The following is a 260,672-nucleotide window of genomic DNA, read 5'->3' on the forward strand; positions in this document are numbered from 1 at the left end:
GATTCCAAGATGGTTGCCCCACTCCTCTCCCCATGAGGTGGGTGAGTCCAAAATGGCCACCGGACCATGACTAGTGAGCTAAAACACTCTCTCAACTCCAATATGGCAGCCCAACTGGTAGAACCAAAATGGCTGCCTACTCAAGATGGCTGGCCAGTCCCACTGGCCAATAGGGCAGAGAAGCAAGATAGCCACCCAGTCCTCTCTAGGTGGACATATCTAAGATGGCGGACACCACCAAGGTTGCCATGGGAATCCAAAAAGGGGGAGGGAGTAGGTGGCCACCTAGCATGACACGGCTCCACCCCCCTTACGGTCCCGCCTCTTCTCCCTCAGTTCCACCTCCTCTGCCCTAGCCCCACCCCTCCGAGCCACCCGTCGACCACAGCAACAGGCCTGGCCCAGCCAATGGATGCCATAACCAGCAGCGACAAGGATGTTGACACAGGCCGAGAGAGCCAAGATGCCCACCGCCATGCGCTTGTCGGCATAGCCCATCACAGCACAGGGAAGGGATGTGGGGCAGGCCTGGAACTCGGGTTGGCACAAGAAGGCGGGACCAGCCACCATTGGCAGTTGTTGGGCAATCAGATCCCATAGTAACCAGGCCTCACTGGCCACCAAGGCCCCAGTGCAGGCCACCAAGATGGCAGCCAACCAAGATGGCAGCTGGGTCTCGTGGTGGGCATGGGCAGTTGCTGGGTCAGCCATCTTGGCTGTGGGTACCATGGTGGTGGCCATGTTGGTGTCCTCCACCAGCATGGTGGCCATGTTGGTACCTTTCCCCCACCAATGCCTGGTGGCCATCTTGGATTCCTCCTCCGACAGCCACACGTACATCACATTGCCATCCTCACCAGTGGCCATGTTGGCGGCAGCACCGCAGCTGTTCCCCAGGCAACGCTTGGTGGCCATGTTAGCTTTGTCAGGAAGGCGGCGCTGGGCAGCCATGTTGGGGTCCTGAAGGAAGTGCTGCTTGGCCATGTTGGGAACATCACTGGGGGCCCCCTCCGTTGCCATCTTGGAGCCCGCACTACAGCTGCCCCTGGCAGCCATATTGGATCCCTCATTCCAGGCCATATTGGAGACCTCTTTCAGGTGCCACCCGGCAGCCAAATTGGATCCCTCAATGCAGCAGTCCCCAGCAGCCATACTGGATCCCTGGCTCCAGCCATGCCTGGCAGCCATATTGGAGTCTTCATGGCCACAGCTCCTGTCGGCCATATTGGAATGTTCTCCCAGGTGCCTCTTGGCAGCCATATTAGATCCCTCCCTGCAGCTATGGCTGGTGGCCACACTGGACGACTCTCTCTGGTGATGTCTGCCCTCCCTGTCCCGCTCCTCGCTGTCTGTGGGATACAGGGAACGGATGATGGTGATGGGGATGAGGGCAAGGAGGAAGGAGAGGCCCCAGGTGGGGGTGACGGCGTTGTGGAAATGCTGGTTGTAGCAGACGACCTTGCAGAAGCGCCGCAGGGCCTCGGCCTGCTCTTCCTGCTCATGGGGCACCGAGGCAGTCCAGGCGCAGGCCAGGTCATGGCGCAGGGTGCGCCAGGCCCCACGGGCGAAGAACATGGCCATGAGGCGCAGGCCCAGCAGGAGATACCAGTGCCGGACACTGGGTGGCCCTCGGGTGCCCTGCAAGACGTGCAGCACTGGGTGGAGGAACTCCACCACCGACTCCACCACCGCCGACATCTCTGAGAGAGAAGAGCTGGGTCAGGGTGCTGGACATGACCCCTCTCTCCTCCCAGGCAGGGTGTGCCGGGTGCTATAGAGACCCCCAGGCCGAGATCTCGATGGGTTGGGGGGCCATACCCCCCCACTTGAGGGTTCATGACACCAGGCTCTATATAGACCCCCCTAGCAAATATAGGGGGTATCAGGTGCTATAGGGACACCCCAGGTGCATGCAAGGCATTATACAGACTCCTCCAGCAAATGTAGGGGTAGCAGGAGCTATAGGGACCCCCTAGTGGATACAGACCCTGCCCAGGCAAATACAGGGGGTCTCAGGCACTATAGGGACCCCCTCAGGTTGATCTCAGGGAGTGCCAGGCTCTATACAGACATCTCCCCCAGGAAATATAGGATGCACCAGGTGCTCTAGGGACCCCCCAGATGAATGCCAGGTCCTATACAGACCCTCCAGGTAAATATAGGGGGCACCAGGTGCTATAGGGACCCCCCAGCTTGATCTCAGGGGGTGTTAGGCTGTATATAGACCCCCCAGACAAATATAGGGAGCACCAGATGCTATAGAGACCCCACAGGTGGATGCCATGTCCTATCAGATTCCCCCCAGGCAAATATGGGGTGCACTAGGTGCCATAGGAACCCTCCAGGTGGATATCAGGAGGTGCCAGGTTCATTACTGACCCCCCCACACCACATATAGGGGGTACCAGGTTGCTATAGGGAGCCCCAGGTGGACACCTGGCTGTGCCTGGTGTTTTGTGTGCCCTCTCCCTGCCCCCCACCCTTCCCCTGCATTGCCACGTACCTGCAGTGTCAGACTCCTGGCCCCATCACCTTGGCAGCTCTGCACATCTGGACAACCGCGGGGTCATGGGGGAGGTAGATATTGGGGCCAGGCCGGGCCCTGGGGGTAGAGGGGAAATCCCGAGGCCCAGTAGGAAGCAGGTCCCAGCTTCCCGGATCCTGTGAGAGGATGGGAGGGGACCCAGGCATCTGGCCAGGCCTCCCACGGGTGGGGCGGTGAATAGGATCAAGATGAGCCTTGGGGTTCTTCCCAAGACTCCGAGCTCCCAGAACCCCCTGCTCTCATCTCCCCACCCCAGAGAACCCAGGCACCTGGGCTCCCTGCTGCCACCCCCCACCCCCCAGAGAGCCCGGGTGTCTGGGCTTCCAGAACCCCCTGCTCCCCTCCCCCCCCCCCCCAGGATGCTCAGGCATCTCGGCTCCCATGCCCCACCCCAGATAACCCAGGCATCCGAGCTCCCAGAACCCCCTGCTCCCCCCCACCCCAGCTTCAGAGAACCCAGGTGTCCAGGCACCCCCCCACCCCAGAGGCACCAGGCATCTGGCAGGGGGAGGCGGGGACAGGCCAAGTCTTCCCCTGTTTTTTCCCAGGTCCAAGCCCGAGCTGAGGTGTCGAGGAAGCACATGCAAATGAAAAACAATTAGGCCGCATGATTAACGAGACTGCGCATCACCCAGCCCCGCCTCCCCCACCCTTCCTGGGCTGCAGCTGTGATCCGGAGCTGCCCCAGACCTGGCTGCCAGGATGGGAGCGGCTTGCCAGGGTGGGGAGAGACGCGCACAGAGTCCAGGTGCCTTGGCCCTCCGCTGCTAGTCCACTAGCCCCTACAGCCTCATTAGAGTACCCAGGCATCCAGATTCCCAGAATCCCCTCACCCCTTACAGCAATGTCCACTCCCCTCCCCAGAGACCCCAGGCTCCCCCTGGTCCCAGGCCTATCAGAGAACCCAGGTGTCCTGAGGGATGGGTGGAATGAAATGCTTCTGTTGGGATTAATTGGGCTGATCATAAACTCTTAATTAAGGTCTTATCTCATTTGCATAAATCTATTACCTGCCTACAGCTCCTTTACTTAAGGTAAGTCCAGTTGACCCTGGGATACCTAGTGGATCCAAGATGGCCACTGCATCCAGGGAAGGGAAGAGTATCCTGGGCCATGGCAGTGTGAATCCAAAATGGCCAGTACATCTGTGGAAGGGAAGACAGTGGTCTGGGGCACGGCAGCGTGAATTCAAGATAGCTGCCACGTCTGGGGAAGGGAAGACAGCAACCTGGGTTGTGGCAGCATGAATCCAACATGGCCACTGCATCCAGGGAAGGGAGGATGGCGGTCTGGGTTGTGGCAGTGTGAATTCCAGATGGTTGTTCCATTCAGGCCCTTTAGAAAGCCAAGATGGCCACCCAGGAGTGGCAAACTGGGGAACCCAATATGGCTGCTTGAGGCCATTCAAGATGGAGGCTGCATCTGACAGGGGGTATCCAGAATGGCCACCCACACTCAGGTGATCAGGTTAGTCCAAGCCAATACGGCTGCCCCTTTGGGCTAAGGTAGCCAATTCAAAACAGCGCTTTGGTGCGGGATAGCAAAGCCAAGTTGTTGGCTGCTCCCATTCTGTTGAGTTGACTCTTCCAAGATGGCCACCCTGCCCCACCCCAGTGAGCTCCCCTATCCAAAATGGCTGCCTCACCCCACCCTGGTGAGCTGGCCTATCTATGATGGCTGCCCTGCCCCGTTGAGCTGGTCCATCCAAGATGGTCGCTTCACCCCACACTGTTGAGCTGACCTATCTAAGATGGCTGCCTCACCCCAGTGAGCTGGCCCATCCAAAATGGCCTCCCCAACCTGGTCCTCTAACACCCCAAGATAGCTACTGCCCACCCCTGTGGCTTGCTCAATCCAAGATGGCTACCATCTAGTCCATCCAACATAGCCAGCCAGTCCCACCTCTGCCCCAGTGCTCCGCCTCCCCTTCCCATTGGCCTGCTTGGCCCCACCCCCCGGCCTCATAAAGCAAGCCAAGATAGCTGCCACTGTCAGCCAATGGTTGGCCAAGCCAATTGTGGTACGGCGGGTAATCCTCTCTGGAAACCGATGCCCATCTTGAACCGCCATCGTGGAGGCCTCCAAGGCCTAGATAGGCCAAGCCTGGGTGGGGCATGGACTGGCAGGGGGTGGGTCACTCGAGGCAGCCATCTTGGATCCACCCCTTCACTCATTTCTGGTGGCCATCTTAGATCCACCTCCCGGATCATTACTGGAGGTGATCTTGGACCCATCTCTTTGGTCATTTCTGGCAGCCATCTTTGATGGGTCTCTTGAAGGTGCCCTGCTCCCCCCCCCCCCAAGCCCTCTTAGAGGAATGAAAAGTAGGCCCAAGACATTTGCATAAATATTAATTTATTCGTCTCTCTGGCCCCAACCCCTGCACGCATACCCTCTCCCGAGATACTTGGGTAATGGGGAGCCCGCTGCTCACACCCAGTGCCCCGCGTCCCCCTTCCACCCCCTTAATCTGCCCCTGGCTGCCCCCCAGAGCTGCCTCACTGCCCCCTAGGTGCCGCTTCAACCCTTCTAATTGCCCTCTGCTGCCCATGTGCCCCAAAGACCCTCCAATCTGTCCCCTGCTGCCCCCCAGAACTGCCCCACTGCCCCATATCTGCCCCTTACACCCTCCCAAATGCCCCTCACACCCTCCTATCTGCTCCCTGCTGCACCCCAGAACTGCCCTGTGGCCTCCTATGTACCCCTCACACCCTCCTATCGGCCCACCACCACCCCCCAAACCATCCCCATGGCCCCCTATGTACCCGTCACACCCTATCTGCCCCCTGCTGCCCCCCTGAACTGCCCTGTGGCCTCCTAAATATCCCTTGCAGCCTCCCAAGCGCCCCTCACAGCTTCCTATCTGCCCCGCACCACAACCCAAAACTGCCCCATGGCACCCTAAATACTCCTTACACCCTCCCAAATGCCTTTCACAGTTGCATATCTGCCCTGCACCAGCCCCGAAAACATCCCCATGGCCCCCTACATAGTCCTCACATCCTATCTGCCCCCCGCCCCCATCCAAAACTGCCCTGTGGCCTCCTAAATGCCCCTCACACCCTCCCAAATGCCCCTCACAGTGGCCCATCTGTCCCCCACTGCCCACCATAACTGCCCCGCATCCCCCTTCTGCACCCTCGCTGGCCTCGGTGCCCCCCAGCTGCCCCCTGGTGCCCCCCTCATCTGCCCTCCTGTCCCGGCAGCAGGGGGCAGGCATGCGGAGCAGGCCATAGGTAAGGCAGGCGGACATGTTGACGCAGGCAGTGACCACAAGGGTGCTCAGAGCTAAGAGCTTGTCAGGACGGCCAGTGAGGGCACAGGCCAGCGCTGGGGGGCAGTTGGGGGCACCAGGGTAGCAGGTGAACAGCCCTGTCCTCCACAGGAGGGGCAACTGGAGGGCCACCAGGGCCCACACAAAGGCCACCTCGGCCCCCAGCACCAAGCCCACGATGAGTCCAAAGGCAACAGGCCGCCAGCGCTGCATACTCACCAGGCCCGAGCCCAGTGTTGGCCCAGCGCCGGGAGGCGGGGTCAGGGCGGTGGCCATGTTGTCAGGCTCACACGGGGCAGGTGTGGGGGCAGCCAAATTGGGGGCAGCTGGGGGGTGGCCAGTGGCCATGTTGTGATAGACAAGTGGGTGGCCAGCAGCCATACGGAGGAAGGCTCGGTGGGGGCTGGTGTCCACAGTGGGCAGGGCCTCGTGGGCACCATGAACCATGATATGTGGGGAATGGCCTGCCAGGTATGGATGAGTGGCCATATTGTGGTGGGGAGCCATGTTGGAAGGGGCATTGGCCATGTACAGCATGGCAGTGGGGGGGTTGGCGGTCATGTTGGGTAGGCCCCTGAGAGGGTTGGTGGCCATGTTGGGCGTGGCAACAGATACGTTGGTGGCCATATTGGGTACCACCCTGTGGGGATTGGTGGTCGTGTTGGGTGCCTGGCAGGAGGTACTGGCAGCCATGCTGAGTGAGATGGAGGAACTGGCAGACATTTTGTGAGGAGCCCGGTGGGAACTAGTGGCCACCTCAGAGGTGCCCCAAGGGGCCTTAGTGGCCATTTTGGGGCCATTGAGGCCAGCGGCCATGTTGGCTGGAGGAAGGAGCGGGTCATCACTGGCCAAGGGGCTCTCGGCTAGTTCAAGAAGCAGGGCGTTGGCTTCCCCAGAAGGCCAGGCAGCCATCTTGGCATCAGGTGTGGCAGCCATGTCATCCATCTCCAACGCCACAGGGTTGGCCATCTTGGTCTCAACCTCCCTGTCTGCCATCTTGCCCATGCCCTTCAGCTTATGCTCCACCTCCCTCTCTTTGGCCCCACGGGTGCCAGCAGCCATCTTGGATCCCCCCAATAGGCCATATTGGGCATCATTCCCCTTATACACCCATGTCCCATTGTCCATCTCCCCCACTCCACCGGTGGCCACCTTGGACCAGTGCCTCAGCAAGGGCTCAGCAGCTGCTCTGGTGGCCGGGGGAGCCGTATTGGTGGCATTGCCCTCTTCCTCGTTCTTGGGTGGGATGCCCCAGGTCTTCACCAGCTGCATGAAGCCGATGGTGAAGAGGGAGGTGATGAAGGCCAAGGCCCAGATGCTGGTGAGGGGCACAGGGAAGTGCTGGTTGTAGCACAGGGCAGTGCAGAAGGCCTGGGTCCCAGTTGGCTCCGTTGTCCAATTACACACCAGGTCAGTCTGGACACTGTCCCAGGGCCCATGGGCAAAGAAGAGGGTGACAAGACGAAGGCCGACAAGGAAGTACCAGGGGGCCAGGCCTGAACAGGCCCCATCACCCGAGAGGGCGCCCATGACGGGCAGGAAGAGCCGTGTGATGCCATTGAGGACGGCCGCCATCTACCAGAGGAAGGAGGGAATGAGGAAAAGGAGAAGTGAGGACCTGGCCCCGCCATCCGCCTGCCCTGTTTCTCTGTCTCCCCCCACACTCGTCCTTTCTTTCATTCCCTCGTTCAGTCTCGCTCTTTCCTTCCTCCTTTCCTCCCTGCTCTTTTCTACCCCATCTGTGTGGCTCTCTTCTTTCATTTGCCCATTTGTCCACTCATTGGTTCATTCGCTCATACATCTATTCAGTCCTTCACTCATTTGTGCATTCTGTCTGTGTTCATCTGTTCATTCATTCATTCCTTTTGTTGATTTGTTCACTCCTTCACTCCTTCATGTTTGTCCATTTGTCAGTTCATTCGTTCAGTCATTTGTTCACTCATTTGCTTCTTTGTTCTCTCATTCATTTCATCATTCAGCCATTCATTTGTCATTTAATTCAGTCATTCATACACTTGTTCTTTCTCTCATTTATTTATTCATTTATTCATTGGTTTGTTTGTTTTCTCATTTGTGTGGTCATTTGTCATTTCATTTGTTCATTCACCTGTTCATTCGTTCATTCATTTTATTTATTCATTTGCTCCCTCGTTCACACATTTCTCTTTTCATTTGTTCATTCATTTCTCAGCTAATTTGTTCCTTCATTTATTTGTTTACTCAGTTTACTCCTTTGTCCATTTATTCATCTGTTCACCTGTTCATTCATTTGCTCATTCGTTCTCTCATTCATTTTCTCATTCATCTCTTCATTCATCTATTCGCTCATTCATTCATTTATTCACTCAGTTGTTGACTCTTTTGCTCCTTTATTCAATCATTCATCTCATTTATATGTTCATCTGTTCTTTTAGTCCTGCATTAATTCACATGCTCCTTTGTTTACTCATTCATCTCTTCATTTGTCCACTCATCCATTCATTCGTTCACTCACTCGTGTATTCATTCACTGATTTGTACATTACCTCATCTGTTCGTTCTTTTAGTCATTCCTCTGTTCATTTATTTGTTCGTCTATTCATTTGGTCGTTCACTCACTGCTCGGTTCATTTATTCTCTCTTCCCGTCACATCTCCTCTTTCCCCTACTCTTTCTTCTCTCTTCTTCCTCCCATCCCTTCCACTTCTGCCTCTTCATTCGTTTCTTCATTTGTTCTCGTTTGTTCATTAGTTTGTACACTCCTTCTTGCGTTGTTTCCTTTCATCGCGGCACCTTGCTCTTTTCTCCATTCTTTCTTCATGCTCCTTCCTTCCTCCTCCTGCCCCTTCCACTCATCCAATCCATTAGCTTATTCATTCAATTGTTCATGCGTCTCTACACCTCTCTTTCCTTTGCTCTTCACACCCCCCTTTCTCCCCTGCCTCCCCTCCACTCCTTCCTCTTCATCCTTCCTCTCTCCCAGGCTCCTTCCTCCTTTCACTCCTTCATTCTTCCCTCCCGTCCTCCTCTCTCCCCAATACTCCTTCAGCTGCTCAGGTCCTCATTCCTGTCTTCATTCCTCCACGCCACCTCCTGCTGCCACCCCTGCATCCCCTGGCTACCTCTGCCCACCTCCACCTCCCTCTCAGCCCTTCACTCCCTCCTTCACTTTCTTCCTCACTTTCCTCATCCATCCTTCTCCTTCCTTTCCTCCCACTTCCTTCCCCTTTTCTTGCTGTCACTCCAGTTTTCTTCCTCTTTTCACTCTTTTTCTTTCAGTCTTTCTCTTTCTTTTCCTATGTCTGTCTCTTTCTTTCCTTTTCTTTTTGCTTCATTTTTCTTCCTTTCTTCCACCTTTCATTACTCTCTTCCATTTCTTTCTCTTTTGTTCTTTCCTTTTTTTTAATACTTTTTCTCTTTATTCTTTTTCGTTCTTTCTTCATCATTTTTTTCTATCTTTTTCTTTCTGTCATTCTTTCTCTCTCCCCCCACACCCCTCTTCTCCCCGCCCCCCACACTCCTCCCCCGCCTGGCTACACACACCTGACACAGGGCAGGCAGCAGGCCCCTGGGGTTGCTCATTGCCCTGTCCCCACAATTGCCCCCACCCCATCTACCCCAAACTCTCATCTGCCTCCCTCTCCCCCCATGCCCCTCCTCTTTCCCCCCCTCCTGCCAGTACCTTTTCACCTCCCGGCTCCGGGCTGTCACCCTCCTCATCCTTGCCTGGCCTGGCCGGCCCTGCCCCCACTCTGACCTACATGGGCCCCCGCAGGGGCGGGGCCCCGCCCACAGGCCCGGGAGGTACCCAGGCTTCTGGGGAGGCCACACCCTGCTGCAGGCAGCGCAGGCATCTGGCCTGGCACAATGCCCCCCATCCCAAGGAGCCCAGGTGTTCCGGGCTCCCAACCACCAGGCCTCACTGGTCTCTCCGGGGACCCCCAAAGGGGATGCAGGTGTTTGGGGACCACCCCCCAGGTGTCAAGGGAACCCCCCCAGGGGATGCAGGTGTCCAGGGGAGCCCCCCTGCCCAGGGGATGCAGGCATCCAGGGACCACCCCCCCCAGGGGATGCAGGTGTCCGGAGACCCCTAGAAGGTGGATGAGGAGTTGGAGGGGCAGTTGTCTTTATTGATCAGGATTAATCATGTTAATTAGCTGTGTCTTGATTGGCCAGGCAGCTATCTTGGATAGGCTAACATCCCCTGCCCCACTCAGGCAGCCATCTTGGGCACCTCTCTTTGCCTCTGTGTCCTAGCATGGTCCACTGTCTTGGAGAGGTGAAGGCAGCTGGGTGGCCATCTTGGATAGAACACACTGCTTGGGTGGCCACCTTGGGCAGGACTAGCTGCCATCTTGGCTAGCCAAAGGCATCTAGGCAGCCATCTTGGATAAGCTGACAACCCCTTCCCCAGTCAGGCAGCCACACCGTCCCCTCCCCCTGGTCTTTGAGCATGAGCTGCCATCTTGGATACACCAAGGCATCCGGGTGGCCATTTTGGTGAGGCCAAGCTGCCATCTTGGATAGGCCAAGGAATACAGATAGTCATCTTGGATACCCCAAACCATCCACACAGCCATCTTGAATACACCACTGATACTCCTCAACCCATTGGGCAGCCATCTTGAACCCCCAGCTCTGCATTGTGGATGGCCATCTTGGACTACCATCCAGTGTAGTCCCAGCAGCCATCTTGGCTATGCCATTGATATGCCCCTGCACCAATCCAGCAGCCATCTTGGAGCCCCCATGCATCCCAGAGTAGGCTGCTATCTTGAATAGGCTAAGCAGGCATCTTGGATATGCCAAGGCATCTAGGCAGCCATCTTGGATACCCCTAAGCATCCAATCATATTGAACATGCCTCTGACATTTGCCCCCAGCCCACTGTACAGCCATGTTGGATCGACACCCAGTATCATCTGGGCAGTCAACTTGGATACATCACATTCAGGTGGTCATCTTGGATGACCCCCAACCAGTCTCGGCAGCCATCTTGGATAAGCCAAGGACACTCCCCATTCCACCAACTGGGCAGCCTTAGGTCCCCTGGGAACCCCAGAGCGGGCTGCCATTTTGGATTGTCACCCAGTGTAGTCAGGGCAGCGATCTTGCCTAAGCCAAGCAGTTTGGGCAGCTATCTTGGATATGCCAAAGACATTACCCCCACCCCTGCCACCCACCATCTTGGACACACTACACCATCTTGGTAGCCATCTTGAATATGCCAACAATGCCTTCAACTTGTATAGTCACCTCCCCCCCCAGCTTTGGTCCTGCCCCTCAGCTATCTCCCCTGGCAATGGGCTGCCTTTCACAGCCCAAGGACCCCATAGATGAGGCAGGCAGTGATGTTGAGGAAGGAAGTGCAGGCCAAGGTCCAGAGTGCCAGCTGCTTATCAGCCTGCCTACCCAGGGTGCACCCCAGGGTTGGGGGGCAGAGGGCAGAGTCAGGCTGGCACCGGAAAGAGGCTACTGTCACAGCTGGCAACTGAAGGCTGAGCACCACCCACAGGAAGACCATCTCAACCAATAGCCGCAGGGACATGCACAGGCCAAAGGCCAGGGAGCGCATGGCCAGGCTGGCTGCCATCTTGGATCTCCCAGTGGCCATCTTGGACAGAAGCTCCTCCCCCTCAGACAAGACAGCCAGGTTAAATCCATTTTGGGCGGCTATCTTAGATGGGGTTTCCTCCCAGTCTGAGGTACTGGCAGCCATCTTGGATGCCCCAGATGGAGACTCCTTCTCTTTGGAGTTGGTGGCCATCTTGGATGCATCTATGGCTTCGATATTTGGACCCTGGCATCTGCCCTGGGAGCAAATGAGCTGCATGAGCCCAACGGGGAGGAGGCAGATGAGGAAGCCGAGACCACAGGCGGTGGGGGCCGGGAAGCACTGGTTGAAGCAGACAGCAGTGCAGAAGGTCCGAGAGGCCTCAGTTTCCCCTGGGGCTGAGGCACAGATCAGGTTGAGCCCTGCTGAAGGCCAGGGGCCATCGGCCACAAAAAGGGCTACAGCCCCAGGAGGAGATACCAGGGGACCAGGCTGCAACAACCATCCTGGCTGGAAACCCCAGCCCCACCCCCACCCAGGGCAGGGTGCAACACATGGGCCAGGCCGGTGACGATGGTGGCAGCCATCTTGGAAGGGGGAGAGAGAATGGGGCAGAAGAGGGGGGTAAGTCAGTGCCCCTCAACTCCTGACCTGAACCCCCCAACAGCAGTGTCCCTCACTTCCGACCACAGCCTCCCACCAGCAGTGCCCTTCATTCCTGACCTGCAGCCCCCACCCAGCAGTGCTCCTCATTCCCAACCTGCACCCCCCCCCAGCAGTGCCCCTCGCTCTCGACCTGCAGCTCCCCCCACGGTGGTTCCCCCCACTCCTGACCCACAGCTGCCCCCCCAGTGGCACCCCTCACTCATGACCTGCAGCTGCCCTACATCCAACCCCGATCCATTAGACCACAGGCTTGGAGCAGGGAGCCGGGATTCCTGGGTTCTCTGCAGGGGGTGGGGGGGAAGCAGGGGGCTCTGGGAGCCCAGACCCCTGGGTTGTCTGGGCGGGGTGGGGGCAAGTGGGGGTTTCGGATGCTTGGGTGCTGTGGGAGGGGAGGGGCCCTACCTTCCCCACTCTGCTCTGGGCAGTGTCTGACGCCCTTCCCCCCACTCCCCCTGCTTCCCCTTTCAGAGACCTGGAAGTGAGACTGAAACTTGAAGTGAAGCCTCTGGGAAGGGGGCGAGGTGCAGGGAGGTTAGGAGGAGAGGGATTAGGAGCCTGGACACCTGGGTTTTCGGAGGGGGGGAAAGGATAGGAGCAGGGGGATTAGGAGCCAGCACCCCTGGGATCTCTGGGGTGGGGGGGATGGGAGCAGAGGGATTAGGAGCCTGGATGCCTGCGTTCCCTGTGGGGGGGCTCAGACGACACCTTGGTTCAAGAACCCGACTGTCTGGAGCAGGGGCTTGTGGGAGCGTGGCTCCTGGGCCCCTGGCAGGGTACTGCTGCCCGGAGTTTCCAGCATTGAACCATACCATGCGGGGGTGGGTCCATTGGAGAACCAGGCTTCTGGGCGCCGCCCCCCCTCTCCTCCCCTCCTCTCCTGTCCCGTCCCGTCCCCGGGAAAAGTTTCTGGGCTGAGTCACCAGCTCAGAGCAGGACAGCCGCCGGCAGCGGGAGAGGAGACCAGCTCCGGGCAGGACCGGGCCCGGGACCTGCCAGATTGGGACCCTCGGGAGATCCCCCCAGGACCGGGCCCATGAGGGTCATCATCGTCACTGCCTTCGTGCTGGTGCTGCTGGTGCGGGGGGAGCCAGCAGCAGGTAGGGGGCTCGGACACCTGGGGTGCCTATGGGGGGCGGGGACTCCTCCGCTCCCCTGGGGGGCGGGGATGTGGGTTCCCCGTGGGGGGCGGGGACTCCTGGGGGTCCTCGTGGGGGAGCAGGGGTCCCCCACCATAGTGAATCCCTATGAATGGAGCTCCCCCCGCCTACACGTGGGCGGTGACGTCAGCGCTCAGCTATGCCCGGGCCGGGGCTGAGTCACTGTCTCGTGGCCCGACGTCAGAGGGAGGGGGAAGGGGCCCCTCACTCCCGACCTGCAGCCCCCTCCCCCCCAGGGCTGAGACGCGTGGTTCCGAGCGGAGAGGGCGAAGTCAGCCTACGGCTCCGCCCCTCTCCTCCTCCATTCATCCCCCCTGTCCCTCCCCTCTCCTCCGTCGCTGCTGGCTCCGGCTCCGTCCCGTCCTCCTCCCAGCGCCCCTCTGCCCCGGGGGCCGCGCCTGGAGCCACGACCTGGACAAGTGCATGGACTGCGGCCTCTGCACCGCCCGCCCCAAGACCGACTTCTGCCCCCGCTGTGCGTGACCTCACTTCCGGGCTCGAAGGACCGGGGAAGGGCAGGGGCGGAGCCTAGAGGAGTGGGAGGGTTCTGGTCCTAAGGGACCTAAGGGAGAGAGGAGGGGGCTGTGGATGGGGGTGGGGCCTAAGGCACGGGGGACAGACAGGAGGCAGGGCCCAAGGGATGGGGAGGGGTCTGGTAGACACGGGGTGGAGCCTAAGGGAGGGGCCTGGCGGCCAGGAGGCGGGGCTTGAGGGTAGAGGAGGGGTCAAGGGGTGAGGGGTGGGGCCTGCTGGGGGAGGGAGCAGGGTGTAGAAGCAAGGGCCAGGGCCTGGCACTAACCCCGCCCCCTTTCCTATCCCTGCAGGTGGTGAGACCCCGCCCCCTGGGCCGGGTCTGTGGTTGGCGGTGGGCGGTGCCATAGGGGGAGTAGCCTTGCTGGCCCTAGTGGGCGGTGTAGTGTTCTGGGCACGGTGCCGCCCCCGCCAGAAGTTCACCAGTGAGTATGAAGTCCTGCCCCCTTTCCCTAAGCCCCTCCCCTTCCTGGAAGCCCCGCCTAGAACCCAAACCCCACCCCTTCGAGCTTTGTTCCTTCAGGGTAGACCCGTCCCATCTCAGCCCCACCCCCTGCAACTAAGTCCCGCCCCTCCATCCCTAATAACCAGCCCCTCCCCTTCTCTCTCTTCCAGCTCCCATCGAGGAGACGGGAGGCCACTCGGAGGCTCTGATTCGCTGAGGTGAGGCTCCACCCCCACTTGGCTCTGCCCCCTCCAGTGATGCCCCTCACTTCTGACCAGTACCCTCCCACACACTCTCTCTTTCTTCCAGGCCCCGCCCTGGGACAAAGCCTTGCTAGGCTCCGCCCCCCCGAGCCACAAAGGGACGGATCCATGGATTTTGCACATGCCACACCCCGCTCTGAGTCCAGCCCCCGGCTTGGAGGGGGCGCTTCACACACGCTACTAGGGGCGCTGGCGCTTTAAGAACAAGCCCCGTCTCCCTCTACAGGAGGCGGGGCTTCCTGCAGGCTATGCCCCATATTGGGGCCTGTTGGGGGAGGGGCTTGGGAACCCTGTCCCCCTCAGCCCAGTGGAACCAGTTGCAGGGCTGGAGCTGGGACTGGGTTCCCTGGGAGCAGGGACTGCTGGGAGCCTGGATTCTCCCCCTCCCCCGCTTAACTTATGTTCTTATATGGAAGGAACCCAGCAAATTTTAATTAAAAGTTTAATTTTAATGAAAGCCCACGTCACCAGCCTCTGATTGGGCGCCAGGAGGCTCTGCCCACCTCCCTGAGGGCGGGTCCTGTCCCCCCCAGCTGGGATCCTTGCGGTGGGGGACAGGGAGCAGGGGGTTATGGGAGCCTGGGCACCTGAGTTCCCTGCCAGCAGGGCTGCATCAGGCTCCAGGGACCAGCCCACGCGGAGCGGGTGGGCTCCACTCCGTCACGGCCTGGAATAGAGAACCCAGGGGTCCACCCACCCCTCGCTGCCACCTCGATCCTGGGCAGGCCAGGCGTCTGGCCCTGACTGCTGACCTCTGACCTCCTGCATTGCAGACGCCATCTGGGTTGACTGTGCAGACAGCGGTGCCCCCCACGCCCACCCCGCAGCCCCCCACATCGGTGCCCCCCCACTCCCGCCCTGCAGCCCCTGCAGCGGTGCCCCTCACTCCCATCCCAAGCCCACCACAGTGGTGCCCCCACACCTGCCCGACAGCCCCATGCAGTGGTGCCCCCCACTCCCGTCCTGCAGCCGCCCACAGCAGTGCCCGCCACTCCTGTCCCACAGCCCCGCCACAGCAGTGCCCCTCACTCCTGACTCCCTTCCGTGCTTCAGGGGCTCGGTTGGAGTGCGGGCTCTCTGCTCTACCTGGGGGTGTATCTGCCCCCCACGGACCACTCGAGGCACAGGTGGCGAGCTGGCTCTGGGCATGGACCAGCCTGCTGCGGTGCTTGGCCCTGCGGGGGTGGGTGCTGATGTTGAACCAGCTGATTCTGTCCATGCTCTGGCACCGCTTCAACACCCTGCTCGTGCCCCGGGAGAGACTGCTGTATGGTGCCTGTAGCCTTCCTCTGGTGCCTCCGAGGGCTCCAATACGACCGGCAGCTCTTCTACCTGCGCGGGCTGGAGCTCGCAGGGCACAGGAGAGCTGCCGGTCTTGTACCGAGACCTCCTCAGGACCTGGGGGCTGCTCTCTGCCTCCAGGCCCTCGGTGCGGGTGGTGCAGGACAAGGACCTGCTCGCCGAGCCACTGCTGTGGAAGCCCCGGCTGGCGGTCCTGGCAGCAGTGTTGCCCGAGGTGCGCCAGAGGCTGGCCGGGTAGGGCTCACCTGGATCGGAGACCGCTGGGACCACGCCGAGGGGGATGGTTGTGCTGGTGGCGCCTGGGTCTGGCCACAGAGCGCGCACCCTGCCTGCGCCTTATCCCAAAGGTGAAAGCTGCCTTGCCCACTGATGCTCTCACCCACTTGAAGCACGTCCTGCACAAGGGTGGTCCCTGCTCTGCCGTGTCCCCGGCTGGTTGGAGCTCCTGGTGGGGCCTGTGCCAAGCTGGTGGGCCCTGCAGCGCTCCCTGCTCCACCACCTGAGCCAGCTGAGGGACGCGCACCTGGGCCACTTCTCCACAGCCACCAGTGCCAGCTCTGCACACTCGTCCACTGCATGCTCCACCATGCCCCGCCTGGACACCAAGTGGTGGGACATCCTCGGCTGTGCTCCACCTCGACCCCCCGAGTGACGGGCGTGCACCCCTTGTGTGGGCAGAGGGAGACCCTGGCGCCCCTGGTCCTGGAGCGCACCCGGCTGCACTTCTCCCCGCACCTTTTTATTTACGCACTCCCGGTCCGTGGCCCCCCAAGGCCCCGCACCTGCAGGTCACCCTGCTCCTGGCCCTGCCCACGCCGGGGTGCCCGGCGACGGGGGCCTTCCTCCTGGGCGCGGGCCGGCCGGGCCGGGCGCTTTGGCCGCCCGCTCCCCCGGCCCGGGCGCAGCATGCAGGTGACGGCCGCCAGGGGTCGCCCCGGGCCGACGCAGACGCAGATGCAGGCGCGGACCTGCCCCGTGAGCCGGTGCCCGGGCTGCTCCGCACCCCCCGCCGGCCGAGCCCTCCCCTTCCGGGCGGGGGGGCCGGGCCGGTACAAAGGCGCTGGCCATGGGGCGGCCCCGCCTGGGGCCATGGGCGAGCGGGACGCAGCCGCGGAGCGGGGCCCGCATCCGGCTCGGGGCTCTGCCGGGGAGCAGGTACCGCCCGGGACGCGCGGCCGGGAACAGGTGCTGCAGGCGGGGCGAGGGCCTTTGGGCGCCCGCTGGGGTCGAGGTGGTGGGACTAGGGGGCTTAGGCGCCCGCCCGGGTTCCTTCCCCGGAGCTGCAAGGGGAAGTGTGCGCACCCACAGCCCGGCCAGGGGAACCCAGCGCCCCCGCCCCGCCCGCGGCTCCCAAACCCCTGCTCCCACCTCTGCCCGGCCCTGCGCCCCCGCTCCGTCACCTCTGGAGCCGCAGTGGGGTAGAGGAGTCCCCTGCGTGACCCCCGTGCACAGGCTGTGGGGCAGGGGGGAAGGCCCCTGCTGGGGTGATGAGCCCACTTGCCGGGGTTAACTGGCGGGGAGGGGGTTTAGGAGCCGGGACGCCTGGGCTCTCTCCGGCATGGGGGCCTGGAGCTGGGATGCTCAGGCTCTCTGGGGTGGGGGTGGGAGACACGGGAGGTGCCCCCCTCCCCAGCCAGTCACCCCTCCAGGGCCTGACCCAGGCTGTCCCTGCTTAGCCACAGGCACCCTAACAGGGCCCCAGGGTCCAGGTGCTGAGTCAGCCCCCGCAGCTTTCCCCCCCTCCCCGGTGCCCTTGGGTGGCTGATAAGGAGACAGAGAAGCCAGGCATGCAGGCTCCCAGCCATCGCTGCCCTCCGCCCCAGCCACCCCAGAAAACCCAGGCGTCTGGGCCCCCACCCTGCAGCGCCCGAGGGATCTGGCAGGGTTGCCACAGCCACACCTCAGGGCTTGATCCATCCCGGGCCTGCCCTTGGGGCTGTTCTACTTGGGCGGCCCCCATATACTCCACCTCAGAGCTAGGTGCCTCCTGGCCCTGGCCAGGGGCTTGAGGCCAGCACTTGACCTCACTGGAAACAGCTGGCGTCCGAGCTGGGGACCCAGGCGTCTGGGCGGGGAGCCCAGGCATCCGGACAGGAACCCAGGCATCCGGGAAGGGACCTTGGCATCTGGGCGGGGAACCCCAGCATCCAGGAGGGGACCCAGGGATCCAGGAAGGAGCCCAGGCATCCAGTCGGAGGGTCCTACCTCCTCTGGCCTGGAGGAAAGGGCCCCACGTGTCCAGATGCCCCCCCAGGACCTGGTGTACGTGGTGACGGGCGGCTGCGGGTTCCTGGGCACCCACCTGGTGCGGCTGCTGCTGGAGCGTGAGCCCCGGGCCCGGGAGGTGCGAGTGCTGGACACGCGGGTGCCTGATGCCGTGTCGCTGGATGGCACCGATGACACTGAGCCAGAGCTGGAGCTGGAGCTGCCGCGGGGTGAGGGCAGGCAGGCACATGCGTGTGCGCAGGCCCCCACACCAGCAAGGGGCTTCCCATAGTTCCCTGGCTGGGAAACAACAGGAACACAGGCATCCGGGAGGGAACCCCGCCCCAGAGAACCTGCCCTGCACCCACTGCTCCGTCACCTTTGGACCCACCATCGAGGCAGGGGTCACCTCCCACAAGAGAGCATAGGTGATGGTGACCGGAAGCCCCCCTGCCTTGTGTCCCCCCGAGAACCACTTTGGGCTTGAAGCCTGCACTTGGCTGAAGCATTTGCCCCTGCAGCCCTCTTGCCACCCTGATTGCCTCAATTGCCCCCACAGCTGGAGGCTGGGACCCCAGTTGGCAAAGCGGCAGCCCCAAGACCTGGGCTCCCTGGGGCGGGGGCTGGGAGCCTGGATGCCTGAGTCCTTTGGGGGCGGGGGGCCTCGGCGCATCCGGGCTCACATCAACCCTGACCCTTGAGCTGGGTCTTGCTGCCAAGGAATGTGGCCGTGGGTCACCAGCCACGAGCCAGCAGCCAACTGCAGCGCGGCCCCCGCCCAGGGAACCCGGGCGCCTGGGCTCCCAGCCCACCCTGCTCCCAGCCAACCACACGGCAGAGCGCTTGTGCAAGGGAGTTCCCGTGCGAGGCAGATTTTCCAGGGAGTTGTTTGTCGGAAAGTGCTGCTCACAGGCTGGGAGCGGGGGAAGCAGCTGGACCAGGCCTGGACCCAGGTGTCCGAGCTGCCAGCCCACAGCCCAACCCGCTGCAGAGAACCCGGGCTCCCAACCCCCCTACTCTCACCCCCCCAAAACCCAGGGTCCCAAACCCTTACTCCCACCCCAGTGAACCCATGGGTCTGGGCTCCCAAAGCCCCTATACCCCCCCCAGCGAACCTGGGCAACCGGGTGACCCTAACCCCTCCCCCAGGCGATGAGCGGCTGCAGGTGTTGCTGGGCGACGTCAGCCAGGCGGCGGATGTGGCTGGTGCATTGGCGGGCGCGGACGTGGTGATGCACACTGCCAGCCTGGTGGACGTCTGGGGCCGCGTCCCCCCCCAGCGCCTCCACGAGGTCAACGTGCAAGGTGAGGTGGCACCAGGCGTCTGGGCCTAGCCAGGCCCTTGGTGTCGCTCTGGATGCCATCGCGCTCATAGACCTGGGAAGGGGCCCCGGTGTCTGGGCCCGCCAGGGGACCCTGGTGTCTGGGTCCTGCCTCCCCTTCACCCATTGGCTCCCGGCAGGGACCCGCAACGTGATTGACGCCTGCGTGGAGCATGGGGTGCCTGTCTTGGTCTACACCAGCAGCATGGAGGTGGTAGGGCCCAACACCCGCGGAGACCCTTTCTACCGGTACGGCATCTGGGCTCCTAACACCCCCAGGCTCACCCCCCGAACCCCAGCGAACCCAGGCATCCAGGCTCCCAGAATCCTCTGCTCCCACCACCCCAGGGGACTGGGGTGTCCAGGCTCCCAAACCCCCTACTCATGCCCCCACCACCCCATAGAACCCAGGGCTCCAGGCTCCTAACACCCCTGGGCTCACCCTCGGCCCCTATCCCAGAGAACCCATGCCTCTGGGCTCCCATGATCCCCTGTTCCCAGGCATGGGGCTCCCCCCCCTCCCCCAAGGGCTTTCCTCGGGATTCCCCACCCATCTTCATGGCAACCAAGAAACAAACAGTGAGGCTCTCCCCACACCCGGCCTCCTGCTCTTAAAGGGGCCAGGTCTGAGACTCCTGGGTTGTCTGAGTGGCCCCTGTTGCCGACCCAGGGAAGCCCCACCCCCATCAGCACCAGCCTCTAGGAAGGCTGGAGTGGAGCAGGAAGCTGGTGGCTACCATATTTCTCCGTGTGCCTTGTGCTGCCCCTTGTGTTGGCTCCCGTATGTCCCTGTGTAACATGCCATCACCCTGGGTGCTATCGTATTTCCCCATGTAGCGCATGCTTGCCTCCCTGTTCGCTACCATATTTCCGTATGGAGCACATGGGCCTACGTTAATTGCTTGGATGCCACTCACCATCATCTCCAAGGCTACTGTATTTCCTCATGGAACATGCTCCTATGGCTGGCACTACTATATTTCCTCATGTACTGCAGCCTGCGCCCCCTGCTCACTACCATATTTCCTTGCATGTCCCTCGCTTGCACTTCCAGAGGCAACCATATTTCTTTGTATACTACACACTGTCACCTATGAGGGCTACCATATTTCCTTGTGTGTCACACTCTATCACTTCCAAAGGCTACCATATTTCTCTGGGTGCCGCACACTGTCATGTGTGAGGGCTACCATATTTCCTGGTGTCACACACTGTCACTTCCAGAGGCTACTGTATTACCTTGTGTACCACACAGGGTCACTTGTGGGGGCTACGATGTTTCATTGTGTATCATGTTAGTTATCCCCTTCACTTGCTACCATATTTCCTTGTGTATAACACACAATTACCTGCAGTAGCTACTACATTTCCTCCAGAGCTACTATATTTCCTCATGTAGTGTACACTAGCACTTCCAGGGCTGTCATATTTCCTCACATATCACATGCTACCGTAAATCCTTGTGTACCATATTTGCAACTGTGGTAGCTACTGTATTCCCTGATACTAAAATGTCACCTCTAGTGGCTACCGTACTTCCCCATGTGTCACACGCTGGCCCCTCTGGTGTTACTGTATTTCCCCATGTACCTTGTGCTATCACGTGTGGTGCCTACCATATATCCGTCTGTACCACACATGGCCTCCTCTGGTGCCTACCATATTTCCTCGTGCTGTGTGTCACATCGGGATGAAGTGGGGATTCCTAGTTCCCTTTCAGCTGGCTCTGTCCTGAGTTGGGGCTGTGGCTAGGATGTGGGCCACCCCTTACTTCTGCCCTGACCCCCCTTCCCCTCAGGGGGAATGAGGACACCCCATATGAGGTTCACCATGACCACCCCTACCCACTCAGCAAGGCAGAGGCCGAGCGCCTGGTCCTGGAAGCCAACGGCACGCGGGTGAGCATGAACCCAGGTGGCCCGGGGGGGTGTGGGGGGGGATGAGAGAATTTGGACCCAGGTATCCAGGGGCTGTGGGAGGGCTGGGACCCAGGGATCTGGAGCTGGGAGATCAAGGACCCTGGTGTCTGGTGCAGGGAGATCAGGGACCTAGGAGCCTGGGGCCTGTGCAGGCCAGTACCCAGGTGTCCAGGGCTTCCAGCAGGGCTGGAAAAGTGGGGACCCAGGCATCCAGGACCTAGAGGAGGCCTGGGAGATAAAGGACCCAGGTGTCTGGGGTATGTGGATGGCTGGGACACAGGCATCCAGGGCATGTGGGTGACTGGGAGACAAGTGTGTGGGGCTGGTGGAAGTGCAAGACCCTGGCATCTGGCTGACGGATGCACGGTGGTGGCAGGTGCGGGGCGGGCGGCTCCTGGCCACCTGCGCGCTGCGCCCGACAGGCATCTACGGTGAGGGGCACCCGCTGATGCGCGAGTTCCATGCCCGGGGCCTGCGCAGTGGCCGCCGCCTCTGGCGCCTTGTCTCCCCTGAGGTCGAGCACGGCCGCGTCTACGTGGGTGAGTATGGGGCCCCAGGCATCCAGGAGCAGGGAGGGCCGACCTAGGGGGCCAGAGGACCCAGGAGTCCAGGATGGGTCTTGCACATATGTGTTGCACAACCATATTGCATGAGCATTCCTCAGACGAGCTGCTCACATGTCTTACTTGACTTTCTCCCACACGCCTTGCATGAGTGCTTGTCATGGACACATTGCTCGAGCGTCTCGCATGAGGGCTTCTCCAGAGTGTCTCACCTGCATGAGTGTCACTCAGGCACATCCCACATGAGTGTCTTGCACAAGTGCTTCCTCCGTCTCTCACACATGTGTTTCCTGGGTGTCTTGCATGGGTGTTCCTCACAAGTGTCTCACACCCCTCTTGCTTGACTGGTTCACACAAGTGTGTCTCACAAGTGTCTCATGTTTCTCATGGGTCTTGCAGGAGTGTCTCCCTGAGTGGCTCACAAACATCGTGCATGACTTTCTCTTGAGCATCTCACATGAGTGTTTCACGAGTCTTGCATAAATGTTTCATGAGCATCTTGCCCGAGTGTGTCCTATGAGTCTTGCACAAGTGTCTCGCATGAGTGTGTCCCACAGGCTTCTTGCATGCATGCTTCCTGTGAGACTTCCATGAGTGTCTTGTACGCACCTTGCATGAGTGCTTCCTATGAGTCTCACACAACTGCTCCCCCCGATTGACCTCTTCCTCCCTCCCCTAGGCAACGTGGCCTGGATGCACATTGTGGCAGCCCGGGTGCTGTGGCGTGTAGCAGTGGAGGAGTTGGAGGGGGCGGAGCTCAAAGGGGAAGATGTCAAGGAGGCAGGGCCTTCGGGGGAAGCCTACTACTGCTATGATGACTCGCCTTACGGCAGCTACGAGGACTTCAATGCAGGGCTGCTAGGCCCGGCCTGCGGCTTTCGCCTGGTGGGCACCGGGCCCCTGCTGCCTGCCTGGGTGCTGCGGGTGCTGGCCTGGGCCAACGCGGCACTGGGCTGGGCACTGCGTGGCGCCTACCGTCCCATCCTCACGCCCTACACACTGGCCGTGGCCTCCACCCCCTTCTCCGTGGCCACCAACAAGGCCACCCAGCGCCTGGGCTATGCCCCCATCTATCCCTGGTCCCAGGCCTGCGCCCGCACCCAGGCCTGGCTGCGCCACCTCGACCGTGTCGCTGCTGCCACCCGGTAGTGGACCCAGGAGTCTGGGCTGGGAGCCTGGGAATGGTGGGTAATGAGCTGGGGAAGCCAGGTTGCACACGTGGATGGCATCTGGCAGGCCTTGTGCCCTGCAAGGGGTGTGTTGTGGGATCTGGAGCCATGCTAATGAGATGCAAACACCATGCAAATAAAAAGGGTTGTATTTCCATAGCGTGGGATGTGCATTGCTGGGGGAAGGGGAAGGGGAAGGGTGGTGCCCCTCACCCCTGACCCACAGCCCCCTCCCCTGCCCTAATTAACAGAAAGGCCGCAGCCCAATTTAGAGGGAAATCAAGGGTTACAGATAGGTCAACTTGGGGTTACTATAGGTCACATCCCTCCTAATTAAGTGAAAGGTAACAGCCAAAATTTTGGGGAAACCAGCAGTTACTATTTGTCAAATTTGGGGTTACTAGAGCAATTCTGCTGTCTGCTAGCTGGTCCTGGTGGTGAAACTCATACTTCTTAGCCATTCAGATTTGTTTTTAAATAATTCCAAGGAGGTTGTTTGGGGTTTTTTTGCTCCAATTTTAAACTGCATAATACAACTCTAGGCCTCTAGCTGCAGCGGATTAGTGAAGACTGTACTGTATTTCATGGTGTATAGGTCAATAGTGAGGAGAGGAGGGCAATCCAGGGTGACCTGGACAGGCTCAGGAAATGGGCGGATGAGAACCTGATGGTATTTAACACCAAAAAATGCAAGGTTCTCCACCTTGGGAGGAAAAACCTTCAGCGTCCTTATAGGCTTGGCAGTGCTACGCTGGCTAGCACTAGGGACAAGAGGGACTTGGGGGTCATCATTGACCACAAGATGAACATGAGCCTCCAATGCAATGCTGTGGCTAAGAAAGCGACCAAAACGCTGGCTTGCATCCATAGATGCTTCTCGAGCAAATCCCGGGACGTCATTCTCCCCTTGTACTCGGCCTTGGTGAGGCCGCAGCTGGAGTACTGCATCCAGTTTTGGGCTCCACAATTCAAAAAGGATGCGGAGAAGCTTGAGAGAGTCCAGAGAAGAGCCACACGCATGATCAGAGGTCAGGAAAAGAGACCTTACAACGACAGGCTGAGATCCATGGGGCTCTTTAGCCTGGAAAAACGTAGGCTCAGGGGTGACCTGATGGGCACCTATAAGTTTATCAAGGGTGAGCACCAGGATCTGGGGGGACGTTTGTTCACCAGAGCGCCCCAAGGGATCGAATGGTCATAAACTCCTGCAAGACCGTTTCAGGCTGGACATAAGGAAGAATTTCTTTAGTTTCCAAGCCCCCAAGGACTGGAACAGTCTGCCATCGGAGGTGGTTCAAGCACCTACATTGAACACCTTCAAGAGCAAATTGGATGCTTATCTTGCTGGGATCCTACGACCCCAGCTGACTTCCTGGCTCTGGGGCAGGGTGGGGCTGGACTCAATGATCCTCCGAGATCCCTTCCAGCCATAATGTCTATGAAGTCTATGAAAGCCCCTTCTATTTAGGCCAGAGGTCACAGCCCAAGTAGTCCACCCATCCAAACATTCATCCATCTGTTTAGCTGCCATTCCTGCACCCCGCCTCACCCGCCAGCCGCTTCCCCACCTCCACCCGCCCCGCCAGCCCCCTCCCCCCCACCATCCCATAGGACCCCCAACAAGTTTTCTCCACCCAATGAGAAGCTAGAAACATTGCGATTATACGGGAAAGAGTGGCATTGTGTTATGCAGCCTGCCATCAACCAAGAAAAATGGTGAACGACGCACTTTTTTGCTCACTTTGAGAATGGGTAGGAAGATGACCAACCAACCAGGCCAAGAAGTAGCTCAGAGCTATAGTGGGTCCTGGGGTCGTTAGTGTGGAGCCCAGGCATCAGTGCTCCCTGACCCCCTGCTTGTACCCTCCCACCCCAGGAAACCCAGATGTCTGGGCTCCCAGCACCCCCTGCTCCCACCACGCCTCGCCCCAGAGAACCCAGGCGTGCAGCCTCCTAGGCCCCCTCCGCTGTCAGTGTCTGAAGCTTGGGAATACTGGGATAGGGCCCCGACCTGGGCCTGATCTGGGGGCAGAGGCGGTGTTACCCTCAGGTGTTCCCCATCAGCTCCACCCCAGAACTGGTTGCACCATGTCCGGCTGGGAGGAAACTGCCTGTGTATCTCTAGGCACACACTCACACACGTATGTATGTGCATGTGTACATGTCTATACAGACATCCAGGCACCATGTGCATCTGGGTGTGAATATGGACATAGACATATACACACACGTGTGCATGGTTATGCATATATCGATCACATACACGTTACGTGCATGTATAGATGTACACTCGTGTGCATGTATGTGCATATACCACATGTACACCCAAACACATTGTGTGTGAGTGTGTACACATAAACCCAGGCACTATACATGTCTGCGTGCACACATCCCCAGGAACTATATACACTATACAGACACACATATACATGCAATCACAACATGTGCATGTGTGCATAGATATACACCACCCCCCCTTGCACGTGGACACTATGTGCATGCATGTGTGCGTGTGCAACACAGGGTTGTGGAGAACAAGTGTGTTGCTGTTCCCTGAAGTTAGCATGTGCCATCATGTGGCCCAGTGTCACACTAGAGCTGTGTGGCTCCAATGGGTGCTGGAGAAGGAACAGTGTGTGTGTGTGTGTGTGTGTGTGTGTGTGTGTGTGTGTGTGTGTGTAATACAGTGCATGGGGATGTGTGCACACAGGTACATAGTGTGTGTGTGTGTGTCTCTATACACACACATCGGTACACATTTCTATATCCATACAGATGCAGATACATGTCTATATAGATGAGGGCCTCAGTAGGAGGACTCGGGTGCCTATATACCAACACCAGGAGCACGGGGAACAAGCAGGAGGAGCTAGCCGTCCTACTCTCTGGTGGGCATTACAATGTAATAGGGATCTCAGAGGCCTGGTGGGACTCTTCACATGACTGGAGCGTAGCCATAGAGGGCTACACCCTGCACAGAAGGGACTGGGAGGGGAAGAAAGGTCTTGGTGTTGCTCTCTATGTGAAAGAGCAGTACACCTCCTTGGAGACTGACATTGGCTCTAAAAATGGACAGCTTGAAACCGCCGCGTTTAACTTGCACGGAAGGGCAGGAGGGAGGCGGCGAGAGAGCCCTAACTCTAGGTGCATACTACAGACCACCAAACCAGGGGGAGGAGCTCGAGACCCGACTGAGGCCACATGTGCACATGACACAGTCGTCCTGAGCGATTTTAGTTACCCAGACATCTCCTGGGAGGAAGACTTGGCGAAATCGGATCGGTTGCAATCCTTCCTGACCTGCGTCAAGGAGCTCTTCCTGACTTGGGAGGTGCGCAGGCCGACCAGAGGTGACTCTCGGCTAGTCTGGGACTCTCTCCTGGAAAGTCTGGGCAACAGCATCATGAAACCAATCGCATTCGCTGTCTGACGTAAGGCAGACAAATAGGATAGTAGTATTGAAGTCTTGGACTTGAAAAATGCAAATTTCCACATGCTCAGGTCACTAGCAGGGGAAGTGCTGTGTGATCAGGGACTGGAAGGCCAAAGGTGTGCACAAAGAGTGGTTGTTCCTGAAGGACACGATCCTTGAAGCACAAAGGAAGTCCATTCCCATGTGGAGAAAAGGTACCAGATGGGCTGGGAAGCCATCTTGGCTAAACAGGGAAGTCACGGTCCTCTTAAGAAAGAAGAAGGAGGTTTATAAGCAATGGAAGCTCAGGGAGGGCCCCCAGGACTATTCCACGATGGCCCGCATTTGCAGGTAACAGGTAAGAAAGACTAAAGCAGCGACAGACCTTAGATTAGCAATGGGGATCAAGGACAACAAGAAGTCCTTCTTTAGGTACGTAGGGAACAGGAGGAAAACAAATGGGAGTGTGGGGCCACTGCTCAACAACTCAGAAGAGCTGGTTACCGGCACCCAGAAAAAAGATGAACTCCTAAATGACGAATTCACCTTGGCCGTTCACTGGATCAAGGGGAAAACCATGCCAGATAGAGTAGAGGATGAGCATGGTAGGAAGAATCACCTTCCTACTATTGCTATGGAATTGGTGTATGACCGATTAAAAAAATTAGACGTATACAAGTCAGAAGGACCGGACAATCTGCATCCGAGAGTGCTGAAGCAGCTGGCTGAAGTCAGTGCAAAGCCCCTGGCGAAACTCTTCCACAACTTGTGGCGCTCTGGAGAGGTTCCTGAGCACTGGAAGAGGGCCAAAGGGCAGGAGGGAGGACCCGGGTAACTATAGGACAATTACCCTGACTTCCATCCTAGGGAAAATCCTAGAAAAGTTCATCAAGGAGTCTATTTGCAATAAATTTGCAGAAGGTAGGATTCTAAACGACAGCCAGCGTAGCTTCATCGTGGGCAAGTCTTGCCTTACCAACCTCATCTCCTTCTATGCCCAGATAACTCACTACCTGGACATGAGCGAGCAGGCTGACACTGTGTCCCTTGACTTCCAAAAGGCCTTTGATGTGGTATCCCATGATGTCCTGGCGAGAGCATTGGAGGATTGTGTGCTTAACTCCGAAACAGTCAGGAGGTAAGAAACTGGCTGCAGGGGAGGACCCAGAGAATCGCAGTGAATGGATCTGGTGAGGGACCTGGCAAGGGTGTCCCGCAGGGGTCGGTGCTTGGTCCAGTACTTCTCAACATCTTTATTAACGATTTGGGTGTGGGGGTAAAGAGATCACTGGCCAAGTTCACAGACAACACCAAGTTATGGGGGAGTGTGGTCACACTTGAAGATAGGCTGCAGATACAGGCGGACCCAGACATGTTTGAAGGTGGGCAGACCAGAACCAGTAAAGTTCAACGTTGAGAAATATAGTCTCCATCTGGGGATGAGCAACCCCCTCCCTGTACACCTATGGGCTTGGCAATGCCAACCTGACCAGCGCCACGAATAAAAGGGACCTGGGGGTAATAATTGACCACAGTGTGAACATGACCCGGCAGTGCGATGCTGTAGTCAGCAGGGCAAATAATACTCCGGCATGCATCAACTGATGCATTTCCAGCAAAGCCAAGGAGGTGATTCTTCCGCTCTACTCCGCACTGGTGAGACCGCAGCTGGAGGACTGCATCCAGGTCTGGGCAACGCACTTCAACAAGGACGTGGACAAGCTTGACAGAGTCCAAAGAAGAGCCACCCGTATGATCAGGATTGTACACGGCAAGACATACGAGGAAAGGCTGAGGGACCCGGGAGGACTCTTCAGCCTCCGGAAAAGAAGGCTGAGAGGGGACCCAGTAGCAGTTTACTGCTGCACTAAGGAAGCACAGCAAGGGTTCAGTGAGCAACTGTTCACCAGGGCACCTGACAGGAGAACCAGGACTAATAGCCACAAACTCCTGGAAGGCTGACTGAGGCTCAACGTTAGGAAAAACTTCTTCACACTGCCCACACTGTGGAATAAGCTCCCTCCAGAGGTGCAATCACCTACCCTGGACATCTTCAAGGTCACTTTGCTGGGAGCACCTGACCCCACTTGCCTTTTCTGAGTGGTGCAGGGGGCTGGATCTGATAATCTACTGAGGTCTCTTCCAGCCCCACAATCTATGAATCAATCTATGAACTCCATCCATCCATCCCCCCACCCCTATAGACCTCTGTTCATCCATCCGTCCACCCTGATAACTCTTCTATCCCCATAGATGCTTTCTGTCTGTCCATCCATCCCCACCACCATCCATCCACCCACCGAACCTCCAATGAACCACTGTCCCTCCCTCCAACCAATGAACCAATCCATCCATCCCAGGTGTCTGGGGGGGAGAGTGTGTGTGCGTGAACTCCTGTCCCCCAGGTGCCTCAGTTTCCCTTCTGCACCCACCCCCCAGACCCCTCGGTTCCACATGTGCCTATGTCCATGTCCACCCCCCTCCCAGACCCCTGGGTTCCTCACGTGTGTGTCCAATCACCCCCTGGACACCTGGGTCTCGTGTGTGTGTTTGTGCATGCATCCACCTCCCAGACACCTGGGATCCACACGTGCGTGTGTGTGCGCCTGTGTGTAGGGCTTTGCTAGGCAACCCCCGTGCTCCTACCCCCTACACCCAAAAAAAGCACACAGGAGGCACAGCTCTGCTATGAACAGAAGCCCATATTGTTTCTTTTCTTTTCTTTTTTTATTCATCTTCAGATAATTCATTACGCTTCATTATTTTGCTTTGTTTTCACATCGGATTGTTTCATCCATGGTTCATCGTTAATTTAATTTTTTTTTATTTTAATTTTTTTAATTTTTTTTTTTGCTCTTTCAACATGGTCTGGGGGACAGAGGGGAGCATGGAGCCAGAGACCCCAGGGACGGGGATCCCTCAGTCACGTGTCATCTTCAAGGGCAACACGCTGGGGTGGGAGGAGGGAAGGGGCAAGGACCAAGCCAGCACTGCACACGCAAAGAAAAACAGGGGGCATTAGATAACGGGGGGGGGTCCCAAAAGCTGGGCCCGCAATGATCGGGACTGGGGCAAGGGAGAAGCCTCTTGGTGTGGAGAGCCCAAGGGAGAGGGGTGGCGGGTGGACAGAGCCCAATACGCTGCAGGATGGAGGAGGGCTTGGGAATATAGAGTTCGACACCCAAAAACACAGAAAAGTTGGTAATATAGAGTCCAACACGCAAAAATACGGAGAGAAAGTTGGACGTATAGAGCGTGACACACGAAAACCTGGGAAAGTTGGGAATGTGGAACCCAACACGCAAAAACATGGAGAGGAAGTGGGACATTGAGAGCCCGACACGTAAAATTACGGGGGGTGGGGAGAGACTGACGATGTAGAGCCCGACACAAAAACCATGGAGAAGATGGAAATGTAGAGCCCAACACATGAAAATATGGGCGGGGGGGGGAAGTTGGGGATATAGAGCATGGCACACAAAAATGTGGAGAGAAAGTTGGACATAGAGAGCCTGCCATGCAAAAATATGGATGGGGGGGAGGGTGGAATTGGGAATGTGGATCCTGACACAAAAAATATAGACAGGTTGGGAGCAGAGAGACCAACACGCAAAAATATGGGAGGGAAGTTGGGGATATAGAGCTCAACACACAAAACGTGCAGGGGAACGCTGGCTATTCAGACCCTGCTGCGTGCAAGCATGGCGGGGAAGCTGGGCATACAGAGCCTGACACGAAAACCATGGAAGGGAACGTTGCACATCCAGAGCCCAGCACACAAAAAATGGGGGGGACATGACTAACCTGACACACAAAAATCTGAGAGAGAACTTGGGAATAAAGGAGCCCAATCCACACAAAAAAGGGGAGAAATGTGGACGTAAAGAGCCTGACGCAGCACAAGTGAGGGGAAAGCTAGAGATACAGGGCTCCCCATGCACAAAAATGGGGGGAAGCTGGGAAGTATAGCGCCGTGGCCACCCAAAATGGAGGGGACGTTGGAAATTCACAGCTCCCCACACAGAAAATGGAGGGAGAATCAGAAATCCACAGCCACTGGCACCAAAAATGGAGGGGGCATTGGAAATGTAAGGCGCCGTGTGCGAAAAATGGAGGGACCGTTGGAAATATCCAGCTCCCCAGATACAAAAATGGGGGGATATTGGAAATCCAGAGCTGTCGGCAACCAATAATGGAGGAGATATTGGCAATACCAGGCCACATGTGCCAAAAATGGAGGGAATGTTGGAAAGCCAGAGCCATTGGCACAAAATAATGGAGGGGGCATTGGAAATACAGAGCTCCCCTCACAGATAATGAAGGAAAACTTGGACATACAAGGCCGCACATGCAGAAAATGGAGGGATCGTGAGAAATACGCAGCTCCCCACAGAAAGAAAACCTGGGAAACTTGGAAATCCAGAACAGTCTGCACAAAATAACGGAGGGGATGTTGGAAATACAAGGCCTCACATGAACATGGATGGAAAGTTGGACACCCATAAAATTATGGAGCGATACTTAGCAATACCCAGTTCCAAAGAGGAAAAAAGGGGGGCAGATTGGAAAGCCAGAACCGTTAGCATAGAATAATGGAGGGGGCACTGGAAATACAAGGCCGCAAATGTGAAAAACGGAGGGATTGTTCAAAATACCCAGCTGCCCACAACCAAAGGGGGGCTGGTACTGGAAATGTAGACCCGTCGGAACAAAATTATGAAGGGGATGTTGGAAATACTGAGCTGCAAATGCAAAAAAATGGATGGATAGCTGGAAGTCCAGAGCTCCCCACAGAAAACATGGAGGGACAAATGGAAATCCAGAGCCATCGGTATAAAACAATGGAGGGGATGTGGGGAATACAAGGCCGCACATGCAGAAAATGGACAGGGAGTTGGAAATACAGAGTTGTTGGCGCAAAATTGTAAGAGAGATAGTTAGAAATACCCAGTTTCCCACAGAAAAAAATGGAGGTGGAAATTGGAAATCCAGAGCCGCTGGCATAAAACAATAGAGGGAAATACCAGGCCGCACATATGAAAAATGGAAGGAGAGTTGGAAATGCAGAGCTCCCTACACAGAAAATGGGGGAATAATTGGAAACATAGAGCTGTTGGCACAAAATAATGGAGGGCATGTTGGAAATAATGAGCTGACGGCATAAGAAATGGAAGGAAAATTGGAAATCCAGGACAACTGGCATCAAGAAATTAAGGGATGTTAGAAATACCAGGCTGCACATTTGAAAACCGGAAGGATGGTTGGAAACGTAGAGCTGTTGGCACACAATTATGGAAGGATAGTTGGAAATACCCAGGCCACCCCCGCCGAAAAAATAAGGGGGAACTTGGAAATCCAGCATCACTGGCATAAAATAACAAAGGGGATGTTTGAAGTACAAGGCCGCACATGTGAAAAATGGAGGGGACGTTGGAAATCCAGCACTGTCGGCATAAAATAACGGAGCGGGGTTGGAAATACAAGGCTGCACATATGAAAAATGGAGGAAAGGTTGGAAATATAGAGCTGTTGGCACACAATTATGGAGGAATAATGGTAAATACCCAACTCCCCACAGAAAAAATAGAGGGGAAATTGGAAAATCCAGTGTCGTTGGCATAAAATAACGGAGGGGCCGTTGGAAATACCAGGCCACACATGAAAAATGGAGGGGACGTTGGAAATCTGGCACCATCAGCATCAAATAATGGAGGGGTTAGAAATCCAAGGCCGTGGAGGCCTGAATGCGGAGGGGGCCATTGGATATCCGCACCCAGAGGCCCGAAAACTGAGGGCGGGGGTTGAAGAAGCTGCCGTCCCCCCATGCCGCGCGGGGGGGGGAAATGGGGTCTAACAGAGCCCGGCATGCGAAGGGGATGGGGGACACGGGACCACGGAGCCTCCCCATGCAAAACTGGAGGGGGGGCAGGGAACACGGAACTGCACATGCCCAGAGAAGAGGGGGAAACGGTTAAAAATTAAAGAAAATCACGGGTTTTGGGGGGGCTGCTTCATAGGCCAACACACCACAGAGCACAGAGAGAAACGTCACAGAGCAGAACTACCCCGGGGGGGGACACGAAGTGGGGGGGGCACGGGGGTATTCAACACGCCACAGCTGTGGGAAGGGAGGGTGGGACGGAGAAGTCTTCAGGGCTTGTTTTTGTTGTTTGTTTGTGCCATTTTGTGGGGGTTTTCACCCAAAAAGAATCAAATCTAAGCTGGGTTTGTTCACAGAAAATGGTTTTTTTTTCCTTTTCTTTTTTTTTTGCATGGGGGGGATGGAGGGGATGGGTGGAGAGAGGGAGGGTGCACACGCGTGGCACTGCATGTCTGCCACATCTCGGGGGCTCTTTTCCACAGTGTTGGATGCCGCGTAGAGGAGTGCAAGCGTCTGTAGCGTTATACTGCGTGTGCCACAGGTGTATAGTACAAGGGTATATAGCATTTGTGTTGTGTGTGTTCTATATGTGCACACATGGAGGTGCACGTGTCTCTAGCATGTGTATGTGTGCACCACATTTGCACACATGTGTGGGTACAAGCATCTATAGTATGTGTGCGCACATGGGGGTACAAATGTATACAGATCTATACTGCACGTTCTACATGTGTGCACACAAGCAGGTACAAGTGTATATAGCATGTGTACTGCACATCTTCCACAGGTGTGCACACATGTGGGTACACAAGTATTCTGCCTGTCTCCTACACATGTGCCTACACATAGAGGCCCATCTAAATGACGTGTCTATCACACCTACATTTGTGCATCTGCAGTATGTATAGCGTGCACATCTCCACAAGTATATGGCACATATATTGCATGTGTGAACACATGCAAATACATGGGGATTGCTTGTGTAGTGAATGTTTTTGCCATGTGGGTACACACACATGTTGCATGCATCTGGCCCAGTTCACATGTGTCCATAGCATATACATGGCATCATCCCTACGTGTGCAGATTTGTGTCCGTGTTTTCTACATGTGTGCACACATGTCAATACAGTGGTAGGTGAAAGGTCTGTCATTTTCACACATGCACACAGAGGGATGTCATGTGAATACGACATGCTTTCTACACACGCGCCCTGCAGCATCTATGCCCTGCGTTTTCTACATGTGTGTATACACAGAGATGCAGATGCACACACATATCCTGCAGTATTTTTCCCACATGTGTGTGTGGGGCACACACATCCACTGTCAGTGGATATTCAATATTTACTATTGAAGACAGTTGCTCTAGAGTGAAACCCCCATCCACAGAGTATCATCTACCCAACCTGTGCACATGCGCATGCATAGCTCAACATGTAAATACGTGGGCAGCATTTGTAGTATATACACCTGCAATCCTTGGGAGGAGGAAGAGGGACACATCCTACATATATGTATAAAAACAAATGGAGATAGAAAGACATGTGCACACCTCCTTACCACATTCCTCGTACATATGTGTGCATGTGTGCATCTCATATGTACACCCATCTTAGCAAATCTTTGAAAGCGTCTCTCTTTTTTGATGAAGACACATGCACACGTGTCCACCTACTGCATATAAACCTCTGGGCCTTTGCCATGAAACATAGGTACACATGCCTAGAACATGTTGATTTCATATGTCTTGTGTATATGGGGTATTCAAAGGGACATATGCACATCTGCAGTATATTCCTCATGTACATGTGTGCATATACTTTATCAGATGTATGTATACATTTCTATATTAGTATATATATGTTTCATCAAAGATATGTCCAGTGTATATGTGTGTACATATATGCTGTTTCAAACATGTACATACATCTACAATGTCTATATGCATGTATACCTGTTTTATCAAATATATGCACACATCTACAGGACATTGTGAGCATGTTTTATCAAATATGCACACATCTACAGGGAACATGCATGTCCCTACGTTTTATTACAGATACAGCCACACATCTGCTGTGTACACGCATGTATATATATTTCCAAGACACACACATCTCTAGAACCTGTTGAATTTATATCTATGCACATCTTTTATATATATATAATTATAGGTTTGTACACACTGCTGTGGTACACGGACCACACATGTGTTGGCATATGTATGTCTTGTGTAAGGTATGTACAAGTAGAGGATATTCATTGTGTGCTTTTGTGGGTGCATTGGGTTGTGTGTGCCAGGAAATGTGCTAGAGGCGTGTCACCGTTCACATGAACATGGATGGGGAGGGCAAATATACTACAGACTGTGCATGTATCTATCTGTATCTCTAGATGGTAAATGTGTGTGTTGCATAGGGTGAATATACTAGCTATGTGTGTATTCATCTATATGCACACAGGTACATTAGGTAAATGTGGTGGCACGCACATACACACAGTAGATCCAATACATACATACCTACCAATGCATGTGCACACACACGCACACACACACACAGTGTCAATCGAATACATGCATCTACCTACCAACACACATGCATGCATAGACACACATGAACAGTAAATACATACCTATCAACGCACATGCAAACACACACAGAATAGATCCAACAGATACAACTGCCTGCCTGCCCTCAGACATACACAGTAGATCCAGTATATACTTCTACCTACCAACACACACAGAGTAGACACAATATAGACACCTATCAACACACACACAATATCTCCAATATATACCCCTATCTAACCAACACACACACAGTAGATGCAATATATACATCTACACAAACACACATACAGAGTAGATCCAATATATACCTACTTAGGAACACACACATCTCTCTATAATACACAGCTTCCATCTATGACATCTGCCTTTCTCTCCCTTTTACACACACACACACACGCGCACTACAGTACTATAACCCTAAAGTATGGGTGTATATAGATGTACACCCTTCCCCATATACCATGTTTATAATGCCTCTCTCCTATCTCCAACAGGCTTACACACCTATCTCCTCACACACACACACACACGCAAACGCTAGAGAGTTACAACCCAAGTGTGGGTTTGTGTGCGTGTGTGTGAGTATGCCAAAACACACATACACAACTACACATATGATGTTTGTAATGCCCATCTCATCTCAACCCGGCTTATGCACACTCACACATACTATAGTGTTATAACACCACATGGGGGGTGCAAGTACACACCAAACGCACACATGCCTCCATATGTCTAACACATTGACCTCCCATCCCAGACACACTTCTGCACCTCCATACACACACAAACATTACAAGTGTGCGGTTACAATGCCCTGTACACAGGCACCCAAGACTTCATATCGTATGCTCCTGCCAACATGCCCTTGGTACATAAAACCATAAGCATATCCCCTCCAGCCTTGTCAATGCTTTCTTGCACATGTACACACATCTACAGGCACACATGTACACATGGGCATGTGTGTCTTGTTACCTGAAAGGCAGGAGGAAGAGAAAGGCCTTCCCTTACCATAATTCACTGAGTATCATCACCAATGAGAGCAGACATTGTCATTGCCTCCCAGAAGGATCTTACTGTAGTTCTCACCTATGTGGTGCTCTCCATCATGTGTCTCTCCTTTCTATACCTGTCAGCCACAGCGTGTTGGATGGGGGAGGGAGATTGCACAGGTGCGTGCACACCCTCCACATCTGGTGCTCTTCAACACCCCCCACTTCCTAGAAAAGCAGGAGGCAGGGTCCAGGTGGGGAGGGGGTTTCTTTGTACTGGGATGACTGGTATTGAGGGGTATCTGAGTTCTGGGAGTATTCTCGGGGTACTCCTTATTGTTACTCTGAAATACTTCAGCATCCTTGAGTGATGGGCCTAATGGTGGGCTGGTTTCTGGGAGTACTTTCAGAGTAGTCCTATCATTACCCAAAAAATACTACAGTGTCCTGGGGTGGGGGTATCACATGTCTGGGAGCACTCTCAGAAGACTCTTATTGTTACACTGAAATACTACAGCATCCTGGATTGACAGGCCTAATGGTGGGCTGGTCTCGAGAGGTATGCATGGGTCTGGGAGCAGGCTCAGAGTAGTCCTATCATTACCCAAACATTCTACAGCATGCCGGAGTTGGGGTATCATGTGTCTGGGGGTCCTCTCCAAGTAGTCCTATCACTACCAAAAAATAGTATGGCATCCTGGAGTGATGGGTCTAACAGTGAGCTGGTATTGAGGGGTAGCTGAGTGTTTAGGAGTGCTCTTAAGGTACTCCAGTATTGTTATCAAGGTGCATTTGGGTGATTGTAGAGATAGGGGTTATCATTTAGACACACTCTCAGACTTAAGAGGCTCCAGTGTCTCCTGTGGTGCATTATGGGGAAGCTCTTGCCCTGATATTTCCCTGCCCTGGGGGTATTTGAGAGCTACCCCAGGTCAGTTAGGTATTCGTGTTTGGGGGAGGAGAGTGCTTTAATCCTTTCAGGATTGAATCCATCATGACTTCACCTATGCTGGAGGCTGAGTAGCAGTGGTCTCTGGGATACCCAGTATTGCTCTACACAGCCTCTGGCACCCATTACATTTACCATGCATGGCAAACGGAGGCACATTATACAGACAGAGTAATTATCACAGGGCAGAAATGGCCGGCCAGCCACAAAGATGGTGCTGGAAGAAACACAATGTTTTTGTAGCTGGTTTGCACTCATATTTAATCTTGAACATGGGGCATGTTGCTAATACTCAAGTATTTTTCTCAGAGGCACTGGATGGGAGGGCTCAGCCTGGTCATCATTAAACAGTACTTTGGTGCATATTAATACTCCAGACTTCTCAAAAGGGCTAACAGGGCAGGCGCACCTCTGGGTACCCACAGACTTTGCTCTCCAGGAGCATCATGCTGTTAGCCATTACTCAGCAATGCCTCAGTATTTTTAGCATTGCAGCGAGTGACCCAAGAGCTCCGTATTCAGCTAGAATTACTGCCGCATCCTAGCAGAGGGGGAGACGGCTTCTCTCTACAATTGCTGCGCCCCAAAAAGCAACAGCACGTGGTATTACCCAAGTACTTTCAAAGGGGCCTGGAAAGCCACGATCATGCTAGAAGTACCAAGCTGCTTTCCTTGGGGTATTTATTTGGCAGCATTTGTGGCTGCCCCTATCAATTTATACTACTCTAGCATTGTCATAGCTCCACAATTGATATTCATGGAACATCGTTGCATTTGTGGAGAGCTGAGTTCCTACAGGATCTACACTCATGTGGGTAACAGTTGATTTTTAAGGGGTGGGGTCTTGAGTATCTTTGGAGTATTTCCCCCCCCAAGGGAATTCTGCTATATATAATTTTTTTTGCACTGCTCTCCTGGTTTATATGGCTGTCTTAACTGGGGAGAGGGCACTGGCTGGGAATTATGGTAATATTTCTGTAACCAGAGAGCATTAATTCACGGGAAATTACGGCAATATAGAAACATTGCCATAATTTAGCATTAATTGTTGCTCTCTGGTTATAGCAATATTACCATAATTCATAGCCTATCACCCCTCCCCAACTAGGGGAGCTAATGATTCGCTGGGTAACAGTGATTTGCTGGAAATTATAGCAATATGTCTATGACCAAAGAGAGAGACTTTGCTGTAAAGTATGGTAATATTTCCAGAACAGGGTAACTATGATTCGCTTTAAATTACAACAGTATTAAAATGTTTAAATATTTAAATTATGGAAGTATTTCCATACCTGGGAGCGATGATTTACTGTACATTAGGGCAATCTTTAGATGGTTAAATATCTGCATATTTACATATTTAAATTATGGCAATAGCGACTAATAACACTCTAGTATTATTATTCCTTTTTTAAAAAACATGTATAAATATATTATTATCACTTTTAAAAAATATATATGAATGCATTATTTTTTTTAAGTATGAATGGGAGTGAGCATAAATTTCCAAAGAAAAAAGCAGTGTGTGTGTGTGTGTGTATACACACATATACACATACCCATTTACACACACACACACACACACATATATATTAATAAAATAATACTCGTTATACTTATAATAACAATTTCAGTGGTCATCTATCCATCGATTGATAGGCAGCTATACACTGACAGACAGATACACACTTTTACCAGAGAAATTGCCACAACAAGTATAGCAAGCATTATAATATTCTAATTACTGAGTTACTATTATCATTACAGCAATTATATAATTATTATAATAATGATTATAGTATTGTAATTAATGACCACAGTGTGGTGCTCTAGTATCTAAATAACACAGCAGAATACCTTAGTGCTTAAATATCATGACACAATACCCTAGTATTTGAATACCATGGCATGGTGCCCTAGCATTCACTGACCACAGCATGATACCCTAGTATTTAAATACCACCACACATCGCCCTAGCATTTAAATGCCACCGCACAGCACCCTAGTATCTGAATATCATGGCATGATACCCAAGTATTTGAATTTCATAGCATAACACCCTAGTATTTGGAAATCATGTAGTGATACCCTAGCATTTACTGACCACACGATGATACACTAGCATTCAAATGCCACAGAACAATAACCTTGCATTTAACTAGCACAGCATGATACCCTAATACTTAAAGACCACAGCACGACACCCTAGTATTTAAATATCATGCTGTAGCATTTAATGACCCTGGTGTGGTATCCTAGCATTTACATGCCATGACAATACCAGTGTGGGACCCCTGTTTTTAAAGACCACGGTGTGGCACCCTGGTATCTAATGACCACAGTGTGGTACCCTGATATCTAACAACTACAGTGTGGTATCCTAGTATCTAATGACCACAGTGTGTTACCGTAGCAGGTGAAGAAGCATTGGGGAGCTAATATGAGCACAGACTTGCATGGGGGCCATTCCAGAATTAGGCAGGCAGACAATTATTTGAGACAACCCAAGTAATTAATACTACAGCAAATCCACACCTCCAGGTGCAGGCAATATCAATGTCAGGGACTCGACGATGACTCCAGGGACTGGGGGAGGTTATGTCCTTTGGCAAAAAGAAAAACAAAAACCCCCCCCAAACCCTGGAGTATCTCCTAGCACCACACCAGTATTACTCGGGTATTCTCTCGCCCGGTCTCTGATTCAAACCCTGGGCCTTCATCTCGATTTGCATCCAATTTGCATGGCTACTTCCAACAACCCTGTGTGTTACTCTCTCACGATGATATATTAGTCTAGTATATTTGGTCCCAGAGGTATTGTGGTGATTCCAGGATACTGTAGTATGTGCCTTAGTCAGGGATCTCTTTGAAGCCATTTCCAGCTTTGAGAGAGGTACTGGACACACAGGAGGGACTGGGAATACTGGAGCATTTCTTGACGTGGTATCCTCAGGGGTAGCTGCAGTATTCGCTATGACGACCACTGCCAAACTGCAATGGAGGAAGCCCCCCACCCTCATCCAAGCGAAAATACTGGAGTATCTTTTCAAACACAGTTGCTCCCAGGGGAAGAAATACTTTGGGCATTTCTAGCAGGCAGAGGTCCCATCCTAATTAGACTCCCAAATTACAACAAGCCCAACTCAGTGGCCAAGGTAGCATTGATGCTCTGAGAAGGTAACGTCCACACCTCTTGGCCAAAATAGCATCAATATTCCAGTATTCCTAGCTAGGGTAACGGTACTCTGAAATGCACCAGCTCAATGGCCAATGGTAGTATTGTTAATCCAGTATCCCAGATAGAGTAGCGCCAATGCTTCTTGACCACGGCAGCATCAATACTCTACTATTCCCAGATAGGATAACCAAAGTCTCCAGTAAGGCAACACCAGTTTGATGGCCAAGGTAGTATCAACACTCCAGTATTCCCAGATGGTCTCCCTGTACAGCAAAGCCAGCTCAATGGCCAAGGTAGCAGCAATACTCCACAATTCCCAGATAGGGTAATGATACACCCCAATACAGCAACACCAACTCAATAACCAAGGTAGCATCAATACTGAAGCATTCCCAGATACAGCAATGATACCCTCCAATACAGCAACAGTAGCTCAAGGGCCGAGTGTGTACTGATACTCCAGTACTCCGAGATAGCATAACAAAAGTCTCCAATTCAGCAACATCAGCTCAGTGACCACGGTAATATTGATACTTCAGCATTCCCAGATACAGCAACAGCCACATTTCTTGGCCATGGTAGTATTAATACTCCACTATTTCCAGATATGGTAACACCAATGAACTTTGGCCAACAGTGTCAGCACTCCAGTATTTGTAGATTGATGCTCTGTCTTCCTTAACATAGTATCAGTGCACCAACTGTCCTGGCCAATGCGGTATGGAGCCCCCCCCCACCATGTGCCCATACTGGAGTATCAATCCTTTGGTATACTGGGATGCTATAGCATCAATTCCAAAGCATTCCCAGGCAGGGCCACAACCCCTTGACACTGTGGACTTAGTTACCCCCAACCCTCCTTGGTACCTGGGTATTCATTTTCCCAACATCACCCCCCTCCAGGGTAACAGCCTACTAATACTCTATGACATGCCTCAGTCCTTACTCTCAGGCACGTTGGACTCCCTCAGGTCCTCAATATCGACCCCGCAAGGGCTGGTTACTCTAGTCATGTCTGGAAAACACTTTGGGCTTCTCCCCAACAGTTCTTTGGTAATTGCTCTGGCCAGACTGTCCCTAATGCAGTGGTACTTCAGTACTAGAGTATTAGGGGCAATACCCCAGTGTCAGCCTTACAACTCCAACTTTCCTTTGACTCAGCAGCAGTGCATGGATACCGCCATATTCCAGCACCTGGGAGCAATACTGAAGTATGTCCACTTGCTGATACCCCAGCACCTGGGACAATACTTCATCACGTCCCCTCACTAATGCTCCAACCTCTGGGGGTGATACTTGAGTATATATCCCCTCACTGATACTCCAGCACCTGGAGGCATTACCTGAGTAAGTCCCCTGACCAGTGCCCCAACACACCGGGGGGGGGGGGGTGGAGGTGGGGGCAATACCCGAGTACATCCCCTCCCTGATACTCGAACACCTGGGGGCAAAACTTGAGTATACACCTCCACTCGCACACATTGATACTCCAGCACCTGGGGACAATACCCAAGTATGTCCCACCATTGATGCTCCAGGGCCTGGGGATAACACCCCTGAGTATGAGTATGCCCCCTAATGCTCCAACATCTGGGGGAAATACCCAGGTATGTCCCACCATTGGTGCTCCAGCATCTGGGGGGAGATGCTCAAGTATTTCTCCTAACACTTCAGCATCTGTGGGCAATGCCCATAGACACCCCTTGCTAATACTCCAGCCTCTGGAGGCAATACCAAAGCACACCCCATCCTGGATACCCTAGTACCGGGGCGGGGGGGGAATGCTCAAGCATGTCCCTGGATAATACTTCCTCATCTGGGAGTGATACTCAGGTGTGTCCCGCTGATCATACCCCAGTCCTCAAGCATGTCCTCTGACACCCCCACACTGGGGCTGGCAGAGATAATACTTGGAATTGCCCCAGCACCAATGCTCTGGTACTTACCAAGGGGCAGTATTCAGCCAACCCCCTGCCCTGAGGGGACTCAAAAACTGCCAGCCCCCTGAATCCAGGACATGGACGGGCACTGGTGTTGTGGGGACCCCTCCCCACACCCCAGCAGTGACGGGGGGGGAGGCGGGAAACCCAGGCCTTTGGGGGAAAAGGGAGTAGGGAGAAATGGAGCGATGGATGGCGAGATGGTAGTGAACAAAACCCCTTAGATTTGCCGAGGGTGGCGCCGCTCCCTCGTTAGGGCTCGTTACCGTCTTGTTACATCAGCAGTAATAGGAGGAGGAGGAGGAATATTGTTATCATGAGCCGTGGTATCGTCATCGTCGGGAGGGGGGACACGGGGGGGTGCAGATTGTGTGGTGTGTGTGTTGTGCGTGTGTGTGTGTGTGTCTGCACGTGCGTGTCACCACCAGGGGTTCACAAACCCAGGGTGCCCCCGATTGACGACGCCAAGACCACGCCCAGCACCACGCAACAGATTATGATCATGATTTTCTTCTACGTTACCCCAGCAAGGAGGAGAGGAGAGAGGGGTCCGGGAGAGCAATGGGAGGAAAGAAAGAAGGAGAGAGAGAGGCATTAATGGGAGGGGGGAGCAGCGGGAGGACCGAGGGATGAATGCTCCTGGACTCAGAGCCAATCCCTGAGTATGGCCCATGGACAAAGTGGGATTACAGGTCCCAAGTATGCCCCATGGAGGGGGCAGGTCATAGATACCAATACTCCAGGGCCAATACCCAAGCATGCCCCACGGAGGGAACAAGTTACAGGTATGGACGTTCCAATACTCAGGGCCGGCATGTAAGCATCCCTCATGGTAGGGGCAGGATGTAGATATTACCACCCTAATACCATGGGCTGGTACCTGAGTATGCCGCACAGAGATGGGTAGGTTGCAAGCACTAATGCTCTGATACTCAGGGCCAACACCTGAGTATGACCCATAGAGGGGACAGATCCCAGGTCCTAATACTCCCCAAACCATGGTCTGAGTATGCCCACACAGAGACAGCTGGAGACAGGTAGTAATACTTCAGTACTCATGGCCGGTATATGAGTATGCTCCATGGAGAGGCTGAGACATGGAGACTTATGCTCCAGTACCTAGGGCTAACCCCTGAGAGTGGCATGTGGGGTGGGGTGGGGGTGTCTGCAGGAACTAACACTCCAATAGTTAGAGCGGTTAGCCGACTATGCCCTGCAGTCGATGCTGAGAGATGGACGATCCTCTATGGGCATTCAGTTCTAGGTCTCCCAACACTCCCAGCTCTACAAGTTCTAGATCCACTAGAACCCATCCATCCTGCCCCTCTCCTCATTGGCTTTAGGAGTTGAGGAGGGCAGGGTCTAGATGACGTGATCTGCAGCAGCCCCAACCCCCTACAGGCCCGAACACGGGATGGGAGGTCTAGAACCCACCGTGGTCCCAGGTACTCATGGGAGGACCCTGAGGCCCCCCACAAACCCCCAGGCCACAGATGCTCTAAGTGTGGGCACTGGCCACCCTCACCCTCCAGCCTCCACTCCCCCTGGAGACCCAAGCTCCATTTGCAGACATGCCCTATGACCTCCTCACCACCCCTCATGCATCTTCCCACCCTTGCGGTGACTCATTGCAACTTGTTGGTCCCACTGCCAGAAAACCGAGGCAGGTCCCCAGTTACCAGCCCCAGGCACATGGGGAGAGGGTGTGGGGAGAGCTGCAGATTAGAAGTGAGGAGCACCGCTGTGGAGGGGCTGCGAGTTCAAAGCGAGGGGCACCAGATGGGGCCTTTGGGGATACAGGGGGCTGCAGGTCAGAAGTTTGGGGTTCCCCCATGGGGGGAGCACGGGCTGGGAGCCCCCCACTCACCCTCCGAGCCTTGCTCTGATATTTGACGGCTTTCTTGGTGTCCGACACAGCCCTCTCCACGTAGTCCACTGAGTGCTCCACGTTGTACTCGATGCGGTCGATCATCTCCCCCTGTGGCCAGCATCTCCCATGAGGGTCCCATTCTGGGGAGCAAGGATCCCTCTCCCACCCCCCTGGTCAGTTGAGGGGTGGGGGTGTCTTTCCCCTCCTAGAGGATTTGAGCCCTGGCAGCCAGAGGGAGCTTTGATTCTAGGTCACCCAATGCTCCCACACAGGTTTTAGGGGCCCCACCCCATGACTCAGGGTACGTGAAGATAGGACCAGGACCATGGCCATTCCCCTCCCACCAGTGTCCGGGCCTCAAATCCTCTAGGAGCCTCAGTTCTAGGTCACCCAATGCTCCCAGTTGTGGTTTGGGTGCTCTAGAGGATCGAAGGCATCCCCCCATGACTCAGGGTGGGTGGAGACAGGGCCAGGGCCTTCCTGCTCCCACCGAGGTCTGGGGCTCAAATCCTCCAAGAGCTTTAGTTCTAGGTCACCCAACGCTCCTACCCACGGGGCACCTCTGGGAGGGGGGAAATGGCCACACACAGTGCCGGGGGGATGGGGGGCAAGGGGTGGGCAGGGCCTTACCTGGCTCTCTACCAGCATGGCCATGTCCACGAACATGTCGTGCAGCTCCCGGATGCTGGTCTCCAGCTTGATGATCTCGTTGTGCCGGGTCTCGATCTCGTTCAGCGCCTGCTTCGTCATCTGGGAGTCCATCTTGATCTGGGGAGGGGTGTTATGTCAGCAGAGCCCCACTTCCAGGCCCAGCGAGAGAGGGAGGGGGAAGGCTCAGAGATGCGGCCAGCTCTGGGGTGGAATGACTGAGATACGGCCACATATAACACTGCATAGGGAAGGCCGAAGTTGCATCTAGCTCTGTGGTGGGGTGACTTTGTAACAGCCACATATAACACTGCATAGGCAGGCTGGGATATGGCCAGCTCTGGGGTGGGACCACTGAGGTACAGTGGCATACAACACTGCATAGGGAGACTGAGAGGAGAGCTGAGAGGCAGCCAGCTCTGAGGTAGAACAGCTAGATAGCAACTGCATATAACACTGTTGGAAGGCTTGGGATATGGCCAGCTCTGGGGTGGAACGACTGAGGTACAGCTGCATATAACACCGTATAGGGAGACTGAGATACAGCCAGCTCTGGGGTGGAACAGCTAGGTCAGCTGCATATAACACTCCATATAGGGCCAAAATGCAGCCAGCTCTGAGGTGGGGACTGGCCACGGGGCACGTACGTCGTCAGTGAAGATGGCCAGCTTCCCGCTCTCCAGCATGTCCTCCAGCTCCTCATTGGTGGTCGTGCGGCCAGCTGGGGGGGGAGCAGGGTGGAGGGGTGGTCAGCCAGCCCATATGCCTGGGTTCCCTGGGGTGGGGGCTGGGAGCCCGGATTCCCTGGGGGTTCCCTGTCCCCGTACCCATGCCCCGCACCCCCCTGCCTGGCATACTGATCTCCAGCTGGCGCTGGATCCGGTCCTTGCAGCGGTCACGGTACTTGGACTGGGTGGCGTTGTACTCCGTCATCACCTCCACAAACTTGCGGGACAAGGTCGAGTGCTGGGGAGGGGGAGAAGCATGGCATTGTGGGAGGGGAGAACAGAGGGGCTGTTTTTCATCCCCTCCCCTCCCCCTGGGTGGAAGGATATGCCCCCCTGCTCTTCCCTGGGGCTGGGAATGGACTCTTTTGGGGGGAACTCACAACGGTGGAGGGATACGTGGCCTGGTAAGGGCGATACGTGGCCTGGGTCAAAGGATACGTGCACCGAGGGATGCCTGGTGGAGGGATACGTGACCCACATGGAGGGACATGCATGCCAGGAAGAGGCCAGGGGGGCACTGCAAGGCCAGGCGGAGGGATATGGAGGCCACAGGGAGGCTGGTGGAGGGATATGTGGCCAGCTGGACAGATACCTGGACCCGGTGGAGGAATGCATGCACTGAAAACGCTCTGGCAGAGGGAGACAGAGGCCTCTGTGCCCCAAGGGGAGCCTAGCGGAGGAATATACGTGCCAAAAATACTGTGGTGGAGGGATACACACACCAGGAAGAGACTGGACTACGCGAGCAGGCGGAGGGATGCAGGAGCCAGACAGGCTGGCAGAGGGATCCATGCACAGGGCTTGGGCAGAAGGATACGCATGCCAGGAAGAGGCCAGTGGACGGATACATGGCCTTGATGAGGCCCTTGGGCCCCGAGAAGAGCCTGGTGGAGGGATACACGGCTTGGGCAGACAGACACATAGCCTGGGTGGAGGGGTACAAGTGCCAGGAAGATGCCATGGCGGGGGTGGGGAGGACTACAAGGCTAGGCGGAGGGATACGGGTGCTAGACAGTGATGGGCGGAGGGATACAGGGGGAGGCAGAGGGTACACGGCCTGGCTGAGGGATACGTGGCCCGGCAGAGGGGTACAGGGCCCAGGACGAGGGATTCGGACCCGGGTGGAAGCATACCTGGGTCTTGCGGATGCGCAGGTCGGCCGAGGAGCGGTTGAGCCCCTCCTCCTGCTCGATGCTCTGCTCGATAGCTGCAGGCACGGGGGGGTGGTCAGCGCAGTGCAGGGGAAGGGGGCAGTCCCGCCCCAGCAAAGATGGCTACCACAGCTGCCATACCTACCTTTCAACTTGGAGCGCACCTTGTTGGCCGTCTTCTTGATGTCGGCTGTCAGGTCTTCCAGCTCCTGCTTCGTCTCTGCGGGGCGGCAGTCAGAGCAGGCCCTGCCCACCCCACACCAGGCCCCGTCCCTGGCTCGACCCACCCAGGGACGCCAAGGTGTGCAGAGGGATGGACGAGGGCATGGGAGGAGGGATGGAGACAGACCTCCCAACCCCAGTGCTGCTTGGAGGGAGTCCTGCCCCACCACCCTCACCCTACTGGGGTGCCAAGCCCTGCCCCGCCCCCACACTCACTCTCATCGGGGTTGGGGGCGGCCAGGATGGCGCTGTGCTGCTTCTTCACCTGCTCCACGTCCTCCGACAGCTTCTCGATGCAGCCGCGGATCTCCTCCACCTGCCAGGCATGCGCTCACACTAGGACCCGGGCTCTCAGAATCCCCTGCTTCCACTCCCGCCACCCCAGGGACGCAGGTATCTGGCCCGGCCTCACCTGCTCAAAGAATTCATCCATGAAATGGTCGCGGTCCACGTGCACGACCTCTTCCTCATCATCACTGTCTTTGGCCTGTGCAGGGGCGGGGCTCGTTAGTGTCCCAGGGAACCCAGGCATCCAGGCTCCTAAATCCCCTGTTCCCACCCTCCCCCACCCCAGGGAACCCAAGCATCCGGGCTCCTATCACCTGAGACCTCAGGACTTCTGGGCTCCCAAACCCCCTTTTCTCCCCCCCGGCCAAGGAACCCAGGAGCCCGAGCTCCCAAACCGCCCCCCCACCTGGGAACCCAGGCGTCCAGGCTCCCAGACCCCCCCTTCCCCTCTTTCATTCACCAGCCTTGTTCCCAAAGGCAATTGGCCAGCAGCCCTGCTCATTTGCATAGCCCCACCCCCAGCCCTATGCCCATCAGCCATTGACGCTGGGGACATCTTATTTGCTCCTTTACTGGCCAGCGCAACGCCATTGGCCAGCCCCAGGCCTCATCTGCATGGCATGACTGCGCTCCCAGCCCACTGGGCAGCCATCCTGCCTCATTTGCATAGAACCTCCCCTCCCTGCCTGGGCCTGCCAGGCCTCATTTGAATATTTAAAGGAGCAGGGTGAGAAAGAAGGATCTCTCCTGGGGGGAGAGGGTGGAGGGGAACCCAAACACCTGGGTTTTCTGGGGTGGGGGGTGGGAGCAGGGGGTTTGGGAGCCTGGACACCTGGGTTCCCCAGGGTGGGAGCAGGGGGTTTGGGAGCCTGGAATCCTGGGTTCTCTGGGGTGAGGAGAGGCTGGGGGGCCTGAGGGGAAGGAGCTATTAATGGGTACCCAGACATCCGGGTTGCCCCCCATGCCCTCCCCCCCTGCCGCACCAGTGCCAGGAGGGCCTAGGAGCGTCACAGCACTGAGCTAAAAAAAGCTCTGGCGCCGCATCAGCGGGTGCAGCCGGCTCAGCGCTGCGGCCTCCCAGAGAACCCAAGCACCTGGCCCCCAGCGTCCGATCCAAGCCATGTGGGCGAATGAGAAGAGGGAGATGGAGGTGGGAGGGAGGGCTGTGGTGGGTAAGGACAGATGAGGGAACAGGGGGTAGGATGGGACAGGCGATCCGCACTCATCCATCACCCCCTTCATCACTCTGTCTGTCCCCAGAGACCCCCTTCGTCCGTCCGTCCCCCTATCACCTCACCCCTCCATCTCCATAGACAGCCATCCCTGGACTTGTCCATCCTTCCATCCATCCTGCATGGCCTATCCATGGCCCATCACCCAATCACCCGTGTACCCCTTTGTCTGTCTACCCGACTCTGTCATCCACCCATGCCAGACACCACCTATATCTGTCTGTCTGTTTGTCCATCCATCCAGAGACATCTCCATGCATCCCTTCTTCCAAGCAGAAACTGTGTCATCCCTCCATCCCCACACCCCCTGCATCCCTCCAGCCAGAGACTGCACCATCTGTCCAGCCACTTTTCCACCCCTCCGCCCCATACACTTCTCCAGTCCTTCTATCCAGCCCTGCTGAGAGACATCCGTTCATGCAGCCAGGCCCCACTGTCCCTCCATCTACTTTTACACTGCCCCATCCATCCATCCATCCACTGATCTCATCCATCTGCTTGTCCATCCAATGAACCAGTCCATCCATCCACCCCTCCATGGACCATCCCCCCATCCACGTCTCCATCCATTCCTCCATGCCTGCAATGAACCAGACCATCCTTCATTCATCCACCCATCCATCCCTTGAGCTCCATCCATCCATCCATCCAACAATGAACCCAGCGTCCTTCTGTCCATCCATCCATTTCCATAAACACCTCTCCATCCCTCCTTCCCTCCGTCCACCCATCACTCCCTTCATCCCATGAACAAATCCACCCATCTCCATAACCCATATCCATCCCTCCATCCACACATCCATCCAAGAGAGACACCATGTGGCCATGTGTGTGTGCGAGAGAGAGCACACTACTAGGCTTTGTGCTCACTGAGTGTGCAACTGGCACATGTCAAAGTGTGTGCATGTGTGGAGCTCTTTTTCAAGGTGGGTGTTGTCTCAGTGCAGATTCGGGCTGCGGGGGTGGGGGGCTATGTCTTAGGGACAGTGTGTGTGTGAGTGTATGTGTGCATGTGGGAGTGTGCAAGCACACTACTATGCTCTGTGTCTGTCCGGTGTGTATGTGTGCATGCACTCTGGTGGCTGTGTCTTGGCGGGGTGTTGGTGGAGATTCAGTGTGCACGTCCGCGTGTGTGTGTGTGTGTGTGTGTATGCGGCTGCATCTTGGGGTTTGTCAGATACACAATCTCCACAGCCACACACTTGCCCCCTCCCAACAACTTCCATATCAACACACATTTCTGGGAAGCACACACACACACATGCACCCACACATACACATGCACACACCCTCTCTATTCTCCCCCACAGACACACCGTCGCTAAACCACTACACACACAGACAACACAATCTGTGTGCATACACACATACACTATTATACCCTCCCACACACAGATGCACAATCTCTGGACCCAAACCTACCCTGCCCTCCCCCCACATATATGGGACCCAGGTGTCTGGGCACCCCACACACACACACATCCCAGGCATCTAAGACCCACATACACAAATGCATATATGGGGAACCCAGGCATCTGGGGCACATGCACACATATGCACAGACACACAACCCAGGTGTCCAAGATGTCCCCGCCCCAACTTCTAGACCCACCTCACACACTAGCAATTCCACACACAAACACACACATGCAATTCTATACACACAGGAGTAATCTCTCACTCACTCATGTGCACTTGCACACACACACTGTATTCCTATACCCCCAGGTAGACACACAGGGAACCTAGACATCCGGGGTGCACACAGACACAACTGTTACTCCTATGTAGCTCTTATATATCATACACACATACAACCAGGTGTCAGACACACACACACACATACACACCAGCCTCCCCCCCAGTCTTTATCCCTATATACTAAGATGCAGACAGACAGAGTGCCCAGGCATCTGGGCCACACACTCATACACACACAAGCACACAATCTCTACTCCCATTCACCCAGGTGCAGACACACAGAGAACCCAGGTGTCTGAGCCACACACACACACACACACTCCGTCTCTCTCTCTCTCTTTATCCCTATACACCCAAGTGCAGACACATGCAGAGTACCCAAGCATCCGGGCCACACACACACACACACACACACACACACACACACTCCTTGGCTGCCGCATCCCCAGCCCCCCCTCCCCCACAGGACAGAGCCGAGGGTGAAGCTCACTGCAGCCCCCTCCACCCCCAGCACCTCCGGCCGAGCGCAGCCGCCAGCCGCAGCGCGGGGGGGGGCAGGCGGGGGGGCAGCCCCCGGAGCTGAGGGCGGGGGGGGGGCTGGCAAGGCCCCAGGGGGGAAGCAAGCAATGTCCCCCAGACACCGATCTATATGCTGTAGGCAGTGATCAGTCAGTATGCCCCCACTGAAACTGATCAACATCTCCCCGACACTGATCGATATCCGCCCATTGGAACCGATCAATACCCCCAGACATGAATCAATATCCTCCCACTGAAACTGATCAATATCCCCTGATCGCAACTGATCAATATCTGATAGACAGCAATCAATGATAGACAGCAATCAATATCTGCCTACTGAAACTGATCAATATCCCCCCCATTGGGACTGATCAACATCCTCCAGACCCTGATCAATATGCTATCGACACTGATCAATTTCTTTCCCTGGAATTGATCAATAACCCCCACATTGGGACCAATCCACCCCCAGGTGGAACTGATCAATATCCAGGCCCCTGGATCTGATTCCCCGCCCAGTAAAACTCTTCAATGCCCAATGAAACTGATCGATATCCCCTTGAAACTGATCAATTAGCCCCCCCACCACCACTACAGAGACTGATCCATGGGCGAAAAGATCAGTGTCCCCTGATTGATTCCCTCGCTGCAAAGGGTCAGTGTCCCCCACCCCTGAAACTGACTGGTGTCCCACTGAAACTGACCAATACCCCCAATTGGAACTGGGCAATAGTCCCGCCCCAATGAACTGATCAAGGCCCAGGGGAGCTAATCAGTATCCCCCCCCCTCCCTGCAATTGAGCAAGGTCCCCTATTGAAAGTGGTCAAGACCCCAGAGGAACTGATCAATTCCATATTGAAACTGATTGATACCCCATTAAAAGTGATCAATACCCACTGAAAGTGATGGATACCCAGCTGAAAGTGATCACTACCCCCAGAATGAAACTGATCAATGTCCTATTGAAACTGATCAATACCCCCCACCCCCCTGGAACTGACTGATCCCCCCCCACCAGTGCCCCCCCATTCAAACATCAATGCCCCCCCATAAATCCACCGAAATCGATTAGCCTCCTCCTATGGTGGTGGATTCGATACCCCCCTATTGGAAACGCACTAATAACCCCCTCCCTGCCCCAAAGGGATCAACACCCTTGACTGGAAACTGCTGGACACCCCCGTGGGAAATGGATTGATAGCCTATTGAAAACTGAACAGCCCCCCCCAAACTGATTGGTGCCCCCCAATCGAAACTGATCGACTACCCCCAACACTGGGGGCTGGGGACAGCCTGGGGGGTCCCCAGGGCCTGAGGAGGGGGGCCGGCTTTGGCAGGTGGGGGAGGGGAGAGGAGGGAATTGGGGGTCCCCGGGTCCAGGCAGGGGTGATTTTGGAGGGGGAGGTCCCCGGGCGGTGTGGGGGAGGGGCTGGCCTCGGGGCCGTGTGCGGGGGTCCCCAGTGCGGGAGGGGGTGCGGGGGTCTCGAGACCTGGGGCAGGGAGTGCCCAAGTCTGGGGAGGGCGGGTTTGGGGGTGGGGGTCCCCCGGGCGGGGGTGCGGGGGCTCACACTGCGCAGCTCCTGTGTCCGGTCCTTCATGGCGGCGGCGGCGGCCCGGGCGGGCGGTGCGCGGCTGCCGGGGCTGGCGCGGCGGCTGCGGCAAACGGGGGGGCGGGGCCGGCGGCGGGGGGGGGGGGATGCGGGAGGGGGAGGGGCCGCAGCGCCACCCCCCGCGCCTGGGTTCTCCGGGGGGTGAGTCACGGCGTGTGTGTGCGCGCGCGTCCCGGGTGCCTGGGTTCCCTGAGTGTGTGCGTGTCAGTGCGGGATTGTGCATCAGCGTGTGTGTGTGTGTGTCATTGCGTGAGTGAGCGATTGTGTGTGTGTGCGCGCGTGCATGTGTGTGTATCAGTGCATGTGTCACTGTGCGTGCGTGTCCCAGACGCCTGGGCTCGCCCTGTGCGTGTGTGAGCATGAGTGTGTGTGTGTGCAGTGATGTGCGTGTATCAGTGCATGACTGTGGAATTGTGTGTGTGTGCATCTGAATGTACACAATGGGGGTGATGGTGTATCATTTTGTGTGTGTGTGTCTGGGATACCTGGGCTCCCCATGTGCGTCCGAGCATGTCACTGTGTGGGTGTGCAATGGTGTGCGTGTCAGTGTGCATGTGATTGTGTGCATCTCCCCGTGCAACTGTGTCTTGTGGGGTGTGTGAACATGCAAAGATACGTGCATGTCGGGGCCGGTGATTGTGCAGTTGGGTGTCTATGTGTGGACATGTGTATATAATAGTGTGGGTGAGCATGCAATTGTGCATGTGTGCCTGCAATTGTATGCTGGTGTGTGCAGGTAACTGTATGTATGATTGTGTGTGCATGTCTCATTGTGCAGTTGTGTGTGCACATGTGTGCATTTGTGCAATGGCACATGCGTGTGTACATGCAATTCTCTGTGCATGTGTGCACCATTGTGTGACACTGTGTGTGTGGAAGTCTGCATGTGTGCAATGGTAGGTGGGTGTGCACGTGACTCTGTGTGTATGCGTGCACCATTGTGTAATGCTGTATGTGTACACGTCTGTGATTGTGAAATTGTGCAACTGTGTGTGAGATCATGTGTGCATGTATGGGGAGCTGTGATTGTGCATTAGTGTGAGCATGGGTGTGTGTGCTGTGCACATTGTATATCTGGCTGTGTGCTTGGATGTGCGCCTGCTTATATATCCCTACATGTACGTGTGACAGTTGTGCACCAGTGTTTGTGTATGTCTGTCCAATTGTGTATCTGTGTATGTGTGCGCGCAACCTCAGATCCCTGTGTGCGTGTGAGTGGGTGTTGTTCTTGTGTGTAGGCATGTGTCATTATGTGTCTGTGTGTGTCATTGGGTTGTGTGCTTGTGCATATGTGATTGTGTAACCCCATGTGTGTTGCTGTGTGCCGTTGTGTACTGGTGGTGTGTGTGTAATTCTGTGTCCCTGCACATGTGTGTGGGCATCACCCTACATACCATGGCACAGTGACACACTTGCTGCAATGCACACTCACATATGTGTACAGCCGCATATGCACACATACAATTGCACATTGCTATGCAATGACACAGGATCAGAGCAATGCACCATCGCACCAGAGCACATGCAGGTACACACCACTGCACTGATGCATAGTGGCACACGCACCAATGCAGTCACACACACACCAATGAATAACTGCAAATATGTGCACAACACCCAGACATGCACAGAACCACACAGTCACACACCCTGACACACAATTGTGCACACACATATGCACAATTGCACATGCACACAGTTGCACCCCCCAGAATTGCACAACTGCACCCCCCAGAATTGCACAACTGCACACACACTGATGCACTATTGCACATGCACAAACACACAATGGTATATGTACAGACAGTGTGTACACACACTGAGACACACAAACACGCACAGGGATCAACTGTCACACTGCCACACACACATACACTGATGTCCAACCTGCACAAACACATGCACAGATCACACTCCAACACACAGTGACACACACACACGGATGCCCCCCTGCACACACAATGCCCCATGCCCACTTGAGGACACACAAAGATACAGTCACACACAGGCACACGCTGAAGCACAACCGTGCCCAGCCAAACACAACCACAGCTGGACACACAGAGCGCTGCACACCCCGCATGCACTAGGAGAGGTGCCCGTGCACACATGTATGGTATTCCACGTGTGCACAACTGTGTGTGCATCCACATGCACACCAGTGCACAATCGCACACCTGTGTACAAGCCGACTGGGGCCCACCCACGCAGGGCTATGCAGTAGCATGGCTGTCTTTGTACAGGTGTGTGTGTGTGTGTCCGGGGGGCGCGGGGGGTGGTCAGAGTGGGACTAGACCGGTCGGGAGCAGTGGGAGGAAGTGTCTGCCCCATGGTGCCCAATACAGGAAGTGCGCGCACACACGTAACCCAGGCATCCAGGACACACACGGAACACCCCGCCAGTCCTCCACGGCCGTCTCTATGGTTCCTTACAGGCCGCGGCGCAGCACTTCCGCTTGGGAGACAACTTTCCTCCCTGCTTCCAATCTGAGTCTCGCTCCCCCCACTCGGGGCAGGGTGACTTCCGGTCTGTGAGAGACTTCCGACGAGTGATCGGGGCAACTGGGCAGCTCGGCTTCCGGTATCTGCTAAGCGGCGCATGCGCCGGGGGTGCCCGGGAAGTTCCATCGGGCACAGCACGGGGCGGGGAGGGGGGGGGCACGGGCGAGACCATGCGCGACCGCACCCGGGAACTGCGGGAGGTGAGACAGCCTCTTCCCCATGGGGAGCCCACGTCCCAGCCCCCCGGGGAACCCAGGTGCCCCCCCCATGGGGAACACGCCCCCCACCCCGAGAACCCCCGTCTCTTCCCCCCCGCACAGGGAACCCACGTCGCAGCCCCCCGATGGGGATCCCACGTTCCAGCCTCCCCCCACCGAACCCAGCCCCGCCCAATGGGAACCCGCATATCCCAGCCCCCACCCCCATAGGGACCCCAGGCATCTGGGTGCTGACCTCTGATCTTGGCCCCCAGGATGATGGCAGCTCGGAGGAGGAGGAACCGGAGCGTGTGGCCCTGGTATTGCACCCGGGCTCAGCCGGCGACACGGACCCGGGGCACCAGCTGCTGCTCACGGTAACGGAGCCACCCCCCAGAGCTGGTCGCAGCGCCAGGCCGTTCCCCGCGGCTGCCCCCCAGAGCTGGGCATATCTCACTTCTTTGCGTGGGGTGTTACACATGGCCAGCCTTCTGTGACCTACTCCAGAGCTGGGCGCATCTCAGCCGTCCCCATGGGGTGTTATGCATGGCAAGTTCTCTACAACCCTCCCCAGAGCTGTTCACAACTCAGCTTTCCCTGAGGGGTGTTATAGGCGGCTTTTTCTGCTGCATCCCAGAACTGGGTGCAGCTTTGATGCTTCTAGGAGCTGCTCCACCCCTGAACTGGGTGCATTTCAGCCCTCCCCATGGTGTGTTACACATGGCTGGTCCTATACGACCCTCCCCAGAGCTGGGTATATCTCAAGCCTCCTCTGGGATGTTCTATGCAGCCATTCCCCAGCTGCTTCACCCCAGAGCTGGCTACTTATCAGCCCCCTCACCAAAGGCTGTTACATGTGGCTGGTCCTTTGTGACCCACCCCAGAGTTGGGCACAACTCAGCCCCTCCCCCCCCGAGTGTTATGTGTGGCTCTTTCTCTCTGCTGCATCCCAGAGCTGGCTGCATCTCAGGGGTCTCCTAAAAGCTGTTAGGTTGTGCTGTTACTTAGCTGTTCTGCCCCGGAGCTGGGCACATTGCTGCCTCGTGCCCAGCTCTGTTCTGTGCCACTGCCACCCCTGAGCTGGGTCCTTTGCAGAGGTCAGGGGGGCTCTTCCAACCCCCCAAGGCAGTTGTTGACCCCCCTCCCCCTCGATCTGCCCCAGGCGCGGGGGGTGCGCGAGGTGCTACATGTGCTGGCACAGAAGGTGGCCGAACTGGAGAAGCAGCAGAGCATGATCCTAGCTACACCCCTGCCCGAGGACGGTGAGCAGAGGTTGGGGGCAACTGGGACGGGGCCGTGGGACACTGAAGGGGACTGGGACGCGGCTGCAAGGGGCTGTGCGGTACCAGGACAGGACAGGAGGAGAAACTGGAGGGAGGACTGGGATGGGGCTGCATGGGGACTGGAGGGAGGGCTGCAGGGCACGGGAGGGCTGGGAGGCCGTGGCAGGGACTGGGGGCTGGGAGGGGCACTTGGAGACACTGGGGAACTGTAGAGTTGAGGGCAGGATCTGAGGCCCCTAGGGGTGGGGCTAAACCCTGGGGGTGTGGCCAAGACTGACCTGCCCCCCTCTGCCCCCTGCACCCCACCAGGCATGAAGCGCGACTTGCAGCGGCTGCGGGAGGAGATTCGGGAGCTTGCCAAGGATGTGCAGGCACGGCTCAAGGGTGTGTTTGGGTTTTGGGGGCTGGGGTTTTGGGGGCCCAGACACCTGGGCTCCCTGGGGTGGGGGGCTGGGGGCCTGGATGCCTGGGCCCCTCACCTGTCCTGTTTCCCCTCCCAGCCATGGAGCCCAAGAAGGGGGCTGAGGATGAGAACCACAACACGGTGGCTGCCCGCGTGAGGCGTACACAGGTGAGGTGGGGTGTAGGGGGGAGATCTGGGTTGGGGGAGAGGCAAATACCTCCCCCTGTCCCACCACTAATTGCTCCGCTAATTCACCCCCCCAGCATGGGATCCTGTTCCAGCAGTTCCAGGCACTGATCAACCAGTGCAATGCCAGCCAGTCAGCCTATCGCGACCGCAATGTGGAGCGCATCCAGCGCCAGCTGCAAATCAGTGCGTGGGGGAGCGGGCACACACTTGGGTTTGGGGGGCGGTGGGGGGTGGGCACCTGGAATCTCACGCCCCGTCTCTCCCGCAGCCGGCGGCGGGGTAGTGTCAGACGAGGAGCTGGAGCAGATGCTGGAGACGGGGCAGACCGAGGTGTTCGTGTCCAATGTGAGTGTCGGGGGAGTGGGACTACAGTCAAGGGGGCGGGGCCATGGCAGCCTCTGACCCCGCCTCCTCCCTCCAGATCATGAAGGATACGCGGGTGACAAAGCAGGCACTGAACGAGATTGAGACGCGTCACGGCGAGATCCTCAAGCTGGAGCGCAGCATCCAGGAGCTGCATGACATGTTCACCTACCTGGCCACTGAGGTGGAGCTGCAGGTACCCACTTCCTGTCCCGATGCCCCACTTCCCATCTGAAACACCTCACTTCCTGTCCTGGATCCACCCTCTAGGCTTCCTGTCAAGGGGCAGGGCCACTACCTGCCCTGGTTGTCCCATTTCCTGTCCCTCTGCTTTCTGTCGGCAGGGCCACTTCCTGTCATTTAGGTGCGACTACTTCCTGCCTGCCACACTGTTGCCAGTGGTGCCCACTTCCTGTCTTAGGCACAGCCACTTTGTGTCCTGAGCACGTTATTGGCCATAGGGGAGGTCACTTCCTGTATGCCCCATGTCCTGGACAACAATGTCCACTTCCTGTCCCAAGCACATAATGGGCCATGGGAGGGGGTCACTCCCTTATGCCCCAGGCCTACCCACTCCCATTGGCTGTAGCAGCTACTTCTTGTCCCGTGCTTGGCCACTTCCTGACGCTCCCTGTCTGCCCGTGGGGCTGGTGCAGGGCGAGATGATTGACCGTATCGAGAAGAACATCCTGGACTCGGAAGACTATGTGCACAAAGGCCATGTGCACCTGGTGGCCGCCCGTGAGAGCCAGAACAAGGCCCGCAAGGTGCCCGGACGCCTGGGTTCCTGGGGCAGGGGGGACCCCAGGTACCTGGGGAGGGAACCTGGATGCCTGGGTTCTCTGGGGAGAAGCATGGACGCCTGGGTTGTCTGGGAGGCGGGGGGGATCTGGGCTTCTCCGTCCTTCTAACCCCTCCCCTTCCGTCCCCTGCAGAAGAAGGTGTTGATCGCCATTTGCCTCTCCCTCACGCTGGTCATCATCATCACCATCATTGGCGTCACCATTAGTATCGGCTAGCATCGCCCCTTCCCACCCCCTGGCCACAGACTATTGGGCAGGGCTTGGAGTAAGGGGCTGGATGAGTCTGGGGGCAGAACCAGGGTGATAGAGGGGTGGAGTGAAGTTCCCTGCCCTCCAATTCCTGCAGTTCCAACTCCCCCCCCCCCCCCCAGCCTCCGAGCTGGGTGGGATCCTTGCACTGACAGACAGATGAGCTGAGGCTACTTCCTGTCTTGGGCGGGGCCACTTCCTGCCAGTTGATTTTTCTCCCCCCCCCACACCTGTGGTCCTGCCCTTCCTGTTTCACTTCCGGTCCAGGCCATTTCTCCCTCCCCCTTCTAGATTTGTGGCCCACTTCCTGCTGGGGGTGGGCCTTGCCCCTCTCCCGTAGACCCACTTCCTGTCTCAACCTGCTGGGGGGCAGGGCCCACTTCCTGTCTCACTGGGTGTCACTTCCTGTGGCTGCCACCATGTGCTGGCAGGCTTTAAAGGGGTGGGAGCCTGGACACCTGGGTCCCTTCCAGCTCCTGGATGCCTGGTTCTTCATGCCCCTCTCTTAACACTGCCTTGTGCCCTCTGTGCCTTTTTTAGCGAGGGGGCCCTGACTTGTCCCCCCACCCCCCGCATCACTACAGCGCACACCAGTATTAACCTCTTCCCTCCTGGGTGCCCGGATACCTGGGTCCCCTGGGGTGGGGCCAAGCCCCCGGATGCCTTGGTCCATCTTTCCTCTTGAATGTAATGTGGGCAGGTTTGAGATTTCTCATTTTGGAGGGTGGGGGGAAGAATTCTGTATTTTGGAGGCAATGGAGAATAAATGCACTTTGTGACCTGTTGTGCCCGGCCGTTTGTTCTGCCCCTACCTCCCAGAGCTAGCTGCATGTTGGGCCTGGGAGAGCTCTCCCCATCCTGCGTCCCACCCACCCCCATGTTACATGTGGGTGTTTCTCTGTTCCACCCCAGAACAGGTTGCACCTAGGCCCACGGTGTGATCAGGGGCAGGGGGGTCTTACAAGGGGTTATTGTCGAGTTGTTCCACCCCAGAGCTGGTTGCATCTGAGCCCTGGGGGTGACCTCATGGGAGAGGTTGTAGGGAGCTAGTGTCGAGCTGTTCTACCCCAAAGCTGGCTGTATCTCAGCTTGGGAGAGCCCTCTGCCCCCTTTGTGTTACGTGCTGCATCACCCCAGAGCTAACCACATCTGGGCCTAGCAAAACCCACCTCCCTGGGGATCAAGCCTCAGGGCAGTGACGTCAGTGGCGTGACTCAGTTACCCCCTTCCTGGGCCCGGGCTGTGCTGTGGTTATTAACCCCCAGGTTGGGGGCAGGGGGGTGCGGTTTCCTGCTGTTTCCACTGTGACTTTTCCTGTTCCCCTTCAGCCTTCAGGTTCTTGCTTGTGGCCCCCCAGGCCAGGGGGGAGGGGGGAGGAGTGACAAGGTTTGACATTTTTTTGTATTGGGTGGGGAATAACGTGTTTGTAAGGGTCCTTCCTTGAACATCCGGGTTCTGGGTGTGCTGGGAGGGGGCCCGGACACCTGGGAGCTATAGGGCTGCCTGGGGCTCATATGCCCTGGGAGGGATTGCAGGGTAGGGGACCCAGGTGGGTTTGTTGGGGGAGTGTGCACATGTACGCATATAGAGAGCAACAGCATTTGTATTTATTTCCCAGATTCACAGAAGTTTAGTGCTGGAAGGGACCTTGTGAGGTTTGTTTACTGATTGATTTACAGTATATTTTTTTTATATATTCATCTATGTGTGCGTGCATTTGTTTATATTTAATCTATACCCAAATCTATTGTATCAGATATATAAAATTAGTTGTTTGGATATTTGTGCATATCTATATATTGACAAATATCCAAAATACTAATTTTATATATATTTGATATATTTAGATACATATTAAATGAAATAAATAGATGAGCTCAACTATACATGTTTATAGATATATTTATATAGAGAGAGAGGGAGAGAGCAGAAGAGATACAGATATAGGTATCAAGATATATAGATATATCTGTTTGGGTGGGGTACATACACACGTATACACCTATATACATATATCGGGGGGGATAGATATATTTATATAGAGAGAGAGGGAGAGAGCAGAAGAGATACAGATATAGGTATCAAGATATATAGATATATCTGTTTGGGTGGGGTACATACACACATGTATACACCTATATACATATATCGGGGGGGGGATGTAGATCATAAGGCTGGAAGGGACCTTATCACAGAGCCCTCTGCACCCATTGGGAAAGATAAGTGGGGTCAGGTGCCCCCAGTGAGGTCACCATCAAGTCTCCTCTTGAAGATGTCCAGGGTAGGTGATTGCACCACCTCTGGAGGGAGCTTTTTCCATAGTCTAGACACCCTGACTGTGAAGTTTTTCCTAATGTTGAGCCTAAATTGGTCTTCCAGGAGTTTGTGGCCATTAGTCCTGGTTTTCCCCAAGGGTGCCCTAGTGAACAGTTGCTCACCATGCCCTTGGTGTGCTCCCCTACTGCGGCAGTAACCCACTACCAAGCTGAAGAGTCCCAGGTCCCTCAGCATCTCCTTGTATGTCTTGCTGTGTATGACTGATCATACGGGTGGCTCTTCTTTGGAGCATCCCAAACTTGTCCACGTCCTTGTGGAAGTGCAGCACCCAGACCTGGACGGAGTACTCCAGCTGTGGTGTCACCAGTGAGTAGAGTGGAAGAATCACCTCCTTGGCTTTGCTGGAGATGCATCGATTGCTGCATGGTAGTGTGGCGGGCCAGTAGGGGGTGCTCCTGCGCTGAGCCACCGACTTCACTGTGCTGGACCACCTTCCAGGCTCTGAGTGCCGCCTTGGGGGCACCTCCCGTCTGGCTGACCCCCTTCCTGGAGCACACCCGCTAGTTTGGGGGTAGAGCTGCCACCACCCAGGGATGGGTTTGATTCTGGCTCTGTGCCCCCTGGGAAATACAGGCCTAGTAGCCCTCAAGGGTTCTAGACTCGCTTCAAAAACTTGTGATGCTTCCCTCAGTCAGAAGCACAAGTAGTGGTCTCCCTTATTCACCAGAACCAAGGGGACCCCAAGGCATAATCTAGCCCCTCTCCCAATAAGTCTCCCACGCTAGGTACAAAGGAGAACTTTATTGGTTACAAGGAGTGGGGTTGGAATAGTAGTATCAGAGAAATCCCATAGAGCAGACGGGGTGGCTGGACTAGCCTTCGGTCATGCATCTGCATTACTGCAAGTTATATATCTAGTTAGCTCTCAGGTAGCTTACAAGTATCATCCAGAGGCAGGTGGAGATTCCCCCTGGAGGCAGTTGACCTCATTTACCTGCTCCAATGGAGGCCAGCATCTGTTGGCCACCAGCCACCCAATTTGAAATGCATCACTAGTTGCTGGGCAGACTGGCAGTCTCTAGCCCACCAGGGAGCCCAAACCCCTCACCCAGGTATGTGATGCCAGTCAGGTAGGCAGAGGGAGCAGGTATCCCCCCTCCCTCAGGAATCTATCCAGCTCAGGTTACCTAAAGAGATAGGGTAAGGTGTGTCTCCTCCGCCGGACCCATCCTAATCAAATTGTGACAGAGCAGAGGTTTTGGGGAGAAACAGAGATGGCCTTCTGCCACACTAGAGTATTATTTGCCCTGCTGACTACATCATCGCACTGCTCGCTCATGTTCACGCTGGTCAGTTATTACCCCCAGGTCCCTTTTATTCGTGGCTCTGGTCAGGTTGGCGTTGCCAAGCCCGTAGGTGCGCAGGGAGGGGGTTGCTCATCCCCAGATGGAAACTATATTTCTCAACGTTGAACTTTACTGGTTCTGGTCTGCCCACCTTCAAACATGTCTAGGTCGCCTGTATCTGCAGCCTATCTTCAAGTGTGACCACACTCCCCCATAACTTGGTGTTGTCTGTGAATTTGGCCAGTGAGCTCTTCACCCCCACATCCAAATCGTTAATAAAGGTATTGAGAAGTACTGGACCAAGCACTGACCCCTGCGGGACACCCTTGCCAGGTCCCTCACCAGATCCATTCACTGCAATTCTCTGGGTCCTCCCCTGCAGCCAGTTTCTCACCTCCTGACTGTTTCGGAGTTAAGCACACAATCCTCCAATGCTCTCGCCAGGACATCATGGGATACCACATCAAAGGCCTTTTGGAAGTCAAGGGACACAGTGTCAGCCTGCTCGCTCATGTCCAGGTAGCGAGTTACCTGGGCATAGAAGGAGATGAGGTTGGTAAGGCAAGATCTGCCCACGATGAAGCCATGCTGGCTGTTGTTCAGGATCCTACCTTCTGCGGGCTTATCACAGATAGACTCCTTGATGAACTTTTCTAGGATTTTCCCTAGGATGGAAGTCAGGGTAATTGGCTTGTAGTTACCCAGGTCCTCCCTCCTGCCCTTCTTGTGGATGGGCACAGCATTGGCCCTTTCGCCCTCTTCCAGTGCTCAGGGACCTCTCTGGAGTGCCACGAGTTGTGGAAGAGTTTCGCCAGGGGCTTTGCACTGACTTCAGCCAGCTGCTTCAGCACTCTCGGATGCAGATCGTCCGGTCCTGCTGACTTGTATACGTCTAATTTTTTTAATCGGTCATACACCAATTCCACAGCAATAGTAGGAAGGTGATTCTTCCTACCGTGCTCATCCTCTACTCTACCTGGCGTGGTTTTCCCCTTGATCCAGTGAACGGCCAAGGTGAATTCGTCATTTAGGAGTTCATCTTTTTTCTGGGTGCCAGTAACCAGCTCTCCTGAGTTGTTGAGCAGTGGCCCCACACTCCCATTTGTTTTCCACCTGTTCCCTACGTACCTAAAGAAGGACTTCTTATTGCCCTTGATCCCCATTGTTAATCTAAGTTCTGTCGCTGCTCCTCAACGCAGGTCAGGAAGGATTGCAACCGATCTGACTTCGCCGAGTCTTCCTCCCAGGAGATGTCTGGGTAACTAAAATCACTCAGGACGACTGTGTCATGTGCACATGTGGCCTCAGTCAGGTCTCGAGCTCCTCCCCCTGGTTTGGTGGTCTGTAGTATGCACCTAGAGTTAGGGCTCTCTCGCCGCCTCCCTCCCGCCCTTCCGTGCAAGTTAAACGCGGTTTCAAGCTGTCCATTTTTAGAGCCAATGTCAGTCTCCAAGGAGGTGTACTGCTCTTTCACATAGAGAGCAACACCAAGACCTTTTTTCCCCTCCCAGTCCCTTCTGTGCAGGGTGTAGCCCTCTATGACTACGCTCCAGTCGTGTGAAGAGTCCCACCAGGCCTCTGAGATCCCTACTACATCGTAATGCCCACCAGAGAGTAGGAGGGCTAGCTCCTCCTGCTTGTTCCCCATGCTCCTGGTGTTGATATATAGGCACCCGAGTCCTCCTACTGAGGCCCTCATCTATATAGACACGTATCTGCGTCTGTATGGATATAGAAATGTGTATAGATGTGTGTGTATAGATACACACACACACACTGTACCTGTGTGCACACATCCCCACACACTGTATTACACACACACGTGTGCGCACGCACACACTATGTTCCTTCTCCAGCACCCACTGGAGCCACACAGCTCTAGTTTGACACTGGGCCACATGATGGCACATGCCGACTTCAGGGAACAGTGACACACTTGTTCTCCACACCCCTGTGCTGCACACGCACACATGCATGCATACATGCACATAGTGTCCACGCGCAAGGGGGGGTGTATATCTATGCACAGATGTACATGTTGTGATTGCATGTATATGTGTGTTTGTATAGTGTATATAGTTCCTGGGGATGTGTGCATGCAGCTGTGTATAGTGCCTGGGTTTATGTGTACATACCCACACACAATGTGTGTGGGTGTACATGTGGTATATGCACATACATGCATATGTGTGTACATCTATATATGCACATAATGTGTGTATGTGATCGATATATGCATAACCATGCACACGTGTGTGTATATGTCTATGTCCATATTCACACCCAGATGCACATGGTGCCTGGATGTCTGTATAGACATGTACACATGCACATACATATGTGTGTGAGTGTGTGCCTAGAGATACACAGGCAGACATTTTTGTCTCGGGGGAGGGAGCCCAGACACCAGGGCTCTCTGCGCTAGCAAGGGCCTGTCCTTCCCTGACACTGAGGTGCCATACGTCACCTTTGGTCTGCCCTGCCCCCACCCCAGCACCAAGTGCTCATGTGAGAACTGGTCCGAGCCCGGGGTGGGGCTCGGGCCAGTTCTCATATCCTGCGCCATTTCCTGGCAGCGCTGTCACGCATGCGGCCACAGCTTCTGATGTGGCCTTGTGTGTCCACCCCCACTTTGTTGTGGCTTCACACCTCCACGCAGCCAGCTGCATGTCTAGTTCCCTCAGTTTCCTCCCACCCGGACATGGTGCAACCAGTTCTGGGGTGGAGCTGATGGGGAACACCTGAGGGTAACACCGCCCCTGCCCCCAGATCAGGCCCAGGTCGGGGCCCTATCCCAGTATTCCCAAGCTTCAGACACTGACAGCGGAGGGGGCCTAGGAGGCTGCATGCCTGGGTTCTCTGGGGCGAGGCGTGGTGGGAGCAGGGGGTGCTGGGAGCCCAGACATCTGGGTTTCCTGGGGTGGGAGGGTACAAGCAGGGGGTCAGGGAGCACTGATGCCTGGGCTCCACACTAACGACCCCAGGACCCACTACAGCTCTGAGCTACTTCTTGGCCTTGTTGGTTGGTCATCTTCCTACCCATTCTCAAAGTGAGCAAACAAGTGCCTCGTTCACCATTTTTATTGGTTGATGGCAGGCTGCATAACACAATGCCACCCTTTCCCGCATAATCACAATGTTTCTAGCTTCTCATTGGGTGGAGAAAACTTTCTGGGGGTCCTATGGGATGGTGGACCCCATCATTCCCCCCTCCCACCTTACCCACATTCTACATTCTGTGCAAGTCAGGCCATCCTATCAGGGAGCAATGGTTAGACTGGTACCAGCTGGGGGAAGGTTAGTGGGGTTGCCTTCTTCCATAGCAGAGGGCACAACCTTTTTCTGGGATCCAGCTGGGGTCATGTGTTGGTTGGGGTTGAGTTGAGTGATGTCGTTGGTAGGTTGAGGTTGAGTTGGGGTCATGGGTTGAGTTCAGTTGATGGGTAGGTTGAAACTAGGTTGAGTTGGGATCTTGGGTAGGTTGGGCTTTAATGCGGTTCCTGGGTAGTTTAAGACTGGTTGAGCTGGAGTCTTTGGGTAGCTTGGGGCTTAGTTGACTTGAGGTAATTTTTTGGATTGAGGTTGGGTTGAGTTGTGCTCATGGGTAGTTTGGGGTCTTGGGTTGAGTTGGGGTTGAATTTATCTACAGCCACAGTACATTCACTGCCACTGTCTCCTCCAGTTTGATAGGTAGCCAGTTTGGGTGCGGGGCCTTCTCATTTTCTTGAAGTTGCCTAGCGTGGCCAAGAGGTTGGCCAATGAATTGGTCGGGGCTGGGTTGTGATGAGCTTGACTAGTCCTGCTAAGTGATTGGCCAATGGGTGGCTTGAATTGGAGTTGACTAGTTTGGCCAAGAGGCTGGCCAATGGATGAGTTGGGTTGGGTTGTTACTTCCTCAGAGTGGCGGTTGGACTAGATGTGGGCCCTGGAGGTTCCTCCCAGCTCCACCTCTCTTTGATTCATCTCCCTGCTTCCCTCCCAGGATTTGTCCAATCCCGGTCCAGTTAACTACAACACCGGGAGGCTGTGGGACATAGTCCTGGCACTTGTCCCCCCCCAGACTGGGCCCACATTGAAGCTGGTACTCATACTCCAGCTTGCCATGCTGTAGGTAGCAGGCCTTTTGCCGGGATGCGCCAGCTACTACAAGTTCATCACAGGTCCCCAGGAGGTCGTTATCCCACCCATTGTCTTCATCCCACACCTGTACCCGCAGCGTGGAGGCCACGGTGACCGTCACAGCCCCGAAATCCAGACGGGTGTTCCAGATGGGATAGTCATTGTTGCTCACAGTGCTGGTTTGGAGCAACTTCCCTGGGTAGAAGACCTTGACATAGGCATCTGTCTGGGTGAAGCTATCTCCCCACAGACCTTGCCCACGTTTGATGGTGACCTCCAGCTTCCCCAGACCCCGCTTCTTGGAGCAACACATGGTATTGGCCACATTATCCCCAGGGCAGACGCAGGAGCAGGGGTCCCTGGCACTACGTTGGGTGCCTGGTGGGCATGGCTGGGTGCAGTTCCTCCACAAGGCCCGGTCATGGATGTACTTGCTCACCGCTCGCTGAAGAGCCTTCCTCCTTGGGTCCTTCTTCTTGACCAAGACATGGAGGGGTGCCAGGGTATAGGAGAGCAGGCCAGGGTTGGCTTTGACGCCTTCCAACCAGCTGGTGTAGGCGCTGGCATCCTTCCCATTGGAGAAGAGCAAGTCTATGTGGTCGTCGCCTCCGATGATCTCCGTGTGGCGCTCCTTGTAGGCCTCATGGAAGCTCGTCTTGAGGTTCTCCTTCTGGCGCTGCTCCTTGCACATCTTGGAGGCTGCCTCAACCCTGGCAGTCCCAGTCCCAGTGCTCACAGCCGCTTCTACCTCCAAGCAGTCCTTGACTTCGTCAGCTGTCAGCCCATCCAGCGCTGTCTGGCAGGTCCGGATAGCCGTGATGTCCCGGATGCGGCCCCCCACATGCACATTGGTGAGGTAGTGGGTCCCGTAGGTGGCAATGAAATTGTGGTACTCAAAGTGAGAGGCCAGGGTGTAGTCCTGGGGTAGGTCCTTCACGGCCCGGGTGAAGTGAGGGGAGAGTGGAGGCTGGTGGGCGATGCGGAACCTGGTAGGGAAGGTGTCATCTTATGAGGGCATGGGTATAGAGTGATTTCCGGATGGGGGCATGTACTCCCAACCATTCTACCCACAACCTCAACCCAACCTCAACCTACCCCTGACCTCATCTCAACCCAACCTACTAGAAACAACAGCCATAAACTGGCAGAGAGCAGATTTAGGTTGGACGTCAGGAAGAACTTCTTTCCAGTAAGGGTTGCCAGAATCTGGAATGGGCTCCAAGGGAGGTGGTGCTCTCCCCTGTCCCAGAGGCCTTTAAGAGGAGATTGGACAAGCACCTGTCTGGCGTCACTTGACCCCACCACTCTTTCCTTCCCAGGGTAGGGTGTCAGACTTGATGATCTCCTAAGATCCCTTCTGACCCTAAACATCTATGAAATCAGCTAACCCTTGACTTAAACCCAACCCAACCCAACCCAGCCACAACCTACCCTTGACCTCAACCCAAGCTGAACCTACCCTTGACCTCAACTCAACTCAGCTCAGTGCCAACCCACAAATCACCCCCATCCAATCTGCCCTGGATCGTCTCACCGGTAGTACTGGCAGGAGACCTCATGGCTGGCAAAGGTGTACTTGTCCTGCTGGGCCTTGGCTGCGCTGAATTCGGCCATCTTGGAGTGGGACCCGGCCACCGCCACCTGTGCACTGCCCTTGACAGGGATGTCCACCTCGAGCCCCACCCTCCAGTCATTCTCCACAGCTCTGCAGACTTCATTGGCCACCTCCACGGCCGATTGGCGCAGGGAGCTGGCCACCATACTCTTGCATGAGACCTGGATCTGCCAGTCAGCCACAGCCAGGGGGAGGCGCTGGAGAGCCCCATCTTGGAGCGTGTTGGAGCACAGGGTGCAGGTCCCGTCTGGCCTCTCCCACCGCCCAACATCCACCACATAAGCGCCCTTCCGGGCCAGCGTGGTGATGTCGAAGCCTTCTCCCACCAAGCCGTGGCCAGGCACAAAGGCCGTGTGCTCCTCACACTCCTCTTCTGTGGCCTGATGGCAGTGAGGGACCGTCATGGGCAACAGGAGAAGGAGGAGGGTGAAGGGTCTAGGACAGGGCATGGTGGGAACGGTGCAGTTCTTTGTCCTGGGGTCACTAATGGCTGGCCCTAGAAGGAGAGAGGAACTCCCAGTGGTGGCCATTGAGAGACTTTGGTACAGTACTTTCCCATCTACCAACCCCCCAACCACTTTGGGGCAACAAGAGATGCATGTGCTGTATTTTCCCATCTATTACACACACGCCCCACACACACCACCACCACCACCACCACCACCACCGTTGGGCCCTGTGGTACAGGTCCTATAGATAATCTCCCAAATTTAATGGAGTGGCATCTGTGGTACATAAGAAAGACAAGTATCATATTTTCCTATCTACCCCCTACCACTATCTTAGTGAGTAGAGGTAAGTAAGCTATACAGATACCATATTTTTCCATCTACCACACCCCTAAAAGAAGGTTCCGTATTCTTTTGTCACCTTCCCCTAAATTTAGACCCAACCCTCATTTTGGGGAACTCAGGTGCAGACAGGCAGGAGGGCTCAGGTACTGTAATGGCTCATCTACCACATCCCCCTGACCATCTCAGGATCCTGAGGCAGGTTAGAGATGTGGAGACCATCATTTTTGGTCTCTCTCCCCAGTAAAATCAGGTACCATATTTTCCTGTCTATGACAGCCTGTTTTGAGGAAGACATGTGCAGACAGGTGGGGGGTGGGGTTGGGTACAGTAATGTCCCAGTTATCACCCCCCTTAAAATTAGGTACCACATTTTCCTGTCTATACTGCTCCAATTTAAGACCCACCCCTTGTTTCAATAAAAGCAGATCCACAGATAACAGAACGTTTACCATGTGCCTAAAATAAGATACCGTATTTTCCTGTCTATACCATCCCCCAAATTAAGACCCAACCCTTGCTTTGGGGAAGGCACATGCACACAGTCAGGGGGTTCAGCTAGTGTAATATCCTGACTCCCCTCTGCTTAAGATTAGGTACCATATTTTTCCGTGTATAAGGCATCCCAAATTGAGACCCGTGCCTTGTTTTCAGAAAGGGATGTCAGAGGGAACCTAATACAATAGTCTGACCCCTGAGGGTCCTTATAGAGTCCTATAAGCCTATAGGAGATGTGAGATCTCTGGCTCAGCCCCATCTCCCCTGGGGTCCTGGTCCCTCCCCTCCCCCCAGGGTCTCACACTGGGCGCTGATGTACTCACAGTGCCGTGTGCTCAGGGCATGTCCTCTGTCCCTCTCTGCCTCTCTCCTGGGGCCGTGCAATTGTGCCTGTGGTGCAGGATGTGCAGTCAAATGAAACCAAAAGCACACGGGTCTCAGAAGCTAGGGCTGGGGGTGGAGCTGTGAGGTGTGGGGGGGAGTTTCCACTTGTCAGAGCCCCTAGGGAAAGGTTTGTCTGCTATTTCTCCCCACTTTTCAACCCAGCTGGTGCCACTGACTCCCGACCCACAGCCCTCTGCTTTCCCTCAGTTCTGGTGGTGCCCCTCACTCCCGAGCTGCGCCCCCACACTATTCCCCCAATTTGGGGGGTTCCTCCATTTTTGTGTTTTATTTCAATAAGGAGGTACCTTATGGGAAAGAAGGGAATGGATGGAAAGACGGGGTATGAAGGTAGGAGGGTGGGTGTGGGGATGGATGGATGGATAGACAGAAACAAGGCACATGTATAGATGGGTGGGTAGGTGGGTACAGCAAAAGTAAAGCAGGTTGATGGCACTGGATAGAGGGAAGGATGGAGGGAGGGGTGCAGGGGGGTTGTGGGAAAGCACAGAGGCATGGGTCCATATGCAGCCAGGGTAGAAAAACAGACAGACCAAAGGGCTGGGGGATCAAGGTGACCCTACACTCCAGCCTCCTGGGTCCGCATTCACCTGCCTCTCGCCCACAGCGAAGCTCTGGGTGAGGGGTTAGGGGGAAGGAGCCACAATAATAGCTGTGCTGTCCCTCCCCCTAGCCATGTCAGGGGCGTTGGCACCAGCCTCTGGGTGAGGCTGAGGGGGGCTGTGGTTATGATGTTTTCTGCCTGGAGGGGCTGGGCCTGGATGCCTGGTTTTCTGAGGTGTGGGGGTGAAAGCAGGGGGCTGGGAGCCCGGATGCCTGGGTCCTCCAGAAGAGGGGTGGAGGCTGGGTTGTGAGAGCATGGGGTCAGTCCTTCCCACCCAGGCAGAGTCACAGGTGACCTCAAGGTAACCACACAGGTGTCTGGACCCACCAGGAGGCAAATATTTATCCCATGCCTCTACCTGAGAGCTACTGATGCCCTGTCGTTGTGGAGAGTCCCAGGAGCTGCGACATCAATAACTCACGGCCCTGAGGTCCCAATGCCCATCCTGTCTTAACTACCAGCCATGGGCTGGGCCCATGGACCAAGTTCTGGCCAGGTTTATTGCCTACAAGCACGGCCCTGACATGGACATAAGGCCTGGAGAAGGTCATCAGTGAAGAACCATGCTGGCTTCCCCAGGCTGTTATGACATCCCCTGGCTTTCCAATCCTCCTGTTATATTACGATCAAAGCAACTGATGTGTTGCCTTCCGGATGTACCTTGGGCTTGTTGGACCCGGCTGTGCCCCTTCCAGCCTCGTCATCCTGGGCCTGGACTCTGCTCCCCTCTCCATCATCTCCCCCTCCCATCTCAAGGTGTGGCAGCCTGCCAAGCCTTCTTTCTGGGAGAAGCTCACGCATCCATCAGGTTTCCTGATATGGTCTACTCACGTTGATGCTTCTGCAAAGCCTTTGTGGAAGCAGTATATAGTGACTGATGCTCCAGCAAAGCCTGCCAGCATCACAGGTTGGTTGGGGATGAGTTAAGCAAGGTCCTTGATAGGTTGAGTTGGCGTCATGGGTCGAGTTCTGTTGATGGGCAGCTTGAAATGGAGTTGAGCTGGGGTTTTGGGGGAGGTTGCAGTTGAGTTGACTTGAAGTCATTGGTAGCTTGAGGTTCATAGCTTCGTAGATGTCTGGGTCGGAAGGGACCTCAGTAGGTCATTGAGTCTGGCACCCTGCCCTGGGCAGGAAAGAGTGCCAAGGTCAGACAGCCTCAGCTAGATGCTTGTCCAGTCTCCTCTTGAAGACCCCTGGGGTAGGGGAGAGCACCACCTCCCTTGGAGCCCGTTTCACATTCTGGCAACTCTTACCGCAAATAAGTTCTTTCTAATGTCCAACCTGAATCTGCTCTCCATCAATTTGTGGCCATTGTTCCTAATTACTCTAGGGGTGCCCTAGTAAATAGAGCATCTGCGGTTCCCTGCTGCCCTCCCTGATGAATTGATAGGCAGCCACAAGATCACCTGTCCACCTTCTCTTGTGCAGGCTGAAGAGATCTAGGTCCCTCAGTCTCTCCTCATAGGGCCTGCCTGCAGGTCTCTGATCATGCAAGTGGCCTCCTCTGGACCCTCTCAAGATTATCCACATCCCTCTTGAAGTGCGACGCCCAGACCTGGACACAGTCCTCCGGATGCGACCTGACCAGTGTCGCATAGAGAGAAAGCATCACCTCCCTGTACCTGTTTGTCATGCATCTGCTAATGCATGATAAAGCACAGTTAGTCGTGTTCATCACTTCGTCACACTGAAGACTAATGTTCATCTTGGAGTCAACAGTGACTCCAGGATCCCTTCCTGCTGCCATGCTGCTGAGAGGGTCATCCCCCAGCCTGGATGCGTGTGGGTGGGTCTTTCTGCCCAGGTACAGCACTTTCCACTTGTCTTTCATAGATTTCATAGACATTAGGGCTGGAAGACACCTCGGGAGACCATTGAGTCCAGCCCCCTGCCCAAAGGGCAGGAAGTCAGCTGGGGTCATAGGATCCCAGCAAGGTAAGCATCCAATTTACTCTTGAAGGTGTTCAATGTAGGTGCTTGAACCACCTCCGCTGGCAGACTGTTCCAGACCTTGGGGGCTCGGACAGTAAAGAAATTCTTCCTTATGTCCAGCCTGAAACGGTCTTGCAGGAGTTTGTGACCGTTTGACCTCATCATCCCTTGGGGCACTCTGGTGAACAAACGTTCCCCCAGATCCTGGTGGTCACCCCTGATAAACTTATAGGTGGCCATCAAATCACCCCTGAGCCTGCGCTTTTCCAGGCTAAAGAGTCCCATGGCTCTCAGCCTGTCATCATAAGATCTGTTTTCCTGACCTCTGATCATGCGCGTGGCTCTCCTCTGGACTCTCTCAAGCTTCTCCACATCCTTTTTGAATTGTGGAGCCCAAAACTGGACGCAGTACTCCAGCTGCGGCCTCACCAAGGCCGAGTACAAGGGGAGAATGACGTCCCGGGATTTGCTCGAGAAGCATCTATGGATGCACGCCAGCGTTTTGGTCGCTTTACTAGCCGCAGCATCGCATTGGAGGCTCATGTTCATCTTGTGGTCAATGATGACCCCCAAGTCTCTTTCTTCTGTAGTGCTATCCAACGTAGCACTGCCGAGCCTATAAGGATGCTGCAGGTTTTTCCTCCCAAGGTGGAGAACCTTGCATTTTTCAGTGTTAAACACCATGAGGTTCTCGTCCGCCCATTTGCTGAGCTTGTCCAGGTCAGCCTGGATCACCCGCCTATCTTCTGGCGTGGATGCTTTGCCCCAAAGTTTGGTGTCATCGGCGAACTTGGCCTGTCCACTCCTGACTCCAATGTCCACATCATTAATGAAGATGTTGAACAGTATGGGTCCCAGGACAGAGCCTTGAGGGACCCCACTGGTCACAGGGCACCACGATGAGTGACTGCCATCGATTACAACCCTCTGGGTCCGACCACGGAGCCAGTTTCCCAGCCAGCAGATCATGGTGGAGCCAAGGCCACAACCGGCCAGTTTAGCCAAGAGGTGATCGTGGGATACCAGATCAAAGGCTTTTTTGAAGTCAAGATATATGACATCAATCTCTTCTCCCTTGTCCAGGTGATAGGTCACCTGGTCATAGAAGGAAATGAGATCGGTCAAACAAGACCTACCCGCAACAAACCCGTGCTGGCTATCCCTTAGGATGTCAGCCTGGGCCAGTCCATCAAGGATGGCCTCCTTAATAAACTTTTCTAAGATCTTCCCCAGGATAGAAGTCAGGCTAATGGGCCTGTAGTTAGCCGGATCCATTCTCCTCCCTTTCTTGAAGATCGGCACCACATTGGCCTTCTTCCAGTCTTCGGGCACTACACCAGAGCGCCAGGAGTTTTCAAAGATCCGTGCCAGGGGCTGGGCTATGACGCTCGCCAGCTCCTTGAGTACCCTGGGGTGCAGATTGTCAGGGCCAGCTGACTTGAAGGTGTCCAGCTTCTCAAGGTGTTCCTTCACGAGGTCAGCATTTATGGAGGGTAGGGGATCCCCATCACCCGGATCTCCCTGTCCCATAGCAGGCATGGGCGTCCCACGGGACTGATGAAAGACTGATGCAAAGTACCTATTTAATAGGTTGGCTTTTTCCTGGGCGTCAGTTGTCAGTTGCCCCATCTGGTTTAGCAGGGGTCCAACATTGCCCTTGCTTTTCCTCCGGCTCCCCACATATCTGAAAAAGGACTTTTTGTTGTCCTTGATGCTTGAAGCTAGTTGGAGTTCAGTTACAGCCTTGGCTTTCCTGGTTTGCTCCCTGCAGGACCAGACCAGCGCAGAATAATCCTCCTTGGAGGTGAATCCCATCCTCCATCCTTTGTAGGCTTTCCTTTTTAGCCGCAGGAGGTCCGCTAGGTCCCTAGAGAGCCAGGAGGGCTGCTGTGCCTCCTTGCTGCCTTTCCTCCGTGTTGGAATAGATTAAGCTTGTGCATTGAGGATCGCTTCCTTGAGAAGCAACCACTCTTCTTGAACTCCCATCTCCCTGGGGTCACAGTCCCTGAGGGCCTGACCAACAAGCCTCTTGAGCTTGTCAAAGTCAAGAACTGCAGCCTATTTCGTTCTGCTCATTGTTCCAACCTGTCCCGATCCACCTGGATCTGTTCCCTACCCTCTGGTGTGTTAACTTTGCTCCATAATTTGGTATCATCTGCAAACTTGGACAGGGTGCTCTCCACGCTCTCGTCCAAGTCACTGATGAAGACATTGAATAGCACCAGTCCAAGGACTGAGCCTTGGGGGACTCCACTGCCCATGTCCTTCCAGGTCGATACCAACCCATTCACCACCACTTCCTGGGTGTGGCCCCTAAGGCAATTTGCCACCCACCCGACCGTGTAATCATCTATGTCTCAGCCACTCAGTTTATTTACGAGAACAGAATGAGATACCGTATCAAAGGCAGGATGAACATGAGCCACCAATGCCAGACCGCAGCCAGCAAGGCCAGCCATACCTTGTCATGTATCCAAAGGTGCATCTCAAGCCAGTCCAGGAGGTGATCCTCCCCCTCTATGCGGCACTGGTCAGGCCGCAGCTGGAGTACTGCGTCCAGTTCTGGGCGCCGCACTTCAGGAGGGATGTGGACAGCATGGAGAGGGTCCAGAGGAGGCCGCCTGCTTGGTGAGAGGGCAGCAGGACGGGCCCTGTGAGGAGAGACAGAGGGACCTGAACCTGTTCAGCCTCAGCAAGAGGAGGCTGAGGGGGGACCCGGTGGCTGCCTACAAACTCCTCAGGGGAGATCAACAGCAAACAGGCAGAGCCCTTTTCTCCCCAGCACCACCTGGGGTGACAAGGAACACTGGTAATAAGCTTAGGTTAGAGATCAGGAGGTAATATTTTACAGTCAGGGTGGCCAAAATCTGGAACCAACTTCCCAGGGAAGTGGTCCTCGCCCTACCTCCGGCAAATTCAAGAGGCGGTTGGACGATCGCCTGTTTGGGGTCTTGTGAACTCAGCATTTGTTCCTGCCTGTGGCCGGGGGTCAGGCGAGATGATCTGTTCAGGTCCCTCCTGACCCTAGCTACTATGAAACTATGCTATAAACCCAAGCTGGTTGCCCCTCACCATTGTGTTACCCACTGGCCCCCTGCAAATGTGACCCTTAATGATTTTTCCTAAGGTCTTGCTGAGAATAGGGGTGAGGCTAACGGGCCTATAATTACCCCGGTCCTCCTTCCTCTCCTTCTTGAAGATAAGGGCCATGTTGGCCCTTTTCCGGTCCTCTGGGACCTGTCCCAAGTGCCACGAGCACTCATACAGCTGCGCCAGTGGTTCTGCTATGTCATCAACCTATTCCTTTAGTACCCTTGGGTGAAGATCGTGGGGGCCCGCTGACTTAAATACGTCCAACCTCTCCAAGTGCCCCTTCACTCAGTCAGTGCTAACCACTGGTGGATTGGTAGTACTCTCACTCCAGACTAAAGACTCATCGGGAGGTGCACGTCTATCTGTGTGCAGGAAAACAGAAGCAAAGAAATTATTTAATCCGCTTTTTCATCCTATCAGTTACGAGTTGCCCTGCTCCATTCTGTAGTGGCCCTATGTTGCCCTGCACCTTCTTCCTGCTCCCTATGTACTTGAAGAAGGACTTCTTGTTATCCTTAATCTTTGTTGCCAACTTGAGTCCTGTATCTGCTTCTGGGCCAGTGTGGTGACGCCGAAACCTTCCCCCACCAGCCCCGCAAATTAAGATGCGCTCCTTCTTTTGGTAAAGACAGATACACAGGTACCATAACATCCCATCTACCGCACACCTAAAGTAAGATAAGGTACCATATTTTCCTGTCCTGTCCTGTCTTTAACATGCCCCCAGTTCAGCCTCTTCCCTTGTTTTGGGGAAGGCAGATACACACAGGCAGGGGCTTCAAGTACTGTAATATCCCAACTACCCCGGCCAACATTAGGTACCGTACTTTTCTGTCCGTAACTCCCCCTAAATTGAGACCCATCCCTTGTTTTAGGGAAGAGATGTGAGAGGGTGTCCAGGGCTCCGAGTCTGACCCCCAAGGGTCCCTATGGAGGCCTGTAGGACCATAGGGCGAGATGTGAGATCTTCAGCCCAGCCCCTAGTATGCACGATGCCGGGGGCTCAGTCCACGTCCTCCGCCTTTGTCTGCCTCTCTCAGGGCTGTGGAAGTGCAGCTCTGGTGCAGGATGTGCAGCCAAATGGCACCAAACACAAACGGGCGTCAAAAGCTGGGGCTGGGGGCAGAGATGGGGGGGGGAGTTACCACTCAGCGGAGCTCCCAGGGAAAGGTTTATCTGCCTTCTCCACCCCTCGAGCTCAGCTGGTGCCCCTCACTTCTGACCTACAGCCCCCTGCCCTGGTTTTGCTCCTTACTCCGAACCCACAGTGACCTACTCCTACTGCTGCCCCTCAGCCCCAACCCACAGCCCCCCCTCCACACCCTGGCCGTTCCCCTTGCTCCTAATCTGCAGCCCCTACCCCACATTGGTGCCCCTCACTCCTGAAAATGAACCCGGTTCAAGGGCAGTCAGCCCCCTGGGGGGGTTGTCCTCTCCCCTAATGGGAACAGTCCTTTCCATTGGGGAACAGGTGGGGGTTTACATTTCCCCCCCCCCCTGGCCGGGGTAAAAAAAAGGTAAAATATACCATTTTCCCATCTACTCCCCCCTCCTTCCCCCCTTGGGGGTTTTAAAAAACTCCATATTTTTTCCCTCCCAAAATTCCCCTAAACTTTGGGGGGGCCCTATTTAAACATTTCCATTTTTTTATTCCTCATAAAATAAATACCATATTTTCTTTTACCCTTTTTCCCCCAAAAGATCCCCCCTTTTTGGGGGGGGGATCCAAAGGGGGCAAACCTTAATTATTAAATCCCCCCGCCCCCTTTACCCGAGGCATAAAATTGGGGCCAATTTTCCGCCCCCTTTTCCCCCCTTAAAAAGGTACCCTTTACCGTCAGAAGCAAAAAGACCCATGTTTTTTTGGAAAGGGATCCCACTTGAACCTACACCAAGGTGAAAAAAAAATACGTTTTTTAGCACACAAAAATTGCCCCTCCCCCGGGGGAACAGGGCTCAGGGAGGGGGCCAGGGCCCCCAAAATTTTGTCACATATTTTTTTTCAAACCCCAAATTAACCCCCCTGTTTTGGGGGGGTGAGGAGGGAGCCCGGGCGTGGGCCAAATCCCAAAAGGGTTTTAAAAGGGTGGAGGACCAAGGGGAGGAGGAGGTTTGGCCCCGCCCCCGACTAGGTGGGAAGGGCTAGGCCATGGCCCCTTTCCCCCCCGGGCGTCAAGGTGTCTGTGGGGCAAATTCGGTGAAACCCAAAAAAAAAAAAAGGGGAAAAAATGGGGCAGGGGGAAGTGAGAGTGAGGGGGGAATTTTCCCCAGGGGGGTCAGGGATTGATCCCCCCCCCCCCCCCCCCAGTCTGGCCCCCCTCCCGCCACAAATTTTCCGCACCTCCCCCGCCCCCCCCCGTAATTCCCCACTCCCCCAAACCCAAACGTCACTTGACCCCACTACTCTTTCCTTCCCAGGGTAGGGTGTCAGACTTGATGATCTCCTAAGATCCCTTCTGACCCTAAACATCTATGAAATCAGCTAACCCTTGACTTAAACCCAACCCAACCCAACCCAGCCACAACCTATCCTTGACCTCAACCCAAGCTGAACCTACCCTTGACCTCAACTCAACTCAGCTCAGTGCCAACCCACAAATCACCCCCATCCAATCTGCCCTGGATCGTCTCACCGGTAGTACTGGCAGGAGACCTCATGGCTGGCGAAGGTGTACTTGTCCTGCTGGGCCTTGGCTGCGCTGAATTCGGCCATCTTGGAGTGGGACCCGGCCACCGCCACCTGTGCACTGCCCTTGGCAGGGATGTTCACCTCGAGCCCCACCCTCCAGTCATTCTCCACAGCTCTGCAGACTTCATTGGCCACCTCCACGGCCGATTGGCGCAGGGAGCTGGCCACCATACTCTTGCTTGAGACCTGGATCTGCCAGTCAGCCACAGCCAGGGGGAGGCGCTGGAGAGCCCCATCTTGGAGCGTGTTGGAGCACAGGGTGCAGGTCCCGTCTGGCCTCTCCCACCGCCCAACATCCACCACATAAGCGCCCTTCTGGGCCAGCGTGGTGATGTCGAAGCCTTCTCCCACCAAGCCGTGGCCAGGCACAAAGGCCGTGTGCTCCTCACACTCCTCTTCTGTGGCCTGATGGCAGTGAGGGACCGTCATGGGCAACAGGAGAAGGAGGAGGGTGAAGGGTCTAGGACAGGGCATGGTGGGAACGGTGCAGTTCTTTGTCCTGGGGTCACTAATGGCTGGCCCTAGAAGGAGAGAGGAACTCCCAGTGGTGGCCATTGAGAGACTTTGGTACAGTACTTTCCCATCTACCAACCCCCCAACCACTTTGGGGCAACAAGAGATGCATGTGCTGTATTTTCCCATCTATTACACACACGCCCCACACACACCACCACCACCACCACCACCACCACCGTTGGGCCCTGTGGTACAGGTCCTATAGATAATCTCCCAAATTTAATGGAGTGGCATCTGTGGTACATAAGAAAGACAAGTATCATATTTTCCTATCTACCCCCTACCACTATCTTAGTGAGTAGAGGTAAGTAAGCTATACAGATACCATATTTTTCCATCTACCACACCCCTAAAAGAAGGTTCCGTATTCTTTTGTCACCTTCCCCTAAATTTAGACCCAACCCTCATTTTGGGGAACTCAGGTGCAGACAGGCAGGAGGGCTCAGGTACTGTAATGGCTCATCTACCACATCCCCCTGACCATCTCAGGATCCTGAGGCAGGTTAGAGATGTGGAGACCATCATTTTTGGTCTCTCTCCCCAGTAAAATCAGGTACCATATTTTCCTGTCTATGACAGCCTGTTTTGAGGAAGACATGTGCAGACAGGTGGGGGGTGGGGTTGGGTACAGTAATGTCCCAGTTATCACCCCCCTTAAAATTAGGTACCACATTTTCCTGTCTATACTGCTCCAATTTAAGACCCACCCCTTGTTTCAATAAAAGCAGATCCACAGATAACAGAACGTTTACCATGTGCCTAAAATAAGATACCGTATTTTCCTGTCTATACCATCCCCCAAATTAAGACCCAACCCTTGCTTTGGGGAAGGCACATGCACACAGTCAGGGGGTTCAGCTAGTGTAATATCCTGACTCCCCTCTGCTTAAGATTAGGTACCATATTTTTCCGTGTATAAGGCATCCCAAATTGAGACCCGTGCCTTGTTTTCAGAAAGGGATGTCAGAGGGAACCTAATACAATAGTCTGACCCCTGAGGGTCCTTATAGAGTCCTATAAGCCTATAGGAGATGTGAGATCTCTGGCTCAGCCCCATCTCCCCTGGGGTCCTGGTCCCTCCCCTCCCCCCAGGGTCTCACACTGGGCGCTGATGTACTCACAGTGCCGTGTGCTCAGGGCATGTCCTCTGTCCCTCTCTGCCTCTCTCCTGGGGCCGTGCAATTGTGCCTGTGGTGCAGGATGTGCAGTCAAATGAAACCAAAAGCACACGGGTCTCAGAAGCTAGGGCTGGGGGTGGAGCTGTGAGGTGTGGGGGGGAGTTTCCACTTGTCAGAGCCCCTAGGGAAAGGTTTGTCTGCTATTTCTCCCCACTTTTCAACCCAGCTGGTGCCACTGACTCCCGACCCACAGCCCTCTGCTTTCCCTCAGTTCTGGTGGTGCCCCTCACTCCCGAGCTGCGCCCCCACACTATTCCCCCAATTTGGGGGGTTCCTCCATTTTTGTGTTTTATTTCAATAAGGAGGTACCTTATGGGAAAGAAGGGAATGGATGGAAAGACGGGGTATGAAGGTAGGAGGGTGGGTGTGGGGATGGATGGATGGATAGACAGAAACAAGGCACATGTATAGATGGGTGGGTAGGTGGGTACAGCAAAAGTAAAGCAGGTTGATGGCACTGGATAGAGGGAAGGATGGAGGGAGGGGTGCAGGGGGGTTGTGGGAAAGCACAGAGGCATGGGTCCATATGCAGCCAGGGTAGAAAAACAGACAGACCAAAGGGCTGGGGGATCAAGGTGACCCTACACTCCAGCCTCCTGGGTCCGCATTCACCTGCCTCTCGCCCACAGCGAAGCTCTGGGTGAGGGGTTAGGGGGAAGGAGCCACAATAATAGCTGTGCTGTCCCTCCCCCTAGCCATGTCAGGGGCGTTGGCACCAGCCTCTGGGTGAGGCTGAGGGGGGCTGTGGTTATGATGTTTTCTGCCTGGAGGGGCTGGGCCTGGATGCCTGGTTTTCTGAGGTGTGGGGGTGAAAGCAGGGGGCTGGGAGCCCGGATGCCTGGGTCCTCCAGAAGAGGGGTGGAGGCTGGGTTGTGAGAGCATGGGGTCAGTCCTTCCCACCCAGGCAGAGTCACAGGTGACCTCAAGGTAACCACACAGGTGTCTGGACCCACCAGGAGGCAAATATTTATCCCATGCCTCTACCTGAGAGCTACTGATGCCCTGTCGTTGTGGAGAGTCCCAGGAGCTGCGACATCAATAACTCACGGCCCTGAGGTCCCAATGCCCATCCTGTCTTAACTACCAGCCATGGGCTGGGCCCATGGACCAAGTTCTGGCCAGGTTTATTGCCTACAAGCACGGCCCTGACATGGACATAAGGCCTGGAGAAGGTCATCAGTGAAGAACCATGCTGGCTTCCCCAGGCTGTTATGACATCCCCTGGCTTTCCAATCCTCCTGTTATATTACGATCAAAGCAACTGATGTGTTGCCTTCCGGATGTACCTTGGGCTTGTTGGACCCGGCTGTGCCCCTTCCAGCCTCGTCATCCTGGGCCTGGACTCTGCTCCCCTCTCCATCATCTCCCCCTCCCATCTCAAGGTGTGGCAGCCTGCCAAGCCTTCTTTCTGGGAGAAGCTCACGCATCCATCAGGTTTCCTGATATGGTCTACTCACGTTGATGCTTCTGCAAAGCCTTTGTGGAAGCAGTATATAGTGACTGATGCTCCAGCAAAGCCTGCCAGCATCACAGGTTGGTTGGGGATGAGTTAAGCAAGGTCCTTGATAGGTTGAGTTGGCGTCATGGGTCGAGTTCTGTTGATGGGCAGCTTGAAATGGAGTTGAGCTGGGGTTTTGGGGGAGGTTGCAGTTGAGTTGACTTGAAGTCATTGGTAGCTTGAGGTTCATAGCTTCGTAGATGTCTGGGTCGGAAGGGACCTCAGTAGGTCATTGAGTCTGGCACCCTGCCCTGGGCAGGAAAGAGTGCCAAGGTCAGACAGCCTCAGCTAGATGCTTGTCCAGTCTCCTCTTGAAGACCCCTGGGGTAGGGGAGAGCACCACCTCCCTTGGAGCCCGTTTCACATTCTGGCAACTCTTACCGCAAATAAGTTCTTTCTAATGTCCAACCTGAATCTGCTCTCCATCAATTTGTGGCCATTGTTCCTAATTACTCTAGGGGTGCCCTAGTAAATAGAGCATCTGCGGTTCCCTGCTGCCCTCCCTGATGAATTGATAGGCAGCCACAAGATCACCTGTCCACCTTCTCTTGTGCAGGCTGAAGAGATCTAGGTCCCTCAGTCTCTCCTCATAGGGCCTGCCTGCAGGTCTCTGATCATGCAAGTGGCCTCCTCTGGACCCTCTCAAGATTATCCACATCCCTCTTGAAGTGCGACACCCAGACCTGGACACAGTCCTCCGGATGCGACCTGACCAGTGTCGCATAGAGAGAAAGCATCACCTCCCTGTACCTGTTTGTCATGCATCTGCTAATGCATGATAAAGCACAGTTAGTCGTGTTCATCACTTCGTCACACTGAAGACTAATGTTCATCTTGGAGTCAACAGTGACTCCAGGATCCCTTCCTGCTGCCATGCTGCTGAGAGGGTCATCCCCCAGCCTGGATGCGTGTGGGTGGGTCTTTCTGCCCAGGTACAGCACTTTCCACTTGTCTTTCATAGATTTCATAGACATTAGGGCTGGAAGACACCTCGGGAGACCATTGAGTCCAGCCCCCTGCCCAAAGGGCAGGAAGTCAGCTGGGGTCATAGGATCCCAGCAAGGTAAGCATCCAATTTACTCTTGAAGGTGTTCAATGTAGGTGCTTGAACCACCTCCGCTGGCAGACTGTTCCAGACCTTGGGGGCTCGGACAGTAAAGAAATTCTTCCTTATGTCCAGCCTGAAACGGTCTTGCAGGAGTTTGTGACCGTTTGACCTCATCATCCCTTGGGGCACTCTGGTGAACAAACGTTCCCCCAGATCCTGGTGGTCACCCCTGATAAACTTATAGGTGGCCATCAAATCACCCCTGAGCCTGCGCTTTTCCAGGCTAAAGAGTCCCATGGCTCTCAGCCTGTCATCATAAGATCTGTTTTCCTGACCTCTGATCATGCGCGTGGCTCTCCTCTGGACTCTCTCAAGCTTCTCCACATCCTTTTTGAATTGTGGAGCCCAAAACTGGACGCAGTACTCCAGCTGCGGCCTCACCAAGGCCGAGTACAAGGGGAGAATGACGTCCCGGGATTTGCTCGAGAAGCATCTATGGATGCACGCCAGCGTTTTGGTCGCTTTACTAGCCGCAGCATCGCATTGGAGGCTCATGTTCATCTTGTGGTCAATGATGACCCCCAAGTCTCTTTCTTCTGTAGTGCTATCCAACGTAGCACTGCCGAGCCTATAAGGATGCTGCAGGTTTTTCCTCCCAAGGTGGAGAACCTTGCATTTTTCAGTGTTAAACACCATGAGGTTCTCGTCCGCCCATTTGCTGAGCTTGTCCAGGTCAGCCTGGATCACCCGCCTATCTTCTGGCGTGGATGCTTTGCCCCAAAGTTTGGTGTCATCGGCGAACTTGGCCTGTCCACTCCTGACTCCAATGTCCACATCATTAATGAAGATGTTGAACAGTATGGGTCCCAGGACAGAGCCTTGAGGGACCCCACTGGTCACAGGGCACCACGATGAGTGACTGCCATCGATTACAACCCTCTGGGTCCGACCACGGAGCCAGTTTCCCAGCCAGCAGATCATGGTGGAGCCAAGGCCACAACCGGCCAGTTTAGCCAAGAGGTGATCGTGGGATACCAGATCAAAGGCTTTTTTGAAGTCAAGATATATGACATCAATCTCTTCTCCCTTGTCCAGGTGATAGGTCACCTGGTCATAGAAGGAAATGAGATCGGTCAAACAAGACCTACCCGCAACAAACCCGTGCTGGCTATCCCTTAGGATGTCAGCCTGGGCCAGTCCATCAAGGATGGCCTCCTTAATAAACTTTTCTAAGATCTTCCCCAGGATAGAAGTCAGGCTAATGGGCCTGTAGTTAGCCGGATCCATTCTCCTCCCTTTCTTGAAGATCGGCACCACATTGGCCTTCTTCCAGTCTTCGGGCACTACACCAGAGCGCCAGGAGTTTTCAAAGATCCGTGCCAGGGGCTGGGCTATGACGCTCGCCAGCTCCTTGAGTACCCTGGGGTGCAGATTGTCAGGGCCAGCTGACTTGAAGGTGTCCAGCTTCTCAAGGTGTTCCTTCACGAGGTCAGCATTTATGGAGGGTAGGGGATCCCCATCACCCGGATCTCCCTGTCCCATAGCAGGCATGGGCGTCCCACGGGACTGATGAAAGACTGATGCAAAGTACCTATTTAATAGGTTGGCTTTTTCCTGGGCGTCAGTTGTCAGTTGCCCCATCTGGTTTAGCAGGGGTCCAACATTGCCCTTGCTTTTCCTCCGGCTCCCCACATATCTGAAAAAGGACTTTTTGTTGTCCTTGATGCTTGAAGCTAGTTGGAGTTCAGTTACAGCCTTGGCTTTCCTGGTTTGCTCCCTGCAGGACCAGACCAGCGCAGAATAATCCTCCTTGGAGGTGAATCCCATCCTCCATCCTTTGTAGGCTTTCCTTTTTAGCCGCAGGAGGTCCGCTAGGTCCCTAGAGAGCCAGGAGGGCTGCTGTGCCTCCTTGCTGCCTTTCCTCCGTGTTGGAATAGATTAAGCTTGTGCATTGAGGATCGCTTCCTTGAGAAGCAACCACTCTTCTTGAACTCCCATCTCCCTGGGGTCACAGTCCCTGAGGGCCTGACCAACAAGCCTCTTGAGCTTGTCAAAGTCAAGAACTGCAGCCTATTTCGTTCTGCTCATTGTTCCAACCTGTCCCGATCCACCTGGATCTGTTCCCTACCCTCTGGTGTGTTAACTTTGCTCCATAATTTGGTATCATCTGCAAACTTGGACAGGGTGCTCTCCACGCTCTCGTCCAAGTCACTGATGAAGACATTGAATAGCACCAGTCCAAGGACTGAGCCTTGGGGGACTCCACTGCCCATGTCCTTCCAGGTCGATACCAACCCATTCACCACCACTTCCTGGGTGTGGCCCCTAAGGCAATTTGCCACCCACCCGACCGTGTAATCATCTATGTCTCAGCCACTCAGTTTATTTACGAGAACAGAATGAGATACCGTATCAAAGGCAGGATGAACATGAGCCACCAATGCCAGACCGCAGCCAGCAAGGCCAGCCATACCTTGTCATGTATCCAAAGGTGCATCTCAAGCCAGTCCAGGAGGTGATCCTCCCCCTCTATGCGGCACTGGTCAGGCCGCAGCTGGAGTACTGCGTCCAGTTCTGGGCGCCGCACTTCAGGAGGGATGTGGACAGCATGGAGAGGGTCCAGAGGAGGCCGCCTGCTTGGTGAGAGGGCAGCAGGACGGGCCCTGTGAGGAGAGACAGAGGGACCTGAACCTGTTCAGCCTCAGCAAGAGGAGGCTGAGGGGGGACCCGGTGGCTGCCTACAAACTCCTCAGGGGAGATCAACAGCAAACAGGCAGAGCCCTTTTCTCCCCAGCACCACCTGGGGTGACAAGGAACACTGGTAATAAGCTTAGGTTAGAGATCAGGAGGTAATATTTTACAGTCAGGGTGGCCAAAATCTGGAACCAACTTCCCAGGGAAGTGGTCCTCGCCCTACCTCCGGCAAATTCAAGAGGCGGTTGGACGATCGCCTGTTTGGGGTCTTGTGAACTCAGCATTTGTTCCTGCCTGTGGCCGGGGGTCAGGCGAGATGATCTGTTCAGGTCCCTCCTGACCCTAGCTACTATGAAACTATGCTATAAACCCAAGCTGGTTGCCCCTCACCATTGTGTTACCCACTGGCCCCCTGCAAATGTGACCCTTAATGATTTTTCCTAAGGTCTTGCTGAGAATAGGGGTGAGGCTAACGGGCCTATAATTACCCCGGTCCTCCTTCCTCTCCTTCTTGAAGATAAGGGCCATGTTGGCCCTTTTCCGGTCCTCTGGGACCTGTCCCAAGTGCCACGAGCACTCATACAGCTGCGCCAGTGGTTCTGCTATGTCATCAACCTATTCCTTTAGTACCCTTGGGTGAAGATCGTGGGGGCCCGCTGACTTAAATACGTCCAACCTCTCCAAGTGCCCCTTCACTCAGTCAGTGCTAACCACTGGTGGATTGGTAGTACTCTCACTCCAGACTAAAGACTCATCGGGAGGTGCACGTCTATCTGTGTGCAGGAAAACAGAAGCAAAGAAATTATTTAATCCGCTTTTTCATCCTATCAGTTACGAGTTGCCCTGCTCCATTCTGTAGTGGCCCTATGTTGCCCTGCACCTTCTTCCTGCTCCCTATGTACTTGAAGAAGGACTTCTTGTTATCCTTAATCTTTGTTGCCAACTTGAGTCCTGTATCTGCTTCTGGGCCAGTGTGGTGACGCCGAAACCTTCCCCCACCAGCCCCGCAAATTAAGATGCGCTCCTTCTTTTGGTAAAGACAGATACACAGGTACCATAACATCCCATCTACCGCACACCTAAAGTAAGATAAGGTACCATATTTTCCTGTCCTGTCCTGTCTTTAACATGCCCCCAGTTCAGCCTCTTCCCTTGTTTTGGGGAAGGCAGATACACACAGGCAGGGGCTTCAAGTACTGTAATATCCCAACTACCCCGGCCAACATTAGGTACCGTACTTTTCTGTCCGTAACTCCCCCTAAATTGAGACCCATCCCTTGTTTTAGGGAAGAGATGTGAGAGGGTGTCCAGGGCTCCGAGTCTGACCCCCAAGGGTCCCTATGGAGGCCTGTAGGACCATAGGGCGAGATGTGAGATCTTCAGCCCAGCCCCTAGTATGCACGATGCCGGGGGCTCAGTCCACGTCCTCCGCCTTTGTCTGCCTCTCTCAGGGCTGTGGAAGTGCAGCTCTGGTGCAGGATGTGCAGCCAAATGGCACCAAACACAAACGGGCGTCAAAAGCTGGGGCTGGGGGCAGAGATGGGGGGGGGAGTTACCACTCAGCGGAGCTCCCAGGGAAAGGTTTATCTGCCTTCTCCACCCCTCGAGCTCAGCTGGTGCCCCTCACTTCTGACCTACAGCCCCCTGCCCTGGTTTTGCTCCTTACTCCGAACCCACAGTGACCTACTCCTACTGCTGCCCCTCAGCCCCAACCCACAGCCCCCCCTCCACACCCTGGCCGTTCCCCTTGCTCCTAATCTGCAGCCCCTACCCCACATTGGTGCCCCTCACTCCTGACCTGCAGCCCTTCCAACTCCACCAACACCCCTGACTCCCAACCACGCCCCACCCCCAGCCCTGGTACCTGCAGCCCTCCCCACTCCCCCTCCCCAGCCTGGGAGTTCCTCCACTTTCTGTATTATTTTTATACTGGAGAAGTCTTATAGGGGTGGGGGTGGATGAACGGATGGGGTGTGGAAGTGAGTGGGTGTAGGGATGGAGAGACGGGTGGGCAGGTGGGTAAAGAAAAAGTAAAGGAGGTCAACAGCATGGGATGGAGGGCTGAAGAGATGGAGGGAGGGAGGGTGGGGGTTTATGGGAAAGGATGGATCCACAAGCATTTGGGACCAACAGACAAACTGAGAGGTCAGGGGCATGGCTAGGTGGGGGGCAGTCCTGGCCCCACGCCCCACTCCTGGGTCCACACTCACCTCCAGGTCCTGGGGCTGCCTCCAGCCACAGCGATGCTGTGAGTGAGGTGTTGGCGGGGAGAGGAGCCACAATAAAAGGTGTCCTGTCCCCCAGCCCCACCACTGCCACGTTGGAGGCGCCGGCACCAGCCTGCGGTTGAGGCTGAGGGGGGTTGTGGTTACAGCAGTTTCTCTGGGGTGTGGAGGGAGGGGTGAGAGCAGCAGGGTCGAGGTGCCCAGCACCTGGGTCTGCTGGAAGAGGGGTGGAGGCTGGGTTGTGAGAGCAGGGGCTCGGTCCTCCCCACCCTGGCAGGGTCACGGCTGACCCTGAGATCACCACACGGCTGTCTGGACCCACTGGGAGGCAAATATTTGTCCCGTGTCTCTACCTCAGAGCCCTTTGTTCCACGCTAATGACCCCAGGACTAACAACACGCCGCAGCTCAGAGCTACTTGAGGGCTGGTTGGTTGGTTGTCTTTCCATTCAGTTCTCAAAGTGAGTGAACAAGTGCCTCACCCACCAGTTTTATTGGTTGAACACAGATGGGATAACACTTTGCCACCCCCTCCGGTGGGGGCAAGGCAGGTGAGGCACTCAGGTACCATAATATCCCATCTACTAAATCTACCATTCCCCAACCATCTTGGGGCCATGAGATAGGTAAGAAATGCCGATACCATACTTTCCCATCAACTGCCCCCTGCCCCCACCTGCAGGCCCTGTTGTAGGTAACAGATGCAGTTACCATACTTTCCCAACACCCAATCCCCCCCACCCTGCAGCCATCTTTGGGCCCTCATGTTGGTAATATATACATATACCATATGTTCCCATCTACCACTCCCCTAAAATAAGATACCATATTTTTCTGTCATGATACCTCCCCCAAATTAAGATCCACCCCTTGGACATTGGAGTTAGGAGTGGACTGGCCAAGTTCACCGATGACACCTAACTTTGGGGCAAAGCATCCACGCCAGAAGATAGGCGGGTGATCCAGGCTGACCTGGACAAGCTCAGCAAATGGGCGGACGAGAACCTCATGGTGTTTAACACCGGAAAATGCAAGGTTCTCCACCTTGGGAGGAAAAACCTGCAGCACCCTTATAGGCTCGGCAGTGCTACGTTGGTTAGCACTACAGAAGAAAAAGACTTGGGGGTCATCATTGACCACAAGATGAACATGAGCCTCCAATGCGATGCTGCGGCTAGTAAAGCGACCAAAATGCTGGCATGCATCCATAGATGCTTCTCGAGCAAATCCCGGGACGTCATTCTCCCCTTGTACTCGGCCTTGGTGAGGCCGCAGCTGGAGTACTGCGTCCAGTTTTGGGCTCCACAATTCAAAAAGGATGTGGAGAAGCTTGAGAGAGTCCAGAGGAGAGCCACGCGCATGATCAGAGGTCAGAAAAACAGATCTTACGATGACAGGCTGAGAGCCATGGGACTCTTTAGCCTGGAAAAGCGCAGGCTCAGGGGTGATCTGATGGCCACCTATAAGTTTATCAGGGGTGACCACCAGGATCTGGGGGAACGTCTGTTCACCAGAGCGCCCCAAGGGATGATGAGGTCGAACGGTCACAAACTCCTGCAAGACCGTTTCAGGCTGGACATAAGGAAGAATTTCTTTACTGTCCGAGCCCCCAAGGTCTGGAACAGTCTGCCAGCGGAGGTGGTTCAAGCACCTACATTGAACACCTTCAAGAGTAAATTGGATGCTTATCTTGCTGGGATCCTATGACCCCAGCTGACTTCCTGCCCTTTGGGCAGGGGGCTGGACTCGATGATCTCCCGAGGTCCCTTCCAGCCCTAATGTCTATGAAATCTATGAAATCTATGAAATTTTGGGGAAGGCAGAGGGACACAGGTGGGGGGTTCAGGTACTGTAATATCCCAACTACTCCCTCCCCCTAAAATTGGGTACCATATTTTCCTGTCTACAAGGCCCCCCAGTTGAGGCCTCGTTTTGGGTGAGGGATGTTAAAGGGTATCTGAGGGGTCCAGGGTTGAGAGTCGGACCCCCGAGGGTCTTCATAGAGGCCTGTAGGCCTATAGGAGGGGATGTGAGGTCTCTGGCTCATCCCCCAGGGGTCATGGTGCTGGGGACTCAAGTTGTGTCCTCCTCTTCTCTCTGCCTCCCTCTCAGGCTATGTGAGTGTGTCTGTGATGCAGGATGTGCAGCCAAAAAACACCAGAGCAATCGGGTGTCAGAAGTTGGGACTGTGAGATGTTGAGGAAAGTTTCCATGCATCAGAGCCCCCGGGAAAAGGTTTATCTGCCTTCTCCCCCCCTCAAGCCCAGCTGATGCCCCTCACTCACAGCCCCTCCCACAGTTTTGCCTCTCGCTCCCAACCTGCAGCACCCCCAGCCCCTCCAGTGCCCTTCACTCCTTACCCACAGCCTCCCATATTGATGCCCCCACTTCTGACTTGCCACCCCGCCCATAGCAGTGTCCCAAAATCCTGACTCACAGCCCCTCCCATAGCAGTGCTCCTTACTCCCGACCTGTAGCCCCCCACAGCCACTCCAGTGCCCCTCACTCCTTACCCACAGCCCCCTTATAGCATTACTCCTCAGTCCTGACCTGCAGCCCCCACCCCCCACCGATGCCCTGCACTTGTGACCTGCAACCCTCCCTATCCCGAAGCACGAGGGCCCCTCCATTTGGTCTATTATACTGGAGATGTCTTATGTGGGGAAAGGGGATGGATGGAGTGCAAATGTGGATGTCTGAATGGACAGAAGGATGAATGGCTGGGGTGTGAAAGTGGGTGGGTGAGTGGGTGAGGGGATGGAGGGATAGAAACAAGGTGCATGGATAGATGTGTGAACAGGTGCGTAAAACAAAAGTAAAGGAGGTCGATGGCATGGGAGGGATGAAGACATAGAGGGAGGGGTGCAGGAGGTTTGTGGGAAAGGATGGAGCGGTAGATCCACACACATTCAGGGCAGACAGACACACTGAGTGGTCAGGGGGATGACTGGGGGGCAGTCCTGGCCCCGTGCTCCAGACTCCTGGGTCCGCACTCACCTCTCAAGTCCCAGGGCTGCCTCTCAGCTGTGCCGATGCTCTAACTGAGGGGTGGGAGGGAAGGAGCAACAACAATAGGTGTCCTGCCCCCCCCCACCCCCAGCCCCACCACAGCTGCATCAGAGGTGCTAGCACCAGCATCTGGGTGAGGCTGAGGGGGGTTGTGGTTACAGCAGTGCTTCCTGTCCAGAGGGGCTGGGCCTGGAAGCCTGGTTCTCTGGGGTGTGGAGGGTGTTAAAGTAGGGGGGCTGGGAGCCCAGACACCTGGGTTCTCTAGGAGAGGAGTGGAGGCTGGGTTGTAAGAGCATGGGGTCAGTCCTCTCCACCCAAGTTGGGCATTGGGACCTTTGGGCCATGATTTGTTGGTGCCACTGATGTGTACGTGGTGGCGGGGCAGGGTCTTAGGAGCTGCGGCATCAACGAGTCGTGGCCCGGAGGTCCCAATATCCATCTTGTCTTAATAAGCAGCCATGGGCTGGGCCCAGGGCCCATGTTCTGGCCAGGTTTATCGCCTACAAGTACAGCCCAGACACATACATCAGACACGGAGCGAAGGTGCTCATACCTGCAAGCAGTTCATTAGGGAAGAACTGCACCAGCCCCCACAAGCTGCTACAAAATCCCCTGGCTTTCCGATGCTTCTCTTATACCACAATCAAAGCAAATGATGTACTGCCTCTCAGATGTATATTGGAGGTCTCAAACTGTCTTGTAACATGGTCTTTTTGGACCTCCTGCCCCAGCTGTTCCCATTTTAGCCTCCTCATCCTGGGCCTGGACTCTGCTCCTTTCTCCATCATCTCTCCCTCCCATCTTGAGGCACGCCAGCCTGCCACAAGCATTTTCTGGGAGGAACTTGTGTATCCATCAGGTTTGCTGGTGAGGTCTACTCATGTCAATGCTTTTGTGAAGACTTTGTGGAAGCAACATATAGTAATCTATGCTCCAGCAAAGCCTGCCGGGGTCACGGGTTGGTTGGGATTGAGTTGAGCCCGGTCATTGCTAGATTGAGTTGGGGTCTTGTGTTGAGTTCAGTTGATGGGACGGTTGAAACTGGGTTGAGTTAGGATCTTGGGTAGGTTGAGATTGAGTTGACTTGAAGTCGTTAGGTAGGTTGAGACTGGGTTGAGTTGGGGGTCATTGGGTAGGTTAGGGTTGAGTTGACTTGAGATCATTGGTACGTTGAGACTGGATTGTGCTGTCAATGCTTTTGTGAAGCCTTTGTGGAAGCGGCATATCGTGATCGATGCTCCAGTGAAGCCTGCTGGGGTCATGGGTTGGTGGGGTTTAGCTGAGTGAGGTCGTTGGTAGGTTGAAGATGGGTTGAGTTGGGGTTGAGTTCTGTTGATGGACAGGTTGAAACTGTGTTGAGTTGGGATCTTGGGTGGGTTAAGGTTGAGTTGACTTGAGGTCTTTGGTAGGTTGAGCTTGGGTTGAATTGGGTTCATGGGTAGATTAAGACTTTGTCATTTGGATTATTTCCCTATGAAGAGGCAAGAGGGTCGTCAGAAAGCCTACTGACAATTATTTAGCTACAGTGTACCAAAATAATTGTCAGGCCTCAGTTGGAGTACTGCACCTAGTTCTGGGCACCGCACTTCAGGAGGGATATGGACAACATGGAGAGGGTCCAGAGGAGGCCACTCGCATGATCAGGGGGCAGCAGGGCAGGCCCTACGAGGAGAGGCTACAGGACCCAAACCTGTTCAGCCTCCACAAGAGAAGGCTGAGGGGGGATCTAGTGGCCTGTTACAAACTAGTCAGGGGGGACCAGCAGGCACTGGGGGAGTCCCTGTTCCCCCAAGCACTTCCAGGAGTGACTAAAAATAATGGTCACAAGCTAGCAGAGGGTAGATTCAGGCTAGATATCAGGAGGTGCTACTTTACTGTCAGGGCAGCTAGGATCTGGAAACACCTTCCAAGAGAAGTGGTGCTGGCTCCTACCCTGGGGGTCTTTAAGAGGAGGTTAGATGCACATCTTGCTGGGGTCGTTTAACCCCAGTATTCTTCCTGCCATGGCAGGGGGTCGGACTTGACAATCTATGAAACTATGAAACTATCTACTCAGGTCCATTCTGACCCTACTAACTATGAAACTATGAAGACTGGCTGAGTTTGGATTTTGGGTAAGCTGAAACTAGGTTGAGTTGGGGTCTTGGGTAGGTTAGAGTTGAGTTGACTTGAGATCATTGGTAGGATGATGTTGGGTTCAGGTGAGTTCATGGGTAGGTTAGGACTGGCTGAGTTTGGGTTTTGGGTAGCATGAGGTTGGTCATTGGTTTGATGTAGGATGGGTGGGTCAAGGGATTGGTCATGGATGGCTTGGGTAGGGCAGCTCCAGCCTCAGGCCTGTGGTTAGACTAGATGTAACCCCTGGAGGACCTGCCCCCCAGCCCCACCTCTCTTTGATTCATCTCCACTCTACTCTCCCAGAGCTCACCCAATCCCAACCCAGTTAACAGCAATGCCTGGGGGCTGTGGAACATAGTCCTGGCACTGGGCCCCACCCAGACTGGGCCCACAGCACAGCTGGTACTGGTACTCCAGCTTGCTGTGCTTCAGGTAGCAGGTCTTTTGCTGGGAGGCTCCAGCCACTACGAGTTTATTACAGGTCCCCAGGAGGTCATCGCTTTTCCAGCTGTTGTCATCTCACACCCGCATTCGCAGCTTGGAGCCCACGGGGACTGTCATGGCTCCAGAAACCAGGCGGGTGTTCCAGATGGGGTTGTTGTTGTTCATGGTGCTGGTTTGCATCCATCTTCTGCTGTAGAAGACCTTGATATAGTCGTCTGTCTGGGTGAAGATGTCTCCCCACAGGCCATACCTGCGCTGGATGGTGACCTCCAGCTTGCCCAGGCCCCAGTGCTCGGAGCAACACATGGTGTTGGCCACATCATCCCTGGGGCAGACACAGAAACAGGGGTCCCGGGTGCTATGTCAGGTGCCCAGCAGGCAAGGCTTGGTGCAGTTCCTCCACAAGACCCAGTCACGGATGTACTCACTCACCGCTCACTGGAGAGCCTCCCTCCTTGGGTCCTCCTTGTTGACCAAGAAGTGGAGGGGTGCCAGGGCATAGGAGAGCAGGTTGGGATGGGCTTTGATGCTTTCCAGCCAGCTGTTGTAGCCCCTGGCATTTTGCCAATTGGCGAAGAGGAAGTCGATGTGGTTGTAGCTACCAATGACCTCAGTGTCACGCTTGTTGTAGACTTCATGGAAACTCATCGAGTTTCTGCTTGTTTTGCTACTGCTGGCACATCTTGCAGCCAGCTCAGTTCTGCTCATTTTGGCTTCAGCGCTTGTGGTTGCTTACACATTCATGCAGTCCTTGATATTGTTGTCCGTCAGCCCGTCCAGCGCCGCCTTGCAGGCCCGAATGTCTGTGATGTCCTGAATGCAGCCCCCGCACAGGTGGAACTAGGTGAGGTAGTGGGTGCCATATGCGGTGATGAACTGGTGGTACTCAAGTTGTGAGGCCAAGGTGTAGTTCTGGGGCAGGTCACTCATGGCCAGGGTGAAGTGAGGAGAGAGCAGGGGATTGTCCATGATGCGGAACCTGGTGGGGGAGAGAAAGGTGGAGCTGCCATCTTGTGAGGGCATGGGTACAGGGCAATTGTTGACTGGGGGCATGTTAACCCATATCATCTCAACCCAGACTGACTTAAGCTCAACCCATGACAGCTCAACCCCAACTTCAACCAACTCATGACCTCAGCTCAATCCAACCTCAACCTACCCACTACCTCCACACCACCCACCCATGACCTCCAACCTCCCCCTGACCTCTCTGCCCTGGATTGTCTCACTGGTAGTACTAACAGGAGACCTCGTGGGTGGTGAAAGTGTACTTGTCCTCCTGGGCCTTGCCTGTGCTGAATTTGGTCATCTGGGAGTGGGACCCAGCCACTGCCACCTGCATCCTGACCTTGGAAAGGAAGCCCAGGTCGAGCCCCACCTGCCATTTGTTCTTCATGGCCATGCAGGCTTCGTTGGCCACCTCCACAGCGGAGTAGTGCAGGGAACTGGCCACCTTCCTCTTGCACAAGACCTGGACCTGCCAGCCAGCCATGGCCAGGGAGAGGCGCTGGAGACTCCTATCCTGGAGTGGGTTGGGGCACAGGGTGCAGGTTCTGTCCTCCTTCTCCCAACACCCAGTGTCCACCACATAGGCACCCTTCTGGGCCAGCATGGTAATGTCAAAGCCTCCCCCACCAGGCCATGGTTGGGCACGAAGGCCTTGTGCTCCTTGCACTCCTTCTCCGTAGCCTGATAACAGTGGGGGGCCATCACAGGCAGGAGAAGGAGGAGAATGAAGGCTCCTGGTTGGGGCATGATGGGAACAGTGCAGCCCTTCATCCCGGAAAAGGACAAGGACGTTAGTCCTGGCTGCCCCTAGATGGAGAAGCGAGCTCCATTGGTGGCCATAGTGGGGCCCAAGGCAGGTGAGGGACTTGGGTACTGTATGTTCCCATCTACCACGCCCTGAGCATCTTGGGGCTACAAGATAGGTAAGAGATGCAGGTACCGTATTTTCCCATCTACTGCACCCCCTCACTATCACCACCTTCGGGCCCTGTGCTGGGTAAAAGACACAGGTACCATATTTTCCCATCTACCCAACATTCCCCTAACCATCTTGGGGTGGCCCTGAGGTTGGTAAGATGCATGTATACCATGTTTTCCCATATACCTCACCCCTAAAATAAGATACCATATTTTCTGTCTGACACCTTCTTCCAAATGTAGACCCTCCCCTTGTTTTGGGGAAGGCAGGTGCACACAGGCAGGGGGCTCAAGTACCTTAATGTCCCATCTACCACATCCCCCCTGCCCATCTTGAGGCCCTGAGGCAGGTAAGAGATGTGGGGACCATTATTTCCTGCCTCTCTCTTCCCCCGCTTAAAAGTAGGTACCACATTTACCTGTGCATGACACCCTGCAAATAAAGACCCATGCCTTGTTTTGGCAAAGGCATACCCACAAGTACTGTCAGATCCTATCTACCAGAGGTGTAAAATAAGGTACTGTATTTTTCAGTCTACGACATCCCCAAAATTAAGACCCATCCCTTGTTTTGGGGAAGGCAGGTGCATACAGGCAGGGGGTCCAGGGCTCCCTGCAATAATTTTAGTCACTATATTTTCCTGTCTATAAGGCCTCCTAAATTGAGACCCACACCATGTTTTGGGGAAGGGGTGAGAGAGGGAGCCTGTGGCGTCCAGGGCCAAGAGTCCAACCCCCAAGGGTCCTTATAGAGGCTGGCAGGACCATAGGGGAGGATGTGAGGTCTCCGGCCCAGCCCCCAGTACTCATGGTGGAAGGGTCTCAGGCCATGTCCTCCGCCTCTCTCTCCCTCTCTTTTGGGCTGTGCAAGTGTGTCTGTGGGGCAGAATGTGCGGCCAAATGACACCAAAAAGAAATGGGTGTCAAAAGCTGGGGCTAGGAGTGGAACTGTGAGATGTGAGGGGAAATTTGCACTCAGGGCCGCTGCAGAAAGGTTTATCTGCCTCCATCCCCCTCCCCACCCCCGAGCCTGGCTAGTGCCCCTCACTCCTGACCACAAACTTGCCATAGCCTGCAGCCTCCCACAGCCCGCCCCCCCGTCACATTCCTCACTCCCGAACCACATCCCCACAGCCCCCCCGATCCCCCTTGCTCCCAACCTGCACCAGCAGTGATGCCCATCACTCTTGACGTGCAGCCCTCCCAACTACCCCCCAGCCTGGGGTTCCCTCCATTTTGTGTATGATTTTTATACCCAAGGTATTTATGGGGGGAAGGGGAAGGACTGATGGATGGACTGATGGATCAAAGACTGGACAGATGGATGGGGTATGAAAGTGGGTGAGTAGGTGATGGGATGGAGGGATAGAAACAAGGTGCATGGATAGATGTGGGCAGGTGGATAAAGGAAAACTAAAGGAGGTTGACAGCGATGGAGGGAGGGGTGCAGGGGGTTTGTGGGAAAGGATGGAGAGATGGATCCATGTGCTTTTAGGGCAGACAGAGATACCGAGGGATCAGGGGGATGGCTGGAGGGGCAGTCCTGGCCCCGTGCCCCGGACTCCTGGGTTTGCATTCACCTCTCAGGTCCCAGGGCTGCCTCTCAGCCGTGGCGATGCTCTGAGTGTGGTGTTGGGGCGGGGGGGGGGAGGGGAGAAAAGCCACAATAAAACATGGCCTGGCCCCCCAGCCCCACCACAGCTGCATCAGAGGCGCCAGCACCAGCGTCTGGGTGAAGCTGAGGGGGGTTGTGGTTACAGCAATGCTTCCTGCTCGGAGCAGGTAGGCCTGGACGCCTGGTGCTCTGGGGTGTGGGGGGTGAAAGCAGGGGGGTGGGAGCCTGGACACCTGGGTCCTCCGGGAGAGGGGTAGAGGCTGGGTTGTGAGAGGTGGGGGTCAGTCCTCCCCACCCAGGCAGGGCCACGGGTGACCTTGAGGTAGCCACACAGCAGTCTGCCCCCACCAGGAGGAAATATTCACCCCATGCCTCTACTTCAGAGATATTCATTGCACACTAGCGAGCCTGGGACTAACAACCTGCCACAGCTCTGAGCTACCTCTGGCCTGATTGGTCAGTCGCCTTTTAGCTCAGTTCTCAAAGCGTGCAAATGAGTGCCTCATCCATCAGTTTTATTGGTCCATCACAGACTGGATAACACAATTCCTCCCCCTCTGGAGGCATCACAACACTTTTAGCCTCTTATTAGCTGTCTAAAGAGTTGCAGGATCCTATGGGATGATAGACCCCATCATTTCCCCTCCCCATTACCCCATTTTCCACACCTTAGTTTCTCTAAGAGTCAGGTCATGCTGTTGGGGATCATGGAGCGATGGTTAGATTGATACGGACTGGGAGAGGGGCTTTGAGGTGGGATGTATGGCTTCTTCCTGGCATGCAACTGGGGAATCGTCAGGGCTGGTCCATGTCATTGTTGTGGGTCATTGATGTGCTGTTGGTGCAGGGAGTCTCGGGAGCTGTGGCATCGATGAGTCTTGGCCCAGGGGTAAAGATCTGGCCAGGTTTATTGCCTACAAGTGCAGCCCCAACACATATATCACACCAGGAGTGAGGGTGTGAGAAGGTTGTCAGTGAAGAACCACACCGGCTCCCCTGGGCTGCTATGTCATCCCTCAGCTTTCTGAACCTCCTCTTATACGACAATAAGGGCAAATTACGTGTTGCCTCCTGGATGTACCTTGGAGGTTTCAAACTGTCTTGTACCATGGCCTTGTTGCACCTCCTGCCTTGGCTGTTCTCATTCCAGCTTCCTCGTCCTGGGCCTGGACTCTGCTGCCTTCTCCATCATCTCTTCCTCCAGCCAGCCAGGCTTTGTTTCTGGGAGGAGCTGGTCCATCCATCAGCTTTGTGTGTGAGGCCTACTTATGCTCATGCTCTTGCAAAGCCTTTGTGGGAGCTACATATACTGATTAGTGCTCCAGCGAAGCCTGCAAAGGTCATGGGGTTGGTTGGGGTTGAGCTGGTAGGTTGAGTTTGTAGGTTGAGGGTGTCGGTAGGTTGAGTTGGGGTCTTAGGTTGAGTTTGGTCTATGTGTAGGTCATTGGTAGGTTGAAGTTCAGCTGAGTTGAGGTCTTGGGTAGGTTGAGATTAGGTTGAGTTGGAGACTTGCGTAGGTTGAGACTGGGTTGAGTTGGTCTCTTGGGCAATTTGAAACGTTTGAGTTGGTGTCTTGGGTAGGTTGGGTTGAGTTGACTTGAGGTTATTGGTAGGTTGAGGGTGCGTTAAGTTGGGCTTACGGGTAGGTTGGGGTTTTGGGTTACATTGGGTTTGGGTTCTCTACATCGCATGTTATCTACAGCTACGGGATGTCCGCTGCTGTGGTCTCCTCCAGCTTCATGTGCCCAATTTGGGTGTGGGACCTTCTTATTGACTAGCGTAGCCAAGAGGTTGGCTAATGGATCAGTCTGGGATGGGTTGTGATAAGCTTGACTAGTTTAGCTAACTGATTGAACAGTGGATGTGTGGTGTCAAGAGGCTGGTTAATGGATTGGTCTGGGGTAGGTTAGGTCAAGGGTTGGTCAACAGATGGGTTCAGCTGTTCCTGCCTCAGGCCAGCAGTTAGACTAGAGGTGACCCGTGGAGGTTCCTCCCAGCTCCACCTCTCTTTGATTCATCTCCCTGCTTCCCTCCCAGGATTTGTCCAATCCCGGTCCAGTTAACTACAACGCCGGGAGGCTGTGGGACATAGTCCTGGCACTTGTCCCCCCCCAGACTGGGCCCACATTGAAGCTGGTACTCATACTCCAGCTTGCCATGCTGTAGGTAGCAGACTTTTTGCCGGGATGCGCCAGCTACTACAAGTTCATCACAGGTCCCCAGGAGGTCATTATCCCACCCATTGTCTTCATCCCACACCTGTACCCGCAGCGTGGAGGCCACGGTGACCGTCACAACCCCGAAATCCAGACGGGTGTTCCAGATGGGATAGTCATTGTTGCTCACAGTGCTGGTTTGGAACAACTTCCCCGGGTAGAAGACCTTGACATAGGCATCTGTCTTAGTGAAGTAGTCACCCCACAGGCCTTGCCCACGTTTGATGGTGACCTCCAGCTTCCCCAGACCCCGCTTCTTGGAGCAACACATGGTATTGGCCACATTATCCCCAGGGCAGACGCAGGAGCAGGGGTCCCTGGCACTACGTTGGGTGCCTGGTGGGCATGGCTGGGTGCAGTTCCTCCACAAGGCCCGGTCATGGATGTACTTGCTCACCGCTCGCTGAAGAGCCTTCCTCCTTGGGTCCTTCTTCTTGACCAAGACATGGAGGGGTGCCAGGGTATAGGAGAGCAGGCCAGGGTTGGCTTTGACGCCTTCCAACCAGCTGGTGTAGGCGCTGGCATCCTTCCCATTGGAGAAGAGCAAGTCTATGTGGTCGTCGCCTCCGATGATCTCCGTGTGGCGCTCCTTGTAGGCCTCATGGAAGCTCGTCTTGAGGTTCTCCTTCTGGTGCTGCTCCTTGCACATCTTGGAGGTTGCCTCAACCCTGGCAGTCCCAGTCCCAGTGCTCACAGCCGCTTCTACCTCCAAGCAGTCCTTGACTTCGTCAGCTGTCAGCCCATCCAGCGCTGTCTGGCAGGTCCGGATAGCCGTGATGTCCCGGATGCGGCCCCCCACATGCACATTGGTGAGGTAGTGGGTCCCGTAGGTGGCAATGAAATTGTGGTACTCAAAGTGAGAGGCCAGGGTGTAGTCCTGGGGTAGGTCCTTCACGGCCCGGGTGAAGTGAGGGGAGAGTGGAGGCTGGTGGGCGATGCGGAACCTGGTAGGGAAGGTGTCATCTTATGAGGGCATGGGTATAGAGTGATTTCCGGATGGGGGCATGTACTCCCAACCATTCTACCCACAACCTCAACCCAACCTCAACCTACCCCTGACCTCATCTCAACCCAACCTATCTCAAACAACAGCCATAAACTGGCAGAGAGCAGATTTAGGTTGGACGTCAGGAAGAACTTCTTTCCAGTAAGGGTTGCCAGAATCTGGAATGGGCTCCAAGGGAGGTGGTGCTCTCCCCTGTCCCAGAGGCCTTTAAGAGGAGATTGGACAAGCACCTGTCTGGCGTCACTTGACCCCACTACTCTTTCCTTCCCAGGGTAGGGTGTCAGACTTGATGATCTCCTAAGATCCCTTCTGACCCTAAACATCTATGAAATCAGCTAACCCTTGACTTAAACCCAACCCAACCCAACCCAGCCACAACCTATCCTTGACCTCAACCCAAGCTGAACCTACCCTTGACCTCAACTCAACTCAGCTCAGTGCCAACCCACAAATCACCCCCATCCAATCTGCCCTGGATCGTCTCACCGGTAGTACTGGCAGGAGACCTCATGGCTGGCGAAGGTGTACTTGTCCTGCTGGGCCTTGGCTGCGCTGAATTCGGCCATCTTGGAGTGGGACCCGGCCACCGCCACCTGTGCACTGCCCTTGGCAGGGATGTTCACCTCGAGCCCCACCCTCCAGTCATTCTCCACAGCTCTGCAGACTTCATTGGCCACCTCCACGGCCGATTGGCGCAGGGAGCTGGCCACCATACTCTTGCTTGAGACCTGGATCTGCCAGTCAGCCACAGCCAGGGGGAGGCGCTGGAGAGCCCCATCTTGGAGCGTGTTGGAGCACAGGGTGCAGGTCCCGTCTGGCCTCTCCCACCGCCCAACATCCACCACATAAGCGCCCTTCTGGGCCAGCGTGGTGATGTCGAAGCCTTCTCCCACCAAGCCGTGGCCAGGCACAAAGGCCGTGTGCTCCTCACACTCCTCTTCTGTGGCCTGATGGCAGTGAGGGACCGTCATGGGCAACAGGAGAAGGAGGAGGGTGAAGGGTCTAGGACAGGGCATGGTGGGAACCCATCTCCTTCACCCCTAAAATAAGGTACTGTATTTCCCTGTCTATGATGTCTCCCACATTAAGGCCCACCCCTTGTTTTGGGGAAGGGAATTGGAGGCCTCCAGAGCTGAGAATCTCACCCAAAGGGTCTGTCCAGAGGCCTGTAGGCGTATAGGAGGGGATGTGAAGCCACATAAGCTGGTAGCCTCACCCGCCATGTCCCAGCCCCTCCCTGCCTCAAGGACCCATAAGTCCTGGTCCCCCACCTCCCCCAAGATAGTTCCTTCCCAGGTGGTTCTCACAGTGCCGGGGGCTCAGGCCGTGGTCTCTGCCTCCCTCTCGTGGCTGTGTGAGCGCGTCTGTGGTGCAGGTCAAACCAGAAGCCAACTGGTGTCAGAAGCCGTGGCTGAGGGTGGAACTGTGAGACAGGTCAGAGGGGTGGAGTTTCCACAGCCCCCGACAGCAGTGACCCCCAGTCCTGACCCGCAGCACCCCACAGTGGGGCCCCCCACTCCTGACCCACAGCCTCCCCACAGCGGTGCCCCCCACTGCTGACCCACAGCCCCCCCACAGCGGTGCCCCCCACTCCTGACCCACAGCCCCCAACAGCGGTGCCCCCCACTCCTGACCCGCAGCACCCCACAGTGGGGCCCCCCACTCCTGACCCACAGCCCCCAACAGCGGTGCCCCGCACTCCTGACCCACAGCACCCCACAGTGGGGCCCCCCACTCCCGACCCACAGCCCCGCACAGCGGTGCCCCCCCACTCCTGACCCGCAGCCCCCCACAGCGGTGCCCCCCACTGCTGACCCGCAGCCCCCCACAGCGGTGCCCCCACTCCCGACCCGCAGCCCCCCACAGTGGTGCTGCCCACTCCTGACCCACAGCCCCCAACATCAGTGACCCCCACTCCTGACCCGGAGCCCCCGACAGCGGTGACCTCCACTCCTGACCTGCAGCCCCTGACAGCGGTGCCCCCAACTCCCGAGCCACAGTCCCCCACAGTGGTGCCCCCCACTTCTGACCCACAGCCCTTCTCACTATTCCCACAGCGCAGGAGTCCTTCAATTTTGTGTGTTATTTGTATGCTGCAGGTGCCTTATGGTGGGGAAGGCAGGCAGGCAAAGCACATGGGTGGGTAGAGCAAAAGCTGGAGGTAAGGGGCACTGGATGGATGGATAAGTAGAAAGGGAGATGGATGGATGGAGGCCTGGAAAGAGAGACAGATGGGTGGATAGCAGAGTGGATGAAGGGATGGATGGAGGGGTGGAGGTGGACGGAGGGATAGATGTGGGTGGCATGGCAGGGCATTTTGCATGCCCGTCCCTTTGAGAAGCTGTGGCAGGGAGTAACACCTTGCTGGACCTGGTCTTGGCCATGGGGGATGACCTGGTGAGGGGACTGCAGGCCCTTGACCACCTGGGCAATAGCAATCATCATCTGCTGGATTTCACTATCCAGCACAGGGCGTCAAGGGCTCACACCAAGGCTAAAGCCCTCGACTTCAGAAGGGCCAACTTCAGTGAGCTTAGGAGACAGGTGGGGGAGGCACTGGGGGCGCAGAAGGTAGAGGAGACGGGAGTCCACGAGGGATGGTCGTACCTTGGCGGGGGCGATCGTCCCAGCCCAAAGAGAAGCAAGGGGGGTAAGAGTGCTCAGAAACCCCCTTGGCTCAGCAAGGGGATTCAGCAATGCCTGAGGACTGAAAGGGGGGCGCACAACCAGGGGAAGGGAGGGGCGGTCCCCAAGGAGAAGTACTCCTCCTCGGCCTGGGAGTGTAGGAGGGCTATTAGGAAGGCCAAGGCAGAAATGACACTCAGGCTAGCGTCCAGGATTCAGGACAACAACAAAAAAAGTCCTTTTTCAAGTACATTGGGAGCAAGGAGAGGGCACCAGGCAATGTAGGGCTCCTGCAAGATGCAAACGGTGATCTTGTGGCTATGCCAGACAAGAAGGCTGAGATTTTTAACAGTTTCTTTGCTCCGTTTTCTTGAACAGGGACTGGGACATCCCACCTACCGGAGGTAGGGACAATCTCGGGGATAGCTCTGTCGGGCCTTGGATCAGCGCAGATGTAGTCAGGGATCTTCTGGAAGGGCTGGACATTTTTAAATCTGCAGGTCCAGATGCCCTCCACCCAAGGGTGTTGAGGGAGCTGGCAGGGGTCATTGTGGAGCCCTTGGCCTGGCTGTGTAAGCATTCGTTGTCATCTGGCCAGGTGCTGGAGGATTGGGAACTGGCTAGTGTGGTCCCAATTTTCAAGAAACGGAGGAGCAAGGACCCTATAGGCCCATAAGCCTCACCTGGGTACCCAGGAAGATCTCGGAGGAACATCAAGGAGCACATCTGCGGGGGGCAGCAGGGAAGATCATGCTCAGGGGCAGCCAGCATGGGTTCATCAAAGGCAGATCCTGCCTGACCAACCTGGTTGCCTTTTATGACCAGGTGACTAAATCCTTGGATGATAGCGTCACCATGGACGTTGTCTTTTCTAGACTTTAAGAAGGCCTTTGACACTGTCTCTCACCCCATCCTCATCAATAAATTGAGCGACTGTGGCATTGATGCCTGCACAGTTGGGTGGGTAAAAAATTGGCTGATGGGGCGCCAGAGTAGTGGTGGATGAGTCATACTCAAGCTGGTGAGATGTGAGCAGCGGGGCCCCCCAGGGCTTGGTCCTCGGGCCCACACTGTTTAACATCTTCATCAGCGATTTGGACGAGGGGGTAGAAAGCACACTGTCCACATTTGCTGATGACATTAAGATGTGGGGCGAGGTGGGCACACTTGAAGGGAGAGAGGGGCTGCAAATAGATTTAGACAGACTACAAAAGTGGGCAGGTGAGAATAGGATGGGGTTGAATGTAGACAAATGCAGGGTGCTGCACCTGGGGAGGAGTCCACAGCACACAGACAGGCTGGGGAGTTCCCCTCTCGAAAGCACAGAGGCGGAAAGGGATCTGGGAGTCATTATTGACTCCAAGATGAACATGAGCCGCCAATGCCAGACCGCAGCCAGCAAGGCCGGCCATACCTTGTCATGCATCCAAAGGTGCATCTCAAACCAGTCCAGAGAGGTGATCCTCCCCCTCCCTGTGACACTGGTCAGGCCGCAGCTGGAGTACTGCGTCCAGTTCTGGGCGCCGCACTTCAGGAGGGACGTGGCCAGCATGGAGAGGGTGCAGAGGAGATGAGAGGGCAGCAGGACAGGCCCTACAAGGAGAGATGGAGGGACCTGAACCTGTTCAGCCTTGGCAAGAGAAGGCTAAGGGGGAACTTGGTGGCTGCTTACACACACCTCAGGGGAGATCAACAGCAAATAGGCGGAGCCCTTTTCTCCCCAGCACCACCTGGGGTGACAAGGATCAATGGTAATAAGCTGATGGAGAACAGGTTTAGGTTAGAGATCAGGAGGCAATATTTTACAGTCAGGGTGGCCAAAATCTGGAACCAACTTCCCAGGGAAGTGGTCCTCGCCCCTACCTCAGGCAAATTCAAGAAGAGGTTGGACGATCACCCGTCTGGGGTCTTGTGAACCCAGCATTCATTCCTGCCTGTGGCTGGGGGTCAGGCGAGATGATCTGTTCAGGTTCCTCGTGACCCTAGCTACTATGAAACTATAAACTATGAACTACTAGGTGTGGGCCATCAGCTTCCCCACATGCGCCCCCAGATATTGTCTCAGGTCCTGAGAAAAGCCCTTGAGTAACAGCTGAGGGATGCTGGGAAAGCCTGACCTCTGTGGCTGTGGCTGCAGAAGGTCATAGCCAAGGGTGACCCCTGATGCAGCTTAGAGGTCAGGGGAGGAACTCAGGGAAGGACCAGTTTTCTGAGGACTGAGGGGGTGCAGAGCCCAGCAAGAGGCTGTGAGGGGGGCACCAGCAAAGTTCCTGGCCCCCTGGGAGGGACCAAACATAACTGGAGGAGAACATGAACAAGGAGTCATTGGCGAGGCCAGGAGCATGGTGTAGGGATGTGGCAGAGCCCATGAGGCAAAGACCATGGGGTGCAAAGCTGGGGGGGCACAGGGAGGGGTGCAAGGGTCTGTGGGAAGGCCAGGGGGAGGATCCACATGCAGCTGGGGCAGGCAGAGAGGCTGTAGGGCTGGGGAACAGATCTGTCCCCATGCCCAGACTCCTGGGTCCATGCTCATCTCTCAGCCACGGCAGCTCTAAGCACAAAGGTTTGGTGGGGAGACACAATAAGAAGTGTCCTAGACACTCCCCCGGGCCCACCACAGCCACATCAGAGGTGTCAGAACAGGTCTGCGGGTGATGGGGGGAGGGCAGGGGGCTGTGGTTAGAGCAACACTTCCTGCCCAGATGCCTGGGTATTCTGGGGGGGATGGGAGGGGGAGGGAGGTGTGGGGCGGGGGGCTGGGAACCTGGACGCCTGGATTGTCTGCGGTGGGTGGGGGCGAGAACAGATGCAATTCAGGAGCCCGGATGCCTGGTTCTCTGGGATGGGGGGGTGCGAGCAGGGGGTGCTGGCAGCCTGATAATCAATGCACAGATGGATGCAAGGATAGACATGTAGGGCACCACAGTGGTGCCCCTCACTCACACCCCACAGCCCCCCCAGCAGTGTCCCCCACTCCCACCCCACAGCCCCCACAGCGGTGCCCTCCACTCCTGACCTGCAGCCCGCCCCCAGCAGTGCCTCTCACTCTTAACCCACAACCCCCCCAGCAGTGCCCCTCACTCCTGACCCACAACCCCCGCCAGTGGTGCCCCTCACTCCTGACCCACAACCCCCACCAGTGGTCCCCTCACTTCCACCCCGCAGCCCCCCTGTAGTGGTGCCCCCCCACTACTCCCACAGCCTGGGGCCCATGCATTTTTTTATATTGCTTCTATACTGCAGGTGCTGGATGGAGGGGCAGATGGGTCTAGGGATGGGTAGACGGATAGACAGATGGGTGGACGGGTGGACGGACAGACGGTGGATCCATGGCTTGTTTGAGGTGACCAGGGGGCGACAGCAGGTGTTCAGGGTTGGGCAGACACAGGCTGAGCGATGGATGCTGGATTGGTCACGTGGGGATGAACAGAGGGATGGAGGAAGGGATACATGGCGGGAGAGAGGAATGGGTGGGGGATGGATGGACAGAGGGATGGACGGGTGCCTATGGGAATGGAAGGAGGGATGGATGGGTGGGTGGGAGGAGGGATGGATGAGAGGCTTGATTGCAGAAACAGTGAGAATAGCTGGATGGGGGAACGTGTGGGTGGGCAGCTGGAAAGAGGCAGTCTAGAGGGACACAGTGGGGTAGAACAGAGTTCTTGGGGATGGATGGACGGACAGAGAGAGGCAAGGAAGGGTGTACAGGAGGGAGAGAAAGAAAGAAGGAAAGAAGTTATGAATGGATGGATGGAGGGATAGGTGGATAATAGGCAGATGGAGCGTGTTTGTGGCAGCAGATGAATGGATAGAAAGACAAAGAATGGAGGAATGGAGACAGAGATGGAGAGGTCTGGGGAAGGAAGATCTTTGGGAAAAGATGGACGGATGGGTAGCATATACAAGGATGGATGGGCCGTTGGGATGGATAGATGAAGGGGAACAGATGGATGGATGGAAGTTTACAGGAATAGATAGATGGATAGAGGGATGAGCTGTGGGGATGAGTAAAGGTGATGAACTGGATGGATGGATGGATGGATGGTAGTGATGGTGTTTGGGGTTGGACAGGTGGTAACCAGGCGCATGGACGGATGGATGGATGGACCTGTAGCGAGGGCAAGACCAAAGCAGGGCAGAGGTGCTGGACAGAGAGATGGGTACAGAAATGGAGACCAAGGGGCTCATGGCTGCAGGTCAAGGGATGGAGGGATGGAGAGAGCGAGACGCAGGGGCAAAGAGTGGGTGGAAAGAGAGACAGAGATGGGGGGGTGGATGGCCAAATGGAGACACGGAGGGATGGTGTGGGGGTCTGCGGGAAAGGCTGGGGCTGGGGGAGTCCGCATGCAGCCAGGACAGACAGACAGGCTGAGAGGATGGGGGGGAGGGTAGACCTGGCCTCATGCCTGGACTCCTGGGTTCACACTCACCTCCCAGCTGCGGCAGCTCTGCACAGGGGGGTCTGAGGGAGTCGCAATAAGAAGCATCCGGGACCCGTCCCACTGCAGCCACGTCAGAGGCGCCAACACCGGCCTGCGGGTGAGCCTGGGGGGGCAGTGGTTAGAGCGCTGCTTCCTGCTGGGAGGGGGCCCAGACACTTGGGTCCTGGGGGTAGGGGTGGGGGAAGCAGCAGAGGGCCCCAATCCCAGACACCTGGGTGCTCTGGGAGGTGGCGCTGGGTGGGTGGATGGGTGGATTCATTCATTCACTCATTGGATGGATGGATGAGTGCACACACGGATGGATGAAGGAGTGGATGGATGGACAGGCAGGTGGCACTAATATGACAGAGCTGTGGGCAAGGGGCTGGCAGGCAGGACTGGGGGCTCAGACAGCTCCATTTGGGGAGCACGAAGGCCATGGGAACAGGCAGGTCCTGGGGGCCTGGAGCCCATGGGGGAGGTCCAACCTGGGGCATGGGCAGACGTAGGCACTGATGCCAGCCCAGGCAGTGGAGCCGTGTGCAGGAGCACGGAATTGTGGTAGCAGGGCATGGCCTGGAGCGCCTCGTTGGCTGCAGCTGAGATAAGATGGCCAATGGCATCGTCTGGGGCTGCCCTGTGCCCCTGCCTCAGGTCAGGGCTGGACTGGGGAGGGAGGCAGGAGGGGATGGACAGCGCTGGTGCCCCCCACTCTGACCTGCACCCCCCACAGCGGTGCCCCCTACTCCTGCCCACAGCCCCCCCACAGCAGTGCCCCCCACTCCCACCCCGCAGCACCCCCCACAGTGGTGCCCCCCACTGCCACCCGCAGCCCCCCCGCAACAGTGCCCCCCACTCCCACCCGCAGCCCCCCCACTCCTACCTGCAGCCCCCCCAGCATTCTTGGGTCTTGGTGGTTCCTGCTCATGATCCTGCAGAGGAACCAGCCTGGACACCTGGGTTGTGCAGGGACGGGGGGAGGGGTGGTCCCGGGTGGGAGGAAGGAGGCAGTGTGGTGGGTGTGGGTAGAGCTGTTTATTTCACACCTTCAGGTTTGTTTTCACTTCCTGAACCACAGCCCCATCCCCATCCTATCCCATCCCCCGCTCCAGCCACGAGCACGTCCAGCCCCCACCCCCCGACACACGAATATACGTATACACACTCTCAGCCCCCAGCCAGGGGTCCCAGAAGAGGGCGTGGTTCCCACAGCCCTGCCCCCATTCGGAGGGGGCGGGACCTGGCCCTGCAACACAGGCAAGGCCAAGATGGAACACAGCCAGTCAGGAGGGGTGCCATGCCCCCCAGGGTGGGCAGGGCATATGGGAGAAACAGTCCTGCCTCTTCGAGGAGGAGGGGCTTGGACCATAGAGCACTGCCTCCCACAGGGCAAGTGGGAGGGGCTTATGTACATGAAGCCACACCCTTGTGGGGGCATGGTTAATGGTGGGGGTGTAGTTAACTGTGGCGAGGGTCTCCAATACCCTTCTCTCTTGGTGGGAAGGTGCTTAAGAGCCTTACCCACAGGGGGTGGGGGCAGGCAGCAGTTAGCCACGCCCCTTCAGAACCAGGATGGGCCATGTGGGCACTTAGCCATGCCCCCTGGCTGCTGTGGGAGGAGCTCGTGGGCACCTAACCCCACCCTGATAAAGTGTGGGTGGCCCAGGCCACACCCACAATGGGAGGGGCAGGGGTGGAGCTAGGCAAGATGGAGCCCTGCCCCCTGACCTCCAAAGGGAAAGAACTTCCAGCCCTCCAAGCACTCTCCAGGGGGTGGGTGGGGCCTCATGATGATCCATCAGGGGGTGAGGTTTCGGGGGGTGGGGTCCCAGGGCCAGGGGAGTGGGTGCGCAGGTGCTTGCGGAGGTCAGAAGCTCCCAGAAAGGCCTTGGCGCAGTGGGGGCAGGCATGAGGCCGGACCCCTGAGTGGATGCGCTGGTGTTTGCGCACCCCGGCCCGGTCCAAGAAGGCCTTCCCACAGGCTGGGCAGGGGAAGGGGCGTAACCCCGGGTGCCCCTGCTGGTGGCGCCGGAGCTCCCCCACAGAGCTGAACACTTCCCCGCACTCTGCACACGCTGGTGGGCCCTGGTGCCCTGCGGCCTTGGCTGGGGGCTCTAGGCCTGGGCGTCGGCCTTCAGGAGGTGCCTCTAGGTCTTCATGGTGGTAGCTGGCATCAACTGGACAATCTAGGCCTGACCGTTGGTCATTGGATGGTGCCGGTAGGTCTTGGTGGTGGTAGTTGGCATGAACTGGATCACCTAGGCCCAACTGTTGGTCATTGGGTGGTGCCTCTAGGTCTTGCTGGTAGCTAGCAGCAACTGGATCATCTAGGCCTGAGCGTTGGCTGTTGGCCGGAGCCTCTAGGTCTTGGGGGTGGTAGCTGGCATCAACTGCATCGTCTAGGCCCGACTGTTGGCTGTTGGGTGGTGCCTGTAGATCTTCGGAGTGGTAGCTAGCATCAACTGCATCGTCTAGGCCCGACCGTTGGCTTTCAGGAGGCATCTCGATGTCTTGGGGGTGGTAGTTGATGTCAACTGGATTGTCTAGGCCTGGGCGTTGGTCACTGGGTGGCGGTGCCTCTAGGCCATGGTGGTAGCTGGCCTCAACTGGGTCATCTAGGCCAGGCTGCTGGTCACTGGTTGGAGCCACTAGGCTGTGGTGGTAGCCTGCGTTGACTGAGGTGCCTAAGCCGAGATGGTACTCACTGATGTTGTTTGGTGCCTCTAGGCCCAGCCGTTGGTTGGTGGCATTGGCTGGCACCTCCATGCCCAATGGGGGGTAGCCAGTGGCGAATGGGACATCTAGGCCCTGCCGGCCATGGTTGACGTTGAATGGGGCATCTAGGGCAGCCCTGCCACCCCCATCTTCCCCAGCCCGGTCCCCGTGGGTCCTCTCATGCTTGCGGAGGCTGGAGGACACCACAAAGGCCTTCCCACAGCGCCCACAGGTGTAGGGGCGCTCACCAGAGTGCACGCGATGATGCTTGGTGAGACTGGCACGCTCAGCAAAACTCTTGCCGCACTCCCCGCACTGGAAGGGGCGGTGGCCTGAGTGGACCAGTCGGTGCCGCTTGAGGTCCCAGGAGGCCACGAAGGTCTTGTCACACTGGGGGCACTTGTAGGGGCGTTCACCCGTGTGCACGCGGTGATGCATGGCCAGGTCAGCTGGCTGCCGGAAGGCCTGAGGGGTGGGAGGACAAAGACCGTGAATAACTGCTCTGGGTTGGGTCCAACCTAGGTCTCTCATGGCCTGGACAACCATCATTGGGGCTGAGTGGGGCATGTAGGCCCCATCACTGGGTTTGGGTGAGACATCTAGGCCCCGGACACCCATCGTTCGGGTTGGGTGGGGCATGTAGGCCCCGCTGTTGGGTTTGGGTGAGTTATCTAGGCCCCAACACCCATTGTTGGGATTGCGTGGTGCATCTAGGCCCTGCCGTTGGGTTTGGGTGGGGCATGTAGGCCTTGACACTTATCGTTCGGGGTGTGTGGGGCATGTGAGTCCTGACACCCATCACTAAGGTTAGGTGGGGCATGGAGGTATGGCGACCAAACCCGGGCACTGTATGCCGGGTACTGTATTTACCAGAATTTATGACCTCCCCTACAATCAGCAGATTCTCAACATGGTAAATGGTAACAAATTCGAGCACCCCCTGTGATTAGACTCTAATGACAGGAAGGGAGGGGGAGGGTCTTAGATTCAAATAAATACAGTAATTGATTTATCTGAATTGAAGACAACCCCCCCCCCCCAAATCACTGGAAAAGACATACACGGCATCATTTTCCCCATCATTAGATTCTGGGCATGGGAAGTGATACCAAATACAGTCATTTTAACAGCCCTAGTCCCTTTCTCCCCACTCTTGAGAACCAACCTTGCCACACTTGTCGCAGCCATAGGGCTTGACCCCCAGGTGCGCCCGCTGGTGGCGCCGGTAGCTGGAGGGGTCGGAGAACATGCGGCCGCACTGCGGGCAGAGGTAGGGTTTCTCCCCGGAGTGGGTGCGCTGGTGGCTCTGGTAGGAGGAGAGCTGGGTGAAGCCCTTCCCGCAGTCATCGCAGCGGTAGGGCTTGTGGGCCGCGTGGATGCGCTGGTGGCAAGCCAGGGAGGAGGACCGGGAGAAGGCCTTCCCACAGTCAGCACAAAGGAACGGCTTCTCACCCGTGTGGCTGCGCTCATGGTTCTTGAGGTCCTTGAGCTCGGCATAGGTCTTCTGGCAGGCCCCGCACTGGTAGGGCCGCAGCCCTGCGTGGGTCCGCCGGTGTTTGCGGTAGACCGAGGGGTCGGCGAAGGCCTTTCCACAGTCCCCACAGGCATATGGCTTCTCCCCAGTGTGAGCCCGCTGGTGGATCTTCAGCTTGGAGAGGGTGCCATAGGCCTTGGCGCACTGTGGGCACCTGAAGGGCAGGTCGCCGGCGTGGCGGGCCAGGTGGACCCGGAGGCAGACGGGCTGCATGAAAGCTTTGCCGCACTCCTGGCACACAAAGGGCTTCTCTCCCGTGTGACTCCGGCCGTGGCTGCGCAGCTCCGGTGCTGTCTTGTAGGCCTTGGCGCACTGGCCGCACTGGAAGGGGCGGGCCGAGGAGTGGCTGGCTTGGTGCTTGCGGAGCTGGACCCGGTCAGTGAAAGCCTTGGGGCAGGAGGGGCAGGGGTGGGCAGGTGGCTTGGTGCCAGCAGCGTGGGAGCGGGCATGCCGCTGGACACGGGGCACATTGGGGAAGGTCTTGCCACAAGCCAGGCATTTGTAGCGGCGGCCGCAGCGGGCATAGGAGGCTCCTGCGGCCGCCGCCTCCTCCTCCTCCTCTTCCTCATTGGAGGAGGAGTCGCCCTCCAGCTTCACCTCCACGCTGGCCTCCCCGGCCTCATCCATCTTGGCCGGACCCTGCCGGAGAGAGAGAAGATGGCAGGTCACAGGTGGATGGAGACTTGGACAGATGGAGGAGTGATAGGCTGGTTGGATGGAAGGACAGACAGGATTTGGTCTGGGGATATGCCTGGGGGGTGCAGGACAAGCCTGATGGGATGGATCCTGCCTGGAGCTGCCCAGATGAGCCAGCTCTAGGGTGAAACAGAAGAAACAGGGGAATGACCCCATCGAATGCTGGGGAGGAAGGCGCCCACCTCTGGCTGGGCTGAGACCTGGCACCTCTGGTCCACCTCAGGAATCATGGGGTGGTGCCTGTGGTACCCTGGTAATGGTCTTATGGGACCCCAGAGCACCCTGGTGCCCAGTGGAGAAGCCGTGGGGCAGAGAGGGAGCTGGGGGTAGCTACGGGGATGGAAGGAGAGAGGGATGCATAGGTCAGGTGCATAGGATGGATGGATGGATGGATGGATAATAGTGGTGTGTATGGATGCAGACAGACGGATGGGTGTGGAGACGGATGGATGGGTGCATGGATGAGTGGAAGGATGGAGGAGATATAGATGGAAAGATGGATGATGGAGGTGTGCATGGATGGACCAGTGGACAGAGGTGTGTGGGGACAGACAGATGGATAATAGAGGTGTGTATGGATGCATGTACAGAGATGTATGGAGATGGGTAGATGGATGGAGCAGGTATAGATAGAGAGATAAACAGAGAGAGATAATAGACCTGGGTAGACAAAGCCCTGGCTGGGATGACGTAGTTGGGGCTGGTCCTGCTTGAAGCAGGCGGTTGGACTGGATGTGACCTCCTGAGGTCCTTTCAAACCTCACTGTGTATGAATTTATAATAGAAGCATGCATGGATGGACAGACGTGTGTGTGGGTGGAGGGATGGACGAAAGGAGAGATGGATGGATGAATAGCTCAATGGGTAATACAGGTGTGTATGTATGGACAGACTGACAAAGGTGTGTGGGGATGGATGGATGAAATGTTTCATTGGATGGATGGATGGATGGATGGATGGACAGACCAATGGATAATACAGGTGTGCATGGATGGAGAGGCAGACAGAGGGTGTGTGGGGCTAGACGGATGGATGGACAGAGCTGGTATATAGGGTGGATGGATGGACAGATAGGTAGGTAGGGAGACTGATGATAGATGCAGAGAGATGGATGGATACAGCCACTACATGGCTGGCTGGCTGGAGCAGGTATGATGGATGGACGCATAGACAGAAGAATGAACAGGTCTATCTATACAGGTGGATGGACGGACAGGTGGATGGACAAAAAGCCAGATGGATGGGTGGATAGGTCGACGGGTAATAGAAGTGTGCGTGGGTGGATACAGCAGGTTTATAGGACAGGCGAATGGGCAGATAGGTAGTTAGGGAGATAGCTGGGTAGATGGAGAGAAAGCTGGGTGAGTGGACGGATACAGGTCTATAGGATGGGCAGGCAGACAGAGGGATATAGCAGGTCTGATGGATGGAGAGGGGTCTATATGGGTGGATGGGCAGATGCATACGGAGAAGGGTGGGTGGGGGCTACGGGGATGGCTGGATACAGCAGGTAGGTAGGTAGGTAGGTAGGTAGGTATGATGGATGGGAGGACACAGGTCTGTCTGCACGGGTGGGTGGGACACTGGGGGTGTGGGGTGGCTGGGTGGGGGGACACAGCAGGTGTACAGGACGACAGACGGGTGGGTGGGCGCACACAGAGGCGGACGGATAGACACAGTGGGCAGACAGGGCGGACGGACAGAGGGAGCAAGCACAAAGGACGGGTGGATGGATGGACGCGGGTGTGTCCCTCTGTCTGGACAGGCAGATACCAGATGCACAGACGGAGACGGCGGGGGGAGGGGGCTGCAGGAGGTATAAGTGGGTGGGTGAAGGCACAGACAGGAAGACTGAGGCGAGCGCAGGCACGGCCGGGGGCGATGCACGGACACCACCCCCCCGGGCACAAAAGGCAGCTGCGCATGGCCCGGCGCTAGGATCCGGCGGTGCATGGGGGGGGGCATGCAGGGACGGACCCCCCTCCATCCAGGCCCGATGTGGAGGTGGGGGCGGGGGCGGGAATCACTCCATCCAAAGCCCGGGCCGGGCCCCGCCGGGCTTTGCAAGGTGGCTGGCGCTAGGACCAAAGGGAGCGGGCGGGGAGCATGCAGGGCGGGGGCGCAAAGAGGGGGCAAAGCGGGCTCCTACCTGCACCCGCAGCCGATCCTCGGCGCTAGGACCCCGGGGGGAGGGGGGGAGGTGGAGACAAGGAGGCAAGCGGGGGGGCAAGAAGTGAGGCAGCCGATGCAGCGGGGGAGGGCCTCAAGGGTGCACACCGGAAGTGTGGCGTTGAATACAGGGGCGAACAGCAGTGCGGGAGGCAGAGTGGGCGTGTGGCGCTGAATGCAGACGGGAGGTGCTCGGGGGTGGGGGCGGTGACCTTCAGTGCACAGCGGGAAAGCATTACGGGCTGCATACAGGGAGTGAAACAGCCAATGCAGACAGAGGAAGGTATTAGCGGTTGCCCAAAGACAGTGTGACTTTCCATGGAGAGGGGGAGGCCGGCTCGCTGTCTCACCGGAAGTGCGGCATTCTGCCAAGAGGCGGAAGTGATTTCACAGTGCACACCGGAAGTGCGGCATTCGGTACAGCGGGGGCGATGGCATTAGGAGTGCACAACGAGAGTGCGGCCGGGAAGGCATTAGGGAACGCACACTAGGCTTCGGGACACCAGTGTGTTCTGGAGGCGGGGGGGAACGCATTTCATCATTACACCGCTCTCCTGACCGGAAGTAACCCCCCGGGAGCAAGTTTGGGGTGGGGGCTGTTTGATGAGAACACTGCCCCCCCACCGTTGATAGGAAGTGCCTATGGGTGGGAGATGTGTTTCATAGATGAACCTCCCCCTAAACCGGAAGTAACCCCTTTCATAGCGGGGGACTCGCTTGGGGAAGCAGAGGGAAAGCTTTGCAGGCAGCACTTCCCGGCCGGAAGTGGCCCCCCCTCGGCGGGGGTGGGGGGAGGCCTTTGGCCGGCGCACACTTCCTGTTTCCTAGCAACAAAAGGGAAGTGCTGGAGGAGTCCCTCCCCCCCACCCCCGGGCTCCCCACCCCCACCACCGCCGGCCGGGGGGGCCGCGAGCCGGGCAGCAACGGGTTAACCGCCCCCCCCCCGCGCGGACCTCGGGTTCGGGGCGGGGACACGATTGGGGGGGAGCCTTGGTGGGAGCACCTGCATTTGTACCCGGCCTGCCGTGCTGGAGGTAAAGGGGGAAACTGAGGCACTGGTGGAGGGCAGGTGGGGGGGAGGCTGGATGCCTGGGTCTCCTGGTGGGGAGGAGCAGGGGGTTTAGGAACCTGCACACCTGGACATCCCCCTCCTCACTTCTTTCTCCTCCTTCCTGCAGGTGCTGCCCCCCGCCCCCCCCCGGTGCCTCGCCCCGATGTGAGCCATGGAGGCACTGGGCCCCGCCCCCCGGGAGGAGCGGCGCTACCGGTGCCGGCAGTGCCCACGCGCCTACCGCCATGCCGGCAGCCTGGCCAATCACCGCCGCACCCATGAACTGGGTGTTTTCCCCTGCCGCCGCTGCTCCAAGGAGTTCTCCAACCCCATGGCCCTCAAGAACCACCTGCGCCTCCACACCGATGGGCCTAGCCGGCGCCGCCACCCCTGCCCAGACTGCGGCCGTGTCTTCCGCGCCACCACCCAGCTGACCGCTCACTGCCGTGCTGCTCACCCCGGGCATGAAGGCTCTGGGGACCTGCGTGGTGGTGACGAGAGAAACCAAGCAGACTGCCAGCCAATCCAAGGTGGCTTCCAACCTGGCCAAGATGGCTGCCACACAGGCCGAGACCCTTTCCAGAAACGCCAAGAAGGCTGCCGGCCAGGCCCCGGTGGCTGCCAGCAAATCCAAGATGGCAGGCAGCTAACACGCGAGGGCTTTGGTCGCCTTCAAAATGGCAGCCAGCGAGGCCAAGATGGCTGCCCGCCAATCCATGATGGTGGCTTGCATGGCCAAGATGGCTGTCTGCCCAGCCCAGATGGGTTCCCATCAAGCCAAGATGGCTGCCAGGGGGGCCAAGATGGCCACCAGATGGGCCCGGCTGCCGCTGCTGCTGCTGCCACATTCTTCCCTCCCCTCCCTGGCGGTGCTGGGGACCCTCCTGAGCAACCTGGAGCAGTATCTGGCTGAGTCAGTGGTGCCGGCTGACTTCTCCCAGCTGGGCCCTGCCCCCAAGATGGCGGTGGGGGCGGAGCCGGTAGAACGCCGCTACCGCTGTGACCAGTGTGGCAAGGCCTACAAGCACGCCGGCAGTCTGACCAATCACCGCCAGAGCCACACGCTGGGCGTCTACCCCTGTGCTGTCTGCTTCAAGGAGTTTGCCAACCTCATGGCTGTCAAGAACCACGCTCGCCTCCACACTGGGCACCGCCCCCACCCTCCCCACAGCTTCCCATTAGCTATTGAGCCCTCCCAGGAGAGGCCAAGGCGAGCCGCCTCGGTGCCCTTGCACCCCCTGTCCTCAGATGAGTGCGTCAAAACCGAGATACGTCCAGAGGTGGCAGGGGAAACTGAGGCACGGCCCTACTGCTGTGGCGACTGTGGGCGCACGTACCGGCATGCTGGCAGCCTGGTGAACCACCGCCAGAGCCACCAAACGGGTGTCTACGCCTGCGGTGTGTGCGCCAAGCGCCTTTACAACATGGCGGCCCTCAAGAACCACCTCCGTGTCCACTTGAAGGGCGAGGCAGGCGGCGAGGCAGGCGGTGACCCTGTGGCGACCTCACCACGGCCGTATCGTTGTGGGGAGTGCGGGCGCACCTACCGGCACCGTGGCAGCCTGGTGAACCACCGCCACACCCACCGCACAGGCATATACCGCTGCTCACTGTGTCCCAAGGAGTACTCCAACCTCATGGCGCTGCGCACACATGTCCGCGTGCATGGGCGCCGTCGTGGTGAGGGAGAGGAGGAGCAGGAGGAGAAGACCCGGCAGTGCCCGTCTGCAACCGGTGCTGCGCAGCCCCACATCTGCGGGGCTTGTGGGGAGATATTTGGGAGCCTGGGGGAGCTGCGGAGCCATGCGCGGAGCCATGGTGGGCCAGAGGGGCGGGCCTTCGCGTGCGAGGTGTGCGGACGGCGCTACCGCCATGCGGCCAGCCTAGTCAACCATCGCCGGTGCCACCAGACAGGCAACTTCGCCTGCCCACTGTGTGCCAAGGCTTTGGCAAACATGGCTGCCCTCAAGAGCCACCTGCGGGGGCACCAGCGGAGAAGCTGCCGGGCGGCACCAGGGACAGATGGCATGGTCAATGAGGTCACCGTGCAGGATGTCTCTGGCGACGAGGCCGCACTGGGTGACATCTCAGAGGTCACCTTGGAGGATGTCTCCACTGATGAGGCCGCGCCAGGTGACATCTCTGTCGATGAGGTCACCTTGGAGGATGTCTCTGCTGACGAGGCTGCACCGGGCAACATCTCGGTGGACGAGGTTACACTGGGGGAAGACATCTCTGCTGATGAGGTCACGCCGGGAGGCATCTCTGTTGACGAGGTACCACTGGGGGAAGACATGTCTGCCAATGAGGTGACACCAGGAGACACCCCCGCTGCTGAGGTTACGCAGGGCGGCATCCCTATGGGCGACGTCTCAGTTGACCGGGTCCCGCTGGGGGACGTCTCCATTGATGACATCACGCCAGGAAACGTCTCCGATGCCCGCTATGGCAACGCAGTCAACGGGTGGCCATGCCCCAAGGAGGAGGATGTCGAGGATGATGATGAAGGGGGCGGGGCTTCCTCCCCAACCGAGCACCCACCCCTGGCACCAGGCATCTACCAATGCTCTTTGTGCCCCAAGGAGTTCCCAGACCTGCCAGCGCTGCGGTGCCACTTTGGCGCCCATGGGCGGGCACGGCCAGCAACTGAGCGGCCCTACCTGTGCAGCCTCTGTGGCCTCATATTCCCTGGCGAGGACGATCTCCGCGCCCACCACAGCCTGGCCCATGAGGCACCAGCGCCGGCTTCACCTGCCTACCCAGAACCGGATGGGCGTGGGGAGGACGAGTCACTGCTGCTCTCACACATCTGTGGCTACTGTGGGCAGACATTCGACGACATGGGCAGCCTGGAGGAGCACAGTGCTGGGCACCGTGAGGAGAAGGAGGCAGCCCTTGCTGACACATCGCGGACCCTGCCACCGGCGCCGCCAGGCGTAGAGCCACGCCCATATTCCTGCGGGCAGTGCGGGAAGACCTACCGGCATGGTGGCAGCCTGGTGAACCACCGCAAGACCCACCAAGTGGGCCACTTCCCCTGCGGTGTCTGTGCCCGCCACTACCCCAATCTCTCAGCCTACCGCAACCATCTCCGCAACCACCCCCGCTGCAAGGCTGGGCAGCCCTCACCGCCGCGCCTCCGGCCCGGCAAGGCTGGGCAAGCACCCGCCTGCCACCGCTGGCCATCACGGGAGGACAGGAAGATGCCAGAGGTACCCACAGAGCCCCTTAATTGGCACAACGAAGCCAAGGCAAAGCTAAAGGCACCAGACCAGCCCCCTGGTAGTGACCATCAGCCACCGCAAGAGGATGCCAAGAGGCCACCAGACGGGCATCCTAGTGGCAACTGTTGGCAAGAGGGAGAGAAGAAACTGGATGCCTGCGATGAGCCCCTGGGTGGCCACCATTGGCCACTGCAAGAGGAAGCGAAGAGGCCACTGGAGATGCAAGACAGGCCCCCTGCTGGCACCCATTGGCCACTGCAAGAGGAAGCCAAGTGGGCACATGATGGGCACCCTAGTGGCACCTGTTGGCCACCACAAGAGGAAGTCAAGAGCGAGATGGGGGAAGGGTCCCCTGCTGGTTGTCCCCGGGTGGAGGAGGGTGGGGGGGCAGAGCGCCCCTTCCGCTGTGAGCTGTGCGGGCGCAGCTACCGCCATGCTGGCAGCCTCATCAACCACCGGCAGACGCACAAGACCGGCCTGTTCCGGTGTGGCGTGTGCCACAAGGCCTTCTACAATCTCATGGCGCTCAAGAACCACCACCGCATCCACTTCGAGGCCCGGCGCCACCGGTGCCAGCACTGCCCCAAGGCCTTCCGCCTCCGCAAGCAGCTCCTCAGCCACCAGCGTGGGCACCGCAAGCCAGCGCCCACCCGGCGGGCACCCGGGGGCCCCCGGCGCCTCCCCCCAGACCCCGAGGCACGACCCTACGGGTGCGAGGAGTGTGGGCGGACCTACCGGCATGCCGGCAGCCTGCTCAACCACCGCCGGAGCCACGCCACAGGGCACTACGCCTGTGGGGCCTGCCCACGCACCTATGCCAACCTCCTGGCCCTCAAGAACCATGAGAGGGTACATGGCCGGGCCTTCAAGGGGCGGCGGCACCCACCAGCCCATGCCTGGCGTAGGGCACGGGCAGGCAGTGGCCATCTTGGGGGCTCTTTGGATGGCCTCGGGGGCGAGCATCTAGGAAGCCCTCCAGGCAACCACGTGGCCTTGGATGAGGGTGGTGGCCATTTTGGGCAGCCCGTAGGTGACCCCAGGGGCAGCAGCAGCCACCTTGCAAGTCCCCTGCGCAACAACAAGGACTGCATTGGTGGTGGCCATCTTGACAACCACATTGGTGGACCCCCGGACAATCATGTGGGTGGCAGCCATCTTGCAAGCCCCTCAGCAAACCATGTGGGGGGGTCCTCGGAGGACTGTGTTGGTGGTGGGCTTTTTGGGACTCTCTCTGGCCCCCACGTCAGTGGGTCTTCAGCTGGCCAAATGGGTGGCCATCTTGGGACTCCTTCCAGCGGCCAGTCGCCAGGCAACCATGTTGGTGGCAGCTCTCTTGGAACTCCCTTCAGGTCCTCAGAGAGTCACATGGGTGGCAGTGGTCATCTTGGAACCCCTCCGGGCAACCCCATCGGCGGCACCCATGTTGGAAACTCCCCCAGTGGCCATCTTGAGGCCCCAGCGCCTGTCCCTGGTGCCTTCCAGTGCCCCATCTGCCCCAAGTGCTTCCCCACGCGGGCGTCCCTGAAGAACCACGGGCGGGTCCACACCAAGAAGCGGTTTGAGTGCTCACAGTGCGGCAAGGCCTATCGGGCCTCCCGGGACCTTGTCCAGCACCTGTGGCGCCACCAGGCTGAGGCTGAAGCTGCCTCCTCGTCCCTCTCCTCCTCATCGTCCCACAATGGGCCGGGCCCTGACCGCCGGCCCTACCAGTGCGACCGCTGCGAGCGGACCTACCGCCATGCCGGTAGCCTCCTGCACCACAAGAAAGTGCACACCACAGGGCGCTACCCCTGCCCGACCTGCCCCAAGGAGTTCCGGAACCTTCTCTCCCTCACCTACCACCTCCGCACCCACACGGACCAGAAGCGGCACCGGTGCCTGCGTTGCGGGGCGGCCTTCCGAACTGCTGGGCGCCTGGCCGCCCACTCCAAGACGCACACTGCCGACAGCGGGAGCTGATGCCCTCTGGTGGCCATTTTGTGTCACGAGGGGGGATAGGCAGTGTGGGGGGTCTTCACCCATCTCCAACCTACCCCACCTGGTTCCCTCAAGAGGGGACTTCAATTTCCTCAGGTCCCACTAACGAACGTCTTAACAAGCCTCCCCCCCGCCCCCAGCCTCACAGAGTTATGGACTCTACTGGAAGAGCATCCAGTCAACATTGTTCGACCTCAACCCAACCAATGCTGGGTTGTTTCTTTCCCTGATTGGCCGGCACGAGAGATGTCAGTGCCATTTTATTCGGCTTCAGCTTTTGTAGCGAATTAATTATTTGGGGGGGGGGGGAAGGGGGCATAAAATTAATTATTCCCGTTGGGGTTTTTTTGATCCAAATCCAACCTCTCTCGTGTCTCCCTGAATTATTGTGTGTGTCTGTTTTGAGATGGGAAAGAGGAAGGTTTTTAATGCCCGCAGGCTTGGGAGGATACCCGGCCCCCCTCCAATTCGAGAAACCCCCAGCCCCTGCCAATTAGTGGGGGACAGAAACAAGCCCCAGATGAGTGGTTGGAAACAGGGGGTTTGGAGTTGGGGGCGTCCTCTCTCCTGGGTTTGTTTCTATCCCCCAGTATGCTAGAATGGGGATATAAGGGGGGTGGGGTGAGATTTTAATGGAAAATAGAGATTTGGATGAGGAGACCAGGGACGTTTTAATGAGGAAAAAATTGAGATCATGATGGGAAAAATTGAGATTTGGATTGGAAGACCAGGGGGGTTTGCTAAATAAATGGGTATTTTGATGGGAAAATAAGGATTTTGCTGGAAAACCCGGGATTTCAATGGACAAACCAGGGGGTTGCGCTGGGAAGGGGCTGCGATGAGGTCCAATGAAGCCAAACAAAAAGTGGTGACTTTTAAAAAAACAAAAACAATAAAATCTGTCTCTTTTTTTTGGCTTTTCCATTAAACACCAGTTCCTTTCTGGAGCAGTTCCTTGGTTTTTCAATCAACGGCCTCCTGGGAGACCACAAATGCCGGTTTTTCAACCCAAAATCCAGACACATTTCTGGATTTTGTGGTTAAAAAAAAAAAATCTGCGTTTTAACCTGAAGAAAAGGTGGAAAAAGGCAACTTGTTCCCCAAAAGACTTTTAAAAAAGTTGCTTTTTCAATCCAACCTCCCCCCCCCCCCCCCCCCGGCAAAATGTCTTGGGTAAAATGGTTTAAAAATCTGCTTTTATCACCCAAAAAGCAGGGGGAAAGTCTCAGTTTCCTCGCAGTTCAAAACAGTTTAAAAATCTGGGTTTTTTAACCCAAAAGCTGCAAAAATGTCTTGGTTTCTGTGAGGTTTCAGATGGCTTTAAAAATGTTGGGTTTCGCCCCCCAAAAAGGCAGAAAAACAGCCATTTCCAGTTGAAAACGGTTGAAAATCTATTTTTTTAGCCCCAAATAAGCTGGGGAAAACATGTTTTTGTTTTTTCTAAGGTTTAGGATGGCTTTAAAAATTGCTGAGTTTCACCCCTAAAGAAGGCAGGAAAAGGGCTGTTTCCAGTGCAAATTGGTTTTTTAAATGCTGGTTTTTTAAAATGGGGGGAGGCAAAAAAAAATCACTTTTTTTCTGAGGTTCAAAATGATTTTAAAACACTGTTCTTTCACCCTTCCCCCCCCCAAAAAAAAGGCATAGAAGTGGCTGTTTCCAGTTTTACATGGTTTTAAAAATGCCGCTTTTTCAATGCTGCGGGGAGGGACGAGCTGGAAAAAATCTGTATTGTGACATTTGCAGTGGTTTCAAAACACTGATTTTTTTCACTCCCCAAAAGCAGGAAAATGGCTGCTTCAGGTTTTAAAAAATGCCACTTTTTTCAAAGTGGGGAGAGGCAAAAAATCCATTATTTGTGAAGTTTAAAATAGTTTAAAAATGCTGCTCCCCCCCCAAAAAAAACAGCAAAATGTGAGGTAATTCCACATTTATGGGGGGGTAACCCCCCAAAAGGCTGGGAAAAAGTTTTCCATTTTCCCAAGTTTAAACTGATTATAAAAATGCTTTTTTTTTTTAATCCAAAAAGGCAGAAAACATATCTCTGTTTCCTGGAGGTTTGAAACAGTTTAAAAATCTGCTTTTTTAACCCCAGAAGGCAGAAAAAAGTCTTAGTTTTAAACTAGTTAAATCTGAGAAAATTTAAGACATTTTCTGCCTTTTGGGGGGGTTAAAAAAGCAGATTTTTAACCTAATTTAAACCTGGAAAGAACCTGATTTTTAACCAAAAAAAGGCATACAGGTGTCTTGGTTTTCCCAAGTTTCTATTCATTTAAAAATGCTGGGGTTTTTTAACCCAAAAAAGGAGGAAAAAATGTCCAGATTCCCCTGAGGTTTGAAATGGTTTTTAAAACGCTGCTTTTTCAGCCCCAAAAGTGACAAATTTCTTCTATTCCAAAGGTTCAAAAAGGGTTAAAAACCTGTATTTTTTACACAGAAAACAGCAGGAAAAGGTCTTGGTTCCCTGGAGGCTTAAAATGGGTTTGAAAATGAAGCATTTTTTAACAGAAAAAGGAAAAGGTGGATTTTTCAACCCAAAACAGAGAAGCCGGTGACATTTCTTGGGTTCAGAAATGGTTTAAAAATCTGCTTTTTCTCACCCAAAAAAGTGGAACAAGTCTCAGTTTCCTGGAGGGTTTAAAACAGTTTAAAAATCTGCGTTTTTCAACCCCCAAAAAGGTAGAAAAATGTCTAGGTTTTGATGTGGTTTGAAAAACTCTGGTTTTCAACCCAAAAGAAGATGGGGAATTGTCTTGGTTTTTCTATGGTTCGGAATGGTGTAAAATCGGGTTTTTACCCCCCGCCCCCCCCGTGGGGGGGGTGGGGGCTCGTTTTCCCATAGGGTTGAAACAAGTGGCTTTTTTAACCCCAAAAACAGGCCAAGGGGAGGTCGTTGTTCCCTGGAGGGGTCACTGGTTTCAAGGGGGGTGAGTTCACCCTGGACGCCTGGGGGGTGGCCCAGATGCCTGAGGTTTCGAGGGGGGTCAGGGCCCCTCATCTCCTGGGGGTGTTGAGGCCTACCGAAGAACCCCCCCCCTTCCCCAGCACCTCAGGGGGGTGTTAAGGGGGCTTAATTGCCTGGCAGTCAGGGCAGAACTGGGGGAGTCAGGAGATCCCCAAGACGCCCCCCCCCGGCCTGTTTATGGGAGTGGGGGGACAAGGGCAGGGATGAGCAGGTGGATAAAGAGATGCCTGGAGGCAGCACATGGGGCGGGTGGAGAAGGGGATGAATGAACAGGCGGAGGCAGGAGGAGCTGGGTGGTGGGTAAAGATGAATGAACGGGTGGCAGGAGATGTGGATGGAAAAGGAGGTGGGTGGATACGTGGATGGATGGTGGGGAAGTGGATGGATACACAGATGAGATGGAGGGGTGGACGGGTAGGTGGGTGGGTGGGTAGATGGAGAAGGAGGTGGGTGACTGGGTAGCATGGAGAAGGGGGTGGAGGAGGAGATGGTGATAGGTAAGTGGGAGGCTGGAGGGGGTGGCAGGTTAAGTGGACTGGCGGATGAGTGGCTGGCTGAGGAGTTGACGGAGGGGTGAGATGAGCAGGCAGGCGGAGAAGGGGATGGTGGGTAGTGGGCAGATGGATGATGAGGGGGTGACTGGGCACGTGAGTTGTGGACACCTGGATATGTTAATTATGGAAATAGGGGCAACGATGATTCGTGACCATTCACGGTCTGAACACAGTGGGATCTTGAAAATGGCCCCGAGGGGCTTTAATTGGTTGGTGTCCAGGCATCCAGCCCTCCCCATGCCTCTGTTCCCTAGCTGCTCCACCCCAGAGCTGGCTGCATCTCAGCCCTATGTGGAGTGTTATATGTGTCTCTTACCTAGTCCCCCCACCTCAGAGCTGGCTGCATCCTAGCTCTCCCCACAGTGTTTCGTGCTGCCCTTCCCCACCGCAGAGCTGGCTGCACCTGGAGTTTCTGTAGGCATTGTTACATGCAGCCATTCCTCCTTCCACCCCAAAGCTGGCTGCATCTCAGCTCCCCCCTGCAGTGTTATATGCACCTGTTATCTAAGTGGTCCAACCCCAGAGCTGGCTGCATGCCAGCCATCCCTATGTAAGGTGGATGGAGGGTGAAGGAGATGCTGGGTAGGTAAGTGGGAGGATGGAGGGATGGTAGGTAGTAGGCAGATGGATGAGGATGAACGGATGAGGAGGGGGTGACTGGACACATGGGTGGTGGACACCTGGATATGTTAATTATTTAAATGAGGGTGACAATGACTCGTGCTGATTCATGGTCTGAACACTGCAGGGTCTTGAAGACAGCCCTAAGCGGGCTTTGATTGGTCAATTTCTCTGGTTGTGAGGGGGAGAACCTAAGTGGCTAGTATCCACCCCCCATGCCACCCCACCCCAGAACTGGCTGCATCCCAGCCTGCCTATGGAGTGTTGTATGTGCTGTTATCTAGTCACCCCATCTCAGAGCTGGCTGCATCTCAGCCCTTGTTACACAGTGTTATATGCAGCCATACCTCAGTTCCACCCCCAGAGGTGGCTGCATCCCAGCCCGATATGGAGTGTTACATGCAGCTGTTATCTAGCTGTTCCACACCAGAGCTGGCTGCATGCTGCCCTCCCTAAGCACTGTTATATGCAGTCGTACCTCAGTGGTTCCCCAGTAGAGCTGGCTGCATCCTAACCTGCCTATGGGGCGTTATATGTAGCTGTTCTCTAGTCATCCCACCACAGAGCTAGACACATCTTGGCCCTCCTTACACAGTGTTATATGCAGCTGTACCTCAGTTCCACCCCAGAGGTAGCTGCATCTTAGTCTCCCTGTACGTGCTACTTGCAGGCATAAGTAAGTCAAATCCACCCCAGAGCTGGCTGCATCCCAGTCCTCACTATACAGTGTTATATGCAGTCATACCTCAGTTATCCCTCCCCAGAGCTGACCGCATCCCAGGCTTGTCTATAGAATGTTATATGCAGCTGTTATGTAGCTGTTCCACCCCACAGCTGGCTGCATCCCCGTATCCTTATGCAGCATTATGTGCTGCCGTACCTCAGTTGTTCCACCCCAGAGCTGGCCACATTATGGTCCCTCTCTCCAGTGTTGTATGCAGACAGTCTCCAGCCACCCCACCCAAGAGACGGCTGCATGGAGACACCCAGACACTGTCAACATCCAGCTGCTCTTTAAATGGCTGCTATCAACCAGGTACAGTCTGTTCCTCCCTCTCTCCTGCCCTGTCACTGCCACAGGGGATTTCCATATTAATTAAGCTAATTTGCATAGCCACCATCCCAAGACAGATAGGATTCACCTTGTCCAGCCAAGCCAGACAGCTCAGTTGTGGGTCCTACCTGAGTTTTCCCATCCGTGAAATGGGAGGAGAGGCCTTTGGGACAGGAAGTGCCCAACCCTGCCCACAGGGAGCTCAGGGCATGGCCAAAGGGCAACTGGAGGTGTGCTGGCCATTGGCAGGGTCAACAGGAAGTGTGGTGCATGTCTGCCCAACCAGCAGAAAGTACCTTGGTGATGGCAGGGACCAACAGGAAGTGGTGTAGCCATTGAAGCAGTCAACAGGAAGTAGGATGGCCACTGTAAGTCAACAGGAAGTGGCTTGGCTGTGGTCCAGGCCAACAGGAAGTGTCTTGGCTGTTGCCTAGGCCAACAGGAAGTAGAGTCAGGCATCATCCAGGTGCACAGGAAGTGCCTCCAGCCATTGTCCACGCCAACAGGAAGTGGCTCAGGCATCACATATGTCAACAGGAAGTGGCTTGTCTGTTGCTACTAACTGGACGTGGCTTGGCCATCAATTAGGCCAACAGGAAGTGCCTCCAGCCATTGTCCAGGCCAACAGGAAGTGGCTTGGCTGTCACCTACACCAACCGGAAATGGGGGCAGCCATCTTGCCAACCCACAGGAAGTGGCATGGAGTTAGCCTAGCCCAGGTACTTGGCCTTGAGCAGGGTGAGGTCCCGGACGGTGCGGCCCAGCCAGGCCCGGTACTCGCGGCAGACCACGTAGCCCCGGCACTTCCTCTCAAAGGCTGAGGCCTGGCTGGCAGTAGCCATGGCAACCAGCGGGGGCCCAGTGCCCAGGCGCACACCCAGAGCACCCATGACAGCACCAAGGCTAGCTCGCAGGCCCCGCACCCGCACCTGGGCTTGGGCCAGGCGAGCCAGGAGCTGGGGCCTCCCCGGGTGCAGTTGGGCCTGGTCGTCTGCCACTACTGCCAAGAAGGCTTCGTAGGCCGCATAAGCCACCTGGTTGCTGCGGAGACGCTCCCCGTCCCCCAGGCCCCGCCAGGCAGGGAACGGCAGGGCAGCGCCAGGGACCCCGGTCCAGCCCAGCGCCGGCACTGCAAAGCCAGGGGCACTGAAGGGGGGGCCCTGGGCACTCAGCTGGGGGAGCAGGGAGAGACCAGCAGTCAGTAGGTCACCCTTCCAGACCCCCACTAATCTCCCTCCCCCTATAACCCCGCCCCCAAACTTTGGCTCCACCCCTTTTGAGGCTAGAAACAGAGGGAAGACTTCAAAAACTGGGCACTGTGGGTTTAAGGCAGAGGGGGTGGGGCTAGGAAAGGGGCGAGGCCTAGGGCTATATAAGCCCAGCTGGGGGTAGAGGAAGGACCTTCCTAAGTGGAGGTAAGGGGAGGGTTGCAGTATTATATGTGGCCGGTCCTCTGTTCTACCTGAGCTGCACACACCCCAGTCCTCCCTGTGCTGCTTTATGTAGCTGTTCCCCACCCCAAGCTGGCTGCATCTCAGCCCTCTTTGCAGGGTTATATGTGGCTGTTCCACCCCAGAGTTGGGTATATCCCAGCCCTCCCCCTGCTGTTTTATGTAGCCCTTCTGCCTCCCCCACTCCCACCCCTACCCCAACTGGCTGCATCTCAGCCCTCTTTGCAGGGTGTTATATATGGCCAGGCCTCAGGTGTTCCACCCCAGAGCTGGGCACATCTCAGCCCTCCCCATGCTGTTTTATGTAGCCACTCCACCCCAGAGCTGGGTGCCCCAGGGGAGGGTCCGGGGACTCACATAGGCCTGGAGCAAGTCGGTGGCATCGGCCTGCAGCAGCCGGGCCAGGCTGTAGGCCTGAGCAATGGTGTTACCTGTGGGATCCGTGGCTGCTTGGGCCAGCACCAGGCAGAGCAGGAGGGTCCCAGCTGCATGGGGGAGTCACAGTGGGTGGGTGGGGGGGATCAGGCCCCCATCCCCTCCCTCAAAACCCCAGACATCCAGGACACCCCCACCCCAGAATGTTCCCAACCACCCTTCCAGGGACCCCAGAGGTCTGGGTCACCCCCTAGGGAGAGTCCAGGGGTCCAGGTCACCCCTATAGAGGCCCCAGGCATCCAGGCCCCCACTTACCCCCTGCTGGGATCATGCCTGGTCTCAGTGGGGGCCCAATCCTGCCCCCCTCCCCCCAGCCTCTACCTGCCCCCTCTGAGCCACTCTGGGGCACGGGCCAGGCCTGGCTCAGCTTTATAGGGAACCAGGTGCCCAGGACCCCCCCTCCACCTCCAGCCTGGAAGGGGGGGCACTTCCTTGAGGGTGGGAGGGGCACCATTGTGTGCCAGGGCCGCAACGGGGAGCCCTGCACGTCCGCGCCCGATCAGGTTACCCGCACGCCTGGGCTCCCTGGGGTGGGGCCAGGCACCTGGGTTCTCTGGGGGAGGGGAGCAGGGGGTTCTGGGAGCCGGGAGCCCTGGGTTCCCTCCCCAAGCCCTGAGCAGGGGGCTCCTGGGCCCTGCCACCCCCTCCCCCCTTGAAGAGTTCATTCAGGTTTTTTCTTTTATTAATTAATAATTAATTAACAATAATTAATAATAATAATAATAATAATAAACACGCTGGAAGGGTCTGGGGGGTGGCTCCCTCCCTCCCAAGAAGGGTCGGGGTTAATTCCTGTGAGTGGGGGACAGGGCCTGGCCTGGCTCTGCCCCCTGCAGTGGAATTAGGCCTGAGGCTTGGCATGGGCCCATTGCCAAGGCAACGGAGGACTGTGGTGTCCCCTCCCCACTTGCCTTACCCCCAACCCGTAGGTTCCATGGGTTGCATGAAGACAGCCTGGTAACCTCTTGACCCTGGCAACCAATAGCCAAAGCAGCTGTCTCCCACTGACGCCTCTGCCACCTACTGCCAGTCTTCATTGCCTAGCAACCCATTAACCACACACCCCCTGCCCAGCAACCAGCCTGCCCCAGCACCCTGAGGCCTGTTGACCATCCACTGATCGCCTAGTGACCACCAACCCTGTCAACACACACCCCTCCCTTGAGTGACCTGTCATCCAATCAGGTGGGAACCTGGAGACCAGTCGCGGTGGGAACTAGGCCTCTAATCAGGCCCCACCTGCCCAAGGTGACCAATAGACTGGCAGGTGAGTGCCTCCCCCCACCACTGCCTTAGCAACCCACCCCCTTCTCCCTTTGAGTTGTCAGACCCCTCCCCTAGCAACCAAACCACCATGGCAACCATGTCACCAACTGCCCTAACCAACTGGCTGCCATGGTGATGGCAACTGCACTCCCCCCTCTCCTGGCAACCAATCGCTGCAGCATACCACCTGCCAAACCTTTCCCTAGCAATCACTTGCCAACACGTTATCTCCCTAGCAACCAAACTGCCATGACAACCAGGTACCCTGACAACCAACCCACAGGGCCATCCCTTCCCTAGTAACTAGGTGTCATGGCAACTGACTCACCTACCCCTTTGCTCAATGGCCACATGATCCATCCCATTTGGCCTTTCCCTAGCAACCAACTGCCATGGCAACCAACTGGCCCATCTGTTCCCTGGCAACCATCATTGGGCACTCAACCCAACCATTCTGTCCTTGGCAACCAATTGCCATGGCAGCCAGCCCATCCATCAATCACCATAACTCATTGTGGCACCCAACCAGTCAAACAACACAGCAGCCAATTCAACCATCACTGCAGTGGCAACCAACCTACCCATCTCTACCAACCTGCTGCCATGGCAACCAACCCATCCATCCCTTCCTTGACAGCCAACCCCTGTGGCAATCAACTCATCCATCCCTTCCCTTCCAATCACCATGGCAACCAACCCAACCATCCCTTTCCTACCAATCACCATGGCAACTAGCCCATCCATGCCCCCCCACCAGCCTGCTGCTGCCACCACACCACCCAGCCAACCAGGGCCCCCTCCCACCCTCTCCACCCCTTTTCCAACCAACCCGCAGCCCCTTCCCGCCCCCCATCACTCCACCCCCCACTGCCAGCCCACAATGCGCAGGTGCCGGCTGGCCAACTCCTCCTCCTCTTCCTCCTCGTCACCGGCGGCAGCAGCAGGGGGTGGTGCAGGGGCCTCAGCCTCAGCAGCATGGACACGCTGGTGGCGGACGAGGGTAGAGCTGCGGCCGAAAGCCTTGCCACAGCGCAGACAGCGGTAGGGCCGGGCACCGGTGTGGGCGCGCTGGTGCACAGCCAGGTAGGAGCTGTCGCCGTAGCTCTTGCCACAGACCCGGCACTGGAATGGGCGCTCGCCTGAGTGCACTACGCGGTGCCGCAGCAGGTGGGAGCTCTCGGCAAAGGCCTTGGGGCACTGGGTGCAGCGGTAGAGGCGCTCGCCTGTGTGCACCCGGAGGTGGCGACCCAGGTCAGAGCGCTGGGAGAAGCCCTTCCCGCACTGGCGGCATTGGAAGGGGCGCTCCCCAGTGTGGACGCGCTGGTGCCGGATGAGGTGAGAGCTGAGGGTGAAGCGCTTCCCGCAGTCGCTGCAGTCGAAGTGGCGTGGGGAGGTGCGGGGCACAGTGGGCACTGGACGGGGGCAGCGGGCTCGACCCCGGCCACGACCCCGGCCACGGCCGCGCCGGCGGCACGGAGGGGGGGAGCAGGGGTCAGGCCAGGAGGGGGGCGGTGAGGAGGAGGGGGGCAAGGCCGGGCTGGCCAGGGGGGGGGTGGTGTCGGTGTCGCCTGGAAGGGGGGGAAGGTCAGGGGTGATTCTGGGGTCTTCTGGGCACCTGGCTTCACCCATCCGCCCACTCCTCCCTCCTTCCCTGGGTGGAGGGGTGGACAAGGAGATGAAGGAATGGGTCCAAGGATGGAGGGATGGGTGGAGGAGCTCGTCCATCTGCCCCCACCCCCCGTCCTCCCTGTTGCTTCTCGTCCACCCCAGCCCACCCCTCCTCCATCCATCCCTAGACTTCTCTATCCATTCATCTGTCCATCCCTAAACCTAGGGATGGATGGATGATCTAGGGATGGATGGATAGAGCCATCCATCGATCTCCTTGTCCATCCATCCATCCCTAGACATCTCTTCATCACTCAATCCATCTGTAGACCTCTCTGTCCGTCTGTGCATCTGTCCATCACCTTGTCCATCCCCCCTTCCACCCCTCCCCCCGCTCACCAGTGCGGGGCCCAGGGGGGCGGTTGCCATGGGGCAGGTCCAGGCTGCAGGCCGCATCCCCGCGCTCCAGCTGGGAGATACCGGCCGGCTCAGGCACGGAGAAGCCTGCCCACGAGACCCACTGTCACCACCAGAGGACCCCACTGTCCCAGTAGCCCCAGTGCCACCACCCTCCAGGAGGCTGGGACAGGAAGTGGCCATGGGGGTGACCCCCTCCAGGCCCCAGGGCATTGTGGGAAGGTGAATGAGGGGGGGAAAACCTGCCCTAGGGCATTGTGGGTAAGGGAGCCAAGGACTGTCCAAGGGGATTATAGGTAGGAGAGTGGGGGAGCCAATCCAGGGCCTGGTGGGAAGGGATGTGCCCCAGGGAGTTATGGGTAGGGAAGCCCAGCACAGTCCCAGGGGGTTGTGGGAAGGGAATGGAGGGGCCTGCCCCAGGTCATTGTGGGTAGGGGGCTCACCGAGGGCAATGGCGTCGCCGTAGTTCTCCTGGATAACATGGTGGCAGAGCGCCCGCTGCCGCGCGTCCAGCAACCCCCACTCCTCCATGGCTGCCGCCTGCACCAGGAACGCGGGTCACCACTGTGCCGGCGCCACCGCGCTCAGCGGGGCCAGCAGGATGGGGCGCAGGAGAGTGCAGGGATGCCTACATGGTGCGTGCGTGTGTGGGCACAGACACGTGTCCCAGATGCCTGTGCATCTGTGTGCATGTGTCCCGGACACCCAGATTCTGGGGCAGGAGGCTGCACGCACGCGTGTCCCAGATGCCTGGCTTCTCTTTGTGCGTGTGTCCTGGATGCCTGGGTTCTGTGTGTGTCTGTGTGTGTCCTGGATACCTCAGTTCTGTACTTTGCATGTCACACACCCCAGTTTCAAGTGTGTGTGTATGTGTGTGCATACGTGTGTCCCAAATACCTGGGACTCGTGTATGTGTGTGCGTGCGCGTGCAAACACAGGGACAGAGCAATGTGGGGCCAAATCCAGCACTAACCAAGCTGGGAGGTGGGGAATAACGGCAGTGGCTGGAGCCTCCTCCCTACTGCTCCCCACAACCCCAGGGCCCCTCCCACAATGCCCAGACCTTGCAATCCCCCCTCCTCCATGCACACAACCCCCCGCCCCCCCACTGTCATTGCAGCCCCATCACTGCACCCCCCCTCATTGCACTGTATTGCACCCCCATGTTATCTCATTGCCCCCCAGTCACTGCACCCCCATCACTGCATTGCAATGCACCCCCACCTCACTGCCCCCCGATGTCACTGCGGCCCCCCATGCACTAGTCCCGCACTCACCCCCAGGGCTGCGCCGTGGCTTGCTGCCCCCTCCCCCCCGGCTCCTCCTGCCCCCCCCGCCCGGCGGGGAGGGGGCCGGGGGCTGCTGGGGGGCCCCGGGCCGGGCTCCCCCCCCGCCCCCCTCCCGCCCGGCCCTGCCGCGAGGCAGCCGGCGCCGTGCGACAGGAAGTGCCTTTTGTGTGCCCCCAGCCCCCCCACTTCCGTCTCCCGCCGCCGCTCTGCCCGCCGGGAGGACTAGGGGACTCGGTGGTATTAACCCCTGCCTGCCCACCCCCAATGTAGACACTAAAAGTTTGGGGGTGCAACAAGGGGGGAGCCTGAAATAGGAAGGGGGTGAACCTGGGTAGGGAAGCAGGGCGGCGGGGGGATACAACTGCACCTGGCAGACGGTGCATTTATGGCGCGAGGCAAGGGTACTGGAGGGGGGGGGCTGCAAAGGAGGGGCTGCAAGAGGCAGGGATAGGAAGGAGACCAGCCAGAGGCGTGGGGAGAGGCCTGCGGGGGGAAGATGGCACCTGGCAGACAGTACATGTATGGCGCTGCACACAGGCACTAAAGGCGGGGAGTTGCAAGGGGAGGATTTTGCAAATGGGGGTCTCCAAGGGGCAGGGAGGTCTGAAATGGGAAGGAGAATGGATCGAAGTGAAGCTGGTGGGGGTGAAATTGCACCTGGCAGACAGTACGTATATAGCATGGTCCCGGGGCACTAACAGGGACATTTTGCAGGAGGACGCTTTAAGGGGCAGGAGGTCTGAAATGGGAAGGGGGGTGGACCTAGGTGTGGAGAGAGGCTGGTGTGGGAGTGACATCATGCCCACCGCTGCGGTAGGTACATTTATGGCATGGTTCACGCACACTAAAGGGTTGGGGGGGCTGAAATGGGACAGAGAATGGAACTAGGTGGGGAGAGCGGCCGGCAAGGGGATGAAATTGCACCCCGGCCCCACTGGCAGGCAGTGCCTTTATGGCACGGTGCAAGTGCACTAAAGGGTAGGAGGGTTTTGCAAAGGGAGGGGGCTGAAATAGGAAGGCGAATGCAACTAGGTGTGGAGAGAGGCCGCTGGAGGTGCATCATTGCACCTGCAGCCCTTCCAGCAGGCAGTACCTTTATAGCGTGGTGCCAGTGTACTACAGGGTGGGAGGGGTTAGCAAAGGAGGGGCGGGGCTGAAATAGGAATGAGGCTGCACCTTTTTGTGCCATGGGTTGAAGTCCATGTTCCTCAGCAAGGGTGGGGCGTTATAGCATGTCGTTAGTACAACATCACATGCAGTGCGCACAACGGCACACAGTCTGTACAAGGCTGAACACAGTCACATGTGCGAACGTGACAGTGCACAGAACAGCTAACGCGCAGTACAATTCAACCGAATAGCATGTGTCACATGAAGTGCCTATCACGTATGACGTGCACTTGTTACACACACAGGACATGTGCTGGGTTTGGCCCGTGCCCACCAGCATATGTCTGTTGCACAAGCATACACAGCGATGCAGCTGTTGGTTTAAAACATGGCTTTGAAATGGGGGCAGGGGGTTACCATTATCATTATTACCTAAATGGACCTTATTATTGCTGCAATTATTGTATTATATTAATGTATTTACTTGCTAGTAAATACTGTTTATTGATAATAATCTATGTTTATTCTAATATTAATTTATATTATTTAATACATCTATTAATAATAATGCATCATATATTACTATATTATTAGCATACAATGCAATCTATAGTAATAAATACAATAGAATAAATAAATGCAATCTATTGTAATAAATACAATAAATCATAATTGAATTTGTTCTTACTGTTTTTATCATTGTTGTCTAAATAGACCTTAATTATAATTATTGCTATTATTAGTAGTAGAATGGAGCTTCTAAATTATTATCATTGCTATTATTGCTATTTTATTATTATCAAAATAATCTTAATTATAATAATTGCTTTAATTGTCTAAATTGGGCCTATGGATTATTATACTTGCTATTAGTGCTATTTTATTGTCTAAATAGAATTGATTAATAACAATTATTGCTGTTATAATTATTATTATCTAAATGGAGCATCTAAATTATTAGATTCATATGATTGTTGCTATTTTATTATCTAAATATATCTTATTAATTACAATTATTGCTATTATTATCTAAATTGAGCTTATAAAGTATTATTATGGCTATTGTTGCTATATTATTATTATCTAAATATTTTTGCTATTATTATCACTATTATATTACCTAAATAGATCATATTAATTACAATTATTGCTATGATCATGATTGCCATATTGATCTTGTAAATTATTATTGCTGTAATATGTAGTGGTTTTATTATTCTCTAAATAGAGCTTATTAATTATAATTATTGCTGATATATCTAAATTGAGCATATGAGTTATTATTATTGCTATTATTATTACTATTGTATTATCTAAATTGATCTGAATTAGAATTATGACCATTATGACTGTCCAAAGGAAGCATATAAATTATTATGATTGCTGTTTTCTTATCTAAATAGATCTTATCAATTATCATTCTCTCTATTATTATTGTCTAAATTGACCTTGCAAATTATTATTGTAGTGATAGCTATTTTATTATTATTATTATTAATTTTACTATTATTATCTAAATCAATCGTATTATGATCATTGTTGTTATTATTATGACCACCTACATTGACCTTGTAAATTCTTATTGCTATTTTTTTATCATTATCTAAATAGATCTCATTACGTATAATTACTGCTTTTATTGTTACTTAAATTGATCTTACACCTTATTATTGCTCTTCCTATTATCTAAATCAGCCTGAAATGATGGCTCTTCTTGTCACTACTGTTATTGTTATTACATTCATTCCCAAGCATGCTGTTATACATTCATAGATTCATAGATGTCAAGATCTGAAGGGTCCTCAGTAGGTCATTGAGTCCGACCCCCTGTCTGGCTTGTCCAGTCTCCTGCTGAAGACCCCCAGGGTGGGGGCGGGCAACACTTCCCGTGGAGCCTGTTCCAGATAGTGGCAACCCTTACGGTGAAAAAGTTCTTCCTGATGTCCAACCTAAATCTGCTCTGTGTCATTTTGTGGCCTTTGTTAGTAGCGACTCCGGGGGGGGAGGCGGTAAATGGAGCTTCTCCGATTCCCTGCTACCCTCCCTGATGAACTGATAGGCAGCCACAAGATCACCTCTCAGCCTTTTCCATCCAGATCCCTCCATCTCTCCTCGTAGGGCCTTGCCTGCACGCCCCTGACCATGTGAGTGGCCTCCTCTGGATCCTCTTGAGGTTGCCCAAGTCCCTCTTGAAGTGTAGAGCCCAGAACTGGACTCCAGCTGCAGTCTGACCAGTGCTGCATAGAGGGGAAGGATCACCTCCCTAGACCTGTGAATGATGCACCTGCTGATGCATTATACAGTGTGGTCAGCTTTACTGATCGTTTCATCACACTGATGACTCGTGTTCATCTTGGAGTCCACTATGATTCCAAGATCCCTTTCCGCTGCCATGCTGCTGAGAGGGTCATCCCCCAGCCTGAATGTGTGTGGGTGGGTCTTTTTGCCCAGGTGCAGCACTTTCCACTTGTCTTTGTTGAACTGCAGCCTATTTCGTTCTGCTCATTGTTCCAACCTGTCCCGATCCACCTGGATCTGTTCCCTACCCTCTGGTGTGTTAATTTTGCCCCAGAATTTGGTATCATGTGTCAGCTTGGACAGGGTGCTCTCCACACCCTGATCACGGGTGATGACCTGGTGAGGGGGCTGCGGGTGCTCGGCCACCTGGGCGACAGTGATCATCGCCTGCTGGAATTCACCATCCAGCGCAAGGTGGCAAAGGCCTGCAGTAAGGCAGCAGCCCTAGATTTCAGGAGGGCGGACTTCAATGAGCTAAGGAGGATAGTTGGGGAAGCGCTGAGGTCCCGGAGGGGAGGGGAGCCAGGTGTCCAAGGAGAGTGGTCGCTCCTTAAGGAGATGATCCTCCAAGCCCAAAGGAAGGTAATCCCAATGAGGATCAAAGGGAACAGGAGGGCACACAAGCCTCCATGGCTCACCAAGAGCATCCGGGAATGTCTCCTTGCTAAAAGGGAGGCGTACACCCAATGGAAAGAAGGGGACATTACCAGGGACGACTATACTGCAGTTGCTCGGGGATGTAGGGGGGCAGTCAGGAAGGCCAAGGCAGAGATGGAATTAGGGCTAGCTTCCCAGATTAAGGACAATAAAAAGTCCTTCTTTAAATACATAGGGGGTAAAAAGAAGGTTCCGAGTAATGTGGGGCCCCTATAGGACACGTTGGGAAATTTGGTCGTCACACCAGATGACAAAGCTAATATGTTTAATGATTTATTTGCCTCCATCTTCCTAAGTAGAGACCAGAACAGTCACCTCCCTGCTGGGCCCCCCTCGGGCCCCGGGGGAGGCACACCTGGGCCATGGGTTAGCGAGGATTTAGTTAGGGAGCTTCTGGAGGGGTTGGACATATTCAAGTCAGTCGGCCCGGATGATCTCCACCCTAGAGTTCTAAAGGAACTGGCCGAGGTCTTTGCAAGTCCCCTGGCACGGCTTTACGAGCACTTGTGGTGCTCTGGTGAGGTGCTGGAGGACTGGAAAAGGGCCAACATGGTTCCCATCTTCAAAAAGGGGAGGAAGGAGGACCCGGGAAATTATAGGCCAGTTAGTCTTACCTCAATCCTAGGCAAGCTGTTTGAGAAAATTATTCTGGCACACATCCAGGAGGGGCCAGCAGGGGACTGCATGCTTAGGGGCAACCAACACGGGTTCATCAGTGGCAGGTCCTGTCAGACCAACCTGGTGGCCTTTTACGATCAGATCACCAGATCATTAGATGCAGGGGTAGCAGTGGACATAGTCTTCCTGGACTTCCGGAAGGCTTTCGACACTGTCTCTCACCCCGTTCTCATCAAGAAACTGGAGGGCTGTGGTGTAGACACCCACACAGTCAATTGGGTCGCCAACTGGCTGGAGGGCTACACCCGGAGGGTGGTAGTGGATGGGTCCTTCTCAACCTGGAAGGACGTGGGCAGTGGGGTCCCCCAGGGCTCGGTCCTCGGGCCCGCACTGTTCAACATCTTCATCAGTGACTTGGATGAGGGGGTGAAAAGCACCCTGTTCAAATTTGCTGATGACACTAAGATGTGGGGGGACGTGGGCACACTGGAAGGAAGCATCAGGCTACAATCAGACCTAGACAGGTTACAAGCGTGGGCGGATGAGAATAGGATGGGATTCAACACAGACAAGTGCAAAGTGATGCACCTGGGGAGGAACAACGGGCACCATACCTATAGGTTGGGAAACTCCCCTCTTGTCATCACAGAGGTGGAAAAGGATCTTGGAGTCATCATTGACTCCAAGATGAACATGGGCCGGCAGTGTGGGGAGGCAGTCAGGAAGGCCAACCACACCTTGTCATTCATCTGCAGATGCATCTCAAGCAGGTCCAAGGAGGTGATCCTCCCCCTCTATGTGGCACTGGTCAGGCCGCAGCTGGAGTACTGCATCCAGTTCTGGACACCGCACTTCAAGAAGGATGTGGACAACATGGAGAGGGTCCAGAGGAGGCCACTCGCATGATCAGGGGACAGCACGGCAGGCCCTATGAGAGGCTGAGGGACCTGAACCTGTTCAGCCTCCACAAGAGAAGGCTATGGGGGGATCTAGTGGCCTGTTATAAACTAGTCAGGGGGGACCAGCACTGCCAGGAGTGACCAGGAATAACGGTCACAAGCTGGCGGAGGGTAGATTTAGGCTGGACATCAGGAGGTGCTACTTCACGGTCAGGGCGGCTAGGATCTGGAACCAACTTCCAAGAGAAGTGGTGCACGCTCCTACCCTGGGGGTTTTTAAGAGGAGGCTAGATGAACACCTTGCTGGGGTCATTTGACCCCAGTACTCTTTCCTGCCATGGCAGGGGTTCAGACTAGATGATCTACTCCGGTCCCTTCCGACCCTAGAAACTATGGAACTATGAAACTGATGAAGACATTGAATAGAACCAGTCCAAGGACCGAGCCTTGTGAGACCCCAGCACCACGAATCCCAAACAGCCATGCCAGTGGCTCTGCTATGACACCAGCCAGTTCCTTCAGCACCTGTGGATGAAGTTCATCCAGACCCGCTGATATGAACACATCCAGCCCCTCCAAGTGCCCCTTCACAAAGTCTATGCTAACAGCTGGTGGGCTGGTGTCCCTCCAGCATCTATCTATGGTCCAGCTGGGAGAAGTATGCACTATATCATTATATATGTCTATATGAATATACTACAGTATATTATATAGATTTCATACATTGCATAGACATCAGGGCAGGAAGGGACCACACGGAATCAGCGGGTCCAGCCTCCTGTCCCAGGGGCAGGAAGTCAGCGGGGCTCAGATCACCCCAGCAAGGCAAAGATCCAGCTTATATCGTATAACTACCCAATCGCCTGTCAAGAATGGCAGGGGCATGAAGCAGCACCACCTAATGCCCCATGCTGCTGCAGCTCAGCCCCCACTGTCCCCGCATCTGGCGCCACACCCCCCTCGCCCACCCGCCCGGCCCCCACTTTTCCCACTGTCATGGTGGCACTTCTGTCTGTGCAGAGCACTCTGATTGGTTGTTTCAGTCAGCATTGTGATTGGCTGCCGAGACAACGAATCAGAGTGTGAATAAAGCATTACAGACAGACAAACTAAGCCTTTTATAATATTAGACTATAATATACTGTAGAATAATATACTATATTATTATTGCCATTATTTATATACTGTAGTAGCCAATTGTCCATCCCCCCTCCCCCCACCACTGCTTCAAAGCCGGGCCAAGCCACTCCCCTGTTCTCTGGCCCCGTCCCCCCATTCATTCTGTCTCCGCTCAGCTGGCCTCCCCCTCCCCCGTCTGCTCTATTTCCATGGCCAGCATGGGGCAGCACCCCCCTCTCTGTCCGCCCTGTTGCCACCACTTGCAGGGATGGGGGGCAGGCTCACTCCCCCCACCCTCACCCCCACCGCTTGGGACCAGGACCAGACGCACTACCCCCACATGGCCTGGGGGGACAGAGCCTAGCATCCAGCCCTGCAGCCCCCCCCAGTGCCCCCTGGGCGGTTTGGGTTCAGGCCCGGGGCCACTCCTCCCACCCCCGTCTTCCCTTCCTCCTCTGTGGCAGCCCTGACCCTGTTCCCCAGCTCCTTGCGCCATCGCCACCTCCACGGAGCTGCGCCTGGCTGGCCCCTGCCCCACTGCCATGGTGGTGCTCCACCACCTGCAGTCCTTACTGCTGTATTCACACAGCCAATCAGAGTGCAAATAAAGCATTATGGATAGACAGACTAAGGCCTTTATATATATATATATTCATAGAAGTTAGGGCTGGAAGGGACCTCAATCGATCATCGAGTCTGACCCCCTGCATAGGCAGGAAAGTGTGCTGGGTTCAGATGACCCCAACCAGTTGCCTATCTAACCTCCTCTTGAAGATCCCCAGGGTAAAGGAGAGCAGCACCTCCCTTGGGAGCCCACTCCAGATTTTGGCCACTCTAACTGTGAAGTTCTTCCTAATGTCCAGTCTAAATCTGTTCTCTGCTAGCTGATGGCCATTATTTCTTGTGACCCCTGGGGTGCCTGGGTGAGTAGAGCCTCACCAATTCCCTTCTGCGCCCCCATGATGAATTTATTGGCAGCCACAAGGTCTCCTCTCAACCTTCTCTTGCAGAGGCTGAGGAGGTCCAGGTGCCCTAGTCTCTTCTTGTAGGGCCCGCCCTGCAAGCCCTTAACCATATGAGTGGCCCTCCTCTGGACCCTCTCCAGGTTATCCACATCCCTCTAGAAGTGTGGCGCCCAAAACTGGACACAGTAGTCCAACTGTGGTCTGTCTAGCGCCCAATAGAGGGGAAGTATCACCTCCTTGGTTCTGTTTGTCGTGCATCTGGTGATGCACGATAAAGTGGCGTTAGCTTTGCTGATGACTTCGTCACACTGACGACTCACGTTCTTCTTGGAGTCCACTAGGACTCCGAGATCCCTTTCTGCCTCCGTGCTGCTGAGCAGGTCATTTCCTAGGCAGTAGGTGTGCTGGACATTTTTCCTCCCTAGGTGCAACACTTTGCATTTCTCCTTGTTAAACTGCATTCTATTGTTTTCTGCCCATTTGTCCAGTCTGTCTAGCTCTGGCTGTAGTTGTTCCCTGCCCTTTGGTGTGTCCACTTCTCCCCACAGTTTTGTATCATTCACAAACTTGAACAGAGTACACTTCACTCCCTCGTCCAAGTCACTGATGAAGACATTGAAGAGTATTGGTCCAAGGACCGAGCCCTGCGGGACCCCACTGCCCACATCCTTCCAGGTCGATACCGACCCGTCCACCACCACGCTCTGGGTACGACACCCTAGCCAATTTGCCACCTACCGGACTGTGTAATCATCCAAGTCACAGCCTCTTAACTTGTTCACCAGTATGGGGTGGGATACCATACTGAAGGCCTTCCTGAAGTCTAAGTAAATGATATCAACCCCTATTCCTGCATCCAGATGTTTTGTAACCTGGTCATAAAAAGAGACTAGATTAGTCGGGCATGATATACCTGCTATGAACCCGTGCTGGTTTCCCCTCAGCATAATTTTTCCTGCTGGACTCTCACATATATGAGCCTTAATAATCTTTTCAAAGACTTTGCCAAGGATGGAGGTGAGACTGACTGGCCTATAGTTGCCTGGATCCTCCTTCCCCGCCTTCTTGAAAATAGGGACCACACTGGCCCTTTTCCAGTCCTCTGGGACCTGGCCCATGCGCCATGAGTGCTCAAATATTCTTGCCAGTGGCTGTGCAATGACATCAGCCAGTGCCTTCAGTACCCTCAAATGGAGCTCATCCAGGCCTGCCGACTTAAACACATCCAGTCCTTCCAAGTGACTCTGCACCATCTCAGGGTCAACACTTGGTGGTCTGGCGCCCAGCTGTTGCCTCTCTACAACCCCATTGTGAGACTTGTCTTGCCCCTTGTTTAGGAAGACTGAGGCAAATAACTCACTGAGGAGTTCAGCCTTGTCCCCCCATCTGTCACCAATTGCTTTTGCCCGTTCAGTAGTGGTCCTATACCACCCTGGGCCTTCCTTTACTCCCTATATATCTGAAAAACAATTTTTTGTTATCCTTAACTTGGGATGCCATCCTCAGCTCCATGGTAGCTTTGGCCTTTCTAACTGCCCCCCTACAACTGCGAGGTGAGGAGGCATACTCCTCTTTAGTAATCTCTCCCTGTTTCCACTGCTTATATGCCCCCCTTTTTGCCCTTAGGCTGCTCTGGATTTCTCTGGTCAGCCAAGGAAGCCTCTTGACCCCTTTCCCCCTCATCAGGATCGTCTCCCTCTGTGCCTGAAGGATCGCTTCCTTGAGGCACAGCCACCTTTCCTGGGCTCCCATCTCACCAGATCGCTTACCCTGCAGTGCATCATTGACTAAACGCCTGAGCTCGCTGAAGTCAGCCTTCCTAAAGTCTAGCACTTCCACCCTACTAGTTACCTCTTCCACTTGACGCCTTATGGTAAATTCTATTATTTGGTGGTCACTATCCCCCAGGTGACCACTGATCTGTCAGTCCCCTACCATGTCATCCCCCATTGCCAGTACCAGGTCCAGTAAGGCATTCCCTGTAGTGGGACCATGTACCTCCTGCGTCAGGTGAAGGTCCTGCACACAGGATGGGAACCTGCGTGAACGGTGGGAATTTGCTGTCTGCGTCTCCCAGCAGAGGTCAGGGTAGTTCAGGTCACCCATGACTACTGCCTCCCTAGTCTTTATGGTCTCCGAGAGCTGCCTCAGGACTTCAAATCTAGTTCTTCCCCTTGGTGTGGGGGTCTGTAGCAGACCCCTACCACCAAATCTCTTTCCCCTTGACCTTCATGTATCCTAACCCACAATCCTTCTACTTACTCCTCCTCTGATTCCATTTTGATAAGGGTCGATATATAACTCTCCTTGACATAGAGCCCAACCTCACCCCCTCTCTTCCCCACTCTATCCTTTCTGTATAGCTTATAGCCCTCAATGTGTACTGCCCAGCCGTGGGTAGATTCTCACCAGGTTTCTGTTAACCCCACACATATATATACACATATGTACATACATACACACACATTATAATATACTATAGTATAATATACTATATTGTTATCATTATACTCTGTGTGTGTGTGTATAAAAATAAATAAAACAATGTTGGTATATTATATTATTATATACTATTATAATATATATAGTACAGTGGTCACCAACCTGTGGATCTCAGAGACACTGGGAGTGGATCTAAGGCTGGGGTGGGGGTTTGGGTGCCCTGTGCATGCCCACGTGTGCCCCAACCCTGTAGGTCGGTCCGTGGGAGTAGGAAGGGGTGGGGGCTAGATCAAGGCCCCTGCCATGAGGGATGGTGCTGCAGAGGCAGGAGCAGGGGTAAGTGGAGTGGGGCCCCAGCCGGGTGGGATTTACCTGTTGGGGAGGCATACCCCCAAATAATTTTTTTTCCATCTGCCTCAATCTGCCCCCCAACAGACATACCTGCTTGGTGGAGGGGTGGCAGCGGCACACGATAGATCTTGGCTTCCTTTTAAATGCCAAAGGTGATCTCCTACTTTAAAAGGTTGGTGACCACCACTCTAGGGTATTGATTAGAACATTGTTACATTATATAGGTGTGCGCTTGTAATGGCATTAATGTAGTACTGTTTGTTTGAATCGGTTTATTTATTCATTATTAATAGTAACAGGACTGAAACAGAAATGGGGAGACTGAACGTATAACGAGAACCCGGTAGGCACACTTTTATACAAATGTGCCAATAAAATATTTCTTATAAATAATTTATTACAAATTCTTATTTGTGATAGAACAGCATTGTAACAGAGCGCCACGAATACTGTAACAAAAATAAATGTTATGATGATATAGCATCATAGATGTAGCATCTATCTATATAGATATAGCATCATCAGCATTTATCTATCCATATAAATATAGCATCATCATTTATCTATCTATATAGATATAGCATGTGTATATATAGATATAGCATTATCAACATTTTTCATAGATTATTATGCCAATAGCAATTCATAGATTCATATGTACTCGGGTCGGAAAGGACCTCAACAGATCATCGAGTCTGACCCTGTGCCCCAGGTAGGAAAGAGTGCTGGGATCAGACGACCTCTGCCAGGTGCCAGTCTAATTATTATTCCAATATTATTACAACACTATTCCTTAAAAGGTGAGTTAGTCATTGATATGCAAACACATGATGTCATAGTGTTATTTGTGTTTACAAATCAATCTTGCGTATTCTCAGTTATGAAGATGTGCTGATTATAATGCCATATTAGGACATGGGTTATTAACTAGCAACATCAGAAATCAGTGACCGGGTAATGATGTGTGATGTATTATCTATATACATATTTTTATATATCTATACATAGATACATATAGATATAAATACACACACACACACACATATAGATAGATAGACATATTTAGGGAAGATGTATTAGTAATGCCTATAGTCCACTATATTAATACTATTAACATGTTAATTTATGAATGATCTGTGCTGATATTCATAATACTAATGATGTGATTCATGCTCCATAGATAAGTTAAAGTCATTAGTAAGAAATAATTTGCTCTTGATCATGTTTATGCGTGATGGCCAGCTGCTTATGTTAGCTGTGGGTTAATATTTCCAGCCCGGTGGATAATGGAGGTGCCCCAGGAGTCAATAGGTAAATGAAGGGTAAACTAAATAATTAGATAACTTGTTGAACTAATAATGCCTGTGAAATAATAGTGACTTAGTCTCATTATGGGAACAAGAGGTTGATGAGGAGGGACAGAATGATGAAACAGGACAAGCCATGGGGACTGCATCTCCCAGGAGCCTTTGCACGGAGCCATGCCTCTGGTAGTCCAAACACAACCTTGGGGACTGCAATTCCCAGGGTGCCTTGCTGCTCCCTCCCCTTCCTACACAGGAGGAACCTACGGGAAAGGGGAGGGGGGGGGAAAAATCTTCTGGTTTCCATGATCCTTTGCATGGTCATCACGTGGCCATGATGCTTCTAGTCCAAGCATTCCCTTAGAACGGTTGGGCCTCAGGATGGAACTACATCTCCCATGAGGCTTGGCCTGCCCGCTCAAGTCGTCATAACACTGAGCTGGCTCTCATTGTGGGACTACCAGGCCCATGAGGCCTTGCGCGACCCCAAGTTTGTAGTCCCATGCTGAGGCCCAGTTCAATGGGTTTCTATCTCCCATGAAGCTTTGAGCGAGCCCTCAGGCTGCCATGACACTTGTAGTCCCTCAGAAACCCATTGGGATGGGCCTCAGCTTGGGACTACATCTCCCCTGAGGCGTTGCGCGCACCCTCCGGCCACCATGACACTTGTAGTCCAAACACCACCTTAGAAACACCCGCTCAGCTGAACCCCATCTCCCAGGAGCCCTTGCACCCACCCTCAGGGCGCTGCCATGACGCCTGTAGTCCCCGCTCCGGCGTCCCGGCATTGGAACGCCCAGGCGGGCGGAGCGGGAAGGGACTACGACTCACAGGAGCCGCCGCGCGGGCGCCATTTTGAAGGGGCGGCCCGGGCGCCTGCGCATTGAGGGTTGCGCGTGGGGGAGGGGGAGGAGGAGGATGCTCGAGGAGGCTGAAGGAGGGGGTAGCTCCGCCAGCACCCGCCACGCCAGCTCTGGGGGGCCCCCCCTGCTGCCTGGGGGGCCTGAGGGCCCTTAGGGGGGGAGGGGCCTTGAGGGGGGAGGGGTTGAGAGGGGGGGCCCTCCCCCCGAGGAGGCTGCCACCCCCTCCCCCCCGTGGAAATAGGGCGCCTGGCCGTTTAAGAGGGGGCGGAGGGGCAGGGGAGGGGAGAAGGCGCCTGTGGCTTTTAGGAGGGGGACCCCCCCCAAAAGAGCAGGGGGAAAGGGGTGACTGTCCCTTTAAGGCGGGGAAGCGGAGGGGGGACCAGTGAGACAAGTGCTAAGAAGGCAGGACTGTGAGCAGAGATGTGCATGCCCCTTTAAGACTTGGAAGAGGAGCCTGCCCCTTTAAGACGAGGCAGGGCGGCCTCCCCATACAGTAGAGGAAGGGAGTGCTTGTCCCTTTAAGGGGGGGAGGGGACTTCCTATAGATCACGGAAGGGGGGCACCTGTCCCTTTAAGAGACTATCCCTTTAAGTGGGGGGTCCCCCTATACATCAGAGGAAGGGGGTGGCCGTCCCCTTTAAGAAGAGCCCCCCCCTCTTTATAGAGCAGTGGGTGCCTGCCCCTTTAAGGGGTGGTGTGCCTGTCCCTTTAAGAAGGGGGGGTGACCCTTCTCCCATCCCTTTAAGGGGGCGTTGAGCCAGCCCCTTTAAGAAGGGGGGGCACCCCCCTAGAGCAGGGGACAGGGGGCCTGCCCTTTAAGAGGGGAGCCCCAGGGGGTGCCTTGTCCTTTAAGAGTGTGTGGGGGGGCGCTGTTAACCCTTGAGGGGCGGGGCCTTGGGACGGGGTGGGGGAGGGGCTGCAGGAGAAGGGGGGACCCCCTGGGCCCCCCGAGCTGGACCATGCCGGGGCCTGCGGTGCCCACCCGCCGCATCCGGGTGAGTGGTGGGGCTCGGAAGCCTGGGTGCCCTATGGGGGGGGCTCAGAGGCCTGGTCTCCTTGGGGGGGGCCTGGATGCCTGGGTGCCCTATGGGGGGGGTGTAGGATGCTTGGGTGCCCTATGGGGGGGCTTGGAGGCCTGGGTACCCTACGGGGGAGGTGTGCCGAGATGCCTGGGTTATTTTTAGGGGGGGGCCCCAGATGCCTGGGTTCCCTGGGCCCTGCTCCTTTGTTGCAGCTTGCCCTGCCCCCCCCCCATACCCAGCCTAGGGAGGGGAGGGGAAGATCATACCCAGGCGGGCGGGGGGGTGGGAACAACCCCCCCTCCCCGGAACCCTGGTGTGGGGCCATGTTTCCGGGGGACGGAGCTGGTGGCGGCACCGTGGGGGGGGGCCTGTGCTGAGCTTGCTGGGCAGACACATGCCCCCGCCTGCCCCCAGGGGGCGCCCCACCTGCGCCGGTAGGGTCCCCTGTGGGGGGGGCGGGGGTGGTAGCAGGGGGGCTGGGGGCCCAGGTTCTCTGGGGTGGGACTAGGGGTTTGGGAGCCCGGACACCTGGGTTCTGTGGGGTGGGAGGAGGGTGGGAGCAGGGGGTTCTGGGTTCCCTGGGGGGGTTTCCTGGGGGCTGAGGTGTTGCCCTTCCAACTCTGGGACCTGCCCCTCACTCCCAGGGGCTATTCTATGTGCCTGCTCCCCCACCAGCCAGCTGCATCCCAGCCTTCACAGGGGCTGTTCTACGTGGCCATCCCACCCCAGAGCCAGCCGCATCCCAGCCTTTACAATTGCTGTTCTATGTGGTCGCTCCACCCCAGAGCCAGCCGCATCTCAGCCCCTCCCCACCGTGTGTCTTTCTGTCCATCCCCCCAGCCTGCGGCGTAGCTGACGTGGGAGGTGGCCAATGTCGTCCAGCAAAGGGGCGGGGCCTGGAGCTCGCCGGCGGCGGACACGCTGCCGCAGGTGCCGGGCCTGCCTGAGGTCGGAGTGTGGGGAGTGCCACTTCTGCAAGGACATGAAGAAGTTCGGGGGTCCTGGGCGCATGAAGCAGTCCTGCCTGCTGCGCCAGTGCACCGCGGTGAGTCGCCCCACAGCCAGCCGCCAGCCAGGTGGGCTGTTATACTTAGCTGTTCTACCCCAGAGCCAGCTGCATTAGAAGGTCTTGTTATACTTGGCCACTCCCCCTCAGAGCCAACTGCATCAGTGGTAGGGGTGGTGTTATAGTCAGCTGTTCTGCCCCAGAGCCAGGAGCATCTGAGGGGGTTGTTCTACTTGGCCATTCCCCCCCAGAGCCAGCTGCATGAGTGGTGGGGGTCGTGTTATACTCAGCTGTTCTGCCTCAGAGCCAGCCTTCAGAAGGGACTGTTATACTTAGCTGTTCCCCATCAGAACTACCTGCCTCAGTGGTAGGGGTGGTGTTATACTTGGCCCCAGAGCCAGCAGCTTTAGAAGGTTCTGTCATAGTTGGCCGTTCCCCCTCAGAGCCAGCTGCATCAATGCCAGGGATGCTGTTATACTTGTCTGTTCCCCCCCAGATGCAGCTGTATCAGGATGGGAGTGTTGTTAGTCTTAGTTTTTCCACTCCAGAGCCAGCTGCGTTACAAGGTCCTGTTGTACTTGGCCATTCCAACCCAGAGCCAGCTGCATTGGAGGGGACTGTTACACTTGGCTTTTGCCCCTGAGGCAGCTGTATCAGGGTGGGGGTGTTGTTACACTTAATTTTTCTACCCTGTTGTACTTGGCCATTCCACCCCAGAGCCAGCTGCATTAGAAGGCCCTATTCTACTCTACCATTCCCCCCAAGAGTCAGCTGCATCCAGGGGAATGTTCTATTTGGCAGTTCCACCCCAGAGCTAGCCCCCTAGGGAGGCTGTTATATTTAACCATCCCCCCAGAGCCAGCTGCATTAGAAGGCCCTGTTATATTTGGCTGTTTCACCCCAGAACCAGCTGCATTGGAGGAAACTGTTATACTCTGCCTTCCCCCAGAGCCAGTTGCATTGGGGGTCCAGTTATACTTGGCTGTTCCCCCACAGAACCAGCTGCACCAAGGAGGACTGTTATAGTTGGCAGTTCCCACCACAAAGCCAGTTGCTTCCAGGAACGCTGTTATACGTAGCTGTTGTCCCTCGCTCCCCCCGAGCCAGCTGCATTAGAAGGCCTTGTTACACTTGGCCAGAGCCAGCCACATCTAAAGTGACAGGCCCTCTCCCAGCACCAGCGTGCATTTCCCCACCTGCAGTGCCCCCCCCAGCCCTGGGCAGGGGTCCATGGGGGACTGACAGGAGTCCGGGGTGTCCCTGCAGCCAGTGCTGCCCCACACGGCCGTGTGCGTGGCCTGTGGCGAGGCCGGCAAGGAGGAGGCAGCAGCCGGCGAGGACGAGCGCTTCGACCTCTCACTCATGGAGTGCTCCATCTGCAACGAGATCATCCACCCCGCCTGCCTGCAGGTCCTGCACACCAGGGGTCCCTGTGGGGGGAGCAGGGGGTTCTGGGAACCCACGCCCCTGGGTTCCCGGGGACAGGGGGATTAGGAGCCCGGACGCCTGGTTTTGCTGGAGTGGCGGGAGAGAGCAGGGCATTCTGGGAGCCCAGGTTCTCTGGGCAGAGGGGGAGGTGTGGGTGGGGGGCCTGAATACCAGGGTCCTGGCTGAGCGGCGCATATCTCCACAGATGGGCCGGGCCGAGGGGGTGGTAAACACCGAGATCCCCAACTGCTGGGAGTGCCCCAAGTGCAAGCGCGAGGGCAAGTCCAGCAAGGTGAGGGCTGGGGCAGAGCCTGGGGGCCAGGGGCGGGGCTTCTGTGGAGGCGCAGGGGTCTCCCAGGGAGGAGAGGTCCAGGCCTGGTGGAGCTGGTCTTCCAGTTTGAGGGAGGTACCTTGTAGGCAGCAGTGGGAGGAGCTTCTGTTGGGGCGGAGCTTCCCACTGGGGGTGGGGCTTTTATTGAAGGAGGACCTCTATGTTGGAGGTGGGATGTAAGCATGGGGTAGGATCTAGGTCTTTGGGGGTAGGTCTTATTGACTGAGGGGCAGGGCTTATGGAGTGGGAGGGGCCCTGCTTGTGATATGGGCGGGGCTGAGGGTGGTCCTTTTGGGGCTGATGGGGCAGGACCAGGGGGCTCTTCAGGGCAGGGCTATGCTGGAGGTGGAGCTAAGAAGCAAGCCAGGGGTGTGTGGCCCCCCTCAGGCCACACCCCCCACATGGTGGCTCTGCCCCCCCTCCCAGGATGTGGGTGATGTGGCCGGGAAGCGCAGGGCAGACAATGGGGATGATGGGCTGCGCTGGAAGCTCACGGACGAGCAGGCACCAGCCAAGAAGAAGGGGCCCCCAGCCATGCCCCCTGGGCAGGCCCCACCCCCTGAGGACCCCCCCAACCCCGCCCACAAGCGCAAGAAGGAGCGTGACCCCCCAGCCCCTGATGCCGGGGCCCGCAAGAAGGTGAGGACTCAGGCTCCCGGCCCCCCCTCTGACAACCCAGGCGTTTGGGGGGCCTGTCCTGACCTGGTCTTTGTCCCTTGCAGATCAAAGGGGGCCGGGACAAGCATCTGAAGAAGGTGAGTGGGGAGGGAGGGGTTAACCCTGCCCCAGGATCGGGTCCCCCCAGGGCTGAGGCCTGACGGGCTCATGTCCCCACAGGCTGGGGAGCAGGTGCCAGATGGGACCAAGCTGTCAGGGGGGCCAGGCTGGGGCCGTGACCTGGACGCCAAGGGCCCTGGCGCCCACCCGGGCCTGCTGGGGGGCCCTGACATGGAGGTGAGGACCCAGGCATACGGGCTCCCAGCACCCCCTGCTCCTATGTCCCCCACCCCAGAAAACCCCGGTATCCGGGCTCCTAAATTCCTTGTGCCCACCCGTGTCCCCCTCCCTGCAGAGGACCCAGGCATCTGGGCTGCACTGACTGCCCCCCTTTCTCCACCGCAGAAGCCCCCTGGTGCATCACTGGTGCCTGCGGCCCCCCCGGCGCCCATGGCGGCGGCGCCCGACCGGCGGGAGAAGCTGGAGCGCTTCAAGCAGATGTGCCAGCTGCTGGAGCGTGTCCGCGCAGCGCCCAGCTCCAGCTCCAGCTCTGACACTGACTCGGAGAGTGGGGAGTCATCAGGCGCTGCGCACAGCCCCCCCTCCCCACCCCACCTACCCCCGCCCCTCAGCTTCAGTACCAGCGAGGAGGAGGAGGACGAGGAGGAGGATGAAGAGGATGACCGTGAAGGTGCCACACAGCAGGGGGGCTTGCTGGGAGGCATGGGTGGGTACAGCAGGGGATCAATAGATGGATAGAGGGGGAAATTGAGTGTGGGGTGGATGGATGGAGGGATGGACCAGGCGGTCTCTGCAGGTCAATGATGGGATGGAGGGATGATTGAAATGGTTCATTGGATGGGTGGATGGATGAACCCAGGGGTCTACAGGGGTGAACGAGTAGACAGCTGCATGGCAGTGGGGAGGGGCTCTACACAGGTCAGTGACTGGATGAATGGATGGACTGGTTCATTGGATGGATGGATGGACAGATGAAATGATTCATTGGAAGGAAGGGAAGGGGTTTGGGGAGGGATGGATGAACGCTGAGGCTTACAGGGGTCAATGGATGGATGGATGGTTGGTTGGAGGAATGAACCAGGGGTCTGTGAGGGTTAATGACAATGGATGGAGGGATGAACGTGTAGGTATGTACATAGGTGCTGCACTTCAGGAGGAATGTGGACAACATGGAGAGGGTCCAGAGGAGGCCACTCGCATGGTCAGGGGGCAGCAGGGCAGGCCCTACAAGGAGAGGCTACAGGACTTGAGCCTATTCATCCTCCACAAGAGAAGGCTGAGAGGGGACCTGGTGGCCGTCTGCAAACTCACCAGGGGGGACCAGTGGGAATTGGGGGAGGCTGTGTTCCCCCAGCACCTCCTGGGGTTACTAGCAATAGCGGCTACAAATTGATAGAGAGCAGGTTCAGGCTGGACATCAGGAGACATTACTTTACAGTTAGGGCTGCCAGGTTCTGGACTGGGCTCGCAAGAGAGGTGGTGCTCTCTCCTACCTTAGGGGTCTTCAAGAGGAGGCTGGACAGTTATTTGGCTGGGGTGGTATGACCCTAGCACCCGTTCCTGCCAGGGGCAGGGGATCGAACCTGATGATCTGTTTAGGTCCCTTCCGACCCTAAGCACTATGATACTAGGAGGATGGATGGGTGGAGTGCCGAATAGAGGGATACATGGAGTGCAAGGTGGGTGCAGGGATGCTGTGGGTCATTGGATGTGTAGGTGTGTACATGAATGGACACGGGGAGCGTAGGGTGGACGAGCAGTGGATGGACAGAGTGGAGAGTAATGGATAAACTTAGTGTGGGATGGAGGGATGGAGCGCGGGGTGGACAGACAGATGACTGCAGCGTGGGGCAGGCAGGTAGAAGGAAACTGGTGGGGGGCAATACCCAGCTGTCACGGGGGGGTGGGGACGGGTGGGCAGCAAGCGTGGGGGTAGTAAATAGGCAGGAAGGGGAGTAGGGGGCAGATGGGGGGTGGGAACAGGATGGACAAGCGTGAGGCAGGCTGGATGGGCGGGCAGGGGGCATGTAGCGTGGTGCATGGGCTGGGCAGCTGGACAGAGCATGCCAGGAGACGCTGCTGGGGTCACAACATGGCCCCTCAGCATCCCAGGTGCAGGGGAGGGCATCTGATCCCCTCCGCTACACCTTCCATTTATTGCACACTTCCCCAGCCCACCACACAATCAGGGAGAAGTGCCAAAAAAGGCCCAGCAGCTGCCTGGGTCCCCCACCCCCCTTCTCCTTCCCAGAGGGGGATGAGAAGGAAGACACTCAGCCGCACTCCCTTTCCATTTATTGCGCACAGTGAATGTAGAGGGAGAATGCAGTCCGGCTCCCCACTCCCCTATGGATCCCTCTGGTTCTCTCCTTCCCAGATGAAAACGAAGATGCGGTGAGCCGCAGCCCCTGCTTCCTTACGGTTTTGGTGTGCCTCCGCAGCAAGCCACACAACAAACAGGGCAAGCAGCCTGGTGCTCTGGTGCTCTGTTGATTTCCACCCCCAGCCCCTTCTCTCCTTCCCAGAGAAAGATGAAGATGCAGCCAGCCCCTGCTCCGTTACCTTTATACCATGCTTCCATGGCAAGCCATGCAATAAATAGAGAGAGTGCCCTGGTGTCCCATCCCCCTATTGCTCCCTCTATTCTCTCCTTCCCTGATGAGGACAATGCAACCAGCCCCGTGCTCCTGCTCTGTTACATTCATGGCATGCTTCCATGCACTACCACTTCCCATTAAATTTATTGTGTGTAATGAATGGAGCGGCCCAGTGCTCCACCCACCTGTTGTGCCCCACCCCGCCCTGCCTTCTCTCCTTCCTAGAGGAGGCTGAAGAAGCCATGGCCAGTCCTGGCCCCCATCCACCATTACATTTATTGTGCATAAAAACCAGAGAAGCCCAGCATGCCATCTCATCCCCTACCCCTTTCTCCCGTTCCCAGAGGAGGCTGAGGAAGATGTTGCTGGCCCCAACCCTTGCACTCCCCATTACATTTATTGCACACATATAGATAGATATCTATTGCCCTGGCTCCCTGTTACATTTATTGTGTGCATCTGTACACATATCTCTTGTCTACTGTCCCGGCTGCCCATTACATGTTTTGCACGCATCTATACATACATACCTGTTGCCTGTTGTCTCCCCTGGCAGATGAGGATGAGGAGGAGGATGCAGCGGGCCCGGGCAAGGAGAACAACCATCGGGGGGCGCCGCGGGTGCGGGGGGGGCCGCGGCGCCTGCTGGCCTGGCCCCTGGTGCCCTCACCCCCCAAGCCACCAGCCCTGCTGCAGCTGGAGCGGCACGTGGTGCGCCCACCCCCTGCCAGCCCCGAGCCCGATGCCCTGCCCCTGGTCTCAGGCGCTCCCCACGTGCTGCGGCGCCATGCCTGGTTGCGCGTCTTCCGCCACCTCAGCGCCCGCGAGCTCTGCGTCTGCATGCGTGTCTGCCGCACCTGGAGCCGCTGGTCAGCCCCTTGCCTGGGGGGGTGGGGTCTGGGGGTCCCAGGGGGGTCTGGAGGTGGGGGAAGAGGACAGGGGTTTATGGGGGCTGTGGGGGGCAGAGGGGGTCCTGGTGGGGGGTGGGGAGAGGGGTCAGGGGGTTATGGGGATTGGGGTGGAACTTGGAGGGGGATTTGGAGGTCCCGGGGGGGGTCTGGAGTGGGTGGGGAGGGAGGTTATGGGGCTGTGGGGTCTGGGGGCTGCAGGGTGGTTATAGGGGTTTGGGAGTCCCAGGGGGATCTGGAGGGGGTGGGGGAGGTAATGGGGGGTGGGGAGGGGGGCTCCAGGAAGGAGTTACGGCATCTGGAGGGGGGTGGAGAGGGGGGCTGGGGGGAGGTCAGGAGGGGATAGAGAGAGGGGTCAAGGGGGTCATAGGGGCTAGGAGGGAGTCGGGCGTCCAGGGTCATGGGGTCTGGTCTCAGCAAGGGGGGGCTGGAATTATGGGGGCTGGGGGGTAATGGGGGGCTTGGGAGTCTTGGGGCTGGGGGCAAGTGGGGGGTCCCGGAGAGCCCTGGGGGGCAGGGGGTTAAAGGGGTCTCTGGGGTTGGGGGCCTTGGGGAGGTCCTGGGGGTCACAGGTCGAGCGGTGTTGGGGGGCGGGTTACAGGGCTTTTTTTGTATTCCCTTAAATAGCTGCTCCCGCCCCTCCCACCCCACCCCACTTACTTGTGCTGTAATTCCCCTAGTATAGTGACAGGCGGGAGGAAGAGCAGGCCCTTTTACCCCATTGTCTATAATTGGTGCCTTCTCTGTATTTCCTTTTACCATAATAGTTTGAGTATAGGGGCAAACCAGGGGATCTGTGTTAAGGGTGGGTTTTCTGTAGTATATTGTCTAGAATAGGTGCACCCTGCCATATGCCGATGACTGTAATGAGTTCCACTTACCATACTGTTTCTAGTAGGTGCACCCCCCACATATTTCATCATTCTTCCTCACCTCCCTCATTCCTGCCCCTTACCATATCCAGAATAGCTGCCCCTACTGGGGAGAGGGGGGACGGCAAGGTTTTTCCTTACCATATTACCTATAATAGCTCATACTACTGTAATGTCTGCAGTATATAGACAAGCTTGGGAGTACAAGTGTTCTCTTTACCATATCATCTGTAATAGCTGCAGCCTCCTTATTCCCCACATGTGCCTCTTACCATATTTTCTGTAATGCCTGCACCCTTCCTATTCCCTACAGCTACCTCTTACCCCAATACCTGTAGCATAGGCAGAAGTGGGGTGGAGAGAGTCACTGTATTGCCTCTAATAGCAGCACCTGTCAGATTTAACGTTCCCTCCCCTCCTGCCCCCAGGTGCTGTGACAAGCGCCTGTGGACACGCATTGACCTGAGCCGTCGCACGTCCATCACACCATCCATGCTGAGCGGCATCATCCGGCGGCAGCCAGCCAGCCTGGACCTCAGCTGGACCAGCATCTCCAAGAAGCAGCTCATGTGGCTGCTCAACCGCCTCCAGGGTGAGTGTCTGGATGCCTGTATTCTCCAGGATGGGGGCAGGGGATAAGCGTGGCTGGGAGCCCACATGCCTGGGTTCTCTGGGACAGGGGAATGGGGGGGGCAGGTGTTGGGAGGCCGGACACCTGGGTTCAGCAGGGGCCGCACCTGTGCCTTGCAGGCCTGCGAGAGCTGATCCTGACGGGCTGCTCGTGGGGAGCGGTGTCAGCACTGAGCACGGCCTCTGTCCCCGCCCTGCGGCTGCTGGACCTGCGCTGGGTCCAGGACCTCAAGGATTCACACCTGCGCGAGCTGCTGCTGCCCCCGCCTGACGCCCGCCCGGGTAGGCCCGGATACCTGGGTTCTCTGGGGTGGGGGTGGGGGGTAGAGGGGTTGGGAACCCAGACGCCTGAGTCCTGACCCCCCTCTTCCCCCTCCCCCAGGACAGACGGAGGCGCGGGGCCGGCTGCAGGGGCTATGGGAGCTGCGCTTGGCTGGGCTGGACATCACAGAGGCGTCGGTGCGGCTGGTGGCCCGGCACGCGCCTGCCCTGGCCAAGCTGGACCTGAGCCACTGTGGGCAGCTGGGGGACCCGGCCCTGGCCCTGCTGACAGCCCCAGGCTGTCCCCTGCGCGATGGCCTGGCTGAGCTCAACCTGGCCGGTGAGAACCCCCCCAACATGCCCTCCGCAGGGATGGTGCCCCTCACTCCTGACCTGCAGCCCCCCTCACCCTTCACCTCCACCCCCCCAGGTTGCCCCCGCCTGACAGATCAGTGCCTGCCTCTGCTTCGCCGCTGCCCACGCCTGACCCGGGTTGACCTTCGCGCCTGCCGCCACGTGTCCCCCGAGGCCTGTGCCCGCCTCTGCCAGGACCCACCGCCCGGGGGCGGGGCCGGGGGTGGGGGCGGGGCTGCCGGAGGCCCCGCCCCCTCGGTCCCAGGGGCTCCAGCCCCTGCCCCGGCCCCGCCCCGGTTCCACTCCTCGGAGGAGAAGCTGCTGCTGAGGGATAGCTCCTAGCGCCGGCCGGGCCGGGCTGGGACCCTCGTCCAAGCCATGCACTGAAGTTTCTTGGGGGGGGGGGACGGGACTGGGATCCCCCCTCTGATTGGCTGGGGGCAGGGCTGCCCCCTGTCCCCACTTGAAGCCACACCCCCTCCACACCTCCTGCCATTGGTTTTTGAGCCAGAGAACCCAGGCGTCCAGGACCACTACCCCCACCCCGCCCCACTTTGAGCCAGGGAACCCAGGCATCCGGAGACCGCCCCCACCGCCACCCAAGCAGGCCAAATCAGGGTCCCTCCCCTGGTGCATTATGGGAAGGAGGAGGGCCTGGTAGGCTCTGCTCACTGCTGGAGGAAGGGGGCCTGGCCTCTTCCTGGCCCTGCCCCTGTGATGGTAGGGGGTGGGGCAGCTTGGCTGTGGGGGTGGCCTCAGGTGGAGGGGGTGGGGTGACATCTCCGTTAACCCTTCCTGCGCCGCCGATACTTGAATTCCCCCCCCCACCCCGGCGCCGCGTACTTGAAGCAATAGGGGGGCGGTCCCAATTCCTCCCAGTCTCCCAGTGCCACTGGGGCTTCCCCAGTCGGGGTGACAATCTCCGGGGTGGGGGGGAGGGGCTCGGGACCCCCCTCCTCCCAGTGGACCCAGGCGTCCGGGTTCTGCCCCCCACCTTCCTCCCCCACAATGCCAGCGGTTTTGGGCCGAATGTACCTCAGGGGGTCGCGTCATGAATATTAGTGTTTGCATATTTAATGATGGGGGTGGGGCCAGCTGGGGGAGCCTCCTGGACAGATGGAGGAGGTGGCAGTGGCAGCGGCAGCAGCGCAAGGTTAGGAAGCACCTGGATGGACACATGGACTGTGGGGGGCTCCTCCCCACCCCAACTGAGACGTGGGACCCAGGCATCCGGGAGCTGGAGACCTGTGAGAGGACCCTGGCGTCCGGGACACGCACAGGCTCGGGGGACCTTGGCATCCAGAGCAAAGCGACATGCTTGACTTAGACATGGAACCTGGGCGTCTGGGCCACCCACAAGTGAGGAACCCAAGCGTCTAGGACACGCACCTGGGACAGGACCCAGGTGGTGGGGATGTGCACACACATGCAGGACCCAAGCACCCAGGCCACCCCCCACCCAACCAATGCTCTTGGAGAACCCAGGCGTCCGGCCCTCGCTCCACCCCCCCCACCTCAAGGACCAAAGCTTTCCCTCCCCGGGGCGGGGGCGGGTGGCACCAGGTCCCAATGGCAGCTCCAGGGGGGTGGTTTCGGGGCTGGGGGGGGTGTCCAGGCCCAGCTGCCTCCCCCTCCCCCCGGGGCTGTTTCTGGGGGGCTTTTTTTTTTTCCTTTTTCTGGCTGGAAAGAACAGAAAAAATAGGGAAAAAAGGCAAAAAAAAAATGAAAATAATAAAGGCGGTTTTGTAACTGGTGGCTGCTGCTTTTTGCACTGAGGGATTGGGGGTCTCAGAGTAGTTTGGAGGGGCTGAGAGTATTGGGCCTTTGGAGGGGGCTGGGGGAGCAGTTTTGGGGGGTATTGGGAGGTCCTGGGGAGCTTGGGAGGTCTAAGTGGCTTGGAGGGGGGTCTTGGGGCAGTTGCATTAGGCTTGGGGACGGGGGGGTGCCAGGGGCATTTGAGGGGGGTCCAGGAGAGGTCATGGGGAGTGTCTGAGGGGCAGCTCTAGGGGTCCGGGGGGTACTGGAGGGGTTGGTGGGTTAGCTAGGAGGGGCAATACTGGAGGGGTTGTGGGGAGGGGCCTGGGGGTATCTTAGTTTCATAGTTGGTGGGATCAGAAGGGACCTGAGCAGACCATCAAGTCCGACCCCCTGCCATGGCAGGAAAGAGTACTGGGGTCAAACAACCCCACCAAGGTGTACATCCAGCCTCCTCTTAAAGATCCCCAGGGTAGGAGCCAGCACCACTTCTCTTGGAAGTTGGTTCCAGATCCCAGCCGCCCTCACAGTGAAGTAGTGCCTCCTGATGTCTAATCTAATCTACTCCCTGCCAGCTTGTGACCATTATTTCTAGTCACTCCTGAGCATGGTGTATCAAGCAAACATGGGTTGATTAGAAGCAGTTAAAGGGTTTTAGGGAGCTGGGGGCTTCTGGGATGGCAGTTTGGAGGGGTAGGGGGTATTGGGAGGTCCTGGGGGAGCATGGAGAGGTCTGAGGGGCTTGGAGGGGGTCAGGGCAGCAGAATGGGGCTGGAGGCAGCTTGGAGGGGGGTGGGGGGCACTGGAAAGGTTGTGGGGGGCTGGCAGTATTGGGGAGGTGGGGGTTTGGTGGCTGGGAGGTGTCAGGGGGGCTGGTCTGGGAGGGACTAGAGCAGTCTGGTGGGGCTGAAGAGCTTAGAGGGGGGTTCACTGTGCCGCTGCCTCATGCGGGAGCAGCATCCCCAGGTGGGCGTTTCATGTTGGCGTCCCCAGGTGGGCGTCCCCTGCCTGGCTTCAGGTTCTCATGGCCCCTCATTTTGTTTGATTTATTTTATTTTATTTAATCTTATCTTTTTCTTGGCCTCTGGTCTATTTTAATTTATTAATTTCTTCTTGGTCTATGTTTTCTTTTCTTTTTCTTTAACTTTTTTTGGTTTCTTTTTTTCTTGGCCTATTCTTCATTTTGATTTGATGTAGGGATGTTAATTTTTTTCTTGGCCTGTGTTTTAGTCTTTTTCTTTTATTGTTTGATTTTAATTTTTTTCTCGGTTTGTATTTCACTTTATTTTTTAATTTTCATTTTTCTGGGTCCATATTTTATCATTTTTATTTAATTTAATTTTCTGGCTTCATTTTTTTCTTGGCCTTTCTTTTCTTTTGGTTAATTTAATTGGTGGGTTGTTTTTGGTTTAATTTTTCTTGGACTATTTTTATTTATAGTTGTATTTTACTTTATTTTTTGGTTTCATTTTTTTCTTGGTCTCATTTCATTTGATTTTATTGGGTTCATTTTGCTTGGGCTTTTTAAATTTTATTATTTTATTTTATTGTATTTTATTGCCTCTGTCATTTATTTGTTTCTTTATTTATTTATTATAGACTTTCTCAGTCTATTTTTACTGAGTATTATTGACCTTCTCAATCTATTTTTATGGACTGTATTGGTCTTACTTTTTATTGAGTTTATTGACTTCATCTGTCTATTTTATTGGCCTATTTTTATGGTTTTCATCTTCACCTTATTTGTCTATTTTATTGATTTTTTGATTGACCTCATTGGTCTATTTTTATTGATTTTTATCAGGCTATTTTTTAATTTAGCTTCTTTATGGACTTTATTGATATGTTTCTTACTGACTTTATCAGTATGTTTTTACTGATTTAATTGGTCTTTTTAATGACATTTTTATTGACCCCATTGGTCTATTTTAATATACTTTATTGCTCTTTTTATTGAGTTTTTTTATTGACTTAATTGGTCTACCTTTATTGATTGTATCAGTCTATTCTTTGTTGTTTTTTATTGACTGGATTGGTCTATTTTTACTGACTTTATTGGTTTATTTTTTCTTTATGGACTTTATTAATGATTTCCACTGACTTTCTCAAGTCTATTTTTACCAAGTGTTTTACTGACTGAATTGGTCTATTTTTATCAACTTTATCAATCTATTTCTATTGATTTTTAAAATTGATCTTATCAGTCTATTCGCATTGACTTTATTATTCTATTTTTTATTGATTATATTGGTCTATTTTGAGTGTTTACTTTCTTGGTATAGTTGTATTGACTTGGTTAAAACATTAAAAATAGACTGACTTAATTGATCTCTTTTTATTGACTTTATTGGTTTACTTTTTATTGAGTTAATTGATCTATTTTTACTTTTTTATTAACTTTATGGACCTATTTTTATTGAGTCTCTAATTGATCTTGGTTTATTTTTAGTGGCTTTATTGATCTATTTGTATTGATTTAATTGGTACATTTTTAATTTTTTTAGTGACTATTTATTTTAATTGGCTTTCTTGGTCTATTTTTTCAGTCAGGTTTTCATTGAGTTAATTGGTCTTTTATTGAGTTTGTCTTAGTGCTGTTATGATTGAATTTTAACAAGCTATTTCTATTCTATTTAGTCTTCTATTTTTATTGAGCTTTTTCCTATTCCTTTTTGCTCATATAGTTTATTGAGTTTTTCTTATTGAATTTATTGGTTTATTTGTACCAAGTTTTATATTCCTTTCTGAGTTCTTTTACAGCAGTTTAATTTGTTATGGCATGTTTTTTTATATTGTGTGGGGTTTTTTATTATTCACCTTATTTTTGGAGCAAGTTGTCATGTTATTGGCTTCTTTTTTTTAATTGGTTTCTTTGGTTATCAATTTGGATTCCTCTTGATTGAGCTTTACTGGCATTTTTGTTTCTGTCGACTTTGTTTTGGTCATCCTGTGGCTTAGGAGATAGGGCAAGATTATATTACATTGTATTACATTATGTTGCATTACATTACAGCAGTGGGCTTAATTTGTCCTTTTACGGCCCTTAATGGTGGTGTTTTTCTCTTCATTTTTACGGCCCTGTATTCTATTTTGTATTGGTTGTTCTGTCATAATTTTGATTGACTTTGATACTTGCTCTTGCGTCTTCTATTGTGCTGGATAGAGTTGACTTGGGTTGCGTTGACTATGTCTCCATGGCATTGATTCACTTTGTTCCCTCCTGGTTGGTGCCTTCCGTCAGGTTGGGTTGAGTTGACTTGACTTACATTGGGTTGACTGTCTCTTCCCAGCACTGATTCACCTTGATCCCTTCTGGTTGGTGTCTTCTATTGCATTGGGTTGATTTGCCTCAACTTGGACAGGTTAAGTTGAGTTATCACCAGCGCTACCTCCAGAAGACCCACAGCATAAGGCGGAAGGATTGTTGCACAGACACCAGGCATCCTCACCAGCATTGAAATGATGACCATCAACATGAGCTGTGGTGGACAGGGTGCCGTGTGTATGGGCCTGGTGGACATCTACTGAAACAACTGCTATACTTCCAGCTCCGCCAAGGACAATGGGTACACGGGAGGCAGAGGAAACATTTCAAAGATGCCCTCCAGGGGAACATTAAGTGGGGCATTGACCCCACAGACTGGGGAAAAACTAGTCTGGGACAGGGCTGCATAGTGACACCTGGTGAGAGAAAATCCATCTTACTCTGAGGAAAACCATCCAAGTCCATGGTCTGGCTCTCTCTGTGGTGTCTGCCAGAGTCTGTGACTCTAGGATTGGCCTTCTTGTCCATCAATGGACTCACTGACTACCCTTCACTTGACCCATGGGAGTGGTCATCCTTGACCATGACAGGCCCATGATGTTGGCTTGCTGAGGTGGGGTGGACTGGTTGGCCAACGTTGCCTGGATGAAGTTAATTGGCCATCACCCCAGCCTGAAAAGTGCCTTGTCCAATCCCGAAGGGGAGTGGGAGCAGGAGGCAGAGGTAGGCAGGGGCCCAATCTCTGCCAATGACCCTGTCATGTCCCACTGGCCAACTCAGTGGGGTGGTGGAGTTGGCGGAGGGGGCAGGGCTGGCCTGCAAGGTGCAGCAGCCATCTTACCATGGGTGGTTCCAGAAGGGTCTTGCCTGGCAGCCATTTTGGTTCAAAGGTCATTTCTACCCCCTAGAGTGCAGCACTACCCAACCTCTACCTACCCACCATACGTCCCATAAGGGGTCCTTCATGTGAGGGGGGAGTCAAGGTAGTGAAGCCAGGAGGGTCCCCATAGACATGTTGGCAGCCATCTTGGGTTTCCCACCTTGGCCATCTTAGTTTCCCCCATCTCTGCCATCTTGGGTGCCCCAAGTCAGCCATCAGTCCTCTCCTATCGCCACCATCTTGGATCTGCCATCTTGCCCCCACCCCCAGAGTCAGCCATCTTGATTCTTCCCCACTAAATCGCCACCATCTTGGCCTCCCCTATCTCTGCCATCTTAGGTCTCCCTGCCTTAGCCATCCTGGATCTCTCTTCCCCCCCCCCCCCATCTTGATTCCCTTCCCCCACTGTCCTGGTCCCTTATCCCAGAATAAGGCGCAGACACATGGACACACACACATGTGCATGTGGGGAAGCCCGCCATTTTTATTCTGGGTGCATTACCAACGCCCAAAGTTCATCCCCCCACACTAAAATGCCCACCCCTCCCCACAGTCAAAGTTAAATCTTTCCACTCCAGAGGCATTCTGAGACACAAATGGAGCTGAGAAGCCAGTAAGGAGCTGTGGGGGGGGACACCCCCCCATAATGGCAGCAGTTGTATGGGGGTGAGGCAGGATTCCGAATGCCTGGGTTCTTTCAAGAGGGGAGTGGGATCAGAGGGGGTGGGGTTAGTGCTGGGCTTTCTCCCACCCCTATCACCCATGCCACCTCCTCCCCACACTCCAGGGAGGTGTCCAGGCTCCCAGCTCCTGCTCCCTCCCAACACCCCAGTTCTTCATTCATCCAGTCAATGCCTTAGAATATACACGTCCCCCTCCCCCCACACCGTCAGAGAGCCCAGGTGTCCAGGCTCCTCCCCCGACCCCACTGCCCTCCCGGACCTGCAAAGGGAGGCAACCCAGGCATCCGGGTGGCCCCCTTCCCTCCTCCCACCCAGCTTTGTACGAAATAGAGCTAATGGGTCAAATATCCCCACACCCCCAGCTAATTAGTCTAATTACCCCCCCACTGCCCTCATATGCCCATGGACTGTCCTGAGGCCACATCTGTCACCATGGAGATCCCCATCTATCGCCATGGGTCCCCCCCTCAGGCCACGGATGTCTCAAGAGACCCCATCTATCATCACGGAGATCCCTGGGCCACAGATGTCTTAGAGACCTCATCTCCATCCAGCAAAATCCCTGGGTTTAGGGACATGCCAGAGACCCCATCTATCTCCACGGATACCCCCTGGGCCACAGATTTTTGGGAAACCCCATCTATGGCCACAGGGACATCCCGAGCCATGGACAACTCAGAGACCCCATCTACTGCCACGGAGACCCCCCGGGCCATGGACTTCTCGGAGACCCCATCTATGGCCACAGAGACTCCTGAAGCCACAGACGTCTGAGAGCTGCCATCTCCAACTGCTGAAACCCCCAGACTGGGAACCATCCCAGAGCCTCCTGAGCTGGCAGTGTGGTGGGCGCGGCGGTGGCGTGTGCGCTGGAGGCGGTAACGGAAGCGCAAGGGGCAATCGCCGCAGGGGTAAGGGCGCTCACCCGTGTGTGTGCGCCGGTGCTGGGCCAGTGCTGAGCTCTGGGCAAAGCGCTTGCCACAGTCGGTGCAGGGGTATGGCCGCTCACCTGTGTGCGTGCGCCGGTGCTGTGCCAGGGCCGAGGCATGGCCAAAGCGGCGCCCGCAGGCTTCGCACGGGTAGGGCCGCTCACCTGTGTGTGTGCGTCCATGCGCCCGCAGCTTGGAGCGCTGAGCAAAGGCCCGCCCGCATACCCCGCACACAAAGGGCCGGTCCCCTGCATGTGCCCGCCCATGCGCTGCTAGGTGTGCCCGCTGCCGGAAGCCCCGCCCGCACTCACTACAGATGTAGGTGGGCACCGCTGCCTCACATGAGGGCCCCCGGGCCCTACAGGCTTCACATGGGGTGCCTTGTGTCTTGCACGCCTCACACATCGGGGGCACCAACTCCTCACCAACTTCCCTGCAGGCCTCACATGGGGTGCCCTGGGCTTTGCACGCCTTGCAAGAGGGGGTCCCTGCTCCTGTGCAACTGCCACATGGAGCACCTTGTGCCTCGCTCGATTCTTTGCACAAGGGTGCTTGGGTGCCACCCCGCGCCCTGCAGCTCTTGCATGGTGCACCTTGTTCCTCACACGCCTCACATGAGCGGGGACCCACTCCCTCCCTCAGGGTACTGCAGCCCTCGCACAGGGCACCTAGCGCCTTGCACGCCTCACATGTGGGGGTCCCTGCTCCCTCCTTTAGCACCCTACAGCCCTCACATGGGGACCCTTGTGCTTTGCACGCCTGGCACAAGGGGGTCCCTGGCACCTGGCAGCCCCCACATGGCATGCCCTGTCCCGGGGTCCCCACCTGGCGGCAGACCCCAGCTCGGCGGTGGCGCCGGAGAGCAGAGCCAAGGCGGAAGCGGCGCCCACAATCCTCGCACGGGTAGGGCCGATCACCAGCATGTGTGGCTTGGTGCTGGAGCAGGGTGGAGCTGAGGCCGAAACGCTTGCCACAGGCGCCACATGGGTAGGGCCGCTCACCTGTATGTGTGCGCCGGTGCTGCGCCCGAGTGGAGCTCTCAGCAAAGCGCTTGCCACAGTCGGCACAGGCAAAGGGGCGCTCACCAGTGTGCACACGCCGATGGTTGGCCAGGTTAGAGCGGCGGTTGAAGGCCTTGCCGCAGTCTGCACACGGGTATGGGCGCTCGCCTGTGTGCGTGACCTGGTGCTGCAGGAGGGTGGAGCTGAGGCCAAAGCGGCGCCCGCAGTCAGCGCAGGCGTAGGGCCGCTCACCTGTGTGCACGCGCCGGTGCTGCGCCAGGTTGGAAGCGCGGGAGAAGCGCTTCCCACAGTCAGCGCATGGGTACGGCCGCTCACCTGTGTGCACACGCTGGTGCTGCAGGAAGGTGGAGCCCCGGGCAAAGCGCCGCCCGCAAGCCCCACATACATAGGGCCTCTCGCCCGTGTGTGTGCGGGCATGCTGTGCCAGTGTGGAGGCCGCCGCGAAGGCTTTCCCGCACTCTCCGCACTGGTGCGGCCGGGAAGGGGGTGGCGGTGGGAAGCGGGCTGGGCCCTCGTGCAAGGCGGTGGCGGTGGGGAAATCTGGTGCTAGCCCTTCATGCAAGGTGGGGAAGTGCAGCTTGTCCTCGTGCGAGGCAGCAGGGAACTCCAATTCATGTCCCTTGTGCGAGGCAGGGTGGATATCCAGCTGGTTGCAGCCCTCCTGTGAAGCACTGTGAAAAGCCAGTTTGCTACTGTGGTCTTCATGCAAGGTAGTGAAGTACTCCAGTGGAAGGTCCTCGTGCGAAGCATCGTAAAACTCCAGCTTAGTTCGGCCCTTGTGCAAGGTGCCAGGGAAATCCAGTTTGTCACTGTCCTTGTGCAAGGCATCGTGGGGAGGTAGGTCATCATCCTCGTGCGAGGCACTGTGGGGACTTGGTTGGTTATTTTCCTTGTACGAGGCAGCATGGACAGCCATCTGGGGGATGCCCTCACGCGAGGGGGTGCGGAAAGCGAGTTGGCAGCAGTCGCTGTGCAAGCCGGGGCAGTGTCTACCTTCATGTGAGGGGGTGTGGAAAGCGAGCTGACTGTTGTGACCCTCATGTGAGGCAGCGTGACACCCTAGCTCCCCGTGACCCATGTGCAAGGCCACGGGTGATGAAGGGTTGTCATTGCTGTGGTGCGAGCCCCACCCACCAGCATCCTTGTGCGAGGGCCCTGTTTCCGCATCCTCGCCACTGCCTCTTGCACCCTGCTCGTGCGTTGCACGGGGTGGGCTCCAGTCCTCATCCGACCAGCACTGGATGTCGCAGGAGATGTCAGGGGCGGGGCTGGGCGGGGCCCCAGTGGGGGAGGGGCTGAGCCGGCTCATGGCGCTGCCCTGTGGGGTGCGGGGGGCAGGAGAAAAAGGCAGGGGATTAGTTGGGGGGGGCAGATGCCTGGGGCCCCGTATGTGTGCGTATGTACGCCTCTGTCCCAGACACCTAGGCGCCGTGTGTGTGTGTACATGTGTCTGGGTTCCGTGTGTGTCCTGGACACCTGAGTGGTGTGTGTGTGTGTGTGTCCCCGATGCCTGGGTTCCCTATGCGTGTGTGTAAAACCCCTGGCTTCCCCCCTTACCCCCAAACCCCCTCTCCCCGCCCCGCGGCGCTCACCGAGTGTGCAAGACCCCGAGAAGGCAGGCAAGAGGCGGGGGGCTGCGCAGGCGCAGAGCGGGAGGGGGCGGGGCCAGGCGAGGCCCTGCCCCTACTTCCTCCGGCAGAGCGGTGGGAGGGGTGGGGGGTACGTGTGTGTGTGTGACATGTACACGCGGCACCCATGTGTGCAGGATACGGCCACGCACAAACGCGCACACCCCAGGGCTCGTCCGTGGTTTACTACACAAGCACTACCGGCAGGGACATGATCTCCATCATTGGCAACGTTAGTGTTCACGTGAGCGCCTGCATCCTGGCCGTCATCCTTCTTAGTGACGTCGCCCGCGCTGTCTACGTTATTGTCTGCAACATCATCGTTATCACTAACGTCATGTTCAGCGGCATCAATCTAAATAGCATAAAAAGCGCGTGTGGTAATACAACACATGATTAATATAGTCTCAGGATTATATTATTGCTACTATTACTATGAGTGAAGCTGATATTTTTGATGCGGGTATTATTACTATAATTTCTACTATTAATATTATCAATATCATTATTAGTCTTACTGCCCCTGATCATATTGTTATTGTCTTGTAGCTGTAAATAATATTAATAGTGCTAATAGTGACCACAGAGCAACACCAGTGATAATAGCAAGGATAACAACAATAGTCACTAATTATTCTAACGGCTGTTACAAGAATCATAATTATTGCAGCAACTACAACATTATTATTATTATTATGACCTGGTAATAACAGCAGCAGGGATAAGAGTGAGGATGATGCTGGTGGCAGCCGTCCCAAGGGTCAGGTCATGTTACTTGATGACGACGATGATGATAATATTAGTGGTGTATGTCCTACCGTTAAGGCAGCATTTTGTTGCTGCTGTCACAAACAACATCATTAGTAATATTGGCATTATTTTTATTACCTATATTCCAATATAACTATAATCCATTGCCAGGCACTTATTATTATACCATTAGGAACTGTCAAATTGAAAAATCACTCTTCATCTCGTACAGTGCAATGCTCTTCTATCGAGCCGTGACCTGACGAATTTTTCGTCACTCTTGCGCACTCGGGGCCTCTGATGATCCTTGACCAGATCCTGGCAAACTTTTGAATTATTATTGCTCCATAAAGTGGTTAGCAGGGATCCTTTCATCTCAGATGAGAAAAGGAGAATCCCCAATTTTCAGTTTAGAAAAAGTAGCCCAAAATCCACATTCTTCTATGAGTAATATGAAACACCGCTAATATTAATTAGTTGAATTATTATTATTCTATTCTGCCCACTACGTTCCAGTGGTAGGAAGATCACCAGAAAGTCTGGATCCTGAATGAAGTTAACATCTGAAAATTGCCGGCAGTGATGATGATAAAGGCCAGGAGGATCATTGGGTTAAAATACGACCTCTGATTTTATTCCGATTTATTCCGTTTTATTCAGATCATTTTAAGTGCACCAGTCTCAATACTGATGCTCTGAGCAGCGGATTGGAAGGCGTTCAGTGTTGAAGCTGGGGCTCAATTTTCTTTGCTCTTAGTGCGCTGCAAATGTTCCAGGCGTTCTCATCTCCCTGTCCATGCTCTCAGCAATAACTTGCATACATTCGAATGAGTGGCCATTCATCTGTTACGATTTGATTACCACTTGGTGGCTTTCAAGGCCTAACAAAGTCCCATTGCTCATTACCGCCTTGTCTGTGGTACAAGCAATCATCCATTCAAATAATGACAGGCCACTTCTAATGGCGTTGGGAGTTGCAACATTCACCTGCCATATTTCCTTGCATGCACTATGCAATCCCTCCCCGCCCCCACAAAAAAGCAGCTGCAGGCAATTTTGGTGCGCATTATAGAGGGGAAATATGGTAAGAGCTCATTTCTGCTTGTTATTGGCCTTAGGCAGAAAGACTCATGAATCAAATTCTTTCAAGGTGTGTCTTATATTCCAGGGGTGTGTTGTATCCTAGAAAATGCAGTATTATTAACCCTGAAAATACTTGTTTGCATGCTATTAGCGTGTATTTGCATACATTTGCATGCATCTTGACCCGGCGGTTAGAATTTCCCTCTCGTTCTGGTCTTTTGAATAGCTCTTCCTTATTAAGAGACTGTCCTTTCTTATTAGGATTTATATGGCTCCCCATGAATAATTAAGGGTCATTGAGGGGGTCAGAGGCTGCAGTTTCAGCATCAGCACAAACTACACACTGAGTCCCCACATAATCAGATATGTAAATAGAGGCCTAATTGAGATGTGGAGTCATTTCTCATTCTTCCAACCGTAAAGCGATGATTATATTTCATTGCATTTCACTCTGCGAGGGAAGCGCTACTTCAACCCCCTTCCCACAACTTTGAATTAGCAGCAGCAGATTCAAGGGCCAAGAATTAACTGTTCCAAAATCAATCCCCCCACTCTTTGGCCTCAAGATTGACTTGTCTCTGGAGGGGTTCATTAACAACCTATTCATTGGTTAACTATTTTATTCTCTGCTGGCGAAAGTACAGCCAGTGAATAGAAAGTGTAGCTTTTTGGGGCCTAGCTGAGATTCTGGGGCAGCTGATTTGCTCTTAATTATTTTCCTCCCTATAAGAATGGGGTTGGGCGGGAGTTCATTCGTCATTTCATGGTGAAAGTACGCAGTGTGAATAATCAACCCACTTCTTTTTCCTCACCTGAGGTTTCGCTTGTCGCTGATTCGTCCCACGAGCTGACCCCCTTTTTTCCCACCCAATCCATTTCCTGAGTCATTAAAGGATTTATCTGCATCTTTCTGTAACGTATTCAGATTTATGCAAACGAGCTATTATTTATTCTCACGTGTGGAGAAAGTACCGAAGCCGGACAAGGCAATGGCTTCCCCTGGCTGTGGTTTCGCTCTCCGCCGATTCTTCCATCCTTGTTTCCAAAGCTTTAAAAACCCGGTTTGGGCCTATCTCAGCTTTATTTGGGTTGGACGTCATAGTTTATTTGCTTGTATGTAAATAGAGAGCGAGGCGAGGACGTGGCGAAAGTGCGACCAACAGCCCCCTCAGTTCCACCCCAGTTTAACTCCCTCCTTCCAAGCAGCCCAGCCTATCTGTGGTCGGGCGCTAACTCCAGGTTAGCCGCTTCAGATTCGCTCTCCCTCGTGGGTGGGGGTCGAAATCGGGCGGAAATAGCGTTAATTAATTAGAATAAATAATTAACGATTTATTGGGGCGGGGGGGTACGGAATAAGCGGGAGGGTGGGTGACGAAAGTGCGGAGGCAAATATCCAACCATCCCCATCCCTGTCACTCACAACCCCCCATCGGGGTCGGGCGCTAGCTGCGGGTTGGCCGCTGCAGATTCACTCCGGCGCCATAAGAAGCGGGGCGAAATAGGGCCTAAATTAGCATCGGATAATTAAAATGAATAATTAGCTATTAACTGGAGATTCGAGGTGTGACGAAATAGCCGGAAGGGGCGGACAACGAAAGCGTGGAGGCGGACACTCCCCTTCCCCTGCTGATTCGCTGGCGCCGATTCGCCCCACCCTAGGGCCACCCTGGGAGAGTCGGGGAGTAAATAAATACATACACAAATAAACAACGAAAAAGACCTTGTCGTTTGCGCTGGAATGTGGATTTATTTTTATTTTTTTTATTTTATTTTATTTTTTAACGCCGTGTCGAAAGTGTCGCACATCTAGAAGGAGCGTGTGTACTTGTGTGTCGGACGATCTCGCGAGAGCTTGCCGGGCGCGCGCGAGACGTCCGGCGCGGGGCCCCGCCCACCCGCTCCTCTCCTCCCCCCTCCCCCTGTCTCCGGCGGCCGCGGAGGACAGCGGGGCTGGCAGTGCCCCCCTCCCGCCCCGCCCCCCGCCCCCCTCCTGCCCCCCTCGTGCGCCTGCGCGGAAGGGAGGGGGGCAGCCGCGCGCGGGGAGCGAGGTGAGTGGGGGGCGGGGAGCCGGCGTTCGAACGGCCGTTGGCGGGAGGGGGCGGGGCCAAGGTGGCCGTTAACGGCCGCGCGGCGGGGCGGGGCTGAGTGGGGGAAGAGGCGGGGCTGTGGGAGAGGGGGCTCCTGGGGGGAGGGCAGAGGGGGAAATGGGGGGCGGGGTGTTGGGGAGAAACTGGGGCCCAAGAGGGTAGTGGGGGGGGGGTGAGGAGGGGGTTTCTGAGCGATGAAGGGGGGGGGCAGGGGGCTGTAGTAGTGGTCCGGGGGGGTTTTGGGGAGACAAGGGGATTTGGGGTCTGCTGGAGTTGCTGAGGGGGATAGTGGGGGGATCTGAGGTGAAAAGCAGGGTGTTGAAGGGGAAAGGGGGGCCCAGGGGTGGGGAGGTTGATGCGAGAAGTGGGGGTGATAAGGGGGGGGTCCTGTGGGCTGGTAGGAAGTGGGGGGGCTTCAGAGGAGAAATTTGGGGGGGCAGGGTGTTGCAAAGAGGGGGCTTTGGGGTCTGAGGGGGTTGCTGAGGGGAGTCCCAGGGGTAGTTAGGATGAGGAGGTGGTTTCTGAAAAGAAAAGGGGTGTCCTGGGGGCTGGGGGGAGTTCTGAGCAGAAAAGGGGGCTCCGTGCAGCAGGGCGGGTGTGAGGGGAGCCATGAAAGGGGTTGTATAGAGAAAGGGGGGTCCTGGGATGGGTGGAGTGGGGAGGGGCTTCTGAGAAGGAAGGGGGTCTAGCGTGCATGGGAGGGGGGTTCTGGGGAGAAAAGGCGGTTCCTAGGGGCAAGGAGGTTTGGGCACACCCCTCCCTCTGATCCAGGTCTCCGGGTTCCCCCCCTACTGCTGTCCACGCCCTCACCCTCCTCTCCCTCACAGGCCTCGGGGCACCGGGCACGGCATGGATTGAGCGCCCACTGCCTCCGCACGCTCCCAGCACTCCAGCAGGTGCGTGTGTGGGTGCCCGTCAGGCACCTGGGTACTGTGGGCCAGGCAGGGGGACAAGGCCAGCCGCTGGGCCTGCCCCAGGAGGTTAGGGCTGCATGTGTCCCGGATGCCTGGGTTCTGCATGCGCGTGCGGACTGTGGGGTAGAGCAGGGATGCCTGCGTTCTCCGTGCGTGCAAGTGTCTCGGACACCTAGGTCCTGCATGTAGCCGTTCATGTGCGAGTGCCCTGCACGCCTGAGTTCTGCACATATGTGTGTGAGTGCCCCGCATGCCTGGGTTTTGCGCGTGTGAGTTTACTGCACATCTGGGCTCTGCCCACGTGTGTGCAAGTGCCCTGCATGCCTGGGTTTTGTGCACGCATGTGTGTGTATGCATTTGTGAGTGCCCTAGACACCTGAGTTCTGTGGGTGTATATGTGCAATCCTTGCTCAGCCCCTCCAGCAGGGGGCATCTGCCCATTTGCCCATGGGGCATTTATCCCCTACCCCTGCATGGCATTTACCCCCCCAGGGGCATAACCACCCTCCTCTGCCCCCCACAGAGTAAATGAGTCAGAATGGACCAGGAGAGCGGGGGTGACTTCCCGAGAGCCCCCAACGTCCCGTGGCGCAGCTACAAGCTGCTGGTGGACCCCGCGCTGCGCCGCGCACCCCAGAAGATCTACCGTTATGATGGTGTCCACTTCAGCGCCCCCGTGAGTCTGCCTTGTGGGGGGGATGCAATTAATGCTCCTGTTCAAGGAGGGGTCTCTGGGATTCTAACCCCCCCCCCCAATTTTATCAGGTCTGGGGGAGTGGGAAGTTCTGGGAGGGGGGTGGGAGTAGGGGGAGCTGGGAGCCTGGATGTCTGGGTTCTCTGGGGTGGTGGGGGTTGGGAGCCAGAACCCAGGCTTCTGAGTTCCGGATCGTTCCTCTCCTCCCCACTTGAGGCCAAGGGAGCCCTGAACCTGACTGCTAACTGTTGTCCCCCCCAGGATGCGCGGTATGCCCCCGTGGACGAGGTGCGGGACCCCCGGCACCGCCGCATCTGGGCCAAGCACCGTGACCTCTCTCTGCCTGTGCCCAAGTTCAAGGTGAGTCGTCGTCCACCCCATCCCCCCTGCCAATCACTGCTTACCTCCCAGCCCTCCTTAATGCAGGGTAGAGCAAGGAAGCGTAACCTCCGCTGTCGGCATCCCCAGGGGGGCTCCCTGGGATGCAGCCAGCTCTGGGGAGGCAAAGTTGGCCAAATGTAATGCCGCCCCATGCCTGCAGCTGGATGAGTTCTACGTGGGGCAGATCCCGCTGAAGGAGGTGACCTTTGCCCGCCTCAATGACAACATCAAGGAGCCCTTCCTAGCTGAGATGTGCCGCAAGTACGGTGAGGTGGAAGAGATCGAGATCCTCTACCACCCCAAGACCCGCAAGCACCTGGGCCTGGCCAAGGTGCTCTTTGCTAGCACGCGCGGCGCCAAGGACACTGTCAAGAACCTGCACAACACCTCTGTAATGGGCAATCTCGTCCACGCCCAGCTCGACATCAAAGGTACCTGCCTGCCTGCCCCCACCTGGCACCATGGCTTCCCTGCCCTGGCTAAAAGGTGTGGGGACCCCAATATCCTACCCCTGCCCTGCTCGAGGAGCCCTGTGCCCAGCCTTGAGGGCATGGAGACCCTAGTGCCCTACCTGTACCCAGTCTCGGGGTGTGGGGACCATGGTGCCATACCCATGCCCAGTCTTGGGGGTGTAGGGACTTTGGTGTTCTACCCCTGCCTTGCTCCAGGATCCCTGTGCCCAGGGGGCATGGGAACCATGGGGTCATACCTATACCTGGCCTCAGGGGCATGGGGACCTTGGTGTCCTACCCCTGCTTTGCTCTAAGACCCTTGTGCCTGGTCTTGGGGCCGTGGGGACCCTGGTGTCCTCCCCATGCCTGGTTGGGGGTGCAGGGCCCTCGGTGTCCTACCCCTGCCTTGCTTCAGGACCCTCATGCCCATTCTTCAGGATGTGGGGACCCTGGTGTCCTACCCGTGCCCAGGCTCGAAGGTGTGGGGACCCTGGTGTCCTACACTTCCCTTGCTCCGTGACCCCCATGACGAGGTTCTGGGACATGGAACCCAGGTGTCTGGCCTCAGGGTCTTGGGTACTCTAGTGTCCTATGGGAAACGGGGACCCTGGCATCCACTCCCATGGTCCTGTGGAGCTCGGTGTCTGACCCCCTCCTTGCCCCCTGCCCCTGGGTTTTGGGACCCAGGTGTCCAGCCTCACTTTTCCAGGCTTGGGGTGAGAGCAGAGGGGGTGGGAGCCCGGACACCTGGGTTCTTCTGGGGCTCAGGTGACTTGCGATCTGTCTTGCCAGTGCCGTGGGGAGCAGAGCAGTGGGTTAGGGCCTGCCTGCAGCTGCGTCCCCCTCGCCCACCAGGCAGCGCTCCATCCCAGAAAAGGGCATATGGCCAGGCCCTGAGGTGCTCCCCTTGCCCCCTGCAGGCCAACAGCGCATGAAGTACTACGAACTGATTGTGAACGGGGCCTACACCCCACAGACCGTGCCTACAGGCGGCAAGGCCCTCAGTGAGAAGTTTCTGGGTGCTGGCACCCCAGCTGACACGGTATGCTGCCCCTTGCCCACAGCTTTCCCTCCCTGGAGGTGGCCATATCCCAGCATAGGGGGAGGCGTTAGGTGTGGATGTTCCCCAGGTTTCTATCACCCAGAGGTGGCCACATCCAGCATAGGGTAAGGTGTTATGTGTGGCTGGTTCCCCAGCTGTCCCTCCCCAGAGGTGGCTGCATCCCAGTATAGGATGAGCTGTTACACGTGGCCGGTTCCCAAGCTTTCCCTCCCCAGAAATGACTGCATCCCACTCTGCAACAAGGCGTTATGTGGCCATTCCCTAGCTTTCTCTCCCCAGAGGTGGCTGCATCCCTTCACATAGTGAGGTGTTACATATGGCCATTCCCTAGCTCTCCCTCCCCAGAAGTGGACACATCGCCAAATAGTGCAAGATGTTATATGTGGCCAATTCCCAGCTCTCTCTCCCCAGAGGCGGCTGCATCTCATGCTCCCTGCTACATGTGGCCATTCCCCAGAAGCAGCCACATCGGGTTCCAGCCCTCTCTTTCCCCCTGCAGCCGGAGTCCCGGAGGCGCCAGTCCATGGACAACTCATATCCTGGCAACGCCCTGGCGTCAACACCTGGCAATGGCACCCCGTGCTCCCAGGACACCCCATACTCCAGCGGGCGCCAGGACACGCCCTCATCCTACGGCCAGTACACACCACAGTCATCCCAGGGGACCCCCTACACGCCTCGCGGGGGCACACCCTACTCCCAGGACTCTGCCTACTCCAGCAGGTACCTGACCCCCCCAGCGGGGTGTTCCACGGGGCACTTTCCTCACTGCTGTACTCAAGCTGACCACATTTTGGTGCAAATTGGTGTTATGCAATACGTCTGCTCCTTGGCTGATGTGCCGCAGAGTTGGACACATCTCGGGACTAAGTGTAGCATCATCCTACAGTGTTATGTGCCGCCTCTCCCCAGAGTTGGCCGCATCCCTACTCCCTAACCGCACTCTCTCTCCTGTCCCTGCACCCCTAGGCAAGGTACCCCCGGCTACTCCAGCTACCACCAGGAGGCGACCACCTACAAGCCGCGTCGCCACGACAACAGCTACTCGGACTCCTACTCCCGGCGCCACTACTCTTCGTCTTCCTCCTCCTCCACCCCCTCATCCTCCTCCTCTTCCTCCTCCTCCTCACAGTACCGTGCCGGCAATGAGGCCTACGTGGCCTATGGGGCAGGCACCGGGCGGTATCAGCCCCACCGCGCCCACGCCCGTCCCCCGCGGGAAGACCCGGTGCCACCACCACCACCACCCCCGCCACCGTCATCGTCCTCATCCTCTTCCTCGTCCTCATCCTCATCTTCTTCCACCGCATCCTATCCCAATAGCCACTACTACTCCACCTATAGCGCCCCGCTGCCCCCTGAGCCGCACCCGGGTGACCAGGACTACCGCTTGCTGGGGGCAGCAGCGGAGAGCTACGTGGTGCCACCCGAGAGCACCGAGGAGCCACCACCGCCCCCACCACCGCCACCCCCACCTCCACCGGGGGCTGAGGAGCCTCCCACTGTCTCACCAGCCCGCCCAGGCTCGCCAGCGCCTGAGGCCACACCCGAAAGTGTGCCCTTCGCCCAGCACAGCAGCCTGGACTCGCGCATTGAGGCGCTGCTCAAGGAACAGCGTTCCAAATTCTCCTTCTTGGCCTGCGATGCTGAGGATGAGGAGGGGGCAGTGGCAGTGGCAGCGGGCACGGTGGTGGCAGCAGCAGGGGGTGCCCTGCCCAGCACGGCGGCGGCACCTGAGCCTCATGGGCCCTGCACACCGCCCCCTCCCCCCCCCCAGCAGCTTCGAAGATGTGGCGCCTGATGGGCCCGGAGACTCACCCAAGGCCAACGGGCAGGATGGGGTGAGGATACCTGGGTTCTTTGTGTGGGGTGGCGGGAGCCTGAGCATCTAGATTCCTAACGGGGCACCTCTCTTGCCAGGCCTCACCGCACTCATCAGGCGAGGACATGGAGATCTCAGAGGATGAGGCGGAGGACACGGCACCTGCCACCCTGGACCCGCCATTCCCTGGCCTGGCACATGTGCCCCTGGGCATCCCGGCCTTTGGTGCCCCCCGGCCCCCGGAGCCACCCCCGCCACCTCCCAGTTACCCCCTACAACCCCTCATGTCCGTGTCCCTGCCCCATTTAGCAGGCACCGATGCTGACTATGGAGTGGCGGACTACGCGGGTGGCTATGACTACGCCAACTCCCTGGAGCTGATGAGCCGGCTGGGGGCGCAGTGGGGCGGCGTGCCCATGTCCTTCCAGATGCAGACTCATGTACTGAGCCGCCTGCGCCAGCTGCGTCAGGCCAAGGCGCCCTACGAGGCGGAGGCAGCCCCTGCGCCTGTCTGGCCCAGTGCCTGGGACACCGCCTGCTACACCCCAGCCTACAGTGGCACTGGGCGGCACTACAACTTTGCAGCGGCTGAGCTGGGTGATGAGTGCCCACCAGGCACAGAGCCCACACCACCGCCTGCACCACCCGCCTGGGGGGCTGCCCCCCGTGCCCCCCATGCCGCCACGGTGGAGAGTGTGCTGGCTGCCCTCATTCAGGAGATGAAGAGCACCATGCAGCGCGACCTCAACCGCAAGATGGTGGAGAATGTGGCCTTCAGCACCTTTGACAAGTGGTGGGAGCGCAAGGAGCAGAAGGCCAAGGTGAGGCTGCACTGGAGGCCTGGGTTCCCAGCTTGTGGGGAGTGCACCTCGGATACCCAGCTTCTAGGCTGGCATCGGTGGGGGAGATTGCAGCCAGGGTGCCTGGGGTCTCAGGGAATGGGAGCCTGGGCACTGGGGTTTGGGGCTAGGGAGTGGGGGGCCTAGATGCCTGTGTCCCATAGTGATGTCCCTCCCCTCCCTCAGCCCTTCCAGACAGCGGCCAAGCAGGCGGCCAAGGAGGAGGAGAAGGAGAAGGCCAAGCTGCGTGAGCCAGGGCTGCTGTCCCTCGTCGACTGGGCCAAGAGTGGTGGTACCGTGGGCATCGAGGCCTTTGGGTTTGGGGCTGGCCTGCGCGGTGCCCTGCGCCTGCCCTCCTTCAAGGTACCTGCCCATTATGGGCAGCTTTTCTGCCCCAGTGCATCTTGACTTTTGTCCAGGTTGTGTTGTATGACACTGTTCCACCTGAGAACCAGCCGCATGCTGGCCTTTTCCAGGCTGTTTTGTGTGCAGCTGTTCCCCACCCAGAGCCAGCCACATCTCAGCTCTGCCCACAGCGTTATATACAGCTGTTCCTCCGTTCTTCTGCCCCAGTGCTAGCTGCATCTTGGCCATCCCCATGCAGTGTTATGTGTAGCTGTTCCCCACCCCAGAGCCGGCTGCATCCCAGCCTCCCTATACGGTTTTCTGTGCTGCTGGTTATTTAATCACCCCATCCCAGAGATTGAGATGCATCTCAGCGCTCCCTATGCAGGGTTATGTATGGCTGTACTTCAGCTGATACCCCCTAGAGCTGGCCTCATCCTGGCCCTATATAGTGTTCTATGGAGCTGCTACCTAGTTGCTCCACCCCAGAGCTGGCTGAATCTCCATCTCCCTACACAGCATTATATGCAGCTGTAGCTCAGTTGTTCTACCCCAGATCTGGCCACATCCCATCCTGATTATGGAGTGTTACATGCACCTGTTACCTAGCTGTCCCACCCAAAGCTGGCTGCATCTCCGTGCCAGGGTCTCAGTTCCCCAAAAGGCCCCGATCCTGGCCCAGGGTTGAGACTGGGGGGTGGGTCTGTCGCTGTAGGAGAGGGGCCGCCTGCCCTCACCCCTCCTCCCCCACTGCAGGTAAAGAGGAAAGAGCCCTCGGAGATCTCGGAGAACAGCGAAGAGAAACGCCCGCGGCCCTCCACGCCAGCCGAGGACGATGATGACGGTGAGCTGGCCTGGATGCTGGGGTCTCCTGGGGGGGTGGGCAGGGCATGTCTGAGTTCTCATCCCCCCTTCCACTCCCAGACAAGGAAGGCCCAGGGAGTGCCAAGGCCCCAAAGCGAGACGAGGAGTGGGTGAAGGGCCCTGGGAAGCGCCGCAAGCTGTTCTGCCTGGACAGCGAGGGTGAGGAAGCCTCCGAGGACTCGTCCACTGAGAAGGTTGGTGTCCCACTTCCTGCCGAGCCCCACCCCTGGGTGATTTGTGCCTTGACTTACCCCCGCTCCTCTCCCAGGAGGAGGAGGATGACGAGGCAGAGGAGGAGGAGGAGGAGGTGCCACAAGCTGAGGAGGAAGATGCTGGGCGCAGCGACAAGGAGTCGTCGGATGGTAAGAGCCTCAGCAGGGGTGGTATTCTGTTTTTCCGGTACAGCCCTGCTGCACCCCAGAGCTGCCTGCAGTTCATGTTATGAGTGTCCATTCCCACCCCAGAGCTGGCTGCATCTTAACTTGTGTTATATGTGGCCATGCCGCACCCCAGAGGTGGCTGCTTCTCAGTCTCACATTATATGTGGCTGTTTCACCTTGGAGCAGGCTGCATCTCAACCTCATGTTAGCCATGCCTCACCCCAGAGCTGGCTGCATGTTGGCTGTCCTTGTGTGGCATTTTATGTGGCCATCCCCACCCCAGAGCCAGCCACCCCTGACTCTCTGCCTCTGTCCCTAGATGAGGCGGCCAGCGAAGACTCCTCCAAATACTCGCTGTACGAGGAGTCGGATGAGAATAGCACCAGCACCTCGGACTCGGATACCAGCTCCTCATCCTCGTCCTCCTCCTCCTCCAGTGCCGGGGACGAGAGCCCCGGGGACACAGGTGATGAGGCCACACCAGCCCCCTGCCCCCCTGCACTGGCCCCCGAGCTACTGCCGCCACCACCGCCTCCCAAGGACCACCCGCCTGAGGCCGGTATGTCATCAGGGTGGGGGGAAGGGGTAGCATTCACCCTAGAGCCGGGTGCATCACACCCCTCTAGCAGGTTGTTCTGTGCGGCCGTTCCCACCCAGAGCTGGCCGCATCTTAGGGCAAAACAGGGTGTCTCTATGCTGTTATATGCAGCCATTCCCCTCCTCCACCCCAGATCTGGGCGCATCTTAGCTCTCCTAGCAGGGTGTTATATGCAGCCATTCCAACCCCTGAGCAGGGCACATTTTGGTGCTGAACCCCCTCCTGCCTCCAGCTGATGCCCCAATTTCCCCCCTTCCCACAGGGCCAGGCACGGAGGAGGAGCCGCTGGGTGCTACCCCAGCCCCGACCCTCAAAGAGCTGCCTCCTGAGCTACCACCTGGGCCCCGCCCCTCCTCGCCCATCCCCCTCCTGCCACCGCCCAAGAAGCGCCGGAAAACGGTCTCATGCAGTGAGGAGGCAGAGGCCCCGCCCCCACCCCTATCGTCATCGTCACCTCCCCGGCTGCCTGCCTTCCCAGCCCCACCCCAAGTGCCCTTAGCCCCGCCCCCTGCCCGACCACCAGCCCCACCCCGGCGCCGCGAGCCGGCCCCACCACCCCAGACCATCACCAACCTGCCGGCTGACCATGCCTCATTGGTGAAAGGTGGGGTGGAGGCGGGGCTCCGGCGGCGCCCCCCAGCTCTGCCACCGCCTCGGCCCCGCCCCCCAGAGGACAGGCTCCGTTTCCGCGAGCGCCTGGGTGCCACCTCCCTGCTGGAGCTGGCTAATCAAGGTGAAGGAGGCGGGGACCTGGCGGTGCTGGCCAATCTGGCCCTCACCTTACCCGCCAGCTCAGACACCGACACCTCAGACGAGGCAGAGGAGCAGGCTGCGCCCCTTAGTGCTTGGCCCCGCCCCCCAGCCCCACCCCACAGCATCCTGCTTGAGCACAACTACGCCTTGGCCTTGCGGGCCCCGCCCCCATCCAAGCGGGCCCCGCCCCTGCCTGAGGCCCCAACGCCTGGTGACCTGCTGCCACCCGAGCTCTGTGGCGGCCACGAGATCCTCGAGGCCCCCGAGGAGGTGGTGGGTGAAACCACAGTGGCCATCTTGGATGAGGGCGCCATCTCGGACAGCGATGAGGAGGAGGATGAGGACGAGGACAGTGGCAGCAGCAGTGGCGGGAGCAGCAGCAGCAGCGAGGAGGATGCAGGGGCCACGCGGCGCCGCACCCTGCGCTCTCATGCCCCACCCCCTGCTCTGCCCCCTGCTGTGGCCCCACCCACCTTCGAGCCCCGTAGCGAGTTTGAGCAGATGACCATCCTGTATGACATCTGGAATGCCGGGCTGGACCTGGAGGATGCCCAGTACCTGCGGCGCACCTACGAGCAGCTGCTGCAGGCTGATCGCGCCACTGACTGGCTCAATGACACCCACTGGGTGCCCCACACCAATATCCTTCCCCAGAGCTGGGTGCATTTTAGCCCTATATATGGTATCATTAGACAGCGTTATATACAGCTGCTCCCCAGAGCTAGGCATATCTTGGCCCTATACGTGGTGTTATACATGACCATTCTCTGGCCGCCCTACCCCAGAGCTGGCTATGTCCAGGGCCCCTGGCTAGCTCAAGAGACTGCAAGCCAGGGTGTTACACTGCACCATCGCCCACATTGTCCACCCCAGAGCCAGCTGCATCTCAGCACTAAGTCCCCCAAATCTGGCTTGTATGGGGGTGGGTTATTCTACTTGGCTGCTCATTCCCACCCCCCCGAGCCAACCTCACCCCCCAAGCTGTTTTTCCTTGACCCCTGCCTCACTCACCAACACGGTGGTGCCCAAACGGAAGCGGCGCTGGCCCGAGGTGCGGGAGCACCAGACAGGCTGTGCCCGCAGCGAGGGCTACTACCCAATCAGCAAGAAGGAGAAGGACCGGTACCTGGACCTGTGCCCTGCCACTGCCCGTGAGCCCGATGCCCCCGACACCCAGGTGTGCTTGCTCCCCGAAGTTATGTTCCACCCCAGAGCTGGGTGCGTTGCTGCTTTCCCTATGTGGGATTATATTTGGCCGTTCCCCAGAGCTGGACACAATCCTGCCTTCCGTACATGGTGTTCTATTTATTGTTGTGCCTCAGAGCTGGGCACGTCCTTGCCTTCCTGTGGTGTCACACTTGGCCATTTCCCAGAGCTGGGTGCATTCCTGCCTTACCTGTGTGGTGGTATATTTTGCCATTCCCCAGAGATGGGTACATCTCCGCCCTCCCTATATGGTGTTATATTCACCTGCTCCACCCCAAAAGTTGGGTGCATCCCTGCTTTCCATTTATTGTGTTACACTCTGCCATTCCCTGGAGCTGAGTGCATCTTTGCTTTCTCTGGGTAGTGTTATACTTAACTGGTCCCCAGAGCTGGGCATATCTTCGCCCTCCCTATATGGTGTTATACTCAGCCACTCTGCCCCACAGCTGGGTGCTTCTCAGCACTCCCTATACGCTGTTATACTCAGCTGTTGCACCCCAGAGCTGGATGCATCCCTGCTGTCTTTATATGGCCTTATCTTCCATTCCTCAGAGCTGGGCATATCCCCACTTTCCCTGTATGGTGTAATACTTGGCCGCTCTGCTCCAGAGCTGACCACATCTCTACCCGCTGCCACATAGGGTATTATACTTGGCCATTCTCCACCTGTCCCCCTTCCCATGGGACTTTATACTCAGCCATTTCCCAGACCCCCCACCCCAGAGCCAGGTGCACCCCTGTCCCACAGCCCCAAAGAGTGTTATTCTCAGCCATTCCCCAAAGCTGGATGCATCTCCAGGCCCCCCCCCCATATGGTGTTATACTGGGCTGTTGCCTACCCACCCCACTCCAGAGCTGAGTGGACCCCCCCCCATATGGTGCTACACTCAGCCATTCCCCACCCCAGAGTTGGCTGCACCTCACCCTTGTGTTATATGTGGCTATTTCACCCCAGAGTTTCGCGCCTCTCCGCACTAACCCCCCCCCATCTACCCTTCCCTGCAGGGCACCAACCGCATCCTGTCGGAGCGGCGCTCAGAGCAGCGGCGCCTGCTAAGCGCCATTGGCTCTGCAGCCCTGCTGGATAGTGACCTGCTGAAGCTCAACCAGCTCAAGGTGCGTGGTGAGGATGGGAGTGTGGGGCTGGGTACCGCTCCCAGCCCAGTGCCTCCCAGTCTGACCAGTTCCCCCTGTCCTCCTTCCCAGTTCCGCAAGAAGAGATTGCGGTTTGGGCGAAGCCGCATCCATGAGTGGGGGCTGTTCGCCATGGAGCCCATCGCCGCTGACGAGATGGTCATCGAGTATGTGGGGCAGAACATCCGCCAGGTGAGGAGCCACTCTGTGCCAGAGCCAGCTGCATCCTAGCCGTCTGCAGCTGTTCTGTGTGGCTGATTCCCAGCTGTTCCACCTCAGAACCAGCCATATCCTAGCTCTCACCATGGCTGTTCTATGTGGCTGGTTTCCAGATGCTTTGCCCCAGAGCCAGCTGCATCTCAGCTGTTCTATGTGGCTGATTCTTAGCTGCTCTGCCTGAGAGCCAGTTGCATCCTAGCTGTAACAGACACTGCATGTCGCTGTTCCCAGATGCCCCTCACTCCAGAGCTGGCTGCATCTCAGCCATCCCCACAGCTGTTCCCCGGCTGCCCCAGCCCAGAGTTGGCTGCATCACAAGTAATTCCTAGTGGCTGTTTTGTCCCAGAGCTGGCTGCATCTTGAGGCCGGGTGAGCTGTTACGCATTGGCCCAGCTCAGAGCCAGCCACACCTCCGGCCTGGGCTTTCACTACCTCCCTTCCCTCCAGGTGGTGGCTGACATGCGGGAGAAGCGTTACGCACAGCAGGGCATTGGCAGTAGCTACCTCTTCCGTGTCGACCATGACACCATCATTGATGCCACCAAGTGCGGCAACCTGGCGCGCTTCATCAACCACTGCTGCACAGTAAGCCTGAGCTCCTGGTCCTGCCCCCTGGGCTCCCAGCTCTGCCCCCAGACCCACCCACACCTGTACATGCCCACCGTTCCCACCTTGTGTTCATCTGTGCTCACGCACTAGGGCCCTGGCTCCACCCACTTGGCTCTGGGCCTGCCCTCTGGGACCGTGGCTCCACCTCCTGGGCTCTCAGCTTTGCCCCAAGGACCCCTGGGCCTGCCCACACCTGTAGGTGCCCACCATTCACAGCCTTGTGCTCACCTGTTGTCATCCACTGGGGCTCTGGTCCCTGCACACGTGGCTCTGGCTCTGCCCAGTGGGCCCCTGGCTCCGTCCACTTGTCTCTGGGGCTACTGGGCTTCTGGCTCTCCCCCAAGGCTCCTAGGTTGGTGCACATCTATGGTCACCCACTGGGGCTCTGGTCCCTGCCCATTTGACTTTGGCTCCTCCCACTTGGCTCTGGCTCTGCCCCCTGGGCTCCCAACTCTGCCTCTGGGGCCCCTGAGCTCGCCCACACCTGTAGGCACCCACCATTCCCAACCTTGTGCACATCTGTGGTCAGGGGGCTCTAACTCTGTCCACTGGGCTTCTGGCTCTGCCCTTTGGGCCCTGGTTCCACCCCCTGGGCTCCCAGCTCCACCCCCAGGCATGGCCATACCCCTGATGCCCACCATTCCCAGTTCTGTGCGCATCCATGGTCATTCACTGGAGCTCTAGCTTCACTGACTTGGCTCTATACCTGTTGCCCAGCATTCCCAACCCTATGCATGTCAGCGGGAACTCACTGCCTCCCCTCGCTCCACCCACCAGGCCCAGGCTCCACCTACTGCCTCCCCAACCCTGCCAATCCCCAGCCCTATCTGCACCCATGTTGCCACCCCCCAGCTCCACCCAGTAGTCCTTCCCCTCCAACCCACAGCAGTGGCCAAGCCCCTTCCCTCCCTATCCACCTCATTGGTCAGCCCTGGCTCCGCCCCTGGACCCCATGCACACCTCCGGCTTAGAGGGAACACTGCCCTGGGCTGCAGGGATGTGCCTGACTCCGCCCCCTGTGTCCCCCCCCAGCCCAATTGCTACGCCAAGGTGATCACCATCGAGGCGCAGAAGAAGATCGTGATCTACTCGAAGCAGCCAATCGGGGTGAACGAGGAGATCACCTATGACTACAAGTTCCCTATTGAGGACAACAAGATCCCCTGCCTGTGCGGCATGGAGAACTGTCGTGGCACCCTCAACTGAGCCCCAGCCCCTATTTATTTGCCTGCCCCCCACTACCCCCCTGGCAAAGCCTGCCTCAGTTTTCCCCTCCTCCACCAAGTGGCCCAGAATACTCTGAGGTCGGTCAGGTGGAGTGGATTCCTCATTCAAAAGAAATCTCTCCCATTGTCACTCTGGGCTGCCTCGGTTTCCCTCTCCAGCCAAATTCCCCAGAGTCCTTTGAGGTGGTGGGGGCTTCCTCAACCATTCTCACTTTGGGCTGCCTCAGTTTCCCTGTTCCACTAAATACCCGAGAATTCTTTGAGGTGGGGGGCACTCTGTGGTGCCCTGCCTCAGTTTCCCTCCCTCACCCCAGTCACCCAGAATGCTTTGGGGGTGTGGGGAGGCTGAAATTCATGCTTAGAGGGGGTAGGAGAGGCCTTGTGTAGAAGAGAGGGCAGCAAAGCATTCTGGGAAACACCTAATTAATATGTGCCCCCCCTCCTCAAACCCTGCCCCTCCCAGCCTGGCCCTACCCCCTCATTAGCATTAATGCCCTCCCAAGCCCACCTCCATTTTGTGGCCCCCCATTAACGAGCCCTCTTCAAACAATCAGCCCACACCCAATGGGATCCCTTTGCTCTGCCCCTTATTGAAAAACATGCAAATGAGCAAAAGGGGGTGGGGTTTTGTTGGCAGCCGAGATGCCGCTGAATTAATTTTTCTTTAGGAGAAGAAAGTTGTGAATATTTCCAGACGGGACTGGCTGTTTCTTGTAGAAACACACACACGCCCGCTCGCACACTTGCTTGCACACCTGCTTGCACGCGCACCATCGCTCTCGGGTTTGTACATAGTTTGGGGGCGGCGGAGCTTGGGGGTCCGTCGCCCTCCCGTGAGGATGACAAAGCTTGTAAATACTGTTGACCATTTTTGCCCCCCCTCCCCCATTTTGGTCCCAAAATGCCATTTTGTGGGGGGGTTTCTCATTTTCCGGAGGTCAAAGCTTGTTAAGATCCTTGTCGTTAAGATTCCTTATTCCCTCGTCTGCCCCTCGGGATGGTGGTGGTGGATGTCCAAAAAAAGAGAAGTAGCCCCTTTTTGGAGCAGCACTGGGGACAGGAAGTGATGCAGCATTGGAGACCAGAAGCCAATTTGGGACAGGAAGTGGCAGCATTTGAGGTGGAAGCAAAGCATCGTGGCCTTTGGGACAGGAAATGACAGCTTTTGAGGTGGGAGCAAAGCGTTGTGGCCTTTGGGACAGGAAGTGGCAGCATTCAAGACAAAGTGAAGTGCCATTGCCTTTTTGGGACAAGAAGAGGTATATCGTTGGGCTTGGACAGGAAGTGACACGATGTGCGAGACAGCAAAGCATCATGATGTTTGGGACAGGAAGTGAAGTGTCGTGGCCTTTCGGACAGGAAGTGCCGCATTTGAAACAGGAAGCAAAGTGCTGTGGCGCATTGGGGACAGGAAGTGATCTCTCCAGATGAGCTACTCGGTGAAATACCGGCAAACCCAGTGGCCACGTACCCAATGGCCTAATGGGCTACCTAGCAACCTACCCACTGCCCAACAACCTCCCAGCATACACAACAGTCTACCCAACAGCCCAGCAACCTACCTAGCATCCCACCTGCCCAACAACCTCCTAGCTCACACAACAGTCTACCCAGTGACCTATGCAGTGGCCTACCCAGTTACCTCCTGTTTCACGCAACAATCTGCCCAATGACCTACCCAGTGACCTAACAACCCACCCAAAGACCTGGCTCACACCAACATTCTAAAGACTCACTGTCCATCTGCTGAATGACTACCTAGCTCACACCAGTCTGTCCCAACGGCTTAATGACCTACGTAGCCAACGACCTACTGGCTCACACCAGTCTACCAATGGCCTAATGACCTACTCACCTACTGAAGATCTCCCGGCTCACACCAGTCAACCCAATGGTCTAATGACCTACTTAGTGGCCTAACAACCCACTTGATGACCTCCTGGCACATACGAGTCTACCCAATGGCCTAACGCAAACTGCCCACCCACTGAATGATCTTTTGGCTCCCACCATCTACCCAATGGCCTAACAACCTATCTAGAGGCCTAACAACCCACCCAATGACCTCCTGGCTCATACCATCTACCCAATGATTACCTACTTAATGACCCACGCGGCGACCTACTGGCTCACACCAATCTACCCAATGACCTCCGTACCTGCCCACTGTCCTCCCAGCTCAGGCAACAGCCACCACACCGCCTGGCTGGCCTACCAACACCCTGGCCTTCTGCCTCCCCACAGGATACCCCTTCCCTATATATATATATATATATATATATATATATATATATATATATATATATATATTTTTAATTGGCTCTTCTCGGCTTCCTCTGTGTACATATGTTAATAAGTTGTGGATTGGATACTTTGCGCCTGGCCCGGCGCCTTTTTATAAATGTCATTAAACTTTTATTGTACAAAAATCTCAAGAGCAGAGAAAGGAAGCGTTTGTATACAGGGGGAGGCCCAGATGCTTAGGTCCTGGGTTGGGGGGAGTTCCCTTTGTGTGTGCTCTGGATGCCTGGGTTTTGACTGTGTATGTATATGCGTCCCAGATGCCTGGGTTCCTTGTGTGTATGTGTGTGGGTTCCTTGACTGTTGTGGGGGTTGCAGGCAGCGCCCCGCAGTGGGGAGCAATGGGGTACAGCCAGGCACTGGGCACCAGGGCCTTGTCTCCACAGGGAACCGCAGCACCCGAGTTGGGGGTTGCACAGCTGCCCAGGCACGCTGCACTGGAAGCAGGGTAGGTGGCAGGGGCTGGGGGCCCGGATGCCTGGAGTCTCTTCCAGAGGAGAGGGGCCTGGGGGAGTGACAACAGTGGGGCCCAGACGCCTGGGTTCTCAGGGAAGGGGAGGGCAGCTGGCACGGAGCTGAGGGATGCAGGGGCACCCCGGATGCCTGGGTCCCTTTCTCTGCCCCCCCAACAGCCACTGAACCTGAGCTCTTACTAAAATACTTTATTAATTGTAGCTGCAGCAATTAATGGCCCCCCTTGATGAACATCTTGGGCCTGCAACAAACTTGCAGGTCAGTAGTGTCTCCCCCAGATCCCGCCCCTGCCCAGATGCCTGGGTACCCAGGACAGCCTCACAAGGGATAGCGCCGAGCTAGCAGCCCCAGGTCCTCATGGGCACGCCGGGCCCAGTCACGGTGCAGGCGGCAGACCCAGTACCCCCACACCTTTGCGCTGAAGGCATTGGCGGGCAGGCGAGCATCAGGGACCACCCACGGCCCCGGCAATGCCACCCCCAGCTCCACTGCCACGGCCTGGAGGTGCCCGGCCAGGCCCCGGGCCTGCCGGGCACCCACCTCCAGGCCCCGCAGTAGCTCAGTGGCCCCTGGGTTGAGTCGGGCCTGCTGGGCCCGCACAGAGCCCAGGAGTCCAGGCAGGGCGGCATAAGCAGCAGCCAGGCATGGCAGGCATTCGGCGTCCCCTCCTGGGGGCCGGGATGGGGGTAGGGTTGGCAGGCCTGGTGGCGCAGGAGGGTGGAAGCTTGGGGTCCCAAAGGGGTCTCCTTGGTGGTGCACCTAGAAGAGAGGAGATGGAGTTGATTGGGGGGAGGCAGGACACCTGGGTTCCTGTCACCTTTGACCCCTTCACTGGGGGGGCCGCCTGGGTCCCAGGCCTGGGGGCAGGAGGGATCTCCCTCCCCATGCCATCAGTCAGTTCCAAATGCCTCCACCCCACCCCAGGGGATCCCAAGTGTCTGGGTCCCATCCTGGCCTCCGTTAGGGTCCAGAGTGAACTGAGCCAGTCCTGGGATTCCTCCCCTGCACCCCCACCCCAGGGACCCCAGGTGTCCAGGGTATGCACCTCAATCCCCACTTCTCCTACCTATAGGCTCCAGAGTGAACAGGGCAGAGCCTGGGATTTCCTCCAGCATGGGGCAGAGCAATCCCATCACTCTCCCTGGGCAACCAGGGGTCCAGGCAAGCCCCCTCCTACCCCCCCCACGGGGAGCCCAGGCCTCTGGGGCCACCACCCTCGCCCCCCAGGGAACCTGGGCAGCACTCACATAGTCGGCCAGCAGCTGCTCGGAGCTGTGCTGAAGCAGCAGGCTCAGGCTTTCAGCCTGGCCCAGCATCTGGGCCAGGGCTTGCCGTGGGGTGGGCACTGGGGCTGGGGGCTGGTCCACTGCAGAGAGGGGAGGGCACAGCTGGGTCAGGGCGCCCAGCTCTGGGGTGGGCACCAGCCCAGCATAACACCCTGTTAGTGCTTGGATGTGCCCAGCTCTGGGGCAGGAACTGGCCCAGTGTAACGCCCCTCTCCCCCCCACACCACCCTTGTGCTTGGGAACGTCTCGTTCTGTCATGCCATTGTATGGACCCAGGTGTCCGGAACGGGACGCGGAAGGGGGGCCTGCCCAGCCCAGAGAACCCAGGTGTCCTGGCACCTGGCCTGCCCCACCCCCTTTGGGGGCCTGGGCTCCCAGCCACCCCCCACACCCAACCCCCCAGGGAACCCAGGCATCTAGGCCCCTGGAGCTAAGCAGGGATAGACCAAGTCAGTGCCTGGATGGGAGGCCGCTGCGGGCGGGGCTGCAGATGCCTGGGTTCCCTAGTGTGGGGAGCAGGGGGTTTGGGAGCTGGGACATCTGGGTTCTCCTGGCGCCCCCGTGTCCGTCACGCTCTCCTGGGTCAGCCCAGGACGCTCCATGCCTGGCACAGGTTGGCTCGAGAGGCGGATCTTGGATGCCTGGGTTCTCAGGGTGGGGAGTGGGGGCAAGGGGTTCAGTTGCCCCCTGACCCTGCCCCCTTCCATATTACCCCAGGAGTGTGGAAGAGGAACCCAGGCACCTGGGCCTGCCCCTGCTCCCAGCCCCAGACCTGCTCCCCACCCAGGGAAACTGGGTGGGCTGGGCTCCCCCCACACCCCAAGGGACCCAGCCGTCCAGGCTTCCAAACCCCCTGCTCCCCCCACAGGGAACCCAGGCGTCCGGGCCGTACCTGCCAGCACCTCCATGGCTCTGAGCTGTGCCCGAGCTGGGCCACGGGGGCCTTATATGGCCCTGTCCCCCCTTCTCCCCCCCACGGATTCCAGGCGTCTGAGCTCAGGATGCCTGGGTTCCCTGGGGCGGGGGAAGGGGGGGAGCAGGGGGTTCTGAGAGCCCGGACACCCGCGGTTGTTAGGGTGGGGGGTGGGACTAGGGGGTTTGGGAACCCGGACACCTGGGTTCTGTGCGGTGGGGAGAGTCCAGACCCCTGGGATCTAGGCCTGTCCTCAGTTGCCCCCCCAGAGAACCCAAGTATCTGGGCTCCAAAAAGCTCCTGCTTCCCCCCTGAAAACTCAGGTGCCCGGGCTCCTAAACGCCCTACTCCCACTCCCCCATCCCGGAGAACCCTGGTGTTGGGGCTCTCATTCCCCCCTGCTCCCACCCCAGCGGCTGGGCTCCTAAACCCTCTACTCCCCCAGACAGCCCAGGTGTCAGGGCTCCCAGCCTCCCTGCTCCCCCCCAGGGACCCCAGGTGTCGGGGCTCCTAAACCCCCTACGCCCCCCCACACCCACACCCCGGACAACCCAGGTATCAAGGCTCCCAGCCCCCCTGCTCCCCCCCAAGAACCCAAGTGTCGGGGCTCCTAAACCCCTACTCCCCCTACCCCAGACAACCCAGGCATCCAGGCTCCCAAACCCCCCACTCTCCCCCCCCCGAAAACCCTGGCATCTGGGCTCCCTCCTGCTCCCCTCTCTGTGGTGCTCGGCAGAGAACGGGTTAACCCCAGGCTTTCCCTGTTGCAGGAGGAGCTGGGCCAGCAGCCAATGTGCAAGCAGCAGGGGTGGGGCGGGGGGCTGCCATTGGGCAGGCAGGCAGTGCTGCTCACGTCCTGGGTGGGGCTGGGCCCCAAGCCTGCACCCGGTGGGTGTGGGGGGACAAAGGGGCCCGGGCGCCTGGGTTTGGGGCAGGGGGGAGCTGGGTTCCCTGAGGGGGGAGAAGCAGGGCATTCTGGGAGCCTGGACACCTGGGTTTGCCGGCCCTGGGTAACGGCATCCCTCGGGGGTCAAAGGTCACAGTCCCCTGAGTTCTCTCTAACCGCTGCCTCCCCCCTTTGTCCCACAGGCCTCCAGTCTTGGCAGGAGCTGCAAAGGATTCTGGGAAACACCAGGTGGCCAGGGCAGCCATGGCAATGCGGACGACGGGGCTGGTTGCCGCGGCGACCCCACAGACTCGGCCCCAGCGCTGGGAGGTGCGGAGCCACCAGGTCCTGCCTGGGCCGGGTGCCACAAAGGATTGTGGGACAGCAGCGGCCATCTTGGCAATGGGTACAGGGATGGCAGTCATCACGGACATGGGCACCAACAGGAGCGGCAAGGCAGCAGGTGCAGGGAAGGCGGTTGTCTTCAACACCATGGGCCAGAAGGCAGCCATCTTGGGACGGGGTGGGGCAGCCATCTTGGCGCCAGGCCCAGCACCCATGTTGAAGGCCACAGAGGTGGCCAAGCCAAGGGCCCCGACAGTGGCCATCTTCGGGAAGGCCAAGCCAGCCAATCTGGGGGCCAATACAACGGCCATCTTGGACACAGATGTGGCAGCCATTTTGGAAGTGGCCAAAGCAGGTGGGCGCTCAGTGGCAGCCATCTTGGATACCGCCCAAGCCGCCACCCTGATGGTCCAGAAGGCGGCCATTTTGGAAACGGCCCACCTGAGGGCCAACAAGGCGGCCATGTTGGAAGAGGACAAGGCTGCCACATCAGTGGCAGGCCAGGCGGCCATCTTAAATATGAACCCAGACACTAACCTGAGGGCCAACAAGGCAACCATATTAGAAGCAGACAGGGCACCTACACCAGGCGTGAATACAGATCAATCAGCCACCCCACGGGTGGCCATTTTGGAAACAGACATGGCAGGCGCCTCAGCGGTGAAAATGGCAGCCATCTTGGGAGGGGGCCAGGCAGCCCTGTTGGAAAGGGATGAAGCAGCCATGTTGGAGACCTGGCGCCAGCGTTTCCGGGGCTTCCGCTACGAGGAGGCCCGGGGCCCACGGGAGGCCTGTGCCCGCCTGCGACAACTCTTCCACCATTGGCTGGCACCTGAGCAGAGGCCCCGGGAGCAGGTGGTGGAGCTGCTGGTGCTGGAGCAGTTCCTGGCCATCCTGCCTGTGGAGACACAACGGTGGGTGCGGGCGCGTGGGCCCTGGACCTGCACCCAAGCAGTAGCCTGGGCTGAGGCCTTCGAGCAGGGGTGGCCAGACGCCAGGACCCAGGGCCCTGAGGTGAGAGCTGGTGTCCCCGGGTGGTCACCCGTGGTGCCTGTGTGGCCTGGACAGTATGGCAGTGGCCATCTTGACATCCTCCCCATTGGAGGTGGCTCTCTTAACCCCCACAGTTGCCGGTGGCAATCTTGGCTTTCTTCTGGTCATCAGAGGCCATCTTGGCTTCCCTCTGGTCATCACCAATAACCATCTTGGTTGGTGGCGGCCATCTCAGAGTCCCCCCACACTCCTGGTTGCTGGGGTCCATCTAGGCAGCAGCCATCTTGGAACCCCCCTTGCCATTGGTGGTGGCCATCTTGGTTTTCCTGTGATTGGATGTGGCCATCTTAGCCCCACCCCCAACTTGAAGCCAGCCATCTTGACTCACTGGTGGGTGGTGGCCATCTTGGCCTCCCTGTGGTAGGCTGCGGCCACATTAGCACCACCCTCAACTTGTAGGTGGCCAACTTGACCCCCATCCTTGTTGGAAGCGGCCATCTTGGCCCCTCCAAACTTAGGGGCAGCCCTCATGTTCCCCCATGTGGTGACGGCCATCTTGGCCCCCCCTCATGGTTGGAGGAAGCCATCTTGGCCCCTCCTGGTTGCAGTTGGCCATCTTGGCCTGCGCCAGTTGGTCATGGCAGCCATCTTGGCCTACACTATGGTTGGTGGCAGCCATCTTGGCCCTCCCCAGCTGGCCAGACTCATGGTCCACATGGTCCTTTTTCTCTTGGATTTGAAACCCATCTCCTGCTTGTTGCGGTGGCTGCCCCAGGTCCTGCTTCAGGGGGTTTCATCGGGGTTTGGCTTCTCTTGAGTTCTTGCTATATATTTAGTTTAATATTTTGTAGGGGTTGTGGTGGGGGGTTGGCTTTTGGGGGCGAGTTTGGGTGCACGGGGATCTTACTCCACCTTTATTTTCATGCTTTGGAGGGTTTGGGGGTTTCTTGATTCTTGGAGGGATTTGGGGTTCATGGGAGGGCTTAATTGCCATGTTTCTGGTGGTTGGGGGGTTATTTGGGGTTTTAGGGGGTTGGGTTTCCCTGGCATCCTCCTGGGTCTTTATTTCAGTGTTTTGGATGTTTACAAGGATTTTATTTTGGTTCCGTTGAGTTCAGGCAGGTAAGTTTCTGTTGGAATGTTTTTGGGGTTTATGGGCTTTGAGTTGGGTTTTGGGTTTTTTTTTCTGCTTTTGTCAGATTCTTGCTGGTTTTCATTTTAATGTTTTGTGGGTTTTTTATTGGTTTGGGGTTTTTCTGCTTTCATTGGGTTCTTGTGTGTTTTGGTTTTAGTGTTTTGTGGGATTTGTAATGGGTTTGGGGGCATTTTTCTGCTTCTGTTGGGTTCTTCCTGGGTTTTCCCTGGGTTAATTGGAATTTGGAGATGTATTTCATTGGGTTGTTTCTATTTTTTGTTTGGATGTTTTGGTGGGTTCATTGGTTTCATATTTGGATTTTGAGAGGGCTTTGTTGGTTCCTGCAGTTTTCTTGCAAAGTTTCTGGGTGGTTGTGGGCTTTTGATGTTGTATTTTGTGAGCCTTGGGGTTCATCAGGGGCTAATGGTGGGCTGGGGTTTTTGGTGGTTTTCTGGGTGGTGTTTTTAGGTTTTCTCCTCTTCTTCCTGGTGGTTTTCTGGGCTTTGTGGCCTTTTCTTTTCTGTTTTCTTTTGTCTCTTCTTTTTTTCTCCTTCTTCTTTCATTGTCTTTCCTTCCTTTTCCTTTCCTTTTTTTTCTTTTATATTTTCTCCTTTTCTTTTTTTCCCCTTTCCTTTTCATTTTCCTTCCCTTTTTTCTTTTTGTTTCTTTTCATTTTCTTTTGCTTTCTTTTCTTTTCTTTCATTGGTAAAATATATGTGTGTATGTGGGTGTGCATATGGTGCTAGTACCCAGTAACCCACGAAAGCCAAGATCTTCCTGGTCTCCCGAGACTGACAGCTGCCAGTGAACACACACACACACACAAACACAAAGCTATATAGCACATAGAGAATATATATATATGTATGTACAGACATAATTTATACACACACATATTCGTATACAATTACATAGATATCTGTAGATACAGAGAAATATATATATAAGAATACACACACAAAAAATATAGGATATATAGATATATATCAATGCCCCTAGGTGCAGACATCTGTATCTCATCATTCATGTTTTCCTAGTTCTTTCCCATTTCACACCCTCCCTTTGAGGCCCACGTAGGGAATCCCAGAGAAGTCTGTTGTGGTCCCAGGACCTGGGGGGAATCGGTTCTTTCCCATTTTGTTTTGCTCCCATCCCACGTTCCCACTTTCAGCCATTTCCACCCCACAAACCTGGCTCCAAAGTCATCCGTTTCTGTCATTTATGTCCCATTTCTTTCCTAATAGATGAAGACTGGGGTGGGAACCGCTGGGATTTCCCACAATGCATCGGGCACCAGGAGCCCCTTCCCAGCATGCACTTGAGGCAGGTTGGAAAGTCTCCGGGGCATCCTACCATGCTGTAAACCAGGAGGGGAGGTCTGGGGGAACGGCTGGGATTCCACCCTCAGTGCCCTGGGGCAGGAGTTTGGATGGGGGGGCACCCCCAGCCTGGTGCTGAGCAGTGCCCCCTGGTGGTCGCAGACAGTGGTGTCGTTTGAGGACGTGGCTGTGCGCTTCTCCCCAGAGGAGTGGCACCTCCTGGACGATGGGCAGCGGCAGCTCTACCGGGACGTCTTGCGGGAGAACTACAGCCATGTGCGGTCACTGGGTAAGGAGGAGGCAGTCCTGCCCCCGCATTTCCTGTCCCATCCCCCCACTTCCTGTCCTGTCTGTCCCACCCACCCATTTCCTGTGTCTCTGTTCCATACCACCGTACAGGGTTCCCTGTCCCCGACTTGGCTGTCATCTTCCGGATGGAGCGAGGTGAGGAGCCATGGCCCCCAGCCCCCCCAGCAGGTGAGTAGCTGTGGGGGCAAGGCCAGCCCCCACCTTCCCCCCCCTGAGCTGGGCCATCGAATCTGATTCGGATCTGCCTCCAATTAGGAGACTTCCCTCTACTCCCCTCTGATTCACAGGTACCAAGAGTGACGACCAAGAGGAGGAGGGAGCCATGACTCCAAGACCTCTGGCATCCCAGAATCCTCCACCAGTGGTGGAGTCCTGTAGAATCCTCCTATCCCAGCACCCGGCACACCTGCACCACCCCCCGACGTGCCCCAGTTGCGGCAAAACCTTCTGGCACCGTGATAGCTCTTCCCGCAGTGCCTGGTGCCCCAGGACCCCTGCCCCAGCAGCACCCAAAGCCACCGGGAGTCCCCACCTGGCCTGCCGGGGCTGGATGCGGTGCAATGGCTGCTGCCGGGGCCTTGTGGGCGTGCACCTGTGTCGCCGTGGTGGGGGCTCCCAAGGGAAGCCAGCCGAGAATGATGCACACATGAGACATGAGCACCACAAGGACCCAGACCTAAGCTCAGTGCTCAACAGTGGGCACAAGGCAGGGGGCGACATTCGGGACCCCGCTGGCCGCCTGGGCATCAGATTGAGTGCCCTGGAGGCTGTTAGCTGCGGGCCAGGTGAAGGAGAGATGGTAGAGGGTCCTGGCATGGCCGGGCCCACCAGAGAGGGCATGCTAGAGGGCAGAGGCCTCACTATGGAAGAAACAAGGGCCCAAACACCAGCCATGCCCCGGCGCTTCCAGTGCGGGGAGTGTGGGAAGAGCTTCGTGCACGGGTCCAGCCTGTCGCGGCACCGGCGGCGGCACGCCCGGGACCCCGCCTACCCATGCCGGGACTGCCGGCTGGCCTTCCCCACGCCTGGACGGCTCCAGCAGCACCGGCGTGGCCACCTCCGGGCCACTGTCCCCCACCAGTGCCCCGAGTGTGGGAAGCGCTTCGGCTACCGCTCCAAGCTGGCCCGGCACCAGCGAACACACACGGGCGAGCGACCCTACCGCTGTGGGGACTGCGGCAAGGCCTTTGCTGATGCCTCCACCTGCCTGCGGCATCGACGCGCCCACCCTGGCAGCCCCCGGGCCCTGGCCCCGCAGTGGGAGGTCACTGGGGCTGGGGTCAACCTGTGCAAGGAGAGTGCCGAGCTCCCCTTGGTTATGGAAGCCAACAACGTTGAGGAGTTGGGCAGTGGAGAGGACAGCCAGAAGGGCATCACAGGGCTGTCAGGCAGGCAAGGGCTCATCCCATTGGTTGTGGAAGTCAATGGTAGTGAGCAGCTGGCCAATGGGGAGGAGAGCCAGAAGACCATCATGGGGCTGTCGCCCAGACAGAGAGTCCTCCCATTGGTCATGAAAGTTGATGGAATTGAGAGGGCAGCCAATGGGGACAAGAGTCCAAAGGGCATCATAGAACTATCAGCCAGGCAAGGACTCATCCCATTGGCAATGGAAGCGAATGGCATTGAGGCATTGGCCAACAAGGATGGCACCCAGGAGGGCAAAGCAGAGCCCAGCCTCATGTGCAGCCTCTCCCCAAGCAGGATGGACCCCCCGCCCTTGGCCATGGAGCGCTCAGCCAACGAGATCCCAGCATTTCCCACCACATGGGACCTTCATGAGGTCACAGCGGGGCCCAGGCCTGGAGAAGACATGTCCACCCGGGAGGGCTTCCAGTGGCCAGGGAGACCTGTGGCAACCCACGAGGATGTGGAAGGTGTGTCTGCTACCGCGGGCACCTGGGAGGACAAAAGCATCTACCTCAGGCCAGGTGAGGAGGCCACCGGCGGCCATGACCCAGGAGGCCCGGGTCTCTCCCCAGCACCCCCCAAACGCTTCCGATGTGGGGAGTGTGGGAAGAGCTTTGTGCACGGGTCCAGTCTGTCGCGGCACCGGCGGCGGCACGCCCGGGACCCTGCCTACACATGCCGGGACTGCCGGCTGGCCTTCCCCACTCCTGGGCGGCTCCAGCAGCACCGGCACGGCCATCTCCGGGCCACTGTCCCCCACCAGTGCCCCGAGTGTGGGAAGCGCTTTGGCTACCGCTCCAAGCTGGCCCGGCACCAGCGAACGCACACAGGCGAGCGCCCCTACCGCTGTGGGGACTGCGGCAAGGCCTTTGCTGATGCCTCCACCTGCCTGCGGCACCGGCGTGCCCACCCTGGCAGCCCCCAGGCCCAGTCCTCACTGGGGGTTGACCTGTGCAAGGAAGATGCTGAGTTCCCATTGGTCATGGAAGTGAACAGCGTTGAGGAGTTGGCCAATGGAGAGGACAGCCAGAAGGGCATCATGGGGCTGTTGGACAGGCAAGGGCTCATCCCATTGGTCATGGAAGTCAGCGGTGGTGAGCAGTTGGCTAGTGGGGAAGAGAGTCAGAAGAGCATCGTGGGGGTGTTGGACAGGCAGGGATTCCTCCCAGGCATCATGGAAGTCAATGGCATTAAGCGGCTGGCCAACGGCACTGAGCAGTTGTGGAGCCAGGAGGATGTCTTGGGGCTGTCGGCCAGGCCTGGGCTCCTCCCACTGGTCGTTAAAGTCACTGGCATCGAGGACTTGGCCAACAGGAAGTCCAGCCCTGTAGATGACCTGGCCACCGGCACGGTAGACATCATAACTATCAATGGCTTGACGAACAGTAAGGCTGTCTCTGCCACCAATGGGGAAGACTTGCACACTACAGAGCTCCTCCAAGAGCCAGTCCAGAGCCTCAGTCCCACCCCATGGGCCCCTCTCCCCACCCCCAGGCCCCTCCCACCCGTGGTCTCCAAGCGCTACCGTTGCAAGGACTGTGGGAAAACCTTCATCCACAGCTCCAGCCTGTCGCGGCACCGTCGGCGGCATGCCCGGGACCAGCCCTACCCATGCCGCGACTGCTGGTTGGGCTTCTCCACCCTGGGCCGGCTCCAGCAGCACCAGCGCGCTGGCTGCAGGGATGTCACCTACCCTTGCCCGGGGGACACCCGTGACCTCCTCCACCCCCCAGAGCTGCCGCAGCTCCTCTTTTGATTGGCCAGCTGCCACTGGATCCTGCCCTCCCCCACCACGAGGGGATCTCTTCTGCCACTGCCTTGGGCGCCTGTCTGCTCGACGCCTCGTGACCCTTTGTTCTGCCTCCTGCCAGGCTGGGATCCCACTTCTCCAGAGCACCATCTTGCAGCACATGCGGGCGCCCTTTCCACAATCACCCCCCGGTCTGGGGGATGATGGGTACCGGGTGGAGTCTCCCCTGTTCTCCGAGGCCTCGTCCCCTGCCGGTATGGACATGCTTCAGATCTTGGCCTTCAGCCTTGTTGGAGGAGGAGGACAGCAGGCCGGGGGGGTTGTGTCCCGGCCTGACAGTGACCTCTATGACCCGACTGTCACAGCCCAAGCCAGGCTCAGGATTGGTGTGGCCTCAGAGGTGGGCAATAAACCCTCTGCTTTTTCTAGTCCTGGCGTCCCTCGCTGCCTGCCTCTGGTGATGGGGAGCCGAGGGAGGATCCCTGGGTTCCCGGGGAGGCTGCCTGGGACCCCTCCCAGCGCGTGGCGGGAGCCGCGGTCCGGTGGGTGCCGGGCGGACGCGAGTCCCGGGGCCGGGGGCGCCGTGCGGGGCCGGGCGCTGGGACCTGGGTCGCGGGGCTCGCTGATTAGACGTCGCCCTCGGGCTCGGACCTGGGGTTGGGAAGGGTGTGGGGGCAGGGGCTGGCTGGCCGTGGGTCCGCGGCGGGCTGGAGGCCTCGGGGTGGCAGGGAGCGCGGGCGGGGCCGGCTTCACGTGGGGCCGGCGGCAGGAGAAGGTGGAGCCGAAAGATCCCAGAAGCCCCCACGGCCCAAGAGAGACTCCAGCGCACAGGGAGGGGGCGGGGCCACGTCGTGCTCCTCCCCCGAGGTTACGGCAAGCCTTGGTATGAGGCGGGGTGGGAGGGCTAGAGCCGCAAAGCGTGCTGGGACGTGTAGTCCTGGGGGGAGAAGGATTTCCCCCCCGCCAGTGCCCCGAGAGGAGCGGGGGCGGAGCCAGCTCAGGCCGCACCGTCGAGGGTGGCGGGGAAGAACTGCGGCGTCCGAGCATGGGGCTAAAGAGTTAAGGAGCATAGAGTTGCGGGGGCACAGGGGCGCGGGAAGTGACGTCAGCGAGGGAGGGGGAGGGCTCCGGCCGGGCCCCTCCCTCCCGGCCCCAGTCACCCTCGACCCGGCCCGGCCCGGTGAGTAGTGGGGTGCGGTGGGCAGGGACCTCGGCTCCTAATCCCCTGCTTCCCCTCCCCCCAGGGGACCCCGGCGTCCGGGCTCCCAAACCCCCTGGCCCACCTCAGAGGTCCGGGCTCCCCGTCCGGGACACAAGGGCCGTGCAGCTAAGCAGGAATAGACCAAGTCGGGGCCTGGAGGGGAGACCCGGACGCCCGCGTTCCCGCGGGGGCACCCGGGCTGTCTGGGGTGGGAGCAGGGGGTTTGGGAGCGCGGACGTGCGGGGGTGGGACGGGGAGGTCCTCTTTCCCGGTGGTCACGCTCCATTCACCCTCCAGGTTCTCCAGTCCCGCCCCCACTGCCAGCATGGAGCCAGGGGACAAGGACGCCCGAGACCCCGGCACAGGTAAGGGGTGGAGGGGCTGTGGCCAGATGCCTGGGTCCTGCCTGCTCTGTCCGCCTGTGTGTGCCTCTGTCCCTGTGTCCGTCCACCTCCGCCTGCCTCCCGAGCCCTCTGTCTGTCTGCGCACCCGCCTGCTCCACAGCCATCTCTGTTGCTCTGTGTCCATCCATCAGGCATCCCCCCGTCTACAACGTGTCTGTCTCTGCCTGTGCGTTCCTCTGTCCGCATCTGTGTATCTCTCTCCCTCTGCATCTGTCTGTCTGGCCCTCTCTGGGTGTCCGTCTATTCAGTGTCACTCTGTCTTGATGTATCTGTCCATCCGTCTGTCTCCATCTCCCTTCACAACACATTCGTCTGTCTCTCTGTATCTGTCTTCCTCCACCTATTCCACACCTGCAGGTGTATCCACACTTACTGCGCATTAATTTTGGTAACCGAGAACAACCGTGCAGTGCAGGCGTGCAACCACACATGCATGCCTGTACTGCACAGGAACTGGGGTGACTTACACCAACGTGGGCATCAATTTGAACCCTGCATCGTACAGGAATCAAGCTGACACTCGATTTGTTACTGCACAATAACAGACGTATACACACCTTACTGTGCAGTAAGTAGTGTGTGTGGACTGATGTGGGACTAAGTTGAGTCCCGTGCCGGTCCAGACACAGCGTTAACGCGCTTTAACACCTGCACATGTACACGCCAACTTATTCCTGCTTACTCTGCAGCAATTTGCTGTTCTGTAACTAACCGCAGCACTTTACTCCACAGTAAATACACATGTAGATACTCCCTGTCTGTCTGTCTCTGTGTGTATCTGTCTATAAGATGTTCCTCTGTCTGTCTGTCCTTGTCTCTCTCTTTCTCTCTCCCTGATTCTGCTTGTCTCCCTCGCAGAGCCATGGCCTGCAGTGGCTGCCCCCACCCCCCCTGCCCTGGGTACTGGGTCTCGGCGGGGCCCAGGCGAGCGCCCTTTCGCGTGTGGGGACTGCGGCAAGGCCTTTGGGCAGTGGTCGAAGTTGCAGCGGCACCGGCGGGTGCACACGGGCGAGCGGCCCAACACCTGCCCTGACTGTGGCAAGGGCTTCACGCAGAGCTCACACCTTGTCCAGCACCGGCGCACACACACGGGCGAGAAGCCATATCGCTGTGCCCATTGCGCCAAGGCCTTCAGCTGGAGCTCCAACCTGGCCCAGCACCTGCGCACCCACACCGGTGAGAAGCCCTACCAGTGCCGTGACTGCGGCAAGGCCTTCAGCCAGAGCACCAACCTCATCAAGGTAGGGCTGGGCCTGGGGGACCCAGGCATCCGGGCTTTTGACCCCCCACCTCTTCCAGGTGAGCTGGGCTGTGCCCAGAGAACCCGGGTGTCCAGGCTCCCAAACCGCCAGCCTTTCCCGGAGAGTGTGGGTCACATCAATAGGACCCAGCACTGAGGTTATCTGCAGGGGGAGCACTGGGGCTTGGAGTCTGGATGCCTGGGTTCTCTGGGGTGGGAGTGGGGGTGAGACCAGTGGTGTTAGGAGCCCAGATGTCTGGGTTCTCTACGGTGGGGGTTGGGAGCAGGGGGCTGGGAGCCTGGACCCCTGGGTTCTCTAGGGGGCAGGGGGGCAGGAGTAGGGGCGCTGGGAGCCTGGATTCTCTACCTGAACACCTTCCCCATCTTTCCCCCCACACCAGCACCAGCGGTCGCACACGGGTGAGAAGCCATACCGCTGTGCCGCCTGCCCCAAGAGCTTCTACCGCAGCTCAGACCTGCTGCAGCACCAGGCCACGCACTCAGGCGAGCGGCCCTTTAAGTGCCCGACCTGCGGCAAGGGCTTTACACAGAGTGCTAATCTGGTGAAGCACCGGAAGATCCACGCTGGCGAGAAGCCCTTCCGCTGTGGTGACTGCGGCAAGACCTTCATCCAGAGCTCAGAGCTTATCCAGCACCAGCGCACACACACGGGTGAAAAGCCGTATGAGTGCCCTACGTGCCGCAAGTCCTTTGGGCACAGCGCCACGCTGGTCAAGCACCAGCGCCTGCACATGGGCGTGGAGCCCTACCAGTGCCCCACCTGCCGCAAGACCTTTGGGCTCAGCTCAGCACTGGCCCGGCACCAGCGCAGCCACACAGAGGCCCGGCCCCACGCCTGTGCTGAATGCGGACAGAGCTTTAGCCTGGCCTCCAACCTCACCCTGCACCTCCGCATCCACCGCGGGGAGAAACCATACCGCTGTGGGGACTGCGGCAAGGCCTTTGGCATGAGCTCCACCCTCATCCGGCACCAGCGCATCCACACGGGGGAGAAGCCCTACCAGTGCCCCGACTGCGGGAAGAGCTTTGTGCGCAGCTCCCACCTGGTCCAGCACCGCCGCACGCACACAGGCGAGAAACCGTACCGGTGCCGTGAGTGCGGCAAGCGCTTCTCCCAGAGCTCCAACCTCATCACCCATGAGCGTATCCACATGGAGGAGCGGCCCCACGTCTGCCGGTCCTGTGGCGACCGTTTTGCCCGGCCTGAGGAGCTGCGCCGGCACCGCCGTGGGCAGCATGGCGAGGCAGTGGAGGAGGAAGATGATGAGGCACCAGCTGGGCTCATCTGTGGCGGGTGTGGGCAGAGCTTTGGGGACCAGGTGGCGTTGACACGGCACCTGGATACCCACCAGGATTGCCGGGAGAGGCCGGGGCCTGATCGGAACCAGGAGATCCTACCTGGGGCTGCCCAGGGATTGGGGGAAATCCAGGAGATCCTACCTGGCGATGCTGTAGAGTCCAGCCAGATCCAAACGGGAGGTCCCTGTGTGGTCAGTGAGGTCCAGAAGGTCCAATCAAGGGGTCCCCGGAGGTCACGGGAAGGCCATGACCTCCAGCCCAGTGACAGAGAGAGCGGTGGAGACCACTCAACGTTGACGCAACATTTGGACATTCATGAGTCTTGCCAGGCCACACCAGGTCCCCAGTCAGAAAGTCCATTGGGGTCCAGCCAGGCCCAATCAGCTAGTCCCTTGGGGCCTGACCAAGCCCCAAAGATCCAGTCCAGTCTCATTTGCGATGCATGCGGGGAGACCTTTGGAGACCGCTCAATGTTGACACAACATCTGGATGCTCCCAAGTCTTGCCCCTTGGAGAGGAGGCAAGCAGGGGCTCCTGTGGCATCTGGAGAAGCCTGGCAGGCCCAGCTAGGAAGCCCGTCAAGCCCTGACCAATGTGGTCTCATCTGCGATGGATGTGGGGAAAGCTTTGGAGACCGATTGACAGCACCAGTGTCATGCTGGCCGCCCATGATTGTAGGATCCCCAGTGCCCAGTGAGGTCAAGGACCAGAGGAGCCAGCCCCAGGAGCTCTTAGAGGAGACGTTTGCAGACCTCTTGCCGCCGCCCCCACGCCGAGAGCCCAGGGGGACCCCTGTGCCATGTCCCGGGTGTGGGGAGCTGTGCCAGGATGCGACGGATCTGGCGCGCCACCACATTGGCCATATGCGTGAGAAGCTCTTCGCCTGCCCTGACTGCTCCCGGACCTTCGGGGACATTGCAGCACTGACTCAGCACCAGCGTGACCACATCCGCGAACGGCTTGGTAGCAGTGGTGCACAGCGGGAGCCTCCCAAGATGGCTTCCCGCCCTGCCAAGATGGCCGCCCTCCGGCGCCGTGAGAGCTTTCCAGGTCACGACCCTTGCCTCGCCATTTCAACTGCCTTTGGGGACCAGGCGGGCAAGGACGACCGAGGGGAACCAGCTCCAGAGCCCCGTGCCCGGCTCGGGGGCCAGGGGGTGGGGGTGGGAGAGTCCCCGCGGGCCAACACAATGCAGAAGCGCCCCCGGGAGGCCTCCATGCTGCTACGGCACTTGAGGAACCACATAGGGGATGGGCCATGAGGGCACTGGGGGGTGGGACTGAAGGGGTTGTTCCCCGCCATAGGGCAGAGGGTGGGTAGCTAGAGTGGGGGGGTGGGAAGTAGGCCAGGGTGGGGTAAGTAGAGGCAGGTGTGGGGGGGACAGGGCTGGGAGGGTAGAGACATCTGCACGGTGCCAGGTGCTCCTTTTGCCTCTATCCCCATCCACCGCCAGAGCTTGGAGCAAAGCCACCACTCTGGAGAGAGGATGGCGGGGAGGTCCCGCCCCCTCAGCCTGCAGGGAGTGAGGCCGCCCCTTTTGGGCCAGAGGGCAGGACTGTGGCCCCCTTGGGTTGACTCTTCCACACTGCACTGTGCCTGACTTGCCGCTGCCTTGTGCTTCAGAGATGTGGCCCCATGCCTGCTCCGAGGCTGGAGCAGGGGTTACGGTTACTGGCAAAGGGCTGGGCCGGGGCATCCAGAGGTCTTTGTTACCATGGAAGCAGGTTGCCGTGGAGGAGCTGGGGGGGGGGGGTGAGACATGGCGGGGGTTGACTTGGGGGGAGAATGAAGGTGGTGGGGTCAATGGCAACCTGGTGCAGTCAACACCAAGCCCATGGGGGCAACAGCAATCTATTGGGGCCAATGATAACGAGCCAGGGGGGGCGATGGCAGCCCTGTGGGATCAGTGGCCATCCAATAGGTCACCAGCCCCCAGTGCTGAGGTCATCGAGCCAAGGACCTGTGTCCTTTGACCTCCATGCGAGCTCCCGCAGAGCCTCTCCAGGAGCACGACGGGGGCGGGCATCACCGCTATTGGCAACCGACCCGGCCCAGGCCGGGAGGTCGCGTGCGGGGGCTCCGGCGGGCGTCGCTGTCTTGTTTCCTCATTAAAATCCTCGTTGACGGCAGAGTGGCGGTGCCTCCTTGACGGCGTCGTCGGGGCAAGGGAGGCTGGGCGCCAACCCGCTGGGGGCGCGGTGACATGATGCGGGAGGGACCGGGGCGAGGACCCCAGGCGTCGCGGGGATTCCCCGAGGGTGGCAGGCAGGTGGCGGCTGCTGATGACGTAGCAGTGACGTCGCAGCTGGCGGAGGCTTTGATCCCTCCCCGCGCCGCTAATTTCCCTCCCTCTGCGCCGCGCTGCTCCTGTGGCCGCGATTGGCTGCAGTCTTCCGGAAGGGGCGGAACCTCCAGGGGCCGGGCGTGCGTTGTTATTGGCCGCCTGGCAGAAGTCCCGCTCCGCAGGCCGCACCCTGATTGGCTGGGGCGGGGCCCCGGGCGGCCACGGCAGGACCGGGAGCGGGTGAGCGTCGCTATGGACGCGGTCCCCTCGGGTGTTTGGAGCCCCTGCGCCCCACCTCGGATGCCTTAGGTCCTCCCCGCCCCTCCGACATCCCGCACTCCTGGCCCCGCCGTGACCCCCCCGGGCCCGCCCCCTCCCCTGGCCCCGCCCCGTCCTGGACACTTTGTCCCGCCACCCGTCACTTGGTCCCCCTCTTCTACCCCCGGCCCGCCTCTGCCCGCGCTAAGCCACCCTCCCCGCAGGCACGATGGCAGAGGCGGCGGGGGACGTGGGTGCCCGGGCGGGGGCGGGGCTGACACTGCTGCAGGAGCGTTCGCTCGACGTCACCTTTGAGGTGGGCGATGACTACGAGGTCATTGAGACCATCGGCACCGGCGCCTATGGCGTGGTCAGCTCCGCCCGCCGCCGCGCCACAGGTACCCTCGCACCGCGCCCCCCACCCATCCGCCGGGCACCCAGGACTCTCCCTGCACCTGGGTCCTGTCACCATACAATCCCTCTGCCTGATGCCTGGGACCCCGCCCCTGGGCACCTAGCTGCCCCCCACACGCCTGGGTCCCACGCCCCGCCTCCCCGCAGGGCAGCAGGTGGCCATCAAGAAGATCCCGAACGCCTTTGCGGTGGTGACGAGCGCCAAGCGGACTCTGCGGGAGCTCAAGATTCTTAAGCACTTCAACCATGACAACATCATCGCCATCAAGGACATCCTCACGCCACCCGGGCCCCGCCCCGACTTCCGTGCCGTGTATGGCCCCTGCCTCCCAGGCCCCCCGGGTTCTCTGCAGGCCAGAGGCCTGGACGCCTTGGTTCCCCGGGGTGTGGGGCTGAGACCAGGGGTGTTAGGGGCCCAGACACCTGGGCTCTCTGGGGTGCTGGGGGTGACATCAGGGAATTATGGGAGTCCAGGCCCCTGGGTCTTCTAGGGCGGGGTGAGGGGGCTGGGACCCGGACCCCTGGGTTCCCTGGCCTTGGCCCGGTCTCCCCATGAGCTTTGCCCCACCCGGACACCTGGGTCCTGTCCTGCCTGCAGCTACGTGGTACTGGACCTGATGGAAAGCGACCTGCACCAGATCATCCAGTCGGGGCAGGCGCTGACACCCGAGCACGTGCGCTACTTCCTGTACCAGCTGCTGCGGGGGCTGAAGTACGTGCACTCTGCCCATGTGTTGCATCGTGACCTCAAGCCCAGCAACCTGCTGGTCAACGCCACCTGTGAGCTGAAGATCGGTGACTTCGGCATGGCGCGGGGCCTGGCAGCGCGACCTGAGGAGCACGCTGCCTTCATGACAGAGTATGTGGCCACGCGCTGGTACCGCGCGCCTGAGCTGCTGCTCTCACTACATCATTACACCCAGGCAATTGACGTATGGTCAGTTGGCTGCATCTTCGCCGAGATGATGGGTCGGCGCCAGCTCTTCCCTGGCAAGAACTACCTGCACCAGCTGCAACTCATCCTGGGTGTGCTGGGGACGCCCTCAGCCAAGGTGGTGGGCGCCATCGGCGCTGAGCGAGTGCGGCGCTATGTGCAGGGGCTGCCGCCACGCCAGGCTGTGCCACTGCATGCACTCTACCCGCAGGCTGAGGCGCCAGCGCTTGACCTCCTGGCCCGCATGCTGCAACTGGACCCAGCTCGGCGCATCACAGTGGTGGACGCGCTGGCCCACCCCTACCTTGCCAAGTACCATGACCCTGAGGATGAGCCTGAGTGTGTGCCAGCCTTCGACTTCGCTTTTGACCGCGAGGTGCTCACCAAGGAGGAGGTAGAGGCTGCCATCTTGGCCGAGATTGAGGACTTTCGGGCACGGCGGAGGCTCACGGCCAAGCCCACGCTGAAGCCTGTGGTGTATCCAACGCCCCTGGACAATGACATCAACGTGAGCAGTGCCCACATGGCCGACGTCAACATGGCTGATGCCAATATGGCCACCAGAGTCAATATGGCCACTTCCAGTCTGGCCAATGCTGCCGTCAACATGGCCGATGCCAATATGGCCACCAGAGTCAACATAGCCAGCGCCAGCATGGCTAATGCCACCATCAACATGGCTGACGTCAATATGGCCGTCAGTAGTAAGAGGGGGAATGGTGCTGATATAGCTGCTAGTGCTAATGTGGGCACCATTGATATGGCTGACATCAATATGGCCACCAACAGCAACAGAGAGACCAGTGTTAACATGGGAGACATCAACATGGCCACCAATGCTAATAGAGGAACCAGTGTCAATATGGCTGCTATCAACATGGCTAACCTCAATATGGCTGCCACAGCCAATAGGGTGGGTGATGTCAACATAGCTGCGCATGTCAAAATGGCCGACACCAAAATGGCCACCAGTGCCACTCTGGCCGCCCACATCAACATGGCTGCTGAGCTCCCACAGGCCCCTGACTCCAAGGCCAAGATGCCTGCTGGGACAGACTGCGCCATGGAGTCACCGAGGGCAGGCCCAGCCCTTGCCCAACCCCCTGGGGAGGTGAAGGTGGAGCCGACAGTAGCCCCGCCCCCCAAGCGGGAGGGTGCCATCTCAGACGACACCAAGGCGGCGCTCAAGGCCGTGCTGCTTAAGTCAGCACAGAGGCACCGTGGGCGAGGTGGGTGTGGCCTGGGTGCCTGGAGGCCTGGGGGGTGGGGCCAGGAGCTGGTCCTGACCCTGTCTCCCCCATGTGCTGTTCCCTCACAGAGGCAGTGGTGCAGGGGGTGGGGCCAGAGGCGGAGCCACGCCGGGCAGTGACTGCGCAGGAGCGGCAGCGTGAGCGGGAGGAAAAGCGGCGGCGGCGGCAGGAGCGGGCGCGCGAGCGGGAGCAGCGGCGGCGCCGGGGTGGGGCTGGAGGTCCTGTGGGGGGCGGGACTGGTGTGGGGGGCGGGGCTGCCGGGGCAGGTGTAGGGCCTGGTGGCCTAGTGCTAAGCGATAGTGACCGCAGCCTGCTGGAGCGCTGGACCCGCATGCGGGACCGGGCCGGCCACGCCACCCCTGCCAGTCACGTCCCCAGTGGTGTGGCCTCCATCGAGCTGGGAGCCGGGGATCAGGTGACCTCAGACCCTGCTCCACATCTTGTGGCCCCTGCTGGAGCTGTGACTCTCATGACCTCTGACCCCACGGGCCACCTGACCCCTGCTCCTGTTGGAGCCGTGGTGCAGGTGACCTCTGGGGTCATTGCCAGTCATGTGGCCCCTGACACTGCGGGTCGTGTGACCCCTGCCCGCATTGGAGCTGTGGTGCAGGTGACCTCTGCGGTCATCGGTCATATGACCCCGCTGACCACTGGGGCTGTGGGTCACATGAACCCAGCAGCTGTGGTGCACGTGACCCCAGGGGTCATCAGCCACGTGACCCCGGGAGCTGTTAGTCATGTGACTCCAGCCCCTGCTGGCCACGGAGCCACCACAGTGCCTGCCTGCCTCAATTTCCCCACCCCGCCAGTGCCTGCTGGCCCCTGGGCCGCCGAGACCCCCGACGTCGCCACAGTGACTCAGCAGCTCTCCCGGTCCCAGGTGAGCAAGGATCCTGTCAGGGGAGGGAGCCCAGATGCCTGGGCTCCTGGGGTGCTGATGTTGTCCTGCCCCCAGGTGGAGGACCCACTGCCGCCCGTCTTCTCAGGGACGCCCAAGGGCAGTGGCGCTGGCTACGGGGTCGGCTTCGACCTGGAGGAGTTCCTCAATCAGAGCTTTGACATGGCCGATGCACGTGACAGGTGAGGACTCCAGTGTCTGAGCTCCCACAATCCCCTGCTTCCCCCCCCACCCCCGGGTGCGGTGGAGAACCTGGTGTCTGGTGCTGACCCTACCCCACCCCCGCAGCCAGGGCGACTCAGCACCGCTGTCCGCTTCGCTGTTGGCGGACTGGCTGGAGGTGCACCGCATGAACGCCGCCGACATGGAGTCGTTGCAGCGCGAGCTCCAGCTTGGCTCTCCCATGAGCCTCAGCGGTGACCTGCCTGACCTGGCCGAGCCCTAGCCCCTCCCCTGCACCTGGGCACCCTCCTCCCCGGTGGCCCACCAGATGGTACCCACGCATCCCGAGGAAGCCCCGCCCACTGGGAGAGGAGGCAGGTTTCTTGAGTGAAGCGCGGCCCACTTGAGGATAAGCCACGCCCCTTGGGGGAGTAACCACGCCTCCTCGAGGAAGCTCCACCCACTGGAGAGGTCACACGCCCTTGAAAGCCCCGCCCACTCGGGGGATAAGTCACACCCTGAGAGAAAGTTGTGCCTGTTGGGAGCAGCCGGGCCCTCTCGGTCTCCCCTTGAAGATAACTGTGGGCGGGAAGAAACCACGCCCCCTTGGCTGGGGGCACGCGGGGGGCGGGGCTTCTCCGGGCCTGTGTCCGGCACTTTCCTAATAAAACTGGAGACTCCGAGTCCCATCAGGCTTTGCACGCCCGGGCCGGAAGGGGCGGGCCGGCGGGATGTGGCAGCGCGGGCTAGCGGCGCTGGGGCTGGCGCTGTCGCTGTACGCGCTGCACGTGGAACGGAGCCGCGCGCGGGACCCGCGGTACCGGCCTGCCTGTGACCTGGGCCCGTCCGCCAGTTGCTCGCGGGTCTTCGGATCCCGGTGCGTGCGGGGGGGGGGGTGTGACAGCGTGGCACCCCGGGGGAGGCCACGCCCCTTCCGGAATCCCTTCAGGCACCGACCTGGCCTGTCCCTGCTGAGGTGCGCGGGGGCGGAGCCGGGGGTCCTCGGTGTGGGCTGTGGGAGCGCTGGGGGCTGGGCACCCGGACACGTGGGTCCCCCACTGACCCTACCCCCCGCAGGTGGGGGCGGGGCTTCGGCCTGCTGGCGGGGGTCGTGGGCGAGGGCAGCGTCCTGAACCAGCCCAACAGCGTCTACGGCGTCGCCTTCTATCTGCTCCAAGGGCTGCTGGGTAAGTGTACCCGGACACCTGGGGCACGCGGGGACGGGGAGCTCCCCGCTCGACCGGGGCCAACGCACCCCCGTATGTCTCCGCCAGGCGGGACCCAGAATGCCGCGGGGCGAGCGCTGCTGCTGGGGTCATCGGTGCTGGCGGTGCTGGGCTCCGCCTACCTGGGCTACATCCTGCTGCGGGTCCTGTACGACTTCTGCCTCGTTTGCATAACGACCTACGTCATCAACGGCGCCTTGCTGATGCTCAACCTGCGCTCGCCCTGCCCACACCCCGCCCCGAAGCCCAAGGGACAATGAGAAGCCGTCACCGTCTGGGCCTAGGCCTGGCCCTGCCCTGGGGTGGGGGGTGAGTCTAGCCCTGCTCTTGGTGCCCACCCTCTGGGTTCAGCTTGTAGCCCTGCCCATTCCGGTCCAGGCTCTGCCCATAATACTACATCTAGCTCCGCCCCCTGGGGCTATTTTCTAGGCTTGCCCAGGTTCCACTGACTAATATTATCTCTGGCCCTGCCCTGTGGACCCCGCCCGCTCTTGCCCAGGCTTCTCCCCCACCCACAATTCCATCCAGCCCCCCCTCCATCCACCTCCCTCTGGGTCCCCTTTTCCTCCCAGCTCTGCCCCCTCCAGACCTAGTTCCTCCTCCTCATTGGCTGTACTTGTATTTCAATTTAAAAAAAAAAATCTTTTGGACTCTTTGAACCCCAAATTGACTCCTGTCTGGTCTGTGCTGCAGCTTGCATTCATGTGTGCCCTGTTCTGTGTGGGCATGCACACACACACTCATGACCCCCTCCCCTCTGGGACAGACAGGTGAAATCTGGGTATCCAGGAGGTGTGTGCATGGGCTGGAAAGGGGGGCTGGGGTCCCCCCCTCCTGCCCCCCTAGGGCTTGCTGGGGCTGTGCCATTTGACCCCATGAGCTGGGTGTGACCTTTAACCTGGTACCTGACCCCAGATTGACCTTTCTATCACCTCTTGGTCCCACTTTGACTCTTCTGGACCTTTCTGGGACCCCACCCAAATAACCTTTCACCCCATGACCTGGAGCTGCCCTCTGAACTCTGCATGACCTCCTGATGCCCCCCTTTCCTGTTGATCCTTCCATGCCCCTAGGGAGCATCTTCCTGCCCCTAACCCATTTGGACTGTGACCTTTGACCCCCCAGAGCTGGCTTTGACCTGTCGCAGCCCCTTCCACCTGCTCCAGAGAACTCAAGGTGTCTTGGCCTGTGCTTGCTGTCTCCTAGCCCCGCCCATGAACTACCTTTCCCATCAGCCCCTGGGAGCTCTGCCTCTGGGATCGGGCCTATATTTCGCAGGCGGAGGCGATGTGGTAGGCTAACGCTTTCCCGGACTGCATTTCCCATGAGACCTTGCGCGGCGCCAGCAGTGCCCGCCTAGCGGCTCCTCCCCGCAATTGCTGCTGGAAGATGCAGTCCGGCCCCGCCCTCCCCTCCCATTGGCTGTTAACGGGCAAGACAGTGCCGCTCTTACTCCCGTTCCAGGATCTCCATTGACTAGAGCTGTGCGCGTTCGCTCCACCGTCCTCGGTGTCCTAAGCTGCCCCCGGTGGTACGCCTGCGCGGACGGAGAGCGCAGGCGCGGTGTGACTCAGCCCCTTGAGGCTGCGCGGTGGGAGAATCTAGTGCTCCTCCCCCGCGGCGGCAGGTGGTTTCGTCCGGCCCAGTTACTGGCCGTGAGGAGGCCATACCATTTCCGGCGGGCAGGGGCTGCGGCACGTACCACCTCGCTTCTTTGCAAGGGGGAGGGATTCCCAGACGCCTGGGTGCTTTTCGGACTTGGCGGGGTGGGGCAGGTCCGGACGCCTCGGTCCGTGCATGGTGAGGTCGAGGGCCTGGGCCGCCTGGTTTGGAGGGGGACACCTGGGTATTGGTGGGCTGGGAGCCGGTTCGCCTGGGGCCCGGGGCCCGGCCGGGTTCCAGTCCCCCTCCCCCCAGCACGTGACGCGGCCCAGGGTAAACAGCCGGCCGGGGACGGGGACCAGCGCTGTCCGCCCCCGGCCGGGCTGCTGGGAGTGGTCCGGGGCCTCGTCACCCTTGGGGGCTGCGGGGCGCTGGGAGCGGTCCGGACCCTCGTCACCCTCGGCCGTGTCCCCCCAGGTGTGTGGGCGCGTCGGGGGCCATGCTGCGGCTGGCTCTGGGGAGGGCGGGGCCGGGGGCCCCGGCCCGCTGTAGCCTGCCCCCCACCCTGCGCCCCCGCTCCACCTCGCCCATGGACCAGCACCAGCTGGAGCTGGCCCGCGAGCGCTCCAAGACTGTGACCTCCTTCTACAACCAGTCGGCCATCGACGCCGCCGCCGAGAAGGTCAGCGGCAGCATTCTGCGGGATGCCCCAGCCGCGGTTTAGCCTAATTGTAGTGGCTGGTCTATGGGGCTGCGTTCAAGCTGTTCCACCCCAGAGCTGGTCGCATCTCAGCTACAACCAAGGGGTGTTATGTGGGCCTGGTCCTAGCTGCTCCACCCCAGAGGTGGCTGCAATGTAGCTATAGCTACATGACATTATATGGGGCTGTTTCTCAGTCTTGCATCCCAGAGTTAGTTGTATCCTACATATCCCTAAAGGCTGTTATATGTGACCGTAGGAGAGCTACTCCACCCCAGAGCCAACTGCATCCTAGCCATTACTATGACTATTCTATGGGGCTGTGTTCAAGCTCTTCCCCTCCCCCACAAAGCTGTTCACATCACAGCCATTGAATTAGCTGTTCTATGTGGCTCTTACCTACCTGCTTCACCCCAGAGCTGGCTGCATCTCAACCATTGCAATAGCTGATTTATGTGGCTGTTACTTACTTGCTGCACCCCAGAGCTGATCGCATCTCAGCTACAACTAAGGGGCATTAAATGGGGCTGTTCACAGGTGTTCCACCTGAAAGGCGGCCGCATTGTGGCTATAACTCCGCAGTGCTATCTGGGGCTGTTTCACAGTCTCACACCCCAGAGCTGGTGGCAGCTAATGTATCCCTGTGGACTGTTGTATGTGGCTGTGGAGGAGCTGTTCCACCCCAGAGCCAGCTGCATCTTAGCCATTACTATGGCTGTTTTATGGGGCTGTGTTCAAGTCACTCCACCACAGAGCTGGCTGCATCGCAGCTGTTCCTGTGACTGCTGTATGCAGCTGTTTCCTACCTGCGTCTCATCCCAGAGCTGGCTGCATCCTAAAAGATCCCCTGGGGCTGTTCTATGCAGCGATCCTCATGCTGTTCCACCCCAGCCTCAGCCCCCCTGCCCAGAGAACCAAGGCATCCGGTGCATAGTTCCCTGGGCACCACAAGGTGGCTGGCTCTGGGGTGGAGCAGCTGGGAAACGAGCCCCTCAGCTGTGGCTGGTGCAAGTGGCTGCATGTAACATAACTCCCTCCCCCAGCCCTCCGTCAGGCTGACGCCCACCACAATGCTCTACTCGGGGCGGTCGCAGGATGGCAGCCACCTGCTGGTGAGTACAGGACGGGGGGGACCCAGGAGTCCCACAACCCTTGGCTCCCCCCCCTCCCCCCAAGAACGGGGTGGGGCTGGGAGCCAGATGCCTAGGAGTTGTGGGGGGTGGGGAACCCAGGCATCAGGTTGCCATGGTAACACTGCCCCCTCTTCACCCCCCGCCCCGACAGAAGAGTGCCCGGTACCTGCACCATGAACTGCCCGTGCGCATTGCCCACCGCATCAAGGGCTTCCGCAGCCTCCCCTTCATCATCGGCTGCAACCCTACCATCCTGCATGTGGTAGATGGGGGCGGGGCTAAGGGTGGGGGCAGGGCCAGGGGACCCAGGCATCCAGCTCACCACCCCGCACCCCACTGGTCTCTTCCTCCCAGCACGAACTCTACATCCGCGCCTTCCAGAAACTTAGTGAGTTCCCCCCGGTGAGTCTTCCCTGCCCAACCCCTGGGGGTGGGGCTACATCCAGGGGGCAGGGCTTGGGAGCAGCACTGGAGCGGGGTGTGGTTGTGTTTAGGAGTTTGGGGTGGTGAGGCTAGGGGGTGGGGCTTGGGGCAGGGTTGTATCCAGGAGGTGTGGCGCTGGGTTTATGGGGTGGGTGGGGTTAAGGCATGGGTGGGACCAGTGGGTGGAGTTAAGACATGGCTTCAGGGGGCAGGGCTAGGGCCTGGGTCTAGAGTGCAGAGCTGGAGTGGGGAATAGCTGAGTCCAGGGGTGAGGCTATAGTATGGGGGTGTGGCCATCTCTAGGGGCCTGGGTCCCAAGGGGGTGTGGCCAGACATTCCCCTTCTACCAGGCTCCACTAGGCTGTTCCATCCCAAAGCTGGTCACATCCTGGGCCTGAAGTGGCCCCCAGGGGCTGAGGCCAGGCCCATGACCTTTTGCTCACCCCCCCCCCAGGGGGGGGTTGTCTCTGGTCATAGATTTCATAGACATTAGCGCTGGAAGGGACCTTGGGAGATCATTGAGTTCAGCCCCCTGCCCTAATTTCCACCCCCTTGTCATACCCCCCCCCCCCCAGATCAAGGACCAGGAGGAGGAGGCGCGGTACTGCCAACTGGTGCGTCAGTTGCTGGACGACCACAAGGATGTGGTGACACTGCTGGCCGAGGGGCTGCGGGAGTGTCGGCGCCACATCCAGGTGTGTGTGGGGGAGGGGTACCCAGATGCCTGGGTTTGGGGGGTCCCAGTATCACTGATTTGTAGAGCTGTTATATGGGGCCGGGGGAAAACAGGTACATAAAGCAGGGAAACTAATGCACAGAGTTGGGTTGGGGGAACTGAGGCACATTTCAGGTGGTAGCCAGCACATTGAAACTGAGGCATATAGGTGAGGGGGAAACTGAGGCACAGATGGGGGAAATGGGAGTATTAAAGCAGACACAGGCATGTTGTGGGGGAAACTGAGGCAGGTTGAGAAGGGGAAGCTGAGATATTAGAGGAGGGAATAGACATGATAGGAGGGAAATGGAGGCATGGAGAGGAAAGGGAAACTCAGGCCAGCCCTGCCTGCAGGACGAGCGCCTGATCCGGCTCTTTCTGGACAAGACGCTGACGTCACGCCTGGGCATCCGCATGCTGGCCACGCACCACCTGGCCCTGCATGAGGACAAGGTACACTCCACTGCAGGGACCCCAGGTGTCCAGGGCTGCACCTGGGCTGGGGTGCTGTAGGGGTGCAATGGCTGCGGTGAATGGTCCCTGGAGCCAGGCGGCATCCCTGGGTGAGCCAGCCCCAGCCCAGAGTAATGCCCCACTTCCCCTCCTCTCAGCCGGACTTTGTCGGCATCATCTGTACCCGCCTCTCGCCCAAGAAGATCATCGAGAAGTGGGTCGACTTCGCCAGGTCAGGGAGCAGGGCTAGGGGAGACCCCAACTCTAGGGTGGGAACAGGAGGAGAGTCTTGATTCAAGTGTGTATGTGGATTTGGGGGGGGGGGGGGCAGATGCCTGGGTTACTCACCCCGGCCCCCCACCTCCTGCAGACGCCTGTGCGAGCACAAATACGGCAACGCACCACAGGTGCGGGTGAACGGGCATGTGGCCGCACGCTTCCCCTTTATCCCCATGCCCCTGGACTACATCCTGCCCGAGCTGCTCAAGAATGCCATGAGGTGAGCGGGGGTGGGGGTGGGGTGGGGGTGGGCGGCAGGTCTGGCAGGGCCTGACTGCGTCCCCTCCCCCCACGCAGGGCCACCATGGAGTCGCACCTGGACACACCCTACAACGTGCCCGACGTTGTCATTACCATCGCCAACAATGACATTGACCTCATCATCCGGTGCGGGGTGGGGAGGCGGATGCCTGGGTTGCCTAGGGTGGGGTAGGGAGCTGGGTTCCTTGGGGCACGTGGGGGCTGACAGCAGGGGGTTGTGGGTGTCCGAACACCTGGGTCCCGTGCCTGACCCCGCCCCCCCCAGGATCTCGGACCGTGGCGGGGGCATCCCCCATGACCTGGTGGAGCGCGTCACCGACTACCACTTCACCACGGCTGAGAGCAGCGCCCAGGACCCTCGGCTCTGCGGCCTCTTCAGCAACATGGTGGACATGTCCAACAGCGGGCAGTCAGGGCCCATGCACGGGTGAGTTCCCAGGGGCCTTTGTGCCCCACCCCCGAGAACCCAGGCATCCAGGCCTGTTCTCACCTCTCCCTCCCCCCCGGCAGGTTCGGATTCGGGCTGCCGACGTCACGGGCCTACGCCGAGTACCTAGGGGGCTCCCTCTACCTCCAGTCCTTGCAGGGCATTGGCACTGACGTCTACCTGCGCCTGCGCCACATCGACGGCAGGGAGGAGAGCTTCCGCATCTAGGGTTGCCCGGCCGCCTGGCTTTCCTCCTGCTGCTCCTCTCCGGCTCGGGGCAGACTCTTGGCAGCCTCAGAGGCCTTGGCCGGGGCCTGGGACCCCACTTCCTGTCTGGAGTGGCCCTGCTTCCTATCCTGGTTGAGCCCTCATTTCCTGTCCTAAGTATTTGCCACCTCCTGGTTTCCTGCCTGGTGGGCCTTTTTCTCAGCTTGGTTGGTCACTTCCTGCCTCAGGAGACCCAACTTCCTGTCCTGGCTGAGCTCTTGTTTCATGTTTGTGTAACCCCCAGTTCCTGTCTGGGGGAGCCTCATTTCCTCTCTGGAGTGCCCCCATTTTCTGTCCTAGTGTAAACCCCTTGTTTCCTGGCCTGTGTATCCCTCACTTCCTGCCTGGTGGGCCTTTGTTTCCTGGCATGGTTGACCACTTCCTGTCTGTGGACAACTCGCTTCTTGTCCTGGTTGACTCCTACCCCCACTTCCTGTCATAACCATCCCCCACTTCATGCCTGGAGGAGCTGTATTTCCTGTCCTACTCAACCACTTCTTGTCCTGGTCTGTCTTTCCTTCATCCCCCATGCACACTCACTTCCTGTCTCATTCCCCACCCCACCCCCGTTTTTTTCCCCCACTTCCTGTCCTCGTTACCTCTCCCACTTCCTGTCAACCAAGTAGATTCCCCGCGCCCCCCCCCGGACAGCAGAGGGAGGATGGCTTTGGATGACCCACATGGCCGTGCCCCTCTGGCAGGATCGGGGAAGACTTTTATCATCGCACACATCCCCTCCCCACCCCCATGGACTATATTTGGGATTCTCCCAGGTGGGTTTGCAGTGGAGAGCAGATTGGATTCCTGTTGGACTCGTGTATCTCATTACCATTATTAAACATGCAAATTTGGACGGGCCTTGGTGGACTACAGGGGTCAGGGTCAGTATCATAGTGCCAAGTGGAGGCCTAGAGGGTGCTCAGTTCTTTCCCAGGAGGGAGTGAAGAACAAGGAGCTGCTAATGACCCTCTCTTAATGATCTTGTTCCAGGATATTGCCCTCTACTGCCTGTTCTCTCCCCTCTCATATCCCAGCCTCAAGTCATGGCTCCACCCACAGAAATCAGGCTTTTGCTGCAACTAGTACTTCAGCTTTAGTTAAGCAGGGAAGGGGAAGGAGGTGTGAGCACAGGACCTGGCCCATGGGGCTGTAAACTCTGGAAAACCCTTGTTAGGCGAGATGGGCAGAGGAAGAAACAAGGTGCCGGCATTGTGTGGGTGCATCGTATGCGAGGTAATACAGCATCTCCCCAGAACTGCAATCAGGTCTGATAGGAGAAGGCTCCTAATTACCATAATGACCTCCAAACAGTTAATGATAAAGAACACCTCCCCCCCTTAATTTACAGAGGCAGGGTGGGAATTTACCATATTGATGTGTATGTAATGCATCTAGTTTCCCTTTGACAAATTAGCTTATATGCTATTTATTACATTTTTGAGTATACAGTGCTTACCTGTTCTCCCCCTACCGTTTTTTCCTGTAAGTGGGTGCACGTCCACCTGCCTCTGGCCAGGTCAATTTAAAGGGAAAGGAACCTTTTGGGTTTTGTTCTCTTTTCCACACTGAAGGCATGTGCCATATCAGAGGATGTGTGATAGGTGGGTAAATATGGTACGTTGCAGTGAACAGGTTCTGTTCATCCAAGATGCAGGCTGGATTTAGCTTCCTCCCAGTCTGCCTTGTTAACCTCATTGGTCTGCTTGCTACCTCATTTTCCACTGGTAGGATGTTAATTACCTTATTTATTGGCATATAACACTTGCCTGTTCCCCCCCACCTGTGGTAACTGAAAATGGGCCTCTCCAGCTGGCTCTGGACAGTTCAATTTAAAAGGGGAAAATCATTTTGATTAGTCTTCCCCAAATGGAGGGGCATGTTTTATCTGAGAGCGTGTGGTAGTCGGATGAATATGGTACATTGGGAGCAAGTTACTTCAGCGTCCTGTATGCAGGCCAAGTTTGCCACTGGGAAGTGGGTGAGTGAAAGGTCTCCTCCCCCTCATTAACCTCCGGCTGCTGCTTTGCATCACGTTTATATGATGCCCATTAACGTATTAATGTCTATTATCACATTAATTGGTATACATGCTCACATTTTTCTTTTTATGCCTCTACCTGGTCTCCCTTGTTTACCTCATTGGTTTGAATGTCCTGAATCCTGGTCCGGCTGCTGCTTTGTTACACTCATACTATGCCGGTTCCCACGTTTACTGGAGTATAATGTCAGTCACCACACTTATTGGTATACAACATTTGCTTTTTTTTCCCTTTCTACTACTGTCTCATCTCCCTCCTCCGCCTCATTGGTTTGAACCTCTTAAATCCTGGTGTGAGTGCTACTTTTTGTTACACTCATGTAATACCAGTTACCAAATTTATTGGTGTATAATGTCAACTACCATATTTATTAGTATACAACATGCTTTTCTTCCTTTCTAACTCTCATCTCTTTTATTCACACCACAGTTGGCTTGAATGGCCTTAATCCTGGTCTGGCTGCTGCTTTGTGTTATGCTCAGATAATGCCAGTTATATTTATTGGTATACAACACTCTTTTTCTCCCTCTGTACAACTCTCACATCTCCCCCTTGTTGTTTAAATGTCCTAGAAGCTTTGATTTTTGTTAATTTTTCTGTTTTTGGGGGGAGGTATTAATCGGTGTCTGAATATGTTTCCTCTGGCTCTGGTTCTTCTGGGCTTCTGTCCTCCTCCTCCTCCGGGTCTGGAGCCATGTCTACTTCCTCCTCAGCCCCTTCCCCTTCCTCTTGGGGATTCCCCTCATTGTCTTCCTCCCCCTCCTTGTCTCTCAGCATTTCTCCTTCCTGCTCTTGTGCTCCTGCAGCTGGTTCGGGGTGGACACAGTCCCTGTCCTGACGATCAGAGAATCGCGATGGCTGTGCGTCTCGTTCAGGGTTGTAGAAATCTAGCCAGGCAAGGAGAAACGCAACTAATTAAAAAACAGAGGGAACAATGAGCTGTGTTTTACTGTATTTTCTAGCACGTGACTGGCCTATTTTTCTCCCCACTATACCACAATGCTAATTTCCCATCTCCATTTCCTTTTGCTTTGTGTGCTGGTCTTAGCACATTGATGCGGGGACAGATATTCTGCCAATTCCCCGTCCAGTCAGGGGAGAGGAGCTCGGTGGTTCCTGGGTAGAGCTTTGCTTTTCCTTATAAAAAGTGAAGAAGAAATGTAGGTGGTTTGGAGGTGGCGGAGAGGATAAATATGGCAACTATTTGGAGGGATGAAAGCTCAAAGCAAAGCCTACAGTGTTCTGTGTGCAGTGTTGCATACAGAAAAACATGGTAAAGGGGCATTGCTTACCATAGACCGAGGGCTGGGGCAGTGGTGGGCGCAGCAAGGCCTGAATGGAGCCTGGGAAGAGGGTGTCCACGTGCTCCAGGAGGGCCTGGCAAGCTGCCTCCCCCTTCTTCTGAATGCAAATGAGCAGCTTCCTGATCTTAGGCCCTGTCCCCGGCGTCTGGTTGAGGGCATCGTATTCGTCCTCGCCAAGGAGCGACTGGGCCACCAACTCATCCAGGGTGTTCTCAGGATCGCACCCAATGATGTCAATGAGCTCCTGGCGGTGGTCGCGGATGGCGGCATAGCTGCTGCCAGCCGCCATTGCTGGACTCTCCTGTAGCTTCTAGCGTACAACACGCCTCTCCTTTAAATCATGAATGTGGCTCATTTGGGAAGAGTGGAGAAAGATTCCCCATCATCCATCACCACCACCTCTTTAAGACATGCCCCTCCCAAAGCCAGCAAGGGAGAGACACCTTATTCACTCACCTACCATGTGCATCTTTTCCCAAAAAAAATCAGGGAATGGAGCTGGAAATGGATTCTGGAGAGTTCAGTGACATGGGGAAACTTCCCCCCACCCTCCTTTCCCAAAGAAGATGTGGGTTGCAGTTACAGGTATGTGGTACATGAATAACTATGATAGTTTGCTGTCCATGTCTCCCCTTTTTTAAGCGGTTTAAAAGTTGTATCCAAAGCTAAAGAAATACAATGGGTGAATTAGGCCTGTATTCTTCCAAAGGCTGGAGGGCTGTAGCCACCCCCACTTTGCTGTTCTCTAACTTCCGTATTTTCTAGCCCACAACAGACCCCTTTACTCACCTTGGGGGAGAGGTGTGCATTACATGTTGGAAAATATGGTAATAATACCCAGGCTGCAGTGCAGGGATCAAGGCAGGAGGGCTTTTCTCTGGGGCAAAAAAACAGCTTCCCTGCTTCATATGCACCCTCTGAATTTGTGGGGGCTGAGTTGGGGGCAGGGATTGCAAGTTATATGCATGAAATTCTGGTAATAACACAGCTGCCGCAATGGGGATGACAGCAAGAGAGCTGCTGTCTGGGGCAACAAACCAGCTTCTGCCCTGACGGGGGTGTGGGGGGTGGAATTTTGCAGGGCAGGCATGTGCACAGTATATGTGGGAAAATATGGTAATGCCAGAGCTGTTGCCTAAAGAGAGGGGGTTCAGAGCAGCAGATTGTCCCCACCCTGGGGCAATAATCAGCTACACCCCATCTCAGCTGCCCCCTCCGAATGTCAGGGAGTGATTTTTGGGAGCGGCATGTGCTAGGTCTCTCCTGTAACTTCCTGCATAAAAGTGTCCTCTCCCTGGTTCCTTGTAGGCCTGATCCCTTGTGGGGCAGGGGTCAGTTTCTTACCATCAGCTGGGCTGGGGGGAAGGAATCCCCGATGCCTCTAGTTCCCCCATCTTGCCCTCTCCCCCCCCCCCAATCAGGCCAAGGAGAATGGGAAGAAGTCCCAACCTGCAGCTGAGTCACGGCAGGCAGTGTGTCCCTGTGGCCTGTGTGCCCTGTCCTGTCCTGGAGGGAGGTGCTGGGATGGCTCATGTGATTGGGGGGGGGTGCACTATTTGTGTCCTGGAGAAGCTGAAGCAAAGCAAAGCAGGGAGTTGTTACCATACTTTCTTGTGTATAATACTCCCCTTGATGACAACATAATCAGCTGCCCTGCAGAAGGGCCTCACAGCAGATGAGCATGGCATGGAGAGGCATGCCCTGCTCCCCCTCCCCACGGCAGGGCGCCCATGTGGCCTTGCTGCTCCCAGCCCAGCACCCAGGTGTCCTACTTCCCGGCCTCACTGTCTGCAAGGTGGGGGGAAAGTGGGGGTGCCAGGGACCATTGGGATCCTGGTTGCCAAGGCAACGGCTCAGCCGGTTTAAGCCGGTCCAAACTGGTGAGCCTGATTTTCCTGGGGATGAAACCATTGAACAGGTGTGCGGGGGGGAAAGGGGGGGACAGACAAGAAGGCCTGTGGGCCTAGGCTGGGCCAGTGTGTGCCTGGACCAGAACCCAGGCATCCAGGCCACCTACCCACACATGCACATGTGTGCGTGCGCACACACACACACCCTCCGGTGTCCTGGCATTGCACGCATACACAGATCCCAGGCGTATAAGCTGGGTGCATGGAGATCCATGCACGCACACACAAAACCCAGGTGTCCAGGCCATGTGCGTGCATGCACACACCCACCCACACCCACAAGAGCCCTCCTCAAAACTTGCAAAACAATTTCTCTCATGCGTGCACACACACGTGTGCATGCACAAACACTGACATACAGTGAACTCAGGCATCCAGCCCCTACACCCCCCCACCCAGGCTTCCAGCCCCCTCTTTCCACCCCCACCCACCACAGTCCCCAGGTGTCCAGTATACACCCACGCTGACACACACATCCCAGGCATCTGACACGCATGCACACACACACACACACCCTGCCCACAAAGGCCCCTTGTCTCTCACCCCCTTCCTCATCCTGAACCCCTTTCCACCCGCACCCCCCTTGAGCTCCCCATTACACACCCAAGTACACCAGTTACACCCCATTGTACATCCATTTACACTGCTGCACACCCACTCGTATATACTAGTTACATCCCATTGCACACCTCTTTACACACCCATTGCAAGCCCCCAGCCAGCCTGCAGCTTACACCCCCCGCACTTCTCCCACATAGTTCCTTCCCCCCTCCCCGCGCCATGAGCTCATCCCCCCCGCCGTAGAGCCACGGACTGTACCATTCCTCCTCCCGCGGGGAGAGACAGGAAGAGCAGCAGCCCCTAGCTTTCAGAGCAAGACAGCAATCCCGGCGGATGCAGTCTCAACGCGGGGGGGACGAGGAGCGAGGACTCAGGGGAAATGGTGGTGGGGGGAAGCGAAGCTGCGGTGTCTGCAGCGCGTGCAGTGCTGCACTCCCCGCTTCTGCGGATGGTAGCGGCTGGGGGGCGGGGCGAGGGGGAGGATATATCAGGGCCGGGGGCGGGGGCAGGTTCGCAGTGCGGTGCAGGGCAGTGCAGGGGGAGAACATGGCGTCAAACGGTGAGGGCTGCTTTTCGGGGTGCAACATAGGGCTGCGGTGACGTCGTGCAATGGCGGGGAGGCCTTGGGGGTGGTAGTGACATTGTGCAGTGCTCGGGGCTACGCATGGGTGCAATGGGGGAAACTTCCGGGGGGCAGTGACGTCATGCGGTGGCTTAAGGGGCCAGTCGTACAGCAACCTTAGTGGGGGTCGCGGTTACGTCATACAGGGGGTTAGTGGGGGAGGTGAGGGGCTTCTTGGGGAACACTAGGGGGTGGAGTGATGTCACGAAAAGGGGGTCGTGGTGATCTCGTGCGAAGGGCGGGGGAGGCTTTGGGGTGCAGTTACGTCATGGAGCAGGGGTGGGTTGGAACGATGTCACAACGAACGGGAGGCTGCCATAACGTCATACAAAGGGTTGGGGGTGCCTAGGGGAGCTCAGCGGAGTGTGCCTTGGCGCAAAGCATTGTGGGGGTGCAAGCGCGTGCTCCTCTGTTTTACCTCCCGGGTCGTGGTGGAGGAAAACCTGTGGCCGCCATTTTCCGGGGGGGCGGGGCCCGGCGGTTCCCTTTATCCAGCTGCGCCATTGGGCGCCATTTTGTGTGCCAAGATGGCGACGGCCGCCGTCCCCGCGTGGGCCGGTGGGAGACAGCTGCGCATGCGTGCGGGGAGGGGGGGGGGCGCGCGCGGGAACGCACCGGTAGCGCCTGCGGAGTGCCGGAGTGTCTGGGGCTGGCTGGCGCGTGCGCAGCGGGCTGCTGCGGCGCCGTGGGGTTAGTGCGCATGCGCAGTCACGGCCCTAGCTTCCGTCCCTGCCTGGGGGCTACTCGAAATGATTCTGAGTTCCTGGGCAGAAGGTGAGGGTGGAGCAGTTGTGAATCCCAGGGTTACCTTTGTGCTGGAGCAAGTGTCTTCTTCTTCCTGCCCTCCCTGGGTTCTCATGACTCCTGCCCCCCCCCCCCCCCCGCCAGTGTGCAGGGCTGTCATGCTTCACTGGGGTTGTCTGCCCTGCCCCACGCTGATTGGAGGGGGGAGGGGGTTGGCACTCAGGCATCAGGGTCCTAACGCTTTCTCTCTCTCTCTCTTTTCTCCCTATCTTGCAGATTATTCCCAGCCGGCAACACAGAGGTAACGGCAGCCCTCCACAGCACTCAACTGCCCCCCCCCCCCATGTTGGCCCTCAGGGCAAGCCTGGGTGCAATCCCTCGCCGTCCACGTCCACCCAGTGCCCCATTTCCCAGTCAAACCACTGCGCCTGCCCTCCCTAATGTCTAGCCAGTATCCCACTTTCCCAGTCAAACTAGTGGGCCTGTTCTCTTAGTGTGTGGTCTCCCCAGTCCAGTTAGAGGTCCATCCTATCTGGTGTCTTGTTTTCCCAGTCAAACCAGTGGCCAGTCATGGCCAAACAGGGCATCTTATCCTGGGTGTCGCCCTTCCAGTCCAACTTACTTGTGTCCCTTCGCTCCAGTCCAGCCAGTGGCCCGTCTCCTCCTGTACAGTCCCGTTGTGTCCATTTCCCCCCCCCCCAACCAGCAGGCCCACCTCTTGCGGGTGCCTGCTCCCAGGGGCTAGGAGGGTCTTACCTCCCTGGGCGTTCTCTCTTGCAGCTACGGGGCCTACCCCACACCGCCGGGGCAGGGCTACTCGCAGCAAGCCAGCCAGCCCTATAGCCAGCAGAGCTACAGTGGTTATGGGCAGTCAGACAGCTCGGGCTACAGCCAGAACAGCTACAGCTCCTCCTATGGCCAGGCGCAGAGCAGTAAGTCTTCGTGTGTTGCCCCCCAGCTGCACCCTGCTTCAGCTGCACCCTGCTTGGATCCATACTGCCCACCTTAGCCTGCCTGTATCCTATACCCTGGCATGCACGTTTGCTGTATTCTTTTTTGCCTAGTCTGCCTATGTATATGCCTCTCCTTTCCTGGCCTGTCTGTATCTATATATATTTCCCCCCCCACGCTGCCCTGAGCTCATATGTGGATGCATGTGTGAGATCTGTACACGTGTGAAAGCACGTGTAGGCATTATGTGTGGATGTATGCGTGCCTGTTTTAGCTAGTCCGTAAGATGCAACTTTTCTTCTAACTTATTCTCCACTGCAACAAGAGATGCTCTCCACTCAGCTCTGCTGTTCAGCCATGGCTGGCCTCTGGTTTTGCCCCTTTGGCAAGTCACTTCCAGCTTTATTTTCTGGCATTGTTTGATCTTGCTTGTGGCAGCCCCATTTAAAGCATCGGGTCTACATGCTTGCTGCTGGCGATCTGAATGCTTCTTGAGTTGCTTCTATTAAAAATCGGCTCTTGTAATTTTTGTCTTATGCAATGGGGAAACAGAGGCATGGAGGAGTCCCGGCCCATCAGGACAGCAGATATTTTGGGGGGGGGGGTTCATTCAGGTTTGGGGTACAGGTGTTGAAAGAGCTCTGTGTCTTTCCCCACTCCCTGCCAGGTTATAGTACTCCATCAGCGCCGCAAGGCTATGGGACCTCAACAGGGTACGGGAGCAGCCAGACATCACAGAGCTCCTATGGGCAGCCATCCTCCTACCCAGGCTATTCGCAGCAGCCAGCAGCCAGCTCTTCCAGTGGAAGGTATCTGGGGGGAACCCAGGCCCCCTGCTTTCACCCTCCACCACACACCCCCAGTCCCTACTCTCTTCCCCTCCCAGAAAGCCCAGGTGTCTGGGTCCCCAGTTTCCTCTAGCCCAGCAGCACAAGGTCCTTCCCTAGAGAATCTAATTCTGAAGCTATCATTGCATCCAACGCTCCTGGAGTTTCTTGGCTCTGAACACTACGCCCCCCTCGCATTCCCTCCCAGAAAACCTGGGTGTCCAGGCTCTCATTCCCCTCTGTTCTAACCTATGAGACCATGTGCAGTTTGCAGAGGACTTGGGCATCTGAATCCCCAGCCCCTGCGCGCCCCCCTACCAGGCCAGGAACCCAGGTGTTTCTTGGATCCTCTGCCTACAGCCCCATGTCTTTTTCCTCTTGTTCCAGCTATGGCAGCAGCTCCCAAAGCAGCAGCTATGGGCAGCCCCAGAGTGGTAGCAGCAGTGGGGGCAGCGGCTATGGCCAGCAGTCCAGCTATGGCAGCCAGCAGCAGAGTTCCTACGGGCAGCAGTCATCCTATAACTCTTCTCAGGGCTATGGCCAGCCGAGCCAATACAGCAGTGGTGGTGGCAGTGGCAGCAGTGGCTGTGAGTCTGGGGGGGCGGGCAGTTTGGCAGGGGGGGCTGTTGAATGGCTTTCCTTTTACCCCAGTTCTGGGGCTAGTGGGAATGGAGAACCTAAGTATCTGGGAGCCCATGGACACTTCTACAAAAACAGAGTTAGGAAGAGACCCCAGGAGTCCTGGCTCTTGGCTGTATCCTGCCCCCCTCTTCCCAAACATAGAGAGGGTCCAGAGGTGGGAATAACCCAGTTGTCTGGGCCCCCCACTGAGTTGTCCCCCTCTTTTTCTCTTTCTGCAGCCAGCAGCTACGGCCAGGACCAGTCCATGAGTGGTGGTGGTGGTGGAGGTGGTGGCGGCAGTGGCAACTACAACAACCAGGACCAGGGCAGCTACGGTGGAGGCCAGCAAGACCGTAGCCGTGGGCGCGGGGGCTATGGCCGCGGCGGCTTCGATCGAGGTGGCCGAGGCAGCCGGGGAGGCCGTGGTGGAGGCATGGGGTAGGTGTCCACATGCTCCTGGTGGGACGGGGATCATGCAACAGCTGTGTTTGGGCCAGGTGGGGAAACCCTGTTGCTTCCACCCCCCTCCCAGCCCTGCCACCAGTCCCTATTTTTAAAGTTGGAGAGAAACTAGCTCAGAAGCTGTCCCATGCTTTCAGGCACTGACTTGGTAGCTGGACTACCATTTTTATGGTGTGCTGATGACTTTGCACGTGTGCCGAGCCTAACTTAACTGTTCAACTCGCCACTGGATGGCATGATACATGTAATGTGTGGCAGGGGTCCACCCCAGGACCCCTTTGTGTCCTTGGGGACATGCCTGGAGGTGTGAATCGCAAATGCCTGGTTGCATTCTGCTGCTATGCTATAGATTGTAAATTATGGTGCTTTTCTGTTATGCCATTTATATTAAGGTGATTTTCCCGTTTATATACCACAGATTATGGTTGTTCTGCCATTTTATATGCCTTAAATTAAGGTGGTTCTTTAATGACATACTTCAAATTATGGTGGTTCTCCCAATATATACTTTATGGTTTCCCTGGTACATAGCTTAAATTTTGGTGGTTTGCCAATTGATAGACTTTTTAAATTGCGGTGGCTGTACCATTTTATGTGCCTTGTATTAGATGCCCATTTATATACCATCAATTACGGTGGCTTGCCAATTGAGAGATCTCAAATTACAGTGGTTCTTCCATCATCTATACCTCTTTTTAATTACAGTGGTTCTGCCATTTATATACCTTAAATTTAAGGTGGTTTTCTGATTTTTATATACTTCAAATGACAGTGGCTCTCCCAGCACATATCTTACATCAAGGTGGTTTTTCCATTACATATCTTTAAATTACAGTGGTTTGCCAATCTATATACCTCAGATAACAGTGGTTTTGACTCTTTCCATCGTATGCCATTTAGTTACGATGGCTCTACCATTTATATACCTTTTATATTAAGTTGGTTTTATTATGCCATAAATTATGGTGGTTTCCTAATTGATAGACCTGTAATTACAGTGGTTTGTCCATCATATACGTTAAATTACGGTGTTCCTACCATTAGGTATCCTATATTAAGGTGGTCTCCTCCTCCCATTATATACCATAAATTTATGGTGGTTTCCTAAGAGACTTCAAATTACATTGTTTTGTTTATCAGATATACTTTAAATTATGGTATTTCTACCATTGTATACCTTGCATTAAGGTGGTTCTATTATATACCATAAATATAATGGCTTCCCAATTGATTGATGTCAAATTAGTGGCTTGTCCATTTTTATATACTTTTTTAAAACTTGTGGTGTTTCTACCATTATATAGCCTATGTTAAGGTTGTTCTCCCATCATATACCTTTTATATTAAGGTGGCTTTCCCACTATATACCTTTTTAAATTATGGTGGTTCTTCACAGGTTTCACTTGAACGGTGAATTTTAACAGCCCCCCTTTCCCAGCAGCCCCTGGTTTGGTAAGAAACCTGGGTTTTTTTATAACGAAGCCTCTCAAGAGGAAAACGGTGGTTTTTGTGGCAGAAATGCAATCAAAGCTGGTGTTTGCGCAGGTTGGAAAGCAAAGGTACCACGTGCAGGCACTGGGTGTCTTGTGTTGGCCTGCAGCGGCACTCTCAGGACCCCTATGACCATCCAGACTCCCTGCCCAGGGGTGCTGACGAGTGGTTTGTTTCAATTCCCACCTCTCTGTACCTCTCTGCATCTTGTTTTTGTGGCATTTGCACACCAGCCAGGTCTTGAAACTGCCCTGGAACTAATGATCCTCCCTCAGTTGAGGTTGCTTGATGGTTGGCAATTATTGGGGGGGGGCGGGGAATAATAATTAAGGACCACAAGTTGGGATGGGGAGCCCATGCTGTGACTTCTAATTTTTTTTTTTTTAATTTTAAAAAGAGGTAAGTAAAAGAGGGGGAAAAAATATCGTCTTGATGCTGCTTTGTGTTTGATCTGCTGTGAAATGCTACTTAACCTGTTAACAAACTCTGCATTTTATGTGCCACAGGTGTGAAAAGTCAATGAACTTTATCAATTCTCCACCTTCTGCATTATTTTTTAGCGTGAGAGAGAGGGAGACTAGAGCCATGATAGCAGACAGGCTTAGGCTTGATAGCTCCCCTCTGAAATTCACTTCATGCAGGCAACTCTTTGGGGTTTCGTTATGCTTTCAAAGCAGATAATCCTGTTTTTTGATGTAAATTTATATATGCCTATATCTACTTCTCGGGAAATTAAGCCACGTGTAGGCCGGTATCACGTATACACAAGGGCAGGGGCGAAAAATATATATGTACAAACAATACATATTCGTTATCCGATTTTATATTCACAAAAATAAATGCAACTGGTCTGATACAGTGTTAAATCTGTTCACGGAGCCACACCACGCACGGAGGAGTCACCGTTGTTCCCGGGCATCTCAGCGGCTGCAGTGACTTTAAGAGAAGCAAAGGTGTTGGCGGTTGATCTTAGCTGGAAAAAAGTGTATTTTAAGAATTGAAAGAAATGTTCAGAGCCCCCCCAAAAGTGCCAAAGAGTTTGGAAATAGCTTCTTTTTTTTTTAGGGAGTGTTTATAAAACAAAAACAAAAAAACTCATGGGAAAAAGTGGTGCGGCAAAGACCTAAGTAGCAAAGCTTTGTTCCCTGTGGAAACAAAAAAAAAAAAGCTTCATTATCTTCTAACTTATCTTCTCAGCGGTGGTGAGCGAGGTGGCTACAATAAATTTGGTGGTAAGTCCCGAGTTCAAACCTTGAACCAAAAAAAAAGAAAAAAATAGACATTGTGTGTAATGACATAGCTTTATTTTCCAGAGAGGTTGTGTTACATATTCAGAATATTTTTAATATGTTTAAAAAAATAAAAAGAAAAAAGCCACCATGTATCAGATACAACCTATGGGGGCACCTTTCCAGCCATGAAAATGGGTTTTCTTTATATACACGGACATTGTGGTGTTCCATATCACATGGGGCTTCTGCTTCCTTCTCGATCGGAGTTCTTGGTGCCAATACATCTTGGTTGTATGTTTTTGCAGCAAGACACGCACAATTTTGTGCTGTTTTGGGGGGGGGGAGGGGTGAAAAATGGCAAGAAGAAAAATCTGCTACTTCATAATTGTGTCTGGTTTGTGAGTGGTAAAGCACAGCAGAGAGAGGAAAACTTGGTGGATGTTTTCAAATCCGACGGTGATGGTCCGTTGCATGCGATCTCCAAGGTCAAGGGAGGAATTTTTATTTAAAAAAAAAAAAAAAGTGTTTTACTTTACCTTTTCTGTAGTTACTGGTACAGAAAACCAAACGGGGAGAAATCTCCCAAAAGCTGGAAAGAATTTTTGGTATGGTATAATTTCCGTCAGTTCCTTGACATGGTTTTATAGCTTAAAAAAAGAAAAAGGTATATTTTTATTTTTTTTAAAGAGAACTATATTTTTTTTAATAAGGAAATGGTATCTTTGCATTCAATGTACGTGTTGCCAGGGGTTTTGGTATGAAAGATATCTCTTTATTTAAGGTTGATGACGAGACCAGTGTTGGGCATATGCTTTATAATAGAAGGATTTTGGTCAGCTGTGGTTGTGATCAAGGTGCAAAAAAAACTGGTGACAGATAATAATACATCCATCAATATAAATCCTATAGATATAATAAATGATATGTCAATCAATGTAAACGCTAGACAAAATGTCTATAAACGGTTGGAGGTGAACGATTTTTTTAATGGTTCAAACGTATTGTCTCCGCATGAGATCTAGCTCAACTCTCACTTGGGGTGAAGCCGTTTTTCGGGGCATCATTTTATTTAAAAGCTCATTTAAGAGTCAGTGGTTTGGTCCTGGGGCTTCCCACATGGAGTAGCCCACAGGGGCGGTGCTCCAGCAAGGCGCTGGATTTTAACTGAGGGTGCAGACAGCACAAAAGTGTAACGAACGGACGTACCAGTGCTCATGGTGTCTCGTTTTAAATGGAAACTGTTCATTAAAAGGGCCGAGCTGAACGGGTTTGATTCATCTCTATTATAAGTATCTATTTATATAAAAGCCTGTGTGTAGTACGCCAGTCGGAGCAAGGCACAGCCGGGTGTTTTTCAGCGCTTGTATGGTCCTCTTCAAAGTGTCTCGAGTCTCCGGGTACACGGCCAGAGTAGTAATTGAGAGCACATGTTCCAACACTGGCTTGCTGTTACACGTGTGCGTGGGTGTCTGTGCGTGCATGTGTGAGAGATGACATGAAACCAGCAGGCCCACCCCCTCACTGACTTGTGTCTCTCCTTGCTTTCATGTACACAAAGGACCAAGGGATCAGGGATCACGTCACGATCCTGGTAAGCTGCTATGTTTCCTCCTTCCCTGCTCCCTTGTTTGCAAACAGCTAATGATAGGGAAAGAAGAACAGGTAGAGGCACAACAGGGGAGCTCCCAGGTCTTGACCTGTACCTGTTCTTTGAACTAGGAGAGCAGGATAACTCGGACAACAACACCATCTTTGTGCAGGGGCTTGGCGAAAATGTGACTATTGAGTCGGTGGCTGACTACTTTAAGCAGATTGGGATCATTAAGGTAACCAGTGGCTAGATTTGTGTATCTTGGGGCCTCCCCCAGGTGCCAGCCTGCCTCTACCCACCCTCTGGAGGCTGCATGGAGTGATTCACTACCACCCCCACCCAGGGCTTCCAGGTTGATGTGTGTGTCTTTTTGCCCTTCAGACCAACAAGAAGACTGGGCAGCCAATGATCAACCTGTACACGGACCGTGAGACAGGCAAGCTGAAAGGGGAGGCCACGGTCTCCTTTGACGACCCCCCCTCTGCCAAAGCAGCCATCGACTGGTTTGATGGTGAGTAGCCGTGGACTCCTGGTCCTTTTTCTCAAGTGTGACCAGAGTGCTTAACTCAAAGCAAAGGGGGTGTATTTTCTGATGATCAAGGAGAAAAAGAGGGGTCATTAGTGTCTAATTAAAGCTGAGTGTGCATGGGGGGGGCATGCATTGATTGATACCTAAGCAGCCAAAATTGGACCATGTGACCTTTTTTTAAATGGGGCCTTTTTCTCTCCTCCCTGCAGGCAAGGACTTCTCTGGCAACCCCATCAAGGTCTCCTTTGCCACCCGACGGGCCGACTTCAACCGTGGGGGCGGGAATGGGCGTGGAGGCCGTGGCCGTGGAGGTGAGGATGGCGTGGGCTGGTGCCTTGGTTTCTTGGCAGGGGCAGTTGTGAGCTGGAACCTACTGCTCCTAAGTCTCTCAGGACTTTTGCTCCCATTTAACACAACAAGTCTTTGTCCCCCCAGGACCCATGGGCCGTGGTGGCTATGGCGTTGGCAACAGCGGTGGTGGTGGTGGGAGCCGAGGCGGCGGCTTCCCCAGTGGAGGTGGTGGGCAGCAGCGTGCTGGGGACTGGAAGTGCCCCAACCCGTAAGTGTCTGTCATGGGGGTGGGTCTTGGAGGGGGAGGGTTTCCAGCCCCTCTGGGACCTCTGACCCCTTCTGTGTCTTGCAGGACCTGTGAGAACATGAACTTTTCCTGGCGCAACGAGTGCAACCAGTGCAAGGCCCCCAAACCTGATGGGCCCGGAGGCCCTCACATGGGTAAGGCCTTGCCTGGCTCCTGCAGGGTCCCATGTACAATGCACCCCTGTCATGGGAAAGCATGGCTACCATTCCACTCCTTACTACAGTATTGATGTAAAGTGTTGCGTTGTTACTAGTACATCCTTACTATGTCATCAGGATGTGATTAATGGTGGTAATATGATAATGTATGTCATCATAGTATTGCATTAGCACATTGTTGTCATTACCACATCACTATCATGATTTACGTTCTTGGTATCTTTGCCATATAGTTTACATCTTAACAACATGGTAATGGAATGCTGATATAATTGTAACATGGCTACTGGTGCATTATCACAGTATAGTTGGCACCATTGGAGCATTTCATTAACACATCATAGAATAACTGTTGTATTGTTACAGTATAGTGAGCATTGGACCACACTATTAGCATATCATTATAATATAGCTATACTTTGTTACAGTTGGCATCATCAAAGCATTTCATTAGCATAGTATTGTTATTACCCTTGCATTAGCATATTATCGTGGCAGATTATATCATGATGTCATTACCATTGTCATTACAGTATAGTTAACATAGTCAAAGTATCATTGCTTTTAGCATAATAATACGCTAGTGCAATGCTAATGCAATGTTATTTGCAGAGGTATTCTAAGAAGATGGTAACAACAGTGATAATGACACGGCAGTGTTATAGTCTAGTAACATCATCGTTTATTGTTATCATTAGCATCTTACTGGCAGAACATTGCTATTTCTGTTGTATTAGCATATTGTACTATTATAATATTATATCATTATGTCATCAGTATCATTGGCATCACATTGTACCATTGGTACTGTTATCATAAACGTTCACCGTTTTTGTACTGTTTATCAGTATCAAATTTACTATTATTACCATATCACTGTTGCATATGGTTGCTATGGCACCATTATAATGAGGACAGTGATTATCCTTAACAGTGGTAACAGTTATCGTTATTGTTATATTGGTTCAGGTCATATCCCATGTCACCAGGAAAGGCTCAGGACGGCTCACAATAACAACATGAAAATTTCCCCTGTACTCAGGGGTTCCATTATAGCTCTTGTCTCCAGCTCACTCCTCTCATGTTCAACTAAAACTGAAATGCTAGTTGCTGCTGCAGTAGCCCGGTCTCTGTGGGTAGTTCCAGGAATTTCGAAAGAGCTGGAGTCTTCCAAGGCTATGGTGGTGTTGTAGTTGTTGATGGGAACTTGCTGCTGCTGCTGCTGCTGCTGCTACTGCATCAAGACCAATTAAAAAGGTTGGGGTTGTTAACATTTCTGAAAACGGGATTCTCTTGAAGATCAGCTGTCCCTCAGTGCAGGGAATGTGCACATTTTGTATGCAGGACAATATGGTATTCTCTTACATCTGCCTCCTTGGCTTCTCTCCTCCCACTAGGTGGCGGGTTTGGTGAAGAGCGCCGCGGCGGCCGAGGTGGCTTTGACCGTGGTGGTGGCTTCCGGGGTGGCCGTGGTGGTGACAGAGGTGGCTTCCGGGGCGGCCGCGGTGGTGACCGGGGTGGCTACGGCCCAGGCAAAATGGACTCAAGGTAAAATGGATTCTAGACACCTGGGTTCCCTTCCCTGGCCAGTGGAGATAGCCTGCCCTAATGAGCAGCTCCCCACTAGGTAATGGAAGGAGTGGATTCCAGATCAGAGCTTGTTAACTGTAATGAGTCTGCAACTGAGGTGAGGCCCCCTCTAGTCACCAGAAGGATCTACCATAATAACCTACCTATGTGTGTGCTGCTTCCTCAAGAATCCTTCCCCCGTAATAAGACGCTCTGTCTTCAAGACGGGTTCTTTTTTCCTTTGCTGGGGATTGGCCAGTGTGTAGGCGCCATGGCCCATTGGACACCATGAATGCTACTGTTATTTCATACCTTCCCAATCAGACACCTGTCTTTTTGGGGAAGAGAACTGGAATTTTCCCAAGGACCTCTTGTATCTGGGTGAGACTAGGCTTCAAGATTGTAGCCAAATCAAAGAGCTGGAAACAGCTGCTTGGGGATGGAGCCTAACATTAAGTATTTCATGGCTGCTTTCAAGTGGTCAGTGCAGGCTAGTTGGGGAATTATGGTAGCAACCTGAGGATACTGGAGTTTGGGGGTGACTTACGGGAGGTTGACTTAATGGAGTCCCTGCCCCTGTGAGCAGGATGGGAGCAGTCTGCCATTGGCTGGTACATATGCCTCACCCCTCATTAACCCTGCCTCCTTTTTTTTTTTCCTCTTCAGAGGGGATCACAGACAAGACCGCCGTGAACGACCATACTAAGACTGTACAGACCTCCCCCCTGGCATCCCCCCCCTTTATTTTATACGATGTCCTCCCCCCCGGCTTCCCCCAAGCTCTTCTGCCACCCAGCCGTGACTCGGTTTCCCTACCCTTTGTGTACAACTTTGTACAGCTCTTGGGGGATTTTAATGGGTTTTTTTTCCGGCTGTATGGGGAGCAAGGGAAGAGTTCTGATCATTAAAGTAACACCCTACATTGTTCTGGTCGCTGCTCCCCATTGTCTTGCTGCTTCCTGCCCCCCTAGCAGCGGGGGTGAATTCTGGTGGGAGTGTGCAGTGGCTGTGATGGGCTGAGGGTGCTCAGCACTCCATGGGGGGGAGGGGGTGGGTACATACAGGCTGTGGGATGTGCTGTGTCCATGTGTGTGCCAGCTGCCTAGGAGGTGGGCTGTATGGGATTGATGGGGGTACAGGCACTAGTGGGTAACATCTGCATGCAGCCTGTGGGGCATGTGGGCATGCTGTGCAGGGTAGATTGGGTGAGTGCTTAACGGTTGTATGGAGTAAAGTGTCCCCATTTAGCTTTCCTGTGGGTGTACACCCCCGGTGCTTGTCATACATAAGGGGCTTTGGATGATGTCCCATACAGCCTGTATGTACTACTTTGTGCTGTACAGCTCCCTGCAGCCCCATAAAGTGTGTATGTGCAGGCCTGCCAGCTGCAAGTTGCATGGGACAATACGGTGGTGGGTACAGGCTAAAGTGTTATGCTTCAGTGGACCCTATGCAGGCCATGTCCTGACACTCTGCATGTATAGAGTGCGGTCTGCAAGTGCACCGGGGGGGCGGGTGTTGTACAGGCTCTTGGGGGCAATTGGCATATGTATGGGCAGGGGCTACATGTATAGGTGGCAGTGAAAGCTGCTGCTCAGTCTTGTAGGCTCTGGAGCCTAATGAGGGGGTAACTTTTTGTCCTGGGTCTTGCATGGGCACACATTCCCTGGGTCCCATCAATTCTGGAGCCTAACAAGGGCATCTCCCATCCCGGGGCATGGGGGGGAGTGATTTTGTGGGTGGAGGGTGTCCCCTGGGGTTGGGGAGGACGGGAGAGGCTCCTGTTTGCTTCTGCTCTGAATAATTGTCCTGTCATTAGGTGCTGCATTGAACACAGTTACCAAAAGCACTTAAGCCTGCCTCTCTGTGACTTGGCTCTAGTTGCCCAGGCCCCAGTGATTTGCTCCCTAATTATCTCCCCAAACAGCTAATTGCCTCCTAGAAGCCACCCCGCTGCTGTAAGTCGTTACTCGGATCAGGTTAACAAGGATGAGTGATCAAGAAGTGTTCATTAGGTTTCAGAGTTAAGGTGGGTCTACTCCCCCAGCAGTCCCTGCTGCTTTCAGGTTCTGATGGGGCTGTTATGTGTAGTTGCTGCACCTCAGAGTGGGCTGCATCAGGGCCCCAGGCAGGTGCACTGTCTTGGGACTGTTTCCTTAACTCCCCCCCCCCAGAGCTGGCTGCCCTCCAGTTCCAGGGCAGCCCAATCCCTGTGCTGTTCTAGCTGGTCACACCTGGAGTTAGCTGTGTCCTCCCTATGCCATGTTCTATGCACCTGTAGCTCAGATCCACCTCAGAGGCAGCTGCAACCTGGCCTGCCCATGCAGTGTTATATGTAGCTATTTCCTAGTCCCCCCCTCCCTCCCTTGTTATGCAGCTGAACCTGTTTTTCCACCCCAGAGCTGGCTGAGTCTATCCCTACCCAGTGTCACACGTAACCGTGCCTCAGTTGTTCCACCCCTAATGGTTGTCTCTTGGCGCCCTTCCCTGGCTGGCACGCTGTAGCTGCCCTATGAGCAGCCTGGAGTGCCACTAATGGCCGTCTTCCTTCCGGCGCATCATGGCACCAGATGCGTGCCCTGCCTGAGCCCACGCGTGCTCCTGTGAGATGGCTGGATTGCCACAGCTGGGGGGGGGGGGTGTCAGAGAGACTGTGCACAGTGCTGAACTTCTCTGTGTGTGTGTGTGTGTGTGTGTGTGTGTTGCACGGCCCAGGCATCTGAGTTCTGCATGCGTGTGCGTCTGTGTCCTAGACACCCGGGTTTTGTGTCATCACGTGTGTGTGTGTGTGTTTATACCTGTGTGTGTGTGTCCAGGATGCCAGGGCTGTGTCTGAGTGTGTGCAGCCCGGACAGGTGGATGAGAGACATGGGGGGCCTGTGTGTGTGCACATCCCAAACAGCTGAGCTCCTGGTGCGTGTCCCCAGGCACCTGGATCCTGTGTGGGGGTGGGCGTGCATGCACAAGCACGTATGTGTGGCCTCTACACGTGGGTTCCCTTTGCGTGTCCCTCAGACACCTGAATCCCGTGTATGTGCAAGCATATGTGTGTGTCCCACACACCTAGGTTCCCCGCGTCTGTGCATGCTTGTGTGTGGGTGCGTATGAAACACCAGGGCAGTGTGCATGCGCTCACACTCCTGCCCCCTTCGTGGGGGCGGGGCCTGCTCAGGTGCGGGGGGCGGGGCCCGGGGCGGGGCCAGGTATCGCCAGGTGAGCGGGGCGGCCGCGGCGGGTCAGTGCGAGCGGAGCGAGCGGCGCCATGGGCCCGGTCCCGGTGGTGGGCCTGATCCTGATACTGGGCCTGATGCTGGGTGAGTGCCGCGCCTCCCCGCCCCGGGGGGCTCGGCTTCGGGCCCCCGGAGTCCGGGACACCCCCCGCGGCGCCAGCTTCCGGCCCGAGTCCGGTTCTTGGCTGGCGAAGATCCCAGACACCTGCGTGTGCCCGGGCACTGGGGCCCGCCCGCGCCCCGACGCCCTGGTTCGCGGCCCCGGAGTCCAAAGGCTGCGGGGAGGGGAGGGGCCGGGCCGGGCCGGGGGGCATATTCCTCCGCTCCGAGCTCTGGTTTTTCCGGCTCTCCCGCCCGCGGGCGCGGCCACAGTTTCGCCTGCGCGGGTTTGCCGGGGACACGGCCCGCATTGCGTCACGGCGGGGCCCGGGGGTCCCCCAACCCCCGCGTCCGGCCCCCCCCAATCCGGGAACAGCCGGAGACCCTGGGCGTGCCGCACCCCTGCCCACCCCAAGCACCCCGGGGACCGGGCTCCCCGTCCAGGACACACGTGCCCGGGCAGCTAAGCAGGGATAGACCAAGTCGGGGCCTGGAGGGGAGACCCGGACGCCGCGTTCCCGCGGGGGCGCCCGGGCTGTCTGGGACGTGGGGCGCCCGGACGCCCGGGCTCTGCAGCTCCGGGGCGGAGGGTCTGCGCGGGCGCGGGCGCGGGGCTAGAGGGCTCTTCACTCCCTTCTGACCCCTCTCTCTTCCCCCCCCCCCAGGTGTGCACGTGACCTACGCGCAGACAGGTGAGCATGCGGGCCGGGACGGCGGACGAGGCCCCAGGCGACCGACTCCCCAACCCCCTGTTCCCATCGCGCGACGCCCGGCGTCCGAGGGCCCCTCCGGACCTGGCGGTCTCTCTCTGTGCCCTGACTCGGTCTGCCCCTGCTAGCTCCACTGGGCCGGAGCGTCCCCGGGGGCTGGGGTGCTCTAGGGCGGGGGGCTGGAGCTGGGGCTGGGGCCGACTGACACGCTCTCCGCAGGCGCGTGTGGGACGCCGGCAGTGGTGGGCCGCATCGTGGGCGGCATAGCGGCGGCAGCAGGGCAGTGGCCGTGGCAGGCCAGCCTGGCAGTCGGTGGGCAGCACGTCTGCGGCGGGTCGCTGGTGGCACCCAGCTGGGTGCTCACAGCTGCCCACTGCTTCCCCAAGTGAGTTGGGTCCTGGGCCCCATACTGCCCCCCTGGACAGGGAGATTCTTCTAGGGGCCCGAACATTTGGGCATTATTTTTTTTACTGGCCTTTATCCTTATTAGCTGCTGTATGTGGATTCTCCCCAAGTGCCACTTCCTCTCACACTCTTCCCTTTTGCCCTCCCAACCCTGGTGTATGTCCAATGCCCTGTATGGTGTGTTTCCTACCCCCCTATACTGCAAGGGGGGGGTGATTCTCCATAAATCCCACCCCACTGCCAAGCATCTGGGATCTCCCAGGGAACCCACGTGTCCTGGGTCCCCTCACCCCCCTTACTCAGGTCCAGCTTCCCAGTATGGCACGTTTCCTAGTCCCCATACTGCAAAGGGTAATTCACCATAAATCCTGCCCTGCCCCACAGTGTCTGGGCTCCCCCATCTCCCAGGGAGCTCAGGTGTCCTAGCTCCCTCCAACCCTGTTACTCAGTCCCAAACCTTGTTGACATTTGATGCCTGGCACAGAGTATTTCCTAGCTCCTATACTGCGAAGGGTGATTCTCCATAAATCCCCCCCCACCCCCAACCTCCCAGGGAACCGAAGCGTCTTGTTTTTTTCCACCTCCTTTACTTGGTCCCAGCCCTTGTCTATAGTTGGTGCCCAGCATGATGTATTTCCTATCCCCTATACTGCAAGGGGGAGGGGGGGTGACTCTCCACAAATCCCTCCCCCTGCCCCCATGGAAGCATCTGGCCTCCCCCACCTCTCAGGAAACCTAGGTGTCCTGCCCCCCCCACCTTGCTCAGTCCCACCTGCTACCTGTATTTGGAACCTGGTTGGTGTGTTTCCTAGCTCCTGTACTGCAAGAGGGTGATTCTTCATAAATCTCAGCCCCCCATGTGTCTGGTCTTCCCCCATCTCCCAGAGAATTCAGGTGTCCTGGCTGCCCCCCAGCCGTTGCCTGTGCTTGATGCCAGACTGGCACGTCTCCTAGCCCCTGTACCCCCAGAGGGTGACTCTCCCTGACCGCGTCTCTTCCCCCTGCTGCAGGGAGCACAGCCTGGAGGAGTACGAGGTGCTGCTGGGTGCCTACCAGCTCTCCAACCCATCCTCTGAGGTGCAGGTGCGGGCTGTGGCCAAGGTGCTGAAGAACCCAGCCTACGAGGAGGGTGGGTCCAGCGGGGACCTGGCCCTGGTGCAGCTGCGGGAGCCGGTGATCTACAACCGCAGTGTGCAGCCAATCTGCCTGCCTGCCGCCAACTTCTCCTTCCCCAGTGGCACCCTCTGCACTGTCACCGGCTGGGGCAACGTGCTCAGCTCCAGTGAGTGCAGCTGGCTCTGAAGGGGCTGGGGGCGGGGAACAGATGCATAGGACAGGGCACAGAGAGGGTCAAGATGTGGCTGGCTCTGCAGTGTACTGGGGAATGGTTGCACATATCAGGATCCAGACAGAGCAAGATGCAGCCAGCTCTGGGGTGGGGAATGGTTGTATGTCACAGGGCTTAGGGAGGACTGAGATGCAGCCAGCTCTGGGGTGGGGCGAGAGTGGAACAGATTCGGATGCATCTGGATCTGGGGTGTGTTGGGGAACGGTTGCATATAACAGTGTCCAGAAAGGGCTGAGATGCAGCCAGCTCTGGGGTGGAGTAGGTTGGGTGACATCCACATATTACAGGGCACAGAGAGGGCTGAGGTGCAGCTGGCTCTGGGGTGGGGTGGGTGCGTAATAGGCACATAGAACAGCAAGCAAGAAGGATGGAGGTGCAGCTGGCTCTGGGGCGGGGCAGGTGTGTAACAAACATGTAGACCAGGGCTGAGGAGTGGCTGGTTCTGGGGTGTGGTGGCTGCAGTAGCCAAATGGAATGGTGCCTGGGGGCGGCAGGTGGAAGGGACCCAGGACTGGAGGGTTTTTGGGGCTCAGGTAATACTGGTCCCAGTTACCCCCCTGGCTTACTGGTCCCCACTATCCACATACACTGGCCTGCTACATCTGGGAAGCTGGGACCAGTAAGGTCAGGTAACTGGGACCTGTATGGCCTGGTAATTGGGACCAGTAAGAAGCAGGTACTGTTGAAGGGATTAGATGGGACCAGTATAGCTGGGTAACTGAGACCTGCAAGGGAATATAACTGGGACCATTAAGGGGGGTAATTGGACAGTACAGCTTGATAACTGGGACTAGGAGGGGGGATAACTGGGACCAGTATAGCCTGGTAACTGTGACCACTAAGTGGGGGGGGGGGGCATTACTGGAACCGGGGAGGATAACTGGGACCAGCAGAGCTGGTTAGCGGGGATCAGAACAGTTTGGCAACTAGCACCAGTAGACTTTAGTCACCGGGACCAGTAAGGGGGAGTCACTTGGCCATGGTTACCAGGGTGACATGGTGGATATGGCAATGGCAGGTGGGGTGGGGGGCAGGGTCAAGGTTCACGAATTATTCATGTAGATGACCTCATGGGGTGGGTGGTTCCCACGAGACTCTGGGGAGGATAGCTGGAGACTGGGACCAGTATAGCTGGGTAACTGGGAACAGAAAGTGGGGATAATTGGGAAATGGGTGCATTGAGCCTGCAGAACAGAAGACTGAGGGAGGTTGGACAGCCCGAAGGGGGCTCCAAAGAGCTGCAGCACCCCAGCAGGGGCAGGGGGCAGGACAAGGGGCAATGGGCTTGGGCTGCAGCAGGGCAAGTCAAGGCAACTGGTTCTAGATAACGGTGACCAGTGGGGGGTAACTGGTCCCAGCTGCCCCATTAACCCCCTGCCCCCCACAGCCAGCCTGCCCATGCCCAAGACCCTCCAGCAGGTGGAGGTGCCGCTGATTGGGCCTCGCGCCTGCCGGTGCATGTACGAGCGTGTGCCTAGCTTGGAGCCCCCCACCATTGGTGATGACATGGTCTGTGCCGGCTACACCCAGGGCCAGAAGGATGCCTGCCAGGTGAGGGGTGGGGCTAGGGAGGGGCCATGCCCACACACCCAGGGAGGGCAGGCGGCCTGGGGAGTTGTGACCTCTGTGCCCATCCCACCGTTCCCACCCCTGCCACAGATGCCATCCCTCAATTAACCCCTCCCCCAGCTCCCACCAATAAGGCAGCTCCTCCTATCCCACTACTACCACCAGTGAGACAGCCTGTGTATCCCACCAGTCAGATCCCTGCACTGCCAACTAACCCCTCCCACCAATTAGGCAGCTCCTCACATCCCACTCCTGACACCAGTGAGGCAGCGCTCTATCCCACGGCTCCCACCAGTCTGCTTCCTCCCCCCATATGCACAGAGCTGGGGGGGGCTGACTGGCAGCTCTGGAGGTCTGTCCCCCACCCTGCCCTTGAGTCCAGCCCCTGCCAGGGGCAGGCTCAGCCCCCCTGCCGCAGCACAGCCCAGCACCCGTCACCCCAGGGACCCCACAGCTCTCTCTGACATCGCCGCCTGAGGCTTCCCAGCTCTCTCACCCACTCAGGCCCGCTCCTTCAGCCTCCCCTCCAAGTCCCCTGCCTGCCAGCCCCACGGTGTTGGGACTCCTATGTTGCTGGGTTGCTCGGACAACACCCCCACCTCAGGCCCTGCCACGGAGGAACCTTCTCTCATCCCAGCGCTGCCACCCATGTAAAGATCCCAGGTATCCCACGAGTAACACCAATGAGAGAGCTCCTTTCATCCCAGTGCTACCACCCATGACATGCCCCGCCTGGCTCATACCCATGAGGAAGCTCCTTTCATCCTACTCCCACCCCCAATGAGGAAGCTCCTCTCATCCCACCACTGCCGCCCATGACATTCCTCCACCATCCTACTCTCCATCCCCCGCCCCACAGCTCGCACCCGTATGGCAGCTCCTGTCCTCCCACGACTGCCGCCACTGGGAGAGCTCCTCTCGCCCCCCTGCTGCCACCCATAGAAAGGTCCCAGGTATCCCACCTCTTACACCAGTGAGGAAGCTCCTCTCATCCCATGCTCCCACCAGTGCTGTCCCACCTGACCGCCCCTGGCTCCCACCAATGGGTGGCTTCTCATCCCCCATTAACCCCTGCCCCCCCTCTCCACAGGGCGACTCCGGGGGACCCCTGGCTTGCCGCGCTGGCGCAGCCTGGCTGCTGGAGGGGGTGGTCAGCTGGGGCGAGGCCTGTGGCGCCCCTAACCGCCCGGGGGTCTACGTACGCCCAGCTGCTCACGCCGCCTGGCTCCAGGCCCACCTGCCCACTGTGGAGCTGGTGTCTGGCGAGGAGGCGGGGGAGATGGATGAAGGGGGGCAGTGAGTGCCCACAGCCTGGCCCATATGATGGCATTGAGGCCATGCCAGGCTGGGCCCAACCTCTGCCCCCTGGCCCCGGTGATGGAGCCACCACCCCTGGCCTGGCCACCCAGCTGCTGCTGCCCAGCGCCCTGCTCCTGGCTGAGCTGGCACTATAGAGGGCCAGCTGCGAAAGCAGGTGTCCAGGCTCCCTGCCTCCACTGCTCTCACCACCCTCCCAGCCTCTGCTCCGTGCCCAGAAAACCCAGTTGTCCAGAGCACCTGGCCCCCACCAGCCGCACCCTGGGAGACTCACCAGTCCCAGCCTGCTCCTGCTCCATTTCCTCCTATCTCACCGCTAACACCAATAGGGCAGCTTCTCTCAGCCCTCCCCCTTCCTACTTGCCTCCCCCAGCTCCCACCAATCGGAGCACCAGTGCCACCCAGCTGTCCCATGCTGACACCAATGAGGGAACCCCTTTCATCCCACTTCTCCCACCAAGCAGAGAAATCCTCTCATCCCATTGCTCCCACCAATGCCATCCTTCCCTGACCACCCCCAGCCCCTGCTTGGGGCGGCTCCTCTCATGCCCCCACCATTAACCCCCCACTCCCTCACTCTCCGCAGGGTGACTCCGGGGGACCCCTGGCCTGCCGTATGGGTGCAGCCTGGCTGCTGGAGGGGGTGGTGAGCTGGGGTGAGGCCTGTGGTGCCCCCAACCGCCCGGGGGTCTATGTGCGCCCAGCTGCCTACACCGCCTGGCTCCGCACCCACCTGCCTGATGTGGAGCTGGTGCCCGGCGAGGAGGGGGGGACAGGTGGGGGTGGAGAGGACCTGTGTGAGGGGAGGGGCTCTCAGCCACAGGGGGGGCTGACACTGGTGCTGGGGCTGGTGCTGGGGTTGTGGAGCCTGTGAGGGGCCCCAGAGCATGCTGGGAAGGGCCCTGGAGGTGAGGAATTGTGGGTAACACTCCCCCAACACACACACGCACGCATGCACGCACGCACACCCCCACCTGCTCTGCCCCAGGGGATTCTGGGAAGAGCCCCATGGAGGGCCAGATGGGACCCTGGCCAACACAACTGGTGCCCCAGAGGGAGTGAGGGTGCTGCCCCTGCCCTGACTGTGGCCTGCCCTAGAGCATCCTGGGAAGAGTGCTGGGGTCAGAGGCAGAGGGGCAACAGGGGAGGGGGGGGGGGGGCTGGGCCCACTGTGGCCCCCTCCCCCCACCCATGACTCCAACGCCATGCCCCCACCCCCCGGACATGAAGGATGAATAAAGGTTTATTTTTCAACGACTGGAGCCTGCGTGGGGGGAGCACCTGGGGACACGTGCAGGTGGCACGGCGAGGTCACACAGCGCTGAGAGCCCAGCGCAGGCCATGGGGGGCACAGAGGGTGAGCGGTCGCAGCCCAATTCTTGGGGCAAGCGAGGTCACAGAGAGGTCAACGTGGGGCTCCTAGAGGTCAGATTTGGGGTAACTGCAGGTCAAATCCCTCCTAATTAGGGGAAAGGTCACCAGCTCATTTTGGGAAGCAAGGGGTCACCATGGGGCTCCTAGAACAAGCCCCGAAGGGAAGGGAGAGGAGGTGGATGCAGCCCCCCATTGCTTCCCGGCTGGTGGCAGGGCCATGACGAGGGTGTGGGCTGCGGGCAGGGGGTGAGCAGGTCGTCCAGCTCCCTGCCCTCCCCAATCCCCCCCCCCAGTCCCCGTTGCCACCCTCCAAGTGACATCCCCTCCTTTGACACAACCTCTGTCCCCGTTCCCATGGCAACCAGGCCCTCTGCTGTGTCCACGCGCCAGCAGAGGCCGGCCGTTGCGAGTGGAGCACGGGGCAGCCAAACTGTCCCCGGTGTTGCATGGAGCCCTGGGGGTCGATCTACCCCGGTGATGTCACTGGGGTCGGAGCAGTGCTGTGACATCATTGTAGCCACCCCCTCCCCATGTCTGCACCCCACCAACGTCTGCAGTGAGGTCAGAGAGGGAATCCTGGCAGTGGGTGGGGCCTAACGTCACTGACTGCAGGAAGGGCCCAAAGCCAATGGGGAGCGGGGAGATGCGCAGGAGTCGAGGCCCAGCACACTGTCACCTCAGCGGGGCCCAGATGACATCACGGGGTACAGCAGGGGACCCCAGTCCACTTTGGTCCTTAAATGGCAGCAGTAATGGGTGACATCACAGGCGGGGATTCACCGGTGGGCAGCTGGCTCATACCCATGGTGACAGGGAAGCAAGGATGACATAATGGGCTGAGGAAGATGTAGAGCCACACCCTGATGACATCAGCAGCACGGTGGGTGGGGCAAAGGCCAGGTCCCAGTGACACGCAGAGCATGGCAGCGAAGGTTAGGGCCCGGCCTCGATGGTGTCACTACGCGGGTAGGCCAGGCCTCACCCCAAAGACATCGCAGGTGAGCGTGACGCGGTCCCAACTTGTTAATGTCACCCGCAGGGTGGGCGGGGCCAGGTCCAGCCTCCAATGCCATCACGGCAGGGTGGGCGGGGCCAGGGCCAGGCCTCGACGCCGTCGCCAGGTTCCAGGCCCAGCTGTTCGGGAGCGGCCGGGGACGACGCAGCGCAGCCCGGACTGCGGCGCCGTGTGCGGGGGGCTCCGTGCCGGGGCCGGGCGCCCCGACCCCGCGCAGTCCGGGCCCTCGGCCCCCCTGGCTGGACGTGAGCTGGGAGCCGGGTCGCGCCCCCGCGCTGTAAGGCTGAGCTCGTCAGGGGAGGGGCGCTGTCCTCCGCCGGCCCCGCCCCGCCCCGCCCCGCGCGGCACCCCGGCGCCCGGACCCCAACCCCAGCCGCCAGCGGGAGGCCCTGGTTCTCGCGAGGGCTTCAAGCCCGAGACCAGCCGGGGTTCAGCACGGCCGTGCGCGGGCCACGCAGGCACCTTGTGGACGGCGGTGGGGCAGCCCCGCGGCCGACAGGCCCGTGCTGCTTGTCCCGCTGCTCACGCGGGTCGTGGGGGCGGCAGCAGCGCCCGCGGGGGACTGAGCTCGGGCTGCTGAGCGGAGGGAGGACCCCGGGCCCCAGAAAGCAGACCGCCAGTGGCTCGGGGGACTCCTGGGCAGGGCCCCGGGGACACCACACACAGGGAGAGCGGAGCAGCGGAGCTGGCGGGGCTGTAAAGACCCGGCTGCAGGAGCACGAGCGCCTCCGGTGGAGACCGGCTGGGCTGAGCAGGGAGCTCCGCGGGAAAATAACTCCCGGGAAAGGAGCTGGAAGAAGCGGAGACGGGAGGGCAGCTGTAGGAGCGTGGCCGGGGCGGGCGCTGGAGCTGGAGGGCACAAGCAGGACGCTGGTACCCGGCAGGGCCAGGGCCGGGCGGGCCCCGACCGAGGAGGCGGCAGCTGGTGCCGGCGCTGGCGCAGGCGAGGGCAGCGCCGCTTGGGGGGGAGGGGAGCAGCCCCGGTGCTGACAGAGCGGGTTAGGGGCTGCTGAGAGAGGCTGCGGACACACAAGTCCATGGGGCTGGGCGGGGGCACCCAAGGGTGCTGGCTGATGTGATTGCAGAGCTGCTGGCTGTCATCAACACGGCGATCAGGAAAGGAGCAAACAGTGCCCATCTTTAGGAAGGGGGAGGAGGACCCAGGGAACTACCAACCTGTCTCCTCCGGCCCCGCGCCCCGGGGTGGCTGCTCCCAGTGCCAGGGCCCCACCGTCCCGGCCCTCCCCAGGGCCCGGCTGCAGGGGGACAGGCTCGGGGAGGGAGAAGGCGGTCCCGGCGCCCCCGGGCTGGCAGCGGGTGCTCAGGGGCCCCGGGCGGGCATAGCCTGTTCCGGACGGGCTCGGCGGGCGGATGTTGCGACGTCGCTTTCGTTTCCCACTTGGCTTACCGGACGGGGGGCACACCGGCCCTGCGCGGCCGGGCCGAGCTGCAGGAGCGTCGCGGAGGGGGGGAGGGACGGGGCTGCTGCCTTCACCCCGCCCGACACCCGCAGCGCCGCCGGCGGCAGCCGGGCGGGGGGGAGGGGCCGGGCTGGCGGCCCCGCGATGCGGGGCGGGGGTGTTGCTGAAGGGAGGGGGCAGATTGGGGCGGGGTCACGGGGGGCTCTCAGTGAGGTTGGGGGGCCTGAGGGGGGAGCGGGGTTAGGAGAGGGGCCTGTCGGCTCGGGGGGGCCTCTTTCATCCCGGGGGCTGGTCGGCAGGGCCGGGTGGGAAGGCCGGGGCGAGCGTTTCTGCGGCGGGGCTGCCCGTGACCCGGCGGGGACGGATGAGGCGGGGTGCGCCCGGTGCTGTGCGGCTGCACCCCGCGGCGCGGCAGGGGCAGCGCTCTCGGCGGCCTCGCAGGACCAGGGCCCCGGGGTGGGCCTGGGCTCGGCACGGGGCTGCTCCGCGGAGGGGTCTGCTGCTCCGGCGGTCGCCCCAGCCTTGTATGTGGTCCTGGCATCTGTGGTGGAGCCTCCGCTGTCCGCGGGGCTGCGGCGTGTCCGAGCCCTCTGGGGGGCCCGGCGGGGGCTGCGCCGCCTCCCCCTCCCCACGTGCCCGGGACCTCACGGCGTCTGTCCGCCGGGCCCTGGGGCCGAGCTGCAGCCACACTCGCGCCCCGGGCCGGGCCGGGCCGCGCTCCGCTGCGCACGCTCGGCGCTTCGCTGTCCCCGCAGGCACTGGGCCCGGCCGCCGCCAGGCTCCTCCGTCCCGCGCCGTAGGGCTTGCGCAGCCGGACGGCGAAGGGCACCTGCTCCGGGGGGCAGCGCGGGCCGCTCCGGCGGGCTGGGGGCAGGGGCTGGGGAGGCGCGGGGCACGCACAGGCGGGGCAGGGCCCCCGCTCCCTGGCTGCAGGGCGGCAGAGAGGGGCCGGCTCTGGGGGCGGCCGCGCCGGGCTCCCTCCTCTGGCCCGTGGGAAGCGGTGCCGGCGCGGGGCGCTGCTCACCCGCAGCTCCAGACGCGCGCGGAAGGACGCGGAGCTGCTCCGCGCCGGTTCGCAGAGACCCTGCTCCCACCCGGCTTCAGGCACCTGGACACGAGGGGACTCGCCTAGTGCGAGCTGAGGCTTTGCCAGGGCTGTGACGGTGTTGGTGCAGAGCGGAGTGTGAGCAGGGGATGTTTGCTCGGCGGATGTCTTGCAGGGCAGACAAACTGCTGGAAGTCTCAGTACCTGCGATCTCTTTGGCCGGGGGTGGGGGGAGAAACGGGTTTTTTACCTCCCCTCACTCCCCAGGAATAGCCTGACTCTTCTAGGGAGGAAAGAGTGGTGGTTCTGAAAACCCAGTGTCAGCTATTAAGGCTCTTACTTTAATTGATGGAGTTCATCAAGACAAGGAAGGAAGGCATGGGGGCTGAAGGAATTAAATGGTGCGGGACACAGGCATGTTTTACACATGAAATCAAACTTTCCCCCTACAAAGGCAGTGTAAATATGCACTACAGCCTGCAATAACCGATCTTACTGTAAGGTATAATAGGAAATGCTAGTGTAGATGTTCAGTATGTGTAGTTCCCCGATGTTGGGCTGTTTGGAGGGCAGCCAAGGAAACCTGAAAACTGACAATAAACTTCAGAGCGTTAGACAAAGTACTCCGGCTCCAGCAGCCAGAGCAGGAGGGGCAAAATACCTGCAATACCGGTGAAGTGCCACAAAAGTGCTGGTATTCGTGGGAACAATAGTATTGATTCATCCAAATACCTTAAAGATTTTATAATGGCCCAGCAATAAAGATATGGAAAAAGCCTTTTAATACACATTCTGAGGGGAAAATTGTCCCTCTAAAAGGAACAAAATATATATTTTTTTAAATGGTAATTTGGTTAAAGTGCAACAAGGGTATTGGCATCTCTTGATCTCACATTTGGAAGTAAAAATTTGTAAAGGTCCCAATTTCAATTGCCAAAATGGTGCGATGAACCATTGAAAAGAGTAAAATAAATGTAAATAATCCTTGTAACCTAATATATATGTATGTGTACAAGGAAAACACGCCAAGAATAAATTAAATGGACGGGTATGTAGAATGATGTGAAACCCTAATTCTGCCCAACGGAAAAGAAGAGGCCCCAGTGTCTGAGTCCCAATCGCTATTTTATCAAAGGAGGGGAGGCCCATGGCGTGGGTGACAAACAGCTCATTAATAAATTGCCTTTAATTGTAGGCTGACTGTTTGTGAACAATATATATAACCATAGCACACTTTATTTGGGCAGTCCATGAAGTTGGTTATGGACGTGGATCAGTTTAGTGAAGTGGGAGATACATGTATAAATGGCTGGCACAATTAAAAAGAGAACAAGGTAACCCTTCAAATGAAGGAAGCCATTCAACATACACAGGAGAAAATACAGAAAGGAAAGATTGGCAACCCATTTTTATGGAAAATTGATGATCTAGTTATGTATTTATAACTGGGAAAGGAAAGAATCCTACTTTGGCTTCCGAGTGAATTGGACTGGTGTCTATCATTAACCAGCTTGGCCCAGTGTATATGAACTACAACTGGGGAAAAGACTCAACATGGGTACATGTGTTTCAGTTAAAGTTAGTCAATGGTGTATGACATTGAATGTAGTAAATTTATTTGAAAGCCACAGGATGCCCAAGGACACCGATGGCCTAAAAGACCAGTGTCAGTTAAACACCGAGGAAGAAGAGCCGGGAGTAACTTGTATTTGTTGTTGTTTTCTTCTATTTTTGACATATTTGTGTCTCGTGAATCCAACGTGACCGATTATTTAACGAACCTGCACATGATGCTGGGAACGGCATGGCACGAACCCTGGATATTTTGCTTTGCTTATTGCTTGTTGCTTTAAGATTCATCAGCATATTGTTACAGTCGCGGGGAAAACACAAGGAACAGACCCCGAGGGGTCAAGGGGGCCCCTGTGGGCCGGAACACCCCAGGGAAGACAGAGAGAGAGGAAGAGGGAGGGAAACCCCCTTCCCTGCATCAGGAGCGGCGGGGAGACCCAACTGGGGAGAAGGGGAAGGAGAGCCGACACAGGAAGGTGAGAGCATGGCGAGCGAGGCAGAGGGGGAGAGCGGTGAGGAGGTCGACAGGGGAGGTACTCCCAGGACCCCTCCCTGAGGGCAGAGGGAGCAGGATCGCCTCTCCCAGGGCAGAAGGCTGCCTCCGAGTCCTCTAGGAGGAAGACGCCCGCAGCAGGCTAAAGAGAAAAGAAGTGGCCTCGCTACATCCCGACGCAGGACCCCTGGGAGAGGATCCGGGGCACCAGAAAGGCGAGTGGGGTAACCTGGGTGGGTCCCAGAGAAGAAGGAGAACGGCGGGATTTGAGGCGCCGAGTCGAGAGGGACCAATACAGGTTCGACCCGGCTCCAGGGACAACCTTAAGTGGGAGGCGGAAGGCTTAAGCAGCAGCAGGGGCTGCTAGGAACAAGCTCCAGGACATAAAGTGGCCTAATGGGGAATAGAATATAGCCTGAGCCGGAAAGGACATCGAGCGTCTGTTTGTTTTGTAGATCACTCTCCGCAAAGAGAGTGGCACTAGGGTGCGGTCAGGCGTGGGTCAGGGCTAATCAGGGTACGTTTGGACCAAGCTGACCAATTTTGGCAATTACAAGGTCATGGATGTTGTAAATATTCTTTTCTTTTGGTTTTGGTTTCCCGCCTTTGGAGGGGTGGGAGGTGGGCGACATAGAGCCCTAGGGCCATCCCAGTAGGAAGAAGGGCTCTGACGTAAAAGACCGAGACAGTCGGGCAGACCCATAACGCGTAGCTTGGATTTGGGTAATAGCCTGAAGCCTAACACCTAGTTCCAGGAGAAACTAGGATACCTGCAAATGAGGGTCGGGCCAAGAAAGATATCAGCAACCCGTCGTGGCTGGGTTCAGGGCAAGGTACAGGGGAGGTTGGAGCCTCGCAGAAGACTTCCACCCCAAGGCCTTGGTTATAGACAAGCCCCAGCAGTCGGACCCCACCACTGAAAGAATCATCAAAGTCGTGGCAGGCGGGATTGGGGAAAAGACTGCCCTGGGGAGGTACGTCTATTTACTAAGACCAGAGGGACGGACTGAAGAACAGCCATATATATCCAAAGCTGGGTGTCATGGGACCGAATGATCGAGGCAGTTACGTTTGTGTTACTTTTCTTTTCCGCATTTTGAATTGCACCGGCATCTTAAAGGACATCATCCCTGGAGATGTAATAATTTAATTGATTTCCATTTGTCTTTAGGAATCAATTGGCCAACCTTAAATTATTGGTTACAAAAGAATTCACCAATAAGTTATCTTACTACTACAACAGGAGAACACAATCAGCTGCGTACTACACCTATTTCACACCAAGGTTCAGAAATTCGGAGAGCTAGACAACTGATGATGGTATGATATTTTCAAGGGATGGGCACCATCGCGGACAGCGGCCCTAAGTGTCATGTTATATTCTATTATCATCTTGTCTATACTAACTGGAATAATGTTGATTGCATGTGTTGTTGGATGAAACAAATGTATTATACATTGACATCACATGCCTTAATTGCTTTATAATATGTAGCTGTGCAAAACTCATAAAGTGATGGTTTCAAGGATCAAGGAAGGGAATGTTATACAAACAGACTTTTTGCCTAGCGTTTTTAATCTTATGTATTTTCTTGAGCTTTGCATTGCCTTAAGAAACTCCAGTTTTTATTGCTCTGTAGCTTGATGTAAGTGCTCGACCCGTGTATGCTGAATGGGTGAGAGTGTGTCTGTGGAAAGGAAAACATCAGCTGGTGACTGGCTGAAGAAGGCAGATAGATAGAGGACATGGACAATAGGGGGAAACAATTAAGATGGGTAGACAATTATATTTCTTTCCCCAATTATTTTAATAAAGCAAAAAATGGCAAACAAACAAGCAGACATGTCCCAGCACAACCTGACAGTGGAGGGGTGAGGAGTGAATGAGGGTAAAACAAGAGCGCACAGAGCCACCCATTGGCAGCCCCTCGCGGCGAAAGGGATTCATTACAATTCTTTGGAGTATCTGGAGTTTGCACGAACAAAACCCCCAGCTGGAGCGATGTACCAGGAAAGGGAAGCAAATAAATACATCTCCGAGTAGTGTTAGTTTGAGGTACTAAATGGACTTTAAAGCGGTGGGAATTCACAGGTCGTGAAAACAAAAATGCAGTTGTTTTGATGTAAATGGGAAATTTTGTTTCATCTATACACACCCTAAAAGACCAAACAAGAGGAATCCGCCCCCAAACAGCGAGACAGCAGCGGCAATCGACCGTCAAACACAGCGATAACCCAGCAAAAGTGCAGAGGACCGGGTGGGCTGACAGGGCTATAAAACAGCGGTTCTGAATGGGGGGTACATGTACCCCCAGGGGGTATGTGAAGCCTCATCAGCAGCACATGAGATATATTTCATTGTCTAACACAGGTTGAAGGGCCTAAAAAAGTCTCGACAATTTGAAACTGCCATAAGACATGCATGTGCACGTTTGAAAAAATTTACACGTAGTTTGACATAAAATTTACTTCCCCCTTGAAAGCAGGTACGTGAAGTCTCACTCTGAGACCAATGGATATGATGACTGGAAAACGTTGGGAACCACTGCTGTAAAAGACGGGGTGAGACACATCAATCAAGGGCCTTGTTGGCAGGACACTAAGTTGATCTGAGTATTGATAAGACTGGTAACCTATGCCAGCGCAGAACAGAAATTGGGGGGGGGGTAAGTGGTTAATCAAGAAATGCGGCATCTTCCCTGTCACAGGCCAGCTGGCCACTGTGAGTGTATCAGTTCTATCCCAGGCCAAGTGGGCACTGCTAATCTTGCAGCTGCAGCTTCGCCTTTGGGGCCCAGTCAGTTCCACGATCACTACGAACAGTTAGTTTTATCATTTTCGTTAAACTTATGACAGACCAGTTACATTTGCGGGTTACAAACTTACAAGCTTTATATTAGCTAATATTACCTGTTAGGCAAAATACTAAATGCTTCCAAGAAGCACATATTTATTGCTTATCAATCCTTCTGGTTCTGGCAGTCACACTTCCCTTGCCAATTAGTGAAACAAAGTGTCGCTCAATGGGAGTCTGCAGGTTGATGTGCTTCACGTGGCAGATGAACTTCACCATGGGACAGGTCTTGTCAGGGCGGGGGGGGGGGTGCTGCTCTGCCTCCTGGGGCAGGGGAGAGAGAGACAACACCCGCACCCCGACCCTCGCCACCCACAGTGGGTTTGTGACCCTATGCAATGCTTCACTCCTCGCCGCCATCCCCCAGGCGCAGCTTTCCCTCCAACGGGGGGGGTCCCCAGGGACGCGCTTCATGGATATTTGCACTTGCTCTTCCGCTCTTGTCGGGCTCCGGCAGGGCAGCATCCTCACGCTCATGGTGCTCAATATGCTGAATATTCATCCTACTTGTAGTAACTCGACTCCAACACCTGGACCCGGGACAGCTCCGGCGGGGCTGGGGGGACAGAGGAGCATGAGCCCGGGCAGGGGATGGGATGGGGAGGAGGGGCAGTGCCCCCGCTGCACCCATGCTGTGCCGAGGGCTGCGCAGGAGTCATGGGGACAGACACAGGCAGAGACAGGTCCGGGGGGGTCTTGTTCCCAATGCCCAGGGAGGGCCGTAGAGTCCCCTCTCCCCTGGCTGCAGGGGACAGCGAGGGCACAGTTCTGGTGTCAGACAAGACCCCAGGCGCGGGCTCGGGGGGGCTGCACTGGGCTCCCCCTTGGCGCCGCCTGGGAAGCGGTGCTGGGCGCAGGCTCGCCGCTGACCCGCCAGCTTCACAGACGCGCGCAAGGACGCGGAGCTGCTCTGCTCTGGTCAGCGCTGGGCCCTCGGCGGGGGCTCGTGGGGGCCTGGGGCCCTCAGGGCCCCTGCTTGGCTTCAGGCAGCTGGACACACCGGGACTCACCTCTCAGCTGCAGCTCCGCACTGCGTCGCTCAATGGGGGTCTGCAGGGCGACGTGCTCCACGCGGCAGATGAACTCGGCCCCCAGCTCCTTCTTCTCCGCGGCTGCGAGGACCAGGCTGGGCTCCTGCTGGAAGCTCTTCCCGTCCGCAGCGGGATCGGGCCGGCCAGGGAGGAGCCGGTACTGGGCCGAGTCCTGCAGGGGCTCAGCACGAGCCGCTCCTCTGTCCTTGCGCAGCCAGGTCACCCGCAGCTCCCCGGGGAAATGCCCTGCGATGCGGCAGCTCAGGGCCACGTCCCCCCCCACGGTCGCTGACTGGGGCTGGGAGATCGCCGACACCTCCGGGGGCCACAGGAGACCTGGGGAAGGAAACACCACGAGGCAGGGCCAGGCCCCGTCAGGGGGAGCCGAGGCCTGGTGGGGGCTGCTCTGCCTCCCCTCCTGCAGCACAAAGAGACACGAACCCCCAATGTGGGGCCATCCCCTCATGAACACCACCCCCCTCACCAGTGTCCCCCATGCTGAGCTCTCCCTCGACCGGGGGGCCTCCGGGGCCGTGCTCCACGGACACTCGCACTCGCTGCCCCGGGCGGGTCAGGCTCCGGCTGGGCACCCTCCACACGCTCGTGGCGCTCAACATGCCGTCTCCATCCTCCACGTAGTCACTCGGCTCCGACCGCTCCCAGGCTTTTCCGTCCATGCTCCACGCGACGCGGTGGATCCCGCGGGGGTAGAAGCGGAGCAGGCTGACGACGAAGGGCACTTGCTCCGGGGGGTCCCAGCGCGGGAACACCTGGATCTGGGACAGCTCCGGCGGGGCTGGGGGGAGTTTGCTGTGTCAGTGCGAAGGCAGACAGATGTGCCCCTCTACAGACTCACTGAACACCATGGACTTAGGGTTTTCATGAGCCCCAGCGCTCCTCGTCACATGCCGTGGAAGGACACCTGGGCCGGGGGCATTAGTCCAAGCAGGGACTGGGGGAGCTCAGGGAAGTTAGCTGCATCTGCGCTCCCACGGGGGATCCCTGCCAGGCTGTTGCTGGCCCTGCCGGTCCCTGTGGGCAGCAGCTTCCCAGTGCGGGCACAGGGGAGGGGGGCAAGCCCTGCCTGCAGCCCAAGTCCCCCCAGGCCTGTGACCACCACCTCCGGGCACTGATTTCACGTCTCGCTCTCCAGCGTGTCTGACATGAAATGCGCTTCTCCCTCGGCCACTGCCCCCGACTCCCCCGGGCGAGGGACCCTGCAGGGACTCACCCCACACCCGGATCTCCCAGCACGCGGGCTCCTGGCTGCTGTCCTGGGGCTCGCGCCGGAAGTGACACCGGACCCGCGCCCCGTGGTCCTGCACCGTGGGGGTGAAGGTCAGGGAGGCCGTGAGGCCGGTCTCAGACCTCTCCTGGATCGACGTCCAGCCCGGGGGCAGGGCCGGTAAGAGCAGCTGGTGCTCGGGGGCCGCCCCAGGCCGGTCCTCCTGGATCAGCGCCATGTCCTCGCCCTGTGCGCGCTCCCACATCACAGCCGTGTCTGCAGGGATCTTCCCCTCCATGGAGCAGCGCAGAGTCACCGCCTGGCCCAGACGGCACCGCTCTGGCCCCTCCACCTTGGACATGGACCCAAGGGGCTTTCCTGCCTGGGGTCGGAGCCACACACGGGACATAGGGTCACTTTGGGGCGGTCCTGGGGACGCCTCCGGCCTGACAGTGGGGCTGTGGGTTGTGTGGTCCCCGAGAGCAGGAGGGTAAAACCTGCCCTGATCCAGGGGCCCCGTCTGCACCCCGCACCGTGTCCCCGCCTGAGACCCTGTTGCCATCCCCTCCATGCCCTCTGCTCCCCCCGGCGCTGTGCCCGGTACCTCTCCTCTGCTGCCAACAGTAAACGGCTCAGCCCAGAGCTCGCCACAGCCCCGAGTGCCCGGATCAGAGGGGCGGCTGTGTGGGCTTGTCCCTCAGCTGCTGCCCCGTCTGTGTGTGTGCAAAGCCCTGGCCGCGGGGCGAGGGGAGCTGCCTCAGGCCCAAGGCAGGTGTGGCAGGTGTGTCCCGGGAGCACCCACGGGCTGGTCCCAGCCTGCTCCCACCCCCCCCGCTCTCAGAGGGGCCAGCAGGGCCCGTGCTGCCCCCCAGCCGGACTCACAGCCGCGGGGCCCAGGCTCCCACCCTTCCAGGTCGCGTGCCCCAGCACTCTGGCCCCAGCGGGAGGGGATGGCATGGCCCGGCTGCTGCCCCTTCCTGCGCTAGCCTGGAGGGGCCCGAGAGCCGGGCCGCCTCCTGTGGGAGACCGGCTGTCCTGAGCCCGGTTGTATCCACGTCGGATGCAGCGCAGTACCGGGGGGAGCAAGCCCCGTGTGGTGGGCCAGGAGTCGGGGGGACAACGCAGCTCACACGGAGCAGCTCTGGCAGGCAGGGGCACCTCTGCCCACTCCCACGGGGCCGTGGGGGCTGTCGTGGCTGCCTCCCGCTTGCGTGCCATCTCCTTTATCTTCCAGCACGAAATGGGCTCGCTGGGACCAAAAGATTTTCCTCTCCCGGGGGCGACCGAGGATCTCCCTGCCTGGGTGCAGGCCCAGCCACGGGGGCAGGATGAATGGCGCTGGGAGACCCACCTGGCAGCTCGGTGTCAGTCTTGTCCTCCCGCTCCCGGCCTCCATCGTCCTGGGGGTGACCGACCACAGCAGCGCCCCAGTGTTGGGCTGAAATGCATCCACCCCCAACTTGTTTGGGGGCAAGGAGAGCTTTGTGATTAACCACGGCACTCGCCGACAAGCAGCCGGGAGGGAGCTTTATTGACTACAAAACATCTCCTACGCACAAAGCGATTCATCAGCTGGGACTGCCGCAAGACAAGCAGATAGTCACCAAAGACTGAGCGCGTTAACGTGACTCTTCACCACTTCACCATGCATCCAGAGCTGTTAGGCAGGAGTTACTTCCCTCAGCCGGTCGCCCTGGGAAAGCTTCCTGCGGAGCGCCGCCCCATCCAAAGACTTGATCTCTCCTTCGACATCCACGCCGACCTCTCCCTCCAAAATCCACACAGCGAACAGCAAACGCTGACGTCACTTGCTCAGGCCGTGTAACCCTTCAGTGCCGTCACCGTTGCTAATGCTACCGAGGCCGATTAGAATATTGTAACCGATGGGTTCCAAGTTACACGCCAGCACATCTTACACACTTGCTACACTTTCCTGTTACGTTTCCTTTCTTACATTTAATTAGTCCTAATGGTCTCCACGGTAGAGTCCTATTCATAGTTTCATAGTAGCTAGGGTCAGGAGGGACCTGAACAGATCATTTTGCCTGACCCCCGGCCACAGGCAGGAACAAATGCTGGGTTCACAAGACCCCAGAAGGGTGATTGTCCAACCTCCTCTTGAACTTGCCTGAAGCAGGGGCGAGGACCACTTCCCTGGGAAGTTGGTTCCAGATTCTGGCCACCCTAACTGTAAAATATTGCCTCCTGATCTCTAACCTAAACCTGTTCTCCATCAGCTTATTACCATTGATCCTCGTCACCCCAGGTGGTGCTTGCTGTTGCTCTCCCCGGAGGACTGTGTAGGCAGCCACCGGGTCCCCCCTCAGCCTCCTCTTGCTGAGGCTGAACAGGTTCAGGTCCCTCAGTCTCTCCTCGCAGGGCCCATCCTGCTGCCCTCTCACCAAGCAGGCGGCCTCCTCTGGACCCTCTCCATGCTGGCCACATCCCTCCTGAAGTGTGACGCCCAGAACTGGACACAGTACTCCAGCTGCGGCCTGACCAGTGCCGCATAGAGGGGGAGGATCACCTCTCTGGACCGGCTTGAGATGCATCTGTGGATGCACGACAAGGTATGGCCGGCCTTGCTGGCTGCAGTCTGGCATTGGCGGCTCATGTTCATCTTGGAGTCAATAATGACTCCCAGATCCCGTTCTGCCTCTGTGCTTTGGAGAGGGGAACTCCCCAGCCTGTCTGTGTGCTGTGGACTCCTCCCCAGGTGCAGCACCCTGCATTTGTCTACGTTTAACCCCATCCTGGTCTCACCTGCCCACTTTTGTAGTCTGTCTAAATCTATTTGCAGCCCCTCTCTCCCTTCAAGTGTGCCCACCTCACCCCACATCTTAGTGTCACGAGCAAAAGTGGACAGTGTGCTTTCCACCCCCTCGTCCAAGTCGCTGATGAAGATGTTAAACAGTGCAGGCCTGAGGACCAAGCCCTGGGGGGCCCCGCTCCTCACATCTTGCCAGCTTGAGTAAGACCTGTCCACCACTACTCTCTGGGTGCGCCCCATCAGCCAGCCCTTCCAGAAGATCCCTGACTACATCTGCGCTGACCCAAGGCCCAACAGATCTAACCCTGAGATTGTCCCTACCTCCGGTAGGTGGGATGTCCCGGTCCCTGTTCAAGAAAACAGAGCAAAGAAACTGTTAAAAATCTCAGCCTTCTTGTCTGGTGTAGCCACAAGATCATCATTTGCATCTTGCAGGGTCCTACATTGCCTGGTGCCCTCTTCTTGCTCCCAAAGTACTTGAAAAAGGACTCTTTGTGGTCCTGAATCCTGGACACTAGCCTGAGTGTCATTTCTGCCTTGGCCTTCCTAATAGCCCTCCTACGCTCCCGGGCCAAGGAGGAGTACTCCTCCTTGGGGACCGCCCCTCCCTTCCCCTGGTTGTGCGCCCCCCTTTCAGTCCTCAGGCATTGCTGAATGCCCTTGCTGAGCCAAGGGGGTTTCTGAGCACTCTTACCCCCCTTGCTTCTCTTTGGGCCGGGACGATCGCCCCCGCCAAGGTACGACCATCCCTCGTGGACTCCCGTCTCCTCTACCTTCTGCGCCCCCAGTGCCTCCCCCACCTGTCTCCTAAGCTCACTGAAGTTGGCCCTTCTAAAGTCGAGGGCTTTAGCCTTGGTGTGAGCCCTTGACGCCCTGCGCTGGATAGTGAAATCCAGCGGATGATGATCGCTAGGGCCCAGGTGGTCAAGGGCCTGCAGTCCCCTCACCAGGTCATCCCCCATGGCCAGGACCACGTCCAGCAAGGCGTCACCCCTAGTGGGGCTGTGCGCCTCCTGGGTAAGGTGAAGGGCCTGTAATACAGCCAGGAACCAACGTGAGCGGTCAGACCTGGCTGTCTGCTCCTCCCAGCAAACGTCTGGGTAGTTCAGGTCACCCATGACAATGACATCCCTTGACTTAACCGCCTCCATAAGCTGACTGGAGAAGTCCTGGTCCAGCTCTCCCCCTGGTTGGGGGGTCTGTAGTAGACGCCCACCGTAAGGTCCCTTTCCCCACGCCGCCCTTGTAGCCCCACAGTGTCTCTGCCTGACCCTCCTCTACCCCAAGTTCATCCTTCATGACATACAGCGCAACCCCCACTCCTCTCCGTCCTGTCTCTTGTATATAGGGTGTATACCCGAATGCCTGCCGCCCAGTCGTACGTAGGTCCCACCAGGTTTCTGTGAGCCCCACTACGTCTGGGTCCTTACTCGCAGTCAGGAGGCGCAGTTCCCCCTGCTCACTCCCCAGACTACAAGCATTCGTGTGGAGGTACCTGAGGGTGCACGTGCCTCCCTCCCCCCCCAGGACAGCTGTGGCCCCTATTGCGCTGTACTCAGTGTGTAGTCAGCACTTTACTGGGGTTAGCTTCAGCCCACAATCATTACCAATTCTGAATCATCTCAAAAAGGCTAGCGGGAGTTTGGCCATCTTGACGGGACCAATTTCCTTTTCCTTGCTACACCCAGCACCCAGCTGGGCGCAGCCCTCCCTGCTCTCCTGGGCTCTGGCCCCGCTGGCCCCGGTGCTCCCCTCTCCTCCCTGTGCCCACACATCCGCTCTGGGGCTGGGCCCAGGATCAGAGCAGCACACGGACACGCGGCCGGCCTGAGAACAGCAGGTCCCCGAGGGCAGGAGGGAAACCTGGCCTGGGCCGGGCTTGGGGTCCCAGCTCCATCTGTCCCTAACGAGCCGTCACCCCCTTGCCAGACCGCCCGCCCCCGCCCCCTGCCCCATCCCCCCAGTGCCGTGCCCGCTACCTCTCCTCTGCATCCAGCAGTAAAAGGCTGCAGCTGCAGTTACAGTCCCGACACCCACAATGACGGCTCCAGCCACAGCGCTGCAGAGATCCACGCCTGCAGCAGGGACGGATGGGGGCAGAGTTGGCGCTGACCTGGCAGCCTCAGCCCATGCTCGCCCCACAGCCCCATGCAGGCTGAGTGCCGCACCCTGCGCCAGCTCTCACCTGTGCTGTCCGGGGGCACGTCCTCGACCAGCGGCTGCCCCAGCGCTGGGTGTCGGGCACGGCAGGAGAAGATGGTGCCGGCGTCGCCCCGGACCGGGGTGAAGGTGTAGGTCAGGGTGAGGTTGAAGGTCCCGTCTGGGTTCCTCTGGGGTCTGGTGCGGGTGGAGCCGTCCAGCACCTGCCCGTCCCTCAGCCACACCACGTCCACGTCCTCGGGGAAGAACTGCCCCACGTGGCACAGGAGAGCGGTCTCTGCGCGACCCACCGCCAGCTGCTTGTACACGGAGATGGTCGGGGCAGCTGGGAACGAGGGGGGTCACAGCACCATGCGTGGCCTGGGCACTTTGTGCGCGAGGCGCCTGCCAGGCCGGGGTGGCACTAGGCCACTGCAAACACGTGCAGCCAAGTGCCTGTGTCACCCCTGGCAAGCCATGAGGAGCCGCAGGAGGGCCAGCGCTGCCCACGGGTGACACTGCTGCTCCCACCTGCCACAGCCCAGCTCCTGCCCCAGGCCAAGGCCGAGGGCCCTGCCTGTGGCTGGGGTTGGACACGCCCGTGACACCAAGACTGGGTCTGAAACGCATGGGCCTGCGTGCACGCCCCACCCCCTGCACTGCCGCGGCCGCCCTGGGGCCCGGGAGCCCCAGTGCAGTCCTCACCGAGCACACGGAGGGTGGTGTTCCCACGCCGCTGGTGCGTGTCGTAGCCCACGACACACGTGTACTGCCCCCCGTCTGACACCGTCACCACGCGCAGCGACAGGGAGACGTTCCCGCTCAACAGCTCCGTCTCCGACGGCAGGCTGGGTCCGGGCTGTGTCTGGTTCCGGCCGTGCTCATACCGCGCGATCGGCTCACTCCAGAAATACCAGGTCACACGCAGGGAGGGCAGCACCACTGGCCCCTTGACCTCGAACCGGCACGGCAGCAGGGCCCCAGCGCCAAGGCGGGCCAGGGAGACGGGCTCCGTGATCACCTCCAGCCGGGACCCTGCACGGGAGGGTGAACGGCTGTGAACCCCGCGGGGCCGGGCCAGGCTGGGCTGGGGGAGACGCCGCTGGGGCCTGGGGATGTGGGGCGGGCGGGCGGGCGCGCAGGGGGAGGATGCTGCCACCGCCCGCTCCTCCCCGTGGCGGGACAGCAGGGGCGCAACCACGCTGCACCACCCCCTCACTACGCCTGACTACAGACTGCTCCGGGTGTCTCTCGGGGGTGCCTGCGCCTGTCCGACCCCCTTCCTGGAGCACCTGCGCGGGCCCCGGGTCATCGTTGCCACCGCCCGGGCTGTGGTCACTGCTAGGGCCCTGTGCCGCCTGGGGTACACCGAGACTGCGCCTTCGGGTCCTTAGCCCGCCGTGGCATTTTGGGGGGCGTCTTTTAGCCTGAAGCGTGCACAAGTAGCTTCCTGTACTGGAGGCTATTCTCACGGCTCAAAAAGAGGCCATCCCCACGGGAGCAAAAAGCATGAAAGGAGCCAGGCGACCCGCTTCAATCACCAGGGGTATTAGGGAGCTGTTGAAAAAGAATAAGGAAGTGTCCATACAGTGGAGGAATGGGTCAGCAGCCAGGGAGGAATACAGCTGCATCGCCGTAGGCTGCAGACACAAGACACGGAAAGCTAAGGCACGCGTGGAGATTGAACTGGCAACCGGTATAAAAGACAAGAAAGAGTCCTTCTGCAGATACATAGGGAGCAAAACAGATAAACCGGGCTCCACCGTGGGACCCACACTGAATGCCCAGGGGCAGCCCACGGTCGCTGCCCGTGACGAGGCAGATCTCCTGTATGCAAGCTTTGTGTCGCTCTTCCTGAATGCCAGCGGGGGCTGCTCACCTGGCCAGAGGCCCGGGGAACGGGGGGAAGGCAACAGCCCACATGAGATCACCCCACAACAGGTGAGGGATCTCCCACAATGCTCGGACGTTTTCAAGTCCTCTGGGCCAGACGACCTGCACCCGAGAGTCCTTGAAGAACTGGCTGAGCTCGTAGCAGCGCTGCTGGCCAAGCTGTTTGCAGAGTCGGGGACTTCAGGTGAGGTCCCGGGCGACTGGGAGAGGGCCAGCGTGGTGTCCTTCTTGAAGAAAGGGAAGAGGGATGACCCTGCAAACTGCAGTCTGCCCTCGGTCCTGGGGAAAATCTTTGAAAAGTTGGTTAAGTGGGTCATTAAGAACAAGCCGGTCACGGATGGGGTGCTAAAAAGCAACCGGCACAGCTTTGTTGAGGGGAGATCATGGCTGGCGAACCTCGTGTCCTGCTACGACCAGGTAACCAGGCCCCTGGATGAGGGACATGAGGTCAACATTGTCTACTTGGACTTTGGTAAAGCCTTTGACTCGGTCTGCCCTGGGTTTCTCTCTAACAGCCCAGAGGGCGCTGGGCTGGACCCGTCTGCAGCACGGTGGGTGGACACCCGGCTCACAGGCCGCTCCCAGAGAGCAGCGATCGATGCGATGGCCTCATCCGTGGGGCCCGTCTCCAGTGGGGGCCCCCAGAGAATGGTGCTCAGACCCGTATTAGTCAATGTGTACATTAACCACTCTGATGAGGAGGGAAGCGCAATGATTAAGTTTGCAGACAACCCCAAGCTGTGGGGAAACGCGGGCAGACGATCCAGGATGACCTGGACAGACTGGAGTCATGGGAGGAACGGAGTCAGATGAGGTTCACCATCTGCAAAGTCCGTCACCTGGGGAGGAAGGACCCCACCACCACTACACGATGGGAGGGCTGCATGGGCTGGCACAGCGTCTGAATGAGGCCTGGGGTCACGATCGACCAGAAGATGAAGGTGAGCCAGCAGTGCGCCGGGGGCGCCGGGAAGGCAAACAGCCGTGCCGCGCACCAACTGGCGCGTGGGCAGCAGATGCAGGGAGGTGCTCCCCGCCGCCACGCCGCACCGCAGCAGTCTCAGCCGGAGCCCCGTGCGCACTGCTGGGCACCGCAGCGCAGGGAGGCTGTGGAGAAGCTGGAGCGGGCACAGAGAAGGGCCGCCTGCACAGTCACGGGCATAGAGGGTAGGCCTGACGAGGAGAGACGCCAGGAACGGGGCTGCTCGGTCTGAGCAGGAGAGGGATGAGAGGTGACTTGTAGCCGCCTATAGGTACGTCTGGGGGAGCATGAAGATCTGGGGGAGCAGCTCTCCAGGAGGGCACCACAGGGGAGGCTGAGCATCAACGGGCATTAACTAACAGAGGGTAAATTCATGCTGGACATAAGGAAAACCTTCTCTGTAATAGTCCCCAGCATCTGGACCACGCTCCCGGCAGAGGTGGTGCCATCGCCCTCCTTGGAGGGGTTCAAGAGGAGGCCAGACAGGCACCCTCCGGCTCGTCCGAGCCCAATAACTCCCTGCCCGTGGCGGGGGACTGGACTTGCTGGCCGGACAGGTCCCTTCCGGTCCTGTGTCTCCACAACTCTACGATTCAGCCAGACGCCCTCCCCGCCCTGAACGATGGACGATCCCTGGCCCAAATACTTATCAACCCACGTCTGCACACACCCAGCTCAGCTGTTATCAGACCAATTCTAGTGTTGACTCCTTGACTGGTCCCCAAGCACTGAATCTGCCTGTGTGTCTTGCGAGCTCCCCCAGAGCAGTGCCACCCACAGCCAGGAGTGAGCCGTTCCTGTGATCCAGCGCACGAGCCATCCTGTACCCATGAACACACCTCGTGATCTCCCTCGGGCCATGGTTAGTTCTCTACAAAACCCCAACCCAGGCTCAAGTTTGTGTCCCGCGGCGTGGATCCAAACCACCTCCACAGAGACTTCACCTTCTCCTTTCCTGCCTGGATCCCTGCACCAATCGTGCTGGGGGCTCTGCCCATCTGCCAGCTCCAGCAACACCAGGAACCTCGACCGGGTCCAGCTGCGCTGAGCGGTGAGACCAACTCTCTCCCTGACTCCAGGAACCGGACTGCTACTCCCTTACTCCCGGCACAGCTTTCGAAACCGGACTTTTGCTAATCAGTCTTGAGCTAGACTTCCCCAGATACCTCACAGATACTATGTAATACTGTAAGTGTTGTATTTGTTTCTCTTGTACGGCTGTTACTTCTAGTGTCATCATAAATTCATATACCTGGCAATAAATAATTGTTATGGTCGGGCTGGTTGCTCTACTCTCTCGCTGAGCCTCATTTACTCTTCCTTCCCCTTGACTGCCCCATTTGCTCTGCGCCAATGCTTCTTTTACCCAGGCCAGAGATCCCTGTAATGCCCTAGACTACGCTGGGGTCTTCTCATCAGGGGGTGACTACTAGGACTATTGTGACCACAGATTGGGACAGGCTGAGTTTTGAGGCGCACGAGGGTATCAGCTGAAAGTGCTGACTGGACCCAGCCCGCTCAGGCATACTCTGGCAGCGCGTGTGTCTGTCTGCATTTATGATTATGCTGCTGAAACAGGCATGAGCTGAGATCAAGGCACATGAGGGTGTCAGCCTATCAATGCTGAATAACCCGGCCTGGCTCAGACGTGCTCTCCTAATCTCTGTGTGCGTGTATGTGTGTTTGACTGATTCGGTGGTTGGAGGAACCCAGCCCCGTTGAACCTGAGTCCTGCAAGATAGCGCCACTGGGGGAAGGACCTGCAGAAGGGAGAGATGCAGCTCCATATAGAAACACAAGTGACGTAAGCAGCACACGGATAGCATGACAGAGACCCCAGAAACGTGGCCCTCATAAAGGAGCACAGCCCAAAGTGACGAGCAACTCTGGTAACACCCACGGACCCACCACGCACGCATTGGTCTGCGGCACTCCCGGGCAGAGTCCCTCGCGTCCCCTTTCGCTGTCCCTGACCCAGCCCATCGTGTGTGCATGTGTGTGTGTATGTCTGTGTGTGAAAGTGCATGTGTATGCGTGTATAAGCGTGTGCTCACATGTGTGTGCAGAGTGCTGGAGTGGACTGCTCTCTCTCTCTCTCTCTCTATATATAAAAAATTATTTTTTTTGCCAAAAAAGTGTGCACATGTGTATGTACTTGCATGAGTATGCGTGTGTACACATGTGCGAGTGCATGTGTGTATGTGTGCGTACATACATATGTGTGTGTGTTGAGGGAGTTACCGCAGAGATGTATTGTAACCTGTCGCTGACCCCAGGTCCCCCCCACCCCCATCACCCCATTGCACAGGCAATGGTCCCTGCCCAGGGCCCCCCAGGTCTCCCCCTGCCCCATAGCCCACCCCACGAATGTCCCCCAGCACCCCCACCCTCAGGAGATCACTAAGACCCAAATGCCCCCCCAGCCCAGCAGCTCCTCAGCCAGGGGTGCGGGGGCCCAGGGGGCTGGGGAGGGGTGGGGGGAGGAGGTGAGCATGGCTGGATGCCGCAGCTTGTCTGGGCTGTGGGAAAGCAGGTGTGCAGGGACGGGCCTGGGGCTGGTGCCTCTCTGACCTCCCCCTCCACAGCCCCGAGCCACCCCACCAGCCGCCCCCAGGCACCCTGCGCCCCAGGGCAGGGCACTCACCGGCGCTGCCCCCCCCCCACCAGCAGCAGCAGCAGGACTGGGGTGAGCGGCACCATCCCGGGCTGAGGGCTCGCAGGGTCCGTTAGAGCCGAATGGATTCGGTCTGTGTCTGCACCGAATCTCCCAGGCGGTGCTGGTGGCGCCCTGCCCTGCCCTGCCCTGCCCGCTATCTACAAGGCCAGCAGGGCTGGTGCGGTACAGCGCGGGGGGCAAGCTGGCACCGTGGCCCTCATTCTACTCGCCCTGGAGCAGGTGGCGGGGCTGTTGTGGCTGCCCCTGCCCCAGCG

General features: G+C 56.9%; 25 protein-coding genes across 40 annotated transcripts in view; 12 read left to right on the forward strand and 13 right to left on the reverse strand.

The window, feature by feature from the left end:
• LOC149861993 (uncharacterized) overlaps positions 1 to 2,644 on the reverse strand; it is a 4,422-nt gene extending 1,778 nt beyond the window's left edge. The window contains exons 1-2 of the mRNA XM_090054716.1: positions 2,504 to 2,644; positions 1 to 1,700 (exon numbers count right to left, since the gene is read on the reverse strand). The exon at positions 1 to 1,700 is cut by the window's left edge and continues 1,778 nt beyond it. Of these exons, the coding sequence (XP_089910842.1) occupies positions 286 to 1,698 (1,413 nt within the window). The 5' untranslated portion in view covers positions 1,699 to 1,700; positions 2,504 to 2,644 and the 3' untranslated portion in view covers positions 1 to 285. The remainder of the gene's footprint in view (positions 1,701 to 2,503) is intronic.
• A 2,750-nt stretch (positions 2,645 to 5,394) lies between these two features.
• Positions 5,395 to 9,259, reverse strand: LOC149861994 (uncharacterized). The gene is made up of 3 exons (XM_090053852.1): positions 8,345 to 9,259; positions 5,627 to 7,394; positions 5,395 to 5,408 (listed from the first exon to the last, which is right to left on the reverse strand). The coding sequence occupies exons 2-3, from the start codon at positions 7,392 to 7,394 to the stop codon at positions 5,395 to 5,397; spliced, it is 1,782 nt and encodes a 593-aa protein (XP_089909978.1). The 5' UTR covers positions 8,345 to 9,259.
• Positions 9,260 to 12,688: 3,429 nt separating this feature from the next.
• TNFRSF12A (TNF receptor superfamily member 12A) lies at positions 12,689 to 14,871 on the forward strand. 2 transcript variants are annotated; one of them, XM_090054827.1, is made up of 5 exons: positions 12,689 to 13,115; positions 13,549 to 13,650; positions 14,000 to 14,131; positions 14,322 to 14,369; positions 14,461 to 14,871. In XM_090054827.1, the coding sequence occupies exons 1-4, from the start codon at positions 13,052 to 13,054 to the stop codon at positions 14,366 to 14,368; spliced, it is 345 nt and encodes a 114-aa protein (XP_089910953.1). In that variant the 5' UTR covers positions 12,689 to 13,051; the 3' UTR covers position 14,369; positions 14,461 to 14,871. The 2 variants fall into 2 exon arrangements, with proteins under 2 accessions (XP_089910953.1, XP_089910952.1); XM_090054826.1 differs by lacking the exon at positions 12,689 to 13,115 and having other exon boundaries at positions 13,171 to 13,650.
• Positions 14,872 to 16,657: 1,786 nt separating this feature from the next.
• Positions 16,658 to 23,051, forward strand: HSD3B7 (hydroxy-delta-5-steroid dehydrogenase, 3 beta- and steroid delta-isomerase 7). 2 transcript variants are annotated; one of them, XM_090054722.1, is made up of 7 exons: positions 16,658 to 16,871; positions 17,971 to 18,151; positions 19,071 to 19,226; positions 19,384 to 19,492; positions 21,042 to 21,141; positions 21,539 to 21,701; positions 22,405 to 23,051. In XM_090054722.1, the coding sequence occupies exons 1-7, from the start codon at positions 16,671 to 16,673 to the stop codon at positions 22,872 to 22,874; spliced, it is 1,380 nt and encodes a 459-aa protein (XP_089910848.1). In that variant the 5' UTR covers positions 16,658 to 16,670; the 3' UTR covers positions 22,875 to 23,051. The 2 variants fall into 2 exon arrangements, with proteins under 2 accessions (XP_089910848.1, XP_089910847.1); XM_090054721.1 differs by having other exon boundaries at positions 16,673 to 16,871; positions 17,959 to 18,151.
• Positions 23,052 to 30,773: 7,722 nt separating this feature from the next.
• STX1B (syntaxin 1B) lies at positions 30,774 to 51,884 on the reverse strand. 2 transcript variants are annotated; one of them, XM_090054782.1, is made up of 10 exons: positions 51,759 to 51,884; positions 46,859 to 46,933; positions 46,663 to 46,762; positions 46,370 to 46,444; positions 46,207 to 46,280; positions 45,203 to 45,311; positions 44,993 to 45,066; positions 44,328 to 44,465; positions 43,695 to 43,805; positions 30,774 to 42,340 (listed from the first exon to the last, which is right to left on the reverse strand). In XM_090054782.1, exons 1-10 carry the CDS (start codon positions 51,786 to 51,788, stop codon positions 42,260 to 42,262), a joined length of 867 nt encoding a protein of 288 aa, XP_089910908.1. In that variant the 5' UTR covers positions 51,789 to 51,884; the 3' UTR covers positions 30,774 to 42,259. The 2 variants fall into 2 exon arrangements, with proteins under 2 accessions (XP_089910908.1, XP_089910907.1); XM_090054781.1 differs by having other exon boundaries at positions 30,774 to 43,805; positions 51,759 to 51,883.
• Positions 51,885 to 54,375: 2,491 nt separating this feature from the next.
• On the forward strand, positions 54,376 to 58,573 carry STX4 (syntaxin 4). 2 transcript variants are annotated; one of them, XM_090054760.1, is made up of 10 exons: positions 54,376 to 54,502; positions 54,775 to 54,876; positions 55,662 to 55,761; positions 56,092 to 56,166; positions 56,283 to 56,353; positions 56,449 to 56,557; positions 56,643 to 56,719; positions 56,796 to 56,933; positions 57,394 to 57,545; positions 57,673 to 58,573. In XM_090054760.1, the coding sequence occupies exons 1-10, from the start codon at positions 54,473 to 54,475 to the stop codon at positions 57,683 to 57,685; spliced, it is 867 nt and encodes a 288-aa protein (XP_089910886.1). In that variant the 5' UTR covers positions 54,376 to 54,472; the 3' UTR covers positions 57,686 to 58,573. The 2 variants fall into 2 exon arrangements, with proteins under 2 accessions (XP_089910886.1, XP_089910885.1); XM_090054759.1 differs by having other exon boundaries at positions 54,378 to 54,502; positions 57,394 to 57,504.
• Positions 58,574 to 64,673: 6,100 nt separating this feature from the next.
• LOC149861999 (perforin-1-like) lies at positions 64,674 to 68,830 on the reverse strand. The gene is made up of 3 exons (XM_090054666.1): positions 68,759 to 68,830; positions 67,066 to 67,642; positions 64,674 to 66,517 (listed from the first exon to the last, which is right to left on the reverse strand). Exons 2-3 carry the CDS (start codon positions 67,593 to 67,595, stop codon positions 65,308 to 65,310), a joined length of 1,740 nt encoding a protein of 579 aa, XP_089910792.1. The 5' UTR covers positions 67,596 to 67,642; positions 68,759 to 68,830; the 3' UTR covers positions 64,674 to 65,307.
• Positions 68,831 to 95,930: 27,100 nt separating this feature from the next.
• LOC149862000 (perforin-1-like) lies at positions 95,931 to 99,663 on the reverse strand. Its single transcript, XM_090054667.1, has 2 exons — positions 99,134 to 99,663; positions 95,931 to 98,585 (listed from the first exon to the last, which is right to left on the reverse strand). Exons 1-2 carry the CDS (start codon positions 99,661 to 99,663, stop codon positions 97,388 to 97,390), a joined length of 1,728 nt encoding a protein of 575 aa, XP_089910793.1. The 3' UTR covers positions 95,931 to 97,387.
• A 7,098-nt stretch (positions 99,664 to 106,761) lies between these two features.
• ZNF668 (zinc finger protein 668) lies at positions 106,762 to 113,179 on the reverse strand. The gene is made up of 3 exons (XM_090054619.1): positions 113,158 to 113,179; positions 109,574 to 110,581; positions 106,762 to 108,873 (listed from the first exon to the last, which is right to left on the reverse strand). Exons 2-3 carry the CDS (start codon positions 110,567 to 110,569, stop codon positions 107,479 to 107,481), a joined length of 2,391 nt encoding a protein of 796 aa, XP_089910745.1. The 5' UTR covers positions 110,570 to 110,581; positions 113,158 to 113,179; the 3' UTR covers positions 106,762 to 107,478.
• Positions 113,180 to 113,278: 99 nt separating this feature from the next.
• ZNF646 (zinc finger protein 646) lies at positions 113,279 to 120,066 on the forward strand. Its single transcript, XM_090054580.1, has 2 exons — positions 113,279 to 113,841; positions 113,986 to 120,066. Exon 2 carries the CDS (start codon positions 114,536 to 114,538, stop codon positions 119,039 to 119,041), a length of 4,506 nt encoding a protein of 1,501 aa, XP_089910706.1. The 5' UTR covers positions 113,279 to 113,841; positions 113,986 to 114,535; the 3' UTR covers positions 119,042 to 120,066.
• Positions 120,067 to 124,960: 4,894 nt separating this feature from the next.
• Positions 124,961 to 128,146, reverse strand: LOC149862003 (cardiotrophin-2-like). Its single transcript, XM_090053854.1, has 3 exons — positions 128,119 to 128,146; positions 126,059 to 126,186; positions 124,961 to 125,422 (listed from the first exon to the last, which is right to left on the reverse strand). Exons 1-3 carry the CDS (start codon positions 128,144 to 128,146, stop codon positions 124,961 to 124,963), a joined length of 618 nt encoding a protein of 205 aa, XP_089909980.1.
• LOC149862004 (zinc finger protein 2-like) lies at positions 126,801 to 130,887 on the reverse strand. The gene is made up of 4 exons (XM_090054797.1): positions 130,705 to 130,887; positions 129,871 to 129,967; positions 129,410 to 129,514; positions 126,801 to 128,970 (listed from the first exon to the last, which is right to left on the reverse strand). Exons 2-4 carry the CDS (start codon positions 129,956 to 129,958, stop codon positions 128,255 to 128,257), a joined length of 909 nt encoding a protein of 302 aa, XP_089910923.1. The 5' UTR covers positions 129,959 to 129,967; positions 130,705 to 130,887; the 3' UTR covers positions 126,801 to 128,254.
• Positions 130,888 to 143,676: 12,789 nt separating this feature from the next.
• On the forward strand, positions 143,677 to 155,225 carry FBXL19 (F-box and leucine rich repeat protein 19). Of its 3 annotated transcripts, XM_090054635.1 has the most exons (14): positions 143,680 to 144,337; positions 145,205 to 145,409; positions 146,637 to 146,780; positions 147,004 to 147,090; positions 147,556 to 147,768; positions 147,852 to 147,884; positions 147,967 to 148,083; positions 148,252 to 148,537; positions 151,021 to 151,333; positions 152,673 to 152,836; positions 152,995 to 153,156; positions 153,257 to 153,475; positions 153,566 to 153,690; positions 153,778 to 155,225. In XM_090054635.1, exons 2-14 carry the CDS (start codon positions 145,236 to 145,238, stop codon positions 153,829 to 153,831), a joined length of 2,091 nt encoding a protein of 696 aa, XP_089910761.1. In that variant the 5' UTR covers positions 143,680 to 144,337; positions 145,205 to 145,235; the 3' UTR covers positions 153,832 to 155,225. The 3 variants fall into 3 exon arrangements, with proteins under 3 accessions (XP_089910762.1, XP_089910760.1, XP_089910761.1); XM_090054634.1 differs by having other exon boundaries at positions 143,679 to 144,337; positions 153,566 to 155,225; XM_090054636.1 differs by lacking the exon at positions 147,967 to 148,083 and having other exon boundaries at positions 143,677 to 144,337; positions 153,566 to 155,225.
• Positions 155,226 to 159,861: 4,636 nt separating this feature from the next.
• Positions 159,862 to 166,500, reverse strand: LOC149862006 (uncharacterized). Of its 2 annotated transcripts, XM_090054605.1 has the most exons (3): positions 166,297 to 166,500; positions 163,853 to 164,006; positions 159,862 to 163,341 (listed from the first exon to the last, which is right to left on the reverse strand). In XM_090054605.1, exons 2-3 carry the CDS (start codon positions 163,874 to 163,876, stop codon positions 160,576 to 160,578), a joined length of 2,790 nt encoding a protein of 929 aa, XP_089910731.1. In that variant the 5' UTR covers positions 163,877 to 164,006; positions 166,297 to 166,500; the 3' UTR covers positions 159,862 to 160,575. The 2 variants fall into 2 exon arrangements, with proteins under 2 accessions (XP_089910731.1, XP_089910730.1); XM_090054604.1 differs by lacking the exons at positions 163,853 to 164,006; positions 166,297 to 166,500 and adding an exon at positions 163,616 to 163,811.
• An 878-nt stretch (positions 166,501 to 167,378) lies between these two features.
• On the forward strand, positions 167,379 to 182,051 carry SETD1A (SET domain containing 1A, histone lysine methyltransferase). Its single transcript, XM_090054578.1, is given in 21 exon segments — positions 167,379 to 167,532; positions 168,399 to 168,467; positions 169,009 to 169,161; positions 169,441 to 169,539; positions 169,721 to 169,991; positions 170,933 to 171,054; positions 171,575 to 171,798; positions 172,045 to 172,837; positions 172,839 to 172,916; positions 172,996 to 173,718; positions 173,923 to 174,099; positions 174,838 to 174,925; positions 175,006 to 175,139; positions 175,214 to 175,307; positions 175,645 to 175,884; positions 176,186 to 177,316; positions 177,684 to 177,853; positions 178,888 to 178,998; positions 179,089 to 179,208; positions 179,683 to 179,820; positions 180,877 to 182,051. Coding segments are annotated over 19 exon segments (5,025 nt in total). The 5' UTR covers positions 167,379 to 167,532; positions 168,399 to 168,467; positions 169,009 to 169,023; the 3' UTR covers positions 181,051 to 182,051.
• Positions 182,052 to 184,017: 1,966 nt separating this feature from the next.
• Positions 184,018 to 186,507, reverse strand: LOC149862008 (cardiotrophin-1-like). 2 transcript variants are annotated; one of them, XM_090054815.1, is made up of 3 exons: positions 186,024 to 186,507; positions 185,093 to 185,211; positions 184,018 to 184,604 (listed from the first exon to the last, which is right to left on the reverse strand). In XM_090054815.1, the coding sequence occupies exons 1-3, from the start codon at positions 186,037 to 186,039 to the stop codon at positions 184,164 to 184,166; spliced, it is 576 nt and encodes a 191-aa protein (XP_089910941.1). In that variant the 5' UTR covers positions 186,040 to 186,507; the 3' UTR covers positions 184,018 to 184,163. The 2 variants fall into 2 exon arrangements, with proteins under 2 accessions (XP_089910941.1, XP_089910942.1); XM_090054816.1 differs by lacking the exon at positions 186,024 to 186,507 and adding an exon at positions 185,589 to 185,779.
• A 440-nt stretch (positions 186,508 to 186,947) lies between these two features.
• ZNF629 (zinc finger protein 629) lies at positions 186,948 to 200,483 on the forward strand. The gene is made up of 8 exons (XM_090053855.1): positions 186,948 to 188,289; positions 190,885 to 191,011; positions 191,122 to 191,199; positions 191,319 to 194,178; positions 194,295 to 194,588; positions 195,687 to 195,754; positions 196,652 to 197,034; positions 197,435 to 200,483. The coding sequence occupies exons 1-8, from the start codon at positions 187,195 to 187,197 to the stop codon at positions 199,613 to 199,615; spliced, it is 7,086 nt and encodes a 2,361-aa protein (XP_089909981.1). The 5' UTR covers positions 186,948 to 187,194; the 3' UTR covers positions 199,616 to 200,483.
• A 285-nt stretch (positions 200,484 to 200,768) lies between these two features.
• On the forward strand, positions 200,769 to 204,844 carry MAPK7 (mitogen-activated protein kinase 7). Of its 2 annotated transcripts, XM_090054602.1 has the most exons (7): positions 200,769 to 200,878; positions 201,121 to 201,294; positions 201,458 to 201,623; positions 201,909 to 203,473; positions 203,563 to 204,374; positions 204,450 to 204,574; positions 204,681 to 204,844. In XM_090054602.1, exons 2-7 carry the CDS (start codon positions 201,126 to 201,128, stop codon positions 204,835 to 204,837), a joined length of 2,994 nt encoding a protein of 997 aa, XP_089910728.1. In that variant the 5' UTR covers positions 200,769 to 200,878; positions 201,121 to 201,125; the 3' UTR covers positions 204,838 to 204,844. The 2 variants fall into 2 exon arrangements, with proteins under 2 accessions (XP_089910728.1, XP_089910729.1); XM_090054603.1 differs by lacking the exons at positions 200,769 to 200,878; positions 201,458 to 201,623 and having other exon boundaries at positions 201,165 to 201,294; positions 204,681 to 204,837.
• Positions 204,845 to 205,285: 441 nt separating this feature from the next.
• Positions 205,286 to 206,466, forward strand: VKORC1 (vitamin K epoxide reductase complex subunit 1). The gene is made up of 3 exons (XM_090054831.1): positions 205,286 to 205,431; positions 205,632 to 205,741; positions 205,829 to 206,466. The coding sequence occupies exons 1-3, from the start codon at positions 205,286 to 205,288 to the stop codon at positions 206,038 to 206,040; spliced, it is 468 nt and encodes a 155-aa protein (XP_089910957.1). The 3' UTR covers positions 206,041 to 206,466.
• A 795-nt stretch (positions 206,467 to 207,261) lies between these two features.
• BCKDK (branched chain keto acid dehydrogenase kinase) lies at positions 207,262 to 212,893 on the forward strand. 3 transcript variants are annotated; one of them, XM_090054757.1, is made up of 12 exons: positions 207,262 to 207,311; positions 207,860 to 208,064; positions 209,126 to 209,194; positions 209,367 to 209,477; positions 209,570 to 209,617; positions 210,214 to 210,333; positions 210,708 to 210,806; positions 210,965 to 211,038; positions 211,177 to 211,305; positions 211,383 to 211,472; positions 211,612 to 211,773; positions 211,857 to 212,893. In XM_090054757.1, exons 2-12 carry the CDS (start codon positions 207,882 to 207,884, stop codon positions 211,999 to 212,001), a joined length of 1,230 nt encoding a protein of 409 aa, XP_089910883.1. In that variant the 5' UTR covers positions 207,262 to 207,311; positions 207,860 to 207,881; the 3' UTR covers positions 212,002 to 212,893. The 3 variants fall into 3 exon arrangements, with proteins under 3 accessions (XP_089910883.1, XP_089910884.1, XP_089910881.1); XM_090054755.1 differs by lacking the exon at positions 207,262 to 207,311 and adding an exon at positions 207,378 to 207,580; XM_090054758.1 differs by lacking the exons at positions 207,262 to 207,311; positions 209,367 to 209,477 and adding an exon at positions 207,374 to 207,580.
• Positions 212,894 to 214,416: 1,523 nt separating this feature from the next.
• On the reverse strand, positions 214,417 to 218,912 carry NOL3 (nucleolar protein 3). Of its 4 annotated transcripts, none has more exons than XM_090054820.1 (3): positions 218,895 to 218,912; positions 215,372 to 215,714; positions 214,417 to 214,966 (listed from the first exon to the last, which is right to left on the reverse strand). In XM_090054820.1, the coding sequence occupies exons 2-3, from the start codon at positions 215,670 to 215,672 to the stop codon at positions 214,695 to 214,697; spliced, it is 573 nt and encodes a 190-aa protein (XP_089910946.1). In that variant the 5' UTR covers positions 215,673 to 215,714; positions 218,895 to 218,912; the 3' UTR covers positions 214,417 to 214,694. The 4 variants fall into 4 exon arrangements, with proteins under 4 accessions (XP_089910946.1, XP_089910945.1, XP_089910943.1 ...); XM_090054819.1 differs by lacking the exon at positions 218,895 to 218,912 and adding an exon at positions 218,113 to 218,237; XM_090054817.1 differs by lacking the exon at positions 218,895 to 218,912 and adding an exon at positions 216,833 to 217,631.
• Positions 218,354 to 230,176, forward strand: FUS (FUS DNA/RNA binding protein). The gene is made up of 15 exons (XM_090054664.1): positions 218,354 to 218,413; positions 219,497 to 219,521; positions 220,001 to 220,152; positions 220,839 to 220,980; positions 221,386 to 221,585; positions 221,859 to 222,057; positions 224,770 to 224,804; positions 226,363 to 226,395; positions 226,524 to 226,630; positions 226,777 to 226,906; positions 227,134 to 227,235; positions 227,360 to 227,483; positions 227,568 to 227,656; positions 229,078 to 229,228; positions 229,916 to 230,176. The coding sequence occupies exons 1-15, from the start codon at positions 218,401 to 218,403 to the stop codon at positions 229,953 to 229,955; spliced, it is 1,542 nt and encodes a 513-aa protein (XP_089910790.1). The 5' UTR covers positions 218,354 to 218,400; the 3' UTR covers positions 229,956 to 230,176.
• A 1,114-nt stretch (positions 230,177 to 231,290) lies between these two features.
• Positions 231,291 to 239,184, forward strand: PRSS8 (serine protease 8). 2 transcript variants are annotated; one of them, XM_090054783.1, is made up of 6 exons: positions 231,291 to 232,563; positions 233,244 to 233,270; positions 233,508 to 233,673; positions 234,704 to 234,975; positions 236,429 to 236,592; positions 238,514 to 239,184. In XM_090054783.1, exons 1-6 carry the CDS (start codon positions 232,512 to 232,514, stop codon positions 238,799 to 238,801), a joined length of 969 nt encoding a protein of 322 aa, XP_089910909.1. In that variant the 5' UTR covers positions 231,291 to 232,511; the 3' UTR covers positions 238,802 to 239,184. The 2 variants fall into 2 exon arrangements, with proteins under 2 accessions (XP_089910909.1, XP_089910910.1); XM_090054784.1 differs by having other exon boundaries at positions 231,293 to 232,563; positions 237,701 to 238,545.
• Positions 239,185 to 248,987: 9,803 nt separating this feature from the next.
• Positions 248,988 to 256,178, reverse strand: LOC149862016 (uncharacterized). Its single transcript, XM_090053856.1, has 6 exons — positions 256,159 to 256,178; positions 255,572 to 256,068; positions 254,891 to 255,212; positions 254,704 to 254,786; positions 249,964 to 250,335; positions 248,988 to 249,528 (listed from the first exon to the last, which is right to left on the reverse strand). Exons 1-6 carry the CDS (start codon positions 256,176 to 256,178, stop codon positions 249,107 to 249,109), a joined length of 1,716 nt encoding a protein of 571 aa, XP_089909982.1. The 3' UTR covers positions 248,988 to 249,106.
• A 4,203-nt stretch (positions 256,179 to 260,381) lies between these two features.
• LOC149862017 (tapasin-related protein-like) overlaps positions 260,382 to 260,672 on the reverse strand; it is a 3,194-nt gene continuing 2,903 nt past the window's right edge. Inside the window, exon 7 of the mRNA XM_090053857.1 lies at positions 260,382 to 260,447. Coding sequence (XP_089909983.1) covers positions 260,382 to 260,447 — 66 coding nt within the window. The remainder of the gene's footprint in view (positions 260,448 to 260,672) is intronic.

Source organism: Crocodylus siamensis, chromosome 6 (assembly GCF_052110815.1).
Source record: "Crocodylus siamensis isolate JL-2025a chromosome 6, ASM5211081v1, whole genome shotgun sequence".
NCBI lineage: Eukaryota > Metazoa > Chordata > Crocodylia > Crocodylidae > Crocodylus > Crocodylus siamensis.

Bases quoted from the DNA above. Each gene is read 5' to 3' on its own strand.
- LOC149861994 (XM_090053852.1), bottom strand. From the start codon at position 7,394: ATGGCGGCCGTCCTCAATGGCATCACACGGCTCTTCCTGCCCGTCATG.
- TNFRSF12A (XM_090054826.1), top strand. From the start codon at position 13,263: ATGAATGGAGCTCCCCCCGCCTACACGTGGGCGGTGACGTCAGCGCTC. The intron at 13,651-13,999 runs GTGCGTGACCTC...CTATCCCTGCAG, and splicing joins GACCGACTTCTGCCCCCGCT to GTGGTGAGACCCCGCCCCCT. The intron at 14,132-14,321 runs GTGAGTATGAAG...TCTCTCTTCCAG, and splicing joins CCCCCGCCAGAAGTTCACCA to CTCCCATCGAGGAGACGGGA.
- HSD3B7 (XM_090054722.1), top strand. From the start codon at position 16,671: ATGCAGGCGCGGACCTGCCCCGTGAGCCGGTGCCCGGGCTGCTCCGCA. The intron at 16,872-17,970 runs GTACCGCCCGGG...ATGCCCCCCCAG, and splicing joins GGGGCTCTGCCGGGGAGCAG to GACCTGGTGTACGTGGTGAC. The intron at 19,493-21,041 runs GTACGGCATCTG...CCTTCCCCTCAG, and splicing joins CGCGGAGACCCTTTCTACCG to GGGGAATGAGGACACCCCAT.
- STX1B (XM_090054781.1), bottom strand. From the start codon at position 51,788: ATGAAGGACCGGACACAGGAGCTGCGCAGT. The intron at 45,067-45,202 runs GTATGCCAGGCA...CTCCCCCCCCAG, and splicing joins CCAGCGCCAGCTGGAGATCA to CTGGCCGCACGACCACCAAT. The intron at 44,466-44,992 runs GTACGTGCCCCG...ACCCCTCCCCAG, and splicing joins TGGCCATCTTCACTGACGAC to ATCAAGATGGACTCCCAGAT.
- STX4 (XM_090054759.1), top strand. From the start codon at position 54,473: ATGCGCGACCGCACCCGGGAACTGCGGGAG. The intron at 56,167-56,282 runs GTGTGTTTGGGT...TTCCCCTCCCAG, and splicing joins TGTGCAGGCACGGCTCAAGG to CCATGGAGCCCAAGAAGGGG. The intron at 56,558-56,642 runs GTGCGTGGGGGA...TCTCTCCCGCAG, and splicing joins CCAGCGCCAGCTGCAAATCA to CCGGCGGCGGGGTAGTGTCA.
- LOC149861999 (XM_090054666.1), bottom strand. From the start codon at position 67,595: ATGCCCTGTCCTAGACCCTTCACCCTCCTCCTTCTCCTGTTGCCCATG. The intron at 66,518-67,065 runs GTGAGACGATCC...CTTCCCTACCAG, and splicing joins GTCTCCTGCCAGTACTACCG to GTTCCGCATCGCCCACCAGC.
- LOC149862000 (XM_090054667.1), bottom strand. From the start codon at position 99,663: ATGCCCTGTCCTAGACCCTTCACCCTCCTCCTTCTCCTGTTGCCCATG. The intron at 98,586-99,133 runs GTGAGACGATCC...CTTCCCTACCAG, and splicing joins GTCTCCTGCCAGTACTACCG to GTTCCGCATCGCCCACCAGC.
- ZNF668 (XM_090054619.1), bottom strand. From the start codon at position 110,569: ATGGATGAGGCCGGGGAGGCCAGCGTGGAGGTGAAGCTGGAGGGCGAC. The intron at 108,874-109,573 runs GTTGGTTCTCAA...CCCACCCCTCAG, and splicing joins GCTGCGACAAGTGTGGCAAG to GCCTTCCGGCAGCCAGCTGA.
- ZNF646 (XM_090054580.1), top strand. From the start codon at position 114,536: ATGGCAGCCAGCGAGGCCAAGATGGCTGCCCGCCAATCCATGATGGTG.
- LOC149862003 (XM_090053854.1), bottom strand. From the start codon at position 128,146: ATGGATGGGCTAGTTGCCATGGTGATTG. The intron at 126,187-128,118 runs GTAGGAAAGGGA...TCCCCCATGCAG, and splicing joins GCTAGTTGCCATGGTGATTG to CTGGGACCCTCCTGCTCTGC. The intron at 125,423-126,058 runs GTGAGTCCCCGG...CTGCTCCCCCAG, and splicing joins CCGACTTGCTCCAGGCCTAT to CTGAGTGCCCAGGGCCCCCC.
- LOC149862004 (XM_090054797.1), bottom strand. From the start codon at position 129,958: ATGGAGGAGTGGGGGTTGCTGGACGCGCGGCAGCGGGCGCTCTGCCAC. The intron at 129,515-129,870 runs GTGAGCCCCCTA...TCTCGTGGGCAG, and splicing joins CGGCGACGCCATTGCCCTCG to GCTTCTCCGTGCCTGAGCCG. The intron at 128,971-129,409 runs GTGAGCGGGGGG...CCCCCCTTCCAG, and splicing joins CCCCCCTGGGCCCCGCACTG to GCGACACCGACACCACCCCC.
- FBXL19 (XM_090054634.1), top strand. From the start codon at position 145,236: ATGTCGTCCAGCAAAGGGGCGGGGCCTGGAGCTCGCCGGCGGCGGACA. The intron at 147,885-147,966 runs GTGAGTGGGGAG...ATGTCCCCACAG, and splicing joins GGGACAAGCATCTGAAGAAG to GCTGGGGAGCAGGTGCCAGA. The intron at 148,084-148,251 runs GTGAGGACCCAG...TCTCCACCGCAG, and splicing joins TGGGGGGCCCTGACATGGAG to AAGCCCCCTGGTGCATCACT.
- LOC149862006 (XM_090054604.1), bottom strand. From the start codon at position 163,780: ATGGGTGCCGCGTGTACATGTCACACACACACACGTACCCCCCACCCC. The intron at 163,342-163,615 runs GTGAGCGCCGCG...CGCACCCCACAG, and splicing joins CTCGGGGTCTTGCACACTCG to GGCAGCGCCATGAGCCGGCT.
- LOC149862008 (XM_090054815.1), bottom strand. The intron at 184,605-185,092 runs GTGAGTGCTGCC...CCTCTCTTCTAG, and splicing joins AGCAGCTGCTGGCCGACTAT to GTGCACCACCAAGGAGACCC.
- ZNF629 (XM_090053855.1), top strand. From the start codon at position 187,195: ATGGCAATGCGGACGACGGGGCTGGTTGCCGCGGCGACCCCACAGACT. The intron at 194,179-194,294 runs GCAGCTCCTCTT...GTGACCCTTTGT, and splicing joins CTCCACCCCCCAGAGCTGCC to TCTGCCTCCTGCCAGGCTGG. The intron at 194,589-195,686 runs GTGGGCAATAAA...TTCACCCTCCAG, and splicing joins GGATTGGTGTGGCCTCAGAG to GTTCTCCAGTCCCGCCCCCA.
- MAPK7 (XM_090054602.1), top strand. From the start codon at position 201,126: ATGGCAGAGGCGGCGGGGGACGTGGGTGCCCGGGCGGGGGCGGGGCTG. The intron at 203,474-203,562 runs GTGGGTGTGGCC...GTTCCCTCACAG, and splicing joins ACAGAGGCACCGTGGGCGAG to AGGCAGTGGTGCAGGGGGTG. The intron at 204,575-204,680 runs GTGAGGACTCCA...CCACCCCCGCAG, and splicing joins ATGGCCGATGCACGTGACAG to CCAGGGCGACTCAGCACCGC.
- VKORC1 (XM_090054831.1), top strand. From the start codon at position 205,286: ATGTGGCAGCGCGGGCTAGCGGCGCTGGGGCTGGCGCTGTCGCTGTAC. The intron at 205,432-205,631 runs GTGCGTGCGGGG...TACCCCCCGCAG, and splicing joins TCGCGGGTCTTCGGATCCCG to GTGGGGGCGGGGCTTCGGCC. The intron at 205,742-205,828 runs GTAAGTGTACCC...TGTCTCCGCCAG, and splicing joins TCTGCTCCAAGGGCTGCTGG to GCGGGACCCAGAATGCCGCG.
- BCKDK (XM_090054757.1), top strand. From the start codon at position 207,882: ATGCTGCGGCTGGCTCTGGGGAGGGCGGGGCCGGGGGCCCCGGCCCGC. The intron at 209,478-209,569 runs GTAGATGGGGGC...TCTTCCTCCCAG, and splicing joins ACCCTACCATCCTGCATGTG to CACGAACTCTACATCCGCGC. The intron at 210,334-210,707 runs GTGTGTGTGGGG...CCCTGCCTGCAG, and splicing joins AGTGTCGGCGCCACATCCAG to GACGAGCGCCTGATCCGGCT.
- NOL3 (XM_090054820.1), bottom strand. From the start codon at position 215,672: ATGGCGGCTGGCAGCAGCTATGCCGCCATCCGCGACCACCGCCAGGAG. The intron at 214,967-215,371 runs GTAAGCAATGCC...TTGCCTGGCTAG, and splicing joins GCCCCAGCCCTCGGTCTATG to ATTTCTACAACCCTGAACGA.
- FUS (XM_090054664.1), top strand. The intron at 226,631-226,776 runs GTAACCAGTGGC...TTTGCCCTTCAG, and splicing joins AGCAGATTGGGATCATTAAG to ACCAACAAGAAGACTGGGCA. The intron at 226,907-227,133 runs GTGAGTAGCCGT...TCCTCCCTGCAG, and splicing joins AGCCATCGACTGGTTTGATG to GCAAGGACTTCTCTGGCAAC.
- PRSS8 (XM_090054783.1), top strand. From the start codon at position 232,512: ATGGGCCCGGTCCCGGTGGTGGGCCTGATCCTGATACTGGGCCTGATG. The intron at 233,674-234,703 runs GTGAGTTGGGTC...CCCCTGCTGCAG, and splicing joins GCTGCCCACTGCTTCCCCAA to GGAGCACAGCCTGGAGGAGT. The intron at 236,593-238,513 runs GTGAGGGGTGGG...CACTCTCCGCAG, and splicing joins GCCAGAAGGATGCCTGCCAG to GGTGACTCCGGGGGACCCCT.
- LOC149862016 (XM_090053856.1), bottom strand. From the start codon at position 256,178: ATGACCCGGGGCCCGCGCAG. The intron at 254,787-254,890 runs GCACTCAGCCTG...GGATCTCTGCAG, and splicing joins GAGAGCTGGCGCAGGGTGCG to CGCTGTGGCTGGAGCCGTCA. The intron at 249,529-249,963 runs GTGAGTCCCTGC...AACTCCCCCCAG, and splicing joins CTGGGAGATCCGGGTGTGGG to CCCCGCCGGAGCTGTCCCAG.